At 40.5% G+C, this 288,358-nt stretch overlaps 2 protein-coding genes across 2 annotated transcripts; one reads left to right on the top strand and one right to left on the bottom strand.

Moving 5' to 3' along the window:
* Positions 1–72,587: 72,587 nt before the first annotated feature.
* ADCYAP1R1 (ADCYAP receptor type I) lies at positions 72,588–206,729 on the top strand. Its single transcript, XM_051612366.1, has 18 exons — positions 72,588–72,646; positions 102,765–102,858; positions 105,674–105,840; positions 132,231–132,336; positions 155,380–155,487; positions 170,464–170,499; positions 171,137–171,178; positions 172,629–172,732; positions 173,287–173,384; positions 173,832–173,964; positions 175,917–176,070; positions 179,482–179,542; positions 184,234–184,303; positions 185,638–185,729; positions 199,619–199,702; positions 204,382–204,511; positions 204,728–204,769; positions 206,385–206,729. The coding sequence occupies exons 3-18, from the start codon at positions 105,790–105,792 to the stop codon at positions 206,571–206,573; spliced, it is 1,500 nt and encodes a 499-aa protein (XP_051468326.1). The 5' UTR covers positions 72,588–72,646; positions 102,765–102,858; positions 105,674–105,789; the 3' UTR covers positions 206,574–206,729.
* A 15,216-nt stretch (positions 206,730–221,945) lies between these two features.
* Positions 221,946–247,983, bottom strand: LOC127381693 (vasoactive intestinal polypeptide receptor 1-like). The gene is made up of 13 exons (XM_051612346.1): positions 247,919–247,983; positions 238,228–238,327; positions 234,475–234,582; positions 233,621–233,730; positions 230,867–230,964; positions 229,256–229,388; positions 228,632–228,785; positions 226,650–226,710; positions 226,116–226,185; positions 225,130–225,221; positions 224,018–224,147; positions 223,031–223,072; positions 221,946–222,236 (listed from the first exon to the last, which is right to left on the bottom strand). The coding sequence occupies exons 1-13, from the start codon at positions 247,961–247,963 to the stop codon at positions 222,048–222,050; spliced, it is 1,332 nt and encodes a 443-aa protein (XP_051468306.1). The 5' UTR covers positions 247,964–247,983; the 3' UTR covers positions 221,946–222,047.
* Positions 247,984–288,358: the final 40,375 nt, after the last annotated feature.

Below are 288,358 nucleotides of genomic sequence, written 5' to 3'. Positions count from 1 at the left end.
CAGGTCCTACAGAGCAGGGAGGGAAGAGACAGGACACTGATTTGTCTGTTTCCACTGAGTGGTGACTCTGAGCTGGAAGCACCATTGCACTCCATGAGATATCGTTACACTTCTCTGAATCAAGTGTAGCAGCTACTGTTTGTATTTATGTTATTATCTGTGCCTGATGTTGTCAGAAAACCTGTTTAAGAACCCATAGCCTCATCTAGTGTGCTCACTAAGGGAGCCAGTAGCATACTCTCCACATCTTTGTTTTGTTTTGTTTTGTTTTTTTTCCCATCAAAGGCCAATTGCACGGGTGAGAAAGTCCTAACATGTTTGTTCAATCTCTTCCTTACAATTTAACCAGTTTAAATCAGTGAAAAGTCTTTATTTTACTTCCTTGCTTCACTTTCTGGTGCTCTATGGCAAGACACTGACCAGCTGCTTTTGTTGTGTTGCAGTACACAGGTCAGATGTGCTCTGAAACTTTGATGATCAAAATAATCAGTGGTTTTGATTCTTGATCCCTATTCCTTCTGCTGCCTTTTAGCAGAAATGGGATTGTCTTATCCCACTGCTTTCAATTCTGAGAGCAAAAGCCTCCTTAAAATTATGGTTTGTTAAACCCAGGTCATTTCTAAAGCTCAAACTGTGCTGGTGGCTGCCTAGTTAGAACTTGACTCCAGTGGGACATGGCTCACCCCTGAGGAACACTGCTCATAACTAGTTATCAGTTAGACTTTGAACTACTGACAGCTGTCTTTTCAGTCTGCTGATCTGTCTACATTTTCAGCCACCTGGGTGTCCATCCAGTCCATGATTTCCCAGTTTGGTCAGAAGGATGCTGTGGAATGGAGAAACCAAAACAGATCACTTACCTCCTGTGTGCAAATAGCTGGTCTCTGTGCTGGCTCCTTTTTAGGCTGACAGTTGTTTCCCTTTAACCTGGAGGAGTACAAAAAGGGAAGGGGCTAATTTTCTTCAGACTTGTGCACTTTATTCTTAGGAGCCAAAGTCCTGCCAGCAGAAATACCCTGCCAAAAATAAAATTGGGGACTTTCTCTAGCCAGTCTGGAGTTTCCAGCAATAGAACTGCTGCTCCAAGGGCAAAGAGTTGTCAGCAGAAAAATCCTCCTACATATCTTTATGCCAGCCTTGCAGCAGTGTAGTGACAATTAATAAATCTACTTCCAGCTTTGTGGGAGGCTGCTCTCCTACTCCACAGGCTTAGGTTACAAAAGATGTTATCAAAACTAATTTACAAAAAAAACCTTAGCTGATGCCAGCTGCACACCTTCCCCTGGTGTCTGACTTGCTGTATTAACCAGCAGGTGGATAAAAGTCTTTGCAAGGTTGGGTTGGTGTTGTTGCTAGGTTACCAGCCCGATGCAGAACTTTCCATGCATATTCACATGATTGCCTCAATTCCTTTTCCCCTTAAAACGCATAAAGACCTTCTAAAACATCAAGTTTTGCGAGCAGTGTGGGTGTATTTTATTTTCATTGCAAAAGGAATTACGCCCTAAAAATCAGATGGCATAACCTGCGAGATGTCTGAGCTGTTTTCCTTCACTCTAGTAGCAATGTTTTGTGTCTGAGAAGCATGCATGCAACATATTTGTAGAGCAGCCAAGCTGCTGGTGTATGGTACTGACAAAAGACAGCAGTTCTTCTGTGATATCATTGGGCAGGAAGACAACTCTGGAAAAGAAACCATTTTTTCTATTTGTTATTTGTCCTCCAGGGCTACATGTGCATTATCAAAACTGAACAGCAGTGGGAAAGAGGCAATGTGGGCACTAATCCATAATATTCAATTTTTAGCATGGTCCCTGGCATGGTTTTATCTGTGCTGGCTAGCTCTCCTCCTGATAATGACTGGGCATAGTTTGGTGGTAACCCACAGTGTATTCTCAACAGGCAGATTCCTCTTTCACCACAGAGGGCAGTGATAGGACAAGGGGGAATGGTTTTAAACTGGAAGAGGGGAGATTTAGGTGAGACATCAGGAAGAAATTCTTCACCATGAGGGTAGGAAGGTGCTGGAACAGGTTGCCCAGGGAGGATGTGGAAGCCCCTTCCCTGGAGGTGTTCAAGGCCAGGTTGGATGAGGCTTGTGCAGCCTGGTCTGGTGGGAGGTGTCCCTGCTCATGGCAGGGGGGTTGGAACCTCAGGATCTTTCAGGTCCCTTCCAACCTTCACTGTTCTATGATTTGATGATTCTATGATTGCACGTATGACCATCTAGTTTGCAGGGTAGGAACTGAGTTGAGCACTGTGCAGCTGAGCTGTGCAGTTCCACTTGGCTAGAAAATAGTCTTTAAGTGAGGATAGTCACAGAAAAAGATTTTGTGTATCACAACCCTTGAGTAACTGGTATTTATGTGCCCCTCTGTCCATTTCAATTGTTTTATTACTTTGCTCATACACATTTCCATATACATGGTTAAGAAATGTCATGGAGCTTTAGGACTTTATTAGAAAATCAACATATTCACAACATAAAAACAATTCATCATCATGGTCCTTAGTCTCTGAAGAGCATCCTCTTCTAATGGTGATCTTTGAGAATCAAGCCATGTTCAAGGTGATTTACCTCAACTTTCAGCAGGGAGAGGCTGAGAGGACATTGGTGCAAGGTATGACAGTTCACACACTTGGGGATTGTATTTCTGCAGCTTGAAGAGGAATTTGGCCTAATAGGTTTTATAGAACTCATCATTCTGATTCAAAGAACTCTAAATTTTTCTGATTCTGAGACAGTTCTGGCTTTCCTTGGGAGTCTGCTCTTAGATCTGCAAGTCAGCAACTTCAGTGACTGCTCTGTCCTTTCCTCATTGAGTACAGACTCACTGTTTATCCAGAGGAGTGGCAATGAGAGAAATGAAGGAGATCTCTCTTCAGTTCTTGGACTGTTTGAAAAAGTACCCCTTCTTTGCTGCTGTGCATATTCATGTAACATTGAGCACCTCTGAGGACAATTCATGTATGTCACTGTGACGTGTGGACACCTTATGCTACATGTTTCAGAGTATTATGTTAGTATTTGGTGTGTATTAGGCACAAACCTGTGAGTATTAGTTCCTGTGTTTTCCACACCTGCTAACAGATGACCTATGGCTCAGCTACAGCTGTCACTTCAATTATAATTTACAGTGACTTCTTCACTTTCTGCCTGCAGTGAGTGAAACTGTGTTCCACATACAAAATCTCTTCCATCTGAGCGCACAATAAAACAACTTTTATAACTAAGTCTGGCTTTTGCTGTGTACAACTGTAACTTCCTTTCTTTTAGTGCTTTTAAACAGTGTCAGGTTTTTTTCCCATGTGCCAGATTCACAGGATCACATCTCCTGAGGTGAAGTTAGTAGCAGATCATGGAAAGAAGGAAACTTTCGCACTGGAGGTGAGTTTGTTTGTGAAATGCTGAGTGTGGACATTAAGACATCAAAGTCTTCAACAGAAGCAGCAAAATCATGTTGCAAATTTGGCTAAATAAAATCTGACTCTTGTACCAGAGTCAGAAGATGTCAAACATGGAAGGAGAGGAGAGCAGTGTAGCAGAGAAATAAGATTGCAGCCAGGACTGATAAGATGGAAACTTAAATAACACTCTGGACACCTGTAAATAAAGGTCAATAAAATTAAATGGGGCGATAAGGCAAAAGCAAATTGCAACTGAATTTCATTATTTCAAGAACACATCTCTGCTCTGCACTAAATGGGTCAAGCTTAGCTAGAGATACATATTTTTAATAGCTACTATAAAGATTAAGTAATATTTGTGCAGACTGAGATCAATAATTGCCTGCTGCACACAGCCATAACCAATAAACCTTGGTCTTAATACAGTTATTTACTTAAAAAAAAAAAAAAAATGCACTAGTTCATGTCATTTTGAATATTGAGTTCAAGTCTGAATTTATTAGGCCAAAGGCAAAACTGTCAAGTATGCAGTACTGCAATACTTAAATGATGTATTATTTTCTCATTCTCAGTTTTCATCTCTTCCCCTGTCATTTGCTGGCCTTTCCAGAAGCATGGTGCCTGGCATCCTTCAAGAGTTTGTTGCACAGAATTACAGGGAGATGCCTGGATTCCCTCAGCAGGGTGCACCAACTCACAGGGCAAGATATTTTGTACACATATCTGGCACTGCTCATCCAGCACTGAGATGACAATTAAAGAAGGAGAAACAGCACCCGGTGCTATTAACAGAAGAGTGTAGCTTATTCAGAAATATTAATATCGTTGTCCTCCTTCAAGATTGAGTCCAGCTTCTTTTCTTCACTCACCATGGTTTCTCCAGGTGTCATTGTTCAACTCTTTCACCTTCCACAAGAGAGCTTTTCAGAAGCTGAAGGGCTTAACAGCCAATCTCCATGAGCAATGTTTGGTACTTGCAGCCTGGATCACAGCACTGTAATGCTGCCCACCTGCTGATCAAGGCCCTGGTGAGTGTATGTTCAGTCAGATTCAAAGGAAGCAATTATAAAGGCTTTTATTTATTTATTTACTTTTAAATTTTCACTCTGCTACATAGGGCAGCTAATAAGTAACATAACTTACAAACAGGCACTTCCCAAAGAAAGTGTACTTAGAGTTTAAGAAAATTAACGTGCTGTATAAAAAATGAGACACAGGGTTAAAGGTATGATAACTGACATCCATGGCAATGAGGCAAACACCTTGTTCTTCAAATATCTCAATTTTTAAGTCAAAGGATGTTTCCTGTGTTTGTGGAAAAGGTAAAAGGTTGGAGCTGTGGTTTGCTCAGGTCATGTCAGTCATTCCTCCTGCACGTTCTCCCTGGCCTTTCACTTCTTTCCTCTCACAAACCAAAATACAAAAAAAAAAAAACAAAAACAGAAAGGTTGCCCAGATCTTCTTGTAGTTAGGTCTGACCCTGCATCAGTGTTGCAGTGAGAGACAGAAGGGAATGGGTCTGCAAGATGAGTTCAGATGTCTGCACATGCTGGGATGGGGCTTCATGTTACTCCTTTAGAGATGCCTACTGCTCTTCAAGTCCCTTGTTCTGTCTATGTGGGAGCCCTGTCTTCTTCCTGGCAGCCCCCACAGAAAGCAAAGATGTTCCTTCCCTATGTCAGAACAGCCCAGTTTAAGAATCTGGGTATTTCCTACCATTTTAAGTCCCTGTGCACTCTGGCATGGATGTGCAACCTCACTGTGGGTATAACTAGCCACTGATTTCTTTTCCTCCTGATTTAATGGCTTCTTTTCTCACCTCCACATCACTCATAATCCTTCTCTATACTTCTTTTTTCTTTCTTTTTTTTTAGGAGCTGGCTGCTGGGTCTGAAAGAAATACATAAAATGAAACAGAAAACACCACAGAAGCAAAGCTTCCAAGCCTTAATGCTTTCATGAGCTCAGTCTCGTTTTCAGTGGCTCTGCCAGAAAACATGGGCAGTTTTCCACTGAAAACCCACCTTGCAGAAAAGATGGAAGATGCTGACAAAAAAAAAACCTTGTGGCAATGAACTTTCTGAAGAGAGGGAAGCAGGGAGCCCATCTGAGTGTCTCTGGTGGACACACACTAAGGGACACCCTGTTACTGGGATCTCCATTTCCATTGCACTTTCTTGTTTGAGGCAGCTCCATATTTGCTTGATCCTTCCTCATCTCAGTTGTTGGAGCACAGTGGAGTCATCTCAGTGGCTCTTGCTTATATCCTACCCTCTTTCTGACTGAGCCACCCCCACGTTTGGCTTGTCTGGGTGAGGATGTAACTCACAGAGTCTAAGGCCACCCTGTGCTACCTTAAACCCTTTCCTAGGAAAAAGGAAAACAAACCAAAAACAAGCAAGCAAGCAAACAAACAAACAAAAAAACCCCTCCAGAACCCCATAATGTTTTCTCTGCTTTCACCCAGTCTTCTTGCTTCTTTGTTCCTTTTGTGATTACAGTTCTGTGGCCCTCTCCCAACCCTTCCTTTGGTTGCACTTGCTTCTCTCATCTCACCACACAGTGCCCCAAGATCTGCTCTTACAGCTGCTCAGCACTTAGTGCTTTGCCAAACTCTTCCCCTAATTCTCTAAGGATCTGAGGGGGGTTTCACAGCAGGTAGTGCTGCCTTTGTGAGTGTGGCTCCCCCTCCCATTGCTGCAATAAGGTGAGGGCCCCTGTAAAAGATAATTTTATGTGAAAGTTCGACTTCGGGAGTTCTGCTGTGGGCTGGACAAAGCCCTTTCCAACCTCCCATGAGTCCTCAGCCAGTTTCCATCCCACCACACTGCCTATTCCACACAATGAACTGCTCCTCACTGAACATGGAACTGCTTTAACTGCCAACAAATGGCTTCTCAGATGTGGCTTGTTATCCTGGCAATGATCAGCTCCTGCGTCTGTCATAGAGGGCCAGAAGTTACACAGGTCAGTTGCTGGATGTTTAATAGAAGCTGTTCCCTCTGTACTGATTCCCCAGTATTTTTCAGGACACAGGCACTGATGTGCCTTGTCAAGAGGGGACATTGCTGGAGAGACGTGTAGGATCCTGGGGACAAAGTCATGTCATCTCTTGTCTTTGAAGCATCAGCAAGGAGCCTCTCACAAAGCAGACATAATAGACTTTCATTCTGCCTTACATCCAGTTTGCCACTGGCTCTGGTTACCAGCCTGCGAGTCAAAAGCTTTTCTATTTCTGTGAGAAACTGTTTCCTGCTGAGTGCAGTGTCATTATCAGCCCAAAGGTACTTCAAAGGCAGAAATGCAGCCCTAGGAACCAAAGCTGGATCTGAACATGCACTTTCTGTTTGGCATTAGAATTTTTGGATTCCAGAGTTACTGGATTTTATTGTCATATTTTTTTATTATTATTCTTTTTTGTCTTTTATAAAACAGCTTTTACAAATAGTCCTTTTCTTCTTCCTTTTTTTTTTCCTTTGACTTATTGAACCAGTGGACCAATGTTATAGCCAGCACATTATAAATGCCATTCCTCCAGACCAGCCTTGGTCGAGTGTAAAAGATTTCTGTAGTAACAGGGACTGGGTGTTTGGGCAAGGCTGTAGATACGTGGGATACAGCACGAGAGAAAGAATGAGACAGAACTGTGGAGGTGAGAGCAACACAGGCAGCAATGATTCTAGCTTTGACAATGGCCACTTCCGTGCCCTGAGGAATTTTCCAGTTTTTTTCCCTGCACTAAAGCGAGGACCTGACAGAAAGCTTCATTTCCTCTTGAGCTGGCAGCCTCAGCCACCCAAAAGCAGCATATGCAGAGAGAAATCTGGCAGCAGTGTCTGCAACACTTGCTCTTTTCAGAGGCTTGTATCTAGCAAGAATCATCTCAGATGTCTGGACTCCATCCCTCTCTGTAAAGTCCAAACTCCATTGCTGTGCAGTTCTCAGTGTAAGAGCTCATGCACTATTTTTGGGGGGCTAGGGTCTAAATGAGCCTCTTCACAATGTTTATTCCAGCTCTCCTCTATGAAAATCCCTTTATTTTATCTTTCTTATTTTCTTCCTTGTGGTCATTTTTCACTGTTCTCATCCTGGACTACTCTTGTTCAGCTGTTGTTTGATTGTCATTCAGCTTCTCCTCTTTCATGCCAGTATAATTTTCTTCCAACTTCCAGCCTGATGGTTTCTAACTTTCTCTGTTACAGGATGGTGGCTGAGTCTGTGCTAAGCTTAACTAGCCAACTTCTTGCTTTGTCAGTGTGTCATGACAAGGTTAACATTTTCCCAAAAGCAATTCAGCTTCTCAGAACACCAGTGGGCTGTTGGATCAATACAAGCAGTTAGATATTTCCAGTTATAAAGTGTGGCTTCCAACAGAGTTGTGCTAAAGGGGTCAGAAAACTTCAAGTCCCTGAATTCACAGGGGGGGAAAGAAGGATACACAGTCTGAAAACTGAGCATGGAGCAAAAAAATGCTGGGTTTCCTGTTTTTTTTTTGTTTGTTTTGGATTTGTTTGTTTTTGTTTTGTTTGCTGTTGTTGTTTGGTTTTGTTTGTCTGTTTGATTTATTTTGGGCTTTTTTTTGGTTGTTATTTTAGTTTGATTTGTTTTGGGGGGGTTTGTTCTGGTTTTGTTTGGTTTTTTTGTTAGAAGCTTTGTATTACTGCCTAGGACTAGTATTAAGTAGTCATCTAAAAAAGCTATCAGACGTGATAGGAAGAACCAGTTACATTTTAAAAGTGCTTTGAGTTGTTTTTACTGAATTCAGTGTGTTGTACAACTGGATTGAACCACGAGCTGTGAAAGCCATTACAGCACAGCGGAAAATTTCAAAAGGAACTGATGGAAAATAAAAGTACTGGAAGCAAACCTGCAGAGTAACTTGACAGGACATGACTTCTGTTTGTCTGCAAGGTGCTTTCCAGAGGAAGAAGAGAATTCCATGAAGGAGACAAACCATTCATAGATTTGCCTCATGACGAGGGAACGTGAAATGTAGATTCATGGAAGAATCCTCTTCCTGGTTTTAATAACCCAGTCTCTTTGGTTCACTGTCTCCTATCTTTAAATATATGTATTTATGTATATATAACCCCTTGGAAAAAAACTACTTATTTTGCCCCAGAGAAGGGGCAACCAAGCTGGTAAAGGGGCTGGAGAACAAGTCCTGTGGGGAGTGGCTGAGGGAGTTAGGATTGTTTAGTTTGGAGGAGGCTGAGGGGAGACCTCATTGCCTTCTACAGCTACCTGAAAGGAGATTATAGGGAGGTGGGTGTTGGCCTCTTCTCCCAAGGGAATAACGACAGGACCAGAGGAAATGGCCTGAAGCTGCAGCAGGGAAGGTTTAGACTGGATACTAGGAAGAATTAATTTACCAAAAGAGTGGTGACCCACTGGAATGGGCTGCCCAGGGAGGTGGTGGAGTCACCAACCCTGGAGATATTCAAAAACTGTGTAGATGAGGCACTTCAGGACATGCTCTAATGTGTGGTGGGTTGTTGTACATTCAAGTTTCAGCACACTCCTCAAAAAGCCCAAGATTAAATCATTAGCCAACTTCTGAGAAAGAGATTCAAAGGCTGCTCCTTGTACTCACTGTTTTTAAGGCCTGAAGGGGGGACATTAACAACTTCTAGTCTGTCCCCTTGCACAAAATGGGTCATGTCATTTTACCCAGTGCTAGGAATTTTCCTAAGGCTTTGAAAAAATGAACCTCAGATTTCAAGATTACAAGGACTAAAATGCTTGTAAAAGCATCCATAATATTTCTGCCTATTACTTGGAGAAAAAGAAAGTCTGCAAATGGACCAAATATAGTGGAGAGGTTCTTGATGATGAGGGAACTGGCAGGTTTGGAAATGGAGCCTTTAGCTTTGAAAGACGAGAGATTGGACCTGGGGAGGAGTGTGTTGTGTCACAGACTCATAATGTAATGACACACCAGCCAGTCAGAGGTAGGTGGCATGTGCTTTTGCAAAGGGCATTGCTGTTCCAGTACTTACCACACTTCTCCATCTCTTTTTTTCTTTCCTTCTCAGCGATGCACAGGAAATGGATTAAGAGGTACATTTTACATAAAATAATCTAAAATAGTCAGTGTCAATAGCTGAGAGGATCTGGATTCTCCTCCTGAAAAGCATGTGTCGGTGTGATGTGCAAGCAGGGTTAGTGGGTTCACCAGGAAAGTGACCAACAAATAGGAAAGTTCTGTTAACCCTTGGTGGGGTCAAAATGAAAAGGTCAAAAAGAGGAGGAAGGAGGAGGAGGAGGAGGGAGGAAGGAAAATCAGTATATTCTGGTGACAGCATAGTTCAGTAGTGTTAGTGGTCTGGGCATGAACACACACTTCTTGTAGGTGAAGGAGAAGGTAACAGTGAATCCATTTGGTAGACTCTCCAGCACAGCAGCGTTTTACCCTGGTGCATTCAGGTGGCCCAGCAGGATGAAATGATTCCTCAACTGCTGACACCTGTCACTGCAGCCAGCTGCAGGAAGATGCAGGGCTGGGCAAGCTGAGGAGCAGCACTATGGAAATTGGTTTTGCCTAAGGTACAACCTGTGCTGTGCTTATCAAGCTGTGCTTGCCAGGAAAAGGCAGAATTCAGAGACACTCTGTGCTGTGCTTAGCAGAGAACTTGCCAGAGAAGAATTCCTGCTGCCCACTGACCTCCCCTTCTCCCTCACCCCTTCCAGCCCTGTTTCTCCCTAAAGCACAGAAACAGAAGACCACCTAGGAAACGTTAGATCTTGCACTATTACAGAACTGTGACTGTTAGGCAGATTAAAATATGAAATAAATATCATTTTTTTAAGCCACAGAACTAAAATCAGCTGAATGGCATTTAGGAGAGGTTGGGCACACAGAACTGGTGCTGAGCATGGCCCAGAAAGAGAGACACTGATAATTTGCTGTGGCTCAGTGTCACCTGTGCACTTGCTCAAATCCCCTGCAGGTGGTAGGAGCTAACATGAACATCACATAATGTCAAGCTTTTAAACTCATACAGGTCTTTCTTAATTTATTCTCTATCTCTCTGTGTCCCTCTTTACACTGCTTGGCAGATCTTCACATCCTCAGCAGCTTCAGTTCTGCAATGATAGCAGCACCTCAGTGGTGTGTTCATAGAATCCTTTTGGTTAGAAAAGACCATTAAGATCATCAAGTCCAACCATTAACCTAATACTGCCAAGTCCCACCACTAAACCAGGTCCCTCAGAACCACATCTAGGCTTTTAAATACTGCCAGGGTTGAATTCATACTCTGTAGAGCATTTTTCCCAGGTCAGCCTGCTGTGATGCACAGTTTGGATTCCCATTCTGTGGAAAAGCTGAGTTTGTAAAAGGCAGATAGTTATTTCTCTTCAGTAAAACAAAACTAGATTATATGGAAGCTGCAACATCCAAGGTTTACCAGTACAAGCTACAGAGCAGCACAGTGAAAGGTTGATATGTTTTTTCTGGGGTAAACTAGAGTTGTTGAATGATAAGAATTGTGGAACCCCCTGATGGAAAAACAAATGCCTTTGAAAGAAATCAATGAAATAATCTTGTGTTTGGTCTCCTATTTTTTATGATCCTGTGTATATGAAACATTAAGTGAATGTCAAGAATTCTTTCTTATGTTTAATTTACATACAGATTCACCTCCTTTGGTTGCTGGACTTCAGGAGCATTAACACAGACTCTCCAGCATAGCACCATTTTATCATGGTGCATTCAGGTGGACCAGCAGGATGAAATGCAGTCTTCTTCCAGTGTCTGCAGTGGTCTTTGTACTGTGGCAAGTCAGAGCTGACATGTCAAAACAGGACAGCTGAAGAGATGATTCTCAAGGGAACATAATCTGCCTAAAAAGTGCAACTTGGAGTGTTTGCCTTGCCTACATCTCACCTCAGGAAGGACTGCCTTGTGGTAAGAAGTGTCAGATCACACCATAACTTCACATATATATGACTAAATTGCTGTGCAATATATAGGTAAAAGGCTATTAGAAGGAGTGGAAAAACTACTTTTCTAAACAAAGGGGTGTTTTCTGTCCTGCAAGGGTTATTGAGGTAGGTGAAGATACATGTTCAGATGATTAAGCACTGGAGATGTACAAACTGAATAAGAAGTACTTGGTTTGGTAGAACAAACATACCAGGCCTCGTGGAAAAGTCTGACTAGAGTGAAGCACTGGCATTTATTTGGGTTACAAGATAAAGCTACAAAGTGGATTGGGTCATAGAGACAGATAGAGACACTGCTTGACAGGACATACTTTCCCAAGAGCTCCTCATGTTGATAGTGTTGTGATCAGGGATTCTGCTGAGGGAAGGAACATCAGCCCTTGGTGATGGGCCAGTCTATGGAAGGAGGGAAAATCTGGGAGGAACCTACCGGGAACAAGCAAATCCCAGTGGATACCTGGGAAGTAACCCTTGTGGCACAAACTATCACTGCCAATATAGGAAATGAAATGTAGTAAAAATATGGGATTAGATGGTAAATTACCCGATTCCATCTCCCTCTTCTGCTTAAGTTACTGGTGCCTGGATAGAGTGAAAGAAGCTTGTGGTGATTCCCAAATGCATCACAACCTACAAGTCAAGTTCTTCTTGCTTTCACTCTACTCTGCAGGACTTCAGCTACACTGGCATCTGCCCATGGTTTTGGATGTTACCCTTGGTATATACTGCTACCTGCACATGTTTTCCAAATGACTGAAGTTACTGGAATAGAACCTCTGGTTTCTTTACAGTGGTATTAAAATTGAGTCTTTTGACAACACAGCATCATGGTCAGTAATAAGCTGCGCATCCTCTAGTGTGCAGAAATCAATTACTGGCAAAAATAATGGACTGGCAGTTCTCTCACCTCTGATTTGATAATGGCTTTACTATTCTGTAGTTGAATATTCTGTCATCCACAAAACGATACTGTACATGAGATCCTCTATTATTTTCTCTTTGTGATCTAAAACACATTGGTTTGTTCAAGTTTTTAGGCAAGAGTCTTGCAAAGACACATTCTTACTTGGTACTGGTTTTGGCAGCTAAAGGAGCTTATGTTCCATCTTCTTCCAAAACACTTGCTCTTCTGTGAAAATGAACTGAGTGAGTGGTTCCCAGATTGCCTGACCAGCCATGTTTGTGCAAGAGATTCCTAATATCTAAGGTTTTGGTTAGGCTGGTAAGTCTGAGGGTGTATTTCTCGCAGTTTGATCTGAATCTGCCTAGCTACAAAATTACATTCACTTAATCTTGATGCATTGCCATCCCAGATTTTTTTATTTATTTTTTTTTAGCAAGCCTGTTGTCCATTTTTCCCTTGAGATTTATAGAGCAGCATGAGAAATGAGGTACCATGGTAGTTATCACAGTATGAACTGTCACCTTTCTGTTCATGGAAGCTGATGATGTTTGCATCCTGGAGTGCCTGAGCAGTGATCTTGTTATCCCACCTGATGGCAAACAACTGCACCACTTCTCTGTAAAGCCAGACACGTTCATATGTGTTAGCAGGGTGCCCATGAGTCCTGCTCCTCCACCCTCTGACACTGATAGTTTAGAATTTCTGCTGTGGTTGTGCTTGTTGCCAGCTGCTTCTGGCTTGAAAACTGTGAAGTTTCAATCAGTGCATCAGTAGAAAGAGAAGGAAAAGACACTAACCAGCTTCTAAAATTCTTGCAGGAGAATTAGATCAGTTTGACAACTTCCCTCTATTTGTCTCTCTTCACTTAAAAGTAGGAAAGGCTTTAGGGCTCTTTTAACAAGCTGAGGTTTTTTGCTGTTGTTTGGGGTTTTTTTTTAACCTCAGTTTTTCCTGTTCACTTTCTTTCATGTGTTACCTGCTTCAGTGTCTGCTAAGCAGCCACAATATTGCTGACTACATGTCTGATTGGCACAGTGGAAAATTCCAACTCATGAATGCTTACTGCAGCAGGGCAGAGTCCTCACACTCTTTGCACTGTACTCAACATGAGTTTAGCTGATGTTTACTTGAGCAAGAATAGTGCACCAATTCTCAGAATGCATCCACAAATTCTCATCAAGCACCCAACATAATGTGGTTCCTCTGTGGAAGCACAGCCCTGTCTGTCTGACCACCTGACAGCTTGTATGAATGATGTTTTCTTTAGATTAGGAAAACAGAGAAAATCCTGAGAACTGATATGAAGCACAGAAATAGCTATTGAATATGAATGTTTGTGCTTATAGTGAATGTTAAAGTGGTTTGCCATGAAAAAATAGGTTGTAGATCTTAGGAATGAGCTGGAAAACTTCTAAATATCAGAGAAGAGCTGTTACAGAAGCTTGGAGAAGTCACAGAATAGTCAGGGTTGGAAGGGACCTCTGGAGATCATCTAGTCCAAAGCCCCTGCTAGAGGAAGATCACCTACAACGGATCACACAGGAACACGTCCAGATAGGTTTGCAATGTCCCCAGAGGAGGACACTCCACAACCTTTCTGGGCAGCCTGTTCCAGTGATCTGTTACTCCACAAGAGTCCTACAAATGTCAGAGCACAGCTAATAGGAAGTTGTTCAAATGGCCTGTCATCCACATGGCATATAACTGCATCATCAGTTTTGGGATTACCATCTGACCTACTCCATGTGCTACACTTTTACCTTTCCTTAAAATGAACTAGATTTTTTTCCTGAACATCAGTGAAGTGATGGAGAAGTGTCAATTGAGGCTGTTTAGGTATGGTAAACACTGTATGAAAACTGTATGATTGCACAAACCCCTGGACTTTGAAAAATCTGTAGCTCAGATAGGTGGCAGGTAGGTCCTTTGTGTTCTGGGGTACCTTGCATGGAAAGATGTAAGGGAATTGTTCTCTGTTTCCCAGATTGATGAGCTTGTATTTGCTTTTACACTCTGAGTGTAAAAACAGTGTTTTATCTATGACTTCTATACACACAGCTCTCTTGCTTAGGGAATTACCCTCTAAGCAGATGCATCAGTCCCCAGATGCCCTCAAAAGGCATTTGCCCAGCCCAGGGATGTTAATACAAATAGCTATATAAAAGAACTCGTTCTGTTGGTTTAAAATGAAGCCCACTGCCTGGAGTATTTCACAGCTGCCCCCCTACTGGTTCTATGCCCTCACCAGAGAAAGCTGAGGAGCAGGAACCTAGGCACTCCATGTATCCAGAAGCAGCTTTATTCCTTGTCAGAGCCAGCTTCTCACCAAGTGCAACCAAAACCAGAGGAGCTTCTAACGCCGTGTGTGCGGGAGGCACCATTAGCCACCAGAGCTGACACCATTGTTCAATAACTGCCAGCAGGATGAGGAGAGGTGGGGATTCTTTGGAGGAGGTATTGATGTTTCCTGGGCAATGCTGACAAAAACATACTGCCTCTAATTGGCTCCACTACAAATATTTACAGCTGTGAAAAGAAGTTTGCTGGTCCCACGACGGTAGCCATGGTTGCCTATCTTTTAGCTGCTGTTGTGCTGGTGGGAAACATGAATGGGCTGCAAGAATCCCTCACTGGCTTTGCAGCAGGAACATTTGCTGACCCAAATGTAGAAGCCAATCAAGCTCTAAAGCTTCTGTGTGTTTTTCTGGTAAGCCTTGCCATTTCTTCTGTTCATTAGCAAAGTAAAAGAAAAAAAACAAACCACAAAGACAAACCCATGGTGAGGGGCTATGACAAGTCCAGAGCTTGTTACCATTTATATTGGCTGTTTGAACATAAATAAAATATTGTGTTTCAATGTAAAATCAATGTATTACTCTACAAACTTGAATTGCCGTGCTGGCAGTGTCTGTTTGCAGGCCTGCAGACTCAATCAGCCCCTTGAAGTAGAAATGTTGATGCATTATGTTTTAATATTTGTTCTGAAATTACTTCTCTCTTCGAATGTGTGTTCCCTCCTGATGGGAGGAAGGGAAGAAGATGGAGCCAGGCTCTTCTCAGTGGTGTCCAATGACAAGACAAGATGCAACAGGCAGCAACAGAAATACTGGAAGTGTCTTTTAAATGCAAGAAAAAACTTTCTCACCAGGAAGATGGTCTAAGACAGTGACAGGTTGCCCAGAAAGGTGTGGAGGCTCCATCCTTGGAGATGTTCAAAGCTTACTGGACACAGATCTGGGACGCCTGCTGCAGCTAACCCTGCTTGAGCAGGGTGGCTGGACTAGGTGATAATCAGGGGACCCTGCCTACCTCAACGATTCTGTAGTTTTCTTAACATGCCATAAACAGTTGACTTTCTCTTTTAGCATTGTTGTGTGTTTCGTACAACGGGTACCTCATTTTAAACAACGGATCTGAAGTCCCTGGGGATGAACCTGCAGGCACAGGCAAGTACATCGACTGCTTCATATTACACACTGACATCTTGCCCAGATAACAGACTTTATCGTTCCCAAGCTTGCATGCCCTGGTGCACCAGACTGCACACTCATGTCATGAGTTGAATGGGACTCAGAATACACCTGGCAGACTTTGTTTTTCAGGAAGTGGAGGTGGTTACCTGTGAAAATGTTAATCAGAGCACTGCCTGGTGGTAGGCTTCTGCTCTAATGGAAGAAGATATGAAAATAACTTGAGCTGCTATCAAGACTGAAATAATGCTACATTTTTCAGTGGGTGAATGTCCCCAGAGGTTGCTATTCCTTCCATGCTTCAGCAAGAGACCTTTTCTTTTTATTTTAATTTTTTTTGGCTACAGAATTGCTTGGTGAATTTAACAGCCCTGCTTCTTAGTCAAGGACCAGTAGCATGAATGTTTGCATGAGCTTGTCATAGGCACTGCAACAGGCGAAACTTCACATTGACATTTGGTGCAGAATGTATTCCTTTTCAATCAGATAAAATGTGGGCTGCTGCATTGTGCTGGTATCTGTTCTCTATTTTCCAGCCAGTTCTTGCAAGCAGCTCATGGATGCACAGTGAATTATTAACATCTGTTTACTTTCAATTTAGCTGGAGACATTTCTCATGAGGTTTGTGCCTTCTTGCTTAATGTAGTGCTTGGATGGGCTTTACTTCTCGTACTTACTGCTCTCAGTGTTCAGTCTTGAGCTGAGGCTGAAGCTGCTGACAAATTGATACATGGCACAATGTGGCCACTCACGTGAGAGCTTTCTGTAAATACACAATGTGGTCTCAGGCAGTAAATTAAAGATTGAACTTATGTGTTCGTCTTGTATGTCAGCAATTTGTCAAGAGATAATTCTGTAATGATTTAGTATGCATGTACTTTTGGAAATTGTGAATTAGGCTTTAATTAGAGATGAATTATCCAAAAGGTGCATGGGTAAACAAATACCCTTTAAGTGGTGACTCAGAGCATGGATAAGCAAGGTCATGAAGTTGGGTAACTCATTGAAAAATCCACAATTTTGTACTTCCAGACTTCTATTAAACTATTTTCATGTTTAATAGCATTGGAAGACTTGTACATTTTCTCACAGAAATGTGTTTTTTCCTCAATTAGCAGTCATCACACTTAGTTACCAGAGTTGATTCTTTCCTTTGTGTCTTGGGCCATATATTCTGTGGTTATCAAGCACAGAACTCCAGGAACATACAAAAAAACATTCGTTTCTATTTTACTGAATTTATTTAATTTTTCCTGTGATCTTTTTCCAAACTCTGTGCTATGTTCTAGACTCCTTGTTCCTCTGTCTTGAATTTTATTCCATCCTGTTCCAAATTGAGGTTACCACAATATTTTTGACTGGAGGATCTCCAAATGACTCTCACTGCTGGAAGCATTAGTCCTGTGTATTGCAAATGGAAATAGAAACCAGTTAGACTAAAGGAAGGACATCTCTTGATACAATCTTTGTTGGTCCTGAACTGGTTGTTGTACTTCTTGGTGCTGGGTGAATGAGACATCATCTCTCTCAGGTGCTTTTGCTTATAGGAGCAGAATATATGAGCAAAGAGTCTTCCGTCATTTACTTATTCTTTCTTTTCTCCTGATATTTGTGACAACTCTCCATGGTATTCAGCTGGGCTCTACAATTTGCTGTCTTTATCTGGTAATACCTGTTTTACAGAGGCACATGAGAGGTTTTAACTTCAGTAGCATTTTCTCAGGCTGCCTTTTCACCAGCCCAAGTCATTATTCACCTATTCCTTGATCCTCTGCCATGTTTTGGGCTCATGTCCCACAAACCTAGACAAGCTTTATCAGGTCCCTTTTCTTCAAGGTCTTGTGCCTTCATTGCTTTTTCTCCAGAGTAAGTCCTGAGATATGTTTCATTTCTGTACCAACTGCTTGCAAATACATCAGCCTATGTTCTGTGTCTTGTGCTGTTTCACTGAGCTCACTCTTCTTTTTTAATGTATATTGCTAATCAACCCTGTCTCTTTTTGTCAGTTGCCACTCAGTGGGCAGACACTTTTCTGGTTTTGAATGTTTTACTCCACTCGCCTGCTTGGTTTTGTTGGTTTTTCTTTCTTAGTCTGTAGCTGCCTGTCCTGGTTCCTTGTCCCTCTCTCCTGCAAGAGATGTGCAAGAATCCTCTAAAAACTCACTGAGGCAAGATCACACGGAGTGGTAGTGAAATGTAATAGTGCAGACAGGAATTTAGTAGCCTCTAGTGGCAATTATGAATGATTCTCAGTTTGATGAAGGTAACCTCATCTCGCAACACCAGAGCATCTCTTTATTTATAAGGCAGCCAAATAAATACACTCCAGTGCACCTTTGGCTTGTGCTGTCTTTTCAGGCAAAGGGAACTTCATCTTGTAAAATATTTTGGTTTTCTATTTAACTTTTTTTCCTTTGTAATTGCAATTAAAACTCATTATGGAACTTCAGAAAGCAGAGAGGAAGATGTTGAAAGGACAATGCCAAGTGGAGGCATTTTACAGCAACACAGAGATGCCTTTATAGTAGAGCATTGCTTCCTGCAGTGAAGTATTCCTGGAAACCAGGGAAAAGGAGCATGTTTTACAAACCACAGGAGAGAAATCAATACAACAACAGTCAGTGGGCAAAACCAACAACAATTTTGTTCTGACTCAGCTATCTAAGCAAGGCAAGCAATAAAATTATTTGAAAGACAGGATGCTGTATGAAGAGTGCATGAAGAGATTGGATTTTCCACCTAATGAAACCAAATTGCACCATTGAGGCCTGCAGCTGAATTTCTACAAACACACACACAAAAATGATGTGCTGGTAGGAGAATGAAGACCTGAGTCACGAGGGCTTTTGAAGACAATGGGCTTTGGATCAGATCCTGGAAAATGGTAACCACAGAGTATGAATGATTTCTTTTAGCATGGCAGGAAGAGTGGTATAAAACAGGTCCTGCTCTTACCTTTGGTTCTTCCCCTTCTGTGCCCAGCAAACAGAGTGATTAATGTTATGACTTCAGTTGCAGAGCTCTGCACAGATTCAGGGTAATTATTTCATTTGTGAATCATTTACTCTCATTGTTCAGACTAATCATCTTTCCAGATATTTATAGGTTGCAGCTGCCAACAGGAAAACCAGGAAACATGGGAACAGTAGAGAAAAGACAGAGTTTCCCAGGTGCTTCTGGGCTGCCACCAAATGTTTTAAGTGATCTTGAGGCAGAGGTAGGTATTTCTCTGAAGTACAGTTTCCTTGCTAAACAAGAAGTTGTAGTAACACCACAATAATCCCCACTCCAAAATAGAGTTGCCAGGGAGAAGTTTTTAGGTTATTTTTCTTTTGCTACTCTATATTTCCTTCCTTTTTTTTTTTTTTCATGTGAATCTTCATTTAAGAAGAATCTTTATTGATCTGGAAATAATCACACGAAAGAGCAGTAATTAAAGAGTTTTCCTTTCAGTGTACTTGATGGGGAAATGCAAACACCAAGATGGCCTTTCCTTCCATCTGTTCCAAGATTGCTCATTGTGTTCAGCAGGAAGGTAGTGGGATTTGTACAGAACTATGACATCAAAATGCCTTGTGTGCTACATCCTGCTACAGAAGTAGGAAGAAAATACTTCTGCTCTTAGATGTGGAAATGTAATTTCAGGACCAAGGCTTGAAAATTACAATTTTTACCTCTATTAATCCAGAATGTTGATTTTGGAAGATATATTTTCATTTTTCTGCAGAATTATGGTGCTGCAATGTTAGTCTCTGTGTTGATCTTCCTTGGAGAGTCTTAGAAGCTCTGGCCCATGCTCTAAACTAGAATTTCTTATTTTTAACCCTTGCTTCCACAACTGGAAGCGAAAATAATTGACATTTTTTCTATTATTGGTGTACGTGCTTGAACAACTAGTCAAGGATTTACATTCAGTCTCCTTTCTTTGCCTGACTTCCTTTCACTACTGTGTGACAAGGCAAGGAGTAACCAAATCAGCATGTATTTTCATTTAGCAGACATCAGTCCAAAAGCATTTGAAGTTCTGCTAGAAACTTTCTTACTGCCACAAGCTGTTGGCCTCAGGGTTTGGATCTTTATTAGTCTGCTGGGTTACATGGATGAGACTGACTCTGGGATAGGGATTTCTCTGAAAAAGCTTGTAAGGTGGTCCCAGACAGGAGATAAACCTGCAAGAAATTCTCTTTTATTTTTTTTGAGGTGATGCTCCATTGAAAACAGAATTAAGGATTCAGGCATAAGATGAATGGAGACCTGTCCTCTGCTTCTCCCAAAGGATTTGTCATGGTAGTAGGCAGGACTTAAATATTACCAGTCAATGTGGGCAGCTTCAGGTCTCTGGTGATATCACCACCATTTCTATTTTTACCTTGGGACTCTTCCACTGAGCTGATGAATCAAAGCAACAGAGAGGTGAACCACAGTAATCTGAAATCCTGTGAAAGGCAAAATCTTGAACTCAGCCTTATAACCTGGCCCTTCTCACTGCTGTTTTTCACACTTCAGTCTCTACAAGGTGTCTGCTGGTGCTGGGCTGAATCAGTCAACGTCTTTCTAGGCACTGAGTAATGACTTCCTGCCTGAAGGAGGAGGAAAGTCAATTACTTTGTTAACTGAAAATTCAATGCTTTGTTACAACACCTACTATGTTCTTCTTTCACTTAGAAGCCATCTGACTCTTGAGCTCAGTGTCCCAAGCATAGGACATGTAGGGCGGAATTCATTTATCCTGCATTTAGGAACTTAAAAAGTAAGTGTCTATTTTTAAGCTCACTTCAGATTCAGGGAAGCAAATGGTTTTTGAGAGAGGTTTTTTCTCATTCTGAGGTCTTTTTGAAGAAATCAAAACGAAGCAGCACTAGAGGTGGCCATTTTTCTTCCAATTAATATAAAATGAATCAGTAGTAAATAATTTATAATAAATGAACACATCATCTATGCTGTTCTTTTTCCTTGCTGGTCATGTCTGAATCCTTCAGGAAAGACACATGGGAAAAGATCAACCTATGGATGAACAGCTTTTTTGCTTAAACCCTATTTCTTAGGCAATGAAAATATGCATACCTTTTGTTCATCCCCTTTTCCACACCAAAAGGGACCATGGTTTTATCTAATCCTTCTGCAGACCAAGACCCTGCCTCACCATCTTCAAAGGGAATAGCAAGGCAGGAGAAGGCAGCTGAAATGAGAAATTTCTTGCCTCTGTGTGTATGAACATGGAACAAGTTCTACAAACTATCATGATGCTCTCAGACTTTCCAGTGCTCACTACTGTGTTGTTCATGGCAAGGAACTGTTTGAGATGAAAGATAAAAATAAACACACCAATTTTAATTATAAACTTAAAATTAAATACAATTGAAAAGAAATCAGCAGAAATAAACGCAAAATAACCTACTAAAAACCCCCAACAGTTGCAAATGGTATATTTCTTTTTAAAGGTTCTCTGAATCAGTAGCTTTCACAGAGTCATGTTGCTGAGCCAGCTTATCAGGGTGTTGAAGATGCACAGACTCTGCTTATTTCTGGAAAAAATCACAAAAGTGCTTCTTCCACAAACTGAAGGAGTTGTGGCTGCATGCTCCAGCCACCTGTGGGCTCATATTTCTGAGACCTTAGAGCACCTTCCAGTGCCTGAAGGGGCTACAGGAAAGCTGGGGAGGGGCTTTTTACAAGGGCTTGTAATGAGAGGACAAGAAGTAATGGACTCAAACTGGAAGAGGGGAGATTTAGGTTAGACAGCACGAAGAAATTCTTTAGTCTGAGGGCATAAGTTGCCCAGGGAAGCTGTGGAAGCCCCATCCCTGGAGGTGTTCAAGGGCAGATTGGATGGGGCTTGGAACAACCTGGTCTGGTGGGAGGTGTCCCTGCCCATGCAGTGGAGTTAGAACTAGGTGATTTTTAAAGTTCCTTCCCACTCAAACCACTCTATGATTCTATTTAATTTGTCCTCAGTTGCATATTGAATGTGGCTCTTTTGGCATGAAAGAGGAGTTTCTGGCTCATACAAACACCTCCTACCTCAACAGGTGACAGTCCAAACCAAGTCTGGCTGAAGGTCCTCTCAGTCCTCAGAGTGCTGCCATGTTGCTGGTGTTGGTCACAGAGTTGAGCCAGGGCTCCTTCCAGAGGAGGCCTGAATGTGTGAACCTGAACTTGGACTTCTTTCTGTCTTGTATTTGTTGCTGAGCCTGTTCTCAGTATAATCTCATATATGTTCATATCATCAGACAAGAGTAACTCACTTAACAAGCAGCAGCTATCAGTGTTGCTTCTTAATATCATGTCAGGATGACTTTAAAAGCATAATAGGGTCATGTTCACTAATTAATTGTTCTAGCATAGATTTTTGTGTGGTTATCAATGTGCAGCACAAAATTGGTCTCAAGTGACATGGCTTTTAATGCATTTGATCACCAATTAAAGTGCTCATGTGGCACACTCCAAATAGTTATTATTAGAGATTTTTTTTTCTCCTTTAAAGAGCCAAAAAATTGTCTTAGATTCGTCCCTAAGGCCTGTTTTCTGCACTACTGAATTTAACCAAATTGCTCTAGAAATTGAATTTATCTCTTTTTAGATGACCAAAAATTGTTCATTGGTTTCTTAACTGCTCCATCATTTACAGGCCGTAGAGAGAAACATGTATCCTTCAGATGGTTGGACTTCTCATTTCAGAGCTGTCATCTATGACAGATCAGATGAGCTGCTCTCCCAAAGTGCTTGTTTCTCTCCTCTGGCTCCTCACAGTGTGGGGTTGGTACAGCCTGTCATAGGTACCTAAAGATCTAGTTCAGGAGAGTGATGGAGCTTCCTCAACTCTGTTGTCCATGCCTAATGCACAGCTCGTGGGCACATATCTACATGGGAAAGTAATAAATGAAAGAAAATAGAAGAAAGGAAAGGAAAGGAAAGGAAAGGAAAGGAAAGGAAAGGAAAGGAAAGGAAAGGAAAGGAAAGGAAAGGAAAGGAAAGGAAAGGAAAGGAAAGGAAAGGAAAGGAAAGGAAAGGAAAGGAAAGGAAAGGAAAGGAAAGGAAAGGAAAGGAAAGGAAAGGAAAGGAAAGGAAAGGAAAGGAAAGGAAAGGAGGAAAGGGAAAGATCAATAAAACTGCTTTCTGGAAGTCACATTTTCCCCAGAAATAGTGAGCAGGAAATTTCCTCAGCAAAGATGACCACCTTGTCCCCCAGCAGTGATCAAGTGATCCTAGTTTCCTAGAGGAAACTGGAGCTTGGAGAAGGTTTTGGGGGAGACTTCTTGCTGAATACAACCACCTGATTGGAGGCTACAGAGAAGATGGCATGAGGCTGTTCTTGGAGGTAAAGGACAAAATGAAGAGAAGCAATTGAGAGAAATTGGAGGATGGGAAATTCCAACTGGATATCAGGATGCTTGGTTGAGGCTTTTTGTTTGTTTGTTTGTTGTTGCTTTGCTTTTTTGTTACTATGGGAATGGTCAAACACAGGCTCCATAGAGATATTTTGGAATCTACATCCTTGGAGGGGTTCAGATTTCCACTGGGTATATCCCTGAATAAACATTGTGTGATTAGTCCTCCTCTAAAAAGGGAGTTAGACTAGTTAACCTCCAGAGGTCTTTTCTGACCTAAATTATTCTGTGATTCTAATATTATAGTTTGTGGGGTTTTTTTTGCATTTATGTTCTAGTATCACAAAGAACTGTTGACACAGGAAGGCAAGATCAGAGGAGAATTCCCTGTGGAGTATCACTGTCTATGACTCTGTGCTCTGAGCAGCTAAGGCTCAGATAAGTAGAAAGCAAGAGGAAAACTTGGAAGGCCAGTGTTTAAACATGCATAGAATTCACTGGAAACAAGACTTCATCTGAATAGTAAAATTGACCATTTTCTGGTATGTTTTCCATTGATTTTAAGTCCTATTGAGTTTTTAAGTCCATTTACTGAAGCATGCAATAAATCCACTCTCTTTCTCTCCTTTCTCTCCTCTCTGATACAAAGTACTTTTAAAGTAATTTTAAAACTGAAGCTTCTGTGTCTGACACCCACTTTCCAAAAGGCCAAGGGACTGAAAAAATAGGTTTGATTGCAATCACAGATCTTACTATGATTAGTGTATCAAACAATTGCTGGGAACTGCCTCGATACCATTTGAGTGCTCTTCAAAGCAAAGGCACGTAGACTGAAAGTTAAGAGGCTTCTCTGTCTTGGTACCTCTTTGGGTATGTGTTTATCAAACTTTAATGAAAAAGGCTTAGTGGATTTGCTTTTCTCATCCAAGCATGCATTGTGAGCTAAATAAAAATTCCTCTGGGGAAATGTCTTTTGATAATTGTGAAAGATAACTTTGTCTTGTAAAGATATTAGCATTGTAAACATGGTTATAAATGTTTGATATGTGATACTGCTAAAGAAGTAATGGAATCTAAACCAATATTATGACAGGATTCTTAATCTGGTTGCAGGCCACATGGGGAATGTGCAGAGCAAGGGCTTGAAAAAGACCACCCAAGTTATCACTGAGAAATACTACACATGATTTGGAGATGACTTCTACAAACAAGGGTCTGAAGGAATGCATTCCACCCAGCAGGAAACCAAGTAACAAAATTACTGGATAAGTCACCCATTTGCTGAAGGGGAGGCCAGTAAGAGGCATCTCCATCCAACTGCAGAGGTCTGAAAGAGAGGGAGATAACCTGGTCTCTGAGACCTTTCTTTTAGAGGAGATTACTGAAGCTGTCTCAGACAGTCCGAAAGAAAATAGAAGCTGCTGAAATTTGGCAGCCTCTTCAAACTGCAGCTCACATGGCCCACTCTTATTTCAGATTAATGACTCTCAGAGTAAGTGAAGCTGTCAGACTCTGTCCCTGCCACTTTTCCACTTTTTCCAGAAATGGAAACAAACAAAAAAAAATGATAACTGTTTTTTAATTATTATTTCATTTGAGGGTTTTTTTGTTTGTCTCTGGTTTGGGTTGTGGGGTTTTTTTGGTGGCCGGGTCTTTTCCCCCTGAAAAAATCACCTTCCTGGAAACTTAACATATTTGTTCTCCTCTGAATTAGAAGTTTGAAATGCTGTAATATTATGTAATATGAACATTGATTTTCTTACCAGCTGTGGAGGTTTATACACCTAATAAACCAGTCAGCACAAACAACACTGTGAAGGTTTAACAAGACTTAAAAGTGGCTCCAAAAAGCCTCCACTTGTGACCCACCATTATCAGTAGAAATCTTCTGAGGACTTGCCCAGAGCCATGACAGGCATGGTGGGGCTGCCCTTTCCAGTTTCCATGTGCCATGTGCCAGTCTGTGTCTTCCAAAAGTTCTCAGTCATGTTTGCCAGCTCTGTGTGAATCTTTTTGACACAACACATCTCCAATGGTGGAAGGAACCACACATTTAGGCAAATTAATCCTGCTCCCATTGTCTCTCCTTTCTTTGTGAAGGAAGCTTAAGTTCCTGCTTTTAACTTACATATCTAATTTTCAAGCATCTGAAATTTCCTTTTTGAAAGTACATTAGTGAGGTTATGTTTTTTTATATATTAGACAGTTAAAAAAACAACACCTCTGTGTGAAAGCAATATAATTAACACTCTGAAATGCTTTACAAACTGGAAGTTGACAGGTTTTAAGAAGAAATATACAATGTAAGCTGAAACCTCTTCAGGATGGGTATGGTCCATCATTATACATGGGTACAAAATTACTTATTGCCTCTTGGTAACTCTCTAGTACAAATCAAACAAAGCCTGGTTACCCATGTACTTACTTTGTGGTAGTAAAGATCAGGGATGATTCTTGTGATCAGAGAATGGAGGACTAGAAGGGACTGTAGAAAACAGGCAGCATCAAGGTTATGGAATGTGACCACTACTGCTATAACAAAGTCCTTCACTTCAACTAAGTCCTTCAAGAGGACAGATTTGGAAGGAGAGATGGAAGCTCCAATAAAAGCTTTTATGATCTCTTGCTCTGTGCCTTCATCCATGCCTTGATCTCTGACTCAGATTTTTTGGGGTCTAATAGCAGATCCTATCATGTAATTTTTTCCCCAGACTTTCTCACTATCTGTGTGAAGGCTGTTCTTGCTGAGGGCAACAGAAAACAAGATTGATGGACACCTCATGACAAAACCTAACTTATCTGCAGGGCATGTCAGTACATCAAGTGTTTCTTCCTGGCTCTATTTGGATTTTTCACCCCTTATCAAATTTCTCTATAATGTCTCACTAACTGGAGCTTCAGTAGGAAATTTTTTTTTGTTATTATTGTTCCAATGAAGCAAAACAAAGTAAATAAACACTTCATACCAAAACTAGGATACTATGCTGAAAAAGAAATTTAATCTATTGCTCACTTAGGACATCACAAGAAATGGTTGTAGATCTGGAAAGCAGACAAAAAGGCTTTATTTTGGAGAGTGAAATCAAAGCTGACAGAGAGGATCTGCTCACACAATAATCATGGCAGGGACTATATTTCAGATATTGGTCTCAGTGGCTCAGAGCTCTGATTGCTTGTGTGTTAACACAGCATGGACATGCAAGAAGCTTTAGATTTTATTTACCCAACACAACCTGCTTGTGCTATGGGTCCAGAAACTGGACTTACAGCCACTTACAGCTTTATGGATCTCCTCTACCTGCCTTTTCAACACCACAAATGCCTCGTTAATATTACAATGCAATCTGTCTCCATGCAAGAAACTACCTACACAGACAATGCAAGAAAACAGCAGCTTGGAGAAGAGCAAATAAACCTGGGCACATTGACCCCAGCTTATTCACTCCACGCTGCTCCAAAGAGTACTTCCTCCTTCTCAATTCACCATAGAGACATGCAGGAAAAAAACCCCACTACCCCAGGAATATAGAAGTCAAGTTGTTCCCTTCTTCTGTTGCTTCCCTTGAACACTGCTTGGAAGAGAAAAGGAGCTGGAACACTGCCAGTGTCACTGCACAGAGGAGTCCTTAGCTGGCACACAGCCCACATAATGTTTCCCTACAAGCTGTTTTGTTTTTTTTTTTTCTGATGGGATTCATCTTCCCTAACCTTCACCATCTAATAATTAAGCATCTAATCTGAGCCATTCATTATATTGTCTCTGGAGTGGAGGCAAAGAGAGAGGTTGGATGAATTGCCCTCTGGGGGTACTTGTCTCTGTGTGTTGACAACAGAGTCAGCCTAAAAGACTGGCTGAGAATAGACAGCTCACTTTTTGGCAGCTAAAACTAATTAGATGAGTCCTAGCATCAGCTGCATTACTGGGACTGGCAGACTGACTCAGAGCAAGTCACAGCTAGCTATCCTAATTTATATGCTCAACAGGAGCATATATTTCTGGCCCTGAGATCACTGTGTGCATCTTTAAGCCCTGAAAAGTCTGGAAGAACATATTTTAATATGTAACTGTTGGGGCAGCTAAGCAGATCCACAAGCAAAGCAGGAAATGATGCAAGGAGTGTGATCATATGAACGTGTAAGGTAAATGTTCAGTGAGGTGAATTGAAAACTGGATGAATTGCTGAGTTCAAGGGACTATGATAAGCAGCATTAAGTTCAGCAGGAGGCAAGTCAATAGTGCTGTATCACAGGTGGTTGACGGTTGGACTTGATGATCTTTGAAGTCTTTTCCAACCACAGTAATTCTGTGATTCCTTGTTGATATTGAACTGATATTGTGATTCATTAATGGCACACGTGACGGGCTAGAGTGCACCCTCTGTAAGTTTGGAGGTGGTAACAATTTAGCAGGAGTGTTTGATCAGGTGGTCGTTCTGCCATCCAGAGGGATCCTGTTGCTTTGGGAAAATGAGCAGAGAGCAGTCTCAGGAAGGTCAAAAAAGGGAAATGTTAATCTTGTACCTGAGTAAAAATAACCCAATGCACCAATACAGGCTGGGGACTGACAGGCTGGAAAGCAGTTTTGTGGAGAAGACCCTAGGGGTCCTAATGGAGAGCAAGTTGACCATGAAACAGCAGTGTGTCCTCAGAGCAAAGACAATGAAAAGCATCTTGGGCTGCATTATGAGTAGCATCAGCAGCAGGTTGAGGGAGGTGATCCTTCTTCCCGTCTACTCAGCCCCACTGATGTGGAGCTGGAGGGATGTGTCCAGCGCTGGTCTACCCAGTGCAAGAGAGGTGTGGACATACTGGAGTGAGTCTGCTGCAGTTCCACAGAGATGGTGAAAGCATCTGTTCCACAAGGAGAAGCTGAGAGAGCTGGGACAGCTCAGCATGGGGAAGAGAAGGTTGCAGGGAGATCTTATCAATATGTATAAACACTTCTCTGGGGGGCAGCAAAGAAGACATACCCAGGGTACTCTCAGTGGCATCAAGTGCAAGGACAGGAGGTGGCGGGTGAAACCTGTAGTAGAGGAACTACCTTTTGAACTTTTTTTCCAAAACCTATTTAGTCTCAGGGTGTTCAGGCACTAGAAATGGGTTGCCCAGCATGGCCAGGTAGACTCCATCCTTGGAGACTGTAAAAATACAACTGGACACAATCCTTGCTCTTCTGAGCAGGGGAGTTGGACTGGTTGTTCTTTATAAGTCCCTGAAAATTTCAAGCCTTCTATGTCATTCTCTGTATATCCAACCTCCTTGCTACATGAAGAATCAGCTGAATGTGATTATTTCAGTCTTTGTAAAAAAATCAGTGGTTAGTTTATCAGTTTTATAGAGAACAGACAAAAAAATATTGTCATATCCTTTGAGATACTTTCTTATAATTTCTGTTTGTTCAAAACTAATGGAGAACTGGAGCATGAAATCCTGATGCATGTGTCCATAAACACATTACATCTAGAACATAATGCAAAAGAGATTTGGTAGAAAAAAAGAGATAGTTTTTCAGAAAGAGAAAAACAAAACCAGAACTCATGCTGGCAAGTCCTCATCCATATTTTAAAAGCTTTTCCTTTCACATGTAGAGTTTGTGATCTAGAAACTCCTTCCTGAATTTAGGCACATTTCTAGAACACAGTTAAAAAATATTGAGCCTCCCTCTAATTAAAATGTTCATCTCAGATACTCAGATGATTGTAGACAGCATTTTTTAAGTGTGACTTCCTTACAAGTTTGCAGTTGGCAGATGGTCAGCTGGGCCTACAGAGACTCCGGCCAACACTGGACATTGAAAGAAGATGTTGACATTAATAATTTACCTTCTCCCCAGGTCCTTTTGTACTCTACAGGCAGGGTTAGGAACCTGAATAGTGTGCTGAATCACTTCAGGAGACATATTTCTCTTTCTGTTAGGTGTAGAGTCTACCTCAAGACAGTAGGGATATAGATTCCTGCAATTAACTTAATTCAGTGATTCATTTCAAACTTGAAAATCTGTCCTGAGGGAGTTTCCCCCAATACATTTTAGGTCAAGATCCAGAAATATTTCTTTTTCATGTTCAGTGTTTAAGCATTCACTTAAATTCATTAAAGTCTGTAGAAAGGAATATATAAAACAGGTTAATGGTGAATCATTTTTTCTAAGGATGGCTGTGGCTCTCATGTTTCTATGCCTATTTTTATACTGTAGGAATACTGTTAATTGCATATTGCTTCATGTATAATTTTAAGATAATTATATAGCAAGTAGATTAAGCTCTTATTTACTTATCATGCCTGAAGATCTCATTTAGCAATTACTTAATATTCATCTTATGTAAAACTGTCTTATTAAATCTACACTGAGCAGCATAAAACTTTTTTTTAATATATTCATAACTTTGTAAGAGAAGAACAGAATTGTCAGACATGTCTAAAGCACCCAGTCTTTAGCTATTATAATTTAGCTTGGTTTTTCATTAAGCAAACCCATGTGATGTGAATTTATTGATTTTGAGACTGACAGAAGTGATGTCAGTATCTCTGCTTACCCAATGACATGGTGTGTGTGGTGTGTGAGCTTCCAGCCATAGGATGGAAACACATCCACCACCATTTAGGGACAAGGAGGTGGCCAATCTTTGCCCTTTGAGTCATTCAAAATTCTTCTCTGAAGAGGTTTTCACTAATACAAGGCATGCAGAGTGTGAGTAACCACCTGAATAAGATAAACCACCTCAAATGGAATTCACAGAGGCAGATTCAAAATATAGGAGGTAACGTAACAGATCAGTCATAAATAAAGATGACTATTATTTCTCCTCTGCTGACCCACAGGTCAATATCTGATGTCTTTGCACCTTCAAATCAACCTGCAGGCTGTGCCTGAAAGATGCCATTGAACTGGAGGGAAATGTAGCAAAGCAGCTGAGCAATATAAATGGCCAATTATCCCTGGAAAATTAGTGCTTACTATGAAAAGGAAAAGGAATTGAAGCACCAAAGTATCATAGAATCATGGAATGGTTTGGGTTGGAAGGGACCTTAAAGATCATCCAGTTCTAAATCCCCTGCAAGAGCAGGGAACCCTACCACTAGACCAGGTTGGTCAAAGCTCCATCCAACCTGTCCCAAGTAACTTTGGGATATCAAATGCTCAAATGATGACCAGGATTCATTATCCTCTGGTTTGGGGGTTTTATGCCAGATGATCTATAAGCAACCAAAACCACAAGGTGATTAAGAGTGCTCATATCTCATCTTGCACTCCTGTTTTAGGTTTCCTGGCACTTCTCTGTTCTACTTTAGCAAGTGCATTCACACTGACTTTGAAACCTATAATTATCTGTTCTTGCAATCAAGATTACACCTGCTTATGGCTACATTCTTGTGTCTCTTGCACATGGGTTAAGCCACAGACTCTTTATCACCTAAGAGCTTGTATAGTGTTCATATAGCCATAAATCTGTGGGCAAGGTCTTTGAAGGTTTCAGAATGTCACAGATGTCTATTGAGTGCTCTGCTTTCTGTGGGACAGGTAGATATTTTCTTTTTCAAAGTCAGCTACATATGTCAGAGAGTTCAAGCGAATATTTTAGAAAGGCAGATGTAATAATTGGCACAAATAGGTGCAGGCTTTGCAACTTAATTGTGTTTTATCTCTCGCCCATCCCAGATATGATGAAGTCTTCTCCCTTTTTCTTAGGTTTCTGGGTTTTGGGGTTTTTTTGTTGTTGTTTTGTTTGTTTGTTTTTGTTTTTCTTTTTTTTTTTTTTCTACAAGTTTGGTGACTTTTTAAAACAGATTCTACCTATGAGTGAGATTTATGAGCATCTGGACCTATTCTCTTATCAGACTGGAGTCCATGGTTCTGATGTGTGTTTCCCATATAGCTGACCTACTAAGCCAGGATTCACTGACAGATGCCAAAGAGGAACAACTGAATTAACCAATTAATTAGAAGAACAGGCCTTGTTGACTCAGTTGTTCATGCAGACTAAGCTTATCAAATCATGTCTTCTTGAAACAAAGAGGGCAGCCCAAGCATTCAGAGTGGGAAGCACAAGTTAATTTATAATAGGATTAACTCTGCTCCATCACCCTCCCTGTGGCTTTGCTGGGTAAGATCTCAAGAACAGCTGCTCTGTTTCATTGCAATTCTGTCCATGTCATCTCTCTGCTGCGAGGCAGAGATTGTTTTTGTGTTTACTTGGGTTGTTTTTTTTAACCCTAGTCACCATACATAACCACCTCCACAATAGATGAATGTCTCTTAGCAATGTTGTAGAAAATGGGTGATATTCACATGGGCCTCTTTTGGGAGGCACAAGCATAGCCTTTCTTATTTGTCAGGCATGTCACCTCAGGAACAAAGTGGCTTTATGCAAGAAAACAAATCCAGCCTTGGGAGCTACAGTGTATTACACTCCCATCTGCCTGCTTGACTCTATCTCCAGGTGCCACAGGTGGAGTGGGATTCAGCCAAAGATTAAACAGCTGAATTTAACTAAACATTCAGTTATTCACACACAGGGTGTGTGTTCCAGTTCTCTCTGTGCTCAGTAGATATCTAGATATCTTATAGGGATAGGCTGAGGGAGCTGGGGTTATTTAGCCTGGAGGAGACTCAGGGGGGACCTTCTCACTCTCTTCAACTACCAGAAGGGAGGTTGCAGTCAGGTGGGGCTGGGCTCTTTTTCCAGGCAACCAGTGGCAGAACAAGAAGGCCTGGCCTGAAGCTGCTCTAGTGGAGGTTTAGATTGGATACTAGGAAGTACTTCCTCTTGGAAAGGGTGACCAGACATTGGAATGGACTGTCCAGGGAAGTGGTGGAGGCACCATCCCTGGTTGTGTTCAAGGAAAGATTGGATGTGGCACTTAGTGCCATGGTCTGGCTGATGTGGTGGTGTTGGTCACAGGCTGGACTTGATGATCTTAAAGGTCTTTTCCAGCCTTGGTAATTCTGTGATTCTCTGATTCTGTGATTCTAGATCTGGTTTAGTTGCCCACAACTTCATGTCTGTTTGCAATTCCATAGGTGATCTTGCATGAACTTCACTTCGGTTTCAAGAGGACATGGATCTTCCACCGCTGTGGTGTCACATCTCTCAGCTCTGTGTGGGTATCTCAGCTATCCCAGGTTGTCTCCAAAGGTGTTGACTGACCGTACTAGTAACTAAACCTACACCCTGACGTGAAAAGCCTAGAGTAGTTCAGCTGAGCATCTTCTACTGTCTGCTTTAGGATTATTGTTCCTCTTTAGCATCTCTCATTCATACGGGGGTGACTGAAGGAGATCCACATTCAGAAAAAAATATTTAGGTGTCTGTAGCCTGTCAAGTCCATGATAGATGTTTTTTAGCCTTTGAACATCTGATGCTGAAAGCTTTTTTTTTATTCTTTCTTTTGTGCAATGCTGAAAAAACTGCACACAAACAGAATCGAAATCCCACTGTGAGTCACAGAGCATTTACTGCCAGCAGAATCTTACCATGGGTGGAAATAAAAATACTCTATATAGATTTAAAAACAATAACATATTTGGTAAAATTCTGAAGCACTGGCAAATAATCATAGAATAATAGAATCATAGAATGATTTGAGTTGGAAGGCACTTTAAAAATAATCTAGTTCTAACCCCACTGTATGGGCAGGGACACCTCCCACCAGACCAACTTGCTCCAAGCCCCATCCAACCTGTCCTTGAACACTGCCAGCAACAATTTCCCTGGGAAACCTGTTCCAGTGTCCCACCACCCTCACACTGAAGAATTTCCTTGTAATGTCTAACCTAAATCTCCTCTCTTACAGTTTTAATCCATTACCCCTTGTCCTCTCATTACAAGCCCTTGTAAAAAGCCCCTCCCCAGCTTTCCTGGAGCCCCTTCAGGCACTGGAAGGTGCTTTAAGGTCTCCCTGGAGCCTTCTCTTCTCCAGGCTGAACAGCCCCAACTCTCTCCACCTGTCTCCAGAGCTGAGCTGCTCCAGCACTCAGATGGCCTCTCTCCAGGAGGCCCAAGCCCTCTTTCAGTTGGAGGCTGAAGAACTGAACACAGTACTCCAGGTGGGGTCTCACAAGTGCAGAGTAGAGGGGGAGAGTCCCCTCCCTTGTCCTGCTGGCCACACTTCTTTAGATGCAGCCCAGAAACCAGCTGGTTCTGCAAACACACATTGCTGGGTCACGTTTTGCTTCTCGTCCACCATCACCCTCATGTCCTTCTCCTCAGGGCTGTGGACATTGGTATGTATTTTTTATATAAGGAAAGGAATTACATATTGTTTGAATTCTGCAGGTCAAAGGCTAAGTGACCTTCCCTTGTCTATCCTGTGAAAATGCATTTTCAGAGAAGAGACAATAATTTCCCTTTGGCTGAGTCTTGAAACTCTCAGGAAGCCAAAGCTTCAATGGAAATGTTAATGTCAAGTATTTACTGTCTATTTTTTCCCTTCAAAATAAGTTAATGACTAAGTCAGCCAGTAGTAGGTTATCAAAGAAACAGTTATTTTCATTATACATGTATTACCATTATTACTGTGATTCAACAGACACTTTGTTCTTTAAGGCTTTCTAATTAAAGCGCAGCGTGAATGAGTCTTCACTAATCTTTCCATATCACTTTTTCTTTCTGGTACTGGTATTAGAAACTATAATCAAAATCATTTCACTGGAAGGCTTAAAACCAGACCTGGGCTCATCTCCTGGAGATCCATTCCTCCAGCTCTGAGTCATAATACTTAGGTAGTATTATTATAATGCAGTACCAAAGTTAAACATTTGAGTTAGTGCAATAGGCTCATCTTACAGTTGAATAATCACCAACAGAGAATAATTCAGGTCATGATAACCTAAGTATGCAAGATAGACACTGCTAGGCTCTTAGATATCATCCTTATCTCCTTTTTATTGTTGAAAAGGGCGATAGGAATGATCAGCTTCAGATTCAGTATCTACCTTTTAGTGGTCCATGTCAAAATATCTAGATCTTACCTTTGGTAACTTAGCAACACCCAATTAAAAGGGCATTCTGACCACCAAAGGTGGCAAAACAGGGAATCACCTGAGCGTATGACTGGATAACATAAAAGGAAACATTTCTTGCCAGTTGCTGTGCAGTGAGCCCTAAGCAGAAAAAGGTCTTAAAAGAGATTTTTTTTTTCTTTTAGATAAGCAAAAAATCAAATAAAATCGACTTGGATCAGGGAAAAAGAGGAGGGAGAGAATAAGAGGGAGGCTGGTTCAGAGGAGAAAGCAGACTGAAAGCTGCTTAAAGAACTGCCTGTACTTGTGAGCAATCCAAGGCAGAGAAATGCCTTTCCTGGAATAAGTTACTGTATCTATTATGCTACTTAAATGAAAGTAAGTAGGCCCTGAATGAAGTGTGAAGCCCTCTGAGTGCACGTTCTTAATGTATCTCCCACTGAACTTTTGGGAACGAAGCTCAGAGATAAGGTGAAACTTCATAGGCGGGTGGTAGAGACACAGCTTTGAGAGGGAGGAGCCCTTGTCCTGTGGAGAAACAGCAGGGGGAGTTGGTGCCCAGGAAGGGTGCACCATGACTGTCCTACAGAGCCTGGTTAGACCCAAGGATTTGAGGGTTGCAAATAGTCCTCTTGATCAGGAACCAGGATAATAGCTGGTAGCTGCTTTAGGGAAGCTCTGTTAGGGTTATGTCCCCTGTCTGTGCAACTTCAGAAGAGAGTGACATATTGTGACCCTGTGAGCCACCACTTAGCTTTTGCTGCTGACAACACATTTGTACAATTGCACGTACTGTTTTGAAAAATGGGAGATGGCAAAACTCACTCTCTCCAGCCCCGGGAGAAGAGTTTCTTCTTTTAGAGTCTCCAACCACAACTTGTGGAACCTCCAACTTTCCTTACAAATTGATGATCGCAGCAGCTTCCTGACCAACTCCTCCAACTTTAATTTGTAAGGTTGAAAAGTGGCAGATGCTACTAGGAGATGTTGTCATGAAGTCACTTTCCAAGACTTCTAATTAGAGCTGGTTCTTTTCAGAGTATGCAAAGAGATAGCAACTTGTTAACACTCAGTATCTTATCTACTGATACCGCAGCCACTTGCACAAGTCCATCTTCAGAACATCTATTTGGGGGCACTTGGAGTTCTTCTTTGAGGATCATGTGAGGTCTCAGTGATAACCTGAGCCTTCAGTCTTCAGCAGAACTGATGCTTGATGTGTTTGAAAAGCACATATTTGAACATTTCTAAGCTTCCCAACCCGAGATGATGGGGGAATCCTGAAATTTGTTGGTATGGTCACTACACCAAGCAGGACCACAATGGAGACAGCTCATCTTTTTGTGCAGCAGACACTCTGCCTTTGTCAAAACATTCCTTGCTGTGTTTCTAGAGCAATATACCTGATGCTGAGGCAAGACATGAAGCATACACCTCCTCCTGTTCCACAGCATTTTCCATTTTAGATGGTTTTCTGTTTTGGGCCCTATGGGCAAACTCAGAATTATTTAAAATTAGTTACCTGTAAAATATATATATAAATATATTCTTTTTTGCTGTGTCTTATTTGCTGGATTTGTCCATAAAATTCAGCAAACTATCTAGATTCAGCCCATCTCCACTATCAGAGCTGCAACTGACACAATCTGAAGATCAGACCCAACATATTCTAGTGTTCATTGGTTTGAAAACGTGACAACCAATAGCAAAGCAAACACAGTGCTCTGTCATAGAGCTATAATAGTTCTCAGGAGTAATCTAATTAACTTATTATCTGAAATTATAATATTTAGTGGGCCATATTTTCCAGCATTTCTTCAAGCTATTCTCCTTCAGCTCAGCTTTATATGATTTAGTTTTGTACTCATATGAATAATCAAATTCATTTTAAATATCATTTTAGTCCTGATGGCTGGTGTCTTAAAGTTCAGAGCAACTGGTTCTCTTCTAGGACACAGGTTTGCTGTAAATTAACATGGAAACTGAAAAATTGCAACAGAGAGAATCACAGAATCACAGAATTGGAAAGGACTTCTGGAGATCATCTAGTCCAACCCCCCTGCCAGAGCAGGATCACCCAGAGCACATCACACAGGAACATGTCTAGGTGGGTTCTGAAAGTCTCCAGAGAAGGAGACTCCACAGCCTCTCTGGGCAGCCTGTCCCAGGGCTCTCTCACCCTCACACTGACAAAAGGTATTCCTCATGTTTATGTGGAACCTCCTATGCTCCAGTTTGCACCCATTGCCCCTTGTCCTATCATTGAACATCACTGAGAAGAGCCTGGCTCTGTCCTCCTGACACTCCCCCTAAACATATTGGTAACCATGGATGAGGTCGTCCCTCAGTCTCCTCCAAGCTAAAGACACCCAGCTCCCTCAGCCTTTCCTTGTCAGGGAGATGTTCCACTCCCTTCATCACCTTTGTGGCTCTGCACTGGACTCTTTCCAGCAGTTCCCTGTCCTTCTTGAACTGTGAGGCCCAGAACTAAAAACAATATTCCAGTTGTGGCCTTACCAGGGCAGAGCAGAGGGGGAGGAGAACCTCTCTGGACCTACTAAGTGCACCCCTTCTAATATACCCCAGGATGCCACTGGTCTTCTTGGCCACAAGGGCACATTGCTGGCTCATGGTCATCCTGCCTACCAGCATGTCTTCTGATTAAGGAATGGCATTTTGAAGTAAAGTTGCCTAGCTCTGCTTAGAGCCCTGAACTACAACTTGAAAGATCTCCTTTTAGGTTTATTCCTGAATTATTGTGAAAAGGTCACTTTTCTTTCTCATCTGTAAAATGGGGGTGATAATATAGGTGCCTACATCTGCAGATCTCGAGGCCTTTTGCAAGTATCAAGTACTCTAATTCAGTGCTATCTATGAGGCTAATTAATGTAATGGCTCAAGAAAATCTTTTGATCATTGAAAGTGAGGAGGAACATCGATTTCTTTTGATTTTGAAAACAAGAGAGCACAATCAGCCTCCACAGATTCATGCCCTTCAAATTACTTAACAGTCAAAGACCAAAATGCTGAAGCTCATTTGCTTCAGAAGGATTTTCATGAGATTTATTATTTAGAAAGAACTTAGACAGAATCCTGAGATGAGAGAACTTATAGAGAAACAACATTTTTGTTTCTTTATTCCTCTTTTGTTTTCTTTAGGCTAATTCAAAGGACATTTGAATCCATTTCTAAGAACAAAGAGATACACGGAGTGCCATTAAAATGTTGATATTTGCTGCTCCCAGTAATTAAATTTAGCACAGTATTCAAAGCAAACTTGCTTCTAAACACAGTAAATACAGTGGGTTAGGTAAATGTTATGACTTAGTAAATACAGAAGGTTTCCTGGTACCTATGGGAACACAAGGAGCACTTGAGATGGGCACTAAAACACTCACTTTTTACCCAAAAAAGGTAAATAAAGGCTTATTTTTAATTTTCAGCCCTGCTCCCCTTATGTCCCCCATCAATAGCATTCAGCAAAAGGCAGAATTTTATTCCCAAGGTTTTCTCAGAAGCAGTTGCTTAACAATGAGCTCAGCTTGAGAAAGCAGTTGAAGCAAGAAAGTTCTGGTTGGAATGATTAATGGATTGATAAAATTATAAGCATCTGGCAAGGTCTTAGAGCACGATCTGTTTGACAAGAGCATCCTAGTACTTATGTTCCAAGCACTGAAAGAAGATTATCCCTTTGTTACCTTTTCAAGAGGTCTTGATTTCTTCACTTTAAAGTTCCTCACCACAAAAATGGGGCAAAATCTTAATCTGAAAAAATAATCAAAAAACTACAACTGAAGCTGATATATAGACAGGGGATTTGGGGGCAAATGTAGTTATTGGGGTCTTACAGCCCGTTCTTGGGTTGGGTGTTTGCAGACTGGCAAGTTTCTTAGCTTTGATGCTGAATGCATGCAAAGAAAATTTTGTGGCAGTTTCCTGATGTGGAAAATTGTTTTAATGATACTTTTCTTCTCTCTCTTCTTTCAGCTCTGATAATGGCATAGTGGTGTGATGGTTAACGTTAAATCACCTCCATAGGATCAGGCCTCCTGGGAGGCAAATAATAAGTCTTATGTATTTACTAAGTGACCATGTCAGAATGTTATCTTTCCTCCTAAATGGTCTTCTAATGATTATTTTTTTAAAACACGCTTAATGGAAAAAGGGGAACAAATGTTTCAGCCTTGGGACCTCATTTCAAGGTTGCACACTGAATGAAAGTGCATTATGAAAACCTCCTTGTACCAACTGTAATTAGAGATAATTGCCAGCAGTCTAAATGTTAGTTTTCAGGAACAAGAAGCAGGAGGTTATCTCTGCTTAAAATGCCCATCACATATGTGCCAGCTTGCTTATTTTTCTAGCAAGGACCTCCACAATTGCACATAAGGATGTGTAAGGATGATTTACAGCCTGAGTGAGTAGAGTGTACATGGAAATATGCAGTGTGGATAGCTCACTTTAGCTGTCATGCTTGGAAAGTGAGAGTGCTCTTGTTGCATAAAATTAGATTTTGCCTGATCAGATGAATTCAGCTCTTGATTCTACTTTATGGGATCTTGAGATATTAGGGAACCAATTTTAATCTATATAACCTGAATAAAGCTGCTCAATTCTTGCATTATCAATTTGCATTGAATGGAAGATTCAGACTGGATGTCCTGGACAGCTTGTGAAGATCACATGGGACTGCAGATTTTGAGTTTGGTCATGGTTAGGAGATGACCTCTACTCAGATATATCTGTTCCATCTGTGGTGTCCTGTGACAGAACAAAGGGCAATGATCACAAACTGGTAAACAGGAGGTTTAACCTAAATATAAGAAAATACGTCTTTACTCTGAGAGTAACAGAGCCCTGGGACAGGCTGCCCAGGGAGGTGGTGGAGTCTCCATCCCTGGAGACATTCAAAACCTGCCTGGATGTGTTCCTGTGTGATCTGCTCTAGGGGATCCTGCTCTACTAGAGAGGCTGGATGAGATGATCTCCAGAGCTCCCTTCCAACCCCGACCATTCTGTGATTCTGTGGTTCTGTGAATATTAACTATTTTTCCTACCAGTCTCTCAGGTAGGAGGCATCATAGAATCACAGAATACCAGGTTGGAAGGGACCTCAAGGATCATCTAGTCCAACCTTTCTAGGTCCTACTATAGTTGATATGAGATGGCTCAGCACCCTGTCCAGACTTAAAACTGTCCAGTGTGGGGGAATCTACCACTTTCCTTGGGAAAGGCATGGCATGAAAACAAAACCTTTAATATATTCTGAAAATGCATCTATAAAACATAATTTTATATATGTGGACATAAATGTGTGTGTTCAGTATATGTGTATGTGAGCATATATATTTATAAACACATCAGTACACTGTGTGTTTATGATTTCACTGGCTCAACAAGGAAGTCACATACCAAGTCAGTCTCTTAGAGTGGTGTCACACAGCTTTTGATCCCTAACATGTAGGCACTGAGGTCTGCACCAGTCAGCCCAGGCTCCTCTTCTAACCAACAGGTGCACTTTGGAAGGATAATTCAAATGGCCTATTATAGACTTTATGTGTCCCTAAACTGACTTGTTTTTCTTCAATTACAGAGGGACCCAGGAGTCACTAAATCAAAGGCAGACACTTGCATTGCACGTGTCTGCATTTAGCCAGATGAGTCCCACCCCTTGTTACTTTAAGATGTGGATGGTGCCAGGTCTGAGGCACAGGAGCAGACAAACAGATACACAGAATATAAATTAAGGGATGTAAAGTGTAGGTCACTTTGTACCTCGAATATGGGACGATGAGCACAGATGACCTGATATATGTAGCACAGGAAGTCCAACCAAGAGCAGAACCAAGAGCAACCTCAACATTTTTCAGAATTGCCCTGCAGAGTCTTATTTACAAATAACACTTCTTGTCAGAGTAATTAAAGTAGCAATTAATACCAAAGCAGCAACCTTAAATAACTTGACCTAAGCAAATCATTGAGTCATTATTCTGGTTCGATATTTCTCTTGTTTACTTTAGAGGAGGAATTACTAGGATGCCATCTGTTTCCTGTTTGCTGTGTCTTAAGGAAAAAAAAAACAAAACCAAACATTATCTTGAGAAAATCTGTTACAAATGAGTGCTCAGGAAATATATAGGACAAGGCCTAGCATGAAAGATGAAGCATCATCCTGTGAGTTACAAGGTACTGGCAACAGTAAGGTGAGATTTCCCATATCTTTATATGCACTGTTTTATCTCTGCCCTCAGGAAAGATCAAAGGAAGATCATATTATTTCAATTTCTGCTCAGTGCTTTATAAGCTGTACAAATATTTTGCCTAATGCAGTGTTACAGTCCTTTGGGAACTGGACTGAGTCCACTGAACACGTTGCTCATGATCATTTTGCCCATGCTTCTTTATCTCTTTTTAAAACACTTCTTGATCCTCAGGACAAATTCTTTAAGCAATTATTGTACAGAGCCAGAAGCCAAAAAAGCAGTAATTAAACAGGAAATTAGTACACTCTATCAGAATGCTTTCACCTAAGTTTTTTTAAGAAATTAAGAGCCTAAAAACTAAGTCAAATACCTGGAGTATTGCAAGAGCTGTTGCTATCATGACCTCCACAGACTCAGAGTATGACACTCCTGGAAGTTTCTAAGATATGCTGGTCTTAATTCCTACCCTTAATTAAAGACCTTTCAATGAACTACTTCTGCTAAGAATGTCATTGATATTAATGTCATTTTAATGCTGACAGTGTGTATTTTCAGTCTTTACAAAGTATTGCACAGCAAGTGGAGAATTGCAACCTGAACGTCATAATCCTTGTGATCAAAGAGAATAAGTAACATTTGTGCAAAGAATCTGAAGAATCACATGCCTGTAACATGGCAGTTCATGGTAAATGATAATAGAACATTGTTATGTGTCTGCCTCCCTGTTCTTTGACATGGTGAACCTATTTTAATCAGAGAGTGAGCAAATTGCTGCTACACTTATTTATTATGCAGCCCAGTTAGAACAGTTACTAATTTGAGCTTGGAAAGGATTCTTTTTGTCCATTAATCTCCCTTATCTCCACATGTGAAGTCCTATCCACTGTTTATATATAAAAGGTTTCTTAATCAAAGCCTAAATTATCTAGTTGGGTTTCTAAGTGGGAAGTGTTGTGCTTGAAATTCAGCTGCTAGAAGAGGTTGAAAACTGCACGGAACAGAGTATGTGGCTCTAGTTAACAAAAATAAATTATCTATTGAGCATATGCTTGAAGTCTAGTTGTGCATATGCTTGAAGCTGCACACAGGTTGTAGTAGTCTGCAAAATCCTGGGTAGAAAGAAATGCCTTCATCATTTAGTTTCTTGATTTAGCTAAGTGAAATGTTTACTGCATTCTTGTCACTGGAGAAGGCAGCTAAAAATGTATTATCATCTTCTCTTTTTTAAATTAAGAAATCCCTAATTTAACAAATAGCTTTTCTATTATTTTAAGTAATGCAGTTCATTAAATTTATGGTAATTTTTACTTGCATTACCATACTATTATCTTTTAAACTAAAATACCAATTCAGGGAAGAAGAGAGTTCATGAGATATCTGAAAATGACTTTCTTAGTAATTTTCATTCCAAGTGCCTTTGAAAACAAGCTTGGCAGCTTTTTGAATGGGTTCAAAGTATTCCATAACAATAATAGAAGACTTAGCCCTACATCATAAAGAAAGGGAAGTTTATATAGAGACAGGAAGAGAGAGAGCTCTTCAGGTATTTCTGATTTCTGTGCCTGTGTTGGAGTAATTTTACCCCAGCTGAAGATCAAGACCACAATGTGAACATTGCAAACATTAACTCCTTCAGTTTAATGAAAGGCAGAATGTAATATACTGAGAAATGAAAAATATATTGATGCACTTTTAACACCTGGAGGGAGTAGAGTAATCAAACAAATAATCTTCATATTTACACAGCATGAACACCACCACTAAGGCTGACTATATAAATGATCACCAGAGTGTGCTTGCTGCCAAAGGGATTTAAAAAAGAAAGAATAAGGATCATCATTACCAGGCAGCTTTGCCAAATCTGGTTTCTTTTCCATTCTGCTGAGCCTCTGGTGTCAAATGTTATGATTGAAATCCTGAACATTCAGTTCTTATAGCTGCAACACTAGCTATAGTTCATTTCCTCTTTCATCCTAACTGTTGTTAGTGAACTTAATATCCTTGAAACATATAACTCTTGTCTGATGATAGTTAAAACTGGCCAACTATTCAGTTGGCAGACATACAGCAGGATTCCAGAATTTTCCTTTCTTTAGAAAACCAATTCAAAATTATGAAGGTTTATTTTGCATCTTGTATTTTGAAATCTAGTGGTGTTGGGCAGGTCAAAATGGAATCAAAAACCAATTTTGTTTCAACAATTAAGAGAAGAGGTACACAATTAAAATAATATTATATGGTTCGACTTAGAAGCAAATATACATGTGGAAATCCAGAGACATCTGTATGCTGTAAGAATATCTCACCTAAGCAAACATTTTTTTCTAAAGGCCAAGAGAAGGGAGAGCTGAGAAGTAAGACAGATTTGTTAAGTCTCTGCCAACTCCTTTCAGCTGTGTGAGCTTTGCAATAACAGCTGCTGGTTTTGAAACCTGACATTCCAGAAACCCACACAGCCTCAGTGCTGGTCAATCTTAGAGCAACTACACTGGCCAGCCTCCCCAGGGGCAGAAACACCTGCAGAAGGTGCTATTTAATTGGCACAAAAACAAAAGTGGAGGAGCCAAAGCTGTCAGCCTCATGTGTTCCTCCTTAGCTACTCGTTGCTTCTGCAGAGTTTTCTCTTCTGTCAACCTAAGCATGTTAGCTTAATAGGGGAAGAAACCTAAAGTATTATCTACAGTATTTTATCTATATATATAATCTATAGTATTATATATATACAGACGGTTCCCATTCTTTTAGCAGGTAAACACACCTCCTGGGCTATTTGTGGAGCAATGCTGGTTAGAGATATAATGGCACAAGGACAGCTTTGGCTGGAAGGGGCTGTATGACATGGATCAACATTGCACTGCCTTGGTTTTTGGCACTTAATTTGGTAGCTTTGTTGCAAGTGTGGAGTTTCACACTGTACTTCCATAAGGTGGCACAGAAGCTCCTAGAAGAATAAAGGAAAAGGAGAAATCATTCTTCATTTGGATTGTATATTTACCTTCCTAATTGGGTCTGCTGAGGAATGGAGTAAAAAGCACAGTTCACAGACATCTCTGTCATCTTAAGCTGATGATAGAGGAGCAGGAAGAAAAATTACGTAAAGTTAAATCACACAAAATTTTTCTATATCTCTGATGCTTTAATATTTTCATGCAGTGGTGATGACATCCAAGCACTGTGGCTGTTTTGTACTTTTAAGAGCAGAAAGGGTGGTTTTACCTCTAACATGCATGTCTGTGACACATTCCTTGGGGGACAAACAGCTTTTACTCTCTTCTCCCTGTAGATGTTCCAAAGATCTCAATGTTCTTGATTTAGTCTTAAGAAACTTCCAATCTGTTCTGATTCGAAAATAGGTTGGTTACTTCAAGAGGATTAGGTACTAGGGGAATAGACTCCTGTTCCAAACCAGGGAGCTGGGACTTTATTCCAGATTAGTGTCTGGTCTAACTGCCAGCAAGAACAGATACTTTGTTCCACAGAGATTGTTTCCCTGTAGCTTTGCCTGCCTGCTACATAATTTCTTGTTTGCTAAGAAAAAAATCCACATTTTCATCTTTGCTGGCTAACTGAGGCTGGCTTGTCATCTTTGCAATAATTTAAGTTTTCCTTTAAGACTGGGGAAGGTGTGTATGTATCCACGGTCTAAAACAGGAGTACTGAGTTTAATCTAGTGGATTTGGCTTCTATAGTTCATGGAGAGGAAAAGATACATCCAGAATATTCCTTTTCATCTGGAAACCATCTTCTTCAGTGAGAAATGTTCCCTCTGGAGAACAATACTCTTGTGTCTCTATTGCCTACTAAGTTGGAGAGCCAGGTTTTTCCTTTTGACCTTCCCTCTTCCCTTCTCTCCGTGTGTCCTCCTCTTTTTTAAAAGGGAACATGGAACGTTACCCTTAGCTTTGAGGAGCAACCCAAGGAATCAGAAACACATTATAAAAATCAGGTGATATGGAAAGGTGGATGTATTTGTTCAGCCTTATTTTGTTGAAGCTTTTTTTAAACATTGTGACATTTCAAACTAGTCTCCTGGTCTCAGAAGGCATGGCTGGAACATGGCAGCTACACACAAAGTGGGCAAGCACCTTCAAGGAATTATGAATTATAGAGGTTGTTCCTTATTCTGCTGCAGTCTTGGTGCACAACTTGACATCTTTGCTGAGATCCATCTGCTTCCCATTGCAAAACTGCCACTGCCAATGGCATTAAATCAAAATAGGCTGGTAACCCTGGGGGTGCTTTTTGGCATCTGCTCTCCTTCCCATCCACAACTCTCGCCATTCTAGCCACGCTCCACCCTGAACTACTGTCATCCTGCCTTGCTTCTTTAAACCCATTTATTTTTTCATTTAAATAATGATCTGAAGAAATGGATTGGCAGAGATTGGCTCATTGTGAGTTGCATGAGGAAACCATGACGAGAAAATTCAGTGTCTGTATTTATGTTTTTCATTATAAATGACCATAATGGTGCTTCCTTAATTCAATAAAACCTAAATTACTACCACAGCTACAGAGAATTGAGCATCTTTCCATCAAAAATTCTGTATTACTGTTTTAAACTTAGAGAGAAACATCTATGTTCCCCTAGCTAGTCCATTTCTTAGTCATGGATACTGCTAGAAAATTAAAAATCCCCAAATTACAGAGAGTTTGCTTCATGCTACAGCCAAAGAGAAAGATTTCTTGCTGTTTGAGACTCTTTTTGCTACCTGCATGTAAACAACTGTAATGATCTTGAAGGGTTGATAGCTTCATCTCCAGGGAATAGTGAAGGTGAAAGGAAAATGTCACACTCTGACAGTAATTGCATAAGTATGATTAAGCTAAACTACTGAATGGATGCCTATAAACTTTGATTGTGCTACAGCTAAGGAAAGAGAAAATTATTTCCTGCTTCAGAAGAGCACACAGGAAAAAACATATCCTAATTTTTGATGTATTGAATGGCAGAGGAATGATACCTCAGCATTTTAGTTATACAAATACATTTGGGGATTCAGAATCGCAGCTCAAGGAGACGATTTTCACTGTGTGTCATCCAGAGTCATCAAGGCTAGAATGTAATTTGTGATAATGGAAAGAAAAGAAAAACGTGGATAAAAATGGTGCTGTGTGCATGTGTGTGTGAGCACAGCAGAATGTAATGCTAAAATACAGGAGTCTGTATTAGCAGCAAAACATGATTATTTTGGAAGCTGTTGGAGAGACCTCAGAGACATGACCTGTTTTTCCCTTTCTTCTTTATTCTGGAGGGAGATGGGAATACTTGGCTCAGTTTAGCTGTGTTTTCATCTGTCTTTGATTCAGTAGTGCTATCCTGTCCTTATCCTCTTGGGTCCAGATCCACAACTGGTATAATTTGACCCAGCACCATTGTTTTTGCTGGTATCACACCAATTTTCTGTATTTGAGAACTGGTCCTGTGTTGATTTCTTCTTACTGTAGTAGTTTGTAGTACCTTGTTGCTTGGCTTGTTTGGGGTGGGGGTTTTTTTGTTTGTTTTTTTTGTGTGTGTGTGTGTGTGTTTGTTTGGGTTTTTTTAATCAAATATGTTATTTCACAGCTTATTAAACCCTATTGTTTGCAGATAGTCAATGCAACAAAAGTTGATGTGGCCGGTTTTGCTTCCTGATAACAGTGTTGAAGCTTGACTGAGGCCACCAGGGAATGACTTTACAGAGCTACAAATTGCTCATTGGGATCTGTCAAAAAAGCGAATTATTTTAGAGGAATTCAACTAACACATATCAATTACACATTAAATTCAACAAGCCCAAGTACAGGGTCCTGCATTTTGGCCACAATAACCCCAGGCAGGGCTACAGAATGGGGGAAGAGTGGCTGGAGAGCAGCCCAGCAGAGAGGGACCTGGGAGCACTGGTTGACAGCAGTGTGCCCAGGTGGCCCAGAAGGCAAATGGCATCCTGGCTTGTATCAGGAACAGTGTGGCCAGCAGGAGCAGGGATTCTCTCCCTGTACACAGCACTAGTGAGGTTTCATCTCGAGTCCTGTGTCCAGTTCTGGGCCCCTCACTTCAAGAAGGATCTTGAGATGCTGGAGCAGGTCCAGAGGAGAAAAGTGAGGCTGGTGAAGGGACTGGAGGGAAAGTCTTATAGGCATGGGCTGAGGGAGCTGGGGCTGTTCACCAGGGAGGAGACTCAGGGGGGACCTTCTCGCTCTCTTCAACTACCTGAAGGGAGGTTGTGGTCAGGTAAGGGCTGGGCTCTTTCTCCAGGCAACCAGTGACAGCACAAGAGGGCCTGGCCTGAAGCTGCACCAGGGGAAGTTTAGTTTGGATATCAGGAAGTACTTCCATATGGAGAGGTTGATTAGACGTTGGAATGGACTGTCCAGGAAAGTGGTGGAGGCACCATCCCTGGATGTGTTCAAGGAAAGGCTGGATGTGGCACTTAGTGCCATGGTCTGGCTGATGTGGTGGTGTTGGTCATAGGCTGGACTTGATGATCTTAAAGGTCTTTTCCAGCCTTGGTGATTCTGTGATTCCATAACTACATTCCCAATGGCTGGTAAAAACCAGAACCCACTCTCTAAAGTTGAAAGACCTTACTAGTCCATAGTTGTGCCTCATCTGATCAGCTTGGTATGTGCTGTAATGCTGTTTCACACAAAAGTGCAAGAAAATCTGATGCTGACAAATGCAGCATAATTTCAACTGTCCAAGGAGGTCTTGACATTTTTCCTGGAAAGCTCTTTTCTATAAATTGTCCTTCTCCTCCTCCTTGCCTTTGAAAGGATGTCTTAGATCAAATCTGGTTTTTCACTGGTAGCTTAGCAGTTGAGCCTGCCACACAGCAGGTGCAAGAGAAATACTTCCCTGCTTCATGAGCGATGTTTCGGTTGCAACCAGCACAGACACATGGTGAGGAAACATGAGGCATAAGGAGGAGTTGATTGGATAACCCTTGCACATGAAATGTTGGATTTACTGGCACTGTTGTCCTTCCCTTGAGTGGGACTTCCTGCACCTCTTGTTAGATGTCTGCAGATGTGGATATGAGCTTCTTCCCTTAAGGCTTCTCTGACCATTAATGAGCAAAAAACAGGCAGATCTAACTGACTTTGGATGTCTAGCTCAGGATGAGATGAATTGAAGCTTGCTGTCCATTGCCTGAATTGCCCAGATCTTCTGAAGGATCCCCAGGGGACTAGCTCAGGCAGAAATCCCTATTTTGCAAGTGCTTATGTATAGCAAAGGGAATCCTTTTCTCTCCTTTGTGGTAGGTCTTGTCTCTTTTTCTGTCAAACAGATGGTTAGAGCTGGCCTTTTGGTCCAGAGACCCTGTTTGCTTCTTTTATTCTTTTTTTTATTATTTTTTGATGATTAAGAAATCTGCACACAAGATCTCTGTGGCTCCAAAATTTCCTCTCTTCCTCTTTCCATATCCTCACATAAAATTGCATTTATTTTTTTTTTTTTACCTGGTGTTGTAATTATCTCCACAGCAAGTAAGGGGGATTCTCAAACAAAAGCTAGTTTTTTCAGCTGAAAAATAAGCAACAGAAGCAGATACATGACTGCAGCAGCAGAGGTACTGTCTGGTCTGATTTTCAGAGGTTTTGAGCATCACCTGTCCTGTTTTAGTCAAAAGATATGAGCTAAATATCACCTTGGGAACATGATGTTTTTCTTACATATTCTTGTTACTGAAAATCACTGATTTGATAGACACTGAAAAAAAAAAAAAGAGCTCATGAATTCCAAAATATTAACTTGAAATTTAAATCTCAACTTCTTGCTAAAATGAACAAAAAACACCCCAAACCCTAAAGGTAATCCACCCGTGATATGGAATTGTTTACAAGCAGTTTGTTTTCTGTTATGGTCAGGAAGAGTTAAGTTTTAAAGCTGGTACCTAACATTCATTAACCAGGAAAGGAAAAAATGCCATTCTAACATTTCACCAGAATAACAATGAAGGAAAAATAATAATAGTTGCCATGTATGATGGAATAAGAGTGTTCCCAGTTGTCATGATATTTACTGTAAGTCTTAGAAAGGAGAGTGAAATTCATTTCACCTATCTATATAAAAACATTCAAACTACCTGTCTCAGCTCCCTCTGTGGTCAGTGAAAAGAGAATGGCATCTCCAGTGTGGGATTTTGCCTCTACACCTTGTATCTAATATAAAACTGTCCTGTAAGAGGAAAGATTACATTAAAATGAAGCCCCAAATTTTTATCCTTTTGTTTGTTTCTTAAAGCCCCAGTTCCTGTGTCAGTATGAATAAAGAAAAAACTTAGCTATAACTTAAAAGATAATAAAAGTATCCACTTTTTCTGATTAGCACAGAAAGGCTTTATAACGTGTAGTCTCTCTGGAAGCAAAATAAAAAGAATGATGGTATTTATTACTTTAGAAGCATTATTATTTATTTCAGTGGTGCCTTTGGGTGTAGGTGTCCCTCTAAAAGGTTGTTATCATTTCAAGATCTTTGGGTGCAACTTAGTAAGCATTCCTTCAATGGAAACCTGTAACTCTCCGTGCAGGTCACATCTTACACTGAAACCCCACAAGGCTGTAAGGTGGAGCATTGACACCTTGACTGGTTCTCTGGATCAAGCCATGTCGAAACCATCACTTCCCTTCCAGACCTCAAAAGTCCATCTTTGAGACCCGAGTAGCCAAAAGGGACCACTGATAGCCTGTTAGATTCTCCATACCAACCTGTTTAGGCAACAGAGTCAGAAAGAAAGTATTGACATAATCAGACTCCAGACACTTTATTCCAGTGCCCCTACTACAGCAGGTCTGTGTGATCAACTCTATGTAGCACAAGGAGATGATGGTGCAGCTGGATGGAGACCTCCCATATTTGTGGTGGCTGATGGACCTTACCCCTGATGTCACTGGAGGAAACTCTACTTTTATCCCACACACTCAACTGCGATTTATCAGACTTTTCAGAGGGGATCAAAAAGTTTTCTGGGGTAATTTCCTGTTCAGCAGACAGCATGATGACCTGGCTGGAAAGAAAAAGTGACATGTCACGTAAAGGTCATAGCAGTCACCTGCCTTGCCAGGAAAAGCAATTACCTGTCCTTCTATAGTTGTGTTCATGGCACTGGCAAATTAAATAAACAACTACTGAGATGCAGCTTTCCTGGAGATTTGCCCAGGCTGAAATTGCACACACAGTGATCTTGTATCCTCTGTGCTGCTGGAAAAGCAAACAGGGATCTAGCTAACAGTAAATCACAAGTACAGGCTGGGGGGAGAATGGGTCGAAAATAGTGTGGAGGAGAAAGAGTTAGGGATGATGGTGGATGGGAAGCTCAACATGGGCTGGCAACGTGTGCTTGCAGCCCAGTAACCAACCGTGTCCTGGGCTGCATCAAAAGCAGTGTGGCCAGCAGGTCAAGATAGGGGATTCTGCCCCTTTACTTGGCACTTGTGAGACCCCACCTGGAGTGTTGTGTCCAGTTCTGGAGCCCCTAAGAGAAGAAGGACATGGAGCTGTTGGAGAGAGTCCAGAGAAGGGCCACGAAGTTGATCAGAGGGCTGGAGCAGCTCTGCTCTGGAGACAGGCTGGGAGAGTTGGGATGTTCAGCCTGGAGAAGACAAGGCTCCAGGGGATCTTGTTGCAGACTTCCAGTGCCTGAAAGGGCTCCAGGGAAGCTGGGGAGGGGCTTGGGACAAGGGCTTGTATTTAAAGGACAAGAGGTAATGGATGAACACTGGTTTAGGTTAGACATTAGGAAGAAATTCTTTAGTGTGAGGATGGTGAGACACTGGCCCAGGTTGCCGAGGGAAGCTGTGGCTGCTCCATCTCTGGAAGTGTTGAAGGGCAGGTTGGATGGGGCTTGGAGCAACCTGGTCTGGTGGGAGGTGTCCCTGCCCATGCAGAGGCATTGGAACTATATGACCTTTAATGTCTTTTCCAACTCAAACCATTCCGATGATGATTCTATGATGAAATCCTGTGGTGAAATAGCTGCTTTAAGGCAAAGCCAGAGGATCACAAGGGACTGTTTAGAGAAGTTACTATATTTTTGCCCCGGTGTCACTGCTGACCACGTGCTTACTGTTATTCCATCAGTCTCCAGGCAAAATCAATCATGTCAAGACTGAAGAGGTCCCATTTTATTTTGAATTACCAAAAATTAAGGGTGTGCATATTGCCCACAGTCACATGTCTGCTGTTAAGGATAGCTCATCAGCCCAGATTTTCTGTGGGTCTGTGACCAAAGACTACATCTCAGACACTCCTCAGAGTAGAATGTGTTTGTTTCTCAGCTTCCACACTTTCTATCCATGCATATACCAAACCAACTTCATGAGCTTGACAGAGAGGGTGAAGGACATTTGAAATTCCACCCAACTGCTGAGTTGCATTAGGAAGTGGCAGAATGAAGACAAGGTGTAGTTTAAACACGAAACCTTCAAAAGCTTCAATACAATCCAGTCAAGGAAAATGAAGTCAAGAAAGGTGAGAATCAGAAACAAGTCCAATCAATGGTGGGATTGTCCAGTGCAAGACAACACTGAACAGGTGGACAGACTGTGTCTCCTTTGATCACACATATTGTGGGTTTTGTAGTCCTGGGGCAAAAGGGTAAATTAGATTGGACATAAACCTATTTAGAGTGGGAGACGTGGAGATTTCAGAGCAGCAAGTTTGCCTAAAGTTGGTAAAATCTCCTGGTTTTAGAGAAATTGAACTAGATGAAAATTCTATGCAAATTCTTGGTGCTTTTTCACCACAAGAAAATAGTGAATGGAATTAAATTCTGTGCCCTTTGCTGCCATTCATCCAGAGAAATGCTCATAATCCAAGACTGTGCTTATTCCTGCACCAAGAATTTTAGGAATAATTGTTCTGTATATTTGCATAGGCAACAACGGTGGGCCTGAGACTCTGAAACTCCTGGAAATGCAGATTAAAAGATTTAGTGAAGAAATAGTCAGAACTAGATGCAAATGAAGGTAAGAATCCAAAGTTTTCAACTAAGGACAAGACTGAACAGTTATCTGACTTAACTGCAGGAAGGAGTTCTGTTATTTCTCCTTCCCCTGTCTTCCCTGTCCCCTTCTCCTCCTTGTATTTTATAGGGATTAACAGCCCCTATCTGTTAAAATCCCTAAAAAATCCCTAAAATCCCCAATTTTTAGGGATTAAAGGTTTTTCTTTTTCTAACATTAATGACCTCTCTTAATCACTACTGACTTTTAAAGAAGATGGAAAGTGGCAGGATTTTGTCAGCCAGCTCCCTGCTTGATACATCTCATCTGGCTTCAGGACTTTTACATGTCCAGATTACCAGGTTCAGGAGTTCAGTAGACTTCCAAATCCCCAACCCAGTGCTTGAATTTCTCTCTGAGGAGAGAGGTATTTTTGTTCCTCTCTGAATCCTTCAACCTAATCATTATGAACAGCTACAGCTGAAGCAAACAGTATCTACAACATTTCAATCAATGCTGTATTGAAAACATTTAGGGCTGCATGTATTCATTTTACCCTTTCCACCCATTCTCCTTTTCCTCCCAATCATAAAATAAGCCAGATGAAAGAAAAAATGTGTGCAGCAAACCATAAGATTCTTTCAGGTCACCACAGCAAGGCACAGAAAACGGACTGACACCACACATGGCACAACAGAAGATCATTTTACTTCTTTAGTCCCTGCTGAGCACCTGAACATGTGCTTGACATGAAGGGGCTTCTGGTGAGAAGTGGCTTTGTCTGACAATGTGGCATGCTGTTTAGTTCACCTTCCAGTGGTTCAAATACTTGCCTGAAACCACCAAAGATTGTGAATACAGTTTTCAATGAAGATTAGAGCCTTTCCTGGCATGTTGTCTCTTCTCCCATCTGGCATATAACACTTAAAGGCTGTTGGACAGTCAAGTCAAAGTTGGGCTGAAATCATCCCCTTTTGGGGAGGTCAAAGAGAATGTGGCAATTCTTGCCAGAGATGGAGGGAGACAGAGGCATAGGAGCACAGCACATTTGTTTTACACCAGCCAAATGCTCCCAGAAGTGATGAATTCACAAAAGAACTGACTTTCTTCAGCTTGGGCCTCTTTGTGCCAATGCTACAGACTGAAAGGGCCAAAGCTATATCTTCATTTGATCTTATATATACAGAGATGAAAGGAGAGGATGAGTAGGATCCAGCTCACTTAGGTAGACACTGACTTTAGGGACATTAAACTCTTAGGTGGACACCACTGCCTGCTCCCTTTATAGTCAGTGGAGATGTAGGATAGGATCCTAAATCCTAAACAAAATTGCTTGCTGATGTCCTGCCAGCTTCAAAGTTGTACTCCAGAAGGGCACAAACCTCCACTACATCCTGCCATGTTTGCCAGGCCTGTGTGGATGTCTGATAGCCTCACCATGAAAGCATCACTAATGCCAACAGCACTTCCATGTAGGTAAATTAATCTCTTCCCTGAAGTTTGGCATGGTAAATCTTATCACACAGCCCAATTCATTCCCATTCCTGGATGTGTCTTTAAATGGTACCCTCATGGTTAGAATAAGATTCCTGTTTTGTCAGAGGGAATTAAAAAAAATATTAAAAAATTGTTCCTAGATTAAGATGTTATTTTATCCCATTCTCAAAGGGTTCCCCAAGTGACATGGGAAACAAGCTGAAATTTTCACAATGACAAATGTGATTAATATGTGAGCTGGTAATTTTATTTTTCTAGTGAAAAGACTTTCATCCAAATAGTGAAATGAATTTTAAAATAGATTTTTGATGGGAAAAAAAATAGATCTAAGATTCTAACCAGCTCCCTTTTCCTTCCTGGAAACATATTATTTTCCAAAAAAAAAAGTGAGATGGAAGAAATTACTTGTTTTCTTTCTAGGTCTTCATTTCATATTGTTAAATCACCCTGATCACATTGAATTTTGTCCTTTTCATGTCCTTTTCCTGCTACACTGTCTGTAGCAGATTTATCTGTGTTTTGTTCCTGTGGGTCTCATTATGTGACTCGAGTCTGTCCATCACTCTGGCTGTGCTAGAAGATGCAAATGTGATATGGAGAAGCACCTCAACTACATGTCAAGACAGAATTATCCCTTTATGCATCTTCTGTTGGATGGAAGCCCAGGGATGCACACAGAAGAAAAAATAATTTTAAAAAAAGGGTCTTAAGGAAACTGAGTAAGTCAGGATGGTTAGGATGAGTGATTGATCCAGGATGACTGACTGATCTGTCTTGACTGATCCAGGATGACCTCCTAGGAGTTCAGATAATGTTATCCCCCATAACCAGCAAACCAAACACAACCACAATGGTGAAATTCACTCTTCACTTGAGAATCCTGTAGATTTTACCAAATCATGATCAGGCAGCCATTTTTTTTTTCTTGCAGTTATTTCAAGAAAGGTCATATCCTTCTTTCTTTTTCCTACTTTGTAAGATGCACCCTTAATAGTGGTGAAAAAAACCAAAAGAGCATGGATAGGCAGTCTTTGAAGACAGGTTTGTGTGAGATGTTACCTTTTTTTCCATCTCAGCTGGGAGTTGCAGCTCTCAACAAGGCTGCAGTTTCACAGATCATGCTGGTTGAGCTGCAGGCAGCTGATGAAAAAAAATTAGCTTTTAATGTCAGGTAGTTGTCCTGCACTGTGCCCTGTCACCACTGCTTGTGCAAGGTTGTGTTGAGCTGCAGCTAAACAGACTGCAGGAATATCCCTTTGGAATGTCTGTCACTGCTAAGTGGAAAAGGAATCTGAGGTGGTTTGCTTGAGGCTGGTCAGTTAGCAGTAAGACACCAGGGACAGGACAGGAGACTGTTACCTAAATACCATCATCTTGGACATCTAAAATTCCTGGGCAGTTAGGTTGCTCTTGCTGCAGGACCTGTAGGAAAGCTGTGCCTTTATCTTCTGCTAGGTGAGGGCCAAGCAGGAGACCATAAATGTTTTTTAAGCAACAAATTCTTCCCTTGCTGTCTTCTTGGTGTCCTCAGGGGTATTTTAATATCCTCCAACTGCTGATCTAGAAGGAACTGGTCTCCTGCAGGAGCTGTGTAGTATGTGCTAATCCCATGTGGACATCCCATGTAACCTAGGACGGTTGAAAAAACTGAAGATGCTTGAATTAGGAACAAAGCTCAGAGAATTGAATGACATAGATAAAACTTGTAGTAAAATTGTTCTGATTGATTGCCTAACTCTGAGCCCCATTGGAAGGGATCAGGAAAAAAGTCAGTAACAACTAAAATGATGGACAACTTCAAAACCAAAATTAAGGAAGACTGGAAAACTGAAATCAAAGAGGATGTGACTAAGATCTTTCTGTATTATCCAGACCTTCTGAAAATCTTGTCTTCCTCCAGAACAGGAATTCAGTTTGAAGACATAAATAAGAGGAAGTTCTTCCAGGGAAAGCAATAAAAATGACAACCTGCCAGAAGGCAGAGAAGACACACAAAGGAATCTTGATGCTGACAATAAAAATCTTTCTGTGCATGTGAAAAAACTTGTCAATATAAAGGTTATTTACAGAGCACAGAGGTGTCTAGAGTACTGGCCATAACTAAGTACTGTGTTGTCAAAATATTGGCATTTTATAGAACAAAGGAGGTATGAAAGCCACAAAAGAAGCCATTTCCTTTCAAAGAACTGCTGCAGCTCATTTGTTTCAGTGTGTATCCATGGACTTTTTTTCTTTCTTATTGCTCTCCTGTCTCCCTGACACACGTTCTGTTCCAGGGGTAGAAAGGCAGTTACAAATGTATGCAAGAGTCCCTGCCTGCCAGGATTACTGCTGAGAGATCTGCCATCAGATCAGTCTCAGAACTCCTTGGTTTGATAGCAGTGACTGCAAGATCATTTCTAGGCAAAACCAAGAGTTTGACCTGACATCCACAGTATTAAATAAATTCAAGGTGTGCCCAGGAAGATCAAGTTGCCCTTAAAGCTGTTAAAAGCATCATTTGGTCTACAGCAAGTTCTTCCTTTCTGCATGTGTTTGCTAAGGGGCTTGAAAGTTCAAAGATTGCTCAAATTAAGTGTATTGTTGGCATGACAACATCTTTTGCTATCCTGTTGTGCAGCCACGTGTTCCAAAGAAAAACTTTATGCCCAGCAGGGACCGAATAAAACCACTCACTTCTGGATGAGGTTTATAACCTGAGAGAAGCTTAAATACTAGAAAATATTTTGGGGTAAGTTTTCATTTCAGAGGGAAATGGAGTAGACAGGCACAATCGGAATTTTTCGTGAAAGTAAAATATCTTAAAAAATGGAAAATATTCCATAAATGTATGACCAATTTTTTTTTTTTTTTTTTTTTTTCTGGACCAGGAAAAACAGAAGTAGAGAGGCAGAGGAGGAACAGGAGAAAGAATGTGAGCAGGAACTCTTATTTATATGGTTATGTTTACAAAACAAAACTCGAGAATTGTAAAGGTTTAAGATCTGTCAATTTGTTCTCCAAAGGGAGGCAAAAGTCTGCACTTCGCAGAAAGAAGAGATCCTAATGTACAAAACCCCAGAGATGAAGATTCACAAAGCTTTACAATTATTTTCCCCTGTGATCTTTTGCTTGGGCTCTCACTTGTGCTTGGAAACAGTTCCCATAAAGACCCACAGTATCTCATTATTTTGCTATTAATGTTCTTTACTTACATGCCTGCAGATACACTGTTGGTTTAGTCAGCTGGAAACTGTGACCTATGCTACTGCTTATTAATATTGACCAATAATTTATTCAGAAATTTCTTTAGAAATTGTATCTACAAATAAGGTTTTCTCTTAGTTTCAGTTTGCACCATGTGGTGTCTCTCCTTGCAGGTATATTCCACAGATGGATTAATTTTAGACACATAAAAAAAAACCCCCAACAAACAGAGAAGGGTTAAAATCAGTCAGAATAGAATCATAGACTCATAGAATGGCTAGGGTTAGAAGGGACCTTGAAGATGAATAGCATAGCATAGGATAGCATAGCAGAATAGAATGGAATGGAATGGAATGGAATGGAATGGAATAGAATAGAATAGAATAGAATAGAATAGAATAGAATAGAATAGAATAGAATAGAATAGGCTGGAAGGAACCTTTAAGGATCCAGTCCAGCCCCCTTGCAGTGCTCAGGGACCTTTTTGACTAGATCAGGTTGCTCACAGCTTGGTTGAACCTGACCTAGAGTGTTTCCAGGGATGGGGCCTCCACCACCTCTCTGGGCAACCTGTTCCCAGGTCACACTCATACCAGGGACCTTTAGATCCCACTCCCCTGCAAGGGGAGGACCCCTCTCACTAGACCAAGTTGCTCCAAACCCCATCCAACCTGGCCTTGAACACTTCCAGGGATAGGGATTCCACAACTTCTCTGGACAACCTGTTCCAGTGTCTCACCAACCTCACAGAAAATATTTTCCTCCTAATGTCTAACCCAAATCTCTCCTTTTCCAGTTTCAATCCATTACCTCTTGTCCTCTCACTAGAAGCCCTTGTTAAAAACCCCTCCTCAGCTTTCCTGTAGCCCATGTCCTTCTTCTGTTGGGGGCTCCAAAACTGGACACAGGAATTCCAGGTTGGGTCTCACAAGTGCAGAGTAGAGGGGGAGAATCCCCTCCCTGGCCCTGCTGGCCACACTTCTGTTGATGCAGCCCAGGACACAGTTGCTTTCTGGGCTGCAAATGCGTCCTGCTGGTCTATGTTGAGCTTCTTGTTTACCACCGCCACCAAGTCCTCCTCCTGAAGGCTGTTACAGATCCATTCTCCATCCAACCTATATTTCCTGTTAGTCCAATCTGAGTCAGCACCATTTTTCACTGCTCTGCATGATCTACAGACAGGTTGAGTTTTGAGTGGCTTACAGGGCCTGAAACAGCAGTGCCATGGAAAAAGAGCGGACCATGCAGAGAGAGCCCAAATCTGCAGTTTGTCTCCATGAGACATTTAAGACAGAATCAACTCTCATTAATGAAAAAGAGAAAAGATTCCCCCAGGCAGAAGACAGACAATTTATTGTATACTGATGTTGCAGTTGTTTGGAGGATAATGGGATGAAACAAGAACATAACTTTAAAAAGGTTAATGTGTTTGACAAAATGGCAAAAACATTCTTGTCAAACATGAGGTTGCTTTCCTAATTAATGATTTATAACATAATTATAATCCCATGTGTAGATCACAACCAAGGCCCTTTGCTATAAATAATAAATAAATGATAAAAATTAAGCTGTAGCAGGTTATGGGAGATTTAATAATATTAAAATGTGACAGAAGGCAGAAGCCGGGTTACGGACACTAGATATTTAGCTGAGATGTTGAGACATACCAAAGGAGTTGTATGACCCAAACAGGAGGATTTAATCAGTCTAAAATACTTTATGAATCTCTTTTCTCTGAGCAAAAATGAGTGTCACTGAGTTATGTGCAGCAGCTGAGCTGCTTTCCTTAAATTCAGGGAAGACACTAAATATAAGTGTCTTCTCCAGACCCAGACTTGGAAATCTTCTGAGGGAGAAGACTGAATAGAGCAGTGCTCCTTGTTAAGACCTGGGTAGGGCAACACAGGGTGATTCAGATTGGACTCTGTTGCTTTCTAAACTCTTTCTCAGAGAGGAGTCCAGGTGCAGCTGGATCCAACTTTAGTCTCAGACCTGGGCCTTCCAGGAAGAGTGAGTAAAATGTTATGGGCCAAGGAAATGCTTGACTATCCAATACCCCTTGATTGGATTAAGGTGAAATGACACTCAGTGTCTGTGTTTGAATATTAGAATTAGTTAAAACCATAGAAGAAATACTGATATTTCAATTATTATCTCAGGCTGTGATATCATAAAGGCTGGTAATGTAGATCCAAAAGCCAAAATACGGCTATGTTCAAGCTACATGACCTGACAAAAAATCATGGGCAGGCCTTGCACTACTTAGTCATTTTAGGAAGGAAGAGAAAGAGAGAGGGAGAAATAGAAGAAGTTTGAGAGAGAGATAACAGAAAATCACCAGTCCTGGATCGAGCATTGGGCCAGCCAATGTGCAGAGTTGGAGTCAGTGAGGGTCCCCAAGCCCACCATCATAACTCGTGCTGAAACAGTGGTTTTCTAGTGGTGTGTAATGTGGTTGAGACATCACCACTGAGCAACTGGAGTGGACCTCAGCCCCCTCCTCCTTCATGTTATCTCAGTTGCATATGCAGGCCTTAGGCTATATGCAGGCCATCATGGTTGTCTCCATCCTCTCAGGCAGACCTTTTGGGATGCAAAGGAAGCTTCATTTGAGGGCTTACAATGGTGTTTCCAAACCACTTCCCACAAGTGTGGGTGCTGAGGGCTAGTCTCTCACATTCCTTTACTATCTTTCTTCTTTTCCTGTAGTTGCCACGGGTCAGCCCCACTAGAGAGGAAAGATTCAGTTCTTTGCTTTCTTGATTCTTGAATTGGGAGGACTTGGATCCACTAGTCCTGGGAAGATTTCCTACTCAGTAGCACATGGGTTTCTTTATGAAGACTATGATGGAACTGTCTGCCTTGATTTTATTACATTGCTTGGATGTTTGGAATGTAAAAGCCACATATTTAAGTATCAGACCTTGCCTTAAAGTACAAGCAGATCTCGGTGGGATCTTGTGTAAGCTGCTGAGAAAAGGGACCTGTGCATGTTCTGTGCAGGCCAGCCTGAACTGGCCAAATGTCCACTGAAGGCATGGTCCTAATCAGAGCAGCAAGCTGAAGTTTTACCAGAATTGGTGGCAATTGCCATATCTGGAAAGTCCATTATATTTTAAGTTCATATTGTGTACCAGCCTTTCAAAACGTGTCAGTCTCTGGATCCTATAGAGAATAAGAACCTGCTGAAGCGAACAGATCAAGTTATCTCTAAACCTACACTATAAAGACTTTTCTTTGGTTTTAATTGCTTCTGAACATTGTTACACACCACAGTTCAGCACATGTATTCAGAAATAAAAACTAACAACCAAATAGAAAACAAACAAAAAAAAAACAAACAAAAATCTATTCAGGACAACTTATTGTAAAAGAAGAAAAAGTATTTTCTATGAAAAACTAAAATTAATGGACCCACTTCTGTTACACACTGTGTTAAGAAAGAAAGGATGAGAGAAACAGAATAAAAATGAAGGAAAGAAAGAAGGAAAGAAAGAATTATCTTTATTTCAGATTACACTATTTGACAAAGTTAAAGATTAATTAAACAGGAAATATAACACTTTGATTTTTAACCTCTACTATAGGAGAGTAATGGTGGCAATAAATCATTAAAATTGTGCTGTTCTTCTATTAGAATCTGCACCCTGTTATATATGGGGTAGGGCAATACAGGGCTTTCATAAGGAGTGCTGAAACTCATAGAGTTTAAGGTAAAAAAATCATGTAATATTTTCATATTAGACCATTACCAGTCATCTCCAAGTCATGTTTATGATAGCCAAACCAGATTTTGCGTGTGTGTGTCTGTTTCAGTCTGTGATTTATAAAATAAACTATCATTTTTTTTCAATAGAAATATGTCCACTGGAGTTATTCCCTCTGGATTCTTGGCAGTCACTGGAGAGCCAGTGAAAACAGTCAGTGGAAACCAGGACGTAATTTATCTCACCAAAAATCCAAATATCTGAAATATACTATATGACTTGCACATGAAAAATAACCCTTTTTCCCCCAGTAACTATAAAATGAGCCTGGTGTGACCTGCTCCACAACAAATGTTTGTTTTGCAGATAAATAGTGTCAAAGTCAAACATTTTCTGTAAGCTTTAGCAATTTTTTACATTATTTTTTTAAATTAGTTTTTCCCAGCAGCAGTGCACAAGAGCATGCAGTTTTCCTACATGAATTCCACTGAAACACTAGAGAGAAAATTTACACATTATTCTCTTCTTTATATATCCAATAACTGCTTCCATTCAATTTTGCACAGACAAACACATTGAATCTTACCTACTCCCTCAGAAACCTTTTTGAAATTACTGCTCATCAGACCACCCCCAATGTTGTGTCTTTCATTCCTAATTGTCACGTGTGTAATACTCCAGGTCACTAGAAGTCATTGCACTGGCTTCTTCTGATTCAAGTGCCTCATTTGCTGTCTTTAGATTATTTGCTGCAAAATAAACCACATAGAGATGTACATTTTTTTTTTTTTTTTCCCCCATGAAAGCACAGATTTAATAATCATCAGCATCCTTGTTAAAGCTGATCATTAGAGCTGTCTTGCTCTGTCTGTCTCTGGGCCTACATTTCATCATCCATCTAGGCCTTATCAGGATCCTGCAGTTGTCAATTAACTTTATTATCTACAAGAAAAAAACAGACCCAGAACTGCTGGCTCATGTGCTACCTGTAGGGGTGATTAAAAGAAGATTTGACCATCTGAAAACGATCCTGTTTACAAATGAAGAGCTGGGGGTTTTTACTACACTCCTGAGCTCCCTCCCTGATCAATCTCTTTGTGTGTGACTGAAAAGATTCCCTCTACATTGTATGAAATCTTGTTTACATTTATTGTCAGTGAGCTGGATAGGAATCCTACAGTCAGCTTCTAACCTTCCTTCTTAAAGCTTTTTACATCTTTAATCTCCTTTAATAGATGTCTAAGACTCTCTGCTGCCAGTTAGGATGGCCAGTTGCAATATTTTAATATTACCCTTGATTTTATTTAGAAAAAACCCTCCCATTTTGCTTTAAAGGGAATGACATCTTTGATTCCTTCCAGAGCCCACCTTTACATCACTGAACCGCTGTACACAGCAAGTAGATGCTGCTGCTGCTCGTGAGTGATGTCTGATGTTAAAAAACAAACAAACAAACAAAAAAACCCCCAAACAGCCCAAACCTGTTTGGGGCTTGGGGATCCCAGGCAGCACTTCTGTGCCATCATTGTCCTGCTCTTCCCTGTGCTGCTCAGGACAGGCACATGATACACAGCCCAGGGACACAGCAAGGCAGAGATAACAAGCCCAGCTATAAACCTGCCCAAAACTAGACAACCTCTCCTCCATGAGGCCTTCCCACCATGCCCAGAGCTGCTCCAGCACTGCCTGCAGAGTCACTGGGGCTTCGGGAGCAACCTCCCCTGGCCCGGGGGCTTCCACGGCTGCAGATCCAAGTCCACGGGCTGCAAATCCAAGTCCAGTGGCCAAGTTCACCCCTCCTGACGCCTTCAGGGAATGTTCCACCACGTTCCTGCATGAGTGCAGGGGCACAGCTGCCATCTCGCCATGGGCTGCAGGGAAACTCCTGTTTGGGCACCTTCTTCCCCTTCTTCCTCACCAACCACTAGCACCCCTCTCCTTCCCCAAAACAGCTCCTCTCCCTTAAGTGCCTCTGCTCATCACTTACCTCAGTTCTTTCCTGTGTTAATGGCAGAGGCACATCTATTGTCCCTCCAATGGCTTCTGGGCTGGGTTTGGAGCAAGGGGAGCTTCTCAGCTTCTTACTGGAGCCAGCCCTGGGGCCCTTCCCCTGCTACCAAAAACCCCACCGAACCCAACCAGCACAGCAACGAAACAAACACTTAAAGAAGGTGATATTCCTCCCTCCTTCCCTGTCCTTTCCTCCCCTCTTTTCCCTTAAAACAAAATATTGTGCTCAGCTATGTAAGGTTAAGGGAGGACAGAAATGAGAACGCAAGAGCAAAGCAACATTGGGCAAAGCTGTACAGACCCCTAAAGGTGAAAGAGCATTACAAGAACCAAACACGTATGTTACAGACAAGCTGCAGCAGACATCACAGATGTCTCTCTGTTGAGCAGCTCCAACCACAATTCTGCAGCTAAAGGTGTGATTGCCATGCATATAGACCTGAGATAACCTCAAAGGAACTGGCTCAGAGGCTGACACCATCATTTACTCGTCTAGACTTCACCTCTTCCAAATTTTCCACTTATTAAATTACTTCTTCCCCTCTCTATGTTGTTCTGTCCCACAGCCATGAATATAGAACTACCAAGTCCTACCCAAAACATGTCTTTCTTTTTCAATAGGGCTAAATCCAGCTCTGCTTTGTTGGCACTCAAAGCCTCCCTGGCCTGAAGCTGGGACTGTGTCATTGCAGTCTTCCTTTCCTGCTCTTCAGTTTTTCAGTGGCTTGGAAAGTAATAATTTTGGATTACTCTAGCATGACATTTGACCCATTTTCCCTGATAGCTTGTGCTAACTAACACAGCTGGGATGTTTGCGGACTTAAATTTTCTATATAACACTGAAGGGAGAAACAAAAAAAAAGCCAACAACACAAGAAGCAGGAGTTCACAGATGAGAAGGTATTTTAAAACACTGTTTTACATTTACACTGAAGGAGCAAAAATATTGGCCAGCAGCTTACTTTGGTTTTCTGGAGTCATTCAGGTTGAAAAATCTGCATAGGGAACACTACTTGTTTCCCAGGAAAGACTACTTAGGTAGCTCCCTGTAGGAATTGCTAGGCACCTATATCCCTTTAAAATCCTTGTCTGATTGTCAGCAATCTCAAACCTATAAAATATTTCCCTTTCCTGCTATTTATTTTCCTACCGTGTTGACATTTCTACTCACCTGTGCAGGGAAAGTACTTTCATGTTTGGAAAGAATCTAAATGCAAAGTGAAGAGGGCATGAATCTAAGCATAGCTGTGAACATCTGCCCCTTCTATAGCACTAAATTATCCAGTGGGTGATGTGCTTCCCTTCAGAGACACAACTTCTCCAGGAGACAGGTTATAAACCCTGCACTGCCTGCCTGAGGGCTCTGTAGAGCTGTGATGAGCTCTGTTGTGGAGAATAATTATTATTTCACCAACATTTTGTTTGTTATTCAGGAATCCTCCGGCTGTTTGGTTCCCCCGTAGAGCTAATCCCAATTCCTACTGCAAATTTCTGCCTCTGGTTCCCTCATAGATGCTGTGAAGTGCTTGAAATGAAAACGAGCACTGGCAATTTTACTTGGAGACAATGCAATGTGAAGTGATTGCGTTGAGCCAGTCTGCTTGCCTGTCATGATTTGGGAAGCTCTTTGGAAAAAACCTGAAAGACATGTCCAGAAAAACTGCAGCTCTACAATTTACAAAGTCTTCATTGCTAGTGATGACATTTTGGGTGTTGTTGTTTTTTCCCTCTAGATTTCTCTGTTGGTTCAGAGCATTTCATTATGGTCCTAAGTATAAAGGAGCAGAATTGATAGAATGATGTGCTTTATTGCTCATAAAAAAAAGAGCTAGAAACAAATAAAGGGAGCATTTAGTGTTCAGAAGAACTGCAGCTGTAGTGTGTTTTTGTGGGTATTGCAGAAAACTGCATAGTGCTATAATGTTATTGCCTCCATGGTTCATTGAAATATTTATCAGCAAAATGGATGTTTCAGAATTATTCGGGATAGTCACAAATATCTAGAGCACCAGCCTTTGTCTTGGCCTCTCCCAGCTGATGGCAAAGGCTTAATGGAATGTGGTTTGCTCAGGGCTGAAGTGGAGGTTTCTAGTCCCTGAGAAAACAGCTGTGTCCAGGGGTTGTGCAGTTGTAACTCAGGTGTGTGTGCGATCATGTGTTTCCATGAGATGGAGGAAAAATACTCTACATTTCAGAGTTGATTTGTTGTTGTTTTCTTTTCCAGAGGAGACCAGTACCATAATTTGCCATTTTCAACGGGGAAGTGGAGGAAATGGGAGGTGTCCCTGCCCATGCAGAGGAGTTGGAACTAGATGATCTCTAAGGTCCCTTCCAACTCAAACCATTCAATGATGCTGCTGATGAAATAAGACAATAGAGTCACTCAGACCACTACCACAACTTCAGGTCTTTTTGCACAGCCATTACTTCAGAAAAAGAATAAACTTGGCTTGATTCTTAATATATTTGTAGCATGTATATTTTTCATTTAAAAAATACTTGGAGAAGTTGTTTTGGAAAAATAAATTGTACTGTAGCAACTTTGTAATATGTAAATTTATGCTGTTCATAGATTTAATAGCATTAAGTGTGCATGTGCTTGGTGAAAAGCCAAGCATATCCTGGGAGACATCTGAGGGGTGTATTTTATCTCTGGCTGTTAAATGCACTTAAAAGCAGCATGAGCAATGTGTCTTGTAACAGAAATTATTAACCTTGCTTGTACTGAGCGTGTGTACATATGGAAGAGGAGGGTGTAGTGATAGTCCCTTCACATTTATGCATGTAAACATTTATACTGTAGACATCTTCAATTAGTGGAGCAAACACATCTTACATTTTTATTTTCAGTGAAGATAAACTATTTTAAGAATCCCTTCACTAAGAGGAAATGGGTTGAATCCTAGATTTTTGTCTATGTCTGTGTTTCTAAAACCTTTCATTCACCACTTCTTGTAAGGATGGTGGCAAATTTGCTTATGAAGGTTGAGAGACACTCGGTTATGGCACCGCAGAGGGATGCAGAATCTTTTGGAACAATGTAAGTGAATCACATGAACATCTATCTGAGCATCTTCTTTGGAAAGGTCCAGGGAAGAATGAAAAGAGGACAGAAAGAAGTGAAAGGCAACACATGGGCACAGGAAACAAGCATCTTTAAAGCAGTAGCACAGGTGGACAGAAGCCAGAGGAATGAAAAATAGAAGAGAGCTGCAAACAGCTACAATTGGATAAAGTGCAAAGATCAGTGCAAAGATTGAAGAGAGGATGCTGTAACATTTAGACAAGGATTTAGACTAAAATGAATAAGAAAGGTATTAGGCTATAAGGCAGACATTTAATGAATAAATGATATGTCAAAGAAAGGAAAAAGAAAAATAATGCTTTTCCTTGGTTGTAGGTAGTATTTGATTATTGCAGATCTTGCTATTGCAGGGTAAAAAAAGGCCTCAAAAATCACAATTTTTTTAGGATGAAAATGTGTTATTTCTACCTTATGTTGTGTCAACCTGGTAGGATCCAACGTGCATTGATTGAACAGAGAGCAGAGACAAAGTTAGTATTAAAATAAGCAACCTGTTAGGAACTCTTTGTTCCAAATGTAGACTGTGTGTAGAGTTAAGCTAAATTCTGAGATAATATTGCTGTGACAAAACCACAGAAGTAATTATAATAAAGCTACTGATTGTATGCACTGTTTATTATAATATTATGTAAAACAAGTCTAAATTATGAAGAAAAATGAAAGATAGACAGTTCAAAAATAAAAGAGAGTGTTAAAGAATAATTTTTGGGAGCTTTTCCCTTAAGTGACACTTCATCATGTCTTGTTTCTGGCACATGAGGGTGTGAAGTATGAGGTCTTTTGTTCTCCATGACTTTGATTTTATTAATTAGGTAACTCCTTGTTTTGCTTCCTGCAACATGCATTTCTCTGTGTAAGTGCAATAATGATCCTTGCTAATGTTTCTCTGAAAGAGAACTGACAAATTCAAGAAGCCCATAATCTATTTAAAGAAATCCTAAGAACTTCAAGAAGCACAGTGATAAATCCCAGTACAGAATAGAAATCCAGATGCAAATAAGAACAGAGGGTAGGGTTTTCTGTGTGTCTGTTTTATGAATATTATTGACATTAGAAAATAAGATGAACAGGTTTGCTTTTCCAGGAAGTTTTGAGAACATAGGGATCCCCTGGTTCCATCAGATTCTTTGTTTGTTGCTTTCAGCCAAAAGTAGAGGAAGACAATTAAAATAGAAACAAAAAAACACATATATAGGGAAAAAAGCAGGGGAAAAAGATCTCTGACTGTAATTACCATTATGTTCCAGTGACAAAGCATATTCATTGTCACAGATCTGGCTTCCTTAAATGATGGTAAACTGCTACTAGCAACAGGAACAGCTATTATGTTGGTGTGAATGCAACTAAGAGATATTTTGTGATTGTTAAAGTCCTTTTCACTTCCACTGCTAATGACTCATATTGGAAGGTATTATTTCACATAATAAATGCTGTGTAGCACCGAGGACCCAGAAAGGTGTATTAATAAAAAAGCAAATATATGTAATAACAGGAGTAAGAAATTGAGGTAGTGAAGAAGTTCTGAAAGAAATAGAAACCAAACTAATTTAATTATCTAGATAAAAGATTATTTTCTCATCCCACATAAAGAACTGCACCAGGTAAAACAGCCATTATGGATCAGTCCCACACAAGAAAACTCCATGAGTGGCATTTGCAGATGTAGCAATAAGCTCCTTCCATTAAAGCCTTTTCATTAGGGCTTGGCTAACACAGATTTGATAGGCTAATTATGCATAATTCTGCAGCCCAAACTAGAGTGTTATTTTCTTCCATCTTCCCCTCTCTTAGAGGAAAAGAGATTTGTTGCTCTTCTTCTCTAGCTGATTTTTTTTCCCAGTTGTCCTCCTTCAGCAGCAGACAAGAATCTGTCTTCAAAGGCATTTCATGCAAGAAGAGAACATGAGATATTACACTTAAGTAATTTTGAGCACCAGCATCAAAGACAATGACCACAACTGGGTGATCCTCACCTCACAAAGAGGAGTACAGCAAGGAATTTAACTGAAGACATACTGGCAGAGGATTTAGAAGACAACCGTTTGACTGCAGGGTTAGGGGAGCCATCTGTCTATGCCTAGAGATAAAGGAAGGCAGAATCATCCAAAGTGACAAAACTAGCTCATAAATCAAGATAGTTCAGATGGCAGTGTGACCTTTGAATTTAGCCACAAGCTGATTATCAATAACTCTTGTAAGAACTGTCTAAGGAGGATGTAATGAATCCTTCAGCTGCTGCAAAAGGAGACTGCCTGATAGATGAAGGAAGGTGTGTGTCAACCGGAGATGGAAGATGGGAAGATCAGTGATTTCTTCCTCAAATCTACTTCAGTAGTGTCTTTATTATGCTTTAATTAAGGAGAAATTGTCTGGGTCAGGGCTTAGGCCACAATTCCTCAAGTCATCAATCTGCAGCGGAAAAATTCTCACGCTGACTCCCCTTCTACCACCTTCTAGGTTTGAAGCTCAAAGTGAAAATTTTCCCAGGTGTTTTTGGTTTTATGAAAGGATTTAATAAATTCAGACAGTTATCCACGCTCTTTGGAAACTTCTGCTTACGAGTCACATTCTGATGAATGTCCATGAAGGTTTGTACACTTGTGGAGTTTTCTTTCCATAGTTCTTGAACCACAGACAATTTTCAGCCTTCAGAGTGCACCTATTTCTTCTAACATTTTTGGCTTAGGCTCTTTGTCTTAATATGATATCCACTTGTCTAAGAGGAATACTGATAAGGAATACACCTTACACCTGTTTTTATTTATAGCTGAATGATTTTTTTTAAAAACAATCACAGATTCTTGCTACAATGCTGTTCGTAAAAACTTTGTGTTTATTGAGCTTCTTTATATTTGTAGGTGCTGTACTGGATGTTGTCATCATCTGATTTCTTTTCTGCAAGAAACAATGCATCTTTTTGTGCCCTGTGCTCTTTGAGGCACTGCATATCTATCCCTCCTGCCCTTTGATAAAATGGTGCTGTCACAGGATAATCTATGTTTCCATTAGTGAGTGCCAAGCATGGAGACACAGTGTAGCTACTGTTGGTCTCTCTTCCAATTCCAGTTTTATCCAGGCTTGGGAAGGAGAGAAGCTCCCAAGTGCTTCATCAAGACGTGGAAAAACTTCCTCCTGGACAGAAACGTAGAGCTCAGTGGTAGAAGGTAGACATTATCTCCTGAGAGGGTTCATTTTGACATTTGTCTCCCTTCCCCTTTAGCACCATCTGATGCCATGTCCTTTCTCACATCAGCATGTTGTGGTTACATCTGCATGACTAGACAGCTCTTACCATCTAAGACAAAGATGCATCCACACCTGATTATTTTTATTTATGCTGCTCATGTTTCACTTCATTCCTCATGCAAAAAATCAGCAAGAAAATAAATGAAGCCAATCTCATTAAGGAAAAGGAATGAGGTGGAGTTGAAATGAAGGAATATTCACTGTAATAATTAACAACTAATTTATTTAGAGTGCTTGAATTTTGTTTAGTAGAAGCTCAAAATTAAATCAAATTTGATTGGTTTGTTGGGTTTTTCTTTTTTTTTGCAGTTTAGCATGGACATTGAACCTTAAATCCATATACATTAACATTTGTTTACACAATCAAGGACCAGAAAAGTTGCAAAATTCAACTAAAAATCAAACCAAATAGATTGGGTGATGAGGTGTGACAACAGAAAATGTAAGAGTGTCTGCCCTGAGTTAGACCAGAAATCAGCATGTAGTCTTGCAAGTCCCAAGAAAGCATATAAGTAAAGGTAAACATTGAGGTACAAATGCTCTAAATTATCTCCCAGAATGTATTGAAAAGTGTCTCAGACACTTTCTGATCCAGAAGTGATCTCATGGTATTTAATTGCTTTTATGGACTTTTCCTCCATGTGTTTGCTTTGAACTCCTGGAAGCATCTGGCACCCACCAAGTCATGTAACATTTTAGGTGAAAATTTGGTGGGTTTTTTGTCTGCATGAAAAAAACCCACACAACTCTTTTCTCTCCCTTTCTGCCTTCACCAGATCTTGTCCTCAGGAACCAGGAGATGTGACTTCCTGACTGTTAGAAATCTACTGGCTGGTAGGAAGTGACTGAGGAATATGCAGACCAGAGAGTCCCATCTGGTGTTTCTCAGCCTCAGTTCCCAGGTACAGCACAGGAGAGCTTTCCTTTCCTTTGGTTCTCTTTTTGATCCCCAGGACAGCTGATCATCACATCAGAGGATCTCCAGGCCAGAGGGGTCTGGGAGGGGGGATCTCGGTGTGGGTGGGAGGCTGTGGCACTACCTGGGGGTAGTTCTTGTCTTGGCAGAGGAGAACAAGCCACCTGGGTGATTCCTAATATTTCAGGCTTTTCAAATCTGATTGTGAAAGAGGGATTCATCTCGTTAGATTTAGAGGTCTAGTTTGTGGATGTTGACAAGCTGGAGTCGTGTTCCGGTGTGTCTAACATCAGTGGAGAGAAACAGGCACATCTGAGACACAGTTCTCCTGAGCTGTTTTCAGTGTCTCCTTGGACTGAGATGGGTTGTGCCTCGTATTCCAGTTACTGCACCAATGAGATCTGACCTTTCTATGAAGGTGGAGATGGTTGGCCAGCTCAGATCTACCTGTTTGGTCGTAGAGGTGTCAAAATAAAAGAAGAGGACAAAAAGAGGAATTCTTTTAACCCAGGCTCAGCAAACACTCTTGCAGGCCACCTGCCAGTGTCTTGCCCTGCTGTAGGATGACAGATGGCTGGCTTGGTCATTTAATGGTAACTCACACTTGTATCTCAGGAAGCCTCCTGCCCCTGTAAGTCTCATGCAAGCCAAGATCATGGCTATTATGCTTTACACACACTTAGATAATGAAGATCTAGTTAATACACTGTTCATGAGGATAACAATAAAACATCTTTTGCCTGAAGATGTCTTAATTCTTTTCTCCAAAAGAAAATTGTCTTCTTCAGAGAACAAAGTTCTTAGATAGAGCCTCCTGACTACTTCAGTAGGAAACCTGATACAAATATCAGCTGAGACAACCCAAGGCAGGCCAACTGCAGCTGGATATGGGCCACTAGATGATTCTCTTGGCCTGTTGCCCTTCTCCTGGGAAAGTTAGGGAGCAGGTGTTGGAGCAGCATATAATAGTTGAACAGCTGGGAGCTTTCTTCCATGCTTAGCAACTCAAGACAACATTTTATTGTGGGGCTTCTGCTTTTTGAGGTAGTACTGCTATAAATTCTGCAGGTTCTGAGAGGACACAGCTGGGGTTCTGCTTATTTTGTTAAGTCTTTTCTTTTCTTTTCTTTTCTTTTCTTTTCTTTTCTTTTCTTTTCTTTTCTTTTCTTTTCTTTTCTTTTTTCTTTTCTTTCCCTTCCTTTCCTTTTCTTTTCTTTCCTGAAAGAGGTTCTTTAAGACTGCCAAGTGAACATAGCTATTTTCTCATGGGAAGAACAAAAATTCTGCTGTGGAGGTTTCTTTGTCCTAAATATTGCCCTTAGGAATGCAGAAAAATAAAGCTTGCTGACATGCATCTGACTAAAAAATAAATATCTGCATCTGATTTATTTAGTCTTGGCTTCCTTTATGAAAATCTGGTTAGGTGTTTTATACTCTATGGACATACAAAGCAGGTGCAATGAATGACAACCTAACAGTGCTTCTCTCTCGTTAGTGTCCATGTTAAGTGCACAGGCTGATTAGCTCAGCTGCACAAGGTAAATATCTAGATCTTTTGTTTGGTTTAGGGGTTTTTTTCCCCCCCTCACATACAGTGAGGTTACTGAAAGCTGTGAGATGTGGCTAGAGAAGATGGCATAACCCGAGGGCGATGTGCAAAGGAAAGCTCTGAAAAGTCTAGTTGATCCTTCTGCTGGAATCAAACCAGAGCCAAATGCATTCACAACATGTCTGTGCTTTTCTCAAGACAAGGCATCCATGCAGCCACGGGGCTGCTGCTGTGCCAAGGGTTGGGAGCAGGGCTGTCTGCTCTAGTGTTTCTGTGGTGGAGCCGTGTCTCCTCAGGCTCCTGCACCTGGGCTGGGAGAGCCATGCAAGTCAGTAACTGCATCAGGGAGTTTCACACTGGACAGCATGTGGATTTAGTCTCTCTTATGACCAAATTGCTTTTTTTCTCCTTTGTTTGATCTGGGAGCAGGGTAAAGACAAGGAGGATTTGAATTTACATGCTAAGGGAAATGGAAGATAGATGGATAAAATGAAGCATAAGTGGTAAAAAGATAAGCAGAGGAAAAGGCTTCCACAGCAGGAAGAGCAACAGTGTCAGTATCTGAGGTGTTGTGAAATTTCAGGGTAATTAGAAGAACCTCATCAGCAGGCAGCTGCTGTAACAGCACAGGTCTCAGTGAACTTGGGTAATGATGTGGGCATTCAGCATCTCCAGTTCTTGACATAGGTCTGTGGGGCCTGAGAGCAGCATGGCTGGCAGCAGCAAAAGCAGAGTGGTACCCAGTGCCTCCATGGGATGCCCTGGCAGAGGGCATCCTGCCATCACTTTCCAGGTCTGGACAGCTTTCCCAACTCCTCCTCTCTGCAGACAGGAGCAGGGACTGGATGCTTTTGTGCACTTGCCTTGCAGGGGCCATGTGCCACCCTGCTCTTCTCCAGACAAAATGCAAAGGAACCAGCTGGACACCCCTTCCCTTCTCACCAACCCTGTCAGCCTTCCGGATAGCTTCACTCCACTGGTTTTCCAGCAACAGGTACCACTCCTGCACTGCTGTTCCAGGGATCCTGTAGCTGTGCAGCTCTGAGGCAATGCAGGACAGTGCAGACGCTGCTGTTCCCGTGCAGTCATTTCCCTTCCTGGGTGTGTGTGCCTGCTGTGGGAGGGGAGGAGATCCTTTCCACAAGCTTAGAGGGCTCGTCCTGGACACGAGCCACCTGCCCATCGGCAAAATGCCGTTTCCAGGTGAAATTCCTGCTCATTTTCCCCTCAGTGCCCCTTCCTGCTGACTCCAGCCACTTTATCTCTTTTCTTCGCAATCAACTCTTCTGCAGCTCAGGGAGAAACTGTCTCCCTGCATCCTCCCTTCCACCCCCCCTCCTCTTCCAGCAGCGATGCTATCCTCCCTCTCATCATCGTGTTTTGCTGACCCTGTCACACTAATTTAAAAAGAAAGAAAACCTCTGGGACAGCAGCAACGCTGCTTAGGTGACAGGGAGAGTGAGGATTCGGGGGAGGTGGGAGAAGGAAAGAAAAAGGGGGAAAAAAGTGTTTGATTTAAGCAACTTAATTTGAATAAACCCCTCCTCCCGCTCTTCCTCATTGGTTTCCTGCTCTTCCTCCATATTAATGGCACTAGCCAGGGAAAAGCTATTGGTTCCGTATCTCCTTTCCTTTCCTCAGGCACTCGGGGGAGGAGGTGTTTGCATTTCTCCGCAGGACCGGCTCGCTTTGCAGAGCATTGTCTGGGTATGAGAATCACACTCACACCGAGGAGACAGGGGCGAGCGGAGCGCATCGCATCACAGCCCTGACCCGCAGGCAGAGCATCCGATCCAGCCTCAACACCCTTCTCCTCTCCCACCCCACCCCCCGCTTCCCCAGCGCCAATAATTGTCCTTAAAAACAGAAAGGAAAAAAAAAAAAAGGGTGGGGAGGAAAAAGTTTGCAAATCCTCCCTTCTTGGTTTTATTTTTGGATTTTTTTTTTTTTTCCGTATATATATATATATATTTTTCCCCCCCCTTTTCTAATTGAACGATGGCGAATTCCTTCAGGGCCAGGACCTGGCCCACCCCCTGAGCAAAAGCAGCCTGGACATGAGCGGCAGAAGAGGGAGGAGGAATTTGGATTCACTTGGGAGGCACCGACCCTTCCTCCACCCGCTGCCCGCCAGGCGGGGGGAGCCCGGCCCGGGCCGCTCGCTCCCCCGAGGGCACCCGGAGCTGGGCAGGTTCTGCTGGGGAACCTGCTCCCTTGTGTCCTCCCAACCCACCGGCCCCCGCCCCGCCCTGCCCCGGCTTGCGTGCAGCATCTCCAGCACCGGGACGCATCCCTGCTGCCATGGTAAGTCCTTTCCTCCGGCTTTTCCCGCACCTCCAAGCCGGGGTCACCCCTCTCCCCTTCCCCTCCCGGGCTTGGGGGGGGATGCGGGGGCAGCAGCAGCCGGCGCTCCCATCCTGGAGATGCCAAAGCACCCGCTGCTGCAACCCGAGGGGGAAAACGGGCTTAGAGCCATCTCGATTTATTGGCTGTTCCCTCGTCTTGCCCAAGTCCTGGGAATAGTTCTTTCGGGGGAGGGGGGGGGGATTGCATGCGTGCCTTCTGCCCTCTGCCAGAGCTGCGGGCTGAGGATGCGTGCGCCAGAGAGGTTTGATTCTTTTCAAACAAATAAATCTTCCTTTGCAAGTGGTGACAGGTTAACGTGCTCGGCATGGGAATCACGTCTCTCTTTTTTTTTTTTTTTTAACACAATATGGCTGGTAAATAAAACCTGATTGCTAAACAGCCCCGCTGCTGCTGTTGGCGTTTGTGAGCTCAAGGCTCCCTTTGCAGTTCTGCATCTTCACCTGCCGCAGAAACTCTGATTCACCCTTCAAGCAGTGCACCAGGACTCCTCTATTTTTACTGTGGGGCAGTAGTAAAAATTGCTGTTAATGTGCCTGTGACCTCTGCTTGCATGCCTCTGTGCACTTCTCCTTATCAGTATTTGAACAGCTGGTTCTAATAATACCGTGTTTATGCAAAGCACATCTCAAGTCAGAGTGACAGCCCACAGGACAGGCTCTCTGCTGCTATGCTGTGAATTTAACATGTGAACAGCTCAGGGATGTATTGGAATCTAAAGAGTTTGCAAGCAGGGAGAGAAAGATAATGCAGCATGCTGCTCAGGACTGGAAAATGGGGAAAAAAAGAGAGATTTGTTTAGTGACATAGTGGTGTTTGTGGCTAGACCGTCATCCCACTGACACAGAAGCAGGTCTAGAAGAACTCCCTGGAAGTCAGTGGCTTTCCTCTGCATCTCATCTGCTGGTAAACAGAATCTGGCTTTTAGCTTGAAGAATATATTGGCATAGCACTGAAGGTAGTTATAATAATAATAACAAAACTATCCCCAGTGAATAAAGCAGCAAAGTGACCTGATTCTTTCCTAGGCTATTATGGATTACTGTTCATCTTGTGTTTGTTAATTACAGTGCAAGTGTTGGACATGACAATGTGCAATGTAAGTGAAGGAGCTTTTTGGGTGCTTTATGTCTTTTTTTTTTTTAATCTGTTGTTGGAGACAACAAACAGATTTTCATTGGATGTGATTTGGGTACACAGCCATCTCACTTCTCTCTTCAGCCTATGCGACACTGGTCGGGGAGAGTAGGGAAAGGTTTCCATGGCTAGCACATGCTAATCAAAGGAATGGCATGGTTACTTGAGGTTACTGTCAATGACAGCATGAAGGCAAACTCCTTAACGTGGTGTTGGTTTAGCTGCAGAGAAGGAACACGTTATACAAGCATCTATACTTGGCTGATGCAAAACACACCAAAGCTGTCTTGAAATAAGTTGTCCTATAGGATGGGTAAGGCAACACTGCTCTGATTGGATGAATAATTAAGGAATGCTCTTCACTGCAATAATGCGAGTTGGATTAAAGTTGACGTCTCTGCTTGTGTCTCAGTTACAGTTCTGGGTCTTCTACCTTTTCTTGCTCTTGTTTCTGTGTGCTGAGGGCACTGGTTGCTGCTTTCTTGTTCATTCTGGACAGCTACAATTGATCTGTTATTGTACCAGCAATCTACCTGGGAGAGGAAGGTTTCTGGTGTTTTGTTTTCTCCAGTTGAAGGCATGTGTGACGGGCAGGATAACCACTGGCCCTGAACAGACTCCAAGGTCATGGGGGGCCTTGTGTGTGATAAACACACATATTTATCTTTAAACAGGCAACTACCTTTGTGATCCCTGTTAGCTTCAACCTTTGTCGGGGTTCCTGCAAGAAAACAGGAGGGCTTGTTGCTCCCTGTGGATTTAAGATGTCTCCTGTTGTTGATGTGGTGGTGCCACTGCTGCATGTAGATCTGTTGTTGGGGTGTGTGTGTGAAGCTTATAAACACGAAGGCAGAAGCTTTGTTGTGGGGTGCTACCAGGGAGAGAAAGACAGATATTTCTGAGGCTGTGGGCTGCACTCTTGATCATGTTCAGATCGTTGTTCCTCACATCTCTCTTCATTCAGCTGACATCTTGGAGATATTTTTTCTGGGGTTGAGTTCCATATGTGCCTACGCCTCAGATAAGTTGAGACCCATGTCCCCAAGCTGATTCATTTCAACGGAACAGATTTTGTTTTCCTTTCTTTCCTTCTGAGCACAGTTAGTACAAACAGTCTAATTCCCAAATTAGCTCAGATTATCTTTTGATGAAACCAGAATATTTGAGTTAAGAAGCAGTGAGAAAAAGTAAACTCAGGACAGGATCATGTTGTAACTTGTATCTGGTGGAAATACCTGCAGAAATAGCAGGTCAGTTAGTCCTGATTTAACAGGGGAGTTGTTTATTGCCATAGTTCTGAGGAGAGTTAAACTGATACCAGGATATAGAAGTCAGTGGAGATACTGAGTTTTACTTCACTCTACTACTTGGCCCAGAGAGTGCAGACACCATCTTTAAGTCAGAAAAGTGAATTTTTATGTTGACTCATGTTCCTTCATTTCCATTCCCTGTTCACCTTTCACATCCAGCCATCCCATATCACTTGAGAAGACAGCAAAGGTAGGATTCAGTACATGCAGCAGTCAACAGGATATTGGAATGGGTTTTGCACACCAGTGCAGAAGTGGAACAGCTCAACTGAAAGGGATGTAAATGCACCTGTGACAAACTGTCTCTTTCTTCCTTTGTACAACTACCAGGTCATCTCTGCTGATAATGTGTCAGCAGGGACAGCTACAACACCACTCTGCTACCCGTTATGTACAGCATCCCTTGACGAGACACTTCTCCAGTTCCCTTGGTGCTGAACTTGTTCTGTTCTTAAGAAATGCTTTGCATACAGAAAGGTATTTGGTACTTTTCCACAATGCTAACAAGCACTAGAATTCATGTGTCCGTGGTGGCTGTTGAAGTGCTGTTTGGATTATAATTGAGTGGGCACAAATATATGGGAAGAAAAGCAGATATATTTTTTTTAGACTGCTTCATGGCAGAACACCCAGCCCCTCACCCCATTGTTTTGCTTATGTTTTATTCTCTGACCACCTTTTGCTCTCTCAGTCTGTTGATCTGTCTTAGCTTTGAACTTTTATCTCCACGTGACAAACTAGGAGCTTGTGTAAATCAGATTGTCCAAGTCTTGTTTCTGTAATTCAGTTTGTTGGTTGTATCCCCGTGCAAGCTGATGGGCTGATCTGTAGAGTAGCCAGATTAATAATTTCAGGGTAGAACTTCTTAACAGGTACTAAATAATTCCTTCTCCTGAAAAAAAAGTGCAAACATCATCACACAGATCATTTTGAGCTAACATGGCCGTTATGCTGAGGAATATTTGCTTGGAAAGATTCCTGCAGAAACATACAGACCCAGTTGCAGGGACTTTTGTTTGCTGCTCTGATTCTATGCTCCTGTTGAATTTGAATTCTTCTGAGGTAATCATCCCATAAAATGAGCTGATTTGTACTTGACATTAGAGTTTATCTGCTCTGGAGACATCCTGACCATCTCATTCCTGCTCATTCAGGTGTCACATTTTAGTACTGGATGGTTTAAGGTAGGACTATATTCTGAAACTGCTCTGATCTAGATATTTGACAGATTATTTAAAAAAAAAGTTTTAAAAGGTGTGAAAACCACAATGTTGTTTGTTTGTTTTAAATCAATAATTATGGGGGGTTTTTTGCATAACTCATAACTGACTAACACTGACAGAATAGGGGAGAAATATTTATGCGGTCTGTTCTTCTTAATAACAATTACAGTAATGAGGATAATTTCTGTTTGTAACATGTTGGGAATTTTGCATCCTAAGTGCTCTTTACTGAATATACAGCATTCCACTTCTGCCATGCATGTTTGCTGGTTTGTTTGTCCAATGTTGAGACATTTCACTGAAAGCCTCAGTCACAATGACTTCTGCACTCCATTAGAGATGCTTGGGTCACAATTGCTCAGGAGCTGCAAATGGAAGGTTAATTATAGTCTGTTATCTCTGATTTGTTGGGCTTGCTAAATGGAGATGAGGTTCAGGGCAGGAAAAGCCCTTTTAATCTGCATGGTGGGTTAATAGCCTAGATTTTTTAATTTATATTCTTTAGTTCCTCAGAAAGAGGCAAATTTTGTTGCTTTCTTTTCCTGAGAAGGACAGCATATTGTCCTATCTGACTGGGTGGTGATTCTTGAGGAAAAATGTCTTATTGAAAGGAAGTGTGACAGGATTAAGTTCTCCTTGTGCAGAGAGTAGATGTATCATTAGGCCCATCTCTGAGGAGTGGAGGAGGTATAAATTGTCTCATTCTCCAGGTCAAAACTTGGTCCCAAAGGATCCCCTGGCAAAATGATCATTAGTTGTGTGTGAAGGAAGCCTTTTTCACTCAGGAAAAGCATTTGTCTGCCTACTCTCACCTAAGCAGCTGAAAACTAGATGGTCACATCCAAGCTAGCAACCCCAATTCACTACACTGTAAGAGGGGGAGGGTGGTTCATCTCATCCTAAAGTGGGTCAGATGAATCACCCTGTGGAGGTTCTTGCAGCAGCTGGCTCAGAGATTCACATCCCAAAATCAGTGAGATGAACCTTCCACGGGATCTCAGAGATAACCCCATTCCTCTTTTGCTCCCATTTTTGCTAGTTCATAGCAGTAGCAAATCATGAGAGATGTTTTCTGAAAAGCCCAAGCCTGCTGTGGTAGCCCCCACATGTTTTCACCCACATTTTCCCTTTATCCAACGACCAACAGGCTCAGCTTGTCCCTTGCAGGGAGAATTCATGCCACATCTCCCAGGCAACACCCTATCTATTTGTGTTTGGTCTTTTTCCTATTTTTTTTCTTTTTCTTTTTCTTTTCTTTTTTTTGGTGTGTGTTTGATTTTCTTTTTTTTTTTGCTGTTATTTATAATTTTAATTCTCAGAGGCTTGCTCAGTATATCAACACTTTCTGTCTTCAGAGCGTGTCCAGTTCCTAAGAGGGATTTGCCAGCTGAAGCTCGTATGCCATTTTGGGAACAGGTGGGGGATACATCAACACAGGGACACATCTGGGATGGTTACATGACTTTCTGCAGGCAGAAATAAGCTTAATCTGCCTGTTCCCTCAGCCAGCCAGAACCTGTGCAATGCTCCAAGCCTCATCTAACATACCCTACTCGTGAATAGCTACACTGTAAGTTGCCAGAAGATGGAGATGAATGCTGACCAGACCTCATTATCTTAGGATTGTCACCTTGTGAAATACATTTGGGCCATCTTGGAGCACTTAACATGCTTAGAACTAGGTGACCTAAAAGCCAGCTTTTTGCCATAAATCAATAGATCCGTGCTTTCCTATTATAATGCATCCACCCTCTGTCCTAAGCTGACAAAATCCAACAGTCAGTTGATAAATGGATTTAACTAACACCTTCCTCCTTAACTATGGCCTTTAAAAATATTTACTGAAATCCAAACAATGAAAAAAAAAATAAATGCCATGAATCTCTCCATGGTGTGTAGACTGGAATTAAAGTTGTAGTAGTAAGAGATACACTTCCCCACAGCCAAACGAAATTGCATTTATTTGGAAAGGGACTTTAAAATAGCAGAAGCTATCCTTAACTATTCATTCCTTTTCCTGGAATGGCAAGGGTTTATGAAATTATAACATTTCTGTTTCTGCTCTTACTGTCACATTTTTTGAAGTAGTTTTTTAGAATTTGTTTGGGGTTTTTTTTGTTTTGTTTTCTGGAAAAAAACCCCAAACAACAAAATGGCTCATTCATGGTCATGAGTAAAAAGCATTTCCTTTTAAGAAGCATTTATTTTACAAGATATTGAACTATGTAGCTAAATTCTTAAATTGATGTTACCAGTACCAAAAATCAAATATGAGCTTGGGCTTAGTACATTTCTTAAGATGTTGGACTCACAACAGAACATTCTCTCCTAGAGCTGGCCTAGAAACAAATTTTATACAGAAGGCAGCACAAGTGCATTATATAAAGGCCCAAGTTAAAGTTGGTAAAGTTACTCATTTCCTGTGCTTTAGAGAGCTGGATCTTTGGATTCCTTCCAGCAGTTTTGTGCTCTAACTTGAGATGCAGAGGAGATGAGAGAGCATCAGAAATACCGCAGATGCTTAAGCTGTTCATGACTAAGGCTGTGAATGTGTCACAGCTGTCACTGGAGCCTTGGATTTTACAATCCACACTCATTCATTCGAGTCACATGAAGTTTGACAGCTTGGATGGTGTTTTTTGTGTTAGTGAATGGGTTAGTTAGCTGAGATGATTATGTACAGTAGGCGAACAGCTGGAACAAACTTCATTAGAGAATAGTACTTGGTGACTGCAGGGGAGAGAGCAGCAGGAAAACTCATTATTAGCCATGTTGAAGTTGCTTCTCTGCAGCCTTCAAGTCTCTGGACACTGCTCTATATTCTCTAGCTTTTTGTTGTCTGACTTGCTCTTTGTACCACAGCTGGATGTAGTAACCATGGCCATGGAAAAGAGCCTTCAGAGACCACCAAAGTCTGAATGTTATTCAGAAGAGGAAAAAAAAAAGACTGTCAGAGCCTTTTTTGGTTCCCCCAGCAAGTGCACCCATGACAGATTTTCACCTCTGGTATTCAACTTGTTCCCATTCCTCTTTGTGGAAGACTTGCAGATCTCTTTTGCTAAGATAGTTTCTATCATGCTGACCAGGAATGGGACTCAGCTGACAGATTAAGACACCTGAATACAGGTGTGTATTTTGAAGTGTCTACTTGTAAGCACATAAACCCGTTTTTCAGCCAAAGAATATAGAAACATTTAGGATGTGGTTCAGTCACTTAAATATAAGTGTGAAATGCCATCTGAGATCCCCTTGAGGATCCATTAGGGATCTGTAGGCATGATGCTTAGCGATACCACATCTTTTGCCCTATTTATGAGGGAAAATAAGATACCCTGGGGTATTGGTGATACCAAACACCAGCATTCAGGCCACTGATTCTGACCCTGGACCAATGTTTAGTCAATGTACATAAATATAGGTATCTACTATAGAGGGAGCTCTATAATTCTGTAGCCTAACAAATTTCAATAAATTAAACTCAGATGATTTAATCCAGTGTGAATCCTGTCCTGGGTTTCTGACCCCTCCTGATGGTTTAGAATGAGACTGATCCAACCTTGGCCTCAGTGCTCTGACCACACACACACAGAGTTCAATTGATTTTCATTTACTCGCACACAAGGCTTGAAAATACTTTTTGGTGTTGCTGTCTTGGGGTATCACAGTTAAGATACTGGGCCACAAAAGAATCACTACATTGCAGGTGTATCTACTTAGCTCCAAATCGCTCCCTGAGACAACCTTGAGACTGCATTTACCTTTCTCCAGATTATACTATACCATAAGCAGCTCCTGCTCATCCTGTCATTGAATAAGCCAGAAGGTGTTTTTCTCCCTATGTCATTTGTAGCTGAAATATTTCCAGCTTGTGGATCATCCTGCAGTAAGTTGCCTTGTACTGCTCACTAGTCCATGCTGGCTCTGTGGTGTTACTTTAGCCATTCTCCCTTCATCCATGGACCATTACTGACCTAATCTCAAGCACAGGAGAAGGTCAATCCATAGCAGATGTGCTGGGGTCATACCTATGATCTTGCATGACTTTCTTTATGACAGCCTGACAGACTATTCTCACTTTATCCTGACACTTCTATCCAAGACGTGGCTTTTTTGTTGCCCAGCTTTCACTCCCCTGTTACTTCTGAGTTCTTTGAATGTTCATGATGGACCAGCTTCAGTTTGCAGTTTTCCTTGTGACTTTTCCCAGCTTCCTTGAGATGTCAGATCCCTGAATATTTGCATCTTTAATGCAAAAGACCTTTCTGTCCAAGCTTTCTGGTGCTGTTGACTTTACTACTTGATTGTTTCAGTTTCTCCAAAAGCTCCTGTTTGGAATAATAAAGTCAAGTCAGTCAAATACCTACTTTGGTGAAAGCTTGTATTGCTTTCCTTTGCTTTCTTTTTTTTTTTTTTTTTCTTTTTCTGGCACATTCTCTGCCTCCAGAAAACATGGAGCTGGGCCCAGGGTGATTAAAGCAAAACATGACCTATTTAAAGCAAAACTCTTCAAAGCACCAGGTCTTAATATGATTCTGATAGGCCCAGCTTCTTCAAGCACTTCCAGGGCATTTTGTATACTCCAGTTTGGAATTCCTTTGATGTAGCTCTCAATGAAAGAAAGAGGGGTTTTTTAACTTTTCAAGATCCATTTTATCTGCAGCTTCCTGATCAGGCAAAATAATCCTCACAACTTCCTAACAGAAACAAAGGATGCTCCAAATAAAAGCCTCCTTTTAGATTCTGTTGTCCACTGCTGTGGAAGAGACAGTTGATCCAGACACGATGATCTAAAAAATTTAAATGAGATTTAAATGAATTCTACCCATTTCATCTAAACTGGCCAGACTGAAAGTAATATGCAGGTGCATGTGGCTGGATATCCAAGCTAATCCATATCACTGTCTTGAGCAGCATGTTCAAACTTGTATGATTTTTTAAATCAGCTTTGAGAGCTTTAATCAAAAATGTTACAGTTTGTAATTCATGGGCTGGTTCCAGCCTGCAAATTTTTTCTACACTCTCTGCTGTGTCCTTGCCATTTTCAAAATGCATCACCACACTGTACTACTACTTCTGTGTGAGTCCAAAAAAACAGTATTTACATTTAAAAAAAAACCCCAAATATCTACGACTTCAGGGAATTGTCAGGGTTGGAAGGGACCTCTAGAGATCACCCAGTCCAACTCCCCTGCTAAAGCAGGATCCCCTGGAGCACATTACTCAGGGCTGCATCCAGGGGGGTTTGGAATGTCTCCAGAGAAGGGGACTCCACAACCCCCCTGGGCAGCCTGTCCCAGGGCTCTGTCACCCTCACCATAAAGTAGTTTTTTCTCGTATTAAAGTGGAACTTCCCACATTCCAGCTTGTGCCTGTTGCCCCTTGTCCTGCCCCTGGGAACTACTAAACAGAGTCTGGCTCCATCCTCCCTGCACCCACCCTGAGATATCTGTAGGCATTAATAAGGTCTCCCCTCAGCCTTATCTTCTCCAGGCTGAACACTCCCAGCTCTCCCAGCCTTTCCTCATCAGGGAGATGCTCCAATCCCCCAGTCATCTTTGTTGCCCTCCTCTGGACTCTCTCCAACAGTTCCCTGTCTCTCTTGGACTGGGGAGCCCATAACTGGTCCCAGTTCTCCAGCTGTGGCCTCACCAGGGCAGAGTAGAGGGGAAGAATGACCTCTCTTGACCTACTGGCCACACTCTTCCTTATGCACCCCAGGATTCCACTGGCCTTCTTGGTGAAAAGAGCACACTGCTGGGTCATGGATAATTTACTGTCTACCAGGACTCCCAGATCCTTCTCCTCAGAACTGCTTTCCAGCAGGTCCACTCCTAACCTATATTGGTCTATGTGGTTCTTCCTCCCTGCAACAGGTAAAAGATCAGACCAGAGATCATAACCTGTACTATAGAAAATAATATGTATTTGTATCAGGAATCACAAGTAGAAGACAGATATGAGGATGAACGTACCATGCTCTTGCTCTTCCACATATCTGCAACTCTTCTCATCATATAATAATCACCATCTCTCCTCAAAATGCATCCCAAGACTCAGCTTCGTTGACTGGTGGAGGAACTTTAATCAGAATGTTGTCCTATCATCCTCCCCCCTTGACTTCCAGCACTTCTATACATTCTATTAACCTTTGTGGTGATTTTTTCTCCTCTAAGATCAAGGTTAAGAAAAATGACTGATGTAAGGGAAAAAAAAGAATAATAAAATCTAACATGCTCCAAATTGAACTGGTAGTGGTGACATCATCTGAGGCTGTCCTTAGCCTTCAACAAAGAACTAGTGTCTAAAAAGATACAAACCCTTCCATACTCAACTAAATGAACCATACAGATTTGCCAGCCCATTTTATAATCAAATGAGCAAAAGAGTAAACAAATACACATTCCTCCAAGTTCTTTCTGCTCCCCTGTGCACCACGGTTGTTCGCTACCCCTTTTGCTGTCTGCTCTCTTTGTTCAACTGGAATCAGGCTTTTCTTACCCATGCCATGATTTCAGGTAAATCCATGGCTGGTAGCTCTATATTTTCATACATGGGTTTACAGAAGGTTCTATGTGGTTCCACACTTCATTCTTTATTGTCTATATCAGCAGATTGTGGTCTTTATTGACCCGTAAACTCCTCCTCTCTACTCAGCTCTCATAAGATCCCACCCGCCACGCTATGTCCAGTTCTGGAGCCCTCAACACAAGAGGGACATGGAGCTGTTGGAATGAGTCCAGAAAAAGGCCAGAAAAATGATGAGGGGGGTGGAGCAGCTCTGCTCCGGAGACAGGCTGAGAGTTGGGGTTGTTCAGCCTGGAGAAGAGAAGGCTCCAGGGAGACCTCGTAGTACCTTCCAGTGCCTGAAGGGGCTCCAGGAAAGCTGGGGAGGGACTGCTCACAAAGGTGTGTAGTGACAGGACAAGGGGCAATAGTCTTAAACTAGAACAGGGTAGATATAGATCGCATATTAGGAAGAAGTTCTTTACAACTAAGGTGGTGAAGCACTGGAACAGGTTGCCCAGAGAGGTGGTGGAGGCCCCATCCCTGGAAACATGCAAGATCAGCCTTGACAAGGCTCTGAGCCACCTGATCTAGTCAAAAAGGTCCCTGAGCACTGCAGGGGGGCTGGATTGGATGACCTTTAAATGTCCCTTCCAGCCCCACACATTTTATGACTCTATCATAAGTAACAAAAACCAGCAGGCGAAGTTCAGTGTGGGTTGTACTTTACTTCACCTCTTCTTTCAAGTTTTCCCCACTTAGTTTCCTGTGTGCAGTTCTGGCCGAGCTCCTACACTCTGTTGTGCAATCATCTGAGGAAAGGAACCACAGTTATTAATGGCAGTGGCTCTGAAATATTTGTCAAAGACATTCCTTCTGCTTGTTGCAACTTGGCCTTACGACAGTACCATTGAATCAACAAGGGATAACCCTGGTTTCTTAATGTGTCTCTCAGCAAATTCTGCCAATTTCTTAGATTTAAAATAAATCATTGAAATTAATTGAAACTTATATGTTCTTTTGGTGATTTCTTTAGCATTCCTCCAACAGCATTGCAAAACCACCGTGCACAATGCACCTGGGGAACAGTTTGAATAGATTTTTACAATATATCTGTATCTGAGATACACTTAAAGAAGTATAAGAATATAGATGTCTTTTTTTTTTTTTTCTGAAACAGTTATTTGAAATAAATCAAAAGTCTTGTGCCCCAAAACAACCTTTTTTCCTGCTGTCCATTAAGGGAGTCTGAGATGAGTTGTGGTTATCTATAAATAACCACAAAGTATATGTTTGAAGTTACTGGAGGGAAATCCACTTTGATTTGCATAAAGATATATATATGTAAAAATAAATAAAAGTTTAACAGTTGAATACAATTTCACTGAGGTTTCATAAATTGTTATCACAACACTTTTCTAACTCTCCTCATGGATGTACAAACAAAGACCTTCCAGGTTAAGGATGGAACACGAGGCTTCATAGATTTAAAGTTATAAAAAAACCCCACCAGCAAGTTAAACTATTCCCTTCATAGATTTATAGAATTTAAAAGGGAATACTTTTATTCTCCCAAGGGAGACCTGCCACTGTCATTATCCTAAATTGGTATAATGAGGGATGATTTGCAGAAAACTCACAACCTCAGAGCTCTTGAGTGCTCAGAGAAGCACAGTCTCGTTGTCAAACATTTAGCAATTGCTTTGGTTTTGCAATGCACCTTTTTATTTTTGTGATGTGTAATGACAGACATTTCTGTTGTCTTTTCAAGATAGAAATCTTCCTTGATGGGAAAGAAATTGCTTTCAGTGAGATCTGTTCAGCAATGATGCATTTGTTTGACTCAGGACTGGCACAAGTACCAATTAGACTGGAAATGGTTAGAAAACCAGATAATCATTTACACTGGTGTAATGGGAGAAAACTAGGAAGAACCTTCAGTAACCTGGGAGAATCTGATTTCCATCAGCATTTAATAAATAAGTTTTTTAACAAATAAAGACCAATACCATAATTACAAACAATGCTCAGGGATGTTTGCCCAATCACAGTTCTCATAGGCAGTTTGGATGAGACCATTTTAATTTGTGGTAAAGCAGTTCAGTAGAGTGGTAAAAGTGATGACATTTGACTTGACCTCAAGACCAAGGAAGAGTCCCAGACCTGATGATTTAACAATGTAGCTGTATCACTAAAGTCCATTTCTTTTCCTTGCCCCTTCTATGAAACCACTATTAGGTGGTTGTTGGCTCTCAGTTAATTTCCTTATGCTCCTTCTTATTCACAAATAAGCAGCTGACAAAACACTTCTGATACCAAGGTGGGTGATGAATTTAACATAAAATCAGAGACTCTTGGCTGGCTGGACAGATAGATTTTCACCTTGGTAGAAGATTGCTCAGTGATTATTGAATTGTTGCCATTGACAGACAGATTCACTGTGGTCCAGCTGTTTACTTGGACAGAACAGCTTTGCTTTTAGACCTTTTAAACATTTCTGATCTTGAGGCCACCCAAGAGAGAGTTACAGAGGGACAGATGCCACTTTTACACAGAGGTAAAGGCAATAGAAGCCTAGAGACTGCAAGGAACTAGGGACACAGCAGAAGTAAACTTGTCTGCGGAGAGATGTTCTGGTTATTGGATAAAAGTAGTAGTAGATAATCCCTTGTGACATTGCCAACAAACCTTAGGAAGCAGGATCTGACATGGACACCTGTCAGTGGTAACAGGAAAGTCTTCTCAAATCTCAGATGCTCTGGAATTTTAAATGAGTGGAATCTTTCCACATATCCCACTTGGCCCATTATCTGTTGGTCTTGCCTGAGTCCCCAGGGATTAAAAGAAATAATCTTGTACCTTAGTTGCTGCCTGTTATAAACTATGTCTATTTTCAATTATTTTAGCCATTATTTTCTTTTCAGTCTGCAGCAAAACTGGTGACAGGGGATATCTGCATGGATGATCCTGTTTAAATGTGTTTCAGCAGAATATGTTGTTTATCAAGTTCCTTGGGATCCAAGAGTCTCTATGACTGTGAATACATTGGCTATGGCAATGTTGAGAAAATGAAGAGTACCAGAGAACATCCTGGACCTCTGGAATTCAGTCACTAAACTGTTATTAAAATACTATTATCAAGTTATTGTAAATTATTTGCATGGCATGTTGAGTGGGTTTGCAGACAGGTCAACTAAGACCCTTATTTACAATGCCTGGCCACAGTTCACAGATTGTTAAAGTTCATCCATCATTCCCAATAGGTAGTTTGCAGAAAGCCACTGTAATTGAAGGGCTAAAGAGGTTGAACAACCTATACGTGCCCTGTTGGCCTCAATGCAAAACCCCCACACATCTGAATTATTCCGGGGAGCAAGAGGGAGATGAAGTATGGCTGAAAGCAACACCACAAGTGAACAGAGAAAAATTCTGTCTTGTGCCTCCCACATTCCCTAGCTCCTGTACTAGGTGTCCTGGCAGTGCTGTTAGACTGCAGAGAGGAGGATCCTGAGGCAAAATCTCTTGGCTCCGTCACGACTCCATGCTTTGATACCTCATGTTGTGGCAAGCCTGGAGCATGGCTTTTCTGGAGCATCAGGGTGGGCAGACCTGATTCTCCAGAGCTGGGAAGTGTGTTGGAAGAAAGAGTTGTCTGCACATCCAGGGGACTGTGTACTCAACTTGCAGATTCCTAACAAGTCATTTCCTTAGTGACAGTAACAACGACAATTTTAGAGTGTTTTCTTCATGTCTGTTTTTAGTGTTTTAGATACGTTCAGAAGTCAAGGAGCACAACTGCACTTCCCTGCAGAAAGGGGTATTTTTTGGTTGGTTCTGTTTTCTCTTCTCTTTTGAAGCTCACATTGGCACAGAGGAATTTTTTGTTTGCAATAAAGATCTGCCTGTCTTAATACTGCTGGCATTTTAAAATCCAGAGACACCGTGGGAGCTGGAATTGCAGATGGTGCAGGATTCCTAATGTGTCTTGTAACTGGTACCAAGTTGGGAGATTATCTCTGCCATGGGAGTGCTGGGGGACATGTAGGGTAGGCACACCTTAAAGGCTACCCAACTGCAAGGAGAAGGTGCTCCCCAACTCTCCAAACTAGTCTTGTAACATGAAAGAGTAGGAAAGGGAAAGAGAAAAAAACTACAGAAAATTGTGTTTAAGACACAAATTCTGACAGCAACCTCCACATTTTTCATTATACACAGTAGATTTTGAAAACAGTTGATGAAGCCTGATTTTGGGGGAATACAATAAATGACCTGCAAACTGGGGCTGTTTTGGCAGTGAGACTCATTTTTTGGTTTTAGTGTTTGCTGAAGAAACTCTGTAGTATGAACACCCACTTTGCCTCTCCACAATTAAAGATCTTGAATGCAATAAGAGGAGCTTAGCTTTGATTTCCAGGAAAAGAAGACAGACTGAAACTGGCACAAAAATGTGCAGTTTGGCAGCAGGGAGAACTTAAAGAGCTCACAAGGTGCTAGTGAAACAGGGATATAACAAGGAAAAAAAAAAGGAAGGGACTTATGAACTATGACAGAAGGAAATCCTAAGAAGTGAAACCATAAAGATAATGCTAAAGAGCAGACTTGATTATCATGTCTGAATTAGGAGTGCAGTCAGTACAGGCTTGCTTTTTAACTAAAGGAGGGATTTAGGAATTTGCACAGAGTGACTAAAGTCAAAATATGATTCATGCCATGGAGGTGTCCAGCTTTTCTTATTAACAGTAACAAGAGTTAAAAAAATATCTGCTTATAATTTAATAAAAATAATTAACTGGGGAGAACTTAAGCCTTGGTGACCAGCAGCAGTACACTCAGTTCACTACCACCACTTTATAAATAAAATTCAATATGTGATGAGGAACCTTATTTTTCCTTCTTCAGAGAGTGCAGTGGGGCTTGGAGCAGTGGGTGTGGGTGCATTTCCAGATGTATTTCTAATTACTGTTCAGTTCTGACACAGTAAGTAATGATTAAATTATGAATGGTTGTAAAGTAAATCAGAATGCATCATATGGCATGGTCTAATATAGAAAAAATATTTAAAATAAGAAATAAAATATACATACAATTAAAATCTTTCTTAAATAACTTCCCCATGTATCAAAAGGGATTTCCAAATGGTGTGTCCCAAATCACTTATCATCAACCTATCGGGGGGGGGGGGGGGGAAGCTAAAAATATAAATGACAAATGGAAATAGTACTTTTAGTTAAAATATGGAGTGCTCATTTGCTATTTTAACACTTTGATTTGAAACATTAATTTAAATGGAAATCCCTGATAACTAAGCAGCAAGATTAATTAAAATCAGTCCTGCTTTGGACTACTTGTAGTGATATCTACATATCTCACTAGTGGTTTGAAGCCAAATTTCAATCTCTATCTAGTGAACTCTTCCTTGCTCTTATGCAATGACTTTTTTCAGTAATTCACCACTGTGAAGTGGTTCCAGCCTAGACCTGAATCTTCATCCTTTCATCAAAACACTGATCAGGATTGACTCAGCCCTGAAATGCATGGATGGTAAAATTGGAGCTCACACTGTGCACTGTTTGTGCATTTGACATTAAACCTCTCAGTAGTATCTAAGAAAATGGAAGTGATTTTTCTTAGCTTCAGCTTTTCGGGTTCTTTCGTGGTTGAACGTATTAGGGCAGAGCACCAAATTAGGAATTAAAGGATTTACTGAGAATTCCCACGTGGGATGCCAAATGATATGATGGTTATGTACTGAGGGAGAGGGAAGTAAAGGGGATGAAAAAAAGAACCACAGTAAGAGTTTAACAAATTAAACCAACAATGCACCATTTAATGTGCACGATAAGAAGGTATTGATTGAATGGCAAATGAAATAGGAAGAGATTTTGCAGCCCATTTTCTTACTGAAAAATATTCCTCATCACAAAATTAGAATATATACATTACTAAGACCCATTTTCATCTGCTCTGTCAAGAGCGGTGGAATTATTCTACCAGTTTATAGTTAAAATTATGAGCATCAAGAGTGAGGAATAGCACATACAAGAAAAAAAAAAAAAAAGCATTTATGTCATAGGAAAATCTTGGGTCTATGAGTTCTGGAGTCTGGAGTCTATGAACTGCTGTAGCTGAAGTCACCACCACCTTCATGATCTTGTCACCACCTCTTGAATCTGCCCACTGAGCTACTTGTGAGGGTGCTCTCCAACCTGTTGTATCACACTGACCCTGGTTACCAAAACCTTATTGTTTCAGGTAACCCAGTTTAATTAGAATACATTGGGTTAGGCAACGCTGGTCTGATCAGCTTGGTGGGCAGATGGGAGGCAGTGCAGCATGGATTAGCATCTCTGAACTGACCGGGAGTAATGATCTTTTCAGCATGGCTAGAGATGGAGAGAGAGATGTCCACTGCCTAATGAGGGTGTCAAGAGCTGACAATTGTTCTAAACACTGTAGGCACAATGGTGGGCATCTCATTTCTGCAAAGGGTCAGCAGAAGGAAAGAATTAACATTTTTTTTCCTGAAAAAAATCTCAACTACCTTCCAGCTAGTGCAAACAAGTTCTGTTAACTCTGGAAAATTCCTGAAAAGGAAAATACTATAAAAGACTAATAAAGATAATGTTGTGTTATTCACTATACTGGTGATCAGAGAAGTTGCAGCTGGTGCTCAGAGCTAAATTAATCCCATGTATATCTTTAATACTGAAGCTATCAAGATATGAAGCACTGAACTCCCTCATTTCTCACAGAAGTCAATCAGAGCAGAAGTTGCTACATATGTCTTCAGAAATGTGGGCCTTTCACTGGCTTTATAGCTTCACTGGTACACAAAATAGTCCTAATTCTAGTACAAATATGCCTTATATCTTGAACAACAGGGTATATTTCTTTGTAGATAAAATAGTCCTAAAAGACTACGATAGTTTTCAGGAGGTCTTGTGAGCAAAGGTCTTGTGAGCAAATATGTGTGAGCAAACTGGGACATCTGGTTTGCTTTGGAAAACAGATTAAAAAAGGGAGAGGGGAAAAAAAAAAACAAAAACCACATTAATTTCAATTTTAGAGACATGCTTATCTGTTTTAAAAGACAAGGAGGATGCTGGCCTTTTGGATTGGAGGTGGATGACTGACACTGAGTAATGCATTATTTAGGGTTTATTTACCTATATATTTATGACCTGGAAGTCCTAATGTCCTGGTTTGGTTTGATTTTTTTTTTTTTTTTTTTTTTGCAGGAGGCCTACAGGAAAGTTGGGGAGGGACTTTTTAAAGGGCATGTAGTGAGAGGAAAAAGGGTAATGTATTAAAACTGGAAGAGGGGAAATTTAGGTTAGACATTAGGAGGAAATTCTTCACTGTAAGGATAGCGAGACACTGGAACAAGTTGCCCAGGGATGTTGTGGAAGCCCTATCTCTGGCAGTGTTGAAGGGCAGGTTAGATGGGGCTTGGAGCAACCTGGTCTGGTGGGAGGTGTCCCTGCCCATGCAGGGAAGTTGGAACTAAATGATCTTTAAAGTCCCTTCCTGCTCAAACCATTCTATAATTCTATGTGATCCTGTATTTTTCTATGTGATTTATTTATTGTTATTTTCATTACTGGCTTGAAGATAACACAAAATGCAACCGCTCCTTTTCAGAACCTGTGATTATTGCCCATCAAGAAAGATTTTGTGATCAAACAGAGCCAAGCAGTGCTGGATGAAATTAAACAATCCAAAGGGCATCTAAAGCCATGTCATGAAATGTTGGTTTCATCTAAGTGGGAGACATGCACACACCCAAAATGTGCAAAATATTCTTGGAAAAATTACTCTCTTCCTCACAGGACATTTTCATGCCATGTCTGTCTCTGAGTAAGGCAGTCTTCAAGAAAGTATCCAGTTCTTCAGGCATGGATAAGGGCAGCCACGGTGTGCCTTGGAGACTCCCCTAGTTCCTGGTACAGTGGCTGTGTTCCATCCTATCTAGACTCCATCACAAAATTCATTCTGCTTGTCCAAAACAGCCTCACACTGTGCTGGCTTCGGGTTATCAGGCATTTCCTTTTATTTGCAGGAAGATCATTCTCTTCCTTTCCCTTATGTGTCACTACCCTGGTCTCCCCAGTGAGTTACACATTTCACAATAACATACAAACTCATCTCATGCTTCATTTACTCCAGCTGGCAACAAACTCTGGGGACAGAAATGAACTCTGGGACGTAATGAAAAAAATGCCATAAAATGTGAAGTCACCTTTTCTACTCCATACGGAGGACTTCCTGTGTGTATTTTAGTGTTGGTTTTGTTTGCCTGGTGCCTCAGAAGAAATGTTGCTCTTTGCTGCAGAATACAATCCCAGGGGACAGCAACAGGAGACCTTGAGCTGCCAGTTGACCAGAATGGACTGAGCCAGAAAACAAATGTAAAAATAACTCAGAGTTATCCTGTGCTACCACTACCTCGTTCCTAAGATTGCTTTCAAGCAAGGATGTCTCAGAGGTCATCAGCCTATTAGTCAAAGCACAGATGAACTATTAAACTTTGGCCTATGTTTTGCTAGCTGGTTCTCACACACCACTGGTGGTGTCTCCTTTGCTTTGTTGTCTTGGTCCACCTTTAATTCTCTGCCTTACTTTGTATGGGAAAACCTGAAGCTACTTTCATGTAGCTCTCTGCCATCTGCAGGCACAAGGGTTATTAATAATGCAGCCTGCAGAAACAAGGGCTTTGGGACATCTTTATTTCTCATCTTAATAAATTGCATCCTTCAGAGGCTGCTGAAGTGGATCTCCCAGTGCTGGAGATCAATAAAGCTTTTTCTTAGGTTGCCTTCCTTTTTAGACTGTTTTTGTCAAATGCTGACTGGGGTGGGCAGGTGCTGTGTTTCTGTGAGAAGCCAACCTGTGAAGTTGTGCCTGGCTCCAGCAATATTAGGCCAGTTATTTTAACAGACTGGACAAAATCCTCTAAATAGTCTTTGATTTGCATGACTGCTCCACCTCCTTCTCAAGGCACAATTTCTTTGGTGCCATGTCTGCTGAGCTTGAATTACATATTAATACAAGGCTGGAGCAAATGAAGACCTGAAAAGAATTTAATTTTTATCTAATATAGGGAAAGTAAAGGGAGGAGTTTGGAGTAACAAGAAAAACCTCTTTTACTGAACACTTCACGTTATTTGAACTTAATTTACTTCCCAATATAAGATGCTACTAATCAGCTGAGTGTAGCTTTGGCAAACCTGTACTCTTTGGGTTGAAATTTTTTTATGCAGTGTGTCTGCCTCAAATTTTCCTCTTCCTTTCTCTCCATCCCTCCCTCCCTCCTTCCTGATAGAAAATACAGAGAACTAAGGCACAATTAATCCACTGCTTTGAGATACATAATTTAGGATGATCTACTTGTGCTCTGAGCTGAACTGGCTGTGCTGGCTTTGTCTTAGTGACTATACAAGGAATCTGTGGAAATTAGCTCTGTTTTAGAGGTATAAACTTTAATGGAATGACTCTCACCTGAGGCCCTGAAAGACCTCCCATGTCTTTGAAACACGAGTCAACCGATTTAAAACTGAGCAGTGGGCATCTTGGAGATGGGGGAGATTTCAGCCTTTCAATTCAAATTGATTGAATTTACATCCTGATATCCTAGGGTTTACTGGTATGCATGACAATAAGACACCAAAGCTTCTCAGTGGAAAGCAGTAACAATTTGGTTGTCTTCTGGACCATATGGAATAGTCCAGTTCCACATCATTTCTAAAGGAAAATGTGAATGATATTAAGTTCAGTTGCATCTGGTCTGATGACCATTCTGTCACTTTATAAGCTTCATCATCACACATTTGAATACCCTTCATCAGGTTTATTAACTTCCACTTTAACAGCCACATTCAATATAGTAAAAACCCCTACTTTTTTATTGATCCTGTTGACTCTTGCTCCCACAGCTTCTGCATATGAGAATTCTGCTGTAGTAAATTGGAGCTCCACAGAAGTAAAAACAATGTTATAATGAATACAACTAACCTTGTCTAGTGTGGTTTGGTAGGTTTTGTTTGTTTGGCTGGTTGGTTTGGTTTTTGACACCTCTTAAATTAGTAACAGAAGAGAACTTAACCAACAAATTTTGCATGGATGCTTATATGTATATAAATATTTATATTAAACTGAGTTGCTCCTACATTGTTCAGACCTTCCCAGGTATTCAATAAGGGCCATATTCTGCCACCTTATGGGGTTAGCTAACTGGGTACCATAGGCCCAACTTCTTTTGTAGAACTGTCGCATGGAAATCCATGAGCAGGTCATGAAAATGAATATAGGAATCATCAGCTTTAATCACAGGCTGACAAGTTGCTCAGGGAAATTGTGGAAGCCCCATCCCTGGAAGTGTTCAAGGACAGGTTGGATGGAGCTCTGAGCAACCTGGTGTAGTGGAAGGTGTCCCTGTCCATGCAGGGTGTTGGAATTAGATGATCTTTAAGGTGCCTTCCAGCCCAAACCATTCTATGGTCCTGTGATAACATGAAATAATTTTGTGATGCTACCCAAGATACTAGGACTTTTAGCTTTTTCAAAAAACAAACTAACGAGAGACAGGTGGAGGCAAAGAGATGAGAGGGTTGGGATCACCTGCAAAAGCCTCATCATTGTGCCCTCTGATGTGTCTTTGCTTTGTGAGACAAAGTGCAAAGACTTTTGTAACCTGCTGAAATGAAGAAAACAAACAAACACAAAACAAAAAACCTAAACAAAACAAAAGATCCCACAACATTTTATATATTAATTCAATTTCCTGCTACAAACTGAAGGAAAGAGACTTGAACTGCCCTTTGTGGGAGCAGGAGCTTTTCTGCTGAGGTCCAAAAACCTCCTCTCTGTCCATGTGTCTAAGCAGCAATCACCCTCATCTCCCACTACCAAGAAAAGCTCTGTATTTTTCAGTGCTTCTGGATGAGTGGGAGCAGGAAAGGCCAAGAACACGTTGCAGTTTCCTCCTAAGACACAAGTTCACTCTGTGCTTTGAGGTGGCTGGATGGGAGCCAGCTGTGAGTCAAAGGCAACCTATGTTTATTAGCACTGCAATAATCCACATGTCAGAGAAAGTGGTTTACAAAATATTCACATTATATAAGGTCCTCTTAAAATTGTAACATTTTTTACTATCTTCCTCTTTCTGGAAGACACTTCCAGGGTCTGTCTCTGCTGATGGTGTGAAGCTTTCTTCTAAAATCCAGCTTAACATTTTTCCTCAACAACACTGACTTTAATTTCAATTGCTTTTCTTCCTCCTTTGATTATATCTCTGCTATGCTCAGGGCTGTCCCTAATCAACACAGATTCTTATGAACTAATCAAACTGATTTTCTGCTTTATTAGCTCTCTGGTTTCCAAGATGAGTAGCACGTTGTCCCAGAGCAAGGCTAACCAATGTTCTGCTCATCTTGTGTTCACTATGAAGGGAGTTAAAGAAAACTAGCTTGGATAGAGATGTTTCATTTTAAACAGTTAAATTTATATGACATGAGTTCCATTCCTTGTATTGCCAGAACACGTGCTGGGGAAGGTCTTAACACTGTCCAAATGTAATGAGTTCATTAACCACAAGATGGGATACAGCTGGGAGAAGTTGGGTTGTTTGAGGTGCAAGAGAGAAGGAGGACAATAAGAAATGTGGGTGGGAAAAAATGTATTATGCAACTTGGTGCTTAGGCAGTGAATTAACCTTGTCTTTCAGTGTAGGAATGAAAAGAAAAAAAAGGATTTTCACCTCCTTGGAGACAAAAGAGACAGCATTGTAATCCTGGTTCTGTTCTGGGATACATCTCCTTGAGAAGTGACTGATACGCACTTGAGGAATCACAAAATTAGGGGAATCATTTTCTTTACCCAGCAAGGAATCAGAAAACATTATATCTGTTCTTTTTTTTTCACCCAGATGGGCTGAACTTTGGCCCATGAAAGCTTTCTATGTTGTTGCTTAGAAGTGTGGAAGAGGCCAATAGCTATTCACTTGGGGCATCACCACAGATTGCCAAGTCAAAGTGCTCATTGAAGTACAAGCTCATCCTCAGAATGGCTCTGATCTTTGCCTTGGAAAATAGCAAGGAATTGTAGGTGTAAGACAAAGAAATAGAACTCAATCATCTTCTCTGAAAACCTTGGTTATTTTTCCACAATTCCAAGCATCTTTCTGTCACTTCCAAGGTTATATCAAACTGCTTTCTGTACACCAACCTCGCATATTCTTTCCTTCAGCATCAAATGATTTCTCATTGTCACCTTGGAAGGTGACATTTAACTCCCATTTCACTGCTTATTTTATTGCTTTGGTTCTGCTTTCAGGTGAGAAAGGTAAACTTGTTTCCCAGAGACAATACTAGGTTAGTGTGTTGTTCGGAGACTGTCTTGCCCTAAAGTCCATCACCAGCTGAGAGGCCACTGGAGTACTAAACAGTGAAATGCCTTGTTAAAGATACCCTTGGTATCTCCTCACAGCTGAAAACATGAATCACCTTGCACAGAAGCTACCTGGGGTCTGGGGAGCAATGGCAGCTTTATAATGACAGCTTTATCTCCAGATAATCAGTTTAGCACATCAACAGAGCTAATTAAAGGTGTTAAGGGTGGCCTCACCCTCCAGTAAATAGATTGTTTTGAGTTCAGGAGTAGGTTTGAAGGTACAGTTTAGGGACTGCACTGAGAATGATCTGTAGACACAAAGGGAATAAAGGGCTCTGGTCCAGAGCTACATTTTTCATAGAATGGTTTGGGTTGGAAGGGACCTTAAAGATCATCTAGTTCCGACTCCCCTGCATGGGCAGGGACACCTCCCACTAGATCAGGTTGCTCAGAGCCCCATCTAATTTCTGCTCTTACTATTTCCTCTAGCTCTGATAAATGTCTGCTGACCTGTGACACTGGTGAGCAGAGATACATCCATCCAGATGGATTCAAAGCAGAGACAATGTTAGATGGATAGGTAACAGCAGCCTTATGAGCTCCTGTGTAAACACTAGTTGCAGCTCCAGCCAGGCAGGAAGTGCAGACCACCAGTCAAGGAACTCAAATTAATCAAGTAGCACTTGTAAAACTTTGATGTGCCAGATAGAGAACACATTTTACTGCTTGTGGAGTAATGTGAAGGACCCTGCCAAGCAGCACTTAAAGCTCTGCTGGAAGAGAACAACATGGTGTTACCTTTACGATCCCATGTTAGCTGTTTATTAGCTAGGAAGCTTTGCATACATCACAGATGCTTCAAAAGGGTAATTGACCTGCCTGTGAAGATACACATTTCTCCTATCATTTTTTACTTTGCCTACTAATGCTTCTTATATGGACTGTAATTTATAAGTATTTCCCTGCAACTGTGGTCTTGAGTTAAAGAAGTCATAGCATTTCACCAGGTCTCTGGGGAAGTCAACAATGTAAGGGCACAATAAATCTGATCAATAGTACAACAGGGAAAATAATGCCAATCAAGGCAAGAATTGCTGGATTAATTTTATGGGTGATGTTATGTGGGAAATCTGCCAAGAATAACAAACCTGTGCACAGGGAGTTGTGAACTGTATTCCAAAGCCTCTTCTTCCATTAGTCCACAGCTGCTGTAGTTGTAAAGATGAGCTAGAAAATCTTGACCTGTAAATGAATGATCCACTCATGGTCCACCTGAATTTTCAGAGAGCCTGAAGCAACAGTTCCAACAACCAGTCTTCCAAAGTCATCAGAATGTCTAAATGCTCAGATATCCAGAACAAACTTTCTGGTATGAGGAACCTCTGATGTTTTATCACACCCATGTGGGTGAAGCTGCATAATATGAAGAAGAATTGTTATATCATGAACATTTTTGCTACTTAAAAAAACCAGGCTTTTTAGCTGGAATTTGTTTAAAAACTCAAGTGTTGATTAGTTTTAGACATGATGTCATGGAAAGGCATGAAGTTTCAAAGCTCAGGAAAGGCTGGGCTTCATGGTCACAAATAGGATGGATGGGATACTGTGGATTTGGATTTTCAGAAAGGTCTTCATAATGTCATTACTGAAGAAGGATTCTACCTGGAAGGAAAGCAGGTATCAGCTGAGATTGGAAGAGCTGAGGGGCTCAGACAGGACTGATTTACCTTAATTTAACAGGTTTTCACACATCTATTGGCCTATGGTAACTCTTGGGTGTTCTCTTTGCCTACAGTGGATGCAGGGCAATGAAGTTTAGATTACTGACAATGAAAGAGAACCAAAACTAAATGATACTGTCTTGAATTTGATGTGAACCAAGAGGGTCACATATACTTAGTGTGTATCAGCTGAGACATGACAGCTTTGCAAGCTGCAAGAATTTTACTGTGTGTCTGAGCCCTAAACAAAGAGAAAATAAAGCAGCAAGAGAATATGATTCTTTCTCAGAATTAATAGTGAGTGCCTCAAGGAGCTATCCTGCCCTAACCTGATGTAAGGTCTGAAAGGGAACAATATGTTAGCAAAATTAGCAGAGTATCAAGAAATGAATCAGATCTTCAGAAAGTGGAAATTGAGATATCTTCCTCAAATTGGCTGAGTGACACTTATTAGAATTTGTTCTAGAATAGTTTCGAGAAGGTGGTTTTTTTGAAACATGAGGAAAATTCTATAAAGCTGGAGGAGTAGGAAATGCAAGAGCTGTCAGGTTATGCAGAAGTGATAAGGAGTGTACTTTGTAAGGACAAATTATAATACTCTTACATCTTCAGGGAATTTCAATTTAATTGAAACCACTCAAAGGAAAAGAATAAAAAAAAAACCTCCACCAAAATGATAATCAGGGACAGCTGAGGTAAAACATGCATGGAAGTTATTAGGCTGTGTTAATAAAAGGAATAAAGATAGTGCTGAAAGTAAGAAAAGGCCACGACAAAGACAGAAGTCAGTGCTCTGTTTTGCTTCTCATTAGTGCTTTGGTGTCTTAAACTTTGGGATGGAATTTTCTTTCTTTGGCCTCGTCAGGCAGCGTAACCAGAGGAAAAAAATAAACAGACTCTGTTGTTAATTCCAAAATCAGGCATCCAGCATTAGGATATACCAATTGACACAAACCTGAGCGGGGGAGTTGGACGGGGAAGATCTCAGAGGTCCCTGCCAACCCCTAGTTCTGTGAAACCCCCTTAGAAATTATCCTTTCTTCTTGCAAAACCATGTTGCTCTGATTTCTTCTTTACACAGGCTCTCTTAGAAGTCCATTCAATTGATAACCCTGATTCATATAGAAACATTTGAACTGCTGGACTCCTGTGCACATGTGGGAGTCACAGCATCTGCAATCTGCCATTTCTTATTTTTGTAATCACACCTTTAGCTTCGTTTTCTTAAAGGGGATTTCGTAGGTGTTTTTTGTATGTCGTGGGAGGAAAAAACCAAACCAACCCACAACAACCCCCCAACTTCCAGATAGAAAAAGGACCAATCCTGAGTATTGCTCACAGACCTGGTTATTCTTTAACACTGAAATGCCTAAGCCAGGCAGCAAGTTCAATATATTTATGTCAACTATTTCCATGCAAAATTGCTGCTAGGATTGTATCAGCTTCTTTTTCACATTTTTTTTTCCCCTTGGAGTCAAACCCAACAATTTTCCTGTACAGTGAAAACACTGGGTATTAGAAGAGACTACCTGATTACATCTGAAATTAGTGGACATTTTGCAGCACATGAGCCCCACATCAGTTTATGTGTTAGAACATTGGCTGGGTGTCCTACAGACTAAACTCTTCCTTGTGGACAACCCTGTGACAAAATTCAGGTTGCTGGTTGCCAGCTCTTTCACTCAAAGTTGTGTTTCCACCTGAGGTCCTCAAGATGTTTGTTTACAGCTGAAAAGGGCTCACTTGTCACTTGTAGCAGTAAATCCTTTCTGAACATTTACTTTTTAGACCACCTGATGTAATTACCCTTCAAGTCCTGTTTTATCACTGATAACAGGCATGGTGAGTGGGAACAAGATCACTAGGGACTTCTTCAGTTAAGCATATAAAGGCAGAAATGTGAATAAATATCTTGATTTTTAAGACAAAGCCAGATTCTGAGCTGCTGTGATCCATGCAGATACTTTAATTTCAGTGAAATTACAAATCACAGACTGGATGGGAAGGGGCCTCATAGATCACCTAATTCCAACCTCCCTGCACGGGCAGGGACACCTCCCACCAGACCAGGTTGCTCCAAGCTTCATCCAGCCTGGCCTGGAAAACTTGAGGGATAGGGCAGCCACAGCTTCCCTGAGCAACTTGTTCCAGTATCTCAGCACATTCCACAGTGAAGAATTTCTTCCTAATGTCTAACCTAAATCTCCTCTCTTTCAATCTGCAAACGTTCCTCCTCATCCTCTCACTCTGTGCCCTTGTGAAAAGTCTCTCTCCAGCTTTCCTGTAGCCCCTTCAAGTACTCAAAGGCCTTTATAAATTCTCCCAAGAGCCTTCATTTCTCCAAGCTGAACAGCCCTAACTTTCTCAGCCTGTGTTTGTAGGAGAGGTCCTCCAGCTCTCTGATCATGTTTAATTATTACGTCTGAAAATCTTTGATTATTATTTCTGTTCATCAATTATTACACAATTAATGTTAGTAAATGAAAGCAGCCTAAAATATTTAAACTCCAAGAAATAAGTGGTAAAGACAGTAGAAAGACCAAGATGTTGTTCTTTTTATTTGCCTTAATAGGTTTGCTCTTTACAGACTACTTTCTATGTGGAACTTCAGAGCTCTTGCAGTCTGGTGTTCAGTTAAATTTTCCTTTCTTCTGTTACCTTAAATATTTCAGCATCAACTTGTTGACACCATAAACAGTCTCATTCCTCTCAAGTCTTTGCAGTAGGTCAGACTTTGCTATTTTGGGTTTCATATTGCTGATCCATCTACTTCAGAAGGGACTGGAGGTGGGGTTATTCTATCCAAATTTAGACATCCACAATGTAGATGTCAACATATGAGATAGCTGTTAAGAATTCCTTTACACTCATGGGAGAGAAGTAGACAGTTTAAAGTAGACAGGTAAAATAGCTCAGACAAATTGCTTTCTTCATGTGTCTGCTTCTCTCTGTTGACTACATGAAAAGAGACAATGAGCTCTTATGTGAGTACCTGTCTTGTAGGCTTCTAAAATTAGGTGACATGTCCTAGGTCACTGAAGGGTTACTTCTCCAACTCTGCTTGTTTCTTGTTACCATATGTCTCAGTTGACATGAGGGAGGTTCACCATGCCCGTTAAAAAAAACCTGGCATACTACTTTGGGAAGTTTCAGGAAGGAAATAATAAAATGCACTGAAATTCACATCTTGTATTGAGAGCCCATACACAGAGCATCACATAATTACCTGTTCAGATATAAACCAAAGGTGTCAATTTAGCTAACTGTGTGCCATTAGAGAGCTGCAGAGATCCCTTCCCTGGGGAGAACTTGGAAATGCCAAGGGAGTGGTGTATGAGCCAAACTGACTGGTGATACCTGGATTATTCTCCTCAGCACCTTCTTGCTTTTGCTTCCCCTCATTCTCCAGCCATGTTTATTCTGCATAGGGAAATATTCTTCGTGTTGCTCCTTCTGGGATAACTGTGCATGGAGTGGGTGACTTTGCTGCAATGTAGAACATTCAGTCTGCAAAAGCTCAATTGATCCTGCATATTGTCAGGAGCTTTCAAATTTCCACACTTGTGTAGAAGCTTGGTCATGGTGCAGGAGAAGGATGTGGGTAGCCCTGACTAGACACTGAATTAAGATTAATTAAGCAATAAACATACGTTTGATGAACCACTAGTCCAAGCCGTTATGGGTCAGCTGTGAAATGTATTGCTTCCCTTTCAAACCACTGGCACACATCCCAGAGGACCTCAGGATCCTAGCAGATCAGGTTGTTTCTCTCCTTTGGGTGAGATCCCAACAGCTCCTCATAACTGCTTTACAAAGTCACCAAAAAATCCCTTTTTCATTCATCTTACACGGGTCCACTTTGAGATGCTGTCTTGATCTGGTGAGGTTTGATTCTTTTAAGCAGTGATTCCTTTCTTCCTCCCTGGGTGTAGGCACATCCTACTTGGAAAGGACTCACTACCTGGTTTTGTTGGTTATTGACATCATACTGTGCACTTGACACTTCTGTGCTTTTCATGGCACAGTTCTCCTCAGTAGCCTTTGGGCTTCTGCAGCACAACCCACATATGAGCTCAGCACTCCAGACTCCCTTTGCAGCCAGGGGGAAAAAAAATGGGCACTTGCAGCACATGTTAACAAGTTGTTTTTTCTTTCTTTTTTCCCCCCTGTATTTTATCCATGGTTGAAAAAATCCCCTGAAGCCCATTGAATTTTAGTATCAATCAGCTGATTTCAGATTCTCATACACTTCAATAGCCCATCTGTATCACCAGAGTTAATTGAAGACATTTTTTACATTGGGGAACTGTATATAAACACCTGAAAGGTGCACCCTTCAGGCTATTGATTGTTCTGACCTCACTAATTTTAATTACAGTAGCAGATGCAGCTAAAACAACAACATGAAGTACCAGTATCTCAAATTTACTAATTGAATGACAAGATTTGGCCACTAGTGTCATCAGAAGACAATATGATAATTCAAGCTTCCCTTCCAAATCCCAGATTCAAATATTTATTTCTTTTCCCAGTACCAAATGGAAACGAAAATGTTTTCTAAACATTGCCCGCATTGTTTAAAAGTTGTTTTTTTTCTAATAAAACATAGCTGATAGTAGCAATTTGAGAGATAACTAGCCTTTTCTTGGTAACACTCTGCACCTATGTACAGCATACATGGCAGGAGCTGCTAAACAATATGTGGAGGTTCTGCTACAGGTCTAGGGCATAAGTTCATGGAACTGGTAGTTGTTATTACCTAATAAAAACTTGAGCCTCTGTGGATGGTACAAAGGCCTCAGCTCAGTTTTTGATGCAGGTTTCCATGACTACCTTGAAGGCAAAAATTAAGTCAATTCTTTTACTTTCTCTGTAAAATGTGAAAGAAAGACAATGAAATGGGTTGAAGGTGTTCTTGTCTCTTTAGAAGTTCCTTTGAAACTAAGATAAAACAGAAAACAACCACTCTTCAAACCTGGTGAATGGCAGGTGAAAGTAAAACTGAATCTTTAAGTATTGGAAAGAATGTGTTTTAAAGGTTGCCACTTTCCCACAGGGTGTCTGTGCTCCCCAGTTCAAGAGGGACAGGGATCTACTTGAGAGAGTCCAACGGAGGCTACGAGGATGATGAAGGGACTGGAACATCTGTCTGATGAGGAAAGGCTGAGAGACCTGGGGCTGTTCAGTCTAGAGAGGAGAAGACTGAGGGGGGAATCTAATTAATGTCTATAAATATATGAGGGCATCAAGAAGGCAGGGGCAGCCTCTTTTCACTTGTGCCCTCTGACAGGACGAGGGGCAATGGATTCAAACTAGAGCACAGGAAGTTCCACCTCAACATGAGGAAGAAATTCTTTCCTGTGAGGGTGACAGAGCCCTGGGACAGGCTGCCCAGAGAGGTTGTGGAGTCTCCTTCTCTGGAGACTTTCAAGACCCATCTGGATGTCTTTCTGAGTGACCTGCCCTAGTTTTTTTGGTCCTGCTCTGGCAGGGGATTGGACTTGGTGATCTTTGGAGGTCCCTTCTAACCCCTAATATTCTGTCATTCTGTGATCTGCCCATCCACCCTTCCATTGAATTTAAATTGTATTTCTGATGCATCACAGTCAGACTCCAAGGAGACAATTCAATCTCCACACCACCCTCTGTCCTTGCTGGCCTGGCTTGCACGCAGGAGTGCAAAAGGTCAAGAAATAATTTCAAATCCAATGTCTGCTAATGCATCTGCCTGGTTTTCTGTTGCTTCTGTTAATGGAGTGGCTTTTTCTTTTTCCAGCTCCTCACTGCTGAATGTCACCATGGATGTTTGCTGGTCTCCTCAGCTGAGATCTTATCAGTCCTTCATTATTTGATAAACCATCAGAAATACAGTTAAGTAATTAAATTCAGTACCAGAGCAGAGAGCAGAGCGAGAGTGACTGATTGAGTGAGGATGGAAAAAAGCAGAGCAGTTTAGGGGGATTTTATGAATCGTTGTTCTCCATTTAGTCAGGATCTGGACAAAGAAGACAAAAATTTAGAGTAAGCTTAATTTTCCTTTTTTATTTTTGAATTGAAAGACTCTCTCCTTTCTAAATGCTGGTGTCTTGACACTATGTTGCAGTCATTGATTGTAAAAGCTCCTTTACATTTACCTGTGCTCACAGAGTTGACAGGTGATGGAATGTAGGAAACCTACATCAGACAAGAGGAATATAAAAGGGGCTGAGCATTCAAGGGCTTCATTTACACTTGGAAATATAACAGATGAGAGCCAGTTGTCTGGCTCCTAGTCAAACTGGTGTGGCACAGCTCATTTCCAAGGGACTAAACTCTCCTACCTTCCTACACAGAGAGGTTGCACCTAAACTACTGTAGATTTTAATAAAATCCTAGAAGCATGGTAGGTTTGGATTGGATGGGGTCTCAAAGATCATCCAGTTCCAGCCCCCTGCATGGGCAGGGACTCCTCCCACTAGACCAAGTTGCTCCAAACCCCATCAAACCTGGCCTCGAGCACTTCCAGGGATGAGCCATCCACACCCCTCTGGGCAACCTGTTCCAGTGTCTCACCACCCTCACAGGGAAGAATTTCTCACTAGTGTCTAGCCTAATTGCCCCTCTTCCACTTTTAAACCATTACTCCTTGTCCTATCTCTACATGTAAAATATCTTGGAGGAATTAGGTCTGTAGGGCAGAGATACACTGATGGGGTGTGGTGTGTTAGTCTTGGCTGGATGCCAGGTGCCCACTAAAGCTGTTCTGTCACTCCTCCTCAGCTGGACAGTGGACAGAAAACATGACAAAAAGCTGATGGGTTGAGATAAGAACAGGGACAGAAATTACTGTCACAGGCAAAATAGATTTGACTTGGGGAAATTAATTAAATTTATTACCAGTTGGATTAGAGCAGGGTAATGATAAATAGAAACTAAATCTTAAAACACATTCTCCTCATCCTTCCCTTCTTCCCAGGCTGAACTGCCCTCCCCATTTCTCTACCTCCTCCCTCCTAGTCACAGTGGGAGACGGGGAATGGGGGTTGGGGTCAGTTCATTGCATGTTGTCTCTGCCCCTCCTGCCTCCTCACTCTCTTCCCCTGCTCCAGCGTCGGGTTCCTCCCACAGGAAAAAGTCCTTCTCTAACATGAGTTCTTTGCACAGGCTGCAGTTCTTTACAAAATTCTCCAGCATGGGTCCCTACTGCGGGTTCACAAGTTCTTCCAGAAAACCTGCTCCATCATGGGTTCCTCTCTACCTGGGGCCACAGGTCCTGCCAGGAGCTTGGTCGAGCACAGGTTTCCCACAGAGTCACAGCCTCCTTTGGGTGCATCCATCTGCTCTGGTGAGGGATTTTCCATGGGATGCAGGTAGATATCTGCTCCACCATGGATCTCCACGAGTTGCAGGGGGCGGCCTGCCTGACCATTGTCTTCACCAGGGGCTGCAGGGGAATCTGCTCTGGTGCCTGGAGTGCCTCCTCCTGCTCTTTCTTCAGTGACCTTGATGTCTGCAGAGTTGTTTCTCTCACATCTTCTCATACCTCTCTTCTGGCTGCTATTGTGCAGCAGTTTGGTTTTTTTCTCCTTCCTAAATATGTTATCATGGAGGTGCTACCATCATTGATTGGCTCAGCCTTGTTCATTGGTGGGTCCATCTTGGAGCCAGGTGGCATTGGCTCTATCAGACATAAGGAAAGCTTTTAACATCTTCTCACATAAACCACCCCTGTAGTCCCTGGCTACCAAAACTTTGCCATAGAAACTCAGTACAAGGGGAATCATCTCAGGTGAGGGACAACTGAGGAAAGAAAACTAATGAATAGGAAAACTTATCTCCATGTTAAAAACCTGACTCTACATAAGGCATCAACTGACACTGCTGTGTCACCAGAGTGTGAAGATCTGCAGGATTGTGTTTTAAAAGATAATGAGGATTGGATCCAGACAGAGAATGGAACAGAGAGGTTCTCTTGAATGAAAAACTGTTTGAGGAATCATCATGATTTGGAGTTTTAAAACACTGGGTTATGGCAGGAGGTGTTAGGATGGAGCTAATGTCAGGTATGCAATTCTGTTGATGTCCTGAACACCTGTCTGAATCCTTGGCAGAGACCAAGAGATGGAAGTCACAGTTATGCATGACCCTGTTGTCCATGTAAGTCAATCCTCTCTCGTGTCAAGGATGAATCTGCAGCCTGACAGTAAAATGAATGATTTTGGAATTCTATTGCTGAGCTCTCAAAAAGCTCTCAGATTATTAACAGCTCTGCTCATGGATTTTCTTATCTGGACAAGTGATCTCTGGGAGTAAATCATCCTGTCATAGTCTCCTAAAAAGCCCCAGACAGTTGTGTTTTTGAGACACTAATGAAAATCATGAAGTTCAAATCACAACTTCAGAAATTAAGCAGACAGGTCATTTTTCTGGTTCAAATTAATCCATCTTGCCTTTCCCTTGGGTACAATTCAGGTCTTTGCAGATACAGAACCTGATTCAGTAGTTTCCATGATACAAGTCACTGATCATACAGACATGTCCTTTGGCTTTAAGTTAAGTATTCAAGACCACAGCAGCAACTCAGACAAGTATGGTTGCTCTCTGATATGTACAACTCACAGTTCAAGTCTCTGTTTGCTACCCATTTCTTTTTCATTCTCTTATATTTTTTTTCCATATTTATATAATTTTCCTCTTCCATTGCAGAGATCTGAGCCTTGATGTGAGGACCTTACCAAAAGATCTGCAGAGAGTGAGTGCTTCAGCCCTACTAATATTGTTAACAAGCAAAACTTCACTACAGTTCAAAATTAAGAGAGAAGATGGCCATCAGTTGGAAGATCTGCTTCTTCACTCTCATATTGCTTCCCATGGTAAGGAAAGGTGTTTTTATTTACACTGTACTGATATAAATACATGTTCTCAAAGTCAACACTTGCTAAGAGTGAAGGAGATGTTGCTGACACTGATTCTGACTATTTCTGTGTGGTCTCATAGGATATGTTAAGGTTTTTCCAATCTCCTTTGTGGTTACAACGGAACTGTGATCACTGTTCATCCTGTAGAAGGGCAAGTCAGATCCTTAAGGGAACCTGGTCACTGTTTGTACCTGAGATTAACAATAAAATAAAGTCAAGTCAGAATTAAAAAAAAAACAAAACCATAATGTGGCTCCTGTTTCTAATCTATTGGTTTAAGATTATTTTTCCTGGGCAGATGGGATAAAATTAGATTCCCATCAGCCCTGTGATATCTAAGCTTTGAGATATTTCAGCCAGTGCTACTGGATGCCTCCAGTTTCAGAGGGTCAATTTTATGAAACCATACAAGTGGGTCTCTCAAACCCTTTCATCACTTTTTTGAAGATCCTCATCTCTTCATGAAGATTACAGGGATTTATTTCCTTTGAGCAACGTGCTCTAGTGGGAGGTGTCCCTGCCCGTGCAGGGGGGTTGGAACTAGATGATTTTTAAGGTCTCTTCCAACCCAAACCGTTCTATGATTCTATGAGAAGCCTTTACTTAGAAAATAACATGCTATCCCATGAATCTCTCAGTCTAACATGTATGGAGATTGTAAATCTACTCCTACCCATTGTACTCCTCTGCATTTTGGCTGGATCTGGCCTCACCTACCAGCCAGGAGACCACTGAATAAAGCATGTTCTTCACTGTATAATAAACCCTAAAATAAACTCATCTTGCATTTCATCTCAGCTTTTTGCTAGACCATGGATCATACCTGTGCTTTTCATCACTTCAGAAGAATTGCACAGGGAGATTCTGTGACAAGTAGCATAAGTATTTCAATCCTCTATCTCATTCTCATGAATATAACTTGCATGCAAATGCTTTGCAGTTGCTTAATATACAGATATTCTCATTCACTTTAATAGCCAGGTATTTAAAAACATTCTTGACCTATATTTTGGGTTTATGTTTAAATAAGAACTATTTAATAGGGCAGTGATGTGACTAGACTAACTCTTGTTTCTTGCTCATGTATCAATGGTATGACCTGCTTGTTACAATGTACAGTGGTCAGCATACAGGGCTTGTCTGTATATTGGCATACAAAAATACACATTCTTTCCTCTTAGCTCATATGTAGAGACCAGTTTAATGAACTGTATCTCTACAATGTAGCATTATTCAGCTACATTCTGTAGAATAGGTTTGGAACTGGTAGTATACTTCTCTCCATCCAAACAATATAGTCCCTTTGTACAATTGTTAGGTCTTTGAGTTTCTTTCTAGTGCATGGCTTTCTGGTTATTGCCTAGCTTTCCAGGTAGAAAGTATTATTTATTAACAAAGTGAGTATGTTTGATTTTTATATTGTAGCTCTTGAACAGATACACTAGACTTACTGAAAACTAGTGAGGAGGGGAAAAAAAAAAGAACACATTAAACCTGTTTTAGATGCATATTTGAGGATGACATTTCTGTCTTCTTGACTGTAAGAGAAGGCCAGTTCAAATTCAGATGCTAGTTTTTTGGATGTACATTAGATTGCATAAACACGCCTTGTTGTTTCAGGTTTCTGACCCAGAGATGACAACTGTCATGTCTCAGTCTCTTAGGAGCTCAACCACTGATGGGCCACATATTGTGTCACCTTTGTTGGGTTAGACTGGGTAGCACTAAGACCAGTTTCTGGTCTTAACCCCTGCTGGGCTGCAGAACAGTGACTTGGTGGCACCTTGTTTTCAAAGGCAGTTGGGGTGTTGCCAGGGTGGGACCCTCTGTTGATGAACAGAGTCCCCAGCCAACGGGGTGTCCTGGCCCAGATAGATGAACAAATGAATGACCACAGGTCAGATCTGACTGGGTCCATAAAAACATAGTTACTGCCAGGAAGCCCTTGGTTAGGTTTTTCCTTGGAGGTCTTTGAGGAAGCCTACCCCTTAGGTCAGATGCCACGTGAGGAGACTTGTCAAGATTGAGTGACCACATCTTTGGTGAGTGACATTTCTTCTAGATAGAACTTTGAGTCAGTCTTGCTCCTACTAAGCAAGTGATTCCACGTACCTGTGGGGGAAGCTTTCCCTTTGTCTGAGTGAATGTGCACAGATGGAATTATTCTTACAATTATTATGATTATTTACTAGTCTTTACTAAGACTAGTAAAAAAAAATGTTTAGGAATCCTTAAGTTGTTGTGCTGTAGTGTATTAATCCTCAAGTAGTTGTGCTGCTGTAGTGTATTCCTGACTGACATCTGAAACTGTGATATTATTTTTTAATTATCAGAGTGCTAACTAGTGTTGATTGGAATAAATATTCATTCCTAGTAAAGCCCTGTGTGTTTGTGGGTGCCTCCATTTCAAGGTCCCATCATACAGCTGAGCCTAGGACAGCCTCAGTGTTTCCTCATCCATAAGTGTTGGTGAGACATGTCCTAGTCTAGGTGAAACTGGAAAGCAGATTGGTAGAGCTGTTAAATTCCTGGGTATGCAAACATAATTTTCAGACTGGAACAAAATTAATTAAATGTTCATATTAATTGGAAAGGCAAAATACTTTTTCTAAATGACCAGTAATCTTCAATGTTTGAAGATTTTTGGTGATGCACTTGAGACAGTCAAAAGGTGTCTTCTTATTTAGAGCTGAACGATTTTTAATTAAGGGAAATAAATGTGACTGAACACATCTCTTGAGCTTTCAGATGGATAACCTTCCTGGCAAATGCAGAAGGACAGCAAGTTTCCAATTCCTGGCATTTCAGGACATAACTGTGATCACTGAGCTGGATAATTAGTGATCTGCTCCAGCTTCTGGAAATAACAGCTCTCTAATGAAAGACTATAAAGCAAACCAGAGCTAATAAGAACAACTATGCTTTTATATATACTGTTTCTGCAATGTTTCTGAGCTTGTTTAGGAGTGCAAGGTTTTATTATAGTCTCTTGCAGGAACCCAGGTATTAAAGCTACAATTTTGCACACATGAACTAGTGTCTGTGCACACACACTTCTTTGGTCAGTGACTGAATGGGACTTGGAGCAGCCTGGTCTGGTGGGAGGTGTCCCTGCCCATGCAGGGGGTTGGAACTGGATGATCTTTAAGGTCCCTTCCAACCCAAACCATTCTGTTATTCTGTTATTCTCTTGTTCTGTTATTGTTCCATATTTTCTGTACAGAATTATTTCTTTATTACCTCCCTAAAGTTTCTTTTCATATATTGGAGCTCAGGAATAGTATAATAATATTTATGGTGCTTTCCCTGCTGGGACTCTCCTGTAATGCTTGTGGTAACACGTATTCTCTCCATTGGGACATACATTTTCTTTTCAAACCACCTCAAACATGCTGTGCTGATGTTCTCAAATTGGTTCTTATTCTGTCATGCAGATTTTCAGATTGTCTGCCAAGGGAGTGGATTGTGTCTTTAAAAAGATATTAAGTTTGAATGTCATCTTAGCCTCCAAAAACTTCCTGAAAAAAAACTTTTACATTGCTTTCCTCTAAAGACATCTGGTACTGTTCAAGAAATCTCCAACTGCTCTTAGGGAGAGCTCCTCTTCCCAGCAGTTGGGATTGGTGCCCATTTTGTGGCACATGTCTCCATCCCTCACAGTCAGCGTGGCTGCATCAGCTCCTGAATCTGTAAACCTCCTTGGATGTGCAGTTTTTTTGCTTCAACAGCAGACAGACACCAAAGCTTATGTCTGCATTCATAAACAGGTTAAGAAAAGGAAAAAAAAACAAAAAAGCACAAAGTGTATGAATGGAAAACTCTTGGTCTAGACTCACACCAGACAACAAGAAGAGAATATCCCAGGAATTATCCAGAAATGGACATGTGAAGGCAATTCTAATTGTCAGAGACTCATGTGGTTAGATTCTTCATGTGTTTAACAGCCTGTTCTGCGTGTGCAAAACGTACCTCACAAAGGTATTCCACCTTCTTAATAACTACTTGGGACTGAAGACAGGATCTAGAGGCTTGATACCTGTTAGGCTTTTTAGAGAAATTCTTGAGCTTTTTTGTTTTTTCCCATTTTAAATGCTTTCCCAGCTTTAAATGTCTATGTTGCTATTCTACCTGTTTTTAATCCAGTTTTTTCTGTCACTCTCATTCTTTTCTCTGTTTTGTCTGAACATCTTCTCTTTCCACTTGCACATTGGTTTTCTTCATCGTGCTTATTTTTTGCTTCCAAATACACTTTCACTGCCATTTTGATTGATTTCCCATTCCATTCATTGATGATAGCAGTGGGCTTGGTTTTTTTTAATTGGAAATATTAACAAAAGTCATCATAACGTTATTGAGGAGATAGGATCCTAAACCATCATTCCTTTGTCTGGTTCCAAATGTACTTAAGAAACAATGAAATTCATGACTCACAAAGTTGGCTTAGTGTATAAACTGAATTCTAAATGTAACTGCAATGCAGGTGTTCTGACTGTCTGTAATAATTCAATCAGATGTATTTCTTCAGCTAATACTTGGAATTTCTTCTGGTTGACAGTTTTAATATTGCTAAGCTTCATTGTTTCTAATGGTAAGGTATTCTCTAGTGCTTCATTAGCTGGCAAACATATGTTCACTGACTTCCTTAAAAAAAAAAGAGAGATGAAAAATAAAGGTGTAGGTGATGCCTCTTATGAGATTGAAGTGTTGATCCCTGTATGAGGGTCAGATGGGCAGATATGGATTTGGATGCCCAGACAGAGAATGAAACCTCAGTCTGATTATGTTTAAGCAATTCATCAAGAGCTGAAAAGAGAAACTAGATCTGTTTGCTCAGACCCTGTTTACTGAAGGGGGTAATATTTCTCAATCTTTTAAGGGAGTGATAGTCCACAGAGCAGAGACCTGTCTGTATCCTCCATTACTCATCTCTAGCTGTCAGTTCTAGTGCCAGGCTACATTCAAATGGGATCATCTGCAGTTCAGTCTCTGCCACTTTTTAAAGATGGGAGAAATTGCATTCAGACACACTATTCTACTAGTTTTTCTCCAACCCTACTGTTAGAATTTCTGAGCATCCATTTTCTGCTGCAGCCCAAATGTGAGGTTCCTCAGGCACAAACATAGATGGCTTTGTTGGTCCCTGCTCTCTAAACAACTTATTTTTTTTCCATGCAGACCTTAATGAGACAACTTTTAATTTTTATTGTAACATCTCATAATCCTACTAGAGAGGTCAAGTTCTCCTTAGGTTTGCAACCATCTCTAACATCATGCACAGTTACGTGGGACTTCCCTGTAACTCATGTAATGCAAATACAAACATGTACAAGTATAGAGCTGCTGGGAATGTGTTTCAGAGGAGAAAAAACTCAGCTAGCCAAGACATTACTGCAGCTCAATGTAACAACCTCTTAAAAGTCTAGGTCTTGTTTAAAACAAATATTCTCAGGTGTGTAAATACTGGGTAAGGTAGTTTCAAAGAGAAGGTTCAGAAGTTCCGGTTATGTGGATCACAAAAAACATCTGAGAAAGCCAGTGTTGTAAAACAATGCTAATGCCCTTGATCCCAGCCAGCTTCAAGCACCTTTTAGACACACAAAAATTAGGATGTTACTTTCCAGATGGTCCTGGACAGCCTGTCAGCAAGGTGGGATAGGTGCTTACAGAGAGTGACAGAGTGTAGAAGTCTCAGGATGATAATTCCACCTGAGATATCTCTAAGTCCCTGGGGTTTTCTGAGAAAGCCTGGCACATTGACAAGCTTCTCTAAGATGCCTGAAGCTAGTTGGAGACCTTGATGTTGTGTTGGTGCTCAGTCTAGTACATTGGAACTTGTAATCTCACGCTGGGCACATCAGCTGCCATGGTTATTGCAGAAGCAGAAGAAGGATGCACTTGGTTAAAATGTTTTTCAGCTAATTTGAGCAAAACTTGAATGAAAAAAAAGTCTACAAATGTTCTACCAACATGTAGCTCAAAATGCAATGCACAACCACAGGTACCTACATGCAATTTGCCTTATCTAAGCAGGCAAGATTACCTAGGTCTCAGAATGCATGGCAGCAACTGACAAAGCAGAAAATTCTTGCCCTGCATTAATGTGTTCACTTTTTTTTTTTTTCCCTCTGGTAATAGCAATGATTTCTGTGACAGGCCAATAATGTGATGACAACACTGATTCAAGGAAATTAATATGATTCTTCTCCCTGCTGGTTTTGTTTTTATGAGTTTGGAAGAGCATCGGGTGAGCAGTCAAATAACAAATAGGGAAATTAAAAAGTCTTCTAGAAAAAAAGAGCCTCCTAGAAAAGGAGCCTGTAAAAAAAGAAAATCATAATCAGTGATTTTTCATGTGGCACAGCTATTAATATCCAGCACCTGAAGGAGGAATATTATTCAGGTTTCTAGCAAGTGTGCTACTGGCCTGATCTTTCTTGGGTTTGCTGAATCAGCAGCCTAAAATTTACTGTGGAGTCAGCTTGAAGAGGTAGTTGCAATGCAGAACCAAAGATACACTAAAATGAAGGGGGAAATGAAAGCAAAAGAGCAGGAAGAGAGGAAAAGAATATGAAAAATACCCCCCACATCTGCATCACTGCACTGTCAGGGATCTGTGTTTTTCTATGTCCTCCTGGCCCTCTCACCATGGCTTGTGATAAAGTTTCTTCCCAATCTGGGAAGTAAACTCTCCTGCCTTTCAGAGGGAGCGTGTGTCTTCAGGCAAGAACTGAGGCCTTTCCAAGGATCAAGTCTCTATGGGGGATGCCTGCCTGGGGAGCACACAGGATCAGTGCTTGTCCCAGAATTAGACACTACAAGGACTTTCAGATGAACTGTCCAGAGATTGCCTCTGCAAGAGCCGTAGGGTTAGGAAGTAGATGCAAGGCAGAACTTAGACTGCTTAAGGCTGCTTCCAGGGCTTCTTTTTCAAAGCAATAGAGACATGACTATTTAATCAGAATCTATAAGGCCTGTTATGTATAACCTTTGTACATATATATGTATATATATGTACATACACTTAAGTTCTCTTGAGGACTGCAAAGTGACAAAGTCACAAGTTCCTGGCCTGCCCAATAACACACTCATGCAATGTCTTTTTCTATTGAACATTGCTCAGTAGGCTTCTTTCAGAGTGTAAAATTCCCATTAATTATCTAAGAGCCTTAGACAGAGAAATAAAACACTTTAGTTTCTTTGTACTCTTTTCAAAAGCTTTTGGTCACCACAGTCCCCCTTTGACTCAACATCTGTGGCCAAAGTGTGTTATTCAGGGGTTATTTAGGCTAAATCCAGGCTGGTGATATAGTTGGTTGAAGAATTCTGAATCAGTTTCTCAATAATTTGAGCTACTGGTATTCACAGATTTCAGAAGGAAAAGGACCCAAATTTGTGGACTTTAATAGCCTAATTGCCACATTTGAGCACGTTACTTATTTTGGCATAAAACAGGTTTGGACCTTCATTTTGGCTTTCTTCTTTGAGAAGGGCTTGCCAGACAACTTATAATGCAAAATTAATATTGGATAAGATTAGAGTTATGCTGAAGCTCAAGGGTATGAATTTGTGTTTAGTTCCTTGCAAATATGAAAATATTTGTTTTCTTGCTGCCCTCTGGCTGAACCATTTTTAGTTGTTATGTCTCTGTTAGCCAGGTTTATGATAATTTGCTCCATTACTTTAAACACATAACAAAATACATGATATTTTTGCATTGGAATGGAAAGTAAATTCTCATGCAACTACAAGCTAAACTAGTCCATTTTAGTACCTCTTCCAGCAATTGCAGATGTGCAAAATCTAAACCTTTTTGGCCATCATGTGATGTCCATTCTCTGAACTAATGCAGAAACACCAGATGAACACACTGGATGTTGATTTCAAAGAAATGTGGAATCTTACTGAAGAATGTCAGTTTAAAAGCTTTGACATGGAAAGTATTGAAGTTACTTCAGCTTTTCAATATTCAACAAGAAAAAGTGTAGAGTCCTGCTCCTGGAGAGAAAAAAACACCATGCACTGGTCTAGATTAGGGGTTTGACCTGCTAGAAAGCAGCCCCATGGAGAAGGATCTTGGAGTCCTGGTGGACAACAAGTTATCCATGGGACAGCAATGTGTCCTTGTGGCCAATAGTATCCTGGGATGCATTAAGAACAGTGTGGCCAGCAGGTCAAGGGAGGTTCTCCTCCCCTTCTATTCTGACTTACATATGAAGTGTGGTGTTCAGTTCTAGTGTCCCCAATTCAAGAGGGACAGGGATTTACTGGAAAGAGTCCAATGGAGGCTACAAGGATGGTGAAGGGACTGGAACATCTGTCGTATGAAGAAAGGCTGAGAGACCTGGGGCTGTTTAGTCTTGAGAAGACTGGGAGGGGAACTTATAAATATCTGAAGGGTGGATGTCAAGAAGGGGCCAGTCTCTTTGCAGTGCTGCCCTGTGATAGGACAAGGGGAAACAGCACAAAGTGACAATACAGAAGTTCCACCTCAACATGAGGAAAAACTTTACTGTGAGGGTGAGGGAACACTGGGACAGGCTGCCCAGAGAGGCTGTGGAGTCTCCTTCTCTGGAGACTTTCAAGACCTATCTGGACATGTTCCTGTGTGATCTGGGCTGGGTATGCCTGATGCAGCAGGGGGGTTGGACTTGATGATTTTCAGAGGTCCCTTCCAGCCCCTATGATTGTATGATACTGTCCATCCTGTAACTGATCATAGCTGTAGGTATTTCCTTGCACACTCCATTTGCAGAGTAGCTGTGGAAGAGTCAGGAGTTTTATACAGGCAGACTGCACCAGTGGGAATGGGCTGTAAGATGCTGAAGAGCCTTTGATACCCTAAGGAAAGCACAGTATTGTGATCACATCTACTTATAGGGGTTGTTTTTTTCCATTCCTCCAGGAATCTATCCGAAAAAAAACCCAAAAAATTCAACCCCAAATTCTGAATTCCATAGGTATCTTCAACTAAACTTGAAGGATCACATTTCTAGACACATTTCCTCACAGTTCATACTAATGTTTAGGCAAAGGCAGAGATTTGGTTCTTTCCCTGTAGAAAAATGAACTGCAACAGAAGCTGAAGCCTCATTGGACAGCAGAGTTTCCAAACAGGAGCTTGTTAAGAAGACTCCAATCCATGCAATCAAATGACTGGAGTCTTGTGCTGCTGCTCACAAAGCTCATCACTTTTTTGAAAAAGAAATCCAACAAGTATTTTGGGTATCTGGCAGTTCAAGGTCACTGGCGATTGGAGCAGCAGTATGGGAGCTTGAAGACCAAATGTTATTACTCCATGTTGGTGAGGTTGTAGCAAGGTGGTTGTTGGTCTCTTCTCTGAAGTTACAAGTGATAGGACAAGAGGAAATGGTCTCAAGTTGTGCCAGAGGAGGTTAAGTTTGGTTAACAGGAAACATTTCCTGAAAGGGCTGTCAGGCATTAAAACAGGCTTCTCAGGGAAGCAGGGGAGTCACCATCCCTGGAGACATTTAGAAGATGTGTAGATGTGGTGCTGAGCAGCATCCTTTATTGGTGGACTTGGCAGTGCTGGGTTAACAGTTGGACTTTATCTTAATGGCCTTTTCCAAAATATATTATTTGATGATTCCTGTTTCTCAGTTCTCTGTGTGTCAAACAAGGCCAGCTGCACTGCCCTGGCTCTAAAAGGTGTGGGAAAGAGAAATCCACTTGATGTCAGTATACTCAAGTATTAGATTGATGGTGCCAAGACAGATGTATGAGAAGTTTGGTTAATCTCAGTGCAGCATTATGAGGAAGCACGTGCTGGCGAGCTGCCTGCAGATCTGTTCAGGGTCAAGGAGCTCTGTGAGACACCTGGATTTCAGACGTTCTAAGATCTATAACTCACCTGAAAGCAAAATGTTGGGCTCTGCATTCTGAGGTATTTTTTGCAGCTCAAACCATAAACAAAATCCTCAGGCGTGTCCGATATATTGACCTTATTTCATCAGTCTATTTTACTGATCAAGCATCCCTCTCTTTCTGACTTTTCTCTCATGTTTCTTTGTACATCACCTGGAATCTAACTTATTCTCACTCATAAAATCCATGCATGTGAACTGACAGTACCCCTGGGTGCTCTGGAAAAGCAGAGATGGGGATGGCCAGGGCACAGTACGGTGCCTCCCAATTCCTAACGTTGGCAGGAAATCCCGCATGAATCTTCATCTGATCAATGTCTTTGTGTTTGCATTGACATACTTATTCCTTCTCCACTTCACAGGAGCTTATGTGTTCTGCTTATCCAACTCTTTACTTGCTGAGTTTTAACCTTTTAGGGATTTTTCTGTGAATTAGAAGAGTAGAAGGGGACCAGAATTGAGAAGGTTTGTTTTGCTTTGGTTTTCACACTGTAACTTACTGGTTACAACATGAGTTCTGCAGATGTTGAATTACAGGACTCAAAGATGGAAATTCAATTTCTCTTGTGCCCATGTCTCTTTTAATGAAATCCCAAATAACACCTTTTGGGTAGAAACTGAAATTCAAAGGGCAGATAGATCATCTTGAACTGAGGTCAGCTCCCACTCCATGGCACTGCTTACCGAGGGAGGCTTTTGGATGTTGAGCAACGTGAAGTGACAACCTTCCAGCTGTGTTCATGACTCTGGGAGCAAAACAAACACCAAACTGCTGCAGAAGCTGGCAGAAGACATTGTGAAATAACACCATCAAAACCATGGAAGAACTAAATCCTGAATTTAGTGTAAAGTAACAAAAAATAAAAGGAAAGTGACAGGGATGTGCATGAACAACATTAGTCTGTCATGGAAATACCATGTTCTGTTTTCAGTACTGGTTGCTTTATTTTTGGAGGCAGTATTTTTTATTCAGGTGTGGGTTTGATTTTTATTATTTTTTTTTCAATAAGTGAAAATGTGAAATATTTATATTTGTTGTCAGAGGTGTAATGTAGAAATTCTGAAAATCTTGACAGTTAACACATATTGGAGTCACCCAGAAGAACTCACGTGGGACAAGATAAAATAGGATCCACCCATTTTGCATTCAAGTCTCTGTTTACCTCAAGCAAGACAGCAGTTTGCTCTCATGGCCAAGGAATCTCTTCTCTCTCTCTCTCTCTCTCTCCAGTGTATATTAGACATACAGTATTTTTGGATGCTGATGCTTTCTGCTGATAGAAGGAAAATCAAAACAGTCTGAAACAACTGCCCCCATTTCCCACCCTACCTTTCTCCATAGAAAATGTCACCTTCTTTCTATGAACTTCAACCTGAACTGAATTAAAAGATTACTGCAATTTAATGTTACCATTTCAAGGGCTTCAGAGCTATACTTCTTTTTGCTGTAGAAGTCATGCTACGATTCAGAAATAAGAAGAGTTATGAAAATGTAGACAATTCACCTCAGAGGAAATGCTTTGCACATCTTTATTCCATTGCACATTTATGGCTCTAGGAAGGGCAATAAGGGTCTGAGCTCTCTGAGAAGTATAAGTAGTATAAATGGTGAAACAGACTTTTCTTTCTATGGCAGGAAATATATAAGCAGATGAGAATTATTATTTTTTTAAGGAAAATACATGAGTAGGGAGCTGAAAGTGAAGCTGTTAAGGTTAACAACTGAGAAATTCTGGCCACTTCCAGTCTTGGGCAAGCATTTGTGTGTGGAAATTATTTTGAACCTGAGCTAAAAGCTTTTCTGAGGCTTTTGGTTTGCTAAGAACAACTCTTGAGGGATAGACACAGACATGAAATCTGTGCAAGGCTTCTTTCCTGAGGTCGTGTTGCACATGTTGTGTGGTTTTCTCAGCCATTAACCACTGTTAATGTAGAGGTGAAATTTGGCTTGTGCTGCTGGGGTGCCTGCTACCTCAAGACAAATCAAGAATTGTGGGAATCTAGGATGGCTGGATTCAGAACCAGGTATTGGTGAGGGGGGGACCTATTAGCAGCCTTCCAGTACCTGAAGGGGACCTATAGAAAAACTGGGGAGGGATTTGTTAAGAGGGCTTGTAGTGAGAGGATGAGGGGTAATGGTTTTAAACTGGAAGAAGAGAGATTTAGGTTAGAGATCAGGAAGAAATTATTTGGTGTGAGGGTGGTGAGGCACTAGAATAGGTTGCCCAGAGAAGTCGTGGAAGCCCCATCCCTGGAAGTGCTCAAGGCCAGGCTGGATGGGGCTCTGAGCAGCCTGATCTGGTGGGTGTCCCTGCCCATGCAGGGGATTTGAAGCTAGATGATCCAGCTCTAACCATTCTGTGATGTGGTGATTATCATACATGAAGAATCTAGCATTTTCAAGCCCAAATACATAATATTAGGCTCTCTCAGCCCACACACAAGGACCCTACTAAATGTGGCATGCATAAATACTCCAAAAGAACACTTACATCTTTCTCCATGGCATGTTTTTATTGGTCCTGCCACACATTTAACAAATTAAATTTGAGAAGAGATGCTCGAATGCATCAGAAACCATTTATTATTTTTAGTGTAGAGTAGCAACTCTGTATGCTTGGGCTTTAAAGTCTTTTATTTTTTTCTTTTATTGTGACACTGAAACAGTGTCTCTTGTTTAAACATGGAAAAGATTCTGAGTGCTAAATGTCTGTGCATTGCAGTCAGCTGCAAACAGCACAGCTGAAGCATCTGTTACCCTTGGAGAGAGCCCCTGTGCTATTGAATTCTGCATCAAGAATGCCCTTGTACCTGCCAGGTGAGGTGATTTGCTTAACACTTTAGATGCTGAATTTTACTGGAGCTGAGAACAGCAGGAGATGTGTCATGAGTGCAACAAGACACATCCTGAATCTGTCCATATGCAGTAAGGTATCCCTTATCTCAGCAAATTTCTGTAGAAAAGGCTGGAGCAGAATCTGGGTCATGACAAGACTATGAAAGTGAGACCTGGGGCTTATCTGTCAGGGTCTGAAATGCATCCAAGTTCTGCAGGCTTATTTGGAATGAAGTCAGCCTTTAAGGAGGAGATCTGGTTGTAGAAGACGACCATCTCTACCACTGCATGTTGACCCTCCTTAAGCCAAGTCATACCCTGCAGTTATATAAGAGAAAAACAGGGATTTAAGATAAGGTATGCAATCTGGCACTGTGGGGTTTTGTTTTGTTTTCTAGTACTTTTGCCACATTATTTTGCAAAGCATCGTATTTCTGAACTTCTTGAAACTTCATGGAAGCTCAGCTCATGAGATATACTGCGATCATTGGTAGGATTTTCTAACACCTCATGAGCAGAGTATCTATGATGAATTCATTGCTGCCTGCATTTTATGCTGCTAACAGAGCAGTCAGCAGAGCAGGGACTGGGTCCCAGCCATCTCCTACTGACATGATTGTCTCATGAGCAGTCTCTGTGAATTTATCCATCCTCAAGCCATGTGAAGCAAAGCATTTGGGCAAGGAGTCACACAGGGATAACAACCCCACTTTTGGCCAGAGATGGTAACATTCTTATTTAATGGTTCATAAGAATTTTGAGTTGGAGTTTTAAATGGCAGAGTATTCTTAATACAGCAGCCAGTAAATAATAATAATAGCACATACAATGTTAGAGAAGAAGATAAAGAGGAAACTTTGGGAAAGAGAAAGAGGGAGCTGTATGTCTAACACACCTGCAGCTAGAACTGATCTCAAATACATTGTTCCATGCCAGTCCAAGGCTTTTATACAGTGTATTACCCTTCCAAAACAGGGATCCTGTTGCCCAACAATGTAAATAAATAAATATATAAATAAAGCAGAAGTGTTCAGGGTTGGTTCCTAACAGCAGATTCACTAGGGAGTAAGAAGGCTATAGCTGGCCCCTCTTAGTAAGTAGCTTTGCTAAAAGTTCTGCCCAGTGTGTGATGTGGGCTGGGCATCACATATTGCTGGTTCCTAGCTCTGCTCACATTTCATATCACAGCTGCTCTGTGTTCTGGTTTAGTTTGGTGGGGTTTTTGGTAGCAGGGGAAGGGCCCCAGGGCTGGCTCCGGTAAGAAGCTGAGAAGCTCCCCTTGCTCCAAACCCAGCCCAGAAGCCATTGGAAGGACAATAAATGCACGTCTGCCATTAACACACGAAAGAACTGAGGTAAGCAATGAGCAGAGAGGCACTTAAAGGAGAGCAGCTGTGCTGGGGAAGGAGAGGGGTGCTGGTGGTTGGTGAAGAAGAAGGGGAAGAAGGTGCCCAAGCAGAAGTTTCCCTGCAGCCCATGGCGAGATGGCAGCTGTGCCCCTGCACTCGTGGAGGAGCGTGGTGGAACATTCCCTGAAGATGCCAGGAGGGGTGAACTTGGCAGGGGAGGACTGTAAGGAATCCATCTTCTGTGAACTGACTCTAAACCCCATTCCCATCCCCCTGTGCCACTGGGGGGAAGGAGGTAGAGAAACCTGGAACAAAGGGATTTGGGCCTGGGAAGAAGGGAGGGAAGGGGTAACATATGCAAGCCCTGCTCTGTGTGTGTCTGTGTCCTGTGAGTGTTTGATTAGTGTGAAATTAAATTATTCTTTTCCCCCAAGTTGAGTCTGTTTTGCCCGGGACCTTAATCAGTGAAGAACCCTCCTTGTCCTTTTAACCAACCCATAAGCTTCTAGTTGGGTTTGTCCTCCTCATCCTAGAGTGTGTGTGGGGGGGGAGCTGAGTGAGCGGCCACTGGGCTGGTTCTTTGATGTTGTGTTGGGCCCAAACCACGATGTGTTCTCAGCTCCTCAGAAAATGGATTTAGGTTAGTGGGTCTGGATATATTATAGTGTGTAAAAAAATAAGAAGAATTGTACTACATGTCACGCTTTATCACAGAAGATCTAGAGTGCAAGTCTAGCAATTAAAGAAAGGAGTTAACTGTGACAGTGTTTGCATATCTCTTAAGCTCTTGAGGAAGTGTCAGTTATTGCTGGCTGCCTACTGTGTATTTATTGTGGCTAACACATGTCCCTGCTGATAGTGAGTCTGAGCATGTGCTTCTTTTTTATGGGTATACGAAAGCAATATGTTTTTCATTGTTCCTTTGAAATACCAGGAATAGGAAATTGAGGTCCAAAACTGTGGTCCGTCGCCTGTTCAGTGCATGTTCTTGAGTGGGGCACATTCGAGCTGCATTCAAATCACAAGGCATGATCCTAGATCAGAGCTGCATGTTCTCAGGTTCTGAAAATGTAGGTCATGGGGTTAAAGCCAAAGGCCACATGTCCCACTGTAAGTCATTATTTGTCAATATATATTAGTTGAGAAATTGACTCCTTTACTTTAATGAAACTGACTTCTTTATTTTCCTGAGACAAGTACTATACAGCAGGTAATGTGGCTTCTTACTTTCAGTGATGACTAGAGCATCTTTAAACAGAGATGATTTTAAGTTTAGAAATGCCCGAGATGGAAATGTTTCATGTGCCTCAATTACTGTGAGTCACAAATGTACCAAACACTGTTTGTTGCAGCAGTGGAGGGAATTGTGTTGGTGGAACTGATCACTCCTTTGGCAATGATTTGTACCCAGAACTTAGCTATTCACTGTCATGATATAACTGCATATTAACAGAGATTATGTTTTGTGAGAATTATATTTAAATGTTGCCCTTAAGGAGTGATTTAAATACAAGCAACCAGCCATGATTAAATCAGGTGTCCAATGACAGCAAAATACTTCTGCTGGTCTATAAAACCTGGAGTGATTAAGGTAGAAAAACAGATAACAGTTTCCAAGAGGTAAAATGATAGAATCATAGAACTGTTCAGGTTGGAAAAGCCCCTTGGGATCACAGAGTCCAACCATCATCCCTACTCTACAAATTTATCCCTTAAACCATATTACACCAGCACCACATCCAAACTCCCCTTAAACGCATTCAGAGGTGGTGACCCAACCACCTCCCTGGGCAGCCTATTCCAGTGTCTAACCACTCTCTCTGTGAATTTTTTTTCCTAATGTCCAGTCTAAACCTGCCCTGGTGCAGCTTGAAGCCATTCCCTCTTGTTCTGTCACTAATTACCTGTGAGGAGAGACCAGCACCAACCTCTCTACAATGACCTTTCAGGTAGCTGTAAAGACTGATGAGGTCTCCCCTGAGCCTCCTCTTTCTCAAACTGAACATTCCCTGCTCCTTCAAGCTTTCTTCATCAGATTTTTTCTCTAGGCCCTTCACCAGCTTTGTTGCCCTCCTCTGTCCTCGCTCCAGCACCTCGAGATCTCTCTTGACTTGAGGTGCCCCAAACTGGACACAATAGTCCAGGTGTGGCCTCACCAGTGCTGAGCACAGGGGGACAATCACCTCTCTACTCCTGCTGGTCACACTATTTCTAATCCAAGCCAGGATGCCATGGCCTTTCTTGGCCACCTGGGCACACACTGGCTCATATTCAGCTCATTCATAAGTTAGAACCCCCAGGACCTTTTCTGCCAGACACTTTCCAGCCACATTTCCCCAAGCCTGGAGTGTTGCCTGGGGTTGTTGTGGCCCAAGTGCAGGACCCAGCCCTTGGCCTTGTTGAAGCCCAGACCATTAACATTAGCCCAATGATCTCATCTATCCAAGTCTCTCTGTAGAGCCTCCCTATCCTCATGCAGATCAACACTCCTGCCTAGCTTGGTGTCATTTGCAAACTCACTGATGATACACTCTGTGTCCTTATTGAGATCATCAATAAAGATGTTAAAAAGAAACATCCCAACACTGAGCCCTGAGGAACACCACTTGTGACCAATGCCAGCTGGATTTGACTCCGCTGACCACCACTCTTTGGGTCCAGCAAAGACAGTGTCCATAGCCCAAGAACAACCAAAGCTGGTAATAAACACTTCTTAAAATGACTCTTTTCTTTCTCTGGTAATTTGGTGGTGGTGGTTGTGGTGGGTTTTTTTTTCTGTATATGGTCTCACTGATCATAATTTGGAAGTTTTCCTGTATTGTTTCTCTTCCCCTCTAATCCACTCTGCTGAGTTCCACCCTGGCTTGTCTCACAGCCTCAGTGCTCTGACAAACCATTCAGTCTGCTCCCTCCATTCCTCCATGAATATGTACTTCATTTCCCTCCTCGAGTTTGTACAGTGAAATAATACCAAAACCCTCCAGAGACAGGAAGGAGAAAGAAGGATTTCTTGAGAGAGCTACTCTAGGCACAGCCTTTTGTGCAAAGATTTGGATTCCTTGTGGGATTTGAGTGGGGTTTTCTTTGGTTGTGGTTTGTTTGGGTGTTTTTTTCCCCTCCACTTTGGCACAGTGTCTCTTAGCACTGAAAGAAGGAGGGAATTTGCAAATGAGCTTGAGCACTTCCCATTGCCACTGTTGTAATGAGCTTTTTGCCTCTGTTCTTCAGTACTCTCCTTGGTCCCAAAGTCCCTTTGGGAAATATCCATGTGAGAGCTGGAGCTGCCTGTGGGGAGGAGTGAAAGGGAGGAATATGTGTGATAGTTGAGGGCAAATAGCTTTAATTTAATTAGTAGATTAATTAAAGCTTTCTCCCTTGGGTAGGGTGTGTGTGTGTGTGGGGAAAGTGTTTCTGCAGCCTCCTGTAGCTGTTCATCATGCATTTCTGTTCCAAGTTCTGTGACTCAGATGGGCTTTCTATTGAACTCACTGGGAGCCTGCACAAAACAAATTTCCTGTCTAAGATCTTTTCTCTTCAGGGTTTTGTTTAAATGTAATGAAGTATAAATGGGCAAATAATAACGAGTAATAACAAGAATTTGCCTTGCAAATGAATGTGGCATCTGGCAGCACGACAAATGGAGAGCTCCTAAAAGCTTCTCTGTTTCTCAGTGGTCTTGCAGTGAGACAAATCTTATGTTAGCACAGATTCCCTCAGCCTTCACTCAGGGAAACTCATCAAGAGCCTTTTTCACTGTGATAAACCACTGAAGGCTACTTGTTGGCCTTGACTCTGCATGCTTTACATAGGTCTTGGGGAAAGCAGATTAAGGCCAGCAATGTCCTGGGCTGCATCAACAAAATGGTAGCCAGTAGATAGGGGGAAGTGACTGTTCCTTTGTCCTCAGTGGCCCACTTCTAGAATATTGCATCCAGATTAAGTCTCCTCATTATATTGAATATGCCAATCATCAGTAGCAAAGTCAAAGGAGGGACACCAAGATGACCTGTGAGGAGAGGATGAGGAAAATGGCTTGTGTAGCTGGTGGAAGGAGAGAAAATTTGGGGGGCAACATAGTGGCAGCTTTATCTGTGTAGGAGGAGATCATCAAGAAGAAAGAGCCAGGCATTGTGATGCATGGCTGGAGAGTAATGGACAATGTGCCTAAGTTGAAACAAGGGAGGTTTCTACTAAAGAGAGGCCTTTTTACCCTGAGGATGGGTGAGCATTAAAGTAAGTTGCACAGAGGTTGTTCAGTCTCTATTCTTTGAGTTTTCTAAAATCCAGATGGAAAAAACCCTGAGAAACCTAGTCTGATCCCATTGCTGACCCTGCTTTGAGTGGGAAGTTGAGCTGGAGAACTCTTCCCACCTGGGTCATCCTGTGATTCTGTCTGAAAGATACATGTCATATCTGCCATGGTCTCACAACCACCAGAGACAAGGATGTCTGGATGAAGGCAAAGGTGTATGAAGGACTGAAGATTTAAACATAAAATCTGTAGACCAGGAATAGAAGATTAAAGTCACCTTTAGGCTGTCTTTTTTATACAGTTGATTTTGGTCTTCTCTGACCTGATACAGCCTTCCAGATCTGTTTTAAGCAGGGGACATTCCCATATTACCACTGCTGCTTGAAAAGCAAAGAAGAAGACTTCCTTTCCCAAAAAAACCTCTGGAGACAATAACAGAGGGGAACAAGACTTTCTGCCTGTTACTATGGCTCTCAGAAAAGGCAACTCTAAGAATGATGGTCAGGGATTTCTTAGGAATCGTCTGGAAGCAACATAACCCCCTATTCAGAGTTTAGGTGTGAACTTTTAAGCTTCAGAATAGATCAGTCTTTTTACTAAGACAGGAAACTAATTTAACTGAGAAAATCTTGGAGCTGGACAAGCAAAATCATTGTCACCTACAACTTTACTCCGTTGGATTAACAGTTCCTCAGATTATAAGAACAGTGTGTCCCAGATCGGTCAGAAATGGATGAGTTTTTGCAGTTCCCTCATTGGAGGTATTCAGCTGAATCTGAACACCACAGCCCAGATTTCTGTAAATATAAATCCTCATTTCTCAGCCAGACACAATGTGTTTAAAAAGGTAGGTCCTACCCTCTACCTTCCACACCAGTCATTTCTATTTATTAATAAATCTTAAGTGTTCTGCCAGATCAACACAAAATAGTTACCTGAGGCTTGAGCAGTCTGACAGACACCAGGGAAAAAAAAACAAACTCATTATTTGTCCTCCTTTGCCAATCACAAATTCCACCTATTTACTTATACATGACTTGCCTGCAACTCCCATTCAGTGAATTTCTTCTTGCTTAGACAGTCACTTAGGGAGGTTTGGCTAAAACTTGGATCTACACTCACTTGCTCTGTTGCCAGCTTTTCTGCCATGCTGAAGGACTGGGGTCCCACAACCTGTGTCAGGAACTGCAGAGTGTTCTTGGAAGCAATTGTCATTGACCTCTGCAAGCCCTGCACCACTGTTGTCCTGCAGTGAGGCCACACAACCCACTTTTGCTCCATACTAAAAGGTCTCAGAGGTGTGAGGCTCTTCCCGTGAAGTTTCAGTTAGACTTGTAAGAGGGTATATCCTGATTTGGACCCTTATACACCATTGCTCTTGAATACTCTTGAAAATCAGTGGGAATTGCATTGTTGGCAGGAGGCTGTTAGCTTTTCAGGCCTAGGTAAACCTCTGAGGGATGAAGGAGGAAGACATCTAGCATGTGCTATTGGGACTTGTACTGCTAGAGTCTTCTCTTTGGAGAAGAAAGTCTCAGGAACATGGGGAGAAAACCATTTTACATAATACAATCAGTAATCAGAAAGGGCTACTGGATCTTTAATTTTATCTCAAACACATTATGTTTAGCAAGTTTTTTAAACACTTTTCCAGTGAGTGGATGCATCTTACCACTACCAGACTTCAAGAAATACTGCTTGGCATTGCCTGCCATTAGAAATAGGATAAAGGTGTGTGTTGGTTTAACTCAAGATATCAGTCCCTGTGGAAGTCATCAACTATACTGAGAATGCCTCAGTATGCTCAAAGAGAGGGTTTTACACTCATCTCCAAGATGAAAAGCCAGTGAAGGCAAACTCAAAACCAGGTTTATCCCATGTTGCACAACACATGCAGAGTCACCACTTCAGAAGGTAACCACTGAGTGAAGGCAGCTGCTGATGCTTCTGCTCCTCTGTTCTAATCTGCATTGAGACACACATCTCTCCAGGAGCCATCAGTGTTAGAAGGTAACCACATCTTAAATTCATAAAAGTCAGTTTGAACATGATCAATGCAAATTTTTGGCAGTCGGCTCAGTCTGTTTATGGATTTTTTTTACCTGCACAGTTTGCTTAAAGCATGGTGTCAAAACTAAGCTGCAGATTGTACAGTTGGGCCTTGCTTTGAATAAGTTTCTCATCACCTCATCTCTTCACTTGCTTTGAAATGTCAGTAGTTTGGATGCCATTTCCACAGGCAGACAAAAACACAATCCAGTAACTTTGTAAGGCCTTCCTGGAGACAACAGCTGGTTTGACTGCCAAGCCAGTGTTGTAGGTACCAGTAATGATGTAAATCAGTTCTGAAAAAACCCGGACAACCAGATCTCCTTCCCAAAGACCTATTTTTAACACAATGTTTGGCAAGTCTTGGCCTTGGTGCTTGATAAGAACAGGGACTAAATGCAGTAACGTCGTCTCCATGACAAAATAAGCTTCTTTCAGCAATGTTCACATAATCATGTAACATTTTTTTAGTCCAACTTTTAAAAACTAATAGTCCTGATAGGATTAGTAAAAAGTGTAATTCAGTATGAAGTGAATGATCTACTATACCTGGTGGATTAAACTTCTTTCTTGCATTAATTTAGAGAAAACACGTAGACAAAAAGTGAATCAGACTCTATTTGATCTCTATGTTGATGTAAAACACTGTCTAGGAAGGATTTAATGAAGGGTTGTGGGGTTTTTTCTTGCTTCTTTGTCTATTCTTCTCTTTATTTTTTTGTGTCTCTCCTTATTGCCATGGTGTCTGATATAATATATCCTGAATGGAATGGAAATATCCTTTGTAAAATATCACTTTGAAGAAGAAAAGAAAAAAAAAAAAAAGAATCAGGACTTTGCAGGCTTAATATAGAAAATGCAGAAGAGGAAAGAAGAGCTAATGATACTGAATTTTTGTATTTGATCATGTCTTTGTAGAAACCAAAATGCCAAGTGACTTGCTCAGTTCAGTATCACAGCTTTATTATGACTTTGAAGCATATTTTCTTATCCTGGGGTTTCTCAATATTCCTGGAGGCTTTTCTCACTTCTGTAGATCCACTGACTTGACTTGTCTAGTGTAATCGTGTTTTGAAGCAATTGTGAATGTTCTTGTAGTCAAAGACAGTTCAGGTTCTTGGTTAGACTGTTGTGCACTGTTGGCCCACAGGATGATTAGTTTGGTTAAAACTGAGACTTCTTTCAATGCCCAACTTTGATATGTTAAAAAAATTTCCAAATCCTTCCAACCACCCAACCTAGGCACAACTTGATCGATGACTATGAACATGCCACAAGGATAATGTCTTATTCGTAAAGAATGCCCTGGTTTTCCTCTGAGAAGTCTTGTATCCACTTGATATAACTGAGGAAATAATTCAAGTGGTGAAACATTAGACTTGGTGACCTTAGAGGTATTTTCTGACCTTAATGATTCTATAAACACAAATGTCTTCTGCCACTACCGATATTCCACAATGTGCAAAATATCCTGCCAAAGGGCAAACAGAAAGATAAGCAGCAGCACCTGAAGGACAAGTGAGATACCCTAAAGCACAACAAATGGTCTAGACATCTGTACTTAGACCTCTGACCTGCTCACTTTGGGTATAGGTGTATGTTAGTGTCATATCATAAATCAGGACAGTTGCCTAAGTGTGATCTTCAGCTTAAGATCATATATTTTGTTCCTTAGTTCAAGTGGTTAGGAAACATCTTCCTAATGTGGTCCAGTCCTGCTCCTTGGATGTATTATCAGAGCTATTCTCTGTTTGCAGGGACCCATGAGGGTCTCAGGCACAATGTCAGTGGCCTGTAGCACAGCGTGCCCAGTGTGCTGCACAGTCTGTGCTACGTGCTGGGAAGAGGTGCAGAGCTATGACTGTGCTCTGCAGGTTTTTATGCACCAAACCAGACAGCTTGGCTTGTTGCCTTTCTAGCGTAGCAAACGTGAGGAAAGGAAGAAGTTGCTCTTGAAGTTACCTTCAACCTGCTTTTCTCCCAGTGTCTGATATACTTGGACTAAATGAAGAAGAAAAAGCTTATTTAAATTTCCTGCTGGAATAAGCTGGCAACAGAGATTTATTTCCACAAGCAGGGAAGTGTATGGTAGGTCTTCTGATCTTCAAAATTCCTCCCACGTGGTTTCTTCTCTAGAGCATCTGTATATCTGAGCAATGCCTTACTTAAACACGACTCTAAAATGTGCTAATCTGATTTACACACAACTACAGTTGGGCAGGTCCAGAAGCAGCAGAGATGTGTTCACCTGGTTCTCTGCTCAGGTTTATGGACTAACAGGGGCTTTCTTTGCCTGCCCATGCAGAAGGGATGGGACTAGATGAGCTCTAAGGTCCCTTCCAACTCACACCATTCTGTGATTTTATGATTCTTAATGGAACAGTTCACAACGAAGCAGAACCTTGAGAGTATGTGTGAGAGAATATATGTAGGTTGTAATGTAATAACATGATTGTTATTAATATTCCTATAGTGTTAAGGGAACAACAAAGAGTTAAGTACTACAAGTTGCACACAGCAAATGCCAGGTTATTTTTGTGGTGGCCACCTTAATAAAAATGTACATGTATCTGGCTGCTCTTGTCTTTTTGTGTTCCCCCAGAGTTAAGACATTGATTGCATTTACTGTGTTAATATCTATACAAATATATGCCTTCTAAAAACGGGTTTGAATCAAACTCCTTCACCTCTTCAGAGTAATAATTTATTTTTTTGAAGAGAGTGAATTTCGTGCACTTGGTTTCTTGATTTTTCTAGTACGTGTCAAAATATTCTTTAACTGCACACATCACTGATATTGTCTGGGAGACTGAAACCAGACTGCCTCTACTGAACTCAGGAAATTGAAAATGGCTTTGAGGCAAAAAAATGAGATCATGAGGCTGTGAAGTTCAAGTTTACACTTCCATTTGAATTGTGCTCTGCTGCTCAATTGAAGGTTGACTAGAGAGATGAAAAGCTCTACCAGTGCATAGTTAATGGAGAAATATGAAGCATGTGGATCCTTTCAGGAAAACATAACAATATTTAAAAATCCCTGCATTTAACAGAGAAGCCTTTTGTTATTAACAATCCAGACCTGGATTTGCTTTCTCAGATCCAACTTATTAGCAGAGATGACAGGCAGCTCTACTTGCTCCTCTGGCTCTGGGGTTAACATTCCCTCCCTGTCTTTGCTTTCTGTCTCAATTTCCATGTTCCCTAATTTTGTTGGGGTTTTTATTTATTTTTTTTTTTTAATCTGTTGATTAAGTGTTCTATAAAACAGCACAAAAGTGTTTACAGAAAGGCACCTCAAAATATCCTGCTAATAGGGCAAGCTTAAGGAAGGCTGCAGGGAGAGGTGAAACACATCTTCCTCTATGTGCCCAGCGGTCTGCATTTAAATATCTCTTGAGCCAGACTTGCTCAGATACAATTGACTAAATTTAGTCAGTTTAGCCAGATATATCTGACTAGATGTGCTTGTCTGTAAGGCAAACAATAAAATCTGGGATTTTAACCTTAGGCTCCCCTTATAATCAATCAAGTTTTGGCTTTGATTTACCTCTACTAAAGACTACACCAAAAATAGGGAGAATAGATGAAACTCTTTTGTCCTTTCACTATAGACTGAATCTAAGCCTTCTTCTCAAAGGTCTAGGGCTACCCCAGAGGACATAAAAAGTTGAGCATGGTAGTATTCTTAGTGTTTAGTATAGTGTGATGGAATTTGCATACTTGCATACGTATATATGTATATGTGTTTTGAACTCATATAAGATTTAACATAGAATCACAGACTAATAGAACGGTTTGTGTTGGAAGAGACCTTGAAGATCACCTAGTTCCACTCCCCCTGCCATGGGCAGGGACATCTCTCACTAGATCAGGTTGCTCAAAACTCCATCCAACCTGGCCTTCAATACTTCCAATGAGGGGGTTTCCACAGCTTCCCTGGGCAACCTGGGCCAGTGTCTCACCACCCTCACATTGAAGAGTTTCTTCCTAAAGCCTAAGCTAAATCTCCCTCTTCCAGCTTAAAAACATTACCCCTTGTCCTATTATTACAAGCCCATATAAAACGTCTCTCAATACCACACTATGACAACTACTTTTCTATTATGCTTATTTTTATTTAGCTTTTCTGAGCCACACATACTGAACAATATAGGAACTGTCACGTTCATATACTGTGACAATCTCTGGATACTCTTTTCAGACCCTGGCAAATGGAGAATGAACCAGTTCTAGCAGCAGAAGCCTGAATTAATTACTATTCCTTATTTATCTTTTAAAAATATATTCTAAGAACTTGAATGTCAGCCAACACAATTTTCTGAATCTTCATCAGGATTCAGGGAATCAGAAAAAACCTTCATCTTCTTGGAAGATCCCAGAGATCAGTGGCAATATATGCTTTCCAGGCACTTGAGAGCCCTTAGAACAGAACAATGTTTGTTTTGAAGATAAACAGATCTAATATGCTTATGTTTGGTACACCCCGTGGGGAAAATAGCTGAAATTTATTCCTGGGCTGTTGGAGATGAAATTATAGCATTATCAGTTCCTAGAAGTGGTGAGTAAAGCTAGTGAAGTAGAGGTTCATTAGGAAAACCTCTCTTTGAAATAGGGGTGGTGGTTTGTAGCTGCTAAAAGGTCAAAAGTGTGCAATTGGCTCCTTGCCTCCTAGCACACACCAAAGCACAACACAAGATTCCCCAACCTGGGATTGCACCTGCCTTGGGATTTACTCGAAGTGCATATTGAGTGTGGGGTGGCAGTTTAATGCATTAGTGACCCAGACTGTTCACTTCATTCCCTCTGCTGGGATGTGAGGGAAGTTGAACTGTGCAAGCAAGGCTCTAAAACAAACTGAAGTAGATTGAATTCCGGTATTGTTTTCCCTGCTTGCTTGTTCCTATTTAGCACATAAGGGAAAACAGACAACATCTGTAAAACCCTCTACTTCCCTTCCACTTCTCCATCATCAAGGGTGAAGGAAATGGGATGGGAAATATAAAAGAACAAAATTGCTTGCAGGGAACCAGGGTGACCTAACCCGTCTTCAACCAGTGCACTGATTTTCATGGTGTTTTCCACTGAGTGAGATCTGAACCTTAGCAGTGCCCCTACAAAATGTTCTAATGAAACCTGAGATTGTGTTACCCTTGAATTGATATCCCCTGGCCACTTTCTGCTGCAGGAAGTGTATTGATTTCTGGGAACTGGTCTTGTTCTTATTTGTTTGCTGCTTTGGGATTACCTGCTTTCTGTTGACTGTGATGTTCCTGGTACAGACTAATTTATCTTTTTCTTTTTCTTTGTTTGTTTTTGTTTTAGCCCTTACTTTTCTTCCTTGCAGTGGGCTGCCTTCAAGTCCTAAGGGGGTAGGGGGGTGAAGTTTGGATCAAGTCACCTCAGTTGAATTGGCATTGTATTCTCTTTTGGCATTCCATCTTCCTTTATTCTCAGTGAATACAAGGCAACTTTCAAGCCAAAAGAGAATACAATGCCAATTCAACTGAGATGACTTGATCTTTTAATTTGGTTTTGAGACCTGAGTGAGTTTAATGGGTTGTGCAGGCCTCATAAGGAAATGGTGGAACTGAACATCAATTAATTTCTGATTCCTCTTTAAATTATTTCTCTATTTAGAGGTACTTTTACTTCAGGCTTACATGAAGAAGGAACACATTAAAATAAAGCAAACACATTAGAAATTGCACTTTGACAGGGAGAGCAACATAAAAGCCCCAAATAATTTCAGAGCATTCTAATTCCATAGTTTGGCTTTCAGCATTTTGGAGCAGAGGTGGGAAAGAAAATGCTTTTGTAGTTTTCTCTCATCTTCTGTGGATGTTTTAATTTCTTTTTATTCCTTTTTTTTTTTTTTTTTTTTAGTCAGATTGTAAAACTGATGTTTCATCATAAACTCAGTAGCTATTTTAAGTTTGTAATTGTTTTTTTTCTCCACATTTTCCCCCCGCACGTTTCAGGTTGCAGCAACCCATTCCAACTGCATCATTAAGAAGGAGCAAGAGACATGTCTGGAGAAGATACGAAGGGCAACTGCCCTGAACCCCCTCAATGACTCTTCTCCAGGTGAGTTTCAGCTTGGGATAGACCATGTCCATTGTACTGGTGATTTCTAAACATTTCCTGCCATGTCTGCGGGGGTTTCCAGCAATGTCAGTGTAAACATCTTACTGTAAGAGGTGTGTGGTCATTGAACATGGTAAGGCAAAAATTTCATCAGTGGGGATGTACCAGAACAATTGCTGGTTATTATCAGAGGTGGGGAAATTTGCTTTTGTACTTCAGGTGATGCAATCACATATATCTATAAAATGAATCCCAAAAAGCAACAAACAAAAAAGGAAATAAAAATGAAACTGTGCCTGGAAAGATCTTGATAATGTTAATGTCTTCTGTTAGTGCAGGTGGCAACAGATATTGGGGACTGGAGAGACCAGGTACTTCATGGGTCTGTTCTGTACCAGCTCGTTCCCCCTCATGATTTCAGGTGGTTCATTTCATCCCCAGGGATGTGCTTTTGAGACTCTCTTTCTACATTACAGAAGAGCTTCCCAATTCCTTCCCTGTCCAGAAGTGGCAAAAACAAGGGCAAAAGGAAAAAACCTTTTTTTCAGAGGTAGTTCCATATTCTTCTGTTGTTGGTGACACAAAGTCAAAGGATCCCTTATAAAACTTGAATCTGGGACATGAGCAGTCTTTGTGATGTGTATTTCTACCATATTTGGAACGATAATGTCACAGATCCTACTCCAAGTGCCTACATGGTGCAAAGAATAAAAACTGTAGCAGTAGGTTCTCTGGTCCTATTTAGAGACCTCTTCTCCTGCTCTGATATTTCTTCTGCCTAAAAGTACTGCATGGTAAGCAATGGGCTTTGAAGTCAAAAGAGGAACGTCTAACTGGTTCCTGCACTGTACAATAGTTCAACTCTTCTGCCTTTGCTTTGCCCTCTTGCTGTGTTCAGCATCTGTGAGCACAGACATAAACTAAATGGTTCCCCAGAGCTCCTCTGGGTGAGGTCCAACATGAGCACAATGTTGGTGCTGCAACTGCAGCCCCAGGTCTTGAAGAGCAATGCTGGCACCATGTTTTGGAAAACACCCAGCCCTACCTTGTCAGTGCTTTTTTTTCCCCCTTTTTCCTTCCCTCTCTACTTCTCATGCCCACATTTTATGTTCACTACAGTTTTCTTCTCCCCAACACTCTTTTCCCTCCTTCTGCTGTTCTGTAGTCCCTGTAATGCTTCAGATGAGTATTGCCTTGAACTTTTCTGTTTGGGTTGTTGTTGTTTGTTTGTTTGTTTGTTTCTGTGGATTTTATAAGGCTTCTTCCTCTTAAATGATCTCAATTCTTCAGGAGCCTGAAGTGCAAGTGCAAGTTCACAGTGCAGGAATATGAATAAAAGCAGAAGTGATGAGGACTCATTGGTGATGATGTGGTTCATGACTCACTGTCAAATTAATCTTTATCTTGTAGTCCTAGTTAGCTGCTCCCAGTCCTCCTGTCCTTCCTCTGAAAATTTTGAAGGGCAGTAGCACTGCCAAACAAGTCAAGAAATTAAAGTGAAGTGAGTAAATGCAGGGGTGCAATGCCTATAGTGTGCTCTTTGTTGAGAGGAATTCTACCAGCAAGTTACCCTGCAGATCAATAGGAAGGAAACTGGAAAGGGTTCCAGAGAGCTAGGACATGGTAAGGAGAAGTCAATGCTGGTATTGCAAGAAGAGGCAAAATCACAATAGCCTTTGGAAAATGTTTCTGTCTTCAGATGACAATGGAGTAAGGTGTTCTAGTTTTAGATTTGTATTGAGCCTCTCATCAGCTTCCTGTCCTTCCAGAGCCTTTTAATTATCTAATCTTATTTCCCTTGGCACCACTGGGAAGACATTACTTCATTGTGTGCCTTTGTATGTGTGCATCTGTCTCCTTTATTGATGCAGCTGTGCACAAGAACAATAGGTCCAGGATTGTTCTTCTCAAACTCAGCTTTTAAAAGCTATTTAATTCCTAGAGCTGTGTAGGGGGCCATAGGTGTATCTTGCAGGACCAGAACAGTATTCTGCCATGGATTTTCTGCAGCACACATGGTAGATATGGGTACTTCAATCTCTGTCCTTAGAGTCTTTACTCAAACCCTAGTTCTTACTCACTGTTATGTCTCCAGATATGTGACTTGTCTCTCTTGATTTTAGTAAAAAGCACCTCAATTGTCTAGTCTAAACTGAGTCTAAGTAGCTACTGAAGAGCAGTGGGTCCTTCCTTAGAGCTATTCCTTTCTGTTATGGGCTGTTATGGGCTCCTGACATTTGTGGGATAAATGGTTCTCTGGAATGACCTTTTTTCTCTCAACTGACTCAAGAGGGAAGCCAGAGAACCAGTGAAGCTGTATGGACTCTCTAAGACAGTTAGAAACTTCGGTGAGACAATCATCAACCTGGGAACATTCAGCTGAGATGACTCAGAGAAAAGATGCAAAAATTGCTGTAATGGAGCAGAAATTTCTATTATCTCCTTGGGCAGCATGAGCACATTCTGCCAACACATTCAGCAGCCTTTTGGTAGTTTAAATGTGGACTGCCTCTTTTGCAAGCCCTGCTAATAAATCTAAGTTTAGTCATCTCAACATTAGATGGACTTCCATTCAGGTGGGAAATGAAGGGAAGGAAAGGTACAGGAATTTAACGCCTACAGTTCTGAAAACACCATTAATTGCAAAGCATGAGTATGAACTACCATTCCCGTCCCATAATATACTCATTGTAATAATTCTTACCTGGTTCTTTCAAAGTTGTAAATTTTGTAATCCTCAAAATTGCCAGGAAGTCCTTCTTTAATAACTCAGGAACATTGGTTTTAAAAAGAGTAAGAAGTGTAATAAATTTTGTCCAGGCAACTGGGTAAGATCCTGACTCAGAGAGGATGAGTTTCTGGGAGCAGGACTGAATGAAAGTATTTTTCTGCAAGCTGGTTAGTCATTGAGAAATGCAGATTCTGGTTATTTGTTGGTTTTTTTAAAATAATTTAGGGGACAAAAAACAGTCATTAACAAATTTTGAAGCTAAAAATATATTGACTTTTCATGGGAAAACATTGTTTCAGAAGCACTGCTACTTAAATTAAGGTTAAAAAATTATAAATGTTGAAATTAAAAGCTAAAAATAGTTTCCTATCTGCCTGTCCAATTATTTGTGCTTCATGCAATCCAAAAAATCTTTTTTAATTGAACAGAATGGGGCATTTTCTGGTGGTTTGGTTTGGTTTGTTTTAACCATTGAAACAAAATATCAATTATTTGCACAGATCCACTTGTGAGTTCCTTGTTTCTATGGTGACTGCTGGTTCATTACACCACACCTCTTTTTTTATTATTTTTTTTATATCTGGAGTTAAATAATACCAAGAAGCACAGTTTTACCTTCTCTGCATAGCACACATGACATGCAATGAGTACTTGATCTACAGTAAACAGGGATATCTTCTTCACACTACATGTAGAGACTATCAGGAAATGAGGGTTTGCCCACGGGTTTATTTACTTGCTTTTGCTTGTACAATTTTGACATTGCAAAGTGTAGTAGATGCATTTGCAATGGATTTTACCTGTGGGCAGGGGGATTGTTTTAATTCACGTTGCCCCAAGTTGCAATTGTGAGCATTCCGTGTCATTGCAGGCATCAAACCCCAGGTCACTGCAGGTAAAAAATGAACTATAAATTGCAGTGAAACTTATGCAATGAAATGAGTTATGGTCTCTCCTGTGCTGCTGTGATCTGTCAGTATCTTCAGAGTTATGGACAGCTGGAAGCCGGGATAATTTAAAATAATGTAGCTTATAAATGTCTAGAATACTGTGGCAGAGAAAACTCCCTTTAACCTGTCACCTAAATTATAACTGAGTGACCATCTATGATTTTTGCATGATTTTCATTGAATCTTTGCTGCTCCTTTTAAACTGTGTCCTTCTGCTGTGTCACATAATCACAGAATCCTAGGGGTTGGAAGGGACCTCAAAAGATTATCCAGTCCAACCCCCCTGCCAGAGCAGGGTCACCCAGAGCACATCACACAGGAACGTGTCCAGGTGGGTTTTGAATGTCTCCAGAGAAGGAGACTCCACAACTTTTCTGAACAGCCTGTCCCAGTGCTCTGTCACCCTCACAGTAAAGTTCTTCCTGATATTCACATGGAACCTCCTATGCTCCAGTTTGCATCCATTGCCCCTTGTCCTATCACTGGACACCACTGAAAAAAACCTGGCTCTGTCCTCCTGACACTGCCCTTAACATATTTGTAAACTTTGATGAGGTCGTCCCTCAGCGTCCTCTTCTCCAAGCTCAAGAGACCCTCAGCTCCCTCAGCCTTTCCTCATCAGGGAGATGTTCCACTGCCTTCATCACCTTTGTGGCTCTGCCCTGGACTCTTTCCAGCAGTTCCCTGTCCTTCTTGAACTGTGGGGCCCAGAACTGAACACAATATTCCAGATGTCCCACCAGGCAGCTGCTGCAATTTTCAGCAGAAGTGGCTACATTTTAGTGCTGAATTAAAGTTTTTCCCTGCATGCAGACTGTGTTTTCAAGAAGGTCCTAAAACCAGATCCTATTTCTGTACAAATAAGTGAGCCAGGTGCCAGACAACTGGATATTCTTTTAAAAGGTAGTTCTGTGAAAATGTCCTTTTGTTCCTATTCCCGTGGCATATTCTGTGGCTGGCTGCTGCATTATCTGACAAAAGCGAGTCTTTATTGCTTCTTCAGACTGTTAGTCTCACTGAGAAAAACACAGCAGTTAAGAGAGTGAATTCAATTCTTGCTGGGATCAATGGCACAGTTGTCTGGTTTCTAGGATCTTTATTTCTAGTGATGGAACATGGATTAAGACAGCACTGATTGACTTTTATTTCTCTGCACTGGACGTGACTGAATTTCAGAGAAATCCTATATGAATACTAGAATTTGCCTGTAAATTGCACTTCAGTGTCCAATAAGCAAGTTCCTTAAGCAAGAGAATTAGGGAATTGTGGACATTTTTTAGGAACAGATTCGGATGCACATAAACAGCAAGTGTCTCTAGATTCCCGAGGAAATTGAGATATTCTGACGTGGGGTCTACAGAAGGAGAACTGTGTTTATCTGAACTGGCAACTCTATCCCCTGAAGCATCTAGAGTTACACTAAAAACTTTTCTTTGTGAAAATAAATTAAATCTTTGCAGTGGAAATACCTGGTGTATGTCCCTAAAAATTTCCATGTTCAATCCAGGTTAGTCACCCAGGGTCCCTCCATTAACAATGATGAAAACCTGAAGACTTCTGAGTACAGGTCATTACTTACAGACATCTGCATTTTATCACTGAAATTACCTTCAGGGCTTCAGTAAAGACATTGACTTTGTGGGTTATAGTGGAAGTTGAGACACTGGGGAGAGAGTTTTATTGTGTAGAGACAGATATCCAGAGCCGTTTGAGATGCCTTGGGTATCTGAGACACCCACACAGGGCTGGAGAATGTGACAGGCTTACACAAGGAACAATGTTGAAATCAAAGCAGGATATTAGGTGATAGCTCAGGTGGTCCTAGTGACATGCACTGAGCAGCCAAAACCCACTTTAATTTGCATACAAACATATATATTTAGGTTTCTTAGTCTGAACCTAAAGAGCTGTAAGACTCACTAAGTCAGAGTGGTGAAGCATTGGCACAGGGTGCCCAGAGGGTTGCAGATGCTTCATCCCTGGAAACATTCCAGGTCAAGCTGGATGGGACTCTGAGCAACCTGATCTAGTTGAAGATGTCCCTGCTCATTGCAGAAGGGGTTGGACTAGATGACCTTTAAAGATCCCTTTCAACTCAAGCTATTCTATGATTCTATGAATCCTACTGGAAAGAGTAAGACATCTCCAGAGAAGCAGTCATGTTTCCTAAGAGAGTCTTCTGAAAAAATAAAGGAAAACTTGTTTGCTGCAGGATGTTGATGAACCTATGAAAAAAATGTCTTTTTTTTTAAATTCTAGAGATAGAGGAAAGAATGTAGATTACTAACATTAAGTATTCTGAACACTGACTAGCAGAGACATGTGTGTTTATTTTTAACAGAGCAGCTACAGGATACTGTACACACATCCACAGAGTTTGGTTGTATCAATCACATCACCCAAAGGCAAGGAAAGGACAATATAGCAATAATTTATTATCTCAGCTTAAGTTCATAAAACCCTCGAAGGAAGCAGAAGATACTGATACATATGCTAATAGCTAATAAAGACAAAACAAAAACTGTTGATCTTTTCTATAATTCCTCAGGGCTGGGCTTCAGTTGCTAATGAATTCATAAACTGCAGGCAGTGAATATAACGGGATCCACCAATACAGTAGGATTCTTGGCTGTGTTGAGGGTGTATTTTTTCACCCTAATATCACGAAGGATCAGTACTATATCTGCTGATTCTCATTCTACCCTACAACGGGTCCCCATAAGTCATGACATTTCCTGTTGCTGCCAAAACCAATCAGGATCCTTGCTTGTTCCTTTTTCTGTGTCTGTGCTGGGAAGAGACACAAAAGGGAACAGAGACACTAGAGCAAAGACACAGCATGTGACACTGGTATTTCATCCCCTGACAGAGCTATGAACCTGGGAAAAGCAGAAAGCTTTTCCAAGAGAAGTATTTGTGGAGAGCAATGCTCCAGCCTGGGACCTACTGTGGGAAAGTATGACCAGACTCCCCCTTTTACTTACACATGAAGATTGTGGTCATTCAGTGGGTCACTTGCATGAAACGACAATGAGAGTTATCAAGCATCGTGTGGTGTCCCTCTGTTTCTGCTTTGCTTCTATTCAATCCTTCATTCAGCCTCTCGTCAGAGGTAGATTTATTAGGCCTAGAAGTGACACAGCCCAGCAAGTGAACTGGTTGGACCATGTTTTCTAGGATACCAAGGGACATTTGTGACCCTACTATGAAGTTGGTATTGTGTGAACTTCCTAGATTATTCCTCTGTACCTTAATATGAAGACGAGAACAATATCAGGTCAGGGTGGGGTTTGTTGGGGTTTTTTTGCTTGTTGTGATTTTCTTTTTATTTGTTTGTTTGCTTTTTTGCATGGAGACAGCATGGAGTTTTTTCTCATGGATCTTTAGGTTTCTATGCCATAGGTATTTTAAATTTGGTATTGTCCCAAAGCTGCCTTCACCATCAATGGAAAGAAGTTGGCTTTTTTAGGGAATGACTCATCAGATCTATTCAAGTACCTGCTTTCAGATGAGAGACATTGTTCTCTAGGATTGCCTCTTTCCATCTATAACTGCAAAAATGTTGATAGTTATTCAGATTAATATGCTGGTGATTGGTCAGCTGAATCTCACTCTGGTAATCACATTTGCTAGTTGCTGCTTGCTGTGTTCATGGGAATGGTTGCCTGGATTAGACCACTAATGGGAGAACAGTAAACATGCTGGGAACAAGAAGAGGTTAGAAGCAACTCCAATGAATTTCCATTACTAACTTCAGTTGAAAGATTTTCTGTACCCTCTTAAGAATCACTTCATTTTCACCAGTGCTCACCAGGCTTCTAGAGGGAAACTCTGATATACCAGATTTTGTATATTTAGTATCACTTCTTTTGGTATCTGCATGTGTTGTAGTATCACCTGGAAAGTTCTAGTCATGGATCAAGTGTTGTTAGACCAAAGACTCAAGAGAGGCTTCTTAGCCTGCTCTTTACCATGAAGTGTTTTCTCTAATCAGGCTTTACCAAGCACTGATATCCTCACATGGGTGACCCATGCCTAAAATTGCCCAGTTTCATTTCTTACTTCAGCTTATTCTTATTTTCATCCACTACCTCTTAATATAACTTACAAACTTAAGCCAAGAACTTCATTACAGGAAACTGCCTACTCAATAATATATGCAATTGAATAAGCATAACAATTTGGTCTCCTGACAGATTGTTCATATTGATTTTTCCTCAGCAAAATAAAGCTGAAGAACAGCCAGTTAAATCATCTTCAGACAGAAGAGCAAGTTATAGTCTTATAACAAGTTATTAACTGCTCCTTTAACTAAGCAGTAGAAAAATATCTGTATATACTTCTCTCATCACAACAAAAATGAGACAATTCAGTTTTACTTAACTTCAAAAGCAGAACTGCATAATAATATCTTAAAGATCAACTCCCTGAGCCCTTACTAAGCCCTGTTTTATTTCCACAATGTTCTTTACATTTCTTCTTCATTAGACATTAGCTATGCTCTCTCTTATGTTGAAAATTACAGTGGATCAGATTTGATCTCCTCTGCTGGATGATGAAGAGATTTAGAAAGTGGAGACCACTCTGTGGTGTCTGCTGAACTTCATGGCCTCTTCCATCACTGGAAGAGCAAGAGAGCAGGAGCTGCATGTCCAATACTTTTTTTTTTTCTTTTCTGGGCAAGGGAGAATGGAGTGTGTCCAGAGCATGGACAGAGAGCTACCAAGCTGGTGAAAGGTCTAGAGAACAAGACATATGATGGGTTGCTGAGGGAACTGAGGATGTTGAGTTTGGAGAAGAGGAGGCTGAAGGGAGACCTCATAGCCCTCTACAACTACCTGAAAGAAGGTTGTAAATTATGACAGGACCAGAAGAAATTGTCTGACCTTGTGGCAGGGGAGGTTTAGATTAGATACTAGGAAGAATTTCTATACTGAAAGAGTGGTCAGGCACTGTAATAGTCTGTCCAGGGAGGTGGTGGAGTCACCATCACTGGAGGTATTCAAGAAACAGGTAGATGTGGCACTTCAGGGCATGCTCTAGTGGCCTGGGTTGTAGGGGTTTTTCTGGGTATGTTTTGGTTGTTTGTGTTTTGGTTTTTTTTTTGTGTGTGTGTTAATTGTTGGACTCAGTGATCTCAGAGGTCCTTTCCAACCATGATGACTGTGATTCAGTGATTCTGTGATGGGGGTGGGGAAAGGGAGATCCTTGGTTTCTCCCAAGAGTTGCTAGCAAGCACTGCTGACTCAGAAAATGCTGGTAATTTGCTTCTAGCAAAAAGGAGGAAAAGAAAGTGTGCAATTCCTTTCCCAAATTCCTCCCATGAAACAGAAGGAACAGGAAACGAAAAGAGGAAAGGTCTCTCATTTTCATGCAGTTTTCCAGCTTAAGAAATGAAACAAAAAAGAAGTCTTCTTATGTGGTTTTGTTGCGGGTTTTTTTGGAGGTCATAAACCTTAATATGTTGAAATGTTTCATTCCAGAGAGAAGAATTTTGCATGTTATACTAGAAAAAAAATGAGCTTGAGCTCTGCTGCTGGTAGGCTTCCCTGGTGGAGATTTAATTTAGTAACATGAATTCCACCACAGAAGTAGGTTATTCTGTGGGGCAGGAATAATGCTGGCTGAGAGCAGAATGTTAGCTAAAAAAATACATATATATATATAAAAAAAAGAAAAGAAAAAAAAAAAAAAGAGGAAAGAAGATCCAGCCTATGTTTATTCTATATATTTTAAGGTAATTTGCTGTTTTTCAAATACGTGCATTATTCCTGCAAGAGAGTTGGAAAGGAATAGAGTTGAGCAGAGTTGTCATCCAGACTTTAGATTGATCCCAGTTAAAAGAAATGTTTTTTCTTCTTCTTTTTATTTCTGAATTTTGTTCCTGGATGCCAGGAAGACTTGTGATGTTGCCAGCTTGATGAATACATAGTGTCTTATAAATGTTTTACAAAGTTGAAGTAATTGCCTCTTTTCCTTTTAACATGGGTAGTTTGGAGCCTCAAGCTCCAAACAGACTCACCTCCCATCTAATGATATATTTATAGAATCATAGAATCATACAGTTGTTAGAGTTAGAAGGGATCTTAAAGATCATCTAGATCCAACCCTCCTGCATGGGCAGGGACACCTCCCACCATTCCAGGCTGCTCGAAGCCCCATCCAACCTGCCCTTCAACACTGCCAGGGATGGGGCAGCCACAGCTTTTCTGGGCAACCTGTTCCAGTGTCTCACCACCCTCACAAGAAAGAATTTCCTCCTTATGTCTAACCTGAATCTCCTCTCTTCTGATCTCTAACTTAAATCTCTCCTCTTCCAGTTTAAACCATTACCGCTTGTCCTATCACTGCCTTCTCTGGTGAAAAGCCCCTCCCCAGCTTTTCTACAGCCCCTTCAGGCACTGGAAGGTGCTCTAAGGTCTCCCTGGAGCCTTCTCCAGGCTGAACAGCCCCAACTCTCCCAGCCTGTCTCCACAGCAGAGCTGCTCCAGCCCTGGAATCATCTTCATGGCCCTTTTCTGGACTTGCTCCAGGAGCTTCATGTCTTTCTTCTCTTGGTGGCTTCAGAGCTGGACCCAGCTTGTTTTCTGAAAAGATTGGTGAGAAATCACACTCTTAAGATGCTGATAATTTGGAGAAGAAACACCCCTTTCACCAAACAGAAGTGCAGCAAATGTCCCGGGACAGCACCAGGGACAGCTCCTGCTGCCCTCCCGCGGGAATCCTGAGCCCTCCCTTCCCAGCCCCTCCACTCCTGAATCCAACAGGCACTTTGGTGTCTCAGTACAGAGAACTGTACTTAGCTCTGTACTTAGGGGGAAATGGCCTCCTTGGGGAACAGTTGCATCGCTGGATGTCAGACATCTAGTTCATTGGCTAAATTAGTTGGCTACTCTCCCAAGGCTCCTTGTACAGTTGATAGATAAATTAAGGTGTCTTAATACACAAGCTGAGTCCCACACAAGGTGTATCCATAATCTCATAGAGTCTAGCTGCCTATTTCACTTCCTGGTGCAAGTTTTGGTTTTAGTAAACTAAGTGGGAACCCTACCCAATTAGTTTCGCCAAGTGAGGCAAGTCTGAATCTAGATGGTGCCATTTTCACCCTTCAGCTGCAGAGAGTTGGGTCCTGTGTACAAGTAACTGGATGTACTCTTCTTATTGATCCTTCTCCTTGTCTTTCTGATTACTCTTAAAAGCCATTTCAGGCTCCCTGAATGCCTGCCTCTACATAGTAGCTTGCACTTCTCATTATCAAGACATGCATTTCATGCTCACACAGTTGCTAAAATTGATTGGTTTGCCTCCTTTACAGAAAAACAAATCAAAGCAAGCACAGTGAAGCAAAGCAACTAGAAATCACAACCAAAACAAAAGGCAAGGCTAGAATAACTCCTAAATTATGAATGAGTGAGAAGCTGCAGGTACTATAATTGAGAGAGAAACCAGAATCTGTGTGAAAAAAATTGCCAGAAATAGAAGTTGATGCACAATGAAATGCTTTAGAAGAGAAAAAATATTATTAGAGTATTAGTGTAACAAGAGTATGCCCAAACCATGTGACAAGAGCAAAGCCAAACTGAAATAATGGCCACAAACAATTAATTAAAATGCACCGTCGTTTATATTTTAAGAACATATCTCATCTTTGTTCCCAAGACATGAAAGCATTTGACTTTGCTTCAGGTTTTGGTCCTACAGCCAAATGATTAAATTACTTAAAACTGAATCCATTGTTATCCTAATTCAATAAAGTAGAACAACATTAAATACAGTACTCCCAGTCAGTGGAGCTCTTTCACAATTGTGCTCATACAGGCTACACCAACAGCACTGATTTTATTTCCTATTATTATTCTGGATTGAAAACTTAAAAGTTCAAATGGTGTGATTACAACAGCTTATTGTTCATGTTTGCATGAAAAAGATTTCTCACTTGGGTTACAAATTGAGCATGTGCTTCCTAACTGTTCTTTTACATGTACTCTTAGCAGTTACTTTTAGGCCAGAATAACCTATCTGATCATACATGTAAATATATACCTATACTTTACACCTGTACTAATACATACTAATACTTAAAAATATCTTCTACCTCTGAATTGTACAGTAGGAGTTAATTTTCTATCTTTTAAGTCATACTACATCTGTTCATTCTCAGAATATCATGAAACATTTGTTACCATCTTTGGATATGACACTGATCCTATGAGAGTCCCTGCAAGTCAAATGATTGAAAAGACCTTTACTCTACAACTCAGGTGTGCAGAATTGTGCCCTGTAATGCACTTTTCTCACTGTTTGTTCAGGTAATAAAACTACTACAGACAATGAGAACTTCCAAACTTCCTTTTAGATAATTTGGTTAAGGTTTATTTTGCCTGGGTGCAGGGAATAACCTTTATGACCTCCACAGATCCCTGCAACCTTATTGTCTGGTTTTTTTTCCCATAATTATTCCACATTCCAATAAATACCACCAGTAAAAGAGTATTGATTATATGTTTGCAAATTTTCATATATATTTAGAACTCCTTGAGTGTGTCCAGAGAAGGGCCATGAAGATGATCAGAGGGCTGGAGCAACTCTCCTACAAAGACAGGCTGAGAGCTGGGGTGTTCAACCTAGAGAAGAGGAGGTTCCAGGGAGACCTTAGAGCACCTTCCAGTGCCTGAAGGGGCTCCAGGAAAGCTGGGGAGGGGCTTTTCACCAGAGAGGGCAGTGATAGGACAAAGGGTAATGGTTTTAAACTGAAAGAGGGGAGATCTAGGTTACACATCAAGAATAAATTCTTCACCATGAGGGTGGGAAGGTGCTGGAACAGGTTGCCCAGGGAGGTTGTGGAAGCCCCATCCCTGGAGGTTTTTAAGGCCAGGTTGGATGAGACTTCTGCAGCCTGGTCTGGTGGGAGGTGTCCCTGCTCATAGCAGGGAGGTTGGAACCTGATGATCTTTAAGGTCCCTTCTAACCCAAACAGTTCTATGATTCTGATTCTAGTTGGAACTGATGATACAGGAACTCTACCATAAATCTACCTAGTGTGATGACAACTTCAGCACTCTGTAATGACTGCTTCCCTTTTTTTGCTGTATCTTCCCAGTCTTTAGACAGAGACAGACAGATCCACCACACTTGTTCTCCGAGGATCTGATCTAAATGCAAGCAATGGGGAATTCTCTTGGGTCTAGCAGCTCAGATTTTTCACTATCACCACTGTAATTTTGGGCCTTCCTGTGTTCACATTCTATGTTTTTTGTACTTTTTCACCTAAGATGTTTCATGTATCTAAAACATCAGAAACATTTCTGACCTTTTCCTATGTCTCATAATGATATTTATGTGGGAGTTGTTTTTTGGTACTTTATGGTAGGCTGTAGGGAGATTTTGTAGTTTACTCGACACAGAGTTGTAAGCAGTGTGTGCACATTTCTTTATTCTGGATTAAGTTTGTATGGCCTCTGCCTGCTTGCCAGTGAGAGTGCTGGTCTGGGTGTGGTGGCACTGGTGGTTCCTTCCCAGTCTGTATTCCATGTCATTTCTTCCTCTTCTCTCTCTGCAAAAAAAAACCTTTCCTGGAAAAAAAATAAAAATAAAAAAATAAATAAATAAATAACTATTAGAAATTTAAACATTCACCATTCATTAGCTGGGGAATGATCATGGTTCTTGTCTATGCTTCACTAGCATCTCCTTTGTCCTTCTTCATCATGCACTTTACCTCCATTTTCATCTACTGATACCCTTCATGTTGCCTTCTCACTGACTTCAAATCGAAATCTGCCCAGATCAAGAGGTACAGCTTTATGCAGCTTTACTTTTGACAGGAAGACATTTGGTTGCTGGGACTTCACTGAATAGTAATAACATTTCCTGTAGTCTCTTTCCTACTGACCACACTATCCCAGAGGTAACCAAAACCTTGTGAAGCTGGATTGCATTTATTTGTTGGTGGTATTTTTTCTACTCTCTGAATACATTGCAGGCAGAGACAGAGAGGTTCAATAGGAGACAGGAGACAGGCTTTGTTACACTCTGACGTTGTTGCTGAATCATACCTTTGCTTCAAGAGTTGTTTTTCAGTTACTCCAAAAGCTTGAACAAAATGCAGCTTCTGTTTTCCTGCTCAGGAGTGTGAAATGCAACATGTTAAAATGCCTCTTACCAGAGTTTGAACTGACTTCTTATAACGTAGGCATTTCTTTTGTTTCCTCCACTCGATCATAGGGTCCCGTGGGCTCTAATAAGAAATTATTTGACTCACCAATAGAACAATTTCCAGGAGAGATTATGGAATTTGCACGCTGAAATAAATTAAGTTATTTAATTCAGCCATTCCTCATTCGCAGAAAATTTGAAGGAGTAAACAAGGAATAAATGGCTCTCAGGAGTCTGCACACTGGCGTCACTGCGGTTACATCAGGAATGAATTTGGCCCAAGATCTGTTATAAGTTATCTTCTACTGCAGACGTGCCTTTTCCACTGAGACAACTCTATTTATAAACAATAGAAAAGCAAGAGAGTTGGGAGCACAGGAGCCTGAGCATGGAGGGGCAGCTTCCTTCAGAGCTCTGTTCCAGCTCTTGCTCTAGAGTGTCTAGATTGCAATATCACCATCTGTTTTGTTTTGTTTAGTTTTCCAGCTGTAAAAAGAGCAGAAAACAGTCTTGCCTCCAGAGCTACCATGAAACCTAAATCATGATAATTTGTAAATTTCATTTGAGGGAACTTAATATATGTGTAGGAGAATTTCATAGAAGAATGTTTTTCTTTTGCAGTAGAACAGGTTTAAAGCCCTGAGTTTATTACTGGGAAACCTCAGTGCTCGAGAGACTTGATACCAAAGCTTCCTGTTGTCTTCTTCCATGCAAGCAAATCCTCTCTGCATTTTCAAAGGAATGCAGAGTTCAAAACACCAAAAAGAAACACTGAAAAAAATTCTGCTTTCTCTGTGTCTATGGCAACTAGTTATTCTGGTGTTCTTTACAGATGTCTTCTTCACAGGCCCATAAACCTCATCATGGGCCAAATATCACTACGCTTTGTGGGTGGCAGAAGTGACAATGAACTTTTCAGCTATACAGGTTGGAAAGATTCCTTACCTAGAGCTCCAGTTGAAAGCCAGGACTCTCTGTGAGACACAATAATACTTGTGGGGAAGAAATAAATTTCATATATTTTTTAATATATAGAATGTATAGAATATATTAAAAATACACCTTTATTTCTGTCCCACTCCTCTATCTCCACAACCAATTGTAAGCCTAGTTAATATTCTTAATTGAAACTATCCTCAAAGATCACAACTGATAGTGCTCCACCTGGTTGTCATTAATCATCACTTTTTTATGGGTAGGTTGTGTCTGTGAAGTGGAGGATCCATTCAGGTGTGCAAAGGCTGGGCTTTGTGGAAGAGGAACACATCTTTCTGGTTCTTACTCTGTTGCTTTCTTCTCAAACTCTGTCTTTACTCTGCAAACTTCAGCCAGTATTTTACTGTGTTCTTCCTAGAAATGTCTCTGAGCCCAGTCACTGAAGGCTTAAGCCTTATAGCACTGTGATGTATGCAAAGTCTTCTAGACACAGGTGGAATAACCTTCTTTTTTCCCCACCTCTCAGCTTGGAGAGTTAATGGAAGATAGAAATGACAAAGGAAAGTGCATGATCTCTTCTCCTAAGAAGGCAGAGAAGTGTATCAGAATGGTGTGGTGGTGGAGTCTGCTGCTGACAGTCATTTTGCCTGCTACCAGCAATAAAAGAAATGAGAGGTACCAGCCTGTGCCAGGCAAGGCTGCCTCCAGCAGTGCCCCGTGATCTCACATAACCCATGTCCTGAGTGATGCCAGATTATCTGCAGCTGCTGAGCTCGGCACTGCCTTGGGTTCTGGCAGCTTGTAAGTGTCATTCTGTCCTCCCACATGGAGGAATAAAATCCTTCAATTTTTGGAACAATTTTACAGAATCTTTCTTCCTCCAGAACAGCAAAGTGGTGACTTTCTCATGGATGAATAGCCAATCCTTTTTATTATTATGAAATAAAGTTTGTTGTTTTTTTTCTTTAAAAAACACTTCTCCATTTCCCAGATCATTGGCTTTTTACTCATCTGTATAATTAGACAAAGAAATGTTCCAAGGATTTTGCCAAATTGAAGTTTCCTTTTAACACTCTCCAAGCCCACCTAAGGCCAATTGGTTGGCAGCACTTAAAGGATTCTGAAGATTTTCTTGGGTGAGCTTTTCTTGGCAGGTAACAATACAAGGACAGCAGTAAGTGAGAGCTTAGAATAAATACCCTGTGAGTGTAAAGAATTAAAAAGATTTGAAGAAAAAAAGTTGATACCTCTGTGATTATGGAGAACAGCTCCTGTCATTTAAAAGCTGATCTTTGCCATGTATAAAATATTCAAGGAAAAAAAACCCAAAATTTAGTATTAGCCTTTCTTTTTGAAGTGTGTTTCACATGAGGTGTAGACAAGAACTTTTCCAGCCTCTTGAGGAGAGTAGTTCTAATTTTTGCACAAATGAGAAGGGTCTTAATTTCCTTTTCACCTCTCACACAGATCATGGTCAAACAGTGACTTGTATGTTTGTTTGGATCTACTTTTTTTCCCCACCAGTATGGTGGGAATATGGACACAGTTCTAATCTGTCATTTGTGTGGCTTTGCTCCTAAGGTGGTCGGACGGGGAACCAAAGTGCTAGAGTGATGCAGAACACCCAAGTCAGGTGAAATCCTCTCTGTTGAACTCTGGTTAAATAAAAAAAAAAGTAGCTCCCAGTTCTAAAATATACAATTTATATTTGGCAAATGCAAAGCATATGCACTTAATCTTTTGAGAGTCAAAGCCTGCTATCTTCAGCTCCTCTCTTTCTACTGTTGTGCTATAAAACTCACCATTCCAATCAAAGAAAAAAACAGTTTCTGTTTCTTTCACTTAAGTTTTTAATATAATCTAAGATTAACATGATAGATAAGAAGTGAAACATCTCAAATATTTTTTTTCCAATGGTTTCTTTTATAAAATAAGCTGGTGTTTTTAATAGTTCTTTGAAAACCATCCTGCACTTAGTACATCTTGCACCTCTGAAAATGTCATCCCATAAAACAACTCACTTTGCTGATAACGAGGTACCAGTAGAAAATGCTATCACAGTTTATGGAATTATCATGACATATAAAGAATGGATGCCAAATAGTCATAATGTTGCACAGCTTTGCACCAGAGAAAGGTAATGGAAAATATTAAGGTGGGCCAACTGTTGGTAAAGTTGAACACAGTTTATATTTCTTAACGTATAAACTGAGCTGAGTCACTTCAGCTAAATACGTGGAATTCCTCTGCTCTAATTCCAGTTCTTTTTAGCCTAAAATTAGGCTTGTCTTGGTGCCTTTTCTAAACAGTGGAAAAAAATACACATCTCTAGAAGACAATTTATCTTCGAAACCCTCTAGCAGTGCCCTCCAAGGGTGTCTGTTTTTCTTCATGCACTGTAAAAAAAATGCAGAAGAACTCAGCTCAAATTCACATATATAATGTCTACAATGTTAAGGTGAATATATTCCATGTTAGAGAATACAAGGTGCCTCCTGGTGCAGCAGCAGTAACATTTGAATAGAAGAACAAATTCTTCATGAAATAGCTAAGCCAGATGACAAGTGCTGAATAAATAGACTTTGTTGAAATAAATAAATATTATATTGGGAGCAGAAGAGGGAAGGGAAAAGCCTTTCCTTTTTCTCTGCTCAGCTTGCCCTTGTATTCTGTCTTTCATGCCTGCTTTGTGTATAAGACCTATTAAGGAAGGAATGACATTTTTTGCTTTGTACAAAATCACATATTCACTTTTCCAGCATAGAATTCCTTTAGTGGTTTTTCTCCTCTTTGTATTTTTTTTCTCGTCTTTAATAATTTTGGCATTTCAGTTGATTTTTCTTTTCTACTCTTTCATGGGCTGGACTTTCAAAAGAGACCTTTGAATCTGACAGATTTTTAAATTTGCTGCCTAAGTTGAAACACCTGCAGAATGACCATTTCTGTAACTAAAGCTCCTTTTTTCACTTCCCACCTTCGCCCAAAAGAGTCCACTGAATAAAGTCAGCAACATTTGTCAGAGATACACCATTCTCAAAGCTACAAATTCCTCTAAGTTTAGTGTAAATGGTATCCTGAGTGTAAGAAAGTTGTTAAAAGAATTAGTTCTGTGTGGAGGAGGACAGGTAGGACTCACCCACTTTACTTACCCAGGAATTACCCACTTTATCAAGAGGAGTGAGTGAGTGAGCAATGAATTAGTACACAGGGTCTTACCATCCAAAAAGCCTATCTCTGCTTTTGCACCTTCTCTTGCCAAACACTAGCAGAGATGAGAAGAAGATAGGATGCATGAGGGACAAGGTAAGGAAAAGGGAAGATGTTGTGGATACTGTTCTAGAGAGTTTAAATGAAGGTATTGCAGCAGAGACACCATGAGAAACCAGGTCACAAATCTGTAGAAAAAGAACAGTTTGTACATAGTCCTGGTGACACAGTGACTCTGTGTTAGTAGCAAATAACAGCCTCTGTCCTTAGTGGATTTAAAGTGAAATAATTTCCTTGAACTCAGTGAACTTCAGCTTTGGGACTGCCCAAAATCGGGTTTTATATCTAGACGTTATAAAAACTGTGACTCTCAAGGCACCCTTAGACAGAGGAGAAAAAGAATATGAAGGGACACAATTTCAGAAGAGCTGTTTACTACTGCTGTTCTGGCAGCATAGTTTGCTTTGTTGGGTTTTTTCCTTTTTTTTTTTTCTCCTGGTGCTTGTCCAGACATCTCAGGTGAGAAGCCTCTCAGCTGCGAGGAGTAGCAGGTAAAGAGAAAACATTTTGCTCCAAGAGGCTTAATTTGAAGCAAAAGTCAGGAACAAGGCTTGGATGAGCCTTCAAGGAAGGAGGATAAGCTGAATGGTTTTAGCACTAGGTATAATTTAAAATTACATCAGAAGTTCTGCAATGATCAATATCCACACTTTCCACCTTTGGACTTTCTCTGAAAGTGCAATCCTTCTTCAGTGACCCCCAGGTCAGTTCCATTCTTAGGTATATGAGGCACCCCCTCAGCTTCAACAACATTGAATTGAAACTCAAGTGTCAGGGGCTTCATATGAAATTAATATAAAATCCATGTTGTGCTTTAGCTGAAATCAGGACTGTGTTTTGAAATAACATTTCACAAGAACATTGCAGGGTGGATCCTGCCTCAGGGATCTTGCAGTCTAAACATGAGTTTTATCTCACTCTTGCAAGGAGAAGCTTGAGACAGAGATATAGGTATTGACCATGTAGCTTTTCATGAGCAGCCACTGTGGTTTGCCTTTTGGTTTGAATTGCCCAGGAGCTGCACAGCTGCTCTGACACCATTCACAGCCTGCAGTTACGTGTCCCAGCTCTCAGCTGGTCTCCTGTGCTCAGGATCAGAAAGGGAGGCTGCATAGCCACTGCTCAGCCCTCTGCCCAAGTTGGTTCATATCTGCTCCAAAAGACCACATAGACCCTCTGGGGAATACAAGATTCAGCCACTGAATAGGCAGCTGTCTAAGCTAAGGTGGTTCTTAACCTTGCTCTACTTAGTGTAGTCAGTGGAGAGATGGAAATACACCTATAGCCTGAGTCACCTCCACCACCTTGACATGGGACTATCCCTATCTGGAAAGTCTCTCTAGAGAGGAAATTTTGCTTAGATGAATGAGGGTAAAAGGGTAATCTTAGCCATCTCAAGTTAAAAATGACTGTTTTTTTTTCCTCAAAAGTCAGTAACAAGGGATGGGGGCTCCCAAAAGATCCTCCATTCCATCAGAGAGGAGATGATTAGCTGAATAAGATGAAGCACTCTTCTGCCCATGCTACAAAGAAGGCATAAGTACTTACCCGAGATCAAACGTCAAGCTTTACACCCCTTATGTTAGCTGAGATGAAGCTCACAAAGTTTACCAAAATGGGTTTCAGCCTGCAGGCTGCAGGGCAGATGTGGGGAGGGAAGGCAGAGTTTGTGCTTTCTACCAGGTGCCTTCTCAAGACCATCTCTTAGTAAGACCACCACTTTTCATCCTGTCCCACATGAAATCTTATTCTTTCAAACAATCTGTTGTTACTACTGATTTCTAGCATTCTAAGAACCATGAAAAACTGCCTACCTGAAGCTGCACCTTGCTGCTTGCAGTGTCTGAGTGATGTCTTTCAAAGCTAGCCTGGCTACTCTTCCATCCCATGGTGATGGAGACATGCCATCAGAGCCAGAGGAGAACCCTGCTGTGCAGTTTCACACTCAAGTCACATTGATTTCCGTGGGCAGATTTCCCCCAGCAGGAGCTGCTGGCTCCATCAGGGTTTACAAATGTGAGGAGATTGTGCACACCAGTCTTTATTCCATTTAATTTGTTGTCATTTTTTTCTTTGCTCTTCTAAATTGTAAGTATGTTTTTCCAGGCAGGATCAGGCAATATTTTAATCGATGAGGAATTCCTTCCACTCTCCATCACCCACCTATTTTAGTAACTAAGACTAATTACTGGATTGTCAGCTTCTCTATCCCTCACTTCTAATATCAGCACATCAGTGCTTTCTAGCATGGTGAACTTACAATTTCTTTTAAAATGATTCTGTTGCACAGTATTACCATAAAAACCAGCCACCTGCTGTGACTGAATTTGATACACAGTGCTATGAGTTATTTATTCCATATCTACACTTCCTTTTCTGCAGTATGAGGATTATCTTCCATTTCTGTACATTGGTTTGCAGTATCTATTGCTATCCCAGTGTTTGGAAAACAATTAATGTTGAAGTGATAGTAAGAATTAAGAAAGTTTTCCCTATTCCTATCAGACCCATTAGTTTAGGTGACCAAGGCTAGCAAGTGTTTTAAACTGAAAGAGGGGAGATTTAGGTTAGACATCAGGAAGAAATTCTTCACCATGAGGGCAGGAAGGCACTGGAACAGGTTGCCCAGGGAGGTTGTGGAAGCCCCTTCCCTGGAGGTGTTCAAGGCCAGGTTGGATGAGGCTTGTGCAGCCTGGTCTGGGGGGAGGTGTCCCTGCTCATGGCAGGGAGGTTGGAACTTGATGATCTTGAAGGTCCCTTCCAACCTTCACCATTCTATGATTCTATGATTCTATGTGGTTTTTAGAAGATGTCATTTGCCACTTTTATGGTTTGTAACACTTTCTGTAAGCAAATGTCTCATTACCATGAATATTTACGCATTCCTTGCTCTTATATAAAGTCCCATAAATGAGGGAACTATAAACCTATTGCTACTTACTTTCAGATTTACATGGTAAATACAGCTCCTCCTGCATTGACAGACACTAAGTATCAAAGAGAGTAAAATCTAATAGTGCTCAATGTGGTCTTGATTTCCATCTTTACTAAGCTGGCTGTATCACAAAGCTTTTCAAACCTCAGTTTTTGAGACTTTTGGAGATGTTCTAGTGGATGCCAGTGCTTGTATAATGAGATCCTCATCTGGAAAAGAAAACAACCTGGGGTAGGAGTGGAAGAAAGAAAAAAGGGGAGGGAAATGTAAAAGGTTCTTCTTTTTTTCTTCTTTTTTTTTTTTTTTTTTTTCCAGCTCATGCAGTGATTTAATGAGCATTTTTGCAGTAATACTGTATTCTGGTGCATCTGGCAAATCTTGACAGATTTTTAGCTAATAAGGTCGGGATTTTATAGGGTTATTAATTTATATTATGTGATCTGATGCTGCATCCTTTAATTCAAATGAATTATTATCTGCTGCTGATCATATGCCATAATTATAACAGTGTTCTTTGATGCTGACCTAATTCTTCAAACACTGTGTCACTCAGAACTGCCCTACTCACCACAGATGGCAGTATCAGGCTTATATCTGGGGAGAAAACATAGGGCTTGGTTCCCTGCCACTGAAGATGATGGAGAAAATACACCAAGTCCAGCCCTGTGTGCAAACATTCTCCTCTGATGGAAATCTGCTACTATTACCAAAGCTGATAAAGTCCACACTGGTTTTGCAAGCTGATCACCCAAACTTCATTATATTGTACTTGTGGCAGGGTGGAAGTATTATCTTATGAAGATCTTCCTTTTCCTGGGACATCATGACATAACACCACTTTAAAAATCATTAAGCTTGTGGCTTTTAACTGTTGATAAGATTATGTGCTTGATCTCAACATCAAACACAAATAAGTAGTGAAGCTGTTTAGATTTAGTTATTCTTTCTTTTCCTGCTGAGGGAGATGATGATCTTCTTTTGAGATTCCTTCACTAAGTCATTTTGGTTTTTGACATTAGTAGGAAATTTTAGAGGTTGCTCTGAGTTAAGTCTTCTAGGTTTATGAGCTAATGAAAAGGTGGTTTACAAAATTACAGAGGGCTTATGCTTCTTGAAAGCCAGTCATAGTTTGTCATGTGTCTGGCACAGTGATCAGAAGGAAGCAGGAACTAAACCCCTTTATTATATTCACCATAGCATAATGGACCTGAATTGTTCCCATAGTCTAAGAGAAGATGACTCCCATCCACAATCCCATCATCTCCTCTCTCTGTATGCATGTAACAGGAGGTTGGTTCTTCACCACTTAGATCTTTAGTTCAAAGCTTGTTACCTGAAGCTGAATCTCTGAAGAGTTGTTCAAGGACTGACTCCGTCTTTAGCTTATACAAGAAATAATTACAGGTCAAAATCATCCTTTTGACATTGTGAGTTTATATTCTTCAGAGCAAAAAACTGCAATACAGGTAGTGAATTATATTATGGCTGTTCATTAGTAGTGGAGGACATGTCTACTTCCAATATTTTTCAATAAAATTAATATCAAAGAGGTGAACTTCTCTCACTTGACCACAAAATGGGCTGTAGGATGAAGCAGAATCTGGTTTTGAGTTTCCAGTTGTCTCCCTGGGTGAAATTCAAAACTATTCCAGCACTCAACCTTTGGCAAAGATTAGAGACAACAAGAATTTATAGAATTTAAGTCAAATATACCTAAAGATTTGACTCAGCAATAATGGAAGAGGATTAAATTATACTAAAAGATAGCAATATGCTCAAGAGAAAAATTGTTTCTAATGTCTGTTGAAGTCATTTAACTGGAACTAAGAAATGTCATCTTCTAGGATTGAGTCTGGTCATTGTGCTATGAAGCTACATGTTTCATGCTGTTGTTATGAGTGAAATGTATGTTATTCCAGGAAAGCCTATTGCAAAATGAATGTTGATTATTCTAAATAGGTGCAGTTTTATGGTTAGAAGAAAGAACCAACTCAAACGTGCCATAAGAGTGTGACAAATGGAATGGATTTCCACCACTGATTTATTTTCTCTCTCCTTCTCTTTTATAGGTTGCCCAGGAATGTGGGACAATATTACATGCTGGAAACCTGCAAGTGTGGGTGAAATCGTCTTTGTCAAGTGTCCTGCACTGTTTAGATTTATCATCTCTGAAGATGGTAAAGTCTTTTCTCTTTCTTCTTTGCCTCTGTCTGGTAAAGTTGCATGGCCAGCATGAGTATAGAACCTCACTTAGGTACTTAATGGAAAGGGAAACCCAAAACTCTTCAGAGGTCTGGAGTTGAGCTTCAGTGTCAAAAAAAATACTGTAGGAAACAGTAGAATATAACAGAAAATATAGGTTAGGGGTGGACCTACTGGAAAGCAGTTCTGAGGAGAAGGATTTGGGAGTCCAGAGAAGAGTCAGTGAGAATTAAGGATGCTTGGAGAGATGCTGAAGCTCCTTCATGCTTTTTTTGTGGTCTGTAGAAATGAGACACACCATCCTTCTGCCCCTTGCAGCTGGGACCAGCAACCAAGCAAGCAAATGAAAGATTAAAAGTTTGGGCTGTTTCTGCTTCCAGCATGTATTGCTACTTTACAGAGTTCATAGAATCATCATAGAATGGTTTGAGTTAGAAGGGACCTTTAAGATCAACTAGCACCGACCCCCCTGCATGAGCAGGGACACCTCCCACTGGGCCTGGTTGCTCAGACCCTGATCCAACCTGCCCTTCAACACTTCCACGGAAAGGGATGACATAGGTGGTGGCCATTGTCTTGCAAAAAATATTGCAGATGGCCAGCCAGGCTGGTGCCTTTTTCTCCGTTCTCTCTTTCTGTTACCACTTGAAGTTTGGCCCAAAAGACCCATGGTCTCACCATGCTTGGTAAGCAAATCCTATTAGATGCCAACTTCAAACCTTGTACAACCCAACTGCTGCTCCACATGAGTTGTTGTTAAAAGGAGAACCTACCTTAGTAGTGATAATACTATTTGACTCTGGTATTAATATTACCTAATGGGTATTATGAAGTCTCTGCAAGCTCCTGTCTGCATGATACAAAAAAAACATAGTCCTTCTAGGTTTTTTAACCTTTGAAATGGATGAAAATCTACCAGGGAAAAATGAAAGCATGTGGACAGGAGGAAAGAATTATTAAGCTGTTGACAGCAGATATGTACATTGATTAGATGTTCTCTTTATAGTCATTTTTTTATTTTATTTTTTATGATTCCATGAAATTATCTTCACAGCTGAACGACTGAGAGACACAAAGTCCTCCCATCAGTGTTAGTTAACAACAAGCCTTTGCTAATAATTAACATAATTTTGTCCATGTCCTCTTAGTACCCATTCCTGCTACTGCAGATCACTTAATTAGCACTGTCCATTGAGGAACAAGTTCATCCTTGTTTCCCAGGATCCTTTTTCCTAAAGATTATTTTGTCATTTATTTATTCATTTGTAGCCTTGAGTCCACAATCCACCTTCTCTGCATTGCCACACTCAGAGCACAATGTGTGGGAAAGAGTATTTTGTACACAGCTCCAGGAACTCTGAAATCTTCATCTTTAACTACATCCATTTGAACTCATCTGGACACTGAAGACACGAAGCAAGTGCCAAGCTCTTGTGAAATGGAAATTAATTTCAGGTTGATCATTACCTCATCTAAATTTATGCATATGAAACTTCAGGTTTTTCCTCTGTATTAGTGCCCTAAAGTCCATAGTCAGTGGAGAGAAGGAGACCCACAGAAGGCAATTTGTATTATTCCAAGAGACATGAAGTGAATCATACCTTGGAGATACCTCTCTCTATCCAGCAAGTACTCAGAGAAATTCAGTTAAACCAGACACCTAATTTTTAAACAGGGAAAGATAATTCCCTCTTCAAAATATCAGGTATAAAAACATAATTGCTACTGTAATTCTATGTGCTTTAATTATAGCCAGGATAATTATACATAATCCTTACTACTGTATTGGTTCAGTATTTGCTCAGAGGGTACAATGGCACTTACTGAGCCATCCACACTTAGTGATAATAAAAAAACCAACACATCAGCAATTTTTTGTGGCTTTTTTTCCCTTTTTTTCCTTTTTTTTCCCCAGTTTTCCTGGTCTTTGTAATTTTGTTTTTATTTTTTTTTTTGACTACTTGTCCTTCAGCCTGGTTGCCAAACCAATTCTGGTCATTGTTGTGCAGGATATAGACTCAATGAAAGATTTTTCCTGTCCAGTTGTCAGTGGTGCTTGCAGCCTGCAGGCAAAGTGTTTTTATCTTATTTATTGTGCACCAGCAGATGGCTGTTACATTGTTATCTCCTGATTTAACTGCAGGAGGCCCGTTGCTCAAGACAGAGTCTGTCCAACTTTTCATTAGGACCCTTCCTTTTTGGTGGCTTGTAATGTCCAGCCCCTGCATACCCTCAAGCTACAGTGTGTTAATACATGGTAACACAACACTTCTCTCTTTCTCCCTGCCTGTTCTGGATGCTAGAGGTGTCATGAGAGTGGTGTCATCTACACCTACAGCACAGGAAATCTCCCCCACTGCCAAACTGTCCACACACTCCTGCCATTTATCTTTTACCTGTTCCTTGTTTCAAGGGGTGTCTCTAATGCTTCTATTTCTATCCCACACAAGTAGATCACCTTTCCACTTTTCCAGAGACATTTCTTTCCCTCACGTTTTAATTTCTGAAGTAATTAAGGCTAGGAGGGCTCTTGAGGAATCATAGAATCATAAAATCATAGAATAGTTTGGGTTGGAAGGGACCACTAAAGGTCACCTAGTCCAACCCCCTGCAGTGAGCAGGGACATCTTCAACTAGATCAGGTTGCTCAGAGCCCATCCAATTGGACCTGGAATGTCCCAGGGATGAGGCATCTACCACCCCTCTGGGCAACCTGCCCTGGTGTTTCACCACCCTCATTGTAAAAATAAATGTCTTCCTTATATCTCATCTGAATCTCCCTTCTTTTAGCTTAAAACCATCACCCCTTGGCCTATCTTGACACACTCTGCTAAAAAAATTGTTCCCATCTTTCTTATAAGACCTCTTGAAGTACTGAAAGGCTGCAACAAGATCTCTCTGCAGCCTGCATTTCTCCTGGATGAACAACCCCAACTTTCTCAGCTTTTCTTCATGGAAGAGGTGCTCCAACCCTCTGATCATTTTTGTGACTCTCCTCTGGACCCACTCTGACAGGTCCACATCTCTCCTAAGATATTCACACAAATGACTAGCTCTGTAGCCACTAGAGTTGTGCAAAATAAAGGGCTGAAATAAGATTTTTAAATTATTTACAGCCCTGTTCACACACTGCACTTCACATTTGTCCTGTAGCAGGGTCATAGTATGACCCTAAGGGAGGAGTAGTCAGTGCAGTGTAAACATATGTCCTGCTTCCTTTCCTTCCTTACGGGATCACTTACAAAATGACAGCTGTTACCTCTTGTAATGCTGGGTTTGAAGTGGTTTTGGACATCTGTTCAGTAGACCTAAAAACCAAAATTCATAATTCATAAGATAAACAAATAAACATTCCATCTGGAGTAGTTTGAATTCTCTACAGATCCAGCTGGGCTTGCACTAGTGACCCCAAGGTGAAAATACCTATATCCATAATCACTCTCCTGGGTCAATCAGTATGAGCTTTCACTATCATTGCTGCTATTTTTAATTAGCCAAGTTTATGTTTTTCACTGAGGGTTTAATAAAAAAAGTCACATTTTATGACGGTTCCTTAAATAAAGGGTTATTAAGTAACTAAAATATTCCTAAGACGCAGCTAATCACATTTTATAGATTGTTATCTTATCCTCTGGCTGCTGGTATGTTTCTAGAATATGTAAGCAGGCTAGGTTTGACACTAACATTTATTAAGAGCATATTGATTCCTAATACAGCAAAATGTTTCTATGACCATAAACCATTTTTTGCAAACAGTAGCAGTAACTTTAAATGATACTTTCAAAAAGTCTGTCCTATTAAGCACTGAAACATCTGTAGGTAGAGTTGCTCGTATAACAACAGGCAAAAACATGATGGGGAAGTGTTAATCTGAAAGGGAGGGTAGGAATTACCTCACTTGGCTTTGGGTATCTAAAAGTTGTATGTTCAAATCTGAAGTGATCATACGGATATGATGGACACAATGTGATTTCTGGTTCAGGAAATGGAAAGCAATGTGTGTTTGTGGGAGATGTTTCCTCTGACCTATCTCAAATGCTTCTCTTGAGATGAAGTCACTGGATGGGGTTGGTTTTTTATGAATTTCAGAATGGAATTTGGTTGCCTTGACTTGGATGTCTGATTTCCACATGCAGGGGAAAAAAAACCCACTACAAAATATAAATTTGCCAAGTAAACTAGATTTAGCTAAGAGTACCAGCAGCTGTTGTTTTTAATTTGAAAGCATCCTCTGCTCTGACCTTCACTGCAATTGAACTGAGGAGCAACATTTAACTGCTGTCGACATCACACAGAAAGTCTGATGCTAAATCCCACGCTGAGTGGTTGATGACCCTTGCAAAATTTCATTTCACCTGTCTGCTCCTCCAAAATCACCAGAATTTTTCATTTCCTTTCAAATGCAGATTGTGAGCAAAAAAAGATCATTCTCAAAATCTTTCCACATGAAAAAAACACCCTATTGACTCCTCAGTCTTTTCCAGTCTAGTATGTTAAGAATTACAGCTACTGTCCTTCTGCAGGGTTCCTAAATATTACAGTATTTTCCTCTTAGCATTCATTTCTTTGATTGATAATTCACAATTCCATTCTCACCAGGTTCTATAACATCCGTGCTGTAGCTGTTGTATATTATTCTTGCTCCCCTGCCTTCCCAGTACCAACCCCAGAGACAACCACCCTAGAACAGGGTACATTGAAAGCATTCTTAGGTATCTTCACAAAGGAAGAAAAAAAATGTGTCAAGCTGTGATGCTGGATTTCAGTATGACATAGCAAGACCTAGAGATAGCCCCAAAATAGTGATCTGAACTCCCAGCTGGAAAATGTTCTCTGTATTGTTCTTTTTCCTGTTTTTTTCCAGACAGAAGTGGTACCACTTGGCAGTGGAAATCTACAGAAACCAAGTCTGTGTTTTGTTTTCTTTGCCCTGTACACCCGAGGTATTCTGGAACCTTTAAAGTTACAGTACTCAACAAGACCATTGCAAGAAACCTAAAAGCTAGATCAGAAATGAGCATATTTATAAATCTTTGATTTGTAGTACAAACTAATACAAATGATACCAGGGAGTTTCTGAGCCTTGCCATGTGCTCCACATTGAGGAATTCTTTCATTCACAAATCCAAATAATAAATATGATTAGCTCTTACTGAATCTTCCAGAAATCCAGAATGTTTATCTAATGCTTAGGCTAGGACACTACCTGCTACACCCAGAAGGATTATTACTACAAAGCTATGTAAAACAGTGAAATTGTACATAATTTTTACCAAAGATATAAAATACATCCTATGTTAATACCAGGATGAAGGATTCCTGATTAAAGTCCAGTAGAATAAAGAATGAATCCAGGTATTTTAGAGTTTAAGAGGGAATTATATCCTAAGCTCATGTTTTTGAAGCGAAGTGGTTACTGCTCTGGAAATTATACGATTTGAGTGCTCAGCCAACAATCTTCATTGTCCCTGAGAACAAGAAATGGAAAATAGTCTGTTACTGATCCCATTAAAAACACTGAGAGACACAGAAGTACTTGTTTGTAAGAAGACCAAGCCTCATATATTCTGCACTGGAGATATCATGGATGGACAGCAGGATTTATGAATGCAAGGTTAATTGGATTTGGGAAGCCATCTGTGGCTTTTTTCTCCTATCTGACTTTAAATGTTATCCTTAATCAGACAGAATAGGATGAAAAGAAGAGAGGTAATGAGAGGGGAACTGATGCTGCGTGTTCCTATGTGGAAAGTTCTCCTGTGTCATTTCTGGGGAAACAGTCCTGGTAAAGTCTTCAAGTGCTGACTGCATATCACTGTAAAAATGATACCTAACTCCCAAACTAGCTGAAAAGACATTGAAAGTCATTGTCTTCCCAGAGGGAAAGCTGTTGAAAATGTTTGCAAGTTACATTTTCTGTTAGTTCGACTTATGTTGTGACATTTTTTTATATGGTCAGAAAGAAATGCAACTGTTAAAAGATTAAGGGCATTTAAACAACAAAATTGATCTGGAAGATTGTGCACCTATTTTCTTCTGAAGTAGAAAGTGCAGGTTTTCTTTGCTACCAGCTGAAATTAAGGTCAACATTGCAGTAGCCTGAAATTGGAAATTGCATTTGGCTGTCAAATAGGCAAGGCAAAAGATCAGTGCAAAAGTCTAGATTTCTTTCCAAGCAGATCTCACCCCTGGTGGGTATTTTAACATCCTGCATGAAAAACGAGGGAAGAAAAATGCCAGAACCAAGGAGTTGTCTCTGAAAAACAGACATGACCCATTCCATATATTTTTCATTATGGGAATAATAATAAGCCAGCAGAGATTAATTAGTCTTTGAAGAAACAAGCACTCTGTGCATACCATAACTTCATCCTTCGCTTTAGATAAGATCCTATGTAGCATTCAGAAGCAAGTTCAATGAGTGCAAAGGTATCTGGGTTTAAAATATGTCCCAGCTGAAAGGTTTTGGACAGCTTTCAAAGCTGTCTTCAAATTGCATGTGTGCTATTGTCACTTAGTGTTCAGCAAGTTCCTTCTGACACAAAGAACGAGTGCAAGAGACCTAACGAGTGCTGATGTTAAAAATAATAAGCCTTGCCAATAACCAAGATGATAGTGCTTACTGGATAACAAGTCCTTTCTTGCTGGTTCTTATCCCTAGGCTTTGTACAGGCAGTAAAGCCCTGGGACTACTGCAGCTTTTTTTTTCCAAGGCAAGGAAGACAATCTATAATTAAGCGTGTCTCCTCGGTCACAGCATCACAAAGTCTATCTGCAATGCAGAGGGAATTGGGAGGAAAATATTGCCATCAAAGAACAGCAACTGTATTTACATCTCCAGTCAAGTAGTTAAGGCCTCACAGATGCTTTTTGCAGGAAAATTACTTATTACGGCCGTCCCCACCAAATAATGGGGACATAAGACTCTGCTACTCAAACATGCAACATGGCCATGGGGACCTACAGGAAAGCTGGGCAGTGACTTTTTTACAAGGGCTTGTAGTGAGAAGATATGGGGTAGTGGATTAAAACTGGAAGAGGGGAGATTTAGGTTAGACATTCGGAAGAACTTCTTTCCTATGAGGATGGTGAGACACTGCAACAGTGAAGCTGTAGCTGCCCCATCCCTGGAAGTGATCAAAGCCAGGTTGGATGGGGCTTGGACCTGGTCTACCACCACCTGGTCTAGTAGAAGGTGTCCCTGCCCATGCAGGGGATTGGAACTAGATGATCTTTAAGGTCCCTTCCAACCCAAACCATTCTATGATTCAATGATCAAGGGCATTTCAGCTTAAGATCAAGACCTTGGTTCCTTGCAAGATGACATCCTGCAGTGGCCAGGAGAAATCTCTAATGCAGCTCAAGGTCTTTGTCAATATGACCTGAAAACTAAATTTGCCTTGGAAAATAATACAGTTATGCTCCTCTGGGAAACATGCAAGGGTGGAACATGTTGAAAGCTGCTAAGCACTTTGGAAAACGCTTGGACAGAAAGAGGTAATACATTGATGTATCACTGTAGGTGCATTTTGGGCAGATGCTTCAGCCTTTACTATCGGTCTTAGCTCAGTTCTTGTTTCTCCTCTTGACACAAAGAATTGAGAAAGGAGTTTCAGTTGATTATGAGATTTTGGGTGTGGTGAGCATGCCTTCGTTCTTGCTTTTAAGCAAGTGACTTAGTATGCTGCCTTTTTTTGGAGGAATTACTTCATAACTGATAACCTCCACTGGACAGGGTTTTTTATTTCTGTGTTTCTTACCTAAAAAAAAAATAAAAATTTGCTGTTCTCTGAAACCCTTGACCTCTTCAGAGCTAGGAGGTCCTTCCATAGTATTTGTGTTGTACTTCCACTGTGATGGAGGCTCCTTTGACAGCCAGCCTCATAGGAAGCATGTACATAATGTTTAGGTGAAGCCTAGCAGTTGCTACGGTGACCTCAGTCCACTGCTGTTTCATACCCTTTGATAAGAAAGAGAAAGAAAAGAAGAAAGTCATAATTTCTCCCACATTATTGATCACATCTGTACATCAGTCCTGCCTCAGCCAGTCCTATTAACTGTGACCTTTAGGTTCTCCATACAGGACCTCAATGGCTTTATCCCATGATCTCCAGGCATGATTCACTGGTTCTTTGTGCCTCTAAGTCACTAAACCTTGTGCTCTGAAGTTAGTGTGGGATATAGGAAGAGAGGACTTATGTATCAGTTCCATCACTGCCTTTACTACAATGCTTTGCACAATCCACTGGGTAACAAAGAAGTTGCAGAATCTAATTTGTCTCATCCTAGAGTAGATAGTTAAAAGAAATCACACTCTGGAAGTGACCATCTCTTTGCCCATTATGGGAGGAAACTTAAAGACCTGATGAACATATCTTCAGGTGGGTAAATTGGATGTGATGAATTTTATAGAACCATTGAATCTTAGAATGGTTAGAGTTGGAAGGGACCTTAAATATCATCTCGTTCCAACCCCCCTGCATGGGCAGGGACACCTCCCACCAGCCCAGGTCACTCCAAGCCCCAGCCAACCTGCCCTTGAACACTTCCAGGGATGGAGCTTCCACAAGTTCTCTGGGCAGCCTGCTCCAGTGTCTCACCACCCTCCCACTGAAGAATTTCCTTCTGATCTCAAACCTAAATCCCTCCCCTTTCACTTTAAAACCATTACCTCTTATCCTCTCAAATTTGAATTTTCCCCACAGGATCAGTTCCTCAGATGTCCTTAGGCACCAGTTCTTGTTCAGTCACCCAAATATGAACCAGGCTTCCTAATCTTACCCTTCATTTTCCTCTGCCTCAGTGCTCCTGTTTCCTGTATGCAACTAACAGCACCATCTCTGTGCAAGCACTGTGCTCGCAAATCCTCTGACCAGGCAAAGGGCAATAAGCAGTAAATTTCAACTGTGCTGATGACTTTGAATCCATAGTTTAAAGTGTTGTCGATGGGGTAGGAGGCTGGACAAACCAAAACCCAAAAGAGAGGAGGGAAGGTCTTAGCATAGGAAAAGGTGTAGGAACATGAAAGGTTAGTCTGTAACGTTGCCTGGCTGCCCCTTTCAGCAGATCCTGTTCATGAGACCTAGCAGCCAATTCTGGATCACTTTCCCCCATGAAAAAAGGAGCCAGAAGGAGGGAACCGGGATGGTTGGGCAGTCTGTGCCGAGGTACAGGAGTGGGCAGAGGGCATTAGAAGCAGCAGGCAGAGTGTGCAAGTGGTAGCTGTGCTCAGAAAGCCCCAGAAAAGCTGCTAAGGAGCCTGCTGCTCCCGACTGCAGCTTCGCCAGCCGGCGGAACAGATTGCTGGTGGGTAAGAGCAGCAGGCAGCAACAGGGAAGGGAGAGAAGAGGCACAGCGTGGTGGATGCTGTGGAGCTGGGCGTGAGAGCTCCCTGATTTATTTCATCTTTATCAATTGGATGTTAAGCCTTATACACTGCTGTAGAAAACCGGGGGGGGAGAAATAATCAGATTCCTGCTTAGTTAGCTCATTAGCCAAGTAGCTGGGACAGCATGATAACAAGTGATTGTAGGAAATGTTTTCCATAACCTCTGTGTGCCCCAGTCTCTGCACTTTCCCAAAGGTCAGAATTGACACACAGTTAGAACAGTGTGAGCCTTGCACATTGATCTAGATGTTGTGAAAATTTAACCTCTGGGAGCATTTCCTATATGGGCCTCCATATCATGATACTGACATGGGAACATCAGGAATAAGGGAAAATTGTGGGCAAGCCATTTCAGGACATTATAGTTTTGGAAGCTTTTCATTCCCCCTCCTGTCACTAATAAGGGACAAATGCTGGAACAAAAGGGTTAAATGCAAGTTGTGCTCAGATAAACAAATCTACAGGAGATAAAGCAGTTGCCATGCCAGCTGATACCAAGAGCAGCCAGCACAAATTTGGCATGAAGGAGATGTTCTAAAAGGCTGCACTGAGCTCTGAGGCTCATCATACACGGGCTGTTTCTTGGCTTTAGCTTTGCCAGTCCTGGTCACTTTAAATCAGAAGCAACAATTGATTGCATCACATTTCTCATTTGTTGGAGGACAGGGAGGAGGTAATTATGTTTTCTGGGACTCAGCAAGTGAAAACCAAGGAAGAAAGTCTGATAAATGTGCAAGAAAAGGACATGAAAGATTTGGTTCTCAGCTACTTGCTATTGGCAAGTCCTTTGGCTTTTATTTTTACTTTTTTTTTTTTTTTTTTCCCTTTTTCACCTCTTCATGTAGAAAATAAAAATCACCAACATTATCTATTTTTGATTTCTGTGTTTGGGGTTTGGATCTGACAATGCAGCATTCTGATGGCTCTTCTCGAGGGTCTCTAAGTAGTACTGCAGATAACACCTAATTAATAATGCCAGTTAAAACACTAGTGGAAGATTTGCTTTACTTCCCAAAGAGTGACACTTACCTATTCAGTCTGGTCCAACTGTGAATAACACTATCTGTCAATGTTCTGAGTAAACCATCCTTTGTCAAGGATAACATTAACTTCCTCAGGAGTTTATTGACTAATGTGAGCAATTATTGATTTAATACATGGTGTTCTAAGACACTCTTTAGTAGCTACTGTTTGCTTCATCTTTCTGAAGTTTGGGCTGTTGAGGACCACAGGTGTCATTTATGGAGTCATGAAAGTAATCCTTGAACTAACCCCTTAAAACCCTTAAAACCCCTTAAAAATGGGTTTCCAGTCAAAATGCAAATGAAAAGCATGGTTTTTTATTCTTCATTCCTGGGATACCCATGTGTTTCATCTAGCCTGTTTCATAATGGTCTCTATAAGCTTTAGCAATGAAGTCTGATGCACCTATTTGTCACTGTAGCTGTCCTAAGAATGAGGCAACGAGAGGACTCCTGTGACAGCCCATGGGATGAGGTGCTCAACAATTTTGACCGTTTCATCACTGACACATGAGTAAATTTGTTCAGGTCTCTCTAGAGTCAGAAAGGCACACAGGTGGAAAAAAACCAAAAAAAAACAAACCAAAAAGACAAAACACAAAAGCAGAGCTTCAGGATAACAATTTGAAAAATGAGAGGAATTGCTCTATGGCTGGTCTTTTAGAACCCCAACTCACATGCAAGTTCAGACATTGGCCTATATATGTAAAGATACTAGAATCATAGAATAATAACATGGTTTGGGTTGGAAGGCACCTTAAAGATCATCTGGTTCCAAACCCCCTGTGTGAACAGGGACACGTCCTGCTAGATCAGGTTGCTCCAAGCCCCATCCAACCTGGTCTTGAGGACCTCAATGGAGGGGGCATCCACAACCTCCCTGGGCAACCTGTTCCAGCATCTTACCACCCTCACAGGAAAGAACTTTTTCCTAATGTCCAACCTGAATCTCCCTTTAAGCTTAATATTGTATGTTAAGCATAGAAATAACCCAAATGAACATTATCTCACTCTCTTACGTGTGAGTAAATATAGTTACTAGTACAGTTATCTGTCATACAAACATCCATAATCTGGGGCAGGATACTTAAATATATGGTGTCAGAGAGAAGGGCAGCAGCAGCACGTGGGCATCTGAAGGCAGATGGTGGCTGCATGTTCCCTCATTGGGTGTTTATTTATCTCTATATACACACACAACTATAGCTCTACATATGTGTGTTACCCCAACACTCATTAGACAAACTCTGCCTTTTTCTGTAATTCAGAGCATAATGTGTAAATCTAATTGACTTCCCAGTAGCTTAATTTATTAGTGAAAATTAGCTTGATGTATCAAGGCTAAAAGCCTGTAGAGTACGAGGTTGTCATGGAACTTTCTTCAGTACATTAGCAAGGACTCAGATGTAGAATATTATGTTAATAAAAGACAAGTCTGGTCCTACAGCCATCAGGAAGTTCACGTTGTCAAAAAGGTGAATTGCTTCATAGTGTCCAAACACAGCTAAAATGCAATAAAAATGTAGGTATATATGCTGTACTATTATAAAAATCCTCTTCATTTTACAAACCTACATTAATGGGATGTTTAAACTGTTTTTACTGTAATGAAATGAAAAATGAACTCAAATATAATATTTTAACATCAGAGTAACCAGCTACCACCTGTGTTTGGTAATTTTAATTTATTTTTTTTTTTTAGATTATAGGAAAAATATAGCTAGATTTAAAACATTTACATTTAAAAAAATGTCTTTTTCTGGTCAATCGATGTAACATGTCAGAATACCAGGAACATCAGGTTTAAATCTTCTTATTATAAGCCTAGACTTTTTCCAACACAAATTCTAGAAAGTTTGCAATATCACATTTCAAGATTGAGTTTCTCTACAAAACTGATAAACTAAAACTGGATTTTTATCAGTTAAAAAAAAAATAATTAAAAATTGGAAGGTTTTTGCTGTTTTTTCTTACCCTGCTTCTGTGGGTCAGGCTACTAAGTGAGATGTCTTCATGTAAGGAACCAGTTTTATTATGAAATACCAATTTGAGTGGCAGCAGCCTAAGAAAGACAGTATGAAAGAGTGATCAAGGAACAGTGGCTTGCTCTTTGATCCTCTGCCAAATAAAAACGTGGCTAAAAATTCCCACAGGATATCCTGAAGTTGATATTCTGAGTTCAGATTTGAGCACCATAAGCATCTCGACCTGACCTATATCCCTATTAATAAAGCTGGGTGTTGGTAGGCCCAGGAGGGAAACAGGCCAGTCAAAAATATCCTGCAGAGACATCCCTGTTATTTTGCCAAGAATCTGGAGCACAGCTACAGCCCTTCTGCAGCAGCTGGTAGTTCTAGTCTGATGCAGCAGGTTGACTTATCTCCACTGGAAAAAGTGTGCTCAGAGCACTGGTGACTTTTTTCAGAATTATTAGACTTGCCCAGTATTTAAAAATGTCCAAGAAATCTGGTATGTAAAGTCTTGAAAGCAGACAGAGTTGGGCAGAGAAGCCAGGAGAGCAAGGGTGTTCTCATCATGGCTTTCAGGATTAACCCTGCAGAGTAACTAGCAGGTTGTGTGTTCACATTTGATGTTGAATCATTCCATTCAAAGCCACAGCACAGGACCTGGGAGGGGGGGATGCTGAAAAAGATTGACGGGGTTTAGCAAAAATTTCAGCTGTTTTCTAGACTCTCACCATCATCTTCACACTAAACCCTCTGGTTTTTGTTTGACAAGATCAAAAAGCCCTTCTGTTTTACTTTAGAGGAAAGAGAGAAATCCATGATTTAAAATTATTAAGGAGTTTGAAACAGTATAAAATATAAAACGTAGTTTGTGCTGTATGGAAAAGACTCCCTTTACTGTTCTGTTGCCTAAGATGATCTCATTTTCAGGATCAAAATCAATCTTAGTTTGGATTTTCCTTTTACTAAAACTCTTCTCACACGACTGGCTGAATGACATTTCCAACTTGACCATATGCTCAGGGTTAAAGAAGAACAACCTGAAGCCCTGTGGTTACTCCAGAGGACACAGGACTAAGCTAATCTAAACATTTAACCTGCTGTAGTGGTCAGTGAAACGTTGGAAAGATTTTTGTCACCAGATGAGGGGCCAGTGGCAGAGCTATTTGCAGCCAGCTTCTCCAGGTTCCTCTGTGTCTGTGCACGATGCAGCAGCACCACTTGGTGGCTTAAGGCAGCTCCTCTTCACTCATCCCTCAACCCCCAGCTTGAGCCAAAATCCACTGAGGATTCAGGAAAGTCTGATTCCAGTGCAATTCGGGTGAAACATTGAGTAGGGTGCAACTGCAGTATTTGAAATCGTATTAAACAAATCAGCATGGATTTCAGCACAATATTTTGGAAACCTGTGGGTCTTTCTTATTTCAGAATCCTCTCCCCTGCCAAAAAAATCCAAACAAAAATACACACACAAAACAAACAAACAAACAAACAACACCCCAAAAACCCCCAACAACATTAAAAAAAAAAACACATCACAAACCAAAAAAAAACCACAAAAGAGCAAAATGTAGGCTGACCTGCTAGAAAGCAGCCCTGTGGAGAAAGATGTTGGAATTCTGGTGGATGATAAGTTACCCATGGAACAGCAATGTGCCCTCCTGGCCAAGAGATCCAATAGTATCCTGGGATACATCAAGAGCAGTGTGGCCAGCAGGTCAAGGGAGGTTCTCCTCCCCCTCTACTCTGACCTACATCTGGAGTGGGGTGTCCAGTTCTGGGCTCCCCAGTTCAAGAGGGACAGGGACATGCTGGAAAGAGTCCAGTGGAGGCTACAAGGATGATGAAGGGACTGGAACATCTGTCTGATGAGGAAAGGCTGAGAGACCTGGGGCTGTTGAGTCTTGAGAAAAGACTGAGAGGGAACCTTATTAATGTCTATAAATACCTGAAGGGTGGGTGTCAAGAAGGAGGGGCCAGTGTCTGTTTAGTGGTGCCCTGTGATAGGACGAGGGGCAATGGATTCAAACTCAAGCACAGGAAGTTCCACCTCAAAATGAGGAAAAACTTCTTTCCTGTGAGGGTGACAGAGCCCTGGGACAGGCTGCCCAGAGAGGTGGTGGAGTCTCCTTCTCTGGAGACTTTCAAGACCTGTCTGGACATGTTCCTGTGAGGTCTGCCCTGAGTGTTCTGGTGCAACAGGGGGGTTGGACTCATGATATTCAGAGGTCTCTTCCAACCCCATGTAATTCTATGATTCTGTGAAAAAACACCCAAAAACCAAAACCAACAAAAATAAACAAGCAAAACCCCCCAAAAAACCTCTCCAATCTCTTTTTCATGCCCTTAGTAGAGTGTGATGAAACTCCATGATAACCAGATAAAACAATGCAATGCAATGGACCATCTTCTAAAAACCACTTTCCAGCCATAAATATACAGTACTGATCTTGAAAAAAAGGGTTTAAACAAAATTTTCTTGCAGTTCTCCTCTAGGATCTGCTATGTCCACTCTTCTTATTGAAGGAAAGCATTAGCAAGATCAAATTAATGATTTTTTTCTTCTAATTTCAGGTTGGGAAGTAGATAATTTGGGGCAAACCCATGCAGGTAAGAAGTGGTTGTGTTCACCTTTATTCTCAAAAATGGTGTGAAGAGCACATGACAATATCAGATTATTGAAAAGTTCTCTGTTTATCAGCAATTATGATAATAAATATCTGTAGTTCATTGTAACACTGATAAACAGTGGTAGTAAAAATCTGATCAGTTTCTAGAAATCAGTATGATTTAACCTAAACCCACAAAATTAAACTTTCTTACTTAAAGAAAATTAATTATTGCTTTTTTGTCATTGAAGGAAGGAAATATGTTTTCTTTACTTCTTTGAAAACTGGCAATATTTAAATATCTATGGATTATAATTATAAAGTTCTAAAGATAAATGATCTTATTTTTGTATTTTCACAATATAATTGGTTGTAGTTTGATTGTATGTATTTTTAGCAGTGTGCCCACTGCTTGCAGGAGCAATCTTTTAATTTTATAAGTTCAACTTTAATTTAAACTCACAAGTAAAACTGTGTTTACTTCCTGAAATGACAGAGTCAAGTATTTCTTGCCTTTGGGCTCATCCAAACAAATGCAAATCGGTTGGATTCCATTCACTGATTTCCACCGAGGCTACTTTGTGTCCTAATAGAAAACACAAACAAAACAATTTCATACCAGATTTCCACTTTTATAGGTGATTATGACCTGCTGGAAAGCACAGCCCAGTCTCCCTTAGGTAAGTAGGAGAACCATGGAATGTTTTTCTTTTTATTTTAACTCTCTTAAACAGGAAGCTCCAAGTTTTTTCTCCTGCCCTTTAGATATTATTTTAATTATGGTGACACATTTTCTGGTGTGTTACTTTTAGCAATATTATGAAAATTTATTCTTCCTCTAGTTAGCCTAGCAATCTAGCAAGCATGTTCTTATAAATTATATCAACCTACTTAAAAATAACTACTAAGCAGTGTTCAGGAAGGTCAACACCATGAGTCAGTGGTTATTTTCCATAGAAAACTAGGGATGAATGTGAAAGAGCAATTTACCAAAATTTGCCAAGTAATATGATGTTCTTATATGAATGTTGTGATTAAATTATTCTGCTGCATGAAGGCAAACAAATTCTCCAAAAATAAGGTCACTGCTGGTGGTATGAGCTACTTAACTAAACTGGTCTAAGAATGCAAAGCAGCACAACCCTAAATTAAAAAAAAAAAAAAAAGAAAAAGAAAACAAAAAACTACAGAAATTTCCATCTATGTTGGTCAAGGTAGAGCTTGGGCTCCAAAAACTGGAATAGTTCAATAAATGGAAAGTGTTCTGTTGTGCTGGAGAGGAAGAAGTGCAGCCAGCAGCCCAGCTTTAATTTTTCAACCAGGTCAGGGAGCTCTGGCAGGAGCAGTGGTGCTTAAAAAGAGCATAATGGGGTATCTGGAGATGTAAATGAACTTAACTGCTAGGAAGACAGAGATGGGAAAGAGGTTTCCACTCCACCTTTCTTTTGTTTTCCTACAAACCCTCTTCACAAAGTCACTCTCAGATCAGAGACTAGGCTCAAAGATAAATGAGTTGTGCTGCATGTTACCTGATTGCAGGAGAACAATCCAGCTACCTCAGCATAGCCAGAGAGTGGTTATTTTACATGTATCCTACAGTATCTTGCCTGGCTTCCAGCAGCTCCTCCAAAAAGTCACATTAGCCTTGTGTTTTCTTGCCAGTCCCATGCAGATGCCTCAGATATAGATCATCTTAGACAGCACAAAGAGCCTATCCATTTTTAAACACTGGACTTAACCTGTAGATGTTTGCATCAAAACTGTATTCCCTAGAAGTCATTCAGAATCAATGGAGATAAATGGACATTGAGCTGACCTCTTCATTAGGTTTCCTCTTGAGAATGAGATCTTTGGTGGCCTGGAGGCACCGACCACACTGGTTACAACTTTTTTGCTCTCTGGGGACCAGCTGTAGTAGTGGACATCTGTAGGTGCCTATTGTAAAACTGAGTGATAAAAGATGTCATTAAACTTTCAAGATGTCATTGAAGTCTTCTCTGGACAGACAGATAAATAGTAACCCCAGTGACACTGGGAGGTTTTATTTGGTTGTGTACCAAGGGGAGGGAGGGAGGGTATGTCTTGGGTTTTACTTCTGCAATGTCACGTTCCCACCTGTACTTGACCTAGGGGACATCAGCAGAAATTGCACTGAAGATGGTTGGTCTGAACCTTTTCCTCATTATTATGATGCCTGTGGGTTTGATGAAAATGAAACAGAATCCGATAACCAGGTGGGAATTAATCTTATAATTTTAAACAAATGAAAGTGGGAGCAGCAGGCTGCTTTTAGTCCAGCCTCTGCTCATGTTCTGATTTGATGCTGATTAGAATGAAACAATCAGATATTGATGGGCATAAATATGTGAGAAGCAAGATTTAAATCCTTCCTAGCTCTCTACTGAATATTTCCAGAATATGAGTGTTTACTGTTGATGGATCCTGTAACTCCTAGAAGCCTGGGTCACCCCCCAGTTCTTCCACTGTTGATTAAAGAATCCCTTAGCCAACTACTTTTGTTCTACAGATACACACACAGTGGTAAAAGCAAGATAAGCAGGGCTTTCTAGCTCACTGACAAATAGCTTTGTGGCTTTGCAGACCCAGGAGTACACCAGACATAGAACAGTGCTTTAATGCACAGAGAGATCTCAGGGGACCCATGAGAAGAAAATAACCAGGTTGTTCAAGAAACAAGTCCTGCCTTTGGTTCCCCCTGTGTGTTGGCAGGGTAAGGAAGGTGTGACCATAGATGAACTGTTTAACCACGTGTTGTTTGCCTCCCAAGGATTACTACTACCTGTCTGTGAAGGCTCTGTACACAGTGGGATACAGCACTTCTCTTGTTTCCCTCACCACTGCCATGGTTATACTCTGTCGTTTCAGGTGAGTCAGGACATGAGTTCAGTCATTGAAGGAAAGAGGCTGGAGCTCATCAGCCCAAAAAAATGTTTAAGGTTTTATCTCACCAGATGTAGAGTAAGAGGGAGACAACCCTTTAACAGAGTCTTTCCCCCAGCTTGGACACACTCCAGTAGTCACATTTTGGTGGACTGTAGATGCAACTGTAGAAGCTGTGCATCTCTTTAATGCAATTGCAGTAGCCACATTGAACTGGGTCTGTTTTCTGCTGCCCTGCATGTTTTACGGGAAAAACCCAAATCCTCCTCTCGATCAGGTTTAGGGTCAGTATTATTCACACTCTTGACTTCCAGATGTGGATATTCTTATCACCAAGGTGCTAGGAGCTCCAGCCATATGTGCAGATAGGCCTAGTGTGTTATTCCATGAAAGAAAAGGTTTTTTTTTCTTCTTTTCCTCTTTCCTCTCTAGGAAGCTTCACTGCACTCGAAATTTTATCCACATGAACCTCTTTGTTTCATTCATTCTACGTGCAATATCTGTATTCATTAAAGATGGGGTTCTTTATGCTGAACAGGATGGCAACCACTGTTTTATCTCAACGGTAAGTAAAACTAAACCCAGAGCCTTTCCTTTTCTTTTTTTCAGCATGAGGTAACAAAAAATAGCCAGATAGGCAGCAGCCTGTTGGGTATCATAGGCTGAGAAGCTATTAGGAAAGAAGGTAAGAGGTAGTAAACTTCCCTCCAGGTTCACAGCAAAACTGTGGATGGTATTGTCTTATGATGTCATTGGTGTCCAGTGGTCTGTCCTTTCAGACAAGCCTTCAGGTTTTGGTCTCTGACTGCAGTCAGGTTGTTTCTCCCTTTCACAGATCTGCATAGAGGTAGGTAGGATGAGAGCAGCCACAAGCAGTTTTCTTCATCCAAAGGTTTGCTTTTTCTCCAGAGCCGTGTTTGTTCTGGATCTCAGGCAGAGTCCTGCATAGAAAGGGTGACCATTCAGGCATAGAAAATACCTCTAATGGCCAGACTCTCAAAAAATCATTAATATTAACCACAATTTTGTCTCTAGAATGTATGGTTTCATGGAAAGCAGTCTCTTTCACAGATGCACTTCCATTTAATCCCAATTCCTTTCACGTTTAAGGTCATATTTTATTTGATAAATCAGCTCACCAGATGTAATTATGACAGAATTACAGTGAGTTCCCAAACTGAGGTCTTTATCCATCCAATTATGAGCTAAATTCACTCTGAGTCACTTCCACAATGCAAGTGCAGCTGTGTAGTGTCTTAGTCAGCCTTTTCTTTGTCATTGAAACTAGTTTTTTTAAAATTTTCCTCATGATAAAGCTGAAAAAGTGTTAGATCTGTAGCATGTTCACACCACGCTTCTAATAGTTGCATCTGCATCTTTGTTTTGAAAAACTTGAAGCATAAAACACTTTAAAATCAACCATCTATTAACCAGATCTTCAGATGTGGTAGAGCTTCCTTAAAGAAACTCAAGATCTGATGGTTTGTACATATTGGCTGTAGATTTACCCCAGAAGATGCAGTACAAATGGGAACCAGTCTAAACTGTCAGCCTTATACTGCCCCAGGCAGGAGCTTCCAGTTTATACACTTATTCTGCTCTGACTTGTTGAAAAGTCCTACTTGTGTAGGACAAATGACATCTCACTGAGGTGGAACATTGGAAAGGCAAATGTGTCTTATTCTCACAGTCAGAGTAGAGCTTGGTTTCCACCTAAGGCTTTTATCATAGAAGCATAGAATTAAAGACCTTTAAGATCATCGAGTCCAACCATTAACCCAACACTTCCCAGCCCACCACTAACCCACGTCCCTCAGCACCACATCTCCAGGGCCTGGACACCCCTCCAGGGATGGGAACTCCACCCCTGCCCTGGGCAGCCTGGGCCAGGGCCTGACAACCTTTTCCAGGAAGAGATTTTTCCAAATATACAGCATGAGGTTGTGCAACTGGTGCAACTTGAGGCCATTTCCTCTTGCTCTATGACTTATAACTTGGCAGAAGAGACCAACCTGCCCCTTGCTCCACCTTCTTTCAGGTAGTGCTGGAGCACTAGTGATAAGGTCTCCCCTCAGTCTCCTTTTCTCCAAGTTAAACAACCCAAGTTTCTTGATTATTTTTTGTTTTTGTTTGGGTTTTTTTTTATTATTTTGTGTTCTGCTTCTACTCCCGTAAATTAATTAAAACTTATGTTGTTTTTACAGTATACACTCCCTTTCTTGACACTTCTGCTCACTTTCCTTTACTCCCACTAACACGAGAGTTCTCAGGCTCCTTGCAGAGGCTCGTCAACCACCTCCCACTGGTAAAATTGGCTTCCTGACCTTTCAAGCTTCATTCTTTTAAGTGGACCTCATATTCCTCTCATGCTTTTAAAACTTTACTATTAAAACTGTGTAATACCAGTCCCAGCTGTGTTCCTTTCCAAGAAGAGATCTAGAGAGCCTGAGAGCATTTTCTCTATCTGCTAAGTGGAAACAATACAGAAATAACTTTGTTTCTCTTGATTCTCTGCAGGTGGAATGCAAAGCAGTGATGGTGTTTTTTCACTACTGTGTCATGTCCAACTACTTCTGGCTTTTCATTGAGGGATTGTACCTTTTCACTTTATTGGTAGAAACCTTCTTCCCAGAGAGGAGATATTTCTACTGGTACACTATTATTGGCTGGGGTATGTGACATTTCTTGATTAAAATCTGTCTCAGTGTGCAAGAGGAATCCACAAACCATCTAACATTCCCACATATAATTTCTACATACAGCTTAAGCCTCTATATAGAGGTATCACTGCAGACCAAACCATGTTGTGCTGTTTTGGCTGCACAGGGTTGAACTGAAATCTGGAGGACACCACATCTCTTGCAGAGATGTAGTCCACAATTGAGAATAACACTCCACAAGTTATGATCTTAATGGCAACTTCTTCAGCTTAATCAAATCTGCAATGCTAAGTTTAGTCCATTTTCTAAGACTTCATTTGTGCCTTTCTCCCAGAGAGCAGCTAAATTGAAAATGTACCCAAAGGGTATCTGCATAAGCTCATGCTACCTGGATGGGAGATGGAAACTTGCAATGGGAAGAAACAAGATTTGTTTCAGAAAGGCCAGTTGTACAATGATAGCCTGTGTAATGTTCTTTTCTTATTTTGACCTTCTGGAGAGAAATTGATTCCAGCAACATGTTAATTCAAACAGTTTTTTGCTGACTTTTTTGTGCAGAACTCAGATGGTGAATGTAGAAGAATACATTAATTTTAAACGTGTCCTCAAGAAAGTTAAGCTCAGTCTTTAATCTTAAACAAACATACTACTGATATAATCTGGAATTAATACTGTATACGTATATGTAAAGTCTGCATGCAAACCACATGCCTTAAACTATTCTCCTTTGAAAAAAAATACCCTCAGGGAACCTAAACCATCAAGTAATCAACAGCTGGTTTTGTTTTTCCCCCCTGAGGCAGCTGTATATACAAAAAAACTCCCATCTCCTGGCATAGACTCCCTGCAATAGGAGCAAAGGTACAGAGTCAAAAGAAGAGAACAAGTGATTGGAAATAAACTTTGGCATATAAAGGCTATTGGGAAATAAACTATTGAAAAAGGATGTTCAATGTATTATCCTTGTATTATCCACAGCTGGGATATAAGATTGTTTTCAAAGAGAACTTTGGGGTTATGTACACTGAAAACAATGTGTCAGTCTTTGCAATCTGAACATAAATTAGAGGTTAGATTCCTTTAAGTTTGCACAAGTTTTTGTATCTATAGGTTTGTCTGAATGTCAGAATATTGGAACAGAGCCTATTAACTGATTTTATTATATCTTAATCCTTCTCTGTGATGAGAGAACAACACAGATGGATTCATTTTATAGTGAGACCTCAAAATATTTGGTCATGAGTTGACTGCCATAAATAATACCTAGCTGTTCAACTTACAGATATATCACTTCATATTCAAAGCTGTATCAAGAATATCTGATGATAACACTAAGAAAATCTCCAAAGGGGGAAAGTTCTGGGTTTGTTTCACTTTTTAAATACAATATTTTATTGGCTTCTGCATATTTAAACTTGAATAGCAGTTCTGACCTGGTGCAATTGGCAATTTGCAAGAACAGAAGCACTTCCAACCTCTGGATGCAAGTCATGGAGGGCCAAAGCAGCCCCTCAAATCAGAGCTGATGGGGAGAGAGTTACATTGAAGCAGTAGTAAGAAAGAGCTCAGCATTTTGCAGGAGCTGGATATCTATATGTTCCTTAAAATGTGCTGAGCACATCTGTGTCCTCATTTCATTCATGAGAACTGCATATGGATGTGTCAATCCAGACAGTTTTTTTCCTCTGGATTATGCAAAATGCTGGTAAGCTCTCCAGATGGACTGCTGTCTTCCTGACACCTCTCCTGATGCCTGCTCCTTACTCAGGGCAGAAATGAAGTCAGCAAGAATAGTTCTCTTCTCAGCCTTTAAGGCTGGTCTGATTTCTAATGTTACTCAGAAGCTGAAAAGAAGTTGATGAAGATGTAGATTTTTTTAATATAAAGAAAAGTAATGTGAGTCGATGCATATTCATGTAGCAAATGGTTCAAAACTCCAAGCTGATCTAAAACTTGCTTTTTTGAACTGTATTTTTAGTACTCGTTCAGTCTAATTCTGCCTTCCTGCCTATGTTTCAGACTTGAAACACTCTTCATACCACCAAAACTTACCTAGGACACACCAGTGCAAACTAGGTGACACGTCAGACTCATGATTGATATCTAAAGAGTATTTTTATTATTTTGCATTTGTTCAGTGCACAAAAACCTCATTTTTTTTCTAGGCATTCTCACATTAGAAAAGCAGACTTCAATTTCAATTAAATATGCATTATTTCCTCTCCTCAAAACATCTAATTTTATTTATTATCCTTTTTTTTTTTTTTTTCATTGCCTTTCAAATATTTCTGTGTGAGCTTTTTTAAAGGAGGAGGGTTTCATCAGTCATCTAGGTCTAACAGGTTTATTTTTATTTCTGATGGCACAAACATGAGATTTGACAGAGACTCATTTAGGTGGATTCAGTCAAATGACTAATTAATGTGACATCAACACAGCCTTGCAAAATGTATGAAACATAATTGTTCCTGTCAACTCGTGACAGTCTCATTCATTGCTGCAAGCTGAGGTTGTCAAAGTCCTTGTTTTGTTTGTTTTTTAGCACATCATCTTTCCAGTGGTGCCTGAGGAGATGTCCAGCTTTTCCTAGTCAAAGGTTTCTTTCACTCTAAAATGTAGCTCGAACTTACCCAGAGTTTTCTGTCAGGGCTGCATTATTTTATACAAATTTCCACTGAAAAACTGCACTTTCAGTGTTTGCAAAAAGGAAAATAAGTCCAGGTTTCTCAGTTGTTTCTTACTGCTTCAATTTAATTTGTACTTTACATGTTTGTTTGTTTTTTTTTTAAAGAGGAAATAAATGAAAAAGAAATTAAATTCTTGCTCCCAGTATCCTCTTTTGGGAGTCTGGGGTTTACATTTTTCCATGAAAAAAAAAAAAAAAGAAATAGTCCTGTGATTAATAAAATACTGTCCTCCACTGATTTTTTTCTGGTTGAATAAGTAAAGCAACATCAGTTCTTTACACAACAACAGAGGAAATGTAATATATGCAAATCACTTAGAACAAAATCACAGAAGAAGACAATAATGTAATTAGAGCTCAACATCTGCCATTCCCCAATTATTGCATAATTACAGTAGCTCTAGACACGGAAGCTGAAGTCACTGCTTTGATTTTGTACAGACTGTGTTTTAACTTTCATGCAACAAGATGAAGTACAACAACTTTCAGGAATGACCTGAAACAACATCATTCTTTCCTGTTATCAGTCTTGCTTCTGCCATCCCACCAAGACTAACCCACTCTCTGACTGAGACAGATGTTTCTAGAGCTCTGAATTCATGTAATGAATTGCATTTTTTCATGCACGAGTGCTGCTAGGAAATCAAACCTCAATGGGGAGGTTGCCAAAAGTGCTCATTACTGAGTAGTAGATGTGTCTAGACTGCTAATGATACCACCATCTTCTCTTCTGCAGGTACCCCTACAATTTGTGTCACTGTCTGGGCAGTGCTGAGACTTCACTTTGATGATACTGGGTAGGTATCTGCATGGGAAGCCTTTCCACATGCATTCAGCACAATGGCAAGGGTGAAACAGAAATACAGAGATCAGAGGTCACGACTCATTTCTCCTTCCATTTCTGACCTTGATTTGTGTATGCAAGTAGTTTGGGTCCAGTGTCCAACCTAAAGTGTTGTGTTGTTCAGCTGCATAAATAGCCGTAGATTGAAGAGGAAATTTAAAGGTCCCTTCCAACCCAAACGATTTTATGATTCTGTGATGTTTTTCTCTCTATTGCAGTGATGAATTCATGAAAGAAGGTGTAGACATCTACCCTATAAATGCAATCAGTGGAGAGGTTTTTTTCTACACATCTAGTAGGGAGGTTGACTAGAGGTGAGACAGAAATCCACACCCTGTCTTCTGTGTGAAGAAAAACAAAACAAGACACAGAGGAAATGGAATAATTTCTGAAAGAATTCAAGATGGTAGATTGCACCCCAATGGTCTTTTTCTGTAGGGAAAGAAACCTGCAAAGATCCTGTATCCTGTTCTAAATGACCAGAAAGAAAGGCTGGTCCCAGGGATGGCCCTGCACATCCTGCTAGTCAGACATTGACTGGGCTCATAGAGGAGCACATGTAGCTGGCAGGAGTGGACATGAACGTACACCCTGAAAATGTAAACTTAGAAATGTTTTTGTTTGGATTGGGTTACTTTTGGTTTGTTTGTTTGTTTTGTTGGGGTTTTTTGATACCTATGTTTGAAATCGGTGAAATGTTAGGAAAAATGCTGGGAACGAGGGAGACTGAAATTGGACTAGAAGATCATTATAGGTCCCTTCCAACTGAAATAGTTCTGTTCCATTGCATTCCAAAATTTTGAAAATCCAGCAATAATCTTTTGAAAACCCTGATCTGAGTGAAAGGTGTTACTACCCAACTCCTATTTCTGAGGCACTTAGGCTTATGTTTTAAATTCACCTTATACTAGAGGTACCTGGATCCAAAATTTGCACAAGACTCATGATTCTCTCAGGTTTCCTTCATCCTTGTTCCTTCATGCTCTTTTTGGAAAGCACATAAACCCCTTCCTCCACTGGGGATGCAAATGCTGTGACCCAGTGTTCTATTTTGACATTAGGACAAATTAAATCATTTCTTTCCATGCCAAACGAGCCAGAAACCCCTGTTGTGCCATTATTATGATTACAACACTGGTCCTGAATGCATTAATTTCTCTTGGGAGTCCACACAGTCCTTATATTTTGTGGGTAGAGGGAATGTTTTACAGAAGTAAAAAGAAGAAAAAGACAAAAAAAATAACCAACCCTTTCCTTTGTTTCTGCTAGACAAGCTACTTAGCATGCAATGCATTCAGAAAGGCTCTAGCTGAGAGTCTCAGTGGTTACTTTTTAAAAATCAGCAAGCATTGTTCTGGGGGTGGGCAAGATGCCAGCATGAGCCTGAAAGCATTGCAGAAATTACTGAACTGGGAAACCACAGTGGTATAGGCACGGACTGAAATACAGACTCTGAGTCTGAGTCTCCTCCTGCTTGCTCCTTAGAAAGCTGGCAGAGCTCTCCTGACTTCAGCTCCTGATGCACATCACTGTCAGAGATGGGTTTGTGGGGAGAAATGGAAACTGCCTGTTTATCCAGAGCTGTGCTACTGAGTTAAGTGGGATTACTCCAGATATACAGCAGAGATGTAACAGAGATCAGACTCTGGCCTTTTCAAATGGAATTCACACCCTTACCCCATCCCACTGGCTCTTTTTCCTTCATCTATCCTGTCTGGCTGACTTCCACTGTAACAATGCCTTTGAAAGAAACTAGGGAGCCTGTTTGTTAGATGATACTACAGACTGTTTTGTTGTGCAGTCTTGTGGGTTTTTTTCCTTCTGGTCATGTTCATCTGAGGAGAAGATGTTTTTTCTTCCCACCACCTCCATTCTGTAGATGTCACAGGGGCTGGACACACACAAAAAAATCCTTGAAAAATCATAGAATCATAGAATCACAGATTGGTTTGGGTTGGAAGGAACCTTAAAGATCATCTAGTTTCAGCTCCCCTTGCATGGGCAGGGACACCTCCCACCAGCCCAGGTTGCTCCAAGCCCCATCCAACCTGCCCTTCAACACTGCCAGGGATGGAGCTTTCACAACTTCCCTGGGCAACCTGTTCCAGTGTCTCACCATGCTCACAGGGAAGAATTTCCTCCTAATGTCTAACCTGAATCTCCCCTCTTTAAATTTTAATCTATTATCCCTTGTCCTCTTACTACACACCCAGATAAAAAGCCCCTCCCCAGCTTTCCTGAAGCCCCTTCATGCACTGGAAGGTGCTCTAAGGTCTCCCTGGAGCCTTTTCTTCTCCAGGTTGAACATCCCCAGCTCTCTCAGCCTGTTTCCAGAGCAGAGCTGCTCCAGCCTTAGGATCATTGGTGTGGCCCTTCTCTGGACTCGCTTCAGGAGCTCCATGTCATTCTTACGTTGGGGGCTCCAGAACTGGAGCACAGTACCTTTGTGTGAACTTGATCTAATTGATCCTTGATATCTACAAGGTAGACTTGAGCAACTGAGCTGTCTGGGGATACATCCTTCAAAAGAGGATAAACATTTCTAAGAAGAATCAGCATTTGGAGGAGATAATGTATCTTCTCAAAGACACATTGTAAAATACCCTAACACCCACCAAGTGTCTATTTGTCCCAGGCAGAGTCTGAGATAATTAGCTGGGCTGTAGATGTCTTCAGTATGGATGACTGGGACTAGAGCAGGTAATTTGTCATTTCTACACAGACAAATTGCTGAACATGGATGCCTGTTTGTACAGCCAGATTAATACTAAAGTTTGCCCAGGTTCTTCCATCATTGGTCAACTCACTGAAGACTTTGAGGATAGATATCATGTGCATCTTAGAGAGGTTGAGCTCTCCAAATAGTGGGTCATTTTCAGAAGAGGGCACCTAATTTATAAATGCAAAGAGTTAAAAATGTAATTTGTGATTTTAGGTGCTTTTGGTTTTTTGTGTTACAATTCTTGATAACTGAACACAGCCTGATTTCCAGACTGTGTGTGAGGTGGGGCTTCCTTGGAACATCTGGCCCCTTCAGATATTTTAGGTTGGCCATCCAAAGTGAAGTCACCCAGAAGTGTTACTTTGCATTCAAAAATCTAAGCTCTCAGTTCACTATATATTGTGGAGGATTTTAAGTTTCTTTGCTTTGTAGATAAAAGCAAAAGAAGGTCATTTTGAGCACATTTTATATCCCATCTCTAAATTTTCTCTTCTCACCAGCTCTGCCACACACATCTTTATGGTTGGTTTTATGGGAATACAGTAAAATATTACATAAAGAAGTTCCAGAGACATTTCTAAACCAAACACCACTCAGCTGCCTGGGATTTGTCTCACATGCACTATAATGATGGAATTTTAGCTCTGCCTCCTCACACTTAGCACACATACATAGATTTGTTTAGAGAGAAGATTTTCACTTATCTCCCAGCTGCTACCAAACTATCCTTTAAACGCCACAGAAGTTGCATGAAGCTCTCATTAGATCAGGAGTGGTTTATTCCTGTGTGTTCTTTCAAATTGTTTCTTGGCATCTGATAAATGCACCATGACAACCACTGCTGGGATTTTGGGCTGCTGTCTCAGTGGGTGGGAAACCCTCCTACTCAGAACTGCAGGTACAAAGTAGACATTTTTCTGTGATTTGATGTTTTCCAGAGAGAGTCATGAGGGGAAGAAAACAGAGGCAAATAAAAGACATTTTTAAACTGCCAGTCAGTTCTTAGGGACTTAAAATAATGTAGTCGGGGTGGTGTGGGAGGAGAAAAAAGAGATTTCTTTCATTATGTTTTTTTCTAGCTTTAAAAATATATAGTAAAGTTAAAAGAGCCCTAGTATGCATATGGATCCTGTAATTATCTTGCTCTACAAATGAATGTCCAAATGAATATATATGGAATAAACCAGTAGAACCCTTTGGGGAATCTGGAAGAAGATTTTAAATACTGAAGTGGAAATGCCATTTAATTTATGATTTCTCACTCCCAACTGTTTAAAAAAAGAGCTGACCCCAATCAGTACTTGAACCTTCTTAGATGAATCTTTACTCCTCGGTAGGACTTGCAGTCCAATAACTGGAAAACAGTTCCTATATGTGAATACAACCAATCTCTAGTACACCCCTGTGTATTTGATCTACATAAGAATCCTCATGCCAGGTTCAGGAACCAACATTTTTACCTGTTTAGCCTGAAAAAAAAAAAAAAAAAGAGTGACTGAGACATCAAACTTTGTATTAACAATCTCTCACCCTTTGAGGTATCCCTGTCTTTTTTTCCCTTCTGCTGAGTTGTTAGCTCAAAGGGATGATTGTAGGGTTGTGCTGTCAGTAGACACAGAAACACACACAAAGGCATTTTCCCAAATGGCCAAACAGTTTAGTAAGAGGTACCATGGAAATTGCCACAAAAATATTTACACTGCTTTCAGGAAACTTGGGTAAAGGGTGTAAAAGAAAGATACAACAGGGTCAAACTAAAGAACCAGTATCTTTGCACTCAAATAAAATAATACAGTTACAAGTCCAACTTCCCACTATCTGCCCCCTTAAAAATGGTTCTAAGTGCATTCACTTCCTTGCTGTATCTTTATCTTTCTCATCCCTTTTCTTTTCTCACCCCATTCTTTCATTAATGACTGCAGCTGCTGGGACATGAACGACAACACTGCCTTGTGGTGGGTGATCAAGGGTCCTGTGGTTGGATCAATCATGGTAAGTAGCACTTGGGGGAGTCGCTTCCTCAACAAGGTATCTAGGCTTTCTTTAGTTGATAGATGTCTTGGATTTTATTCAAATTAGGCTAGATACCCATGTATGGATGAGTAGGATGTTCTGTTTGGGAACAAATATGGGAATTTAGGAAATGAAATTGAGCCCCCAGACAGCCTGTTTAGTGGTACCTGAAAAGTTGTTTGGCTTACCACTAGCAAATGTCTAATTCTGGGCATGCTAGGTTGCTCTCCATACTCCAGTGACAGAATTAGCCAGGTCTTCATTGACTGTTGGAATTTAGACATCCAGCTCACAGGTAGCTATCTTCATGTAGGTGAATTACAGGTAATTCAGCTAATAACACTGAAGGGTATTGAGATGAGAGGGCCAATAGTCTGGGGTGTTTGTGATACCAATGCATGTGAACTCCCATGCTTTAGAGATATATTCTATGAAAAGGCCCATTCTGGCCCTGGGGAATGAGTTTTACCTGGCTTCTGTTCAAGGTATTCGAGATTCAAACGACTAGCAAGGGACAATTGGGCTTCTTCATTCATATGTGGTCCTCAGATGAGATAGAAAATTCTTCTGAAAAAGGTGCTCACATGTAGTTTAAGTGATTTGTCTCCTTACAATAATAACAGGTTGCATAAGGAACCAGCTAACACATCCCATTGCTTTTTTCTGGTGTTGAAGCTATGGAGTTAGTGACAGCCAAATTGTAGCAGAAGCATCAAAATAAACTGTAAAGATGCCCAGGGTGACATCCAACTAAAAGACATAAAGATGAATTTTAACACCTATTCCTCCCCCCCAGAAAAAAAAAAAATCATCTCATCGGTCATCTCCTCTTGGGCCAGATTCAGCCAAGTAGAGGGAAAGTGACACAAGCTGGATTTTCAGGAAGGAGGAGACACTAGATAGTGACTGAGAGATCCTGCTAAACTGAGAAGTGTCTTAGTTGAGAGGATAGGAAGTAAAGATGTTTTGCAGTTCAGAACTTTGCTCTCTGGTTTTGATGTGCAGGATCTTTATTCTTTACACTGGTTGATAATGAAAAATGTAGAAACATTTCTGTTCACATTTGTCTTGTCTGGTGCTAGAGATTGAAGAAATTCTGCCTTACTTTAGCTACTGCAAGAGGATATTTTTGCCTGGAAAAGGGGCAATAAGACCCTTATAACTTTTCCTGTTACCCCTGACCCTATAAAACTTCTAGACTGCAGTTTGGAGAAGAATAAGGCAATGGAGCCAGCAAGTCACTGGGAATGTCTCATTCTCATCCTTGAAGACCTGTATCATTGTCATAATTCAATCCTTTCTTTTTCCCCTAGATAAACTTTGTGCTTTTTATTGGCATAATTGTGATACTTGTGCAGAAGCTCCAGTCACCTGACATTGGGGGCAATGAATCCAGCATTTACTTGTAAGTACAAATAAAGCAGTGATCAATTTAGATTTCTAATATACACATAGGAAAAAGGACAAAGTCAAAAAAATACCTTGGCTGAATTAATTTGGTTTTCAAAAAGAGTCACAGGATCTATTTGGTTGACTTTTACTTTTTTCTTTGAAATCCAGAAGCCACTGAAATGCAGATTAGTACCAGCTTTTCACCTCTCTTTAAAAGGTCAAGAAAATAATATACAAGATTTGAAAACCAAACCAAAACAAAACAACCCCCCAAAATGTCTTTACGGGTCAGTTAGATGGAAATTAATATATTGACCAGGCATAAATATTGCTATTCTCATAGGACAGTCTACTGTGCTTCATACCTTTTAGGGCATGGTCTAAAATTCTTTGAAAACAATGAGATTTGACAAAAAGATTTGGACTGAATTCTAATTGAGGAAGATCCCCTAAAGCTGATTATGTTCATGTTTCTTATAAGCTTGAATTCATTCCACTTTATCCAAATAATTACCTCCTCTCACTTAGATATGCTTCAGCATGCACAACAAATCTTAAAATTTTCCTTTAAAAGTTTTAAAACTTTGTGATATGCATTTTTTTAAAAACCAAACATCCTTTTTTTAGTTTCCACCTCATCAGAGGATAGAGGTTGGCCATTTGAGATGATTGTCACTCCCATTTTGACTGTATGCACTCTCCAGATAAAAATTCTAGAATCATTTTGAATGACTAGATTATGTGGCAGCACACTTGGTGTTTTCTTGGCTTTTCAGCCTAAACACCAAGCACATTTTCTTAGCAATTTTTATTGACATCTAGTGATTTCTATCACTCATGAACATAGGCAAGACTATTTGGTTTAGCACTGGATTCCTGGTGAAAAAAGGCAAGTCATGTAAACCATAAATAAAAAGGAAGATGTCGAGGTGAAGTAGAAGATCCTTATTTTGCAGTACCTTTTAAAAATAATCATCCAGTGATCAGTTTCACCCCAAGTAATGATGTCATCCATCGAAATGACAAGTTTCAAGGGAAAATATGTCCTCCAGCTGCCTGCTTTTCTTCCCTTCTTTCCTATGGTCTTGTTAACATTTACACGAACTGATAGTATTTTATGCATCACTTGTTGATGTCTGCAACCAGACATCTACTTACTGAAAGTATTGGCCTTGAAGATTGCTCCAAGCTTTGTTTCCAAAGACAAAAAAAGGGGCTTTAAGTTAATTTTGCAGGTGGATATATCTCAGAATTCAAACCCAGGAGAAAATGTAGTGGATAGATTGACTGCATGCATGGTTTGCCTAGGGCTTGCATGAAGACTTCCCATGTAGGTGCTGCTGGGATGTCACCCACTAAATCTTAGGTTGTAATTAGCATCCAAGATGTGCAGAGCTAGTTCTGATTATGACCTGCAAAGTGCATGTTTGATGTCTGGATGCACATCTCTCACCTATGAAGCAAAGCATGCCATAGGCTCCAGTGATTTATCGAGGTTATAGAACATCCTTGTCATTTTTGATCAATATGGTGACTGGGTTTTACTGATATTTTTCCTATGTGTATAGTTACCAAACCCAAGAGAAAACATCATATTTTCTGTTCCATTCGCTGCCATTACTTTTCATATTTCTTTGCAACTTTATAAATGGGTGTGTATAAATTGAACTTGCATTTCTGTATGTGTTATGAAGCGGAGTGTTGTTTATCCAAACAGATTCGACCAAAGTCACACAGAAATGATAAAAAGAAATTAATAAGTCTATGAAGACGTACACCAGGCATATTCAATATTTGTGCACTCATATCCTATAAAAAGAGAGCTACTATAATGAAGAAAAACAAGACAGATCGTAGTATGGTCATGTCACCATATTGAAATCTCTGTGGCATTTAGACTATGGTCCATATTAAGCATTTTCCATGTCCTATTTTGCTGTTTCAAATGATTAAATGTCATCTCATTAGACTAAACTCTCCATCCATATCTTTATTGCACAACATATTTAAGTACTTTGCCTTTAATACATGAGACAGATGAGTTGTGGTTGAAGAAGTGTGTTCAGCCTTCTTCTGAAGACAATAAATATCACACGGTATCTGCAGTAGTGACTGAGATTTACTTTGCTACCAATCTCCTTGGAATAAGCCTTTAGCCAGGCCTTCCACCATCAAAAAAAGAATATAAAAGGCCCCACCAAAATTTGGTTATTGATTTTGGGTAGGATTTATTTCCTTCTTAAATGTGTGGTACATATTGAGGTTCAGACCATTTACAAGATTATTTTTTGTTAGGAAAATCTACCTCCTGTTCTATTTTATAGACACTGTGGTCATGGTTCAGCAAACCACTTGAGCATGTATTTGGCTTTAAAGGCCTTGGGAATGTGCTTAAATTAAAAAATTAATTCTATATTATTACCACTGTGCACTCATGATTAAAATTTCCCACTGCTGGTGTTTGCTGAGAGCTATGACAAGAACACAACAGAAGAGTGCACTGCTGGGTAACTAATGCTTAATTAGCACACTGTAGCCATTATGAGACTTGCTTTTAAAAAAACCCCAAACAATAACTTGTATAATTTACAGCACAATAATGAGTGCTTTATTCCCATAAAAAATCAGTCCCTGTCTCTCAGTAACCTGACGACCTAGATGCATTAGCCTTTGCCTTTAGGCTGACAAAAACTTAGAAGCATGGAGCTAAATCCTAACAATTTTCTGCATCAGTCAGATGCTTTCCTGTTTGGGGGCTTCCATTTTATCAGCTTCTGTGTTCAGTCACTCATGACCAGTCTCATGCCCAATTGACCTTTCTTCACCCATTCAGTTACCCCTCAAAACTGCCTGCATGCTGGTGATTCCATTTCAGACTGAATGGCTCCAAACCTGTCAGATTCCAAGAGAGTAAGAACTTCATCCTTCTTGTACTGATGTTTTAGACAGAAACTCCTCCTTGTGGCTGAGATGTCTGAGGGCTAGATTCATCAAAACTACCTAAGCAGTTGAGGTAGAAACTAAAGAAGAAATTGAACCCAAATTTTTAATATTAATTTTAATTTTATGATTTTATTTTTTTTTCTCAGAACCTTAAGCAGCTTTCACGTGTCCTCCTAGTAGTCATCATAGTAATTATTTACTATTTAGTGTTGGGAGGGAATGTGCCAAAGGCATACAAAATACATAACTTTGTTTCTTGAACCATGTTTGGTTTCAGTTGGCCGTGGATCAGTCCTGAATAATTCCACCAAATTGAACATCAAACAAAATCAGGGCCAGTGAGAAGTTCTGAGATCCTCAGCTGCTGGAGAAACTAAAGTAGTATTGATTGTGTGCCTAGTGTTGTTAAGACAATTATTTGCATAGTTGAGACAGGCTTCTGGCCTGGTTTCTGGTGAAGGAATTGTATGAAGAGCTGGAATGTGCTATGGTCATAGACATGACATACTTAATCTAATAACACAAATGACAATGTTGTGTGTTGGTACCTGTATTTTCAGTCCAGGTAGATTTTACTTAACGTGCTTCCAAACAGAAAGCACCACTTGATTTTTAGCAATCTCCAATTGCACAGTTTGTAAGTATTTTGAAGGAGTAGTAGATGATTTAGGGACACTGTTACACCATATGCTGAAAGCCAAGTAACACCACATCAGAAGTCAATTACTCCAATGTGCACTCTCAATTCTGGGGATTAGAAACACATGTTCACAGACCTGCTATGACTGCTCCAGCACACGTTGCATCACATCAGGCCCACATTATTTACATGGATTTTCATACATCAGTTCCTTGTCCAGAAATTTAGCAAACAAATTGATCTGGCAAGGCTTCGTTGTTTGTTTTTCCCCATGAGAAATCCAGCCAATAGTGTGGAACATGGGACATGGTCAGAATCTGCTTTCAGGCATCCCAGTTTTAGTTATGTTGTAGAGAGAACACGGTCACCCCCCCACAAAGCCATATTCCTTTGGAAATGCCTGTGCAAAGCTTAAATCCTTGCTGTTATTTTAATGAGCGTTGTTGCACTGCTGAGAGTCATTAGAGACAAGAGATCATCTGACAGTGTCACTACCATAAACCACCACAGCACTTCAACAGGTATGCATGATGTAGATGCATGCTGGAATAAACTTTAAGATTAAAAAGGCCCCCACATTTCCATCAATTCTTTGCTCATTTGTTCACTTTTGGAGATCAAACACATTTAACTTTAAAAGCTTATTTTATTTTTATTTTATTTTTAATTTATTTCCAGTTTACCATGAATAGTGTAATTTGGGAGGGGAAGCTTGTTTCTGCTTTTCCTTTAACAGATTCTTCATAAATTTTGTATCACTTGTTGAAAACTCAATGAAAAGAAAATAAACCCCATATATATATGTAGCTAATTCAGGTCTACGTCATTCCTCCAATCAGCATCTTGCTGGAAAGAAAGGAGAATCATGGCATATATCATAGGTAGGTATGATTTTACATATGGTGCAACCTAGAGGGTTAGGGCAGGAGAAGCAATGTTGTAACACAGATGTTTTGGTAAACAACACTCCTCTACAGTTCACCTACAAAGTCACTGGACACTCAGTGATTCATTCTGCTACCGCTTCGTCTTGCTGCAAGTGCTCAGACTGCCAGCATTAATAATTATCCACAGGGTCTTCTTGCCAAAAGCCTCATTTTTTTTACAAGAAAATAGCAGATATTTTGTGATGGGTATATTCTTTAGCAGGGCACTTGAATCTCTTAACCCCAGGTATTATCAGTTGAGCGTTGGAATGCCCGCTAACCCAGCAAGGAAAGGAACTGGTGGCCCTGGGCTGATCCTTTTCTATCAAAATAAAATACCAAGGAAAACACAGACAATGATCATTTGGTGTCAGTGCATGATTAGCAGGAACTTAGTTCTCATTTCTATAAAAATGCTAGGAAAGGAGGTGTTTGCTACTTTGATTGACAGTACTTCTTGATTTATTTAATACTCTCATTCACAACTCTATATTTTTCCTTTACATTTCCTAAGACATATTGTAATTTTGGGTATTGGTTTGAGGGATTTTTAGTTTCTGTATGGTTTTCAGGTTTTTGTTGGCTTTTTTTAAGGGGGGGTTATTAATCTTCTCGGCAAGGAACTGGAAAACAATTGAGTGTACTCCTCAGGAATGTAAGTTCATGTAGGTTATGTGCCATAATTAGCAAAAATATATTTACACAGTAATTTATTTCTTTTCAGAAAAAGTAATTGAAAACCCTAGTCTGCTTTTGATCTATAAAGTGGCTGTGGTCTCAGCTACTGTAAAATCAACAAGCACAGAATATTTAGTGAGTTTATCGTGTTGCTCTGAGCTGTTACTCCTGTTGAACACCTGAGGGTATGATGCACAAGGGGGGCTGTGCAGAATCCCCAGTGCCCGTGGCAGCTAGAGGAACACGAACATGCATCTTGGATTGTCAAATCTAGCTTCCTCACCTAAACCCTGTCCTGTCATCCCTTGTCCATCTTTTACATTCGTACAATGATGATGGGATCAGACCTAAGACTATGTCCACCTTGAAAATGGTTTTGTTATTTCATGGGCAACATGTCAAAAGAATATTCCAGAAGAGTAAAAGAATATTTTAAAAGGAAATTCCATCGATTTCCAGTTATATACAAGTGCTTTCCTAGTGCTATGATAGGCTCTAATTTTGAAATCATTGATGACAAAATTTGCTTCTTGTGGTTACAAGCTCATCTGTGATGAATGCCATGTTAAAAATGTGCTCTGCTTCTGCTATTTTGAAACCCTCAGCAGGTGGTTAGAGTGCAAGTCCATGATACCTGGCCTGCACAGGTGATGTCTGTATGATGGAGACTGACTCCTGTTATTTTCTATTTTGAAGTAGTAAAGAAAAAGAGGATGATTTTGTCTTTGAATAGTAGTTGTGCACATTGCTGTAAGGTATTTTTATGGGCAATTTTACGGTTTCAGTGAATATACAGACACAGGAAAGGATAAAACACTGATTTATGTAGTTGGTGAACTAGCTGACTTTTTCTGAAATCAAAGTTTCATGCTTAACAATTCTCTAATGGTGACTTCAAACTTCCACTTGACCCCATGATCTGTGGCAGCCTGAGAGAAGGAGATTTTGTCCTAAATAAGCAAAACAGATTTTTTTTCCCCCTCTATCTGTTAAAAAGCAAGCCATGAACTGGAAAAAGAACATGTTTGCATTAAAAGAGAATCCATTAATAGATGTTCCTCCTCTAGGAAGGTCAAGGAGCTGTGCAGATCAGTGAGGGAGAGCACAATGCCACATTCAAGTGTGGTTTGCTTTATAGACATGTTCCTTCCACTCTTGTAAGGAGAAGCAGTAAAGTGAATCTTGATGCACTCTCAACAGTTCAGTCAATGGTTGGATTAACCCTAAAAGCCCTGTTTCTCAGGAGGTTTAGGCACAAGAAATGGCTAAACAGTGTCTTAGGGATTCCTATTGAAATGTTAGTAGTTCAGACTGGATAGTTCAGACCAAAATGTCTTTCAAAGCCAGTACCTAACATATCTTGGCTTGATTACCACAACTGGTACCAGCACTCATAACAGCTGAGGGCTCAAGCCAAAGTGTTAATGTTTGTGCTTGTGTACCTGGCTAAATGCAAGTCTTTGCCTACACATACACTGTCTGAAATGCTATATATATTCTAAAATTATTTCAACATTGCTTTTAAAAGACCACAAATACTTAAGCAACGTGCACAATATAAAGCTTCTTACTTTAAGGCGAAACTGGCTACATTGAACTAAATTCTCTGTAATATTCTAACTTCTGCCACACATGCAAATTCACTGATTAGCAAAAATAAGGTAGACTTCCAAAAGAAAATGTGCTTCAGGCCCCAAGTGTGTTTCTAAAGTCACTGCACTACATCAGAATGGATAACCTTGTTTTGATCTGTATTGATAAACTTCAGTTGTCATGGAGATCAGCAGGATAGGGAACATCCAGGGCCTAAGGCCACGTGTCTTTGCAAATTACCCATGGATTAAGGTGCAGTGTTGCATCCTTTATCAGGGTAGCTTACATACTGGGAAAGAATGGGTTTTGGAGATTCAGATAATTTTTCAGAAACCTCAAATTCAGAGCTAACTTAGGAGCATCCAAATTAGACTATTCTGGCTGTTTTCCCTTTCCTTTCTGTGTTGCTCATAGCCAAGTTTGCTGTTTGGGATGCATTGTGAGGCTGAGAGGGATAGATCTGGAATCTTATTTCTCTCCAAATCAGTTTGCACCTTTGTTTCCTTGAATCAGTTACTTACTGTAAAGATAAGTGTAGAGTTGAAGCAACTGGTCATGCAGCAGTTGTTGCAAGACTGCAGACAATGGGGAATAATTCTGACATCTCTGATCTTGAACATGCTTTCAGCTTACATCAAAGCTTGGTGCCCACCAGCATCCATGGTCTTCCATTTACTTTTTGCTACCATTCACATTTTTGCCACTATCATATGAGAGCAAAAAGAATTTAATTTCCCCTCAGTGTCTCTGATTCTCCTTGCCATTGGTTTCTTGTGTCTCACTTCAGTGACTAACATGCTTCACGTCCAGTGGTTTTAGTTTTGCATCTGAAGCTTTATTAGGATGTACTCCAAGCAAGTACATAGTCTTGGCAGCATGAGGTATGGGAGGGGCAAGAAAGGTGGTGCTGGCACAGTGCAGAAGGTTTTCTGATCTGAAGGCTGAACTTTTCATGAGGGTCTTGTCATTAATACTGTGCATAACGGGAACTGTGTGGTGCAAACTGGGTAATAGGTTAGCTACCCAGGAACAAATTCTGCTTGCCTTGGGAGAGTGCAAGTACATGCTCAAAGGCCACCAAGTTACAATGGTTTACTATTGAATTAAGTCTCAGTGAAGGAGGTTTTAGTACATGTATTTTATTTACCTCAAGACAGGATGAATCCAAAGCTGTGTATATGGTTCACATCATAGTCTCAGTGCCTCATTTGCTGTGCACCTTCATCATTACTGAGAGATTTCCAAACTGTAAATCCTCTTATATTTCCACTGAAAACACTGGAGTTGTTCAGCTGATTAAATGCCTGCAAGCCCAGGCCTTTTCAGCCAAGACAACACTGTTTTCATTAAGGAGGGTTGTAGATGTCGGTTGAAACTTGGATCCTTGTCTGCAGGGGTGTTGTCTAACATCAACGTTGAATAAGAAGTGAGGCAGGTGAGGCAAAACAACATAAGTGAAGATTCAGAGCTGCAACTTACATTAATTCAATGTAGCTGCAACAATGCTGAGGTCTGCCAGCTGACAGGACTAAGACCTGGCCATAATGCTAGAACATCAGCTTCTTGTGCCAGACTGTGACAATAAATATTTCACAGATTTTGCTCATTTCTTTGTTTTAAGGACACTGAGATGACCACATATTGGGGTATTTTTATCTGGATTCAGACATACATATTCTTCATTTCAAACAGCAAGACCGTATTGAAAGCCATTTAAAAATGTCGTTTGGTATGGGGCACTTTTCTCACTAAAGATGCTGTTGTCTCTTGTGCTAGTTATGTCACTGCACCACTATCAGGATGACTCCATAATGCATGGCATTAGTCTATGCTCTGGAGTCAGTGAGAACAATCTAGTTTTTTAAAATGGGATCTCCAGAGCTAACACAGAGGAAGGATCAGGACACATAATCTTGAAGCTACAGTTAATTTAAAGACTGGATATATTCTTCTTTTCTATACCAGCTTTGTTCCCTAAAGCACAGCTAAACACTAAGATTTATCTCTTCATTATTTGGACTTCAAGTACATGAATGGCTTTCTCCATTCTTCTAGAAGTTAGCAAAGTCAAGAAGGAACAGTGTAGAGGTGACTCTTGGCTGTCTTTGGCCGTTCTGGTTCATCTTCAAGCCTCAGTTCTGTGTGAAGTTCCAAATTATTGGACAAACATTTACAGCTTAAACTCATATTTGTAAAACATTCATTTTCAGCTACAGTTTGCAAGCAGTAATCCAGCCTCTGCCTCTGGAGAAGTGACAGTGGCTTCCTCATAGACATATTTCTGTATCAAATTATTGCTGTAATTACCATGCTAGCTTTCAGTTACAATGGATTAAATCTAACTTTGGTGGAATTTGAGGTACAGTCATGTAAAGTGTGCAGAGGACATTGAATGTTCTCTATAATGTGGGAGTTTTGAAATCTGTAGAAGACTCCTGCGAAGTTTCCTACAAACATCTTAGGGGTTAGCTTGAATTTCACTGATTTTATAAATACATAGACACCAAAAATGTAAATCTCTAAATCACTGTCAGGAATACAATCGATCAAACAAACAAAACAATCTTCTGAGCTGTGTAAATCACACCTTGTCAAAGCAACAAAGAGAAACAAAGCTGCCCTCTCACATGTTAAATCAAAGCAAGAGCCCTAAAAGAGGTAGAGAGCAAAAAGTCAGATGAAAGAACGCTACTACCACCTATTAAAATAAACTCATTTTAATGTGTTTTGGATAAAGACTGTAAAGGAGACCTCACACTTTCTCTATTTTTTTCCCCAACTTGTTTTCATATGTCAGAAGATGATCTTGAAATACATGAGACCCCTTAGAGAGGTCAGGGGAAATGTTTTTTTTGTTTGGTGGCATTAGCAGTAAAACATAGTTAACAGGACTAAGACTTTGGCAAAAGGTATCTAGACTAAGACTTTTGAACTTATTTTCAATTGAAGAGTAGAAAACAAAGTTGCCTTTCTTATGAAGAGCACAGCAATGGCTGTACTTTTAGCAAGACAGAATGGGATCCACCTGATGTAAGAAAAAAAATTATGCTGGGCTCCTTGGTACAATTTATTTTGTTCCAAAAGAGATGTTTAATATAGGTCAGGTAAATCTCACTTTATGATCCGTTTCTCGCCACTGACTGCAAAGCTGACATGGAACAACCAAGTAAAAGGATACACTTATTTTGTGACCATAAAAAATGAGAGGAGATGGAACTAAGTAACAACTTTGCTGAAAAGCACCCCAGTTTATTCTGTGTCTGGATGAGAGGGTGAATGATTCTACTTGCATGTAGTGGATCAGGGCCCACAGTCACTGTGGCTGGAAGGATTTGTGTATCTTGTTTTCTCCTCACAGAACAAATTCAGTTTTCCAAACTGTCTACATCTGCTAAGTTAGCCTTGGGTTTCTGTGAATGTAGTTATTTTGCCCAGGAAGCAAGTCTAGCTTTGGGAAATCCTTAGTTACCAAGTAGCAAGGAGAAGAAGTCACCCAACCTGTAACAATAGCTGTAGGTAAGTAGGCATGTAGCATAAATAATAGATGGTATGGCTCAATTTTTCAGATTTTTTTTCTCTGTCTCCCATAAAATCTTTCTGCTTTCACTTTGGTTAAGTTTTTGCTATGATTTCAGTACTTTATTTCATTGATTTGTTTCTACATTCTTTCTCCTCCTATTACATGGTTGCCTAATCCTATTTGTAGTGAGGTTACGTAGAATTACTTGAGGGTGCACAAGGATTCTTAATGAGGCACAGTTTTAATTTGCATGAATCAAATCTACCTGTGTTGTGTTTCCCAGAGGATTCTCCTTCAGCATATTCAGACACAATTCACAAACTCTCTCAGGCCCTGTGTCTTATTAGCAACCAAAACCCAGATCCCTGATCTTTATTATTATGGATCTCCATGGCTTTGGTAATAGAGCATAACTTCATTCCCCTGAATCACCACGTTCATTTTACTTCTCTCAAACACCTCTGAGAAACTCACAAAGTCTTTAGAATTTAATTGCAACAACCTTTGCCTGAAATTTGTGTACTCTCTCGTTTGCATTAACTTGCTAGACGTCAAGGCGTTCCGTCTGACCAGATGGTCTTCAGCCACATCATGAATCACTCCTTTAATCCTGGGAATGTTTAACTTTTTCTTTCCCCTTCCACCCTAGCACCCTCCCTCTTCCTCCCAGATGCAGCTGCAGTCCATGCACAGGACACATGCGGTGAGACTCAGCTTGTTTGCCTTTAGCTGTCTAAAGTCTCGTGCTCAACCTAAGCAGTCCAGTTGTTGTCTATGGTCGAGCTGAGAGACCAGGGCACCTCTTTAAGACAACACATTCCTTATGTCTTAGGCCCTTCTGTTGCACAGGTCAGCTCAGCCTCTGGAAGTGCCCGTTTCTTTCCATGATTGAGTGAGTTAAAGGTGATGCTTCAGTTTGTCTTAGATACATATAGTTAGATGTCACCAACTCCATTCTGTGTGTGCCTGCAGAGATCTGAGGATCCTGACCTTATTCTTGTAGTGTTTTTATGTCCATAATCTCACTTATATTAATTTTCTCTTATTTGGCTATTTTTTATTCTTTCCCATTTCTCTCTGGTTCCTGCCTCCTCTGTCTCTTCTCACTTTCTCCCTTTATTTCCATCAATGTTTCTACTTTGATAATAAATAAGCAAACAAATATAAAGTTAAAAAAATAAGGGGGGGAGGGGGGAGAAAAGAAAAGTTCTGTCAATTCTGTATTCTAAATATTTTGGGTCATTTTACAATACCTAAAATCAGAGAGATCAGATGATTCTACCTACACGAGATAGGATAGCAGAAAAAGTTCTAACAGCACTAAAACAGGTTTTCTTAAGATGTGCTAGAAAAATTTTCCATCCCATGTTTAAACATTCCCTCATTGAGCAGGAAGCAGCGGTTAATTCTTAGATACTATTTTCAAAATCAAGTCTGTCCTTTTTTATATTTCTAGCAGATATCAAGTTCTGTCATGTTATTTCTACTCACTGGAAAAGCCTAGAATGAAAATCAATCCCTGCCAAATAAAACAGGTCATAAACTGAAGGAAACATGGGTGGGATTTTTTACTCCTTGAGGTTACCACAGCAACATTAAGTATTTTACTGAAGAACAAAATCCCAGGACTAAGGGTGTTTAAAGTGATTATTGATTTTTAAATGTTTCATTTTTAGGTTATGTATCTTAAACTGCCTTCGGAAGTGCTGCTTTTCAATGCACGCTGAGCAGCCCTCTTGTGGTGAAAATTGGTCTGAAAATGTGTTTCAGATCAGGTGAAGAAAACATGAGTGAGACACTTGAAATCCAAAGTCACTTCTGAAAGCCTCAGCCATACAAAAAAGGAGAAATCCCTAATACTATTGCTCCTTGTATTCGATCAGTCTTTTCTGATGACCAACGCACAGTTCCGCTCCATAAAAAACAGAGGCAGTGCAAAAATTTTATCACAAAAGTGATACTATAAAAGGAAGAGTTATTTTCATATTTACTTCCTTATTATTATCCAAGAAATGAGATTTCTTTTACAAGTTGAAACATGATTACTGTTTCTATTTGCTAGGTGTGTGCATGCCATGATATTGTACTCTTTGCAGCTGTTATGCTATAATCTTTCCTAACAACGCAGTTGTCAGGTTTGGATTACCCAAAAAGAAATAAACCAAACCAAAAATAAAAATCTAGTAAATGGGATTTTCTTAGAGGAGTCTACAATAGAGAGATGTTTAATCTGTTTTCAAATTATTCTGTTTTACTGTTCAGCTTATAAACTTTAACCCCCATCTATGGCAGGTGAACACTACACTTAGACCATGCATATTAGCAGAGAAACAGAAATGGAGATTGATTGTTTGGAATAAAGTGAAATATTTGCTTTGTAGGAAATTGCTTTTAAAAAAATGACAGATTATCCTGCTAAGTCAATGGAGATCCAGTCAGGGTAGTATCTGGCATGCTGTTCTTGCCATCCTAAAGTGGACATCTAAAATAAACCAGACATATTTTTACAATAATTGTGTATTTCGCTTGTCCTCTCTAGTGATTCTCAAGGAACCCAGGATGTCCATTACTTGGACACCTATACCGTAAAATTTTCCCTGAAGGGTATCCCACCAAAACAACCATATTTTGAAAACAGAGCAGAACCATAGAATTATAGAATAATAGAATGTCTTTGTTTGGAAGGGACCTATAAAGGCCATTTAGTCCAACCTCCTTTCTGTAACCAATTAGACCAAAAATCACCCCTCAAAATTCAACAAGAAATTATTATTTTAAGTTCTCATATTTTTCAGCCTACAATAACAGATGCAAAATCCCTATCCCTCAGATCCATCAGAATGTCTTCCTATGTTGTTTCAGATTAGCCTTCTTGACAGCTCTCTAACTAGTTGTAAGTGTAAACATCCCAGTCTCCATAGAAGCTCTTGGTAGTATACAACAAGTAGACATCATGGTCCTGATCCACAGTATATGTGCCTGCTGCTTTCTTGACCACACCTGCCTTAGAGTGTGTGAACAGAATTCAAGAGCACTTCAGAATTACCAGTCAGACATGTAGTTTCCATACTGTATTCCCCTTTCCATGCATCAAGGAAGCTGGGCAAAAAAGTGCTTTGCTATCCTTCCTGGAACTCTTCACTAAAAAGAAGGGATCCACACAACCTTGGGTACTTACACATGAAACTGAGGAACATCTGACCCAACTTCATTTTGGATTTATCTCCATCCTACAAGTTTATGTTACTATTTAATTGTTCTCCACAAGTGTGCAGTCAACTCCCATTTACTATATTGTTCTGTTACCCTCTGTACAATCCCAGACTGCAAAGCTCACGTGTATTTTGGATGCTTAACGCTGCCCACCTGCCTCCAGGCTGTTCAGTCTTTGGTTTGTCTCATCCCAGTTGCCAGCAACAGCCAGTGCATTTTCTTATTTTGTTGTTCCTTTTGCTTGGGTCAAGCAGCTGGTTTGTGCTGTGATGTCATCCTGTCCCGTCCGCTTTCCATCTTTGTGACGTGTCTCATGAAATGTGTTGAAAGTGACCTACCTTGGCCTGTTCACGAGATGCTGAAAAAAATGCTAATCTTGTCATATTTAGCAGCTGCGTTCAGAAATGCTACTGTAAGCCTAAGAGGGCTAACCAGCACTCTTGCAAGATGTCAGAACTATCAACCATTACCCTGTAAGTGTATGCAATCCTGTGACATTACTGTGTTTGTATGACGCATGTTGCAAGTAAATGAATGGATCTTAGCAGAGGGGTAGTAACCAGAGAGCAAGCATTCTTTGGGTTCTTGTTGCATGTAGAATATTATTTTGTGTGTGTGTGTTTTTTGCTGATGAACCACAATTGAGGATCGTAAGGTTATTTTTTTTGGAAAAAAAATAATTCTCATTGCTATTTGTGGGTTTGGGTAGTGTCTGTATAGAAACTGTTAATAGTCATTCTTTGTTATACAGCAAAGAGGTGAGCTGAGAGTAAATATTACACCTGAAAGTTTGTTGGAACAGCAAAAGCAGGGCAGGATTGAATTAATCAGACTCAGCTGGTGTAAAATCACTTAGGTCCATTGAATTGAGTGGAGTTTTCTTCATATACACCCAGGGGTGAGGAAAGGCTAAAGTTAAACGAATATCAATATATTCTGTAACTAGTCAGAAGTCTTTGAAACAAGATTTGCCCATGGAAAGTGAGGCATCTAGAAAAATGAATAAATGCCATTTACTGCAGAGAGATGGGAACTAATCACTTTCTCACAGTCACCTCACTCTGTAACTTGTACAAGAAGCCCACAGGATTTATTTAGATGAGGTGTGCCTTTCAGAAATCTATCATACAGTATATTTCCTGATTAACTTGGCCCTGAATTTCACAACAGTCTTATGAATGCAGATCAACACTCTCAGAAATGTCCTGCCACATAGATCCAACAGTCCAGCATTTTGCTGAAGAATACTCAGTAGTTATCTTTGATACCTGAAGGGAGCAATATTGTTTGGTAACTTGTAGCTACATATTTTGTTATGTTCGTTAGCCAGGAAAAAAACAAACAACAAACAAACAAAACTTATTTAAAACATACAAAGAAATGTTCTCTGTGATTTCACATTTACTCTAGGTATTTAAGAAACAGACCAATGCAGATGATCAAAAGATTAAGTCAGCAGACTGACATTGTGCAAAAGCAGATAGAAGAGAAACAGAACAGAACAGTCAGCAGTTCCATCTTCTACACTGAGAGAAGATCTAAGAACAGTTAGGTAAAACTAGGACCTACATTTAGGAGATGTGTATAGTATGAAGTTCACTCCATTTTCTAAACCTGATGCAGCACAGACTTCATGCTGTGCCTTTGCAGAGAAAAAAAATTCACATTAAGTAAGTGCAGGGTTTCAGAAAGATGGCAGACTGACAACTGTCCAAGGTGAAATCCTCTACCTGATCAAGGGCAAGAAGAGTTCAGCTTAAACAGAAGCCCAGAAAAATTCTATACACTTCTAATTAAACCTTATTTTTTTGTGTGTGTTAGAATATGAAAGTCTTGGTAATCTTCCACTGATTTTCAAGTCCTTAGTCTGATTTATGCATGGGAAAATTAAAACCTTTATTCAATTCCTGTGTTTAGGTGTTACCTCAGGTCTTTGAAAATGATCCTACAGATGTAATTCAACCTTTGGAAAAGACATGTATCCATCAGGGAGACTAGTGAGATTTCTGAAAGTCACATTTTTATCATGTTTTCCATCTTTTTGATAAAATAGATACTTTGGTTTATTTAATATGAGCTATGTTCAGCATTTCATTCCCAGTGACATCCTGTGTGTTCATGGTTTGCTCTTTATTCTTCTATTTGAAATATTGCTATATTTTTTAATTATTTTTTTTTACTTATTCATCACTGAGTTAGGACCAAAGAGCTGGGATTCCTTTAATCTAAACTTTACAAGGCGACAATGCAGCAATTGATATGACAAACTCAGTCTAGATTCCCTCTGTAGTCAATTGAGAGACTTAGGGTGTGAGAAGGACTTCCTTAGGAATAAAGAATTCTTCCTTCTGCCTAAGTGCCTGTTACTCTTTGTTGACAATAAAGGGAAAGTGGGTGTGGAATTAATTTAACTAACATGTTGCCATTGCAGATATGTCATAACTTGAAGCTAGTCAATATGTACATCAGTAGATGCATTCATTACATACCCATGGGGTTTCCAACTGGAGTCACCTCCTCTTAAAGGGGCATCTATAGCAGGCAAGAACTATGCCTTGAAAGTGCATTTTTCTCTGCATCAGCTTTAGGGATATTATGTTAATAATTTCAATATAGATATTTACAGTATGTATGTCCAAACCTTTGTGAGATCAATGGCTTTCTGTGTGACTACCACAGACCTTGATGTATTCACTACAAAACTTTAGACTTGATCAAATTAAATTCACTTAAGACTCAGCATTTAAACTGAACAATTCTCTTACTTTGAAGATCCAGGCCTAAATAACAAAAAAAAAAAACCCAAAAAAAACCCAACTACATAGTTTTGTTTCAAAGGCTACAGGTTTGAAGGTCTTTTTCTTGACAGGCAATGATATTTTGTTTCAACAAAGCTGAGTTGGGTGGTGAGAGCCAATAAAACCAAGGCAACAAACTCTTTGCCAGAGTAAAAGTTATTCTCTAATTTATCCTTTTAACAGCAGACAGTGTCATCTGTCAAATCTTACAGAAGTTACAATGGCTTTTTTGAGCTACACAACTTCATTTCACCATTGCACATCAACTTACATGGCTCACAGGTGCTTCTTCCTAATGCTCTTGAAAAACCACAGTTCATCATCCTCCACACAGTCATTAGCATCTCTCTAGTTTTTCTTATCATTAAAATCTTTTCCTCTTTATCAGTCTTAATCATCTATAAACTTCAGAATGTGTTCTTACATTTCATGTACTTTCTTCTCCACTTCAATAACAATAATGAAGACAGTAGCTCAAATAAATTGATGATGACATTATATTTCAAGATCCTACAAACTAATTGTATGATTAATCAGATGTAATTAATGCCAGAAAACTGGCAATAGAAAAAGTCTTCTTCTGCATCTTTCCCAAAATGTATCTCCTGTGACTGTGCTGAGATACCACAGAGTGACAGGAAATTCTATTCAGACTTTCAAATCAAAACATTTATCTTTTTGTTCTTGTTGTCATTAATTCTGAATATAAAGGGTAACAGATTTTGAGGGATGATAATTCTCTGTCCAGTTTACTAAATTCATTTGATTATTTTATTATTTAATTCCATTCAAGACACTTATGTTCTTTACATCATTTTATGTTTATGGAGATAGTGTTATTCTACAATCTTTTCCAAAATGTTTCTGTTCCTTTTTATGAATCTGATTACAGGTCCATAGAGAAAAAAGGACTAGAAGGGACTTTGAAAGGTTTTTCAGTTCATTACACTGGGTCATTGCTGTAAAGATGCTTTTTCTAGAGATCACCAAAGTTGGAGGCTCTGTATGCTCTTCATCAAACTTTTCCAAGGTTGTTTCTCTCTTCTTAAAATAACTCACAAGACCTGTGCTCTCTGGTTGGTGGGGTTTTTCATCAAGTCTTGAGAGCTGATGTGCATCTGACTAAAGAATTGTGTGTTTGGTGCAATCTCAAGGCAAGGGGTGTGAAGCATGTATCACCATCAGTGAATAAGTATGACTGAGGGACACCAGCAACCAACTGATGTCCTATTTCCAGTTCACTGTTGGATTTAACAATGTATGTTCACAGAGTTCTTGCAGATATATGAAGTCTTTGCCTTCAGTGAGACAAACACATCATTTTGGGGATGTAGTTGAACGTGTATTAGTAAATCCAAAGATGTCTGCAATGTACCATGTGGATATAAGCAGCATAAACACTTGAATTGGAAAAAATATGCAGATCTTCCAAAAATCTTTAGGGCTTTTTAGCTTCCTTTGAGCTCCATCTACCTTCTTAACCTACTTAAAGGAAAGAAAACCTTTTTTGTCCCTTTTGAAAATGTCCTGGAGATTACTTTAGGCCACTTTTTTTATAGTAAAGAACTTTACCTGATTTTCAGATCAACTTTTGCTTTCTATTGGTCTTTTTTGCTGCTCAGTCAGCAAGTGACACTGACCAAAACTGATGTATAAGTCTTGGCTGGACCCCTGTTTTGTGGAAATTTCATCCATACTCATTTAAGTTCTTACAGGTATACAGATTCATTTCCAGCTCTTTTGTTTATACCCGCTAAGTTAGATTTCCATCTACATCAGTTACACAGTACAATTACACTTAGGTTTCCAACTATATAAATGAGAACAAAATCCAGATCTTGAGGAATACTCTTAAGAACATAGAGGGCTTTTTAAGCTTGATTTGTATTGCTGTTTGGGATTTTTTCTACTTGCAGAATTAAATTCACACACACACACACACACACAAACCCAAGTTATTTCAAACACTCCATTGGGATTAAGCAATTGGGTCAGAGGTTTATTATTGTGTTCTGGTAGCAGTCTGAATCCCTTAGCAAGATTAACCTCCTCGTGTTTGGCATGCTAGAAAAAAACCCTGCTTACAATAATGCAAATTAAAATAACAGTGCAGAGTATTAAGCATTACTAATGTGCTATTATTGTAGCAGTGTGAAGAAGTGGGAGCAAACTACAGTGTGTGTGAAATCACTGGGAACAAATGGGAATGTTGTATATTTGTTTGCATAATTATACAGTCTATGTATTTCCTAAAAGTGAGGCAAGCGGATATTTTCTGTGGTTTTTTTCTTTAATTAAAGCACAAGTTGTTTATTTCAAGGCTGCATTAAAGTTCTTCCACTCTATTCTAACAGGAGACTGGCTCGCTCTACACTGCTGCTTATCCCCTTGTTTGGAATTCACTACACAGTGTTTGCTTTTTCTCCTGAAAATGTCAGTAAGAGGGAGAGACTAGTGTTTGAATTGGGACTGGGATCTTTCCAGGTGATTATACAGTGAATTCTTTTGTTAAAAAAGAAATGTCTATTCATTGTAACTACTTTGCATGCACAGCTTTCAGACTGTGTGTTTATTTGTGTATATATTTTGAATACTAGGATTTGGGGTTTTTTGCCTGATTGTTTGTTTTCACTCCAGCTGTTTTCTAGCATTTGCTGAAGGATTTGAATTACATTACTTTTTTGTCTCCCATTTACCTAGGGTTTTGTTGTTGCTGTTCTTTATTGTTTCTTGAATGGGGAGGTAAGACGCTTAATATTTAACGTTCCCCACCCACCATCCCCATCCCATTTCCTTGTGGGAGTAACTGCTGTTCTAACCCTTCACCGTAACTCATCATCTACCATCTTCCCTAATGTCTTTGGCTGAATCTCACAATGCCTCAGCAAAAGGAAGAGACTGTCTGATGTCTTTATTAAACCAAAACTTTGGTCTTGTCTAAGATGATGTCTCAGATTAATGTTCCCTAACAGAGGTAGGGACAGTGCTGGGCTCTTTGGTCATGTCACCCCAGGTGCAAAACTTTGTCCTTGTCTCTGTTAAACTTCATGCAGCTCTAGCAGCCCACTCTGCCAGCCTGTTCCATTCCCTGTGTAAGGTGGCTCTGCCTTCTTACGTGTCCACTTCAACACGTGTATTGGTGTCACCAGCCAACTTGGTGAGGGTGCTTTCAATCCCATCATGCAGGTCACTTATGGAGTAGTGTGGGGTTGGAAGGGACCTTTAAAGGTCATCTAGCCCCCCCCCTGCAGTGCACAGGGACCTTTTTAACTAGATCAGGTTACTCAGGTTACTTAGAGCCTGGACAAGCCTGACTTGATTATTTCCGGGTATTTATGAAGATGTTGAACATGTGGAGTCTGGTATCAATTTTTGTTTTACATAAAATGCAATTCCACCTCCTCTTCTTCCCTTCCTATCTTCGCAAAAGGTTTTGTAGCCATCCACTATGGTTTTCTGGTCATGGGATTTTTCCCACCAAGTTTCTGTGTTTTCTATAATATCATAATTCTTGGACTGGGCATAGAGCTCCAGTTTCTCATGTTTGCTGGCCAGACTACATACAGTGCTACACACAAACGTAAGGTGATGGGACTCAATGTTCTTGCCTTTGGCAAGGGTTGGAAGAGCATTCCTCACTACTCTGGTAGGTGAACTTATCGAACCTGCTTTTTATGAATATGCAGATTTCATTGCTTTGGACACTAAAGTTCTTTAGTTTAAAGTTCACTAGTTTAAACCACAATTCACTAAGTCAGCCAATCTGCTAGTGGAGATTCTCCTGCCTCTTCTAAACAGGTGTATCCCATCTCTTCCTCAAAGCTCAAGGGAGCTATGACATGCCATAGATGTATATGAATCCAAGAGTTGCCATCTGCTTAGAGGCGATCTGAAAGCAGGAGGCAAATTTTCTGTAGATGTGCATCCATTAATGGCAGATGAGAGACAAGCTGCCCTCTTGGACAGGTTATTTCACTCCTGTCTAGAACCTTTTGGTTGCCATTTTCTTTGACTCCTTGCTATGTGCTTGGTACTGTCCACGGATGAAAACAGGATATTTTTTCCAAGCACCTAGCTTAAAGAACGATGTTGGAGTTATTGTTGAACAGGTCTTCTATGCACCTCTGGGCTGATCCTAAATTATCTGAAATAAAGACATAGAAGCCAGGCTGTTATTTCCACTGCATGGCTGGACCTCTTTCAGACATGGAGATTTTGCTGAAACGAGGACTTTAATAATAGTCTTGAAACTTGTTATTTCAAATGGTGGGGTTTTTTTCTAAGCTTGATAACTTTTCAGCATGTCCTCGAGCGGCTAAGTACATAAAAAATGACCTTTTGAAGTTTCTCCCTAAAGGTGCAATCAGAAATAAAGAGAAAATGGAGGAGCTGGAAAGTCAACCGGTATTTTGCTGTGGATTTCAAACATCGTCATCCTTCTCTAGCGAGCAGCGGAGTGAACGGGGGGACACAACTCTCCATTCTGAGCAAGAGCAGCTCTCAGATTCGGATGTCCAGCATAAATGCGGAGAACTTAGCGACATGAGCAGCTAAGGAAAACCAATCAATCTACAAGCAAACCAAAAAACACCCCTTCAAAAAAACACACAAACAAACACATTGTTTCAGTGGAAGAGTGGGTCTCTTTCCTTTCCTTTCCTTTCCTTTCCTTTCCTTTCCTTTCCTTTCCTTTCCTTTCCTTTCCTTTCCTTTCCTTTCCTTTCCTTTCCTTTCCTTTCCTTTCCTTTCCTTTCCTTTCCTTTCCTTTCCTTTCCTTTCCTTTCCTTTCCTTTCCTTTCCTTTCCTTTCCTTTCCTTTCCTTTCCTTTCCTTTCCTTTCCTTTCCTTTCCTTTCCTTTCCTTTCCTTTCCTTTCCTTTCCTTTCCTTTCCTTTCCTTTCCTTTCCTTTCCTTTCCTTTCCTTTCCTTTCCTTTCCTTTCCTTTCCTTTCCTTTCCTTTCCTTTCCTTTCCTTTCCTTTCCTTTCCTTTCCTTTCCTTTCCTTTCCTTTCCTTTCCTTTCCTTTCCTTTCCTTTCCTTTCCTTTCCTTTCCTTTCCTTTCCTTTCCTTTCCTTTCCTTTCCTTTCCTTTCCTTTCCTTTCCTTTCCTCTCCTCTCCTCTCCTCTCCTCTCCTCTCCTCTCCTCTCCTCTCCTCTCCTCTCCTCTCCTCTCCTCTCCTCTCCTCTCCTCTCCTCTCCTCTCCTCTCCTCTCCTCTCCTCTCCTCTCCTCTCCTCTCCTCTCCTCTCCTCTTCTCTCCTCTCCTCTCCTCTCCTCTTTTCAGAGGTGGAAAAGCAAAGGAAACTTACATATCTATCTTTTTAACAAACACTGTAAATACCCAACTGTACTCAAGACCATTATTGGGAAAATGTTCCCAAGTTCCAGAGCAGGCCAAGCCCACCCACTCAATGATTTACATTTCAGAGCATCTGCAAGTAATCCATTGTCAGTCAAAAGTAACAAGTGATTGCTGTGCAGTTGTGATCCTCGGTTGCCAAACTGATACTAACCTGTGAATGGACATCACCATTGTTATTTTGGAAGCTGGTTCCCATTTTGGTTTGGATTTGCCTTTTTTCTTTGTCCTAGTCAAACTGTATCTTAGCCTGTCCCTGTCTTTTGGCATGTGAATTTCTGCAGTGTTTCTTGTTTGAGTCTTAGGGTGGAGCTAACATGCTTGAGTTAATCAAACCAGCTGATTGAGGAAGAAGTCCAGAAAATTAAGTTCATGGATGGCTTTAGTCAGATATTCCCAGTGGACTCAAAGAAACTGCTGAGCCAACATGAAGCTCCACAGCTACCATCAGTCAGTGGGGGGACTCCAGGCAAGAGACATGGGATCACTTGTCTTTTGCCAAACCCAGGGACACTTCTGAGAATGCTTTATGTTTTAGCTAAGCTGTGAATTTCCTAAAAGGGCCATGCATTAGAGATATAACTATATTTTTGACATTGACTGAATGAGTGATAGGCTGATTGATTGGGTTCCTTGAATAATAAAAATAACTATTCCCTCCCTCCCACCTTGAGAACGAAAGTCAATTCCAGGATGGGCTTTCCCTCCAGGTAACCTAGAGCCTTCTGCATCCGTGTCCAAACATGGCACATTTCTGGGCAGTGCTGTCACACAGAACACGGTGCCTTTGCTACCTGGTTGACTTCTGTGTGTTGACTCTTCCCTGCCAGAGCAAGAGACACAAGAGGGATCTGGCGTGATCACCTTGGAAGGTAAAAATCATGAACAACTAAACTGAACAATAAGATGGTATGGAAGGAAAAGATAAAACCTTTGGATGACTTCCCACATCTGGCAGTTTTTTCTCTCTTTGGATATTCTGTTTGTTTAACCACCAGTGGTCTTACTGCTTTTCTTTGAGAGAAATTTAAATGCTCTTTCAAACTTTGCCTTGTAGTTAAAGCCACGACTGGTACTTCCATACTTTAATGAAATGCTGATTATGTCAGCTCTTAAGAGTCTTTATACAGTGCATAAAGGCTTCGAGGACAGTCCTAGCACTCACTTCATTTTGGATTTATGAACAGATATATATATGAATATATATATGTGTGTGTGTATGTGTATATATATATTAAAAAAAAAAACGAAAAAGAAAATGACATTTTAAATGTGATATTTTGAACTGAAACTGATTGTAACCAGGAGATTCAAAACTCAAGCTTGTTCTTTGGTTTTATTTGACATGATCATGAACTTAAAAACAACGTGAAAGACTCAGAATTCTAGGGCCAGCTGAGTGTGAGCTCTTAATTTCACTGGGGTTTTTTGCTGGTTTAAGTTAGGACAAAAAAAGTTTTAATGTTATTTTAAACATAGTTTTTTAAAAATAATGTTAATTTCCTTACTTTCAAAAGGAGAAAAAAAAGGTGTCAGAAAGTTGTGGAAAAAATTATTAATTCTAATCCTTAACACTTATATAGTGCTTTGTGGGACTTAATCTGCTCCCAGTTGTAGCAGGGTAAATGAATGTAAAAATAATTTGAAACAGACAAAAGTGTTGATAATTACTTCATATTTGTAGAAGATCATGCTCTTATGAGATGCTTACACCCCTTTCAGGTGAAATGTATCCTTGCACAGAGGACCAGCAGAAAGATTTAAATCACTTACATTAGACTCCAGCATCTTGAGGTGGTGTTAAATGATCCAGACACCTGTTTTTTTCGTGTTCTCAGTACTGATTTGCTGCTCCAAGAGCAGAATTTGTGTACCAGACTCTCCACAGAAGTCACTGAAGTCTTTTTAACTGATAGATTGAAGCTTCCCCTCTCATGACATGCTGCTAAAAGCTACTTAAGAGAGTTTCTCAAGGAACCGTGCACTTTGCAGTCTAGAAAGACATGGGAGGTAAGTCAGATCTATCAGTTAAATGCACATTGAGACATTTTTAAAATGAGATTACCTACTGCTAGGTGAACAGATAACATTTAGTTTTGTATTTTATGTCGTAGGGGCTTTCACAAGGTATTATATTGACAATACTGTGTGTATTATTTAAAAAAAAAAAAGAAACTAAAAGTATATTTTGCATGAATGGCTGGTAGCCAGTGTTCAATCATTATTAAATTAGAAGCTTTGAGAAAAAAGGTGTTGAAAAACTACCTATAGCTGGAGATTTTTTGCCATGTTTCAGGCCAGACCAAGAAGATGTTTGGATCTTTTAAATTGTGTTTTTATTTTGATTTTACTTTTGTTGTTGTTGAGGCTGTTTCTGAGCCTACTTTTAGATTCTGTTGTTCTCCTGGCTGTCCTACAGTGCTCTGCAACTTGAGTTGGTGGATCTCAGTCCAGTGCCTCGTGGGCAAATGTCCACACCACCAAAACCACCCTCCAGTCACGCACACTGGAGACCAGGTCCTCAGCTAAATTAAAACCAATGCATGTTGTCATTCTTTTTACTTTGACTTGAGATTTGGCTTCAACATGTTGCTATTGCTATCATTTTTTGGCTGTCTCACCAAGAGAGGCCAAGGACTGATAATTGTGAAAATTTGGACTTGCCCCTTAAATCCTAGAGCCAACACTCAGGAGCAAGACAAGTTGGAGGGCAGTGGAGGGGACATTTCTGTAGTTGCAGTCCTTGTGTTTCTTGTTCAGTGGACAAATTGAAGTCTTCAGGACCTGTCACCAGCACTGAGTTTAATAGAAGACATCATGTCTCTCGACATATTTAATATAAACTATATTGTACAAGTAACCCCCTTCTTTAATGATTTTTTAATTGCAAATGTGACTTCCCTTAGTCACTCAAACTTTCCCAGTGTTACTGGAAAGGTCATAATTCAGGTGTATATAGTTATCTAAGCCAGACTCTGATGCCATTTCACAAATTAGCTCTCAAGGAATCTGTGTGTTGAATGTAAGCTGAAGATGCTGGCCATGCTTGGCCACCATTCACTGTGGCTGTCATTTCTAGTTGTTTCAGGATGGAAGAAGCCAACAGGTGATTTGCTTCTAAGTGTGTGTAAATATCAATTGAGTGTAATAGTGCTTTGTCTGATTTTTCACTGTGAAATATATTTTGGAGCTAGAAAGGCTATGTTATTAAAAACAATGCAGAATTAAACAAAAAGCAAGTGTGCAGTGCTCCTTGAGCCATTTTTTCTACCATGTCCATAACGTATTTCTTGTCTAATTTTCTTATTTTTGCTTTTGTAAATGCACAAAATGTTTGTGTGCTGCAATTTTTGTGGCTATTTACTGTATCTAACCACTGTTTGGTTATTGACTTTTTGATGTGAAGTGCTGATATCACAGGACAATTAACATCCCAAAATGAAAAATACAATCTAATTTTCAAAGGACAAGGTTAGTTTCATTGCTGCATGGTGACCACACCTCCTTCTAGCTTCACCTACACTTAGTATAACTGGAACTCAGAGCCCAGAAAATGAAACTGAAATGCTTAGTTGTGCAAGGTTTTGTTTCATAGAGGAAGAATATCCAAGTTAATCTGTCTCATTTAAGCATTTGTATTTGAAAACCAGATGTTAAAGCAGGGTGGTGGGAGAAGGGAGAGAGATAAAGGCAGGTGAGCCCAAAGTGAAATGTAAATAAAAGGTGCAGTTTGGAAGCTAAATTTAGACCCTGTATTTGGGGTCTAGCTCCCCCTTCTCAGCAACTGTCTAACATGGCAATTAAAGAACTGTGTCTTGCAACTATAAAGCTAAATAGCAACCATAAGTGGGCAGGAACTGTCAGTGCTGACACCTTGAGATGACATTTGCAAAGATACCTCTCCCTAGACTCTCTCCATTGTCAATAACAAGTGGGAGGCACCTTCCAGAATGGAATGCAGAGCAGTTTTTAGAATCATAGAATCAACATCCCAGGTTGGTAGAGACCTCCAACAATCATCTGGTCCAACATGCCATGCGAAAGGGAGCCTAGAGGAGATCATCTAGCACCCTGTCCTGTCACGTCTTGAACACCTTCCATGACAGGGACTCTACTATGTCTGTGGGGAGGTTGTTCCAGTGAGTGATTGTTCTCACTGTAAAAAATTTATTTCTTACATTGAGATGAAAACTCTCCTGGTGCAACCTGTGCCTGCTCCCCTTGTTTTCTCTATGTCCTTGTGAACATACAGTCTCCCTCCTCTTGGTAGCCACTCTTTTAGTACTGGAATACTGTGATGAGCTCCCTCTCAATCTTCTTCTTCTCCAGGAAGAGAAGACCTAACTCCTTCAATCTTTCCTCATCAAACAGATTGTCCATCCCTTTGATCTTCATGGCCTTCCTTTTGACTCTCTTCAGTTTGGTTATGTCTGTCTTGAACTGAGGGGACCAGAACTGAACACAATACAGTGTTTGTGAGACTACAGCTCAAAACCTGACCAGGGAGAAGCTGATTCTCTTCAGCAGTGATGAAAGGATTAGTTGTCATAATTTACCTCATCTATCACATTTTGCAAAATTGCATCTTTTCATAATATTGTCATATTAATGATGAATGAAATTCTGCCTCTGCACAGCATGATAGCTTCTTTGCTTGCATATGAAAGGCTGTGCAGGACCTGTGGTTAGCTCAAAGGTTCAGGTTTTGTTGTTGTTTTTTTTTTTTTCATAAATCTCATGGAGAAAAGAAATCAGTAACAAAAATATGCAAAGACAATTATCAAGAAGAAAGCAGTTAGCAGCTTGAGCTGTTGGTCTCAGATCCTCAGGTGTTCCAGAGCAGCACAGTGTCATAAGGACCTTTAATCTGAAGGAAACTGTAATCACCATTATTTTTACATTATATTACTCCCAATCTAAAATTAATCAACTCTCCTTTTAAAATTCAGTAGGCTTTTTTATTTTTCTCTCCTTCTCTTCCCACTGGAATGTTATTGTAAAACTGCCCTCTAGCAATTAAAAATCTCTTTCTGAATTCCAGATTTAAATAAATCCTGGTTTGCTCGTGCTTCTTTTCTTGCCAATCTTGCCTCCAGTTGCTTTCTGCCTTCCTAAAATACAAACAGATTTATTTCAGATAAAGTCTACAGTTTATCTTTGATCATACAACTGAAAGGTAAGACTGAAGAGAATTATGTACCTTAAGTGGCATTTGCTTCAGCTCTAATCTCAATTTGGACAGCAAAAACAAAGGAAAAAAAGAAAAGAAGAAAGCAGATATCTAAAAATCCACTGAAAATATCAGGAATATTAACTGGAAGAACTATGGGGGAAAAAAAATCTAAGAGAAAGTTGTGGATGTCTCCTCCTTGGAAGTGTTCGAAGCCAGGTTGAGTGGGGCCTTGGAATAACCTGGTCTAGTGGGAGGAGTCCCTGCCTATGCAGGGGGGTTAAAACTAGATGACCTTTCAGGTGCTTTCCAACCCAAACCATTCTATAATTCTAGACGACTGTCTGGTTTTTCAGCTTTCTGCACATAGTCATCCAGTTTTTGATGAACCTCTCAGTTTCCCCCATCCAACATCCATTTTGGCACTGTAGTCACAAGGAGCATCTATATCCCAATGCTGCAGAAGGGCCAGGGTGAAAGAGCATTTTAGGAAGGTCTCTTTGTAGCCTTTTCACAGTGAGTGGTTTGAGAAGATACAGGCAGAAGAGATGCTGCAGTCTGAATGAAGCTGCTGAACTTAGCCCTCTATATCTTCAGCATCCACAGAAACATGCAAGCTGTGATTTCACAGCTGCCCTGAAGTCCTACAAAGCCTTCTTACATGACAGAGTAAAGAATCCAACTGCCAAAAGTAACCCTCATAACTTCTACATTCATTGGAATCTTTAAAACTTCAACAAATTAAGCTTTTCCTCCTTGGTTTGATTATGTGGTTTCATGGTAGAAAGACTTTCTTTTCTGTTCTGAGATTTTTATCATGGTGGCAAGGCTTCCAGAGAAATGTAGGATGCTTAAAACCATCTGCTACATGACACTGCAGAGCAGCAAATATGACCTCAGCAGAGCTAGAAGAGCCTGGAAGGTGCTAAAGGGAAGGGAGACAAGGTGGTAAGAACAGATAGATCAGGATATATGGGAAGCCACATGAGGTCCTGCTTGGCCTCCAGCTTCCAGACAAGACTGGTGTCTTCTGCAGTTCCTGTGTTGTATCTATGGGTTCTGTATGGATATTTAGGAAGCAGAAAAACTCACTGGATAAGATTCAGCTTCAATCTCAGCTAGCTAGACTTGGATATCTACATGAAGGCAGTGCTGTTGGACTCCTGAGATTACAACTGTAGAAATGTATATAATGCAAAGATACAAGCAAATATCTGGCTTTACCTGGGTTTCTTTCCTAGAGAGTTAAATATCAAGGGCTATATTAAATGTGTCCCTTTCAACGTCCAGCACTTTCTAAAAGAAATCACTCTCTGGAAGTGACAATCTCTTTGCCCTTTATGGGAGGAAAATGAAAGACCTGATGAACATATCTTCAGGTGGGTAAATCGTGTGGGATTAATTTTGTAGAATCACAGAAAGGTTGGGGTTGGAGAGGACATTAAAGATCATCTAGATCCAACCTCCCTGTGTGGACAGGGACACCTCCCACTGTGTCAGGTTGCTTAGAGCTTTCAGAATTAATCATTCTGGTGGTAGGCAAAGTCCTGGAAAGATCCTGTGTCACTAGGCAGGCAGTTAAGGAGACATCCACATCACTTAACTTTAGGCACCGATAGTGAAGGTACCTTCTTTTGATCTAGTTTCTCCACTTTGCCTTTGTAGTCACAAGAAATGAGCAATTTTGGAGTATAAGCATCAAACGTATTTTAGATGTCTACTCAAGGGTGACATGATTCATACTTTGCAAGTGTCTCTTTCTTTCCACCAGGTAGTCTTGCTGAACAGATCAGAGACAGATGTTGAAACTGTGGAAGTCTTCATGTAGATTCATTTACCCCTGGCAGCTTTGCCCAGTCACTATTGTTCTGCTGAGAAATAATGGTCTTGAAAAGCTTTGGGGAGGCTTCTGTTGTGAATTACCAACCAGATCTGGGGGAGCTGCATGTCAGATAAACACTGAGTAGCTCTCACTCAGAGTAGTTTTCAGGAAGTCTTGCTTCTCTCTGTCAGTTTGTGTCCATATGACCAGCATGTGTGTGTCCAGAAGCAAGCCATGGTCTGTAGTGCACATGGAGTGAAAAAGAAATCAGGATTTTACCCTCAGTTTTTAGCAGTCAGACAAATGCAACCAGTTCAGAATTGCATTTAAGGGAAACATTAGGAAGATCTGGAATATGCAGCACTAGTAAATGATGCTGTGATGTTAAGCTCCATGCGTCTCTGTACTAAAGAGCTAAGTTCAGCTAAATACACATTGTACTTTGTGTATGAAAACACACCAGCAGAGCTTGAACAATGTTTTGAACCTCATGGTCCTTCATCTTCTTTTGATTAAAATGGCAATTTCCCACTGGCTTTCTTTTGGGGAATTCATCCATGTAAAGAATTACTGTGTGATGTGACACTGTGTGATACGACACTCTTCAGTGTCTGAAACAACTTAGGCTTCTGGATATGCCTTTTCCTCTGGACTTTGTGCTTGCAGAGAAGTCTCAAGAGGCCTTTGTGTACCAGTATATTCTGTAAAAAAAAATATTTGGTGTGTTCATTCTCTTTTCCTTCTTGTCAATTTAGTGGCAATTTTCATGATATAGCTCTGAGAGATACCAAGTTATTGGATGGAAAGCTGTGTTTTGGCTTTTGACTGTGTCAAGGTACAAACTTACTGGCCTTTTGGGTCTAAAACTGACCATCTTTGGTCAAAATTGGTTTAATTGGTAATGGGATCGGGGGTTATTCAGCTTTGTTACAAGATGGAAACACAGATATCAATTGCTGCTTTCTAACCTTTTTTTGTGTTTTGAGAAATTGTTTTTAACATGTATACTGCTGTAGATGACACAATAAATGTATTATCATTTTGTAGAAGTCTGTTTTGATATAAAATTACACCCAAGAGATATATTTTTTTTTTTGTCTGTGAAGTTACAGGACAACATATTTATTCCTAAAGCAGCGGGATGGATTTTGGGGGGGTTAAAAGAGTTAGATTGCTTCCTCATCAGCAGGAGTCCCTGAATTCTGCTGGACATAGTCAGTCCTGGACAAATCAGGCATGAAGTCTTTGCCATCAGAGGGCCATGCAAACTCTTCCTTCACCATCAGCCAGTAGAGTTACATGAGGAAGTTGCTCAGCACTCTGCATCAGTATCAAACAGGACTGTGGGCTAATTCTGCCAATATAAATCCAACACACTCTCTATCACAACTAATAGCCACTGTGACTCTGAGCTTTGACCCACAGGTCTTTTAGGACATATATATATTATTTCTAAGGGGTCCAAACAGGAAAAGAAAATCTGTTGTCCTCAAAAAAAGGCACTGTCAGCTAGCAAAAGTGGAAAAAGATTGGTCTCTATTTCATCTGATACAGAATCATTGAATCAGGTTGTAGAAGACCTGTAAGATCATCCAGTCCAACCTTTAACCTAATTCTACTATGTTAGCTCTACCAGCCCATTGCTAAACCATGTCCCTAAGCACTGAATCAATATGATTTTTAAACAGATTCAGGGATGGTGATTCAAAATCTTGATATTGTTGCTTTAGTTAAAGCAAACCTCAAGAGTCTTATCACCGGGTTCATTTTCAAAAGATAAATACATTCACCTTGCTCAAACAGAGGACTCCACAGTAAATTATTTATTTTGATATTTCTTCTCTTTTTTTCCTTAGCTTCAGCTTCTGTAAGATTTTGTCTGAACCTCATGGATCTGTGAATCCTCCACAAAGGCTACATCTTTCCATTGCTGTTCTTCCTCATTGCTTAGTCAAAGAACATTTATGTGGAGCTTTGTCCATTGATGGGAAAGTGGACATTTATTTATTGAAAGTAAGGTTAGAGATGTGTAAAGGAGCACCCAGGACCAGCTGATCCTGAGGGATGGGTGCTGGGAGACAAGGGGCATCACATGGAGAGTAGAGCCAGTCACAACCCCAGTGAGGAAGCAGGGAAGGCCTGGAGACAGAGCCCAAATTCAACCAGGAGTCCAGATTCTTGCCAACCAGGCAAGTTCATGGCAGCAAGGCAGGTCCAAGGCAGGACCAAGACAGGACCAAGGCCCAGCCAGGATGTCAACCTATGTATCTGTCCCAGATCAGTGGAGCCCTTGGTGGGGCAGGGCTGTTGTGAAGCTGGACAACAGCATCTTCCAGCATTGCTGAATAAGGGTCTGGGTTGATTTGGGGGCTTGGGACTGCAGGCAGGCTGGGAGTTGAGAGGGGCAGGGCAGATATGCAGATTTGTATTTTTAATCTATTTCAAATCATCATAAAACACCCTCTGGGAAATCCATTTACACAGATTTACTATGTGAGTTGAGGGAATCTCAGCCCATTCTTTGAGTGCTGGATGATGTGGCACAGAAGAGTGTCCCCTTTCCACCATGGTGCAGAGGGGCTGCACCAGTCACTATTGTACTGAACAAGAGGATCAGCAAATGTGGAACAAAGATCTAGAAAAAAAAAAAAAGCCCTTTTTTTTCTAAAGGTTTCTCTAGTCTAAGCAATGTTTTAGTCTCCTTTTATAGTGAAGAGGCAGAGAAACAGGAAGAATCTCTGCAAGTATTTTAGCTCACTCTGAAAGTCCTATGGTGAATGCCCACAGTTTTAAAGAAACAATAACACACCGTGGCATATTTTCCCAAGAGCCAGACACCAGGACAACCCCATTTACTAGGTCTGTCAACACACAGAGGAGAGGACTGCCTCCAATCCAGCTGTATGTTCTGAAATTGAAAACTTCTCACTCTGATCCTAAAAAATAAAAAACTTTAATACTTTTTTTACTATTATTTTTTTTCCCGATCTCTAGTTTAAATTTATTTTAAAGAGCTTTTTAACCCTATATCATCAAGAGTTATAGGGTTGGTCTCTGACTTTACCAAAGGACTATTTCTGGCAACTTCTGCCTAGTGTGACACAGCCATCCAACTGCATCTGGCAGTTTCTGTAGCCTATTCTATTAGCTGAGCAACAAGTAACCAATGGATTTCCAAACAATTTGGACTTGTTTCTGCATTTCATGATTTAGTGACTATTCCATTGTTGGGCTTGGCTCTTCTAAAGTCCCATTTCTAATCTTGGGTGTGGACATAATCCACTCAACATAATTAGAATTGAAACTGATTTTGCTGGAGAGGAGTCATGTTTTGCACAGAAGTTTACTAGATGACAAGAAAGTCAACATGCTTGTGGTCATAAAATCATGGAATGTTTTGGGTTGGAAGGGACCTTAAAGATCATCCAGTTCCAACCCCTCTGCATGGGCAGGGACACCTCCCACCGCCCAGGTTGCTACAAGCTTCATCCAACCTGCCCTTGAACATTTCCAGGGATGAGGAATGTGATGCAACCACACAGGTAGCCTGAATACAAAGAAAACAAGCTATAACCCTCTTTTAATGTGCTTTAATGATAAGATGGAGTTTATCTCGTGTAGGGCTGAGGGAATAGGAAGGGATGTACACACAGCCAAGGTGCCCTGGCTTTCATTACAGATAATGGACACCTACAGCAGGAATTGGATGCTTAAATGCAAGTAGCTTGTGAGATTTTGTGAGCTGTGTCATGTCCTGCCTGGCCTTCAGCTGCTCTTCCAGGAAAGTGTCCCAAAAACTGAATTATATCTCCAAGACAGCATAGATGTCTTGGAACCCCCAAGACATCTCCAGTGGTATTTGGTAGCTATGTTTATACAATAGAATCCAACTTAGTGCTTAGTTTGGGAGAGCTGAGTGGCTCATGGGTTTCACCAACTGTATTATTAATACTTCCACTGGTATAGGCTGCAACATACAGATGCTTCAGTTTATTGATCATTGAGCTGAACGCTTTTGCTTTACAAAACGAGCCTCACGTTGGATATTTCTGATCACAACATTTAATTTTCCTGAAGATCATTCTCTGCCATGCAATGCAGTTTTAAATTAATTGATTCTTTCTTCCTTTAGTTTGAGATGAACAGAAATCTCTCATCTTTTACAGGCCTGTTTTTTGTTTGTTTGTTTGTTTTTGTTTGTTTGTCTTGTTTTGTTTTCCCAATAGCCTATTCTGCTCTAAAAATCCAGCTCTGGGTGGATTAGGCAACCTTGGGGAAGCTCAGCATTGGCAAACTAGGTAAAGCTGCCTGCTGGAAAGACTTATTTTAATCTGGAAAAAAATATACTGACACTCTTAGAGTTAGAAAGCTACTATTGGTGAGAAATTTCATTTATATTAAAAAAAAAAAAACCCGTTGTTTTTAATCTTTCCAGGTAGTCTTGTAGGTTGTAAAGGGATTTAAAAATAGTACTTGAAGAGTCAAGCTGTGTACAAAATTCCAGGGGAGTAGAGGAAGAGAAAGCAGCTTTTACTAGCTGATATAACAATGTTTTATTGCAGCTGTCCTTGGGTAACCATTTAAATCTCACCTGGGAGAGGGCATATCTCAGGTTCATCCTGGCTGTGAGCAGGAGCCAATGTTTCTATGTGCTGTTGAGCCTTCTGGGCTGCACACATCCAGACAGAGCAGCAGTGTGTCCAGCACACACCATGCACCAGGAGATGGCAGTGCCTCCACACAGACTGCACAGCACTTGAAGGCACCGTTTGTGCCATCCCCTTTTGCTGCCTTCCCAGCCCTGCTGTGAAGAAATGTATCCCTGAAGCGTTCCCTACTCCTACAAGCTCCATCCTGCCCTCAGATGTGGCATCAAGAAGGGATCAGCAGCTTTTTCACAGCCCAACCAAAACATTTATCCAAGAAACTTGCACTCCCTAAGATTAACCTCATCACCAGGTTATGCCAAGTGTTTATACAAATGATGTAAATAATGGGTTTGTATATTTGCAGAATATCTTCACACAGCTCTCAAATCCAGCTCATGGCTTACACATTCTGAGCCAAAATGTTTGAAAAGCAAAAGGCTTGGGAATGTTAATAGCACTGGGAGGGATGCAACAACATTTTGGACAAAGGCCAGGCAGATCAGGTGGCCAGTGTATTGGTGAGGTCGTTGGAAGACTTTTGAGGCATTGGATTGGTTCTCTTTAAGATGACCTGTGATTGTGACTGGGAAGAGCTTGAGGCAAAAGAAGGTATCTGGGGAGTTAATGCAAGCTGAATGTGCAGGGTGATGGTACGTGGGTATAAACCTGGCTGCAGGGTCTGGCACATATGGTGGGTTTGCTACAGCTGTTGAATTTTTATAAGGAAACTAAACACAATGATTGATGGAAAGATCCTTCATGATGTACAGAGACCTATCACCTTTCTTTGCTATCATTTCTCCTTCCTCTAGATCCTTGGTCCAGTAAAGAAGTTTTCCACTAATAAAGGAAGGGGAGATATAGGGACATGGGTGGTCTTCAAGTCAAATGCAGGACATCCTGGGAGCTCAGCTGGGAAGTGGGAATTGCCATGTGAAGCAAGATGGCTGATACATACACTAAATAAATTATGAAATTAGGTGGGAAAGAAGTCAAAAAGGGGTTGTTCTGGGAGAAGTCTCCATAACACAAAGCCTCAGGCCAGTGTTTTTTTGGAATTAACATTGCCAGGTCATTCCACAGCAGAAGTATGATCCCCTCCAACTTTGTTCCTCCCTGAAGGAGGACAAAGAGATATGAGTCAGTTCCTTCAGACAGACAACTCAGTAAAGTTTATCACAACTGTTTCCTCAAGAAAACATTCAGAATTTGTCAGATACCTCAACTAGTCATCTTCTCTCAAAAATGGAGAGAAGCAGGGGACCACAGATCTGCATCTTAGTGACAGTGTCTTGAAAGGGGGGTAGAGTCTTAACTCAGGCTGCAGGTTCGTGGTTCATGATTCTTGGTTCTTAGTTCATGGTTCTTGGACAAAAAGGTAAAAATTGTACATATTTATTGGCTTCAAAACTGTATCCATACAAAACACAATTATAAGACTGTCTTTTTTCCTATAAAGTCTCAAATGAAATATCCAAACTGACAAAATTTACAAACTCACAACATCTGCAATTATCACTTGTGTTTTATAGGTGGAAGTCATATGAATGTGTTCACATCACTGTGCTAGCCAGCAATCTTAACACTGGAGCAAAGGTTACTCTTACAAGGAAAACTGAGAAGGAAGTCAGAAGAGACAAAACTACAACATCTGATTTGTTGGGGCAAAAGGGTTAAATATTTACTGAAATCTGGGCAATTGATCTCTATTCTAATAATGGGACGAGACATCAAACAATTAAAATCAATAACATTTCCACAAAGTCAAATGTCTTCTAGCCTAAAATATTAACCAAGAGTAGAGCAAAATGAGGGACTGGAACACTACTTTTTGAAGCTAAACTGATACTGCATTTCACAGAAAACCAACGTGTACTTGTATGACCATGGTGTCTAGCAGTGCTTTCAAGTCTGAATGCAGGTTCTCCTGGGAATGGTCCTATCTCGAAAGGACCTCTGTCTGTGTCTAGAGTACCTTGTGTGTCTTTCTTTACTTCTGGAGACTTTGAGGTAGAGTCTAACTCAATCTTGAAGAAAGAGGAAGGCCACCCAAAGAAGGGATAAACTGCTGTGTTTATAATTCTGACCCCAGAAATATCATTGAATGGAATGATAATAAGCTGAGAACTGATGGGCAGGATTGACATAATCATAACAACCACAGCAGATTAATCCTTCAAGAGAGGTCCCTAAAAAACACAAAAGCAGAGTTTAATTGTGTATTTGCTCGATGGATCCAGCCAGCCTTCAAGGTTATGGTGGCAGAAAGTCTGTTCCAGCTACACCTGTACCAGCATCTGGGCACTAGAGTTATATCTGTAAGTTATTCTGAGTTCAAGGTAGCCCAGCAAGCACGCTGCATTGGGTTTGCTGTACATTCTTCACACACATAGTATCTGCCTAAATGTCAGCTACTCCATGTTTTCCCACAAACAAGAAAGGGCTTGGGGTCCACTGGCCTAATTTAACAGGCATGGAAGAAAAAAAATCCCGAGTAGATAACATAACTCCTTCTCTTTTTGTGTCACTCTTAAGACACCTTGAGATTTCTTTTGAAGGAGGTTGCTGCTCCATAAGTAATTCCCATTAAGGTGGCTCAAGTTGCATCAAAATAACTAGTAAAAAATCATTAATCATGTGGCAAACCTTTGCTACCACTTACGGTTTCAAATGAAGATGAGTGCTCCTAAAACTGAAAATTCTGAGAAACACTCACAGATGTGACAAACATGCTGTGCCCGGAAGACATTAATATAGTTCCTTTTTTTGGGGGGCTGCTGACATGTGATTCACACTAGCTCAAGGTCTGGCTTTTCAAAACAAAAGAGGTGGATTTTATGTGCTTAAGGAGAGAGAGAACAAAGATTGTGAGACTGATCTGTACCAGGTGAGAAAAGCAGCTCACATTCAGAACCAGACACTCGCAGAAGGCTCTTGGCACTACAAAAAGCCATAGAGAATCCAAACTGGCCGCCTCTTAGTTAGTGGGTTAAAACACCACAGCAACTCAACCTATTAGAAAAGCTCAGACAGAAGTTACACCATTCTGGTACACAGAAGTTTTCCTTTTTGGACTAATTTTTTCAAGCAGTGATAACTGAGTGACATAGTTGACTGGACTGTTTTCTCTGGACAAAGTCCCTGGTTTGTGTGTGAAGTTCAGGTATTCTTGATACTGCCATTTGCACAGTTGTTTCTTCAGTTCACTTTGAACCTGTAGAAAAAGAATTTAAAAAATAAAAGAATCAGAAAATAAAGACTTAGTGGGCATTGAAGGTAAAAACATGCCAAAATATCTGCTTAACTACCATTCTGGGAGTCTATGATATGTTTAATCACCTCTATGAGTGTCCATTCTAAGGCAGTGGAGAGACTGAGGCACTGGGACACTCTGGATTCTCCTTCCCATATAACCTACACGTTTCTGAGTATGAGCTGTGTTTTTACATTTTCTCATGGCTTTTGTTTCATTCTACTCTTCTGGGTAAAGTGCATGCAAATTCATTTAATTAACTAATTAATTATTAGATTGTAGGCTAAAGCATTCTACAGAGAATTTATAGAAATTATAAAAATGTTACAAAAACAGGAGAGAAAGTGTTTGAGCAAAACTACTGAAAATGCACAGGATGCCCTGGAAAGAGAAAAGGGAGAGGGAGAGAGAAAGGGAAAAGGAAGAAATTCACTATGAAAAAAACAAAACTAAAGAAATTTAAGGAGTGTTACAAACTTTCCATTGAGACATCATCACAGTAACTATCAGACATAAAGCAGAAGAAACTTCCCTGACAGTCACCAACCATTTGTAAAGGGTCACTGCTTCTAAGCTCATTTTGTGTTCTTCTGTCTGAACTGTATCAATACAAATCAAGTCAACGAAGGTATTAAGGGGAAAAAGAAAGATATGGGTGTTTCATGCTTTCAGGAGCAGAAAAAAACACAGGTCTGCTCTGGAAATAGGCCCATAAGTTTAAAAAATGTTGATAAATGTAGGTACTTGCTACTTACCTCTGCATTTGAGAAGCAATATAGAAGAGCGACAACAAAACCCTGGGACAAGGAGTGTATGGAGAAGAAAGTCAACCATCAGGAGCACAGAATCAGTGAAAGACATCAAGTTTCATTCAAAATTTGAGTAAGACAGCAAAACTGCAGATTTTTCCATTGTCTCATTGGAATTTAGGTGATGTGCCACTAATTATTGGGCTTCAGAGTAGGATTAAATTCCTCAACGGATTGGTGATACTGTATGCATATTATTGCTGTTGTATGGAGACACCAAGGAGCTTCTGTTCATTGTATCCTGCAAACAAATTCTTCCTCACATAAGGTAGTAAGGACCTCTGCCTTGTTCTAGTCTAGATTTACAGCAGTGAATAAACCAGAGTGTGGACATGGTTGAAAGGGAAGCATGGAAGAGGGATCGTTTTCAACACACATCAACAGGAACAAGCTGTTGTGGGGTACAAGGGAAAGGGGAAGGAAAGAGATCTCAGGTCTTTTTTACAATGTGTACCATACCCAGACCATGGCCCTCTCAAGTTCAGGATATGGTTCTGAACAGTGGCATAGTAAAATACAAAAAATGAAGAAATATTAACCTGGTGGATTTATTACTGCTCAAGTTTAAGGCCAGAACAGTTTGCTACGTATTATCCTTGTTTTTTTCAATCCTCTGCTCATCACCTTTATTATATGTGGAATCAGTTTCAATCAGTTCATCTTCATCCATAGGCTGATCTTGATGGGACTCAGCTATTCAATAAAGGTAAATGTAATTTTTTTGTGTGATTATTAACATGGAGTCAGAACTCAAAACTAGTGAGAGATTTCAAATAATAAGGGAACAAACAACAGAAAGAGCTCACAAAACAGTAAGATGGAATGTGTGTGTTGAATTTAGGTGCATTATTAACACTTCCTCTCATAACCAACCAAAAAGATAATGTTTCAGCCCAAATCTCTTAGGAATTAGAACCATTTTGTCCAGCTTACCTGGAAAGAACCCAAGCCCAACTCAATATAAAGGCGAGCATCCAGACCAGTGCTTTCTGGGCAAAATGCAAACACAATGTAGTGTACTCCAAAGAGGGGGATCAAGAGTAAGGTGGATTTAGCAAGTCTCCTGGCAAACCAAGAATTGAAGAACAAAGCACTGTTAGAAATATAGAATTAGTGATAACAGCTCCAAGCTGGAACAAATTTAAATACTGAGAACAGCTCCATAATGGTGGCAACTACCTCCAATTGTTATGGAAAGATTACTGTCTGCCACTGCCACCATCGACAGCCAGTGAGCAGAGATGAACAAATAAACATTCAACTTTTCTGGGTTGACTTTTAAGGATTTTTCTTCTGTTATACATGCAAAAATAGGGTAGTCTGATCTACAGTCCTGAGACAGATCTCGGCCACATGTAGGTATTCCCCCGTATAAGTGTCTCAACTTCCCAACCTGTCAGTGGAGATCTAATCATCACTGTCTATAGGACTTGAGTCAGTTGCTTTAAGAGTGGAGTGAGAGCCACTGATGACATCCTAGGGTATTCCACTTGGACTTCAGCTCACTCCAGAAGGACACAGGATTACACTAGGTCCTGTGCCATAACTAACAGCCACAGCTACATAAGCTAGGATGACTCTAAGAGCTCCCTAGAGTCCTCTGACAGCATTGCTGAGATTCCCATTGATTGTGAAGGGGACTGTAAGCAGTAAAGATTAAGTTCAGTTACCAGAACATCATCATCCCATTACTGAGAAGAATTTAAAGGAAATAATGTGCACCTTTCTGTGGCCACTTGTGTGGAAAGGGCTGGAAGAAAGATGGATGCATTTAGTCTTTACACTTTCAAGCTGAGTCCTGTTGAAGCTGCAATAATTTTCTATTTTGTTTTTCTCATTCTGCCCAACACACCCACCCAACCCTGGTCCCCCAGAAGAGGAAGAGAGATGTGATATTTGGGATGAAAAGGAAAGCTGACATTTTTATTTCTTCTGGGGATTTCTCTTTCTATTAGTGTGGAATAGAGCATTTTGTGCTCCTGCCCATAAAACATCTCTTATAGCAGCTAGAATGGGTCAATGTCAGGTGACCCAGAAATACCTACACAAAGTGGCTCGAATGGCTCCCTCCTCCCTCTTGAGATTTCAGTTTATGGACTAGGATTCTGATCACGTTAATAAATATAATAAAGTTAATCTGAAAAGACAAGACAAAATCTGTAAATTTACTACAAATCAGGACATATTTTCAGTTGATACAAATGAACTAAAAATCCCTGGTCATAGGAATTGCACTCCTATGAATCTCAGATCTCCTATAAATCAGCAGATCTGCTCTCAGGTCAAATCAATAGCATAAGAAACAGTATTCATTTTTCCCAACAATATATAGTTATACATAAAGATATGGTAAAAGTTGTGTGGGATTTGTATAAATCTACATATCTCAAAATTGGTTTATGTTTCGTATTAATTCCTTGCACTTGTTTACAGCACCTTGCAGATTTTACATGGTCTAAACAGTCCCCTCTGTTCCCTTCATTGTTTATGACAAGGATTTTAACATACAGTACTAAGTGATCTATTGTTTCCTAACTAAATTTAGGTGGAATAAATGTGTGCATAAGGGCGGGGGTTTTTTGCCTTAAGCTTAAACCCAAAGAACTCATTAAAAAAACAGACTACAAGAAATTATCTGTATGCATTTCTTGTTTAAATTAGCTGCATATTCTATGAATCTTGCCAGTATGAATCACTTTTCTTCAGGAATGACTTGCAGAAATATAGACACAACTGTGACATGTGGAACAGAGGTGCCAAGATGATTCAATTATGTCCTGGCATGACTCCAGAAAATATAGGATTAACCCTTTAGGTTGTGATTTAGGAGACTTTAGGAGAAAAAAGGAAAAAATAACCAATAAAATCAGCAAAAAATACAACAATAAAGCCACACACTATGCAAGAATGTCTAGCTATTTGAAATGCAATACAAAGCATGTGCTGTTGCTTTCCTCCCAACTCACTGAAAGGAGACACTAACTTAACTTTCACATTTCAAAAATACTCCAGACAAAATGAAAAAACATACTAATATACTTAGCACGATGGGGCCTTTGATGATCCATAACACGACTCCATTTTCATCATCATCCCAACATCTGAAATGGTCAAACAAAACCAGTCGTGAGCTTTTCATACCACATGAAGGAGTTTCTATCACAGAATAGGAATGTGATGGACTGTTTCACTATTTAAAGGCACTATTTTAAAGGCCAGTACTGATACCTCCCTAAAAGTTCCTGTGCAGCCCAAACTAAAGGAAGTTTAGAACCAGAGTGAAGCCTGGAACACAAGAAGAACATGGAGCTGTTGAAGAGAGTCCAGAGGAGGCCACACAGATGATGGGAGGGCTGGAGCAGCTCTGCTCTGGAGACAGGCTGAGAGAGTTGGGGTGTTCAGCCTGGAGAAGAGAAGGCTCCAGGGAGATCTTAGAGCACCTTCCAGTGCCTGAAGGGGCTCCAGGAAAGCTGGGGAGAGGCTTTTTTTATGAGAATGTGGAGGTGATAGAAAAGATGATACAAAATAGGATGTCCATGATTTCCTTACCCAAGCTCTGACTTACCCAGTGTTCTGTCTATGGATTCTTGTGAGGACCCAAGCAAATACCACAGCAGTGGGAGCTCCTAGCAAAATCAACATGGAACACAATTTGATTATTTGAATGCCACATCCTATGGGATTTTTATTACAAGATGTTTCACAGTGCAACACACTGGATACACATCGAAGTTCAAACAATGGGCCAGATGATTTAAAATAACTTTATGAAACAACTTAATTTGCAGTTCAGGAAAAAAAAAAAAAAAGACATAAAAAGACAGAATGAAATCAGAACAAAGGATAATAGAGGATGCTTCAAAACTATGTTTTCAAAAATAACAGCTATGAATTGCTTGAAGGTTTGGATGTGAATTATGAGCACTTGTAAAGCTGGAAGTACCACTTCTTTTTCTAGAGCTCTTTCATTTTGTATATTGTGGCCAGGACTCTTCCTACACTAGCTGGAAGAGCTCACATTTCTGTCCTGAGGAGCCATCAATTCATGAGCATTCCATGAAAATTTAGCTAAATCCAGGAACTGGGGATTTCAGACCTCACTTTGTCACTGTCTATCCTTCTGCATTTATGACTGAATAGTTATTAATTTTGGGGTCTTTTTGTTGTTTTGGGTTTTTTTTTTGAGGTTTTTTAAAGCCTATAAAATAACAATCGCTTTTTCTCTCCTTCTGCAGAATTGAATTTCCAAAGACTAAGCAATTTTCAAAGCTGCCATAAAAGGGACTTTAATCTGAAGCAGGTGACATTTTCACTGACAAAGCTGTAGAAATATAGGTAATATCTTTCTATGTATCATTTGAGATCTGTAGGAAAGGCCCAGAAGTTCTTCTTCCTACTTTAAGACCTTTAAACTGAGACTATATTCAGTTCAAGTTGTCTTTTTAATTAATGAAGGTAAATGTTTATATCCATATCACCTAAGATCTGAGTTGACCCTGGCATGTCTCTCACTTTCCATTGATTATAGGAGATGAGGATTACTAAGTAATTAATTGAGTTGTTTCCTTTGTTATCTCAAGTTGACAGTGATTAAACAAGGTCTAAGTATCTAGTTTCAGGCAATCGTAATTGGAATAGCTTCAAATCAACATCTTTTTTTATAGAATTCAGACTTTTTGAATGTAGTTACATAAAAAAGTCTGGAAACGGAAGTTGAAAGATAAATTACTAATTACCTTAGGAGAATTTGGATTTCACTATATCAAAAATGTCAATGTAACTACTCAATTTAGGTGCTTCTATTTTAGAATAGTCAAGGTGAGGTACAAGAATATCTGAGAGTCACAATAAACAATTATCTGCAGTGAAAGAAATTTTATGTATTATTTTCATATATTCTGATAATCAAAGAAAGTTCTAGTGGTTTTTTTTAAGGTCAAAAGGTTCCTTAAAATCAGGAAGTCCCAGAAAAAAAATAAAAATACAATGGATTGATTCCTAGTGCTGAAACCACACGATTTAAGACTAAGCTGTCTAATACTGCTTACTAAAAGCAAACTGTTGACTTTAAAAAGTTAGTCACACAAACTTCTTTATTCAGTGGAAAAGACAACGTGTCCTGCCATGTTATCCATCTTCTTGAAGACTGGATTAATCACCACCACATCAAGCGTATCACACTCTACTGACTGCAGGAGAAACCTGGAGAGATAGTTTAGACTGAATGGCCAAATTGAAATTTACTCCAGTTGCATGAAATTAATTACAATCATAAAGATTAGTGCTGCAGTCCTTCAAGTAGACATATCATAGTGCTTCTAGTAACTCAGCCTATCCTATCCTCCCAAGTTTTGAATGGTGTAAATATCTAACCAGATAAGACTGTATAAGGGTGTGTTTTTTATACAGTAGTACTGGGTGAATGAGCAGCTTTCATCAGAAAGGTGGCACCTTTGATAAGCCCCTTTTATCTTAGGAGAAATATTTTATCTAGTTCTGAGAGTAAATGGAAGTACCACGTATCACAAGGAGGAAAAGAGTACTAACCCCAGCCAGTCAGTATGAACCACCACACATACTGCTTGTCCGAAACAAAAGTCAGCAAAAGCAGAGTTTGCAGGTATATCCCTTCAATAAGAAGCCAGAAGAAATTGGCTAAAATACTGAACTGAAAAAATGCCACAGCAGCTTTACAAGCAACCTGGAAATGCAGAGGTAGAAAAAAACTCTTAGGTCTACTCTCCGTTGTGTCTGTTTTCTCTACAAGTTTAAACAAAAGTAATTGTTACCACACTTAGAATGAAGACATTTTTGTGAGATTTGAGTAAGTTTAGAATTCCATAATTTCAATACGTTTCAGGTTTGGGGTTTTTTGATAGAGAAACATTGGCTGTCTCTTCTAAATGAAATTATTTACTGCTAGAAATTGTTACAGGTCTATTAGAGTTGAATTATCTTTACCTTATATCAAAGGTATATCTTATATCTTTACCTTATATCAAAGCCAAATGCAGCCATAGCACTTTTTTTTAATGTTTTATCTAGTATTGTTTGCTTTAAAATTTCAGCTCTAGCAAATTAAAGAGAAACAGGATTAAGAAAACTCTATATTCTCTTCAGGTGAAGAATTAAATATGAAATCAAGGGTAGGAGAGAAGGGAAGTTGAGTACCGTTGACATTAGGCAGTGGTCCATAGTTTCATCTGCAAACAAAACAGCATCTTTGGTGAAAACAGCAATTGCTCTCAGGATAAAGGAGAGAAACAGGTGCATGTGGATGTAATTTCGTGTACAGTGGAATTTTCTGACATGAAAAGAGAAAACAAAAGTTGTTCCTCAAGTGAAATTTCTCATGGCGTCATGAAAATTCAAACAGGAATTTGGTCTGACTGCAGAAATATTCCAAAGCAAATAAATGATCTGCAACTAGCAGTTATTACCTGGTTAAGCTAATAAAAGTGCTAGTACAATTGTCCTTGAATCACCACACCTTTAAAGGAGATGCCAGAAGCAGAAGGTAATTCTGGCACTCTTGGGCTGTAGAACAATAATGCCTTTTAATTATTTTAAATCACATTTTTGGTTGAACAAGCTTGCAACAGATTCTTCATCCCCTTTCTGTCTAGAGTAGAAGTGAGTATCAACTGGGTGTCAGTTCCATGTGGCGGGGTGGCTTCCAGAAAAGTAGCTACATTACCCTAAACTTCATTATCCTTATGAGTGGCTGAGGGAGCTGGGGGTGTTCAGCCTGGAGAAAAAAAAATCTGAGGGGAGACCTTCTCTGCCTCTACAACTGCCTGAAAGGAGATTGTAGAGAGGTGGGTCTTGGTCTCCTCTCCCAAGCGACAAGTCATAAAACAAAAGGAAATGGCCTCAAGTTGCACCATGGGTGGTTTAGATTGGATATTAGGAAAAAACTGGTTGCTGAAAAGGGTTGTCAGAAACTGGAACAGGCTGCCTGGGGATGTGGTGGAGCCACCATCCCTAAAGGTATTTAAAAGCCATGCAGATGTGGTGCTGGGGACATGGTTTAGTGAGAGACTTGACAGTGTTGGGATAACAGTTGGACTCGACTTAAAGGTCTATGATTCTGTTTCCCTAGATTATCTTGTTCATAGTTTTACCTTGAGCTGAAGGAATTTCTTTCCAATTTTTGACATATCAGCCTCTTGACCCTGGGGCTATCTATAAGTGACATGACCTTTAAGACTGCCAAACCACTCCATTGAGGAAGATGCTCCTGTGCTCTGCACTCCTGTCTGCAGAGTAAGCTTAAGGCTTTTGTCCACATGCTTTAGAACCAACCAAAACCAGGATACATTTCCTAATACCCAACATCATCCAACATGACATTTAAATTCCTTTATATCTCTTTCTATAGCTCCCAACTATGGAATCAATGGTCTTTCACAGAGGGAACAGACAGTTTAAAGTTAATGTTGGTTCAGGGGCAGGAGACATTTAGCTGCTGCAGAATATGCCCTGCTCTGCATTAGAGGAATAGTTGCCTAATGTCAAAGATGGTAACAGGTTGGAGCATTTCCACTGTGTGGTGTGAATAAAGAGACTAAGATAGACTGCTCAGCCAGCTTCATTTTTTCAACATCTGCAGGGAAATGCTACAGCACCAATAGAGAAGGACCCGTTGCCATCAGTGGTGTAATGTCTCAGAAGGATTTGAAAGCAATTTAAAAAATCCCACAAAATAAACCACAGAGGGCTTGAGAGGAATTAGAAAGAAACTGTCTTAAGACATCCTGAAACAGAGATAGTTTTTTTTACCTGAAGGCAGCAAAGATAATTAGAGCTGTAATGAGTGCAGTCACTGATGCTGCATAGCCAGCAGTGTAGACTCGCCAAAATGCAGAATAATATGATTTCTATAAGAAAAAGAGAACACAGACCAATGCTGGTGGTTATGCAGCATGCATGCTGGTGTGCTTATTGCACTAAGAAACATCTTCCCTTACTTGTCAGTCCCATCACCCCTGTGCTCCTCTCAATGCTTGAGCTCTGCTTTAGGGTTTTCCCTCCATTGCTGACACAACGTTATATTTTCTTTTGAATACTGCTTAACCTTGCATATCAGACAGGTTTTAAAGCCCATAGGGGCTGCAATGGTGACCCATCTGCAATGGTGACCACCATCTGCAATGGAGACCCCTTTGAGCACATTCAATAAGAAGATGTTAGCTTGGTTGAGTAAGTACATTTTCTCTTATAGACACATCAAGACTCCAGGGCACTGAAACCTGATGATTCATGAACCTATCACTTTTGATTTGGGCCAGATTCAATAAGTATCAGCTATAACGAAAAGATAAATAAAACTTGCATTGAACAGAGGAAACTGAAACACTGTGGAAGTCACATTTTATTGTGGAGGTAAAACATTAAAGCCAAGAAAATAACTTCCATTGTAATTCTTTGGACAAACAATTCATTCAGTTGCCATATACTGTACACATTGTAAATCCTTTATAGTTCATTGTTTGTTTCCTCTAGATTTCCATCAGTTGAGCTTTTGCATGTTTTAAAAACTATGTATTTATTTATTCATTAATTTATTTATGTGATTGTTGCAATGCAGCTTTTGGGTCTGGTTATGGAGAAACAATGGGAAGGACAAGTAGTCCTGAGGCTGATGTGCAGAACCTCAGTTGCCTACTGGGATATCTTTTTAGAGCTTAGAGGAAAGCTGAGGAGGGACTTTTTACAAAGGCTTGTAGTAATAGGACAAGAGGTAATGGTCTTAAACTGTAAGAGGGGAGATTTAGGTTAGACATCAGGAGGAAACCCTTTAGTGTGAGGGTGGTGAGACATTGGCACAGGTTGCCCAGGGGAGTTGTGGCTGCTTCATTCCTGGAAGTGCTCAAGGCCATTTTGGATGGGTCTTGGAGCAACTTGGTTAAGTGGAAGGTGTCCCTGCCCATGCAGAGGGGTTAGATCTAGAGTATCTTTGAGGTTCCTTCTAACCCAAACCATTCTGTGTGTCTATGATCGTATGTCATAAAAAAAATGAAATATGTTTATGCTGCTTTAACTATGCAAATTTTATTCTGATTCACTACAAGATTACCTAATTATTTTAAATCCCAAGAAACTAAATTATCTGAATCCAGACAAATTCCTCCTTGCAAATGCAATGGACATTTTGTTCTCTAATTGGTCCAACCTCTGTTTATCCAAAAGGCAACAATTCTAAGTTGAGACAACTCATTAGCAATTTTAAATAGATTCATAAATAAACCATGCAAACATGACAACCTAGGAATCATCCTGGTGTTTTGGGAACAGTCCTGATCTTATAAAGAGTATTTTCAAAACACAGATGAAAGTTAGAAAATAGGTTCTCCGATCGAAGTATATCTAAGTATTTTGTCTGTTTTTGTAGGATAGCTAAAAAAACCCTCCATGTGCAGAAGATACCATAAGTCCTCACTGAAGGTTTGAGTGAGTTCAACTCCACGTGAGAGAGCCATGCCATGGCAGTGGGCCTCAGGGCTGGAGAGCTGTGCTCCAGAAGACTTTATGGGTCTTACATCCCTTCTGAACCGTTTGCATGGCTTCCAACATCTTTCTGGAAGCTTTTTAACCATTTCTCTTTCTAGCGTCCCCACAGGGTAAAGAATTTTCTCACAACAAGAGTGGTCAGACACTGGAACAGGCTGCCCAGGGAGGTGGTTGAGTCACCATCCCTGGATGTGTTTAAGGGTTGCTTGGATGTGGTGTTGGTGGATGTGGTTTAGGGGAGAACTTTGTAGAGTAGGGATGATGGTTGGACTTGGTGATCCCAAGGGGCTTTTCCAACCTGAATGGTTCTATGATTCTGTAATTCTATGAAGTACACTCTTAGTTTATAGGTGGGGAATTGAGCTCCTGTGACAGCTGGGCTTGAATTTCTAACTTCATGGAGTCACATGACTGTGGCCAATCGTGTCTACACTTCTAAAGATTCAGATATCTGAGCTAGGACTTCTGTGCTTGAGCTTGCATGCCTGGAGAGCCAAATTATTTACTCCAGATAGCACCCAGAGTGTTAGGGATGACAACCCTCTTCACCTTTCTCTGTCTTGCTTTGGTCTGTGACAAGTGACTTTTTCCACTGTTGAGTCACGACTTCACAGTCACAAGGAGCTATAGGAGTTAGTCTTTTCTTTCACAGATTGGAAGGAGTCCATTGTTTCTACCAAAATACCACAATAGGAGGAGGAGAGTATGATCTGCTTCATCTCAGATTTTTGCAAGAGTCCTTTCAAAGAACCAAAGTCTTAATTAGGCAGGTTGAGTGAACTAATCATGAGCCTACTCATTAACATGAGGAGAAAACTGGAGGAGAGGAAAGTGCTACCTGCTACTCCCTTGTTTTATTTAAAGCCTAATCTGTTAAACAAGCACTAAATATACCTAAAAGATTGAAGCTTAGCACTGAGGATGGGCAATTACAGGGTTCTGACAAGGCCCAGGTATGTGGAAGCATCCAATTACTGAAGAGGATGCTCTGGAGATGTCCACAAGGAGGAAAAAAAACCTCACCTGATCCTCAGGCCCTTTACTGGAACCTTCATCAAATCCACAGGCAATGGTGTATGGTGGGAATGGTTCTGACCAATATGCCTCCTGAGTACAGTTTCTCTGAAGGAAGCCTTTAATGGTAAAATATATCAGAGAACGAATTAGGAGGGAGTGGTGGGTGAGTGTTCTTTAGTTTTGACAAGAAACAACATATTTTTATCCTTACTTTGATTCGTCAGTTATGCACTTAACAGGTCTTACCATGTTCAGCCATATTATATATATAGATATCATTTGAAAAAATTAAGACAGATGTTCCCATTCATTTCAAGATGCAGAGGAACTTCTACATTTCATATGGGGAATTCCTTTTGCAAAATCAGTCTCTACAGAGAGGAAATCGATTTCTGCAGCCTATCCTGCATTTTCAGCATAATTTGTACTTGTAGACAAAGCCCTGAGCCACCTGATCTAGCTTGGAAGATAGATAAATATCTTTTAATTTATCCTGCTCTGACTGGAGGATTGGAACAGATTCCCTCAGCAGGTCCTTTCTAATATTAATTATTCTGTGACTTTAAAAATCAGTGATTTTATTACAAACTTAAGCTACTTTATAACACCAGGAATGTAGCAAAATTACCCTTATTTTTTTAGACCACCAAAGGACTAGGTAACTCATTACAGCATAACACAAAACAAAAGAGTGGCAAACACTGACCATGGTCCAAAAGGTGTATCTGCATAATTACTGCATGCCAAGTGACCTAAGGTAGCATTTGGGATCCGGAGAACATGCAAATGCCTGAATCTTTACCTATTAAAATCTATTTTTAAAGTGTGTCAAAACAAAAAGAAGAAGAAAAAAGTCTTGCCATGGATGTTGGTGATTTCTTCAAAAAATCTTGGACAAGGAACTTTAACCACTTCCCCAAAAATGGCTCTGGGCCAGCAGGTTAGACCATCCCAGTCTCTGGAGCATCCTGAAAAAAACAAAGTGGCTTTAAGTAAAGAAATACACAAAGAACATCACACAGTTGTTTTTACATAATGAGATTGGCAGTGGGTTTCACATGAATTCATGTGCATGAAGAGCCACAACAGCACATGAAGCTCTGGCAATGAAGGACTCTGTTGTTTTCCTCTTCTGCTTGAATTCATCACTCACACATGCACTTGGGATTCCAGCTGGACCTTCCCCTACTTTACCTCATGAGAGAGTGTACCTGAAACTCAGACCCAATCTGAAAGTCAAATCAACTGAAGCTCTTTTTGTTGTCAAAACAATAGCCACAAAATATCTACTCATTATTAGCACTTTTCTCATTACTTGTTTCAGAGTGAATAGCACGAGAGTTAAAAGTTCAGCCTTAGACTCTTAAGTCCACGCTTAAATTCTACCAATTTGATATGACTTAAAAGAAATAATGTAAGGGTTGAAGTCTTGCTCTTCAGCAATCAATAGGATTTTTCCAAGGGACTTAAACAGGGATTAGATTAATCTCAAACTATAAAAACATCACATAAAAACCCATCTTCAGGAGTAGGTCTAACTGGTTGACATTTGGCTGATGCAAAGCATAGTCCTAGCTATGAGTCCAACAAAAAGGGTTTTCCAACATTGTAGTTAATCACAGCTTTGTCATGGATGCATCACATTGAGACTCAAGCTGTGGTCACTCAGTGCCTGTTGACAAGTAGGTGTGGGTGCAACACAGAAAAATTATCAGCTTGTAAAGCTGCCTGAACCAGTAAAAAAAAGCACTGCACTGTAACCAAAGGTAATCCCTTGGTAGTCATAAAGTGGATATAAAGCAACACAGGAGTTTTCTTTGGGAGATGTTATTCTCTTTCACTGATTCTTTTCTGTTTCCTCTGTGGCTGATGACAAGGTAAACCTAAAATTGGCAAGAGCTGAAATGTGGAAGCAGTATTACTTGCCTGTAGATGAGCAAAGTTACTCTTTGGCTTCCAGAAGGATAGTCCTGAGAAACTCCCACAGAATTATCCTCACATCACTCTCAGGAGGATGAAATTCCTGGTATACCCAATTTGCCAAGTGGAAAAATAGAAGCCCTGATTCAGTATTTTTACTTTTAATCAACTAAAATACGTTATTGAATCTTAGATGTGTTCCCTCTGGGATCCATAGAGAGAGATGGGGACTTCCAGCCCATGATTCATCCCATATATTGGTGGCTCCTTTTGGAGGGCAGGATGAATCACTCACTGCAAATACTGAGGTCTTTCTGATGATTATAGCCTAAACCAGGCTGTTAATTTCCAAATTAATGAAGTCAGGTAATGTAAGTCCCATTTAAACATGCAGTTAGTTGCCCACACACTTACTTAGGGATTTGAGTCCTTCTTAGAGGGTCTATAGTACATTTGAGGAGCTGGGTCTAAAAATCTATCATATTTGGCAATGTGGGGTAAAAAACAAGAATCAGGTGACATTATGTAGGAGTGGAAACTGCAGATTTGAAATCTTAGAACTGGCTTCATCTCCAGTGATTTTTACAGTTCCTATCAGAGAAACCACTGACTGCAGAGGCAGCAAGTACATTTTACACACCAGGGTTTTCAAGAGGCTAATAATGATCATCCAAGTCACCTGAGACCCCATCAAGACAACTGCAGTTGTAATTGTACCAAGCAATGTTGGCATCATAGTTATTTAAGTCTTATTCAGTAACCCAGAGCTTGCTCTTTTTGAGACAGTTGAGAATAATAAGCATTTTTAGAGCCTGATTTGACTGACCTATTTTACACACCTCCTTCAAGACAAGAGGAACTGCACCCTGGACCCTGCTAATGACACTCATTAGGTTCTGCTTTGTACAAGAAGAATAAAGTGGAGCTGCATTAGACTAAAAAGTCTGCAGCACAGACTAATTCTAGCCCATATTCCCTGTGAGTGCTAAGAAGCCACTCTCTACACATTGTGATCCTTCTGTTTGTCTCATGTGCAATTCCTGGAAATTAAGATGCAAGCTGGGGACTCTTAACAATCTTAGTCTAGTTTTAAAAAGCCACAGATAAAATACTGGGGATTAATTGCTTTTCCAAATCCAATCTTTAATTTTAAACGATGTTGAGAAAGGCTGTAAATACCAGAACAGGTTTTCGTTAAAGTTCTTCCATTTCTAGGGAATAAAACATGGGAAGGGGAGCTTTCAGAAGTCCAGAGCTGACAAATTTTGAAATTTTCAAATAATTTAAAAGACATTTAAGCAGTTTAAATTTCTTTAAGTAGCATTTGCTACAAAGAGGATTCCCAAATCATCTAATTATGTTTCTGGTAAAGAGAAAAATGCTTGGAATATCATACTAGGTTTTCCAAATAGAAAAGGCATATCATATAACATTATGCAAAATTCCTGATTTTTATCAGGACTTTTTTTTGAGGTTTACTGGGCTTTCCAAGTGCAAAATATGTCCAGGATGTATTCTGGACTTGATTAAAGGAGGAGGAAAATTACGATTAAAATAAAGGAGGCAAGTACAGGAAAGACACCAGACATTAGAGTGATTGGAAAGGCTGCAGAAAAACAAATAAGAGGATAAAGAAAATAACCTAGGGGTAAGTTTCTAAAGTTTGGTGGGTTGCTAAGGGCAGAATTCCAGGTGGCTGCAATACTTCCATTCATACTAGTTGCATGAGGCATCTTTGTATCATAATGTCTCTGTAAATAATGAACACCTGGTAATTCAGGCCAAATGAAAAATCTGACTGAGGTGGATTAATACTTTCCTAAGCAAAACTGGCTAAAAGCAAAAAATAAATGTGACTGAACTTTTGAAAGAGTTTGAACTTTCCACTTTGTATCAATTAAAAACAGGTCTCCCCAGTGCCAAAACCCAAGCAAAGCAAATACCCTACAGTTTTTTAAAAGTATTTTACTGCTTTCTGAAATGTTCATTTTAATTATCAACATTTCTATTTCTGCATATAATAGATTTCAAAGCACCACCACATTAAATCTTTTCAAACAAAGAAGCAAAGAAGCTCCAAAAATGCAGAAACTATTTTGAAGAAGTTAGGGTATTTTTTTTTTTACTTGTATTTTTATTGGCAAATATAATTTTCAGCAAATTGGAATGATTCTCAACACACCAGAATTTCAGCACTTTTCAGTGTCTTTTGTGGAAGTTTCTTAGCAGTTTTGGATATAAGTAAAGAAAACACCAAATATTTTAGCAATGTTAAGACATTCCAAGTAAAGGTTTTCTACCCTCACTAAGCATCTAAAATTCTCTGGGCCTCAACTAATCATCTTACTCTCATTCAGTAGTTAATAAAGAAAAATGCAACTCCAGAGAATGTTTAATCTTACCCTGAAGTATCTAAACCAGAGACTATGAAACATGTTCTAAGGATACTCATCTTTCTTGATTTATTTTAAGGGAATCTTAAGACTGAGATACTTAGCTTTTAATGATGTCTAAAGTGTGATTATTTGAAGTCAGATGGAGAAACACTTTAAGCTATTGAGAAAACAAATACAACTAGGAATCAAATCCTGAATCAAGAGAGTAAATGTCACCTTCACGTTGTGCTCCTGAAGTACTACAATAGGTATTTGCATATATATAAAAATATATATATATGCAATCAGGATCATTACCTTTAACATCAGGTGAAAAAGATTCATTCTTTTCTAAGCACAGAGCCTCTTCTTTCACCACCTGCTGGAATATCTTGCATTCTGGATGGATTCCCTCAACCTTGGTGAGAGAAAGAGAAAAGAAAGACACAACAAACCAAGAACTGTGACTGTCAGAATGAGAAAAGTCAGGTTTCCTTTCCAGTTTGTTCCTCATGGCTGAAACTTTTTAAATCCAAAAATGAGGGAGGGAGGGAGGGAGGGAGGAAGGAAGGAAGGAAGGAAGGAAGGAAGGAAGGAAGGAAGGAAGGAAGGAAGGAAGGAAGGAAGGAAGGAAGGAAGGAAGGAAGGAAGGAAGGAAGGAAGGAAGGAAGGAAGGAAGGAAGGAAGGAAGGAAGGAAAGTTTGCTTTTTAAATATATGAGTTGGGTATTTTTTGTTTAGTTAATTTTTTTGGATGCTCAGAGCTACCTATTGGCAAAATATTCCTATTTTGACACTTGGGAGCTTGCAAGAATATTTTTTTAAAATTTATTTTTATTGGAGGAATTAGCCTTAAGTGTGATAATCAAGTCTTAGCTACTCTTCAGGAGGATGTGCCTACTCTACTTTGATGCTGATACTGACAGAATGGGTTCCTGGTCTTCCTTGGGTTGGTGAGATTATAGTGCTCTACAAATCACTCTACTGAGAGAGTCTGGTGTAACTTCTTCCCTTCTGAATGCAGTTGGTATAATTGGAAAAAATAAAACCAATAAATAGGAGTGAAAATTTTATGTTTGTTTGCACTTAAATAAGAAAGACTCATGCCCAAGAATGTACAGAAATGAGAATAATTGTAGTTTTGGCTATAGTCTAACCTGATTACACAATTATTATCAACATATTATCTGAGGATGCTACACGCTCCTTAGGCAGAGGCACTGTTTTCATTTTATGAAGATATGAGAAAGAATTAATTACTTGTTTTAGGAGCTTTTGAAGAGGCATTTATCTCACAGGTTAAGATACCTATATTTAAAGAGGTAAATGGATTTCTAGACATCAGGTGTTGAATAGGGTCTAGATTAATCTCCTTAAGTACAGATACTTAGTGTTATTTAGTTGCTGTCATGTATTTTGCTTGGCCTCAATCTCTCACTCCAGAAAGCTTCATGTGCCCTGTAGACCTGCATCATATCTGCTGGGATTGCAAAGATGTTCTTAGGACCCTAAAAAATCCCAAAGTGCCTCTGGAAAGGCAAATAAATTCTGGGAAACTATCTACAGTGTCAGTGCCTACATGTGACCCAAGCTTCTTTTGCAGTCTATGGGAATTTAAAGGGTGTCTCATTCACCCAGGAACAGTTAGTGCCATTTGGGATGCTAGAGGGTATCTCAGAAACCTTGTGCAGATTCTGCATTCATTTTGCCAGCCCCATGAAGAAGTCTCAAGCACATCATTTGATACCTTTGATAATTCTACACACCCATGTTTAGGTAACTGAATCAAACCAAGAATCAGGAGTAACGAGAGCCAAAAGGGTCTAGAGAACTGTATTCACACAACTTAATACTGCACCAAAGTCTCCTTTGGGATATTTGGATCATCAAGACACAGAAGTCTTACAGGAATAGAGCAGAGAGTTTGCTCTTTTGCAAGCTATGTTGTTTAAGGCAAAGCCAGAGGCTCGGGACTTAGTTATTTGAATGGAAAGGATGGATTGAAAACTTTCTGAGACATTTCTCAGGAAGACTGTAGGACATTTTAAACCTCTAGTGACTCTGAAAGCACAGTACAGCTGGAAACACCACAGCTATATAGCCTTTCCACTCTCAGCAAGTTGATTTATTGGCTTTCAGAGTGTTTTCAATGAGCAGTGCAACCAAGACTTCTTTTGGCTTCCACAGAAACTTTACTGGAAGTCATGTAGACTATTACTTCTTAGCAATAATATCTGCCTAGGGGAAAAAAAATAGAACACAATTTCAGCTTTAAAAAACCTTCTAAAAATTCTGCCTATATTTGGGCTTTAAAGTAGCATAGACAGACTGGTTTTAATTATGAGGCCCTAGAAATGGTTCATACATCCTAATATTAGAACAGAAAAGGGATTAAGGGCACTGTTTGAAAAGAAAATTAAGACACAGCTTTTTTTTCATGCAGTATATTCCTCCAGTGGGTAATTCAAAATGCATTTTATAAATCAGCATGAGTGACTCTTAAAATAGTACTTCATGCTGTTCAACTGCAGCAACACAATTCTGAAATGCAATTTTCCAGGTATTAATAGGTTCCCTGCTCATCACTTTATCTTTTAACATAGATTTCACTTTGCATTCAGCCTACATAACAAATTCTTTGAGTAGTAGTAACAAAACGATTGCTACATAAATCTCTCACCATTTCAGCTTATAAAGATGGATTCAGCTGGACAGGAAACAAAGAATTTGTTCACTTTCTGGAATTTCTAGACCCCGTTACTGTTAAGAAATGTTGTATTTGGAATGTCCTTGGACTTGATGTTTAAAAGTCTTGACAACTTGACATGATGCTACACAACTGACCAAGCCCTCTGGCAAAAGGCTTGAAAGGAATGGACAATTGTAACCCCAAATGAAATCAAAACTATGAAAGGAGATTTGAAATGCCCTGGAGAAACCAGCACTTGGGAGACACGGGTTAATTAACTCACTCCTCTTGCCAGAGGTGTTGGGAATGGTGGAAACAGACAAATGATGGAAAGTTCCAGAGAAGAAAAGCTTATCCTTCTTCAAAGGCCACCTTGAGCAGCACATGCTGCAGATGCAGGTGGAACATATATTGCAGGTAACCTCACTACCACAACAGCTAAGCAGTTATTCAGCATGCTCATTATTTTTGCTTCTGGATTACTGGATTTGTGGTGGGGGTTGCTACAGCCACCAGAGTTTTTTGTTATAGGACAATGCACAGGTTAAATATTACTGACATATTGCTGCTTGAAAAATAAACATCTAGTACAATTGCAGATGTAACCCACAGATCACCCCATAAGAGACAAAAAAGAAGCTAGTTTTCTTAATTTATGATGTTGTAGCTTTACTGAAAGTAATCCCACCATTCCCAGAAGAAAGCAAAAAAACACCAACACTGCCAACAAAAAAAACCAAGACAAACAAAAAACCCCAAACAAACAAAAAACTCCAAAGAATAAAAAATAAATAAAATAAAATAAAATAAAACTAACATAAACCAAACCAAAATAAAATAATAATATAATAAAATAATATGAAGAAATGAATGAGATGAAAAAAAAACAAAACAAAATAAACCAAAACAAATTAAAATAAAATAAAATAAATATAAAACCAAAACACCCAGCCTAAGCAAACAAAAAACCCCACCAAAAATATGGAAAAAATTATACATATATAAGAATTTGAGCACAGTGACAATGCTTCAATTTGTCAGTTTTCCTCAGGCTTCAAGAAAAAGGAAAGACATTAAAGCATATCACAGTTAGAAAAAAGCCTTCTGGGCAGAATATTGCTTGTGATTTGTTGGGTATGGCTTACCTGTTTTTTGTTCTTAAACTCACAGTGCCTTGAGAGAAAAGTGCATGTTGTTGCTCCCATCTGCTTACACGGGTTACGTGGTGGGGCTTTCTGGAAAGCAGGAGCTCTGCATTTGTTAGAGGGACACAGTGCAACCTGCGAGGTACCAGCTGTAGTGACTGAACTCTTGTAGGAAAAGAATAGCTCCTATTTACCTTAGGAAAGGATAGTTTATAGACAAAAACAAAGCAGATTTTCTGACTCAAGGATGTCCAACCTGACAGTCTTCCCTGCCACAGCAATAAGTGCAAGAGGCTGATTTAAAATGCTGCTTCTTGGATCAACATTTCCTTGTAGCTAGACAGTAACCTGGCATCAACCTCACTGAAAATCCCAGTGGGGTGCCTTCACCCCAAGGCTTGTGCAGAAAACTAGAGGGGGTTTGCAGTGTTGTAAGCAGCACCAAAGGAACAGAGTTTTGCATACCTGAGCATCATCACACAAAGAGTTTTTTGCTGCCTTGAACATTATTGACCAATAAAAATTCACTGGTGCATCTTAAATCCAACTTCTAACCACTGAAACAATCTTGCCTGGATCAAAACAATCACAGAGTGCACATTAAAAAGTTACCTATGACAGATGTGGGTATGCTAAAAACCAAAGAGTTTAGAGAACCAGACTTAGGGCTTATGTTTATTTTTAGACTTCCTTCTCGTAACATGTGTGACCTTATTGCCTTGAACCCTTAAGTGTTATACTCACTGATCATGTTTTGTGTTTCCTCTGTTACACGGTTGGCCCAAATCTGAAGAGGAGAATCAATCTAATGGCACTTTGATTGGTTCCTGTTGCTCAACAACAGACTTAACAAGCTCTGGGAGGAGAGTTTTTCTAGCAACATCCTCATGCCACACTTGATGAAACTTAGTTAAAAGCAACCTTGTCCTGCTAGCCCATCCAAAGACAGTGCCTCTAGACTGTAATTCAGACTTCATGTTAAAGTCACTTCTTCACTCATTATGAAGTCCATTGGCACAACTGGGGAAAAGCAGGGACATTTTCTATGCTCTCTGGAAACAAGGGAAGTGTTTCAAAGCTGGGCACTGAATATGTCAGTCGCTTTTGAAAGAGCAATTGAATGAGATCAAAAAGGCAGAAATAAATAGGTACCACTTAGTCTTTTTGAAAATTAATAAAAAATCAAAGAAGTGGTTGAATTCATTGGTAACATGGGAAGGTTTCAAGAACTTGAAGGGTCTTTCCGGGGATCTGGTTTCATTTCCAATGCAGTGCAACCCTGAAACCTCACAAATAGGTTTTGCGTCAAGTGCATAAATCATTTACTAAGAATATTCATCACTGTTCTTTTTGCTTCTGTCTCTACAGCTCACATTCATGTCTCAGATCTCCCCTGAAATCTTCTCTGTACATGCTGTTCTCCCTGTCTGTGCTTCTCCTGTTCAGTTCTTCTGATATGACTCTGATGACTGAATATTTTAGTTTTCCTTTAGACAAAACCAGAGCTGTCTGCCATTCTTGCCACACGCTGATTCCCAGCTTGGAGGCTTAAAACTCACCCAGTATTTTAGGGTACAAAAAAGCCCAGCACAGACATTCAAAACTCCTGCATCCCCTGACCATTTTTGAGCATGGAATGAAAAGTTCAGTCAGTCCTAAATGTTGGCCAGTGATGTCAAAGACACAGAAATGTTTTCATTTTTTCAGCTGAAATTCTGATGAAGAGACAAGGGTTGTAGATGGAAGGTGGCCCATGAAAATGTTGAACAGAGGACAAATAACTGAAGAAGACAAAGAAACCCTCAGCCTTTTTTATAAACTTCTCAGACTGTTGAATGTGTCTCATGTTTCTTTCCACCTGCTCAACTCTTTTCTCAAAATGCCAAGTGCTGATTAAAAAGTTTGGAGGCTGGGAAACACAGGTCACCAAAGTCAGGGTCAATTTTTGAATGCTCTTTGAAGGCAACTGGGACCAACTTCAAGCTCCATAAGCTCTTGTCTGTTTCAGCATAACTATATTTATGATCACCTCAAAAAGGATCTTCCTGTCCACTGTGGCCTCTAAGTAATTCCAGGGTATTTACCATGTAATATATGTAACATTATGTTCTGTCTACAAAAGAAACTACAAAAAATAACCCAGATTTCTTATGCAGCAAAGTCCACTGCTCAACTGTGTTGTAAATATAGATGAGCACCCACTTTCTTTTTTCCCTGTCCAAGCTATGTTTACCACTCTTGAGCATAGAATAATAGAATAGTTTGGGTTGGAAGTGACCTTAAAGATCATCTAGATCCAACCCCCTGCATGGGCAGGGACACTTCCCACCAGCCCAGGTTGCTCCAAGCCCCATCCAACCTGCCCTTCAACACTGCCAGGGATGGGGCAGCCACAGCTTCCCTGGACAACCTGTTACAGTGTCTCACCATCCTCATTGTCTAATCTAAATCTCCCTTCTTCCAGTTTAAAGAAATTATTCCTTCTCCACTCACTCTCAGCCCTTGTCAAAAGCCCCTCCTCATCTTTCCTGGAGCCCCTTCAGGCACTGGAAGGTGCTCTAAGGTCTCCCTGGAGCCTTCTCTTCTCCAGGCTGAACACCCCAACTCTCCCAGCCTGTCTCCAGAGCAGAGCTGCTCCAGCCTTCTGGTCATCTTTGTGGCCTCCTCTGGGATCCTTGCCATTTTTGTGTTGGGGACTCCAGACCTGTACACAGCACTCCAGGTGGCATCTCACAAGAGCCAAGTAAAGGGACAGAATCCCCTCCCTGCTGACCACACTTAGGATGCAGCCCAGGACACCGTTGGCTTTCTGGGCCACAAGCTGATGCTGACTAACTGCAAATCATGAGGTCACCACAGCAGTGACATGAGTCCAGACATCACAACATATTGAGTTATTGTACCGAGTCCTGCCCTCAGCTTGCAAGCTCTAACACAGCCTTGATCCCAGAAGCTTTGAACCCCAAAGGGCAAGACCTATTTCTGATTTTTCTCTCCAGCCAGTTAAGTGAATTATTTCAGAAGTTTTTTGTTGTTTTTTTTTTTTGCTGACAATGACTACCTAGAGGACATTTGCAGTGTTTGTTTTCTCTTTCTAACTCGATTACCTACGGAACAGGAGAAGCTGAGACACTGATTGCCTTACAGTCATTTAGAGGAATATCTTTTCAAGATTGTTTTTAGGACATTGGAGTAATGCTTGAATGCTCCTCAGTGTATTGGATTGTATCTATCTGACTGTATCTAGCTGCATTGCCTTATACAGACCAGTACTTGCTGTACATACATATCCATGTCTCTCAATGTGCATATTTACTCAGTGGTGTTCTGAATGTGCCAATACAGCCATAATAATTTAATTTTTAATAGAAACGATGCAATTCATATTATCTTGAGAAAAATGAATTGACTAGCTCTATGCTAAATTTGGTAGAGCTTTTAATTACCACTAACACTGAAGGAATAACGAAACACTAATAACTGAGGAAGTAAAGAGAAATTTCTCCCTTTCTGCATGTGTAGTATGTTTGCTTTAAAGTGGAGTTCGTGTCACCTAATCCCAAAGATCTTAAACCTAGATGTCAAAGTCCATCAGCAAGTTCACTCAACTGAAACCATAGCCATAGCTCTTGGGACATGTCCACCTTTTCCCAGTAGTGTTGCAGAAGACTAAATTAGTAGCTTCAGACAAGAACCCTAATTTTAGATAGGCAATTTTAGATGATTAATCTAAACTCCCCCATTAAGCCTCCCTTAATGATCAATGAGGGCAGACAAGCAGTTCCAGGGAAGGATTCCTCCTACCTTTCTCAGACACCTGTTTGAGGACACGGTGACTCACTGTACAGGAGCCTGCTTCCCTCCATTAACTCCCTCCAGACAAACAAAACACCTAAGCAGACTGGTTCTTCCACAGATCCAGTTCCCTATGGAGGGGGATTTCAGGTCTGCAAGGATCAGATCCCTAGAGGAAACGTGTTTCCAACACAAATGCAGCCGTAGGAGCTATATCAGAAATTTTGACACCCAGCTCTGTTTTATTGGGAGCTCAGCATCTTGCCATGGATTTGGATCCATATGCCACCAGAAATACATTGTTAAGGCATATGTCTAGTTCAACAATAACCCATCTAAGTTCCCATTCTCACCTCCATTCATTTGATCAGCCTGAGCCCCTTCCCCAGAAATGTGAAAAGCTGTTATGTGTTTGAAGAAGAAAGCAGTTGAGCTCAGCAGGAAGGACAGTGAATGCAGAGTCTTTTCTGTTCCCCAGCCTCTGTTTCCTGAGGCTCTGCACACTTTAAGACAGGAAAAGTAATTTTTCTGCATTTCAGCACCACTGCTCTCTGTTACTTGTCACTTACAAGCAAATGGTAATTTTTAATGTCAAGGACTCTGTTCTGGAAGGCACAAAATATATCCCACAACAAACAGCTCCCTGTGGAGCTGATAGGAGTTAAAGGTACCCAGTTCCACAGAGGAACCCTTCTGGCTTATTTCCACATCAGAATAATGAATTATTTGCAGAACCCACACTAGAATTATTTCTCTGCTCTGACATGATCCTTTGGAATATGAAAGGACAGTTTACACAATACATCCTATGGGTCTCTGGCCTTTCCTGACTGTAGCTTAGGGTGCAAAGGTTCCCATGAGACCTTGTTTGAGACACAAAAATCACAGCTATTTAGAGCTCTGACTCTTGTCAGACATGTAGTTGGAGTTAATATACGAGGAATAGTTTGAGGCCAAAAGCTGCACAGACCGTGCAGTTTGTAGAATTCCTTTTATTGTAGGCACAATCTGCTGCAATATGCTAAAATATGAAAATGATGTGTGGCAGCCCACAGATGTGCATGATACATCACTTCAGGTTAGCTTCACTCTGCTGACAGCTGCAGGAATAAGTTGTGTCTCTATTATGTGTAAAAAGGCTAGTCCAGATGGCAAAACTCATCCTAACTGTAGCAGTGTAACACTTCAGACTTTAGTTTTCCCTGAACAAAGTGTATTACACACAATAATAACCATTCATGTCAAGGTTTAAGTAGCAAAGACCTGTATCTTGTCACTTGTAGGTAAAGCTGTGTAAATACAGAGGACAAAAATGAGTTCCAGAAGATGTGAGGTGCAGGTGTGAAAATTTACATCCCATCTTTCAGCTTTGAAAACGGAAGGGTCAAGACCACTCTGTAACCACCTAAGCTCTCACTGTTATGAGTGGACTAAAGGAACATTCACCTCATCTGTGTCTCTCAGGATAGGATTAAATGTTTCCCAGGAGGGTGACTGTCTCCCCCATGACTACAGACAGTCTGAACCCCAGCCTGCACTAAACATTTAATGAGTCCCCAGGAGTCACACCCATAGAAAGGTTCCCAAACACTTCTCCGTGGCTGCAGATTAGAGGGGAAAGAGGATATATGGTTATACTTGTACTTATATGAGCTTTTGCTAACCAGCCCAGGCAATGTCAGCAGTAGAGCAGGGGGCTTAGGGAGGGATTTATGTGTTTGAATTAAATCTCTGTGCCTATACATCTTCCCTAATGTTTAATTTTACAGTCTCACCTGCTGCCTCCAGTGCATAGCAGACATCAGACAGTTCATGTTCCTGCTTGGTGATATTACAAGTAGATGACTTCAATAGTAAAAACATCAGTGCTTTTTCAAAGAGGTAAATGTACCAAACCCATCAGGAGGAACTATTCCTTCTTCATTATCCTCCTTCTTCAGCAAAGTTGCCTTTCTCAGAGCAACTGGGAGAGCAAGCCATCCCCTTCTGTCTCTCTAAAAGCCATGCTAAAGCTACTCTGACTTAGGGGTGCTTTTCAGTCCTTTGGAAACTGATATTCTAATGAACAGCAATGAAAAGACATTTATTAACAGCATCTCAGAGCTGGAAAAATTTAAAGAGCTGGATCAAACCTCCAATTTAGGAATTTTTATTTATTTTCTTTTCTACCCATCCCCCCTTTTTTTTAATCTTTATTTTTAATTTCTTTCTACCTCCTCCCTGTTACAAGAAAAGTTACCCTGCCTCTGCAGACCTTCTCCCCTGGATCCAGCTGCAGAGCCATCCAGCTGTGGCCAACAGCGTCGGGAGCCAGATGTGCGGTGCCCCTGCCCCCTTCCCACCTCCCCCCGAACCCAGAGGAAGCACCGCCGGGCACTCACCAGCGGGAGCAGCAACCAGCACCAACTTAGCATCCTCCGCAGCATCCTCCAGGTCCTCCCCGCTCCCTCTGCCTGTTGTGAAGCTGCCAAAAGCCGAGGAGGCTCAGCCCGCCTCCCACCTGCCCAGGACCCGCCCAGGAGAGCTTTGCACCTCCCTCCCCGGGCACCCGGGTCCCTCCCGGGGAAGCCCTGCACCTTCTCTCAAGAGCAAGCTTGCAGTGGAAGGAAGGAGATGCTCCAGCATCCTCCTGGGATCTTTGAACCCACCTCCATGAACCTCTGGTCACCTACCTGTGGGGAGCTGGAGCACTGGCTGCTCCTTTAGGGTGTCCTGAGATGTACTCTGTACAAGAAGGGATGCTGGATTCATCCCCCTTTGTGCTAGAGGGCCTGTGCTTGTGGCCAGTGGCAGCAGGTTTTGAAAGGATTTGGGTTTTCAGTGGGTCTGACTGCATGGTATTCCCCAGGGATTGGGTTTCTGGGTTTTCCATCCTCCTCCTCTCAGATAGAAAATTTTGAGCAGTCAGAGGGGATTCCCACCACAAGCTGCATAAGATCTTCCTGGCAGCTGTGTTACAAAGGTACTTGGAATGTAGCTTTTTTTCTTGCTGCAGTGGGTAAAAGCCAAAGCCCTTCTTACCTACAGCTTGGATTTTTTTTTGGGGGGAAAGGCCAAAAATGATAGTAATGTTTTAGACGTCAGGATTCATAGGACCTAGACACCAGTTCTGGGTTTTGCCACAGGAAATATTACACCAAGCTGTTTTCAGGGCCTGGGAAAGCAGGAATTGTGGACATGATAAAATTAATTTTTCTTTATAAGATTGAAGTGCTATTTCCTATCCTGGTTATCATTCATGATCTCCCAATGATGTCAAACACAGAGTTCTGTAGAGTCAGAGGAGATCCAGGGCTCACCTGCAGTTCCCCAAAACAGGCACTTAATTCCAGCTGAAGAAATAGATTTTTTTTGCAAGTTTTTTATAAGTTAAACTCTCCTTTAAGTCCTATGTCATGTTTACCAGCTTCACCTAGATATTTCAAATATACAAGAGCACCCTGAGTAGCATTTCTTACCTATGCTTAAGAAACTGAGTCATGCCAGTAGAATCTGTCAACCTCTCTCTTTGCACCCTGATAGTCCTGACCAAATCACTCTGTTGTAATGGGAAACTAGATGACTTGGACACGTGTGAACAGCTGTATTAAAATACTGAAATATGAGTGGTTTATATGAGGATGTACCCCACCTTAGTCTTGCAAATAAAAGAAAATTTGGTCTAAAATTAAATAGTATCCCCAGGCTCATGCTGGAGACACAGTCAGTCCTACAACCTGTGCAGAGTAAAGAGGGGGAGGAAAGCTCAGGTTTGTGGGATAACATTTGTAACCTCATTCTTATTTACCTCCCCTTTTTATATGCTTGTCTTTCATTGGTGCATAATGGCATCAGGTCACTTGCCTACACAGAGAAGACTTAAATGTTATTTCAAAAATCAAGTCGGTTATAAAATAAAGAGATTAAAACCTTTAAAAAAATCACTTGAAGTCTGATTTTGTCTGGTTTTCCCCCATCTATAATGGGTGAGTTACAGCTGTGGCCAGCTCTCACTAGTCAATAAGGTAGTTTCATCACACTGGAACAGTTTGTAGGATTCCACTACAGAGAAAGCACCACATGGGATCAGGCAGTTCCTAATACAAAATAAAATGCAAAGTAGAAGCCCTGTCAAATACTTCCAGGATAGGAACAGGTTTGAATTCCTGCTGAACGGTATTCAACCAACTTAAGTGTACAAAATCATAGAATAACAGAATAATTTAGGTCAGAAGGGATCTATGGAGATCAGGCCCCAACCATGTCCTCCCCTCAAAACAGGTTGAATTTAAAGGTCTGGTCCTGTAGCTCAGGAATTTGGTTGCTGTGTTTTAAAAACATCATTCTCAGGAGTCACATTGTAAACACAAAAAATGCAAATAAATTAATATCAGCATGAGATTCCAGTCCACAATATTTCAACTGGATTCCATTATTTAAGGCCTCTCAGGTCACTTTGATGAAGTCTTTTAGGTCATCATAACCAGTTTGGAGTAAAAAGCAAGTGAGAACCATATTTTTTGGTAGCTTTTTGTGTAGTTTCTTGACATGGATGTTCATGGTCCTTAGAAGAAGATACTGCTTCCTTGAGAAGACATGGTTTCTCAATGTTTCCTTATATATTTTCTCTCTGCTTTCTCCATCTGCTTTTCCTAGCTAATCTGCAGCTGATCTCAAAACCAGCCCACATTCCAGTCCTTTAAATTAATTAGCTGGAAAGTCCTCCTGTGAGAGTCTTTGTCCATGCTAATAAAGAAAACAAAGCTTGAACTTGTTGGGTTTTTGTAACACCTCCCTGTATGTTACAAACCTCACCTACGTTGAAGTCTCAGAGTTCCTTAGTCTATTTATATCTCTTTATTTATTGAAGCAGATCCTTTTGTAGGCTAAAACCTTAGCTTAAAACCTAATTTCTATTTATCATATTAATTTGCTTTATTCATTTTACTCTTTGTTGTTTGTGTGTAGAAGAACCAATAATGAAATAATACAAGAAGGGAACCACAGTTCTCATAACCTCTCATGTGTTCTGATGCATTTTGCTTCTTTTAATCACAAAATAGTTCCTTGCCTGATAAGTCCTCTGTACTTTTTCTCCAGCAATTATAGGACAATTAAGATAAGGACCAGCTCTGTTTCCCTACTGCTCTACAATACCAGCCTGGGCTCAAAATAGAACTCTGATGTGCATAAAAATGTCCTCTTAGCATCAACAAGCAATCTAGCCATCGAGATGGTAAGAAATTTAATCAGTGAAGCAACAGACCTAAGATTCTTCCTAATGCCCATCATGGATATTCTGAATCAATTGATGCCATTTAATGAAAATGACATGACCTCTACTGAGCTACTTAGAACCTTTGTAGAAGGTGGAGAATAGTTATTTTTTTTAATACCATATGCTACCTGAATAAGCCTTTTCCATAACAAAAATCTTTCTGAAATGCAACCATGTTTCCTCTGAGGGCAGTACAAACACCTCCTCAGGCAACAGAAGTGTAGAGCACCAGCACCACATAGCAATATGAGCCATCAGCCAGAGAAGAAAGGTGAATCTATTGGCATTTATAAACAATGTGTTGATAAATCTGACTCAGGATGCAAAAAGAAGTTCTGGGAGTGTGGGAAGAAAGCTGGAATTACTGAAAGCTCATAAGCCAATGGTTAGATAGGACTACAACACTAAATTAAAACAAATTAAAACAAAACTCCACTGTATCAAAAAAAAATAAAGGTATATAGGAATGATAGAAGCTTTGTTTCTGAGGTTGATTTCAGTGTGATTCTTGAGAGAGTGAGATGAAAGCAGGAAGATAAAACAACTGAAGAAACAGAGATGCTAAAGACCATAAGGCAATAAATATCAGAGAACAAGAACTTAGAGCTGCATGAGGTTACCTTGTTCAATTCATTTTCTCTGTATACACTAGCTGTGCTAGCTACTTACTATTTTTCTTGGGTAAAATTGACTCCTGCTGGGTGCTGGGGTTCTGACTCCATATGTACCCAGATTCTGTTACTTTTACCTGGCCTAACTCCAGGGACACTACAGAAACACAGACAGAGATGCAGTCCAGTTTAGTCATGCAGCCATGGACACGTGGCTCACATGGACTTTTCCCACATTTTAAACTGCAACATAATTCCACCAAGCATCTAGGGTACTTTCTGAACTTGAAAAATAGATCCTAACTACACTTATCTACCACAAACATAATGTTTAGAGTCTTTTAAAAAGAAACTCCTTCAATCTTTTCAGTATTTCTACTTTAAAAAGATAATCTGACAGTGATCCCTTATCTATTTCTATTGTAACTTATTTGTTGAATAAGAAAGGCATTATTATTTCAAACCTAAGGAAGTTACTTTTCCCAGTGACACACAATGCAATCTTCATTCCTATTAATAGTCTCTGAAGAGCTGACAAACCAGCTGTTCCTGTCCTCAGAAATAGTTTCATGCATTACATTATTCATTTGTTTTCTTGCTTTCCTCTGGCTATTTCAGCTCAAATTCATTCCTGTTTTTTTGCACAGACTTTTCTCTTTGATTATCCCAGTATCTCCTCTGGCTGGAGAGGGGCTCAGACAGCCAGCTCATCTCACACCCCTGTAGTGGTACTTGTCTCATCTAATTTCTTAAATTAAGAGTGCAAATGTGAACTGGTTATTCCAGGTTATTTTCACAGTCACAGGCACAGTTGAATGCAATTTCCCTGACATAATGTACATGTCTACAGAGGACAAGATAATAAATGACTCAGGGTGCACTCCTCTCCATCATCTCTAAAAGGAGGATAGGATGATTGTTCAGATGTAGATGTTTATTTTCGGGGTGAAATTCCACACACTGGTATGGATACTTAATGTAGGCATCTATCTGAAGGTGTAAGCTGGAAAAGTGAGCTCCTGCTGTGGTTAATAACCAGTCTAAACTAATTAGCTAAGCTTCCTTTACAGTTACGGGAATGACATAGAATGTTGCTGTTAGAAAGTCATTCGTACTATACTATGGTGGGAGGTACTGAGTCTTAAGCCATTCTGTCTCTTTAGAAATGTAGGTATTAGGAAATTTCTCTTTGAGAAATTTAGGTATCAACATGTATGTCTCTAGAGGCAGATTGGATGTTTTCAGCTTCCACTGGGATCAATAACCATCTAAAATGGCCCTTTCATTTAGTCCAATGAATTGTTCTTTGGACTCCAATAGCTGTATTGGCTAAAATCCTTTATAACTTTATATGCTTTAAGGCTTAATTAAGCTGCCCAATAATAAGTGACCAGGGCCAACAGAGATGCCTTAGTATATATGCAATCCATAGGAGGCTGGCAGATATGAAACATGGGCACTGAAGACATGGAAGGTTGAGGCTTCCTTGGTAAATGGAACTAGTCTCCTTTGTGTGGGCAGAAGAATCAAACCCTGAAATCAACTAAGATCAATCTCAGCCAGACTAGACATCTGATCTAGGTTGACTTTCAATATTCATCTGCTGTAAAATTAATCCTATAATATGTGTATCTAAAATATTTTAATTACAAGGCTTGGCTGCACTTACAGAGTCATCAGAGTTGGAAGGGATTTCTGGAGATCATCAAGTCCAACCCCCTGCTAGAGCAGGATCACTTACAGTAGATCACACAGGAGCAGGTCCAGATGGGTTTGGAATGTCTCCAGAGGAGACAAGACAATCTGTCAGGGCAGCCTGTCCCAGTGCCTTGCAGTTACTCCTTTACCTAAACCTGTTTTTCACATAATTACAAACTGTTTCTCCTTAGGATTTTCAGTTTTATAGATGGTTGCATCATCTGGTTATGCTACACTCCATTTATTATTTCACTCCCTTTGTCTAAAGCAACTCCTTTAATCTCACCTAATATATATATAATATATATATACATATATACACACATACAGGCTTTTGTTAAGGGGACATTATTAGATCTTTGTTTCTTGTTTTTGGTTGGTTTTGTTTTTAATTTCTGCATATTAGAGGGAACCAAATAACTAAATTTTGTACTATTCACAGTTGGACTCCCAGGAAGAGGATGGATGGCATGCATGATGTCCTTGACTTTACAAGCACACTGCTAGTCCTTCCACATGCATTAAAGAGCTGAGAATATGTAAAGGTCCCCAAAGTCCATTTTTTTCTTCAGCTTCCCAGATGTGGTAAAATACCAACTCATAAGGGAATGTAGTTATTGTGATACATGATTAATACAAACACTAGCAGCTGAAGAAGTCTTGTTGATGACATTCATTTCTGTTCTGAGTTTCTTTCAAGGAAGGTATAGCTGCATAAGTCCCATGATCCCAGTGCTAGCACAATGAGAATCACAGAATGGTTTGGGTTGGAAGGGAGCTTAAAGATCATCTAGTTCCAACCCCCCTGCATGGGCAGGGACACCTCCCACCAGCCCAGGCTGCTCCAAGCCCCATCCAACCTGCCCTTCAACACTGCCAGGGATGGGGCAGCCACAGCTTCCCTGGGGAACCTGGGCCAGGGTCTCACCACCCTCACACTAAAGAATTTCCTCCTCATGTCTAACCTAAATGTCACCTCCTCCAGCTTTGATCTATTACCTCTTGCCCTCTGACTACAAGCCTTTGTAAAAAGTCTCTCCCCAGCTTTCTTCAGACACTGGAAAGCCATTATGAGGTCTCCCTGGAACCTTCTCTTCTCCAGGCTGAACAGCCCCAACTCTCTCAGCCTGTCTCCAGAGCAGAGCTGCTCCAGCCCTCTCATCATCTTTGTTGGCCTCCTCTGGACTTCCCCCAGGAGCTCCATGTCCTTCCTGTGTTAGGGGCTACAGAACTGGACACAGCACTCCAGGTGGGGTCTCAGGAGTGCAGGGCAGAGGGACAGAATCCCCTCCCTTGTCCTGCTGGCCACATTTCTGTTGATGCAGCCCAGGACACGGTTGTTTTCTGGGCTGCAACTGCACATTGCTGGCTCATGTTGAGGTTCTCATCCACCATCACCCCCCAGTGCATTAAGGCTATTTGAAACAAGCTTTGGAAGGGCAGGTGATAAGGAGAGAACACCTGTTATAAGAGCTACATCAGGAGATCTGTGAGATTTACAGAACTTTTCTAGCAGTGGAAAAAAATAGTGCTCTGCTGTCAACAATTGCAGTGGAATAGTTGTTGCTGTGTCTTCCTGTGTTAGTCTTTATATTATACTTAAATAAATCTGGTCAGCTCTGTTTTGAATATGCACCAAGACATAACTCTTCCTCTGAACAATGAACATAAAACTGTCTTTCCACCACTAGTTTTTCTAAACAGCAACAAAAAAGTTCTTGATGTTTCCAATCCTTCCTGTCATTCAACACCATCTTCTTGGCATCTCTTCCTATTCTCTCAGCTTGGTGGAAATGCATCACACTCAGTTCAAGCCAAAACCCAAACTGATGAGAAGGAGGGAGTTGGATCAGGTCCAAAGCTTACATCTGCCTTAGCAAATCAGAATGGACAAGGGCCAATTCTGTGGCTGCAAGAGCAAGTGTTAGAGACAGCTCCTGTCCATGTGGCTAACTTATCTTTCTGCCAGAAAGAGCCAAACCTCATTCTTACTATCCACTGGAAACAGTCTCTGGACTCTGCCATCACCTGAGATGTGTCCAGGCATGATCAAAAAGAGTGTGAGGCCAAACCATGCCAGGTAGCATGCTAACAATGAAGTAACATAGAAGCCACAAACACACCAATGCATCTGTCTATCCCTGGCTCTCCTTATTTTCTCTTTGTCATGCCATGCCAATAGTTCTGCTGTAAAGAAAATGCCTGCCTAATCTGACACTGGAAGAAGTGAGGGCAAAGAGTCAATAAAGTGAGACTAAGCCAGATGGGGAATTATTACATTCTTCAAAGTCTGCAGATGAATGCAGAGTAGCACAGTGAGCATCACAGCACATGTTTGTGCTGTTACTGCCCAACTAATTAACTCACACAAACACAGCCACATGTTAGCAGACAATAGAGGTGCAAATGTAATCACAGAAGTTGTTAATGTCCAGAGGAAGCATCACTTCTGGGAGGAACAGGGTAAAGAAAGTAATACCAAGGTGTGATGCAAACACCTTATGTGTGAGTTGGATGAGTTGGCCAATTTCTTAATAGTAATAGAACAATGTAAAGAGAAATCATCCAGGAGGATGATTAACTAAGAATTTATTATCTTTTAATTAGCTAAGAATTGCACATAGCACAAGGTCATAGCTTGTAAATACACTGATTTTTTAATAACCAATTATTAGAAAAATATAAAAACCCCTCTATTAATAGCAATAAATATAAAGACACAACTCTGGTGTACCATTCCTAGGTGATTCATTCATCCCTGATCTTAGAAAGTATGAGGTTCTTCTCACCTTCTTCAAGTGTTTATGTTGGAGTTATGATCAGCTGTTTCTCATGCTGTAGCTTTGTTTGTCATGACAGAGGAAAAGGAGACAGGTTAATGTGGGTTTTTTTCTATTTTTTTTCTTGTATGTTTCTTTTAACATAAGACCCATTGGATTCTGATGCCATTGTCTATACTGATCAAACGAAACCAACATGTAAAACTTTTATGTGAGCTGTCCCCTGGAGACTCATTATCCCGAGTGTTGGCACTTTGGAAAAAGATAACTAAAGCAAAATGAAGTCACGACAGGACTCAGAAGCTTTTCTATGAGGGAAACTTTGTGTTCTCAAGGCCCAGCATTGCAAGTCCTATGCAGTGATATATTAGTTGACTTAATTTCTGGGACTGCAAAAGACTGTAGCTAAAGACTTCTGAGTTTCAACAATCCAATGAGACACAACCAAATCTTACAAGGATGGAACTTTCTGGTAAGTCTTCTAGTTAAAATATGATGACTTGTTCTGACTTCCAGTACAACATTAGTATTTGTCCTAAAAAAATAGAGTGACATCAGTCTCTAGAATCAAATGGATAAATCTTTGGGGTCTATGTAAATCATGTCAATACAAGTCTACTTCCTTCAATGTACATATTTGATCCAAGGAAACAGAACTGGAATATCTCCATTTACATTATTCTGGGATGATCACCTTATATTAGTTTCCTCTAAAGAGGCTCAGTTCCCAGGAATCCCCAAGTTAGGCTTCTGTTCTGAACTACTCTGTGGAAGGGCATCTCTCTCCTTTTCTACTGACTCCAGGATACCCAGGGAGACCCTCCCCTCATGTAAAATACCTGAATTTTGACTAAGTGGGTGCTGCAAAGTATTCTTCCTAAAATCTACCTTGAGGAGCACATGTAAGTAAAAGTCCAATCTAAGCTACCACACACCCCAGGAACAGCAATTCCTTCAGACTCCTGGGAGTTGTTTCCATCTTCATAAATGGCATCTGACAGGCAAATTATAAGAAAGGATTAATGATATATTTTTTAAAACACCACTGCTACAGGGAGAATTTTTTCTCATTTCTTCTCTTCTTTATTCCCACTTTCCTCCCTACCTTTCCTAGACTAGAATCATCAAATTGTTTGGTTTGGAAAAGACTGTTAAGATCAAGTCCAACTGTTAACCCAGCACTGCCAAGTCCAGCACTAAACCATGTCCCTCAGCACCATATGTAGATAGTTTTTAGATCCTCCAGGGATGGTGACTCCACTACTGCCCTGGGCAGCCCGTTCCAGTACCTCACAACCCTTTCAGTTAAGAAACTTTTCCTGATATCCAATCTAAATGTCTCCTGGCATAACTTGAGTTCATTTTCTATAGAAATAAATGGCCTTAAGTGACGACTGAAATGGCCTCTTTCTTCTTCTTTTTCTAGTATGACAGATTACCTCTCCAGAAGATATTAAATACATCTAGGGAGACCTCAGAGCACCTTCCAGTGCCTGAAGGAGCTCCAGGAAAGCTGGGGAGGGGCTTTTCACCAGAGAGGGCAGTGATAGGATGAGGGGTAATGAATTAAAACTGTTAAACTAATTCCTACAGCATTAGAGAGAGAGAAAATCCTTATTGAAAATACCCATGAAAAATAGCTGCATGGAAACCAAGTCAGAAGTAGGATTGATCTATATCCAGGAACTCATGAAGTGAAACTACATAAAACCTAACTCAGCATTACAATTGATTTGCTCCCAGGACAGCAGGAATAAGAAGCAGTGTAAGTGTTTCATGAAGTACAGAGAGGGGAGAAAACTACAGTTTGGGACTGTGAAGTCCTACCTTTTCAAAGATCCTGTTGTTGGAACTCTGTTATTTGCCAAAAATTCCTTTCTTCTAAAGACAATTGTGGTTGCCTCCAGGCTCATAGGACCTTTACATTCTCTGATCACACCGACATAGTTTCCTGATGTAGAAATTACAGTGATTATTTCAATAGTTGGGGTTTTTTTGTGTATCTGTAATACTAAATACTTACCTAAGAGATCATGAAAGTGATTGTCTCCCTACCTTTGCTTTCTCTGTTGGAGAAAATTATTGTGAAAAATGAAAACAGAAAACGACTCCATCACAAAATCCGTACAATGATGTTGAAGAAAAAAGTTCTCTAGTGTTTCTCTAATCTGTAAGGAGAGTCAAGATTTACACTCAGGCCAATTAAAATACCAGAGAAGATGATGAAAAAAAAGATCAAGATGAAGAATAAGGTAAAAAGAAGATTATGATTGTGATGATGAAGAAGATGATGATGCAAACAGATGAAAAAAACCTGAAATCATAGAATCATAGAATGGTTTGAGTTGGAAGGGACTTAAAGATCATCTAGTTCTACCTTTCTGTATGGGCAGGGACACCTCCCACTAGACCAGGTCATTCCAAACCCCATCCAATCTTGAACACTTCCAGGGGTGGTGCATCCACAACTCTTCTGGACAACCTGTGCCAGTGTCTCAGCACCCTCATAGTGAAGACTTTCTTCCTAATGTCTAAACTTAAATCTCCACTCTTCCAGCCTAAAATAATTTCCCCTGTCCTGTCACTCCATGCCCTTATCAAAAGTTCCTCCCCAGCTTCCCTGCAGCCCCTTCATGTACTGGAGAGTTTCTCTAAGGTCTTCCTGGAAAAACAACAATAATAAAAACACTCCCACCAAGCCAACGTATTTTATAACTTTGAGTATTCCAGGACTGGAAGGTTGATTCTGCTGTCGAAATAAAAGGTTGTCCTGGTCTTTGAGCACTAATGTTTTACTAGTTTTTCCATGTAGAGATCCTGATTTTTGTCTCTGAGATATTATTAAGGACACAGTAAAACCACACTCCCCTTTACACATGCTACTATATCTAAACCTCTCGATGTAAATATCAATCACCAAAACAAATGAAATAGAAGCAGTAGGTAAGAGAAGGTGAATGCACAAAACAACACAGGCTTTTCTGCATTATTACTTTATTCTTAGAATTGCTTTTCAGGCAGGCATATGAATGCTGAAAGACACATGATTACATCTTTGAGTACAGATCTGGCCTGGGTACACATCCTCAGATCTTTTCTTGGAAACATCATCACCTTAATTCAGGTTGAAATGATCAGGTGATTAGTATGTTATTTCTGCAGCCTCCTATTACAAGGGATATAACTGTCAGTTGCAAACACAGTTCTCTTCTGAGAATGATAAAACCAGCTCCTGTGGCCTCTGTTAATTAATAGATGGAAGTGAGCTTTGTATCAAGGACTTAAATGTTTCCTCCTAATGCAGGGTTTGTTGTTGTTATTGTTTCTCCTCCTGACAGTGCAGGGCTTATTATAGTAGAAAAGCTACCGAGGTAGAATAACCATAATTAAAAAGACATTTCATGAAACACGAAGCAGCAACAGGAAGACTGTCCTCTTTTGTGGTGGTTAAATGTGAAACACTTAGTGGCCTGAAGAGTCTGAGGGGCTGGTGGTATGTGTCCAAGTGGTGTTTGTGGCCCTGTACTAGCTGCAATGGTGAAGTAAATAAAAAAATAGAAAACCAAAGAGATTTATACATGAGGGCGTTGAAGGATCTAGTGAGAAAAAGAAGGCAAACACAGCTAGTGACCTTCAAAGGTGCTGGTAATGCAAGCAACCCATGCAGATTCTCTCTGTGCCACTCAAGGTACTCTCTCCCCATATATTGTCTTCTGCAGTGAGACCTGACAGGCAGGTGGGTTGGCATCACCTCTCAGCAACAGCCTTGTCCTGTTTTGTGCCCATCAGCCCACACAGAAATGAAACGTCTTCACCTCTGACAGGAGCTGGCACCCGAATTTCATACGAGAAGTGGGCAGGTGCTCTTGGTTAGGAAGAAAATGAAAGAGCAAGCCAGGGCACCACTGAACTGAAGTTTTTAAGGTGCCATCAGACCAGGACGACTGAGCAGAGAAGGCCCTCTATAGACAGATAGGAGCAGCTTTGCCTTCACAGGTCTTGGTCCTCTTAGGGGGTTTCAATCTCCTCACTTTCTGCTGCAGGGACAACACAGGAAAGCACCAGCTGGGGCGGGACTTTGGACAAAGGCATGTAGTGAGAGGTCAAGGGGCAATGGCTTTAAAATGGAAATGGGGAGATTGAGGTCAGACATTAGGAAGAAATTCTTCACTATGAGGGTGGGGAGACCCTGGCCCAGGCTGCCCAGGGAAGCTGTGGCTGCCCCATCCCTGGCAGTGTTGAAGGGCAGGTTGGATGGGGCTTGGAGCAGCCTGGGCTGGTGGGAGGTGTCCCTGCCCATGCAGGGGGGTTGGAACTAGATGATCTTTAAGCTCCCTTCCAACCCAAACCGTTCTATGATTCTATGATTCTATGAAGTGGAGGAGCAGGAACAATAGATTTTTCAACTTGCTGTTAATTCTTATAAATCGAAAAGATGTTCAAGCTGACCTGGTTGGGTTTTCCCCTTTAAGTATAACAGTGAACAAAAAAAATACATACATATATACAGGTCAGAAAAAATACAAATATCTTGCTTACATCTGATTAATTCCCTATTTTTGATTAAAGTTCATGGAAAATCACAGCAAGCCAAATGGTACATGATAAATATCAACAGCTTGTAAATGAAAAACTAACAAAAACCTTTTTGCTATATTTATTTATCATCTGAATTTATTCCCTCATATGTCTACAAAGCTAGAACAAGAAAGTAGGGGCCAAATACTGAACAGTGTTAATAACATAACACGTATATAAATGTGTAACATGTAAATGCTACATGTATGTGCAAAACTGAGACAAGTCAAGCACTTGAAATGGTGTTTTGAGCTCAGAAAAATGCAAAAAAATAGTCAGATGGTTTAATAGCACGCACTAACTGACAGAAATCACACAAACTCATTTTCATACTGAGAAGTAATCATCTTTTATTATGGAAGCCACTACAGGAGTTTAAGTACTCCAAGAAAGGTCTGTGTAATGCAAATTTATTAATTTGGTAAATGTTTGTACAAGGAAAATTCTTTAAAGATCCACTAGTGCAAAAAAAATTAGTGACAATCCTGTGGCAAAGGGGAAAAAAATGAGACAATTAAGTAATAGAGAAAATAATCCTAGATAATGTGTTTTTTTGGAGCAGAATCAACATCCTGATAAGAAAAAATCATTGGATTTTACGGTTGTCTGAACTTTTGATAAAGGGTGTAGTTACTTTCCCATCCATGGAAAGTGTTCACTCACACTTTCAATCCTACATTTGAAACCAGACCAACAAGGTGATATTTGGGGAAACACTCTATGAAATATGGCTTGGCCGTAACTGGCCAAGTATGAACTTTGTTCCAATGCAATATCCAAAGATAGATCTAAAGGTAGTGGACATTTTTGCACTGAATCCAGCAGAATCCCTCCAAAAGAATCATAGAATCACAGAATCTGCTGAGTGGGAAGGGACCCATCAGGATCATCGAGTCCAACTCCTGTCCCTGTGTAGGGCACCCCAACAATCACACCATGTTCCTGACAGCATCATCCAAAAGCTTCTTGAGCTCAGGCAGGCTTGGTGCTGTGACCACTGCCCTGGGGAGCTTGTTCCAGTGCTTAATCACCCTCTGGGTGAAAAACCTTTTCCTGGTATCCAACCTAAACCTCCCCTGATTCAGCTTCCTGCCGTTTCCCCAAGCCCTGTCACTGGTCAGAGGAGGGAAAAGGTCAGGACTTGCCCCACCTCTTCGCCTGGTGAGGAAGCCATAGACTTCAATGAGGTCACCCCTCAGTCTCCTCTTCCCCAAGCTGAATAATCCAACTGACCTCAGCTGCTCCTCAGAAGTCATCCCTTCCAGCCCCTTCACCATCCTGGTGGCTCTCCTCTGGACAGTCTTCAATAGCTTGATGTCCTTTTTATATTGTGGTGCCCAAAAATGCTTGTGGTGCTCAAGGTGAGGCTGCACAAGAGCAGAGCAGAGCAGGACAATCACCTCTATAACTTAACTGTGTCCTCTCATCCTCACTCTACTTCCAAAACAAATCCAACAACTGTGCTTTAAAACTAGGTTATAATTTTTCCAACTAGATGCAACTTTTTTTTTTTCCTCCCAACATATTGTAACTTTTTTGTTAGTGTGGATTTTGTGAGGCTTTTTTCTTATGAAAAGTCTAAATGTTTCACTGAAACCCTCCAAGTCAAAACAAAAAAAGTATTCCCATAATAAATTCGACAAAATAATCTTATTGTTGGTTGTCTTTTTTTTTTGGTCAGGCAACTACGTAAAGAGCAACACAAGTGCCTAAGGATGGACATCTGGCCCCATTTGAGCTACTCAAGGATGTTATCCCTGGCTTCCAGCTGCCTTTCCAGAAGGACACAAAATCTCTGTTGAGCTTTAAGCCATCAGGGAGCTCAGCCCCACACAGCTGCTCACTAACCTCCCCCTTTCTTCACCCTCCTGGCGGGTTGGAGAAGGGAATTGGAAGGATAAAAATGCAAGAACTCACGGACTGAGTTAAAGACAGTTTAATAGGTAAAGCAAAAGCTACACACACAAACAAAGCAAAACCAGGAATTCAACCACTACTTCCCATCGTCAGGCAGATGTTCAGCCACCTCCAGGAAAGTCAGAGTTCATTAACAGTTACTTGGGAAGACAAATGCCATAACTCCTAACATCCCCCCTTCCATGTTCTTCCCTCAGTACAGTCTCTTAACTGTGGTGCTGTGCCCATCTGCCTCATGAAGACCTCTGAGACAGCCCTTCACCTTGGCAATGTCACTAGAAATCCACTTTCCCTCACCTGAACTGCTCCTTTACTATGAAAAGAAATGACACGGAAAATGGTTTTGGTTAGTAATCATTAAGAGAAAATAATCTGTCTTTGGCGAAGTAGAAATCAAACCTTCTAATAACTTCCAGGCACTGGAAGAAAATCCATGAGGTGGCAGCAAAATGCAGTGCTGAAATTAGTGGTAGGGAGAATATTAAAACTACATCTCTCTGTATCCACTTCAATGGTTTCATGGAAGATGACTTGCATGATTCCTTCCTACTTGAGTGCTCTGACTTGTTTTCTCTCAAGAAAACCCAAAATCCAGTGTCCCACTCCAGCCACTCTTGACAAAGCAACAGAGACTGAATTACTTTTTGACCATTTTAGTGAAAACAAGGAGTAAGATACTAAAGCACGACCTATTCAGTGCTCTAATTTGAGGAAAAGAACAGTGCATGAGACCAAAACTTAGCAGAAATCACAAACACTACATGAGAGTTCAGGTTTTCAGGCTCATTCTCACTCAAAAAAATAAAATCCTTTCCTGTTTCCACTAGTCACAGAAGTACCTGCTTTATTTAGGATCTGAAAATCTAAACTCTGAGCAAAGGGTGATTTTATTTTGGCCAGGAAGCACCACTGGCATAGAAAAAGATCACAAAACAGTATCACATATGGCAACAAATAAAGCTTTGACTGTAAAGACTCCCTTGTTATTGGTGAAATATTTGGCCTCTTGAAAATGGTGGCAATTATTTTATTGGTGTTTGCACTGAGACACTGTTGTTTCCTCTACCCAGATTGCTGGGGTTGGTTTTTTTTTGGGGGGGAGAAAAGAGAAATAGTCCCAATAAATAATTGTTAAGCCATTAATTAGGTGGACAAAAGGTACTTCTGTCTTTACATTAACATGTGCTGTTCTTTGAGATGAATGGTTGTTCTTTCAAAAATGAAGATTTGGACTGACTGGAGCTTTGGGTTAATTTGGTGAAATAATGTTAATACCCTAATTTCCTTTCAGCTGAATAAGCACAGAAATTAAATGCGAATGTTAGAGAGCTTCCACATTCTAAAATCAATAAGAGTATTTTTTTAAAGTTCAGATTAAGTAATTTCTCCACATATTTTTTGTAATCTTTGAGGAATTTCAAACCTTTAGATTTGGAGACACCAAGAAGATCTTCTAATCAAATGAAACATCATACAGTCTTTCAAACGTGGAAAAAAATACCGGGTAAATTCACAATTGAGCTCAACTTTAACACCAACACTTCTCCTAATCTCCCAGTAATAAAAACTAAACACAAAGTCAGTCATTTACATGGCTGTATTTGCACACCCTGAGCAAATGCCACTGAGCATAACATCAGTTTTGCTTCTCCAAGCTAAGTATGGTGAATCTGACCTCTGCCTGCCTCTATGGCTCTCTCACAGAAATGCTTGCACATCTTTGTGGTCATTGGCAGTAGAATCATAGAATGGTAGGAGTTGGAAGGGACCTCTGAAGATCATTTAATCCAACCCCACTGCTGCAGCAGGAACACCCAGGGCTGGTCATTCAGAAAGGCATCCAGACAGGTCTTGAAAGTCTCCAGAGAAGGAGACTCCACCACCTCTCTGGGCAGCCTGTCCCAGGGCTCTGTCACCCTCACAGGAAAGAAGTTCTTCCTCATGTTGAAGTGGAACTTCCTGTGCTCTAGTTTGAATCCATTGCCCCTTGTCCTGTCACAGGGCACCTCTGAACAGAGACTGGCCCATTCTTGACACCCACCCTTCAGATATTTATAGACATTAATACTATCCCCTCTCAGTCTTCTCAAGACTAAACAGCCCCAGGTCTCTCAGCCTTTCCTCATCAGGCAGGTGTTCCAGTTCCTTAAGCATCCTTGTAGCCCATCTCTGGATTCTCCCAAATAAATCCCTGTCCTTCTTGAACTGAGAAGCCCAGAATTTGACCCAATACTCCAGATGTGGCCTCACTAGGGCAGAGTAGAGGGGGAGGAGAACCTCTCCCACAAGTTTGGATGTGAATCCTCTCACATTTATTCCAGTGGCTCCTTCTTCTCTGCACAATGTCACTGCTTCAGAGGAGAATGGAGGGGAAGTGCCTCCAGCACAGGGCAGCCCACAGTCAGGGGCAACCCTCCTTGACTGGGAAAGGTCAGTTTGAGTCCAGACAGGCAGAGGAGATGACCACTCTCAGTTATTTCCCAAGATGTGTGAATGCTTTAAATATTTATCTATGTCTTTGTTGGAAGAACTACACCCCCAGAAACCCTATATATACTGCATCATTAGGTGACCTCGGGGAACATCTGAAAGCCCATTAGAAGATTCTGAGAAGAATGCCAAAGAAATTCCAACAGCAAGAAGTCAAACTTGGGGTCTGCATTGGACATTATTATGAGGAAGGCTAAACTCCCTCAAAACATGAAGGCTAAGTGTTTCCAGCAATCAAAAGAGGGAAACCCAAGGACCCAGCCTTGCTCCCATTTACTTCTCATATTGTGCCTTCCACTGAGGGGTGAAAGCTTCTGAGATGCCCTCATCTCAGAAGTTCAGCCCCAATGGTACTGTGCTCCTGTGAGCCTCTCAGCATCTCCAGCTCCTGGAGACATCATTTATCCCTCGCAAAGCTGTAGCTGCAATCTGGTAACAGGAGCAAACCCCTCTTTTTCTATTCTTGCTCAGGCGTATTTTCACACCCCAAGGAGGTTATTGAGAGCTTTCCCTCGCTCTCTGGCTCTGTGCTCACTCAGCTGTTTGCCTGCTTGGCACTAGATGGAGCCGGGGATCTGCTGAAGGCATCCGGCTCCATTTCTCCTGCTACCCGCAGAGGGAACCCAAGGTCTTTGTAGGCCGTGCTGTTCTACGAGGGGATCAAGAAGAGGGACACCTTAGGGATTTGGAGAGGCTGGGCTGGCAGCACAGAATGCCGGTGGGCTCGGGGAGGATTTTTAAAACTGGGTCTTGAGCATTCCCAATTTTTGGAAGTAGGCAGACAGAGGAACGGTCAGCAAGGTGCACAGCACAGAGTTTGGGACTGTAATGACTTTGTGATAAGAGAGGCTTTAGGATGCTTTCCCAAACTTCAGAAGGTGAGGTGGGACAGTAAAGACAGATTGGTAAAAGCAAGGTTTTCAAGAAGCTGCATCTTTTCAGAGGAGCAGGAGGAAGGTGGATCCCTCCTCTTCACTTCCCACCACCGGCATGACTGGGGGAACAGCCTTGAATTCCTATCCTGATGCCTCTGATGTTCCCATCCTCTCTTCTTTGTCACTTCCCACTAAACTGCAGACCCAACTCACGCAGCTCTTTGTTCTGATGTTCACCCTCAGTTCCTTCACCTGTGCACAAGGTCTCCAGAAATCCCAGGTGTTATTCCAGCCAAATACTGAACCATCCCAGAACTGCTCCGTTTCCAGAAGCAGATATATTTACCCAAATGTGGCTGCTCATCACTCAGCTGGTAGTGGTCATGTTCCTGCCATTTACTTAAGGGAATTTGATCAAAGATGGACCAGCTTCAACAAGGAGACCACAAGGTGGCCAGAGCTTCCAGGTACTGTCCTGATAACATCCTGCATCACAATGATATTAAATAAAATGACAATTCTACAGCGAAATTTGAAGTTTATTTCCCATATCCAAAGTAAATCAGGTGCACTTTCTCCTTATCAGATGATAAAAACACCATGAAAAGATCTAATGGCAGGTGATCCTGGTAAGCCATTCATGGTTAATAGTTATCTAGCATATAAGATACAGGAAATACACATCTCTGTGTGGTTTTATCCAAGCATATACACATTTGTACATATTTACTTTCTGTTGGAGACAAACTTCACCATGTTTACTGCCTATTCAGTCTAGAAAGAGCAGTCACTAATTAGTGGGTATGTTTGTGGAAGAGAATTAGTTGACTCTCTCCTGCTCTATCCTGACAAGAAAGGTAAGCAAATGTGACAGCAGTTGGGGAAGATGTTTGTTTTATATTTTACTGTTTTTGCAGCATGATTCCAATTTAATTTTTGGAATGATGTGTAGGAATCCTTCTTTTGTAATGCTCAGGATGTTTTTTTTCCACTGACTTTATACTCAACAGGTCTCTCCCTTAATGAGATCCAGTAGGGCTCACTTTGAAAAGGGCATATTTGTGAGTAACTTTGACTCACATGTCCATTATCTGATTTGTGTATGATGGCAACATTAAAAATCTGACCTTATTCAACAGCAAGATTGCTTCCACCTTTAATGAAGCAGTCTGGAAACAGAGGTGATATCTTTCATTAGAATGGCAAATACAACAGGAAAAAAGACAAGTTTTGCACACGTTCTGTTCTCTTCAGATCCAAAGCAGAGGTAGCAGCAATGTTCAGCCTAGAGCCTGAAGACAAATTTTCTATGTTTAACTTAGTTGTGCTAATCAACCTTAACATAAGCCCTGGAAAAAGGGAAAAATCATGATCCCCTGTGTGAATCTCCTGGCATTTCTTTATTTACTTGCTGGTAAATTAGATGTCTGGAAAGTTGTTGTTGTTTGTGTATTTATTTTTTTTTTATAAATTTTGTTCAGTTTTGTTTTCTACTTGGAAAAGCTGATACAACTTCTCTTTTTTAATCAATCTGACTTTGGTCTCCAGGCGAGGCCATCAGGGCTGGTTTGTACCAATCCAAGTCATACTTGCATTTCTATTATGACCTTTGGACAAGGAAATAATGAGTCATAGGAACAAAATTCCTATAGAAAAAGAAAAAAAAGGGTGGGGGGAAGAATAGTAAATAAAAGGATTTGCCTTTTAGCAGGAACTCTAGGAAGTTACCAGGCTGGTTTATAGTCTTTAACTTCTGTACCACTCAAGTGTGGTGTTAAAAAGCCACATATGTTGCTGAAAGCCCTTAATAGTACAACCAAAATCAGGTGGTTTGTCCCAGTCCCAAAGTACTGAAGCCTGGCAACTCCTTCAAAGGAAACGTGGCGTGAGAGACCCAAGGAACAGGATGGAGGAGACTGAGAAAACCAATTTTCTGTATTCCTGGTCCTCCTGAAGAACAGGAAAGGTGCTTCTGAGGGGTGCAGCAGGGGCTATTGAAATGTGTCATGTCCCTCCAGTAGGGTTGGACCTGTGTCTCCAACCTGTCCTTATGGGGCTAAGCAGGTGGCAGAACCTTAAGAGGGGTATTTGTGTGTGAGTGGGGATGTTGTTTGTCTCTGGGACACTTCATCTACACCTTTTAAGTAACTAATTTGTCTAATATGTGGAGACCATTTGTTCTTCCATCAACATCCGGGGACTTTTTTCCCCAGTGACCTGTTATTTATTTGTAGATGCCTGAACGTTGAAAAATAAAATCCAAGTCTAAGTCCAACCATAAGCTCATGCTATCAAGTTAATTCAAGGAATTAACAAGCTTACACAGCTCAAACCACATGGATGCTAGAGGCTTTGGGAAGAAGAGCCCTTCAAAGAAGTTATGCATCATGTCTTACTTTGTTGTAACTCCACATTTCTGCCTTCAGTGCTGTGTGAAGTGACTCCCTCTTTTAAACCTACTGTCCAATTGCTTTGAATATCTTTTCTATTCCTGCTGGTTGGTGAAGTCAGAAAATATCTTGTTTTAAGAGTCTTTCCTTGTATTAAAAAGTCATTTATGCTTTAATCTAGGATGACCACTGAAGGCAGGAGTGGAATTAAGACCCTAATTACAAGAATCCCATGCTGTGCCAGGCACTGATTTTGCTTGCAAGCAAGTTTCTCAGGGATCATTTATCTTTTCAAGTAGCCAGCTGGTGGTTAAGGGCAGACTGGAAGAAAAAGGGATGGAGAAAGAGATCAGGCTGATGACTTAAACTCATAAACCAGCACAGCTGATTAAAACAAGACCTTTAAGGCCTTTTCTTTTTTTTTAATTTTGTAGAACTTGTAGTGAAATTTCTGTTCAGCCACTGTTACTTTTATGAATTTTTTAAATGCAAGCAAATTTGCAGTCTTGCTGATTTTTTCCCCTTCACACCTGCCCTGTGTTTCCAGAAAACTGATATTTTTTAATGGAGAAGTAATCTTTTTTATTGTATATGTTGACATAGAAGGAAAAAAGCCCTTGTATCATACCTCAACACCATCATAGCTACAGCATTACACTGCAGAAATGAATTATCACAGTGTATCTCCTTCCTTAGTGAAGTCCCCTTCAAGGTGTTTCCTACATATTGCCAGACCTGAAGTCACCATTGACATGGAAGGGCCAGATTTGTCCCCCATATTGTCTTCCACATCTTTATTTCTCACTGAAGCCAGACAAACCTAAATCTACCCAACCAGCCCATAACTACAGAATATGTTGGGTTTTTTTTTTTCCCAAAACAAGCCTATTTTTTTCTTTTTTCTTTGGAGTAGTAGAATAAAAACACAGGATTAATGTACATGGCAGGCATGGGGCTTCATCTTCTCCTTACCCCCAGCAGTGTGTTGGTCTTTCTCAGTGATTTGATGCTACTTTTACACCTGCTGTCTCTGTTGTTGACAACTGCTGCATCTCTAGCCTAACACAAATCAGATCTTAGCAGACCCTGAGTTCATTGTGTGAAGTGACCATCCAGCAGCTGTTGGCTGCTCTTCCAAAGCAAGATGTGAATTCTTTCAATACTGGAGAGTAACTGTCAAAGAAAGATAGAAAGCTCCATCAGATTTCTTGTTGAAATAGCAAAGTTCCTTCCCACACAGTAAAACTGAGCAGGGTTGGGGTAAATTAGGCCAAATCAATGTAATTTTGAAATTTCTTTGTAGTTCTTTTTGGAAGATTTTTATCTGTTTACATGCTATTTAAAAAAAAAAAATGAAGTTGGGGAAAAAAATAGGCAGTTTCTGTCCAGATATCACCAGTGATACATGTCATCCTCTCACATTAGTGGAATGAATTGGGAATATTGAAAGATGCCTTTCAGCTCTTGATTTTATATAATGCTAACAGTTTTGTAGCAAGGATAATGTCTGGATGCAAGAAGTTTAGGGAAAAGCAACAGTGTTTATTACCCAGCTGTGCTGAAAATAGAGGGAAGTTTGCCCATTTTTTTCCAGCTGTATTAGCTGCAGATACTGAATTCTGGAAGGAATCTTGGGTTTTTGTGACCTTTTCCTATATATTGGAAACAGACTATTGTGTTAAATGAACTCTTGGTCTGAACATTTGTGTTCTTTGGTCCTTCTTGCATTTCTTCTTTTGTATATGCAGATGGACAAAACCAGGCATCTTTAGAAGCAAATACATCACCAACCAAGTTAGACCAGTTTGTTTCCAATAAACTCCAATTCCACTGTGTGCTGAACACATTTGTATATCTCCATTTTGAAAACTAGATGCTGAGCTCCTCCTCATTGCTATGTTGTCCCAAAAATGGATTCTGTACAAGTCCAATCCACATACAGAGACAAGACAGCAAGTTTCTGACAATCCTGCACAGGATCAGGTGCTACCAGGCTCTTGCCAAGAAACTAGCACCCCGTGGTAACAACACTTAGGATATTTATACACTCCAGGTTAAGATGAAGTTACACTGTCCAAGGGCTAAAATCCGTAAGAGGTGTTTTGGTTTAGGGGTTTGGTGTAAAGATTTACTCAAGCACTGGTTTATCTGACTTGGGGCCCCCCAGTTCCTGTTGTTTTCTATATGATTAAGGATGTGGCGTGTCTTGGAGCCAGCTTAAAGGTTTCAGTAATTATCACCCTAAGCACAGCCATTCTGAGACCTGTTAAACAATGTCAACTCCAAGCACAAGTTCTGGAGAAGACTGATGCAGCAGTCATTCTGCCTTTTCTGGTGAACAGGGAGGTCCAGCTCTATCTAACCTGTCTAATCTATATAACCAGTTGGTAAAACCTTTCTGACTGATGGTTTTCTCTTGCTCTACCCACAGACAAACACACTATCTCCAACTAAGACCAGTAACTCAACACACCAGAATGGAATGTGCCCTGTGCCTCATTGGTAGCCATCACAAAGGGGTTTTCTTGTCTGCCCCCAAAGCCTCAAAGACAGGCTTCCAGCAGCTCAGTCTGAGCATGACATTTGAATCACCTTAAACAAAATCAGGTCCCAAGCTCCATCATCTTCTCATGAGACCAGAGCAGAATTTATGGTTTCAGTATGTGCCTTCAATCCCCATATTGAAGACAAAGTCAAATAAGAATTTTTTGGACTGAAAATGATGATCAGCAGTGAGTGGGAGCCCACATGTTATGTGCCTGCAGAGGAATCCACAGGGAGATTTTGCTGATTACCCTCAAAGTTGCAGAGATGGACATCACTCAGCCTGGCTTGGGTGCCAAGAGGCACACGTGGGAGAAAATGACACGAGCCCTTAGAAAGTAGAAGCTGTTTTCCTGGCTTACAACTACCACTAACCGACCAATCCTGTCTTGTTGTTGCCTTGATGACACCTGGCCTAGGCTGTGTCGGTTTGCTGGTGTTGTTCTCTTCAAACGTCTGTTGCTTTATAAGCCCATGTAATCTACTACAGATTGTTCTGTTGCAAACACCACCAATTTAAAAAACATTCAATCTGCTGATAGTGGCTGTGTCCTCTTGGTTTGCTCTCATCCAGCTAGTGCCTGCTACCCTGCCTGTTGCTTCACAGCATTCCCACCTGGTGACCCAGGTTAGCTGGCTTTCTCCCAGTCTTATTTTTCATCTGCCTTACTTGCCTAAAATCTGGTTATGTTAAGGGCAACCTCTCTTCTTCCAAAAGCAGAGCAGGATTTTGCTGAGGGCTGTAGTAGCTTTCTAGGATTAGCCACATTTTTCCCCCACCAGATTAAATCCAGCAGCCCTTTTCAGAATAATCCTTTCTATCTAACCAGGAGCAGTAAAAAATGAGGAATAATCATCAGGGATGCAATTGATGCAAGAGGACTCTATGTTCGTGTACACTGTATGTATTTAGGTCTGCAATCATTCATTTTTTAAAAAATAATGAAAATAAGGTGGATCTGTCTGAGCTGGGTCACTGGCTGAGTCTATTCTAAAAGTGAAACATCTCCCTCAAGATCGAAAATACCAGCATGAGAAAAACCTGTTAATAGCCTGTTAATGAGCTGTTAACCTATTAGCACAGCAAGAGCATGGCTCTGGGACTCTGAACCCCTGGGATGCATTAGCTGTCAGCCCTCAGAACAAGTTGCTTGGGAGCTGTCAGGGACACAAGAAGCAGCTTGGTCAACTGAATGACTACATTTAGAGCCTTATGTCTGAGACAAAATCAGCAGAGGAGCCACTAAAAGGAGAAATAAAGGCTTACTGGGACTGCTTGAGGCTTCCTGCAGTGTTTAGCACTAATGTCCACAATGCTCTAGGTTATAAATAATGATATTCAGGAGCAATTAGGCCTGACAGTTTGCACCTGTCCCCTGGTGAGACTGAGGGAGGGCCAGTAATGATTGACACCCTACCATCACAACATGGACACTCTTTAATTCAGTAGACACCTTCAAACCAAGCAGACTTAAGCAGCCTAGATCAGTAAGTGCTGATATTCAGACCCCACATCCATCTTTGGCACTTAGAACCCAGCCTGTTCCTGCTGTTACTATTTCTCTAACCCCGACGTTCTTCTTGCCACCTACTGGCCAACCACTGGAAGATGCTGATGGGAGTTTCATGCACGGTGGAAGAGAAGGGTGATTTATCAGGTCATTAGGTCATTATTAGATCCTCAGACAGTCAGTACTTTAGGGAGACACATGCTGAGCTAGGAGACAGCTCTAGTTACAGCTATCCACATGCAAAATCTTTCCTCAGTGTTTTATGGTGTGGATGAGAGAAGGACATATCAGCCACCTATTGTTGCAATCATGAGTTCCTTAGCTAGCTCATTTAGCCAATGAAGTGTTTTTTGTTGTCCAGGAGACCTTAATAACACTAAATATCTTTATTTCTCTTATTTATTTATTTATTTATGTATTTATTTGTTTATTTATTTATTTATTTTCCTTAACTTGCTCCATTTACAGTTCTTTATGATTTTTTTTTACCCTTCATTTACGAGTTGCATTTACATCTCTGACCCAGGAATCTTCTGCTTGCAGCTCTCCTTTCTGATCTTAAAAGCTTATATTTTGCCCTAGCCAGAGGTTGAGCCAGTTTCCATACTTGGACACGGTTCACAGCTGCTTAGCATATTACAGACAAAATAAATCATTACTTATTATAATTCCCCCTTCTGGAAGAACAGTATAAAAATATGAAGTGCTTGTTTACAGGCAAACATTTGCAGCTGTTGGTTTTTTTGGTGTTTGTTGCTTCTTTTTTGCTTTGTTGTTTGGGGTTTTTTTCCCCCTTTCCAGAGTATCTGCTATTATGAATGTGAGGGTAAAACTCTGTAAGAGCCTCAGGAAGATTCCTAAGAACACAGAGGACTCTGACCTTGGACAAGTGAGAGTAGGAGGAACCAGCCTAAGGATTTGACTTAACTTTGGCATCACTTCTTAGAGGGGTTTTCTTGCTCCCAGTACCTGGTAAGTTGGCAGTACAATGTTAAATTACCTTATCCAAGTTATTTTTTTCCTCTTTGAGAAGAGCATTTACTTTTCTGGAATGAAATTATAGTAAATGTAGGACTTAAATGTTGACAATGAAAGCTATTCCAGATGACTTGTTCTAGCCAGGGTCATAGGGCACACAAGCAGGACTGAGAAATGTGCTATTTTCAGCAAATACTGTTGTCTTGTCAGCTTCTGTAGAGAAAAACAAGCCTGAAACAAGGTTTTCTGAAGCTGAAACCAATTAATAAGGCAAATGGACCAAGTATGGAATTCCCTGGAATGCAAGGTGCATTTCTCTGCCCATTGGCACATTAAATGAATTTCCTTCCACTCTAATTTGACCCCTAAGTGAGGGCCTCATTTGGCCTTCTGGTCTCTGTGCCTTGCCTCTAAAACAGCTCCTCTAAATACTATGCAATTTTTTTAATTTTTATTTTTGTTATTTTTCATTTTATTTCTTGGAATTCTATTCTACAATGTTGTTTCATCTGCTGAGATGCTGACCCTTTGGGAAAGGGCTCACAAGTCTCTTCAATTTTTATTTTTTTTGTTTGCTCCTAATTTGCTCTTTCTCACTATTAATTTTAATGAGTGAATGTGATCTAGCTTGTAATGTACTTGGCTTCTTGTGGAACCTTTAGAAATAGCCTGAGACTTTCATAGATGTGCAGACTACAGGTTGAAAACAATATGGTACTAGCATGTACTTAATGGACTTGTTCCTCACTCTGGAATGAGAATGTTGACAGAAAATCCACTAATTGTCAGTGAATATGATGGTTGCCTCTAAGCAGCCATGGTTACTCCATTGCCTTTCTCCAGAGTTTTCCACATTGGGATGGACTGCCCAGGGAAGTGGTGGAGTCACCATTTTTGGAGGTGTTTAAGGAAAGACTGGATGTGGCACTTAGTGCCCTGGTCTGGCTGCTGTGGTGCTGTTAGGTCATAGGTTGGACTTGATCATCTCAGACATCTTTTCCAGCCTCAATAATTCTGTGATTCTGTCACTTCAGAAGGTCAAAACAGTTATTCCCTATGTTTCATTAATGGTAAAATTTACAGGATTCTTGAATTTGAATAATCAGACATTGACTTTTGGAGGGTTTAGAAACATTAATTTGTCTTGAGTGATCCATGCAAGACTGCCAAAGTGTCTGTCCATTGATGCACTGAATCAAGTTTCAAATCAGACACACATATTAAAACACACTACAATATTATAAAACTGTCCCAGCCACTAAACTTCTACAACAAATTAGCCACATAGAAGGAGATAGATAAATTATTTAGGTGCCTAAGGACTCTGGTAATCAATAGAAGCCAATATTGTGTATATAAGTCTGAGATCTAATTCATGATAAAATCACTATAAGTTATGTGTATGATTAGGTACATAAATAAATGCTTTTGAAAATCTGACATTCAGTGCTCAGCTTCAAATCCCCATCATGTGAACAGAAATGATGGAAAAAGGATTAAGAGGTCATAGTGGCAACATCTTATAGATGTGGTGTTTTACAGAGAAGAGCAATAGGTTTGTAGGCAGAAGGTTTATTTTAGGTAGCAGTAAAATTGGATTAGACTGGATAGTATAATAAGGAAAAATAGAGAAGCTCTTCAAGACTGCAGTATGTTTTTGTCTAATAAAAAATAATGGCTTTATCAATGAACTTTTCATAGAATCATGGAGTCATAGCGGTTGGAAGGGACCTCTGAAGATTTCTTGCATTAGAAGTCACTGTTACTCAGGAATTTTCTGTGGGGCCCCTTCTCTTCAAGCAGGAAAGACTGGAAGGGTTATGCAGCAGGAACACAAGCTCTAAATTTTATCCACATTCCCAAGTCTCATTGATTTACCTATGTTTAGAAATATTTATTAGCTTTCTTCTTTCTTGTGTTAGTGGAGTCACAAAGATCTTGAGTTTTCACAGAATCATAGGATCACAGACTGGTTTGGGTTGGAAGGGACCTTAAAGATCATCTAGGTCCAGCCCCCCTGCATGGGCAGGGACACCTCCCACCAGACCAGGTTGCTCCAAGCCCCATCCAACCTGTCCTTCAATGCTGCCAGGGATGGGGCAGCCACAGCTTCCCTGGGCAACCTGGGCCAGGGTCTCCTCACCCTCACAGGAAAGATTTTTTTCCTAATGTCTAAGCTAATTCTCCCCTCTTCCACTTCAAAACCATTATCCCTTGTCCCTTCACTACAAGCCCTTGTAAAAAGTCCCCCCCCCCCAGCTTTCTTGTAGCCCCTTCAGGTAAAAGAAGGCCACTATGAGTTCTCACCAGTCTTCTCCAGGCTGAATATCCTTAACTCTCAGCCTGTCACCATCAGAGCTGCTCCAGCCCTCTGATCATCTTTGTGGCTTTTCTCTGGACTTTCTCCAGGAGCACCATGTCTTTCATATGTTGGGTGCTCCAGAACTGGACACAATACTCCAGGTGGGGTCTCACAAGAGCTGAGTAGAGGGGGAGAATCCCCTCCCTTGACCTGCTGGCCACGCTTCTGTTGATGCAGCCCAGGGCAGGGTTGGCTATCTGGGCTGCAAGTGCACATTGCTGGCATATTGCTTTAAATTTATAGTGACACTCAGCAGACTGGGCCTGAAAGGTAAGGTAAGGGAAGAAAGAAACCTTAATTGTATGAAGAAATCTGTGATATGAGCAATTAAACATGCCTTTTGGTTTGTTTGCCTCTAAGCAGCCATCAGGCTCTGAAAGACAATTAAATTCCTTCCCACCGGTGATATGTATCTAGTCAGCCATCCCTAATTAGTGCTTCCTAGAAAACACTAGTAACCTCGTACATATATACAGTTTTTGTGCCCCAATCAGGAGGAGCATAGCAAAAAACCTGAACATCTCCACGAGGGAGCCAGCTGAGCCCCCTCTGATGCAAATTAAAGACAACGGGATTGATTGTGCTCCCAGACATAAGTGTCAAGATCAAAGGACCTTTCAGGAACTGGTGCTGCCTGCCTTTTATAAATCCAGCTCTGCAGCTCCTGCTGCACTCACAGGGGGAACATGACACCATCTTATGCAAGGAAAGGTCTGGATGGAGATATGGTAGCTTTCTACCAGACTGCCTGAGACAGCTGGAGGAGTTTGAAGTTTGACGCTCCTGCCTGTCTCTAGATCTGAGAGGAGAAGCAAACTTCAAGCCAAGAGCAATTGCTGGGAGTTTAAATCAAGTAGGTCAGTCAATGAGACCTTTTGAAAGGAGAGAGTGGTTGATATCTGAGGGATAGAGGGATTTCACTCAGGGGAAACTTAGAGAGAGTGGAGACAGATAAATAATTGCAACCTCCATAACAACGTTGCTGTGTACTTTATTCTGTGAAAGGCAAGGAAGGCCACTGCCACAGAGGGTTCAGTTCTGACAGAATCAAGTGGAGTATAAATTATTTGTGGCCATGTGGGTGATGCCTACAATTCATTTCCAAGATGTGATCTGTGAGGACTACTAACACGCTTTAGCCCTTCGGCAGAGTTAAGACTCAAGGGGCAGCTCCAAAATGGACCAGAACATCATCTGGGTGCCTGGGTTTAAAACTGCCACACTGAAAACACCTGCACATCTGCTACTTAACCTTCATCTACTTTCCAATGCTGAAATGCCTCTGGCACCTACACTTACGGGTTGCTTGTCTCTCAGCATCTCAGACTTGACAGTACTAAGGAGAACACTGCCTGTCTCATACCTCCCTTTTCCTCCTGACAGGCTTCATCAGATAAGCACTTACTGGGAACACATATCAGACACTTCCTAGATTATCCCCCATGTGGAATGGTGTCTCAGGTTCATGTTCTTCCAAAACAGAGCTCTAACTACATGAATGTCCCTTTTTCTCCCTTCAGAATGAAAGAGTTGGTACAGACACAGTGTGGTCAGCTCTTCCAGCACTGTCACAAATGCTGCAGCCATGAGGATATGAGCTCCAGAAGTTTGTTTTGTTTTGCCATTAAAGTCCTTTGCACATTTTTCTCTAGGACTAAGGGTACTAATGTATTGCTGTGTGGCTCTGCTACTCTATGCAAACCCGGAATGAAGCTTTCAAACTTCCTTAATATAGGACAAAAGTTTTAGCCCTGAAACACTTTGAGAATTTTTTGAATCCTGTCATTCCTCTGCTTTTCACTTTAGGGGACACCCCTGTTTATCCTCAAGGCTAAATGTTGACTAGGACATTTGTTTCTTCTTTTAATAACACTTTTGACTTTGCAGATCATTCCACACATTCTCCCTTTTTGCCTAAAATAAATTTCTCCCAAAATGATGGAGCCAATAAAACAATGGGGCTATTTATAGTGTCCTGGTATCTTCATCCTATTTACACCTACAATAATATCTAATTCTCCTCAGTGTAATCCTGTATCCAGCCTCTACTTGCTAAATCCCAGAAAAGCACAACTTGTATCATGGTCAATTCTGAGTTACAGATGTATTGACTGGATTGCTAGCACTTGCAAATTGGTTGAAAAACTCAAGTAAAATAAATAACAGCAGATCCGGTAGGGAGGTTCTTTCTCTTGTGCTGTGAGGGGTGAAATTGAGTCTTTATCCTCAGTTTATATTTTTATCTCTAATCCTATAGTAATGTAAGATTTATGAGTGTTTCACTAAAGGGATTTAGTGATGCCTAAGAAGTGGCAGCTTCTTACTACAGGTTTCTGAGTGTGGTTTGTAATAACAATTGGTCTGAAAAATGTACTCTGGCTTTTGTGCTTTCTGTATAACTTAATCTGTATGTTGCCCGTTTGGATGTTGGTTGAGGCATGTGGAAACTGATATTGTCTAAAAGAGTTTTTGGGAAGAGTGATACGGGTTTCCACTAACACTTCAGTAAGGAGTTTAGGGGTTTTAACCCAGCTTATAAACTGAGGCTCTTAAATACAGCTGGCACAACAATTAGCATCATTACAATACAGTTATCAATATTTTTTTCTTCTGGAATGTAAAAATATGTACATGTTGGCACTGAGAATGAAAATACTCATTGTCCTAGGTGAGGGAGACCACCTGGGACATTCATTCATCACTGAAGATGAATTGAATGACCTCGACAGCACAAAAGGCTCAGAAGTCTGATTGCTGCTCTTGCAGGACTTGGTTTATTGCCCTCACTGTGCTATTCTGTGCTCCCTTCACTGGAGTTCACAGCCTCAACAGTTTCTTATATTACAACAACCCCACAAGGGTCAATCACTTTTCCTTCTGAAGCAACCAGCTAGCATAGTTAAATTGCATGCAGGTTGCCCAGCTGCATGGTCCTCAGCATGCTCCTCAGAATCTTCTAGGCTTGAAATGTGTTACTTCTGTTTCAGATCCACTTTGCTTTGCAAAAATAAGGAGCAACAAGTTGTCAGGCCTTCCGACCTGGCTCCTTTAACAAGATTTGTTTGCTTCTTTCACAAACTTTTAAATGTTAAAAGAACTGAAGGTGCATGTCCTTTTTCTATTTTGTCTTTCATTATAATATTGCTACAGATGTTGGCATTTATTCGGGTAATCTAAACTCGGTTTGATCTTGCTCGATTGATTTTTCTATTTACTGAAAGGAACACTAGGAAAATATTAGTATAGCTTAAATGGATTTGTAGGGACATGCTGGAATATTCATACAATCTTTATATAGTTTATCAACATTGTCAGTTCTTCTTATCTAATTCTGGCACTTACACGACCCCATTATTGAGAGAACTGAGCATTTCGGTCTTTTTTTATCTTGACAGCTCTCTTAAGAGATAGTGGCATAATGTAGTCTCTTTTTACAGTTGGCTGAAACCCATAAGATAAAGTCCATATTTATTAATTTCTTATTAAGTGATGTTCAATCTCCTGTGTTTCTCTGACTCAGCTATTCACTCATTTAGGGACAAGTAGATTCTTAAAGGTAATTAGATTTGCAAAAGGTACAGTAGTGAAGTATTTGCTTAGAAATTATTGGAAACAAGCTTCTAAATTCTGTTTTTAAAAAAATTTAGTTGTATCTGGGAAATGAGATTTAAGCATTTTGAATACTCAGGTCTTACACTGCATGAGGAAGAAGTAGATATTCTCATAAGGATCTGGTCCCAAGTGGCTTGTGCAATAATGTTGATAATTCCACCACTGTCTCAGCCTTTACTCACAAGCACTTATTAAAATTGCCCTGAATGATTAATTTTAGACACTGCATCAACATGGTAAAACTATCCCACTTCAACAGCAGGGAACATAAAGGAACATATCAAGCCCTCTTCGTTTGCAGTTGATGTTATCAGGAGGCGTTTTTCTGGTTGCAGTTACTCACTTCCTTGTTTAGAAAGTTGTGTGGGCTGGAAAAATGTTCTTTCCTGTCCTTTTGCCTCCAGGTCTGGGTTCTTATGCAAAAAAAAAAGTCATGCAGTTTGGGAACGGGGACTAGTCCTAGCAATTTCACTCTTCAACTTTTAGGTTTCCAAAGCCCTCCACACAGATGTGCCATTCTCTTCCACAAGAGCACTATTGGCAAGTTGGTACCACGAGTTTTTGAAGACCATTCCCCTCCTTTGCAGCTGTTGGGTCATGGGGACAGAAATACAAGATCATTTCTTAAAAAAAACCCAAACCAGCAGTAATTAAGTTGAATGTCTGTTTCCTTGATCTTGGCATAACATTAAGTTAAAAGGTAACTTTTACCCCAAGATCTTGTGTCTCATGTAACAATTTAGAATCTAGATTTCTTACTTAAATAGATTATTGAGGCTCCTTCCAGTTTTGATGGAGAACTCTAGAAGGTGATTGTTTCCAGGTAAGAAGGCTCAAAAAAGGAAGGTGAACATCTGCCTAACTTGATTCTAGACAAATTGTTTAGCTTTTATCTTTTAGGTGACATCCTAAAGCCTACCTTGATTTAAAGAGATCAGTGTTGTGCACAGACATCCATACTAATTAAAACAGTTTATACTGGTAGTAGTGTAAAAAAATTGATTTCAGTTTCTGCTGGGTTGTCAATCCTTGTTCCATAAAAATTAAGCAAAATTATCAAAACCCCTCAAATAAGTTGATTTGTTTCCCTCCTCTGAATAAAATATTTAAATAAAATACAAAGTAAACGTCTTGACTTGTTCTCCTTAGTTGTGTAGGTTTGTAGAAAGCAGCAAAGAAGAGAGACCCTCCTGTTCTGTTTCCATTTTAATACGTGGAGGTTGAACCCTTCTCTCAGTGCCATGTTACACCCACATGCAACCATAGCTGCTCAGTCCCTTGATAAAACAAGATTAGGTTCTGCCAGCTACATCTGCCTGCCTCACTAAACAGTAGTTATTAACTATTTAAAACAGTTGACCATACTGTCGTCAATATGATTTTTACCTAATTTCTTGCCCCAGAGAGTGTCTTTTGTCTGCAAACTTCTCCTGTAATCAAGACTTCTTGTTGCATGTTGGCAGTACTTGCAGGATGGACTTCACATCAAGTTTAGGTGCCTCCTGCAAATTGTCACCATCATGGGGTTAGTAGTGGACATTCAGTTGGATCCTCTATTCCTGATTAAAAACTTTTTCTACATCTTAATTTTTTCACTCTGTTACAAAAAGTACTTAAACCCAACCTTATAATTTTGAGAAAATTGAGACTCTGCAGCTGTTGGAGCTGACACTGTCTGACAAATTCTTTTCCCTTCAGGGTAATGTCAATTATGTTGTTACAGAACATGCTGAGCCTGGATCCATCCTGTCCCTTTTTTTTTTTCTTCTGACATGTCACTAGGAGTTGTCATTTGCAATGATGGATGAAATCGTTAGGTTCAGGCAGCACTTTCTTTAGAAAGTTGTCCTTTCTGGAGAAAGATGGGTTTAATTGCAGGTTGGAACCATTGTGGTTTTTTCATTAAGCACTCTGGTAATTGAAAAAATGTGCCTCTCAACACCCATGACTGTTCAGGTAGCTGTGCTAAATAAAGATTCAGAAAGCTGCAATGCCCTTTTTTCACCCTGAAACTATTTAGAAGCTCTTTTGGTTTTCATTTTGTTGGTAGTTCCCCGCTCCCCGTCCCTCAGGCTTTTGTGATTTCCAGTCTGGATTTCTGTAACTTGATGGTATTTTGAGATAAATGCATCTATTGGAGATAAATGCAGCTATTGGACCTGCAGACATTTAGGAAGGTGTTTCTTTAAAGATAATGGTTTGGCTGCCTCATTCAAAAAATTCCTTAGCTTGGATTTAGAAATTGTAAGAACACCCACTTCTGTTAATGGGAATCTCTGAGCCTGTGCATTGAGTTTAGACACAGACTTAAATATTTTATTCCTCCTGGATCTTTGATATCATCGTTACAAACCATACACAGCACTCTATCCCCGACCACCAGTGTGGGGGCAATTTGTCAACAAATCCCATGAGAGGGAGAGAAAACATCTTTAAAAATGTACTCTGGCTGGATTCAACCTTCCACTGCAATTATTAGTCATCTCCACGTGTAACTACTTGTATGTAATCACATTATTTCCTGCCCTGTTCAGATGTCCACCACCTGTTTAAAATTTCCTTAGGTTCCTCCCCTTGAAATTCCTGCTAAGTGCCAAACCATCCAATGCAAAATCCAATGTTGGATCAATTTCTTAGCATCTTTGTTCAAACCACAAGGTATGAGAGTTCTACAATTTCTTATGCTGCTTCCCATGGGACTGTTTGTTGCCACTGTCTGATCTCTTCTGTTTGCTTTTTCACTTGCTTTGTGACAAGGTGATGGCATTTAACCCTCCTTGAAACATTAAAGGTGTAAAAGAAGAACAGCTCTGCTTTTAGTTTTGTTTTGGTAGCGTTACACTGTTTCTGGATGAAAGCAAATGATATAGAGATTTTAGATGTAGAACTTCTCCCTCCTTGGTCCAAGAAAAAAAAAAATATATATTAAATTGATATTTGGAATGACACAACATGACAAATATGTGAGAAAACTGAATCTCATTCAGGTCTAATTTAGTCAATGAAACCAAAAGCCAGATTAGCATAAAAATAGAACTTGAACATTAAGCTAGTAACAAAGGATATTTTTTTAGGTCACTTTTATTACAGAGTGTGTAAACAGATATGGGCTTGATAGTCATAGGATACTTCTTAGGAGATTCAATAGAAATATAGCCTAATAAAAATTTACTAAAATAATTAATTTGCTGTACTAAGTCAGCTGAATGGGCTAGTTTTAAAACAATGTGCTTTGTGAAACTGTCAGTCAATTATGCCAAGCATCATAGAATCATAGAAATATTCAGGTTGGAAAAGCCCCTTGGGATCACTGAGTCCAACCATCATCCCTACTCTACAGAGTTCTCTCCTAAACCACATCCACCAACATCACATCCAAACGACCCTTAAACACACCCAGGGATGGTGACTCAACCACCTCCCTGGGCAGCCTGTTCCAGTGTCTGACCACTCTGTGAAAGAAATTTTCCTAATGTCCAGTCTAAATCCTACAGGTTGTGATAACATCAAGTCTTCCAAGACCTGTGGGGCCTACAGACAACACTCATGTTGATTTTCACTCGCCTGGGCAATCTACCAGAGACTGGAGACAGGACCAGGATGGGAGACAGGACAAAGATGACAAAGGACTAGAATCAACAAAGACTTCCCCCAGGAGACCCATGAACATGCATAATTACAAAGATAGCCAATTCCTGAAAATAAAATGACTATGTAAAAGAATTCTGGGAACTCACTGACATACAACTGAATATGCATGGTTTTGGTGTATATTAGTTGGGGGGCTTTGCTAACTTGGGGGAGCACTTATGGTGGAGAATCCCCAATGCTGCAATAAAGAATGCCTGGTCAATAACAGCTTGTTTGTTGCTATTGGGTCTCCCACTTGGATGAGGAGTGTTAAGATACATTTTTGTGTTTCATTTGAATAAACACTAATTCTCAGCAAGCTCCTGTGTGTTTGTGGGTGCTCTCCATCACAGTAGGCTATTCTTGAGGGTGAGCTATTGAAGAGAAAAATCCAGTCTGCATCTGAAACTATCTTTACAAAAGCCTTTTTTGACATAGAAAATAGTTCAAATTAACCAGCCTTCACAAATATTAAAAAAAGTATCTGTGAAGGGAATGAGGGGAGACCCTAGTTGTCTTGCTCAGTAGCAGCTTTTATAAAGTTTCCAATACAGATACTCTGTGTATTTTATCTGTACTTTAGTACTGGTATGTGTTTGGAAACTTCAGGGGAAAAAAATCCTGTAATTGATTAACTCAAGATATTTATTTTTCTTCAGTCTTGGAAGTGACTCAGGCTATGGGCTATTACAGAGCTTGACTGTTCATTGGTTTATAGCACAGAAATAATGAAAGTTTGTGAAGGGTAAATAAGCTCATCTGAGCCTATCAGTTTCTACTATATTACCTGCAGCTTTCTTTGGACTAATTTACAACATCTTCCTCTAGTTCACCTTTGGAAAATTCCAATGAAGCCTAAAAGATTGACAGAAACCCCCTGTTATAACTCCTGATATTTGTTTAGCTGGTATCTGCTCTGTAAGAAACTTAGACCCAGACCTTTAGTAAGTACAAACCAGTTTAGCTCCATTTCATTCTTATTTCATGATGACTGAATCAGGTCTAGTATTAATCAACTCTTTCCTACATCAGTGACTGCTTAGATGAACATTTTCTTAACATCACTGAGGCAACCAGGCTTCATTTATATCTGCAACGCTTGCTTGACAGAAGCACGCTTTTTATAGTGATATTTTATGTCTTTAAAGAAATTAAAATAGCCTCATGTGGTTTCTTTTCCCTCATGTTTTATCCATCTAACCTGCTTGGAAAAATTTGTCACAGGAGGAGATGTGTCTGTGCATCCTTGGAAGGCCAAATTAAATCCAACAAATATGATGGTGATACAAAAATCTGTTTGTTCTTTAAGAAACTTCGTACATCTCAGGCAATGACTGCTCAATTAGCTAACTGGAACTTCAAATTAATCCCTGTAACTATTTTATTCAATAACAAATAGACTTTTTGGATGATCCAAACAAGTCTGAATACTAATAATCCAGTGTTTTAGAACAGAAAGACAAGGGTCCAGAGGAAATAAGACATTTGTAAATTCTTATCAAGCATAGACTCTAATTCATAGAATCACTGAATCATAGAATGGTGAAGGTTGGAAGGGACCTGAAAGATCATCAGGTTCCAGCTTCCCTGCTATGAGCAGGGACACCTCCCACCAGACCAGGCTGCACAAGCCTCATCCAACCTGCCCTTGAACACCTCCAGGGATGGGGCTTCCACAACCTCCCTGGGCAACCTGTTCCAGTGCCTTCCTACCCTCATGGTGAAGAATTTCTTCCTGATGTCTAACCTAAATCTCCCCTCTTCCAGTTTAAAACCATTGCCCTTTGTCCTATCATTGTCCTCTCTGGTGAAAACCCCCTCCCCAGCTTTCCTGGAGCCCCTTCAGGCACTGGAAGGTGCTCTAAGGTCTCCCTGGAGCCTTTTCTTCTCCAGGCTGGACACTTCAACTCCCTCCTCCTGTCCTCATAGCAGAGCTGCTCCAGCCCTTTGATCATCTTTGTGGCCCTTCTCTGGACCCTCTTCAACAGCTCCATGTCCTTCCTATGCTGAGGACTCCAGACTCCAGAGGACACAGTACTTCAGTTGCAGCCACACCAGAGCAGTGTCAAGGGGCAGAATCCCCTCCCTGGCCAGTTTCTGGTCTTAAGTGAGTAGTAGATATTAGAAGCTTATTAATGGCATGTTTCCTAATTCCTGGGACTCAAAAGTTTTTCCAGAAGTTATGAAAACAGTAATCTTAAAGAAAATATACATGGCTCCATCTGGTTTGGTTTTCCCCTCATTGCTGATATCAAGAATAGGGCAGAGGTTTCTGGAAACTTGGTCAAAAACTTAACACAAATCATCTACAAAGTCTATCTGTGCTCTAAGTGTATGTAATGAGCCATCATCTATATTCTCAGCACATTTACAAATCTTATAGGATGTCTTATGATAAATAAGCACAGAGTCTGTTCCTTTTCCCACACAAAGATGAGAGTTATGCATTTACCTCCTCATGTTCATCCTTAGAGGCAGCTGACTCTGACCACTACCACTGTACAGCCCAGAGCAAAAAGGAAAATGAAAAGCTCATCAGACAGTTCAGGAATTCCACAGCTCTGCCTAAGCCAACATGGTCAAATGGCTGTAAGCTGGAACTCAGTTTGTCTTCCAGACATCTTGAGTCTGGAGCAATAATCATAATCCACCTTGTACCTGGAAATCTCAACTAGTGGTCATTTTTCCTTGTAATTCAAGATTCACTTCATAACTATTCAATTCCCCTACCCCTTTGAGGGAAAGTGGGTTTAAAACACTTTAGAGAGGCTGTCAGAACTCTAATCTCCTTTGACCATGTAGTCATAGAGTGTCAAATGAATCACTTCCATTCTGCTGTACAATGAACTTGGAGAGAGAAAAGTCCATTAGGGATGAGCTACCTCCCAATTTCTCCCACCTGCCCCATGATAGAAAAAACTTGGAAATAGCTTCACAGTAAAGCCAGATTGCTGGAGGCAGTGCTGTCAGGGAAAAACACCTGTTTCTAAACAATGAAACACCTTCACGTGGATGTGGGAATGAAGTTGTGTAGCTAATTGAATCCTTGCAGAACTCTTGCTTTATCAGCCTACCCACTATTAGCCCTTTCACTGCTGGCTAGAGCCTGCCTCATAGACTTGTCACTCCAGCAAGGACCTGGGGGGATTATACTAAATCTTGCTGCCAGGCTTAACTCACAACTGACCTAGTAAAACTCAACCAGGTTGGGTTTTCAGCTTCCTTCTGCAGTTGTAAAGGCAAATTCCTTGTCCTTGTCTAGTAGTCCCTTATAATATGACCTTTCTGTTAGGAAAGCAGCTGCAGGGGATGGATTCCAATTTCAAGTACAGGTTCTAGCTCTCACCCTCTGAATTCAGAACATTATTTTCTCCTTCTTGCAGCAACCTGAACAATTCAAACCATCTCCCTATTGAAATATCTTTCTGTGCCGTTCACTATGCCATTCAACCAGGAAATGACAGAGGTGGGAACCTCAGATTCACAGAGGGTGGAAGATGAGATGATTCCAGGGAATATGTTTCACAGAGTCAAATTTAGTACTGCATCATTACCTGAAGAAGAGGCAGGAGTAGGTATTGTGAAAATGACTTTGAAATAAATGCCAAGGATCTTTTATATCATTGTTTAGATCAATGTCTTGTGAAACTACACCAAGCTTGATATTTTTGTTTCACATTCAAAAGATTACATCCCTTTTTTAAGGAAGTAGGAATTAATGAGCAGTCTGCTGTAGCACCTGCATTTCACACACTGTTATTTTAAAACAGCTTGTTGGGACTTTATTGTGGAGCAAGATGTATTTTGGATAGACTCTTTAAAAAATGTTGGGTTTAGTTGTCTGAGTAAAGGCATAAAAAATTATAATTAAACTTTTAGCACTTGATCCCACAACTTCAGTTTCAATCTGTAAGACACTGTCAGTTGTCTAGAGTGTGTAATTCATTATCATGCTGAGCACAAATTAAGGTGACTGGTTCAGATGAAGATTCCCACTCTGACGAGCACAGCCTAGACAAGTGCTTAATTTTGTGTGGAGCTTACCCAAATTAATTTAAATTGTACAGTCAGCAAAAAAAAAACCCTGCAGACATTTCTTACATCTCCAGATGAATGGATTACAGCCCTTTTCCAGGGGTACTATTTTATCCTGTACTTGGTCATATTTCCAAACTGGACTTGCAGTTTCCTGCTGGTGCAAATCAACACAGAGTCACTCCAGTAAATAGGATTCCAGATTTGTGTCACTTAAGGACGTGACTACTTTTCCTCTGCTCCTTTACATTTTTGTCTCCCATCTTCATGCCAATTTAAACCACTGCCTGTCTATCAGTGTTAATGGATTTGTGCCTGCTTTGTAATGTTACGACAATAAAATCAAGCCAAAACCCCATAAAACTTTAAATTAATCATTTTAACATGCAGTAATCAATGTAACCTACTTTCATGCGAATTATTTTACTTAGAGAAACAGATCATCCTGAACTAATTCTGGATTTCTTCAAGACAAAAATGACTGCAAGCTATTTACTGCGTGCCCATGGCACAGAAGGACTCTTCAACATTTCTGCATATTCCTTATCTGTGAAAATTTATTTTATTCAGATGTTTTAACTTCCTGCAATCTACAATCATTTATTAAAAATGTCACCAAACTGAATAATTACACTACATGTTTCATCTTCCTTGGCATTAACCTTTCAGCTTCTCTCTCCCATTTTTGACAACCACTCTAAGATAACAGACTTATCTCCTTGACTGAAAATGTTTGAAGAGAATTATAAGGATTTGAGAGCAAATAGGGAAAGATGAGAATTTGTGCTTGGGCTTTGTTCTTCAGCCTTGATAGCCTTATAATCTCTTTAAAGTCAGACAAGCTTCGTCCAAGTCATAGAAGTCAGTAAGGAATCCTGGCAGTCTCTGCCTCTTTAACTGGTCCCAAAAGGATTAGAATGCACCTTGAAGTTTGGCTGGTTCAGGATACACCACTACAAGGCAGCTGTGAAACTTCAGCACCTTGTAGGATGGTGGTTGCCATCATTCAGGCTGCCCAGAGAGGTTGTGGAGTCTTCTTCACTGGAGACATTCAAGACCCGCCTGGACGCGTTCCTGTGTGATGTGCTCTAGGTGACCCTGCTCTGGCAGGGGGGTTGGACTAGATGATCTTTCGAGGTCCCTTCCAACCCCTATGATTCTATGATTCTATGATTCTATGATTCTATGATTCTATGATTCTATGATTCTATGATCCAGGCTTCCCAGATATGCACATATGGTGTAGCATTGTACTGAGAGTACATCTGACCTCCACTGTCCCTCGGCTTCTGGAATGGATTCTGAAGTCACAAAAATAAACCAGATTAATTCAACTAATAGGTAAATATTGCCCTGAAAGTTGGTACTTTTTCAGTGTTTTAGTTTCACACGTGCATACACACATACATGATGAGCATTTTCCCTCTTTAAGACTCTAATATTGTTTCGTCTTAGCTAGTGATACAGGAACACAAATGGTGAGCAACTGAAATATCTAAATAGTGGAGCTGAGAAAAATGTGCATTATTAAACGACAACAACTAGTTATGCTC

Source organism: Apus apus, chromosome 2 (assembly GCF_020740795.1).
Source record: "Apus apus isolate bApuApu2 chromosome 2, bApuApu2.pri.cur, whole genome shotgun sequence".
Taxonomy (NCBI): Eukaryota; Metazoa; Chordata; class Aves; order Apodiformes; family Apodidae; genus Apus; species Apus apus.
The sequence above is the reverse complement of the archived record's forward strand: the minus strand, read 5'-3'. Positions and strand labels throughout refer to the sequence as shown.

Bases quoted from the DNA above. Each gene is read 5' to 3' on its own strand.
- ADCYAP1R1 (XM_051612366.1), top strand. From the start codon at position 105,790: ATGGCCATCAGTTGGAAGATCTGCTTCTTCACTCTCATATTGCTTCCC. The intron at 185,730-199,618 runs GTAAGTACAAAT...TGTCATATTTAG, and splicing joins AATGAATCCAGCATTTACTT to CAGCTGCGTTCAGAAATGCT. The intron at 204,512-204,727 runs GTGATTATACAG...CCATTTACCTAG, and splicing joins TGGGACTGGGATCTTTCCAG to GGTTTTGTTGTTGCTGTTCT.
- LOC127381693 (XM_051612346.1), bottom strand. From the start codon at position 247,963: ATGCTGCGGAGGATGCTAAGTTGGTGCTGGTTGCTGCTCCCGCTG. The intron at 226,186-226,649 runs GTAAGTCAGAGC...TGACCATTTCAG, and splicing joins ATCCATAGACAGAACACTGG to ATGTTGGGATGATGATGAAA. The intron at 222,237-223,030 runs GTAAGTAGCAAG...CTTTTTCTACAG, and splicing joins ATTGCTTCTCAAATGCAGAG to GTTCAAAGTGAACTGAAGAA.